The following is a 288,358-nucleotide window of genomic DNA, read 5'->3' on the forward strand; positions in this document are numbered from 1 at the left end:
CACATTGGGGGCAGTGGGTGTTCTGTTGCTTAGCTTCTTAGTTTACTTGAAATTAATGCAATCTTAGAATCATAGAATAATTTAGGTTAGAAAAGACCCTTAAGATCATCAAGTCAACTGTTAACCTAACATTACCAAGTCCTGCTCTGCTGCAGGAACAGGCAGGTTAATAGCAGTGAGAAAGACAGTCTACCTGGTTTGCAGTTCAGAATGGGGCTAGTATAGTCTCATTCAAAAAAAGAGAGAGTAAAAATCTCTCTTTAATGAAAGGGGGAAATTAAAAATTCTAAAAGGAAAATAAGATTAAAGAACAAAAACAAAGGGGCAATGTCAGCTTTCAAACTGCAGACTGGATGTTGGGAAGGATGATTACAAATGGCTCAGAGACCTAATAAGTCACTTATCCAAAGTTCTTCTTGATTTCTGAGGATTTTTTTCCAGAATTCCAGCTTCTTAAGAAAACAGAATCACAGAATCCCAAGGGTTGGAAGGGACCTCGAAAGATCATCTAGTCCAACCCCCCTGCTAGAGCAGGGTAACCTAGAGTACATCACACAGGAACTTGTCCAGGCGGGCCTTGAATATCTCCAACGTAGGAGACTCCACAACCCCCCTGGGCAACATGTTCCAGTGCTCTGTCACTCTTACAGTAAAGACGTTCTTCCTGATGTTAATGTGGAACCTCCTATGCTCCAGTTTACACCCATTGTCCCTTGTCCTACCACTGGATATCACTGAAAAAAAAGCCTAGCTCCATCATCCTGACACCCACCCTTTACATATTTGTAAACACTGATGAGGTCACCCTTCAGTCTCCTCCAAGCTAAAGAGACCCAGCTCCCTCAGCCTCTCCTCATAAGGGAGATGTTCCACTGCCTTAATCATCTTTGTGGCTCTGCGCTGGACTCTTTCAAGCAATTCCCTGTCCTTCTTGAACGGAGGGGCCCAGAACTGGACGCAGTACTCCAGATGCGGCCTCACCAAGGCAGAGTAGAGGGGGACGAGAACCTCTCTTGACCTACTAACCACACCCTTTCTAATGCACCCTAGGATGCCATTTACCTTCTTGGCCACAAGGGCACATTGCTGGCTCATGGTCATCCTCCTATCCCCCAGGACCCCCACGTCCCTTTCCCCTTCACTACTTTCCAGCAGGACAACACCCAACCTGTACTGGTACATGGGGTTGTTCTTCCCCAGATGCAAGACTCTACACTTGCCCTTGTTGAATTTCATCAAGTTTCTCCCCGCCCGACTCTCCAGCCTGTCCAGGTCTCGCTGAATGGCAACACAGCCTTCTGGTGTGTCAGCCACTCCTCCCAATTTAGTGTCATCAGCGAACTTGCTGAGGGTACACTCAGTTCCCTCATCCAGGTCGTTGATGAAGATATTAAACAGCACTGGTCCCAGCACCGACCCCTGAGGGACTCCACTAGTCACAGACCTCCAGCTAGATTCCGCCCCATTGACCACAGCTCTCTGCCTTCTTCCTTTCAACCAGTTCTTGATCCACCTCACTACCTGATCATCAAGCCCACACTTCCTTAGCTTATCTATGAGGATGCTGTGGGAGACAGTATCAAATGTTTTACTGAAATCAAGAAAAACCACATCTACCGCTCTACCATCATCCCTCCACCTAGTTACTTCTTCACAGAAGGCTGTAAGGTTGGTCAGACATGACTTCCCCCTGGTAAAACCATGTTGGCTGTTCTTAATGGCCGCCTCATCCTTGATATGTCTAGAGATGGTGACCAGAATAAGTTGTTCCATCACCTTTCCAGGGATGGAGGTAAGGCTGACCAATCTATAATTACCCGGGTCCTCCTTCCTGCCCTTCTTATAGACTGGTGTGACATTTGCCATTCTCCAATCCTCGGGCACCTCTCCCGTTTCCCACGACTTACCAAAGATGATGGAGAGTGGCCTAGCAATGACCTCTGCCAGCTCCCTCGGCACCCGTGGGTGTATTCCACCCGGACCCATCAATTTATAGATGTCCAGATTGCTTAGCTGATCCCTAACCCGATCCTCATCTACCAAAGCCAACTCCTCCTTTGTCCTGACTCCTTCTGGGGCTATAGGAATCTGGGGCCCCTGGGGAGAGCCTGCAGGAGTGAAGACAGAGGCAAAGAAGGCATTCAGCACCTCTGCCTTCTTTATATCCTCTGTCTCCAGTGCACCCACCTCATTCAAAAGTGGGCCTATATTGCTTCTTGTGTTAGTTTTATTTGCTATGTATTTGAAGAAGCCCTTTCTATTGTCCTTAATCCAACTAGCAAGATTAATTTCCAAGGAGGCCTTAGCTGTCCTAATTGCCTCCCTACATCCTCTAACAACTGTCCTATATTCCTCCCAAGTGGCCAGCCCCTTTTTCCGTAATCCATAGATTCTGTTTTTCCACTTGAGTTTGCCCAGCAGCTCCTTGTTTAACCACGCTGGTCTCCTATATCCCTTACTTGATTTCCTTCTCATTGGGATGCTCTGATCCTGACCTTGGAAGAAGTGGTCCTTGAATGCTGACCAACTATCATGAGCCCCTTTACCGACTAGTACCCTTTCCCATGAGACTTCCCTTAGCAGCTGATTGAACAGGCCAAAGTTGGCCCTTTGGAAATCCAGAACTGTGGCCTTGCTAGATATTCTATTCCTCCCACACAGGATCCTAAACTCCACCATCTCATGGTCACTGCAGCCAAGGCTGCCATTAACCATCAACACTTCAACCAAACCCTTTTTGTTGGTGAGTACTAAATCTAGCAGCGCTCCTCTCCTAGCTGGTTTGTCCACCATTTGCATTAAGAAGTTATCATCAATGCACTGGAGGAACCTCCTAGACTGTGAATGATTGGCTGTGTGAGTCTTCAGCAAATATCAGGGTAGTTAAAATCCCCCATGAGGACTAAGGCATGTAGTCGCAAGGCTACTTCCAGTTGCCTGTAGACAGCCTCATCAACTCCTTCGTCCTGATCAGGAGATCTATAATAGACTCCCACAACTGTATCACCCGTACCAGTCTGTCCCTTAATTCGTACCCACAGACATTCCACTTCCTCCTCATCTGCCTCTGGACAGAACTCAATACATTCTAGTCGCTCTCTCACATAAAGAGCAACTCCACCACCTCACTTTGCTGACCTATCTTTCCTAAAAAGGACACAGCCATCAATGACCACATTCCAGTCATGTGAGCTGTCCCACCATGTCTCTGTCATTGCCACTAGATCACAACCTTTAGACAGCACACGGACTTCTAACTCCTCCTGTTTATTCCCTATGCTGCATGCATTGGTGTACAGGCATTTCAGGGAGCAAGCAGAGCATGCTGATGGCACTCTCGGGAGGCAGGAGGCCTTCTGGTCTTCATTAATAGTAGAACAATGCCTCACTAGTTCAGCTATGAGCCCATCACACTTTGAATCTAACCTGAAGCTCTGTGAGTTAGCTCTGCTAACTCTTGTCCTAGTACCCTTTTCCCCCTACTGGGACAGGGTCTAAACTATCCTTTCCCACAAATGAAACAATAGATTAATAGTCCTCCCTAGTCCGCCATCCTTCAAGCCCTAGCATGTTTCTCTTAGGCTTGTCCCTAACAGGCCCAGTTAAATCCCCTCCCCCCTTCATATCTAGTTTAAAGCCCTGTCAATAAGCCCTGCTAACCCCTGCCCCAAAACCCTTTTCCCCCTCTGGGACTGGTGTATCCCACCTGCCACCAGCAAACCAGGTGTCTCATACAGCAGCCCATGATTGAAAAACCCAAAACCCTGCCTTGGGCACCAGTCACGTAGCCATACATTAATCTGCAGACTCTTCCTATTTATCTCTTCACCCTTGCTTGTAACAAGTATGGAGGCAAACACCACTTGTGCTCCAGACCTTTTAACCAGCCGTCCCAGGGCCCTGAAGTCTCTCTTAATTGCCCTTGCCCTCCTTGTAATAATTTCATCACTGCCAATCTGAAAAACCAGCAGTGGATAGTAGTCAGAGGGCTGCACCAGATCAGAGAGTTTCTTTTTAACATCTCTAATCCCAGCCCCAGGTAGGCAGCAGACTTCCCTGTGGGATGGATCCGGTCGACAAATGGGCCCTTCTGTTCCTCTCAGAAGGGAGTCACCCACCACAATTACCCTTCTTTTCTTCTTGGTTGGGGAAGTTCTAAGGCACGGGGGTGAGTGACAAGCCCTAGGTGACCTCTCCATCTCCATTTACCTGGCCCTCTAGTTCCAAGACCTCATACCTGTTATTCAAGGGCAACTGGGAGGGAGGAAGGGATTGCAAGGGTTTTCGCTTACCTCTCCGAGGAGAGACCTCCCTCCATACACTCTTGTCCCTTAAGTTCTCTCCTTCTATCTGATGGTAGGAGGGAAGGGGATCCATCACTTGTTCAACCACTTCCCTCTGCCCCTGCCTTAGGGTGTGGCCCCACCAATCTATTTCACTTTTGCATTCTCTGATGGCTCTCAGCCTTTTTACCTCCTCCCTCAGTTCAACCACCTGCCTGAGCAGACCATTTATTTGCTCACAGTGAACACAAGCAGTGTCACTGGCTCCCTCCAATACAAGCGCCGGGCTCAGGCATTTGCTGCAGCCAGAGACCTGCACAGCCGCATGTCTGCAGGAAGGCTCAGTCTGGATACCCACATTATTCCTCACTACAGCTTTTGATCGTGTTGTAACCATGATCTATCTGGTTGATCGATCCGTCTACATCTCTCCACAGAAACAAGCACTCCTTCCCCTCCTGCGCTGCAGGCGAGTCCTCCTGATGAGGCGGTTAGCCCGCTTGCCAGCCCGCTTGCCAGCCCGCTTGTCTGCCCGCACAAACTGCCTCAACCCGCTCTGGTTGCTACACTCCTGGTCACCGTGCTCCCTGGGTAGGTTTTTAACCACTCACAGCTGGTGCCACTCCTCCTAGCTCCGCCCCTGGTGAGTCAGCTGAACATAGTCAGCACTATTAATGAGATAAGACTGTAAAACTCTCTGTGCTTTTAATAAGGCTCCTAGGAATATTACAGAATCATTTAGGTTGGAAAGGACCTTTAAGATCATTGTGTCCAACCATAAACTTAACACTGCCAAGTCCACCCTTGGCATGTCCCTAAGCACCACATCCACACATTTTTAAATACCTGCAGGGATGGTGATTCAACCACTTCCCTGGGCAGCCTGTTCCAATGCTTGATAGCCCTTTCAGTGAATAAAGTAGATGTGATGAAATGATAGCTGACGACAAAAAAGTGTTCTATGAAGGAATTTCAATAAAGAAGCCTTGCTTTCAGAAACTGGATGTTTGCAGCACAACAATAATTCCTTGAACTGCGTTGGTTTCTGCTATGTCTCACTTTATGTTTAGAAAGCAACGTCTTAATCTACACCTGCAATACCACTTTCTTTTGAGAGCTGACAGATGCTTTTGCAGAGCTTCAGCAATTAAAATCACCATAGATTTTGGTAGTAAGAGGGTGGGTCATTAGAAGTGGTGTACATCAGTTCACTCAGACCTGGGTTTAGGGTACGTACTTATCTGATATCTTGTAATTATCTGTTGTAGATTAAGTAGAACATGCTTTTCTCTATGCTAAACAGGAAACAATTATTTGCCCTTGATCCTTTAGGTATATACATATAGACTACTACTTGCAGTGACTTTAGGATATCTTTGTATGCTGCTCTATGTTTGACTTCTACTTTTAACAGCTTTCAGAAAAATAAGTATCAGCCTGATTGGATCTACGTGACATAATGTTGTGGTTTAAACCAAGCCGGACAGAGCTCGTGCACTCACTCCCTCCCTTGCTCCCCCAACTCCCGGAGAGCTGAGAAGGAGAATCCAAAGAATGTAGCTCCCATGGGTTGAGATAAGAACAGTTTAATAACTAAAGTATAACATAAATCACTACTGCTACTACTACTAATAATAATAATGATAAAGGAAATAACAAGTGAAGAGAATACAACATCTCACCAGCCGCCGACTCATAACTCACCCCACCCTGCCCGACTGAGCACTAACCGATACCTCTTCCAACCCCCCGAACCCTAGCCCTTCTGGGTAACTCTCGGTTACATCCTGGGCATGACGTGCTGTGGTATGGAATACCTCTTCGGCTAGCTTGGGTCAGGTGTTCCGTCTCTGCTTCCTCCCAGCCTCCCCTCCTCCCTGGCAGAGCATGAGGCTCAGAAAGTCCTTGGACAAACCAAACATTTGAGCAGTAACTCAAAACATATGTGCTATCAGTATCATTACAGGCCTGAAAGTCAAAACACAGCGCTGCACCAGCTACCAAGAAGGAGAAAAAATGACTGCTACTGCTGAACCCAGGACACATAATTTGTAATTTTTATTATATAATTGAGACCAGACACTACTTGATGTTCTTCTCCACTAACAAACATGACAGCACATATCTTCTTTTCAAAACCCAGGGTGGTAGAGATGGGCATCTAACTGATGTGCTATAGAAGTGTTATATAGCAGACAACAGCATATAATTGAGTTCATTATCTGTTTTCCCCAAAAATTACATCCCCTTGAGGTACACATTGGACTTCCCCATCTTCCAGCATTACCCACCAAGTATATCCAGATCCCTGAGCAAAAGCAATCCCACGAGTGGGTTTGCCTTTACCTGAAGCAGGAATAACCCAGACTGTCTTCCCCAACAAATTCTTATCTGAACAACAGGAACTTTATCCCCCTCTATGGTCCGTAAAAATTCTGATTGAGCTGGGCCAGCCCTGTTGGCAGATCCCCTAGTGTTGAATAACCTTTTGGTAAATGTGCATCTCAAATATTTGAAAGTCCCACCACCCATTGCTCTCAGTGTAGTTTTTAAGAGCCCATTGTACCATTCAATTTTTCCAGAGACTGGTGCATGGTAGGGGATGTGATATACCCACTCAATGCCATGCTCTTTGGCCCAAGTGTTTATAAGGTTGTTCCAGAAATGAGTCCCATTGTCTGACTCAGTTCTCTCTGGGGTGTCATGTTAACACAAGACTTGTTTCTCAAGGTCCAGGATAGTGTTCCAGGCAGTGGTGTGGGGCACAGTGTATGTTTCCAGCCATCTAGTGATTGCTTCCACCATGGTAAGCACATGGCTGTGGTGCTTGGAGCTGGAGTATCTGCACTGTCTTTTATGGTTGTGGTTTGAGTAGCTGCTTTGCTTGTTGCTGGAGTTGGTGTAGCGTGCCTTGATTGGGGTTTGAGTAGCTGTGTTGTCTGTTGCTTTATCATCAGATCCAGGGACATCTTTTTCCTGCTCCTTATAGAAGAGGGCCCTATAGGCGTAGGCCAAGCCCCAGCACATTGCACCGAGTTGCCCCTCTCTGGTATCGCCAGGATGACAGCACACCTTATCTAAGTGTTCTGTTAATTTTTCTGTTATTTTTTGGATTTTTCTGGATTCTGCATTTTTTCAGGAGTGAAATTCCAAAGCACTGGAGGAGCCAACTGGATTAAGTGCTTGCCCATACGATCCCACACACCCTGCCACTTATGACTGTCCAGCCTCTGGGAAGGTCTCTTGGTAGTATTCTTAAACAGTCATTTAACCTTCAACAATACGCGAGCCACACCCTGCTTAGCTTCCGAGACGGGACAAGATCAGGCGTTCTCAGGGTGGTCACGCTGTAGGCAAAACATCAAAAGCATATGCAGCAACAAGTTGGTTCCCAGCAAAAAGAGCAGGATGCTTTCAAGGGTCTTGAAAGGATATTCATAATCTTTAACTTTTCCAGAATCCACTCCTACTGTAAATAGCCTGGTAGGGGAGCAGAGGTTGTGAGGGAATATCTCCTCCATAGGTTCACCCCCTGAAGGGAGGAAAAAAACAACAAAGATGTGTAATTGTTAAAAATTCCCATTACATGCTTCCCATAGTATAGAGGTGACAACCACATTGAGGAGGCATACCAGCTCAGTCTTACTATCAGTGAGTCTATTTTATTACAAGTTGCTGCCATGAAGTACAGCAAAACAAGAACCTTAGCCCAGGACCCCCACCTGATAAACACCAAAACAGAAAATACTGTCTGAAATTAAGGTATTACATGCTGATACTCTGACATCAAGTACAACAACTCTGAGAGCAAAAAAATCAACACTGTGAGGAGTGACTATTAACCCAAAACACTGAATGCTTATCACAAATACAATTAGACACACTCTGCTCACATCTGTCGTTATCTCAACCCTCTGTGCCTCACGTTGGATGCCAAAATGGACTGTCATGGTTTAAGCCCAGCCTGTAACTCCAAACCACGCAGCTGCTCACTCACTATACCCCTTCTTAGAATCATAGAATACTTACAGTTGGAAAGGACCTTAAGATCATCTAGTGCCAACCCCCCTGCCATGGGCAGGGACACCTCACATGAAACCATGTCACCCAAGGCTCCATGCAACCTGGCCTTGAACACTACCAGGGATGGAACATTCACAACTCCCTTGGCCAAGCCATTCCAGTACCTCACCACCCTAACAGTAAAGAACTTCTTCCTTATATCCAATCTAAAATTCCCATTGAAGTTTTAACCCATTACCCCTTGTCCTATCACTACAGTCCCTAATGAAGGGTCCCTCACCAGCATCTCTGCAGGCCCCCTTCAGATACTGGAAGGCTGCTATGAGGTCTCCATAAAGCCTTCTCTTCTCCAGGCTGAACAGCCCCAACTTTCTCAGCCTGTCTTCATAGGGGAGGTGCTCCAGTCCCCTGATCATCCTCATGGCACTACTCTGGATTTGTTCCAAGAGCTCCATATCCTTTTTATTTTGAGGACACCACAACTGTACACAATACTCCAAATGAGGTCTCACAAGAGCAGAGTAGAGGGGCAGGATCACCTCCTTTGACCTGCTGGTCACACTCCTTTTGATGCAGCCCAGAATACGGTTGCCTTTCTGGGCTACGCGTGCACACTGAAGCCAGCTCATGTTCATTTTCTCCTCAGCCAACACCCCCAAGTCCTCTGCAGGTCTGCTCTGAATCTCTTCTCTGCCCAACCTGTAGCTGTGCCTGGGATTGCTCTGACACAGGTGTAGGACCTTGCACTTGGCAGGGTTAAACTTCATGAGGTTGGCATCAGCCTACCTCCCAAGTGTGTCAAGGTCCATCTGGATGGCATTCCTTCCCTCCAGCGTATCAACTGAACCACATAGGTTGGTGTTGTTGGCAAACCCACTGAGGGTGCACTCAGTCCCACTGTCCATGTCAGCGACAAAGATATTGAAGAAGACCCAACACTGATCCCTCGTTACTGGTCTCCAAATGGACATTGACCCATTGACTCTTGGTGTGTGGCCATCCATACAATTCTTTATCCAGAAAATGGTCCATCCATCATATTGATGTCTCTCCAATTTAGAGACAAGGATTTCATGTGGGACAGTGACAAATGCTTTGCACAAGTCCAGGTAGATGACATCAACAGTTCCATAGCCCCATCATAGAAGGCCACCAAATTGGTCAGGCAGGATTTCCCCTTAGTGAAGCCATGCTGGCTTTCACCAACCACCTCATTGTTTTTATATGTCTTAGCATTCTTTCAGGAGAATATGCTCCATTATTTTGCCAGGCATAGAGGTGAGACTGACTGATCTCTAGTTCCCTGGTTCTTCCATTTTCCCCTTGCCGCGGCCAGGTGGAGGGGAGAAAACACCGATACGATGTAGATTCACAAAATGCTCCGTTTATTGATTACAAGGCTGCTCTTAATATACTGTCTTACACGCGATCACGCATTACTTGATTGGCTGCTTCACTTTGCCCACGAGGGATACACGCTCCCCTTTACCTCTCCTGATTGGTTTCACACCTTCGCTTCAGCTTAGCCTTACATCATGCTTCTGCAATTACTGGCATCTTGTTATTGCATTCCTGTTTTGCTGATCTTGACACTTCTTCTTCTTTTAACCTGGGGTCATAAGTTCACTTTCTCACAGCTTGCTGTAGGCCTGTTCAAGCGCCCATGCTCGACCCCCAACATCCCCTTCTTGAAAATGGGGGTTATATTTCCCTTTTCCAGTTGTCGGGAACTTCACCTGACTGCCATGGTTTTTCAAATATGATGGATGGTAGCTTAGCAACATCATTTGCCAGCTCCTTCAGGATCCACGGATGGATTTTATTAGGTCCCATGGATTTCATTGCAGCCTTCCAGTATCTGTAGGGGGTGTATAAGGATGCTGGGGAGGGTCTCTTCATTAGGGACTGTAGTGGTAGGACAAAGGGTAATGGGATAAAACTTAAACAGGGGAAGTTTAGATTGGATATAAGGAGGAAGTTTTTTACTGTGAGGGTGGTGAGGCAGTGGACTGGGTTGCCCAAGGAAGTTGTTAATGCTCCATCCCTGGCAGTGTTCAAATCCAGGTTGCACAGAGCCTTGGGTGACATGGTTTAGTGTGAGGTGTTCCTGCCTATGGCAGGGGTGTTGGAACTTGATGATCCTTTCTTGATGGAAGTTGGATGAAGTTGGATGGAAGTCTTGATGAAGTTGGAATGGTCCTTTCCAACCCTAACTATTCTATGATTCTATGATCCCCTTTTCTTCGCATTTCAGGCATAATGAGATGAACCTCGTGCATGCTAAAATATTTTTTAGGAACATAGTGAGCCATCATTCTGCAGTAAATTGCTGTGAGCAGACCTTTGAAGACGAAAGGAATACATGGAACCACTTGTCTAAATGCAATTTAAAAATTTGCGCTTTTCTTTCTAAAAGTGGATTATAGGAGTATCTAATGGAATAAAACATAAAGAAGTATTTAATTCCCCTCAATGAAAAAAAAAACCTGATTTGCTCACGTGTGTTATAACACCACCTTCTAAAACAAGTAATGACTTAAATTTGTTGTTTTCTTGTGCAGGTAATAACATCATAGTACTCAGACAACATAGCCATTTATACAAATTATTTTACTTGAACAGTATTTTAAAAGCATAAAATGGTCCCCTGACATTCTCACTGGAAAATTCCAACAGAAACAATGTAGTCAAATATGTGTTTGTCTTGCCATGACGTTTCTACTGGCTAAACCATATTTGCTATGGAAAACACCTGGGATTTGAAAAGCAAAATTTCAGTATTTACATTTTCTTTACACGCTAAATCACTAATTAAGAAAAAAAACTCCCACTATATAAATAACTTACTAAAATCACATAAAGACTTCATCAACACAAATTAGTTACAATCAGTTAAAAGTAGCATTCCTGGGCCAACTTCATTATTTTAGAATCCCATTTTCCTGTGAATTCATAGGTCTATATTTCGACTAAATAGGTAGCTTATTAAACTTTAGTTTGTTTCCAAAAGAAGATAAATATTTTCCCCCTTGACTTATAGAGTTGCACTATATTAAATTAAGCATAAAAACATATGAACATACTTCATTTACTACACCAATTATTTGACTTTCTTTCAAATAGATAACTTGAAGTTCTGAATGAATAAACAATTATAGGATTGGGACTTTTTAGATTGACTTGGAACAAAGGCATATAATACATATCTTTCAGAGCCCAGTTTACTTTGTCTCCATTAAACTTATAGACATTTACCTATTAGATAATAGCATTTCCAGTACTGAATTACCATAGTCTCCAGTACCAATCTTCATTTCTGTAGTTTCAAACAAAAACATGTACACTTGCAAAACAAACTTTGATTCATCCAACATTACAGATTTAAATTCTTTAAGCTTGAGAGAGGCATTTTAAATTTGTATTAAAGACAGAGCATTATGCAGGAAATCCTTGGAAAGATTCAAGTGGTGTAGGATATTATCTCTTTGTGCAAATAATATCCATTCAGAGTTGAAATATGTCATAAAGCTAACTGTGCCCAACTGTATGGCTGAATCCTCAAGTCCACAGACAATTAAAACTTCCTTTAAAAATGAAAGGATTTTTGTCCAAGTACTGAAGAGCACAATGACATCAGCAGGAAGAGACATAGTTATTTCATCAGATATAAATACTATTATCCCATTCTATGATTATTCAGCTTTACCTGTACAGAAGAAAAACAGAAAATCTTTCAGACTGGAATGCTCTTTCACCAAACAATTTTTCATAACCCACAATTAAAAAATTTCCAGTAAATCTGGTGGTGGTGACAATAAACATCAACTTCCTCCTTCTTAACATCAACATTTTCTCCAACAACTGTCCCCAACAAAGCTGTTTTTAAAAGTCCTTCCACTTTGGTATGCCCACCTGGAAATTACTCTCCCCAGCAATGCTTTCAGCATCAGGTGTTTCAATTCTTGTGATGCAGCCTATTTACACCCACAGAGACACACGTGAATGATAAGTGACTACAGGTCTTCCATATCTCATCCACCGGGATAGGGGGACCAGACTGATGCTTTTGTGGGTTTATTTTAAAAAACTTTTTTAAGTCTGTCTCCTGCGAGGTGGCATTTTGCAGTCCTCCTCTCCACCATCCTTAAGGAAAGCAAAAATAAACCCCAAAACATTTTTGTATTTTTGGTGGGGTTTTTTTTTGTTTGTTTGTTTTCCCCAACAGTCATTTAATTTACAAGTTGCTGGCTGCCTTCCTCTCAGCCCAGGCCTAAACTTCGGTCTTCTTCCACACACCAAAAGGGGAGAGGAAAGAAACTCAGGCAGTAGCTGAAGAGGTAGGGGAAAGACAACTATACAGTAGAGACTCAATTGTACCCACCGTTGCCAGGCAAGGTAAGGCAAAGGGAGTCACTCCAGCTGCCATAAAGTAACGCAATAACAGCGGCGGAAGCGACGCCGTTTGAGTAAGAAGGTGGAGCCTGTTGATGTTTGGCGCTGGTGGAGGGAGTTATTCCTGTAGCTGCACTTCCGGTCGGCATTTTGTTCTGAGAGGGAGCGAGAGAGATAAAAACAGAGGACTCTTTTCTTTCTCCTCCTTTTCTTTTTTCTTCTTCTTCTTCTTTCCCTCCTCCCCCTCCCCACCGCCCCCCCGCCCGCCCCCCTCTCCCCCTTCTTCCCCCCCTCTCCCTCTTCTTCCCCCCCCTCCCCAGCTTGCTACTGATTCACAGGGGCTGCCGCCTCTCCCACCCTCCTTGCAGTCGCTTATAGCAGAGGGAGCGGTGGCCCTTTGGCATCTGCTCTTCCCTTTCCCCTAGGGACTTGGAGTGTGTCTCGGAACGAGTTCGGTTCTGTCCGACCCGAGTTAATGTTGTGAAGCAGGCTCAGGAGGAAGGGATTTGTTTCGGCTGCTCACGCCCCGGCTCTACATGTTCGCTGCACTGAGGAGACGGAAGAAGAGCCAACCCCTCTCCCGGCCTGGATTACTGTTATATTATCTTCTCTTTTCCTGCTCTGCGGTGGTGGCGGCCTAGTAGCGGCAGCGGCCCTTCTAAGAAGGGTAGGGGGCGGATTTCTCTCCCACTCTCTTGGATTTTCGTTGGATTCAGACGCCGATTTGCTCAGGTAATTCTCGTTCCTGTTTCCCCTTCTCTTCCTTGCTCTCTCCAGCAGTAGGTTGGGCCTCCTAGTCCAGGCGGCCTAGCACTACCGGGAGCAGAGGGAATTAACTGTTATCCGTGATAGAGGGGAGTAAGTGGTAACCAGAAGTACTTATTTCGCAGCCCTCCTTCCTGCTCGCTTGGATTTGTGGAGGAAATTGGTTCTTCACGGGCTCCCGGGAGGCCTAGGCCCAGTGGAGAGCGCAGACCCGCTGGCCAGCGCATTTACTCTAGCTTGGGGATTAGAAAAGCGAAGTGGCTTCTTAGTGACAGGCCTCAACCCGGAGAGGGGCAGGAGGAGGAGGAAACAATGCAATTAATCACAAATATGCATGGATCTTTTTGCCGTATTTACAATTTTATCAGGGCAAGGAAGGAAGGTCTCAGCATAGACAGCTCTCTGAAATTGGGAAGGAGTGAATGGAGGAGTAGGGGAAGAGAAACAATGTAAATACCCAGAAGCAAAAATACCACCTCTCTTTACTATTATCTTCTCTTTCTAACCAGCTCTGTTCTGAACATTCAGAAGTTTGGAATGCACATGAATTTATAATGTGCAGAGTATTAATTTCGAAATAATATAGCAGTTGATTAGTGTTAATCCCTTTCTATTTATATCATAAATATACTGTTTGTGCGATGATTTGGCACAATACAGGCACCTGCAGACCCAAGAAATACAGGTAGACAAGCATATTGTGTCAGGTAGTCCACACAATCTCAGCGTTCATGTGTTGTATACTTTATAGGAGTATGTACTAAATTCATATGAAATACTGTTTTATACTCTCAACAAGAAAAACGGGAGAGGAGTTATGTGAAGTGCTGTTTATGACACTTCAGAGGCCAAGGTGATGATGAGATCTTATCCCGAGTATTTGAGAACTAAGAGTAAATTTAACTGAAAAGTGAGGAATGCTTAAAAAGTGTCATCCTTTGTCAGGATATATCAATTTGAGATCCTGAGGTTGTTATTGGCTGTGTTCATGATTGTGTAATTAGGTGTCATTTTAACAGGTCAAATGTGTTTTGTAAATGACTGCTGATTGAGTGTCAGGTTTTTATTTATAAATGGCAGCTTATTTACAGTAAAGTAAATCTAATATTTACTGTGTGGTAGAGTTGAGAGTGCTCTTAGAACTTGAGGTGGGCTTAAAGCAAACACCCTGTGAACTAATAAAAGTGCTCCTACAGAAATTACATAATTGAGGGAAATTTTAAGATACCAAGTTTGATCTTTCCTATAGAAAAGAAACTCGTAAATTGCAAGCAAGTATCAATATTACATAATCTGTCTATTTTTCAGTAGGTTTTTAGTTGTTCAGGTAGACCTGTTGTAATAATAAGTGGTTAATGTATCTAATAAAGTAACTTTCTGGTATATTGTGTTTAGAGTCTTATAAACTGCTTACATGTCTCTGCCCTGATACATGTTTAAAAGGGTGAAGCAAATATAGCTGTTGCATAGAAGGCATGTTTTTAATGTTGTAAATCCACGTAGTAGTCAGTAAGGTGTTCGTGTTTTGTATTGGTCAGTGAGCAGTTTGAATTTTAAAAGCCTGAAGATCCTGTTGAGCCCCAATCCTTTCCTCCCTCCCACAAATCTCCGATTCTTGTCTTTGTGCTGCCTGGTCCTGTTGGACACTGTTTGCAACAGGTCCTCGAGCCTATGAATGGAGAGGAACTGTTTACACTTGAAAAAAGCAGGTTTTTATTTTTAAGCTTTGCGCTTGCAGAGGGAGCCACTAGTTGTCTCCGTCACAATCTTTGTGTGTAATTGAACTGTTTTCTTTTGGTCCATATCATGCATAGAGGCTGAGTGTAACTTTTTCACAGGAAAGAAAGGACTGTGTAGAAGTAGTTGTGGTTCATGTGTAGTTTTTGTCATTAGGAAGCAACATTAGCTCCAGCATTTCTTTCATTATCTGTTTCAAACAGCTCTGGTTTTAACAAAAACGGGTTTGTTAAGCTAACAGTAATGAACTTCTTTGACTTATTTTTCATTTAAGGAGGTTTACTTTAAATATACCCTATAACTACAGAAGCTTATTTCCTGATCTTATGTAGTTCCCATCAGGTTTATCTTGTGAGAGTTCTGTTTATGGTACTTTCTTTTTTTTAAAAAATCAGAAAGCATATACTTTTCTGGTATGAAAACTAGATATATTTATAGAAGGAAATTTAAGGTGCTGCCTTTCTATAATGATTTTTTTTGTTTTGTTCTGAGCCATATTTGATCCTGAATTAGTTGCTTTATCACAGTTTATATAGTCATAAATGTGTATCTTGGAAATGATATTTAGCATATAGAAATACTCAATGTGGCAATGTTTAGAAGATTACATTTGGTTTAGATTGTATTTTTAGCACACTTAAGAGTGTATGGGAAGCAGGACTGTCACTTTACTCCTTTTTCCTTAGTGTTAAGAGTTCATACTGGTCTACTGTTTATCACAAGAGCTAGATGCTTAAGGAGGATGTAGTTTTTATTCCTGTTATAGAAATACAAAATTAATTATTCTTAAGGTCTTAGTTGTAACAATAATTTTAACTGAAAAGGAATTTTTTTTTATTTTTTGCTTTTGACTACCTTGCACATTTTGAATTTGCGTCTTGTGTACAGGTTTTATTTATTTTTAGGTTTTCTATATTTAAGCTATTTTTATACTGTTTAAAAACATTTTTTACATATTGATTTAGGAGAAACAAAACAGGATCAAAGAAGCAAAATTATACTGCTAAAACCATTTGCAGGTCTGTGTTCTACATAACAGTACACATACTCTGCAACCTCATTGCATGTTTGAGTTCCATGTATACTAATGTTCATATGACTCTTCTTGCAGAATCAAGACAATAGATGGTTCTAACCCAAGGGAATGACTGTTTGTTGTGTTTGTATGATGATTAAGGTGATACAGACTTAAGATTAAATGTTTCATGTATGTATTCCTCTATAATAAACTATATTTTGAAGGGTTAGGGTATTAGATATTAGATGAAAAAGTCCCAAGTGTTAATTGATTTGAGTCAGGAATTGGTATAACAAGTTTCCTACTGCAATTTTCAGTGTGTTCAGTGGAAAGTGTGGTACTTCTGTGTATTGTACTGCAGAGTCATGATATTAAATTTATATTGACATATACTTCATAACTATTGCACAAGAAATGCAAATTTAGTGGACAAATGCTAGTAACTAGAAGGAAAAATATTTCTATTCTGAATATCTGTATGTAGGAAATTAAGTCTTTAAATTCAGAAGGAATTCTAAAGGAGTATGTTATACTCATTAATGTGGGGACATGTTGACAGTAATTATGGGCATACTTAATTGGAAAAATGAGTTGTAAGTTTGGTGTCTGCTAGGTGTGTGGTGGATCATCCAGTGTTAGAACAGCTATTTGGTGTCACAAAACACATCGCTAGAAATACTTAACACTTGAAAAAACTGTATTTCAGTATCATGCTGCTTATTTCCAGTCTTGCCTTTTATATGCCTTTATTAGAAGTAGTACAGGTTAGGTTAGCTTCTGATTATTGAATCATCATCAGTAATGAGCACTCAGTTGCATGTATACACCTACCTACAAGCAAATGCCTTAAATTGGTGATATGTGTATATTATTGCTAATAACCCTGTATAATATCCTTTTTAATAATCAAAAAAGGAAGTCCTTTTGATATGATAATCATTAAAGGCTTGTATTCTAAAAACCTTTAATATAATTAATTTATATTTGTGTTTTTATTAGTATTACATGCTATACTTCATAGCTGATCCTGACCTCCAAAGTACATGAGAGAGAAATGCTTTATATTGACATGTGCTGCACCACAGGAGTGAGAAAATTGTGTTTGTGGAGATTGTGTGGGATCTATGGTTTGTGTCTTGTTTCTTGTCCCTACTGTTGACCATGGAAAATCTCACTAGCAAAAGGGAAGGGAGAAAGGGTTTTGACCCAGTTGTATGTTGTTGATACTGTACTTGAAGGTGACTACTTGGTTTGCACAAATAACTAAAAAAAAAAAACCCAAACCATAATTGAAAACCAGTTTTTCATGTTAAACTCTAAGTAAGGAATGGCTTTTGGTATGCATATCAGTTGGTTCTAAGTGATTTTCTGATTAGAGATCTCAAAATTCTCTATGTGGGTAGATATTTTAATTTTTTCATTTTTCAGATTACTGCTGTGGCTTGACTTGAAGGAGTGCATATATGTAGACATACAGGAACAGTGTTAAAAAAAATGCTAGGCTGCAAAGTTAGGGACTTGGATAAGGAAATGTCAGACTAAGATTGTGTAAACAAATGTGATCCAGTCCCCTTCTCCATACACTGGGCCTTTAACTACATTATTGTATTTTCCCCTTATCCTTGTCACCTCAATTCAATGCTTCATACAGTGCATAGGAAATTGTAGCTGACTAGTATACTGTTATAACTTAGTCCATATATTTGCTTTTCTTTGTAATTCAGTGTACAGCCTGCTGCTTTATTACTTGCTGTATACCATCTGAATCTTTCATGAATACTGAAATGTTTTCATCTATTCATTTGTAGGAATTGTCTCAAAACATGTATCTGCACAAACATTAATTTTTTTAACACATCTGTGAAACATTTCCATTTTACATATGGAAGACTGAAACTGAGCCAAATAGGCTTGAAAATTGCTTGTAAATCTTGTGTAACTTAAAACGCTTTGTTCTTGAGATTTTTAGTTACTTTACAGTACTTGGGAAGTTCATAAAGTTTTCTTTGACTTTATTTGTGGTTGCAAGTGCCTTGCATTTCAACATATTGGGCTCATTGTTTTTCACGGTGGTTTCCTAAGTAGTATAGAATGGGTTTTCACTTATGGCCTTAAACATCTATTCAGTTTTGGCTGTCTTGATCATGCTAAGAGCTAGACAAGAATAGATTTCTTGTCCTGAAAAATTGAAAAGAATCATCCTCCCCATTGTGGAGAAACCAAACTCATATGTTTTATCAGGAAGAACAGAGATGACAACTAGATAGTAACCCAGATCTGCAAGTAATTAAATGGCTTGCCTGCAGTACTGGAAACAGTTCCAAAGTAACTTTCAAATTAGCTTTCAGCAGGAACTAGCAACCCTGGAGAGTATCATAAGCATTGGTTATTGGGTGTTAAGGTTAAAACTCTGCCTCTTAAACTGATAATTGTTGCAGTTGATGTCAACTTGTTAAATGGAAAACTCTGCAGCCTGGTGGTCAGACCATTTCATGGTGCTGTGTGTTTGTTGCCCAACTGCTGTATGGCTCTGTTAGGAAAGCAAGACTGTTCAGACATATAGTGAATGTGTTCCTAGCCAGATCATTGCTTTAGGGACGTAGGAAGTACAGGCTCAAATGCCTGATCTGTATCAGACAGAGAAGTTCTTGAGCTTTTCCTCCCCTGTATGACTTTTTATGTTCTGATCATATGCTCTGTATGCTGTGGGTATATTATGGAACAAGTAGAATTAGAATTGCTAAAGACTTTCTTCCTTTATATCTACCTTTTTTTTCAGGTTAAAGCCATTTACCCTTGTCCTGTCACTACACATCCTTGTAAAAATTCCCTCTACAACTTGTTGGCCCCCTTGAGTAGCTGGAACAATAAGGAAAGTAGCTGGAAAATAAGATCTCCACACAGTCTTTTCTTCAGGCTGAACAAGCCCCAACTTTCTCAGCCTGTCTTCATACAGGAGGTGCTCCAGTCCCCTGATCATCCTTGTGGCCCTACTCTGGACTTGCTCCAACAGCTCCATGTCCTCCTTATGTTGAGGACACCAGAACCGTACACAGTACTCCAAGTGGGGTCTCATGAGAGCAGAGTAGAGGGGCAGGCTCACCTCCTTTGACCTGCTGGTCATGCTCCTTTTGATGCAGCCCAGAATACAGTTAGCTTTCTGGGCTGCAAGTGCACACTGAAGCCAGCTCATGTTCAGTTTCTCATTGACCAACACCCCCAAGTCCTTCTCTGCAGATCTGCTCTGAATCACTTCTCTGCCCAATCTGTAGCTGTGCCTGGGATTGCCCTGACCCAGGTGTAGGACCTTGCACTTCATATTGTTAAACTTCATGAGGTTTGCATTGGCCCACCTCTTGAGCCTCTCAAAGTCCTTGTAGCTGGCATTCCTTCACTCTGGTATGTCGAGTGTACCACACTTGCAAACTTGAGGGCACACTCAATCCCACTGTCCATGTTGCCAGCAAAGATGTTAAACAGTGCAGGTCCTAACACCTACTTCTGAGGAATGCCACTTGTCATGGACCTTCACCTGGACATCAAGCAACTGACAGCCACTCTGAGTGTGACCATCCAGCCAATTCCTTATCCACAGAGTGGTACATCTATTAAATCCATGCATCTCTAGAGACAAGGATGTCATGCTTGACAGTGTCAAACACTTTGCACAAGTCCAGGTGGGTGATGTCAGTTGCTCTTCCCTTATCCACCAGTGCTGTGACCCCATCATAGAAGGCCACCAAATTTATCAGGCACAGTTTGCCCTTAATGAAGCCATGTTGGCTGTCACCAATCGCCCCTTTTGTCCATGTGCCTCAGTGTATTTTCCAGGAAGATCTGAGTTGTGATCTTGCTGGACACTGAGGTGATACTGACTGGTCTATAGTTCCCTGGGTCTTAATTTTTTTTTTTAACGGGGGTTTTATTTCCTCTTTTCCAGTCAGTGGAAACTTTATCAGAGTGACATGATTTCTTAACTATGATGGACAGATAGTGGCTTGACAAATTCATCTGCTAGATCTCTCAGGACCCATGGCCCTGTATACCTTCAGGTTCCTTGGATGTTCTTGAACCTGATCTTCTACAGCAGGTGGTTCTTCATTCTCCTAGTCTGTGCTTTTGCCTTATGCAACTTGCACAATGTGGCTGGAGCTCTTGCCAGTGAAGACCCAGTATGAAAGCCATTGAGTACCTCTGCCTTCTCCATGTCCTGTGTAACCAGGTTTCCTGTCTTTCTTCTGGAGAGGCCCCACGTTTTTCCTTGTCTTCCTTGATGTCCCTGGCCAGGTTTAATTTTATCAGGGCTTTAGCTTTCCTAACCTTGATCCCTGGCTGCTCAGATGATTTCTCTATATTCCTCTGAGGCTACCTGTCCTTGCCTCCACCCTTTCTTGGTTTCCTGTAGGTTTTTATTCTTCTCTGTTTTAAATTGTATTACCAAGTGGGTTGTCAAATGCAGGAGTTTAACTGAGAAAAACAGTCATGGAATATGAAATCCTGTAATAATTTTCTAGTTATGAAATGTTTCTTCTCTTAAACCTCATTTTGGTATTGCTCATCCAGTTATGCCTGTAAATACGGCTTTAATTTACCTAAACAAAAAATATTCTTCTTGTTTTAGGTACTTGGGGGGTGTTACTGGCTAGAAGCTTTCTTGATGGACTTGATAGCATTAGTCCTGCTTGTGATATTGAGTGTGTCTCTCTCTAGGCATAATACAAAAAGAACTAACAAGTGTATAATTTGAAAAACAATTTAAGTACCAGACAGAAAAATACTCAACCAACTGGTAGGCAGTTGAGCTGTGATTCTTAACAAAAAATGTCCCTTCTGATTTCTAAATAATTAGTTTTTCAGAATTTGATTATTATAGTATGATGTCAGTTGCCTTTTAGTCTGAAAAAAAGGCTTTTTTTTATTTCCTCATGGAGATTTGTCTATCTGAATGTATTAAAACACTGAGATAGATGTTACAAGAGCAGACCTTAATATTAACAGTAATCACATAACTCCTCTCTGTAATTCAGGTAACCTGTGCAGTATAATTTCTCAGCTTTTCAAGTTGGTAGCTTGAAGAGCAAGTGGCTAAAATATGGTAGGTGGTGGTACCCAAAGCCTAGCAACTTTTAATGTTTCCACCACCTTATCAACAGAGAGCACTTCTACACCCTTTGTCTAGTCAGGTATCATACACAGCTTGTGCCTTATGAGTCTTGAAATGCCCTTTTCCACCTACTAGTCAAGAGGTCTCAGTCATGTTGTGGCAGAAATCCTGACAATTATATGGCAATTATTTTTCTTTAATTTTTTAAAAATCTAAGCATACCCAACCCCCCCCCCCCCAAGCCAAAGCCCAGGGAATTGCAATACACTATTTTTGGGAAACAACATACAAACTGATATTTTTAAATAATATTTTATTACAGTTTGTTAGTTAAGTTGTGCCTCATTTTGGATTTACCAAATTAAAAGTTTTTGGATAGGAGGGGTGTTTTTCTTTGTGTATTACTTAATGTGTAGTATCCATTCTTAATTGAACTCTGTTGCTAGTGGGGCTGTATCTGATTGTGAGTAGTATTAAAATTGACATAGCCTATGATTCTTTGCTGGACTAATGCAGTTTTGTAAAACAGTCATAATTCTAAAACTATGTGCCATATGTGCCTGGATAGGTTTGAGGTACCTTTGGTCCTACTCAAACAAAAGCCTGTATTTCTTCTTACTGCTCATGCTGACTGAAAGATTAGTGTTGTTTTGAATATGTCATGCTACAAATGACAATGCAGAAAACATAAGCAACTGCATTTATTTATCTTTCTTTTGATAAGTTACTTAACAGATAGGTCCTTTAAATAATCAGGCTTTGCTCTGATATGTTCATAACTTTTTAAAGTATTTGGTACAGTCTTTTTTCTTATGTGACTGATATCAACTTGGCAAGCTTGCTGATGACACCAAACTTTGTGGTTCGGTTGATGTGCTGGAGAGAAGGAATGCTATCCAGGGGGACCTTGACGTGCTTGTGAGGTGGGCTGATGCCAACCTCATGAAGTTTAACCCTGCCAAGTGCAAGGTCCTACACCTGTGTCGGAGCAATCCCAGGCACAGCTACAGGTTGGGCAAAGAAGAAATTCAGAGAAGCCCTGAGGAGAAGGACTTTGGGGGTGTTGGTTGATGAGAAAATGAACATGAGCTGGGAGTGTGTGCTTGCAGCCCAGAAAGGCAACCATATTCTGGGCTGCATCAAAAGAAGTGTGACCAGCAGGTCAAAGGAGGTGATCCTGCCCTTCTGCTCTGCTCTCGTGAGACCTCACTTGGAGTACTGTGTGCAGTTCTGGTGTCCTCAACATAAGGAGGACATGAAACTGTTGGAACAGGTCCAGAGGAGGGCCATAAGGATGATCAGGGGACTGGAGCACCTCCCCTATGAAGACAGGCTGAGAAAGTTGGGGGTGTTCAGCCTGGAGAAGGCTTTATGGAGACCTCAGCAGCCTTCCAGTATCTGAAGGGGGCCTGCAGGGATGCTGGTGAGGGACCCTTCATTAGGGACTGTAGGGATAGGACAAGGGGTAATGGGTTAAAACTTCAATGGGAATTTTAGATTGGATATAAGGAAGAAGTTCTTTACTGTTAGGGTGGTGAGGTACTGGAATGGCTTGGCCAAGGGAGTTGTGAATGTTCCATCCCTGGTAGTGTTCAAGGCCAGGTTGCATGGAGCCTTGGCTGACATGGTTTCATGTGAGGTGTCCCTGCCTGTGGCAGGGGTTTGGAACTAGATGATCTTAAGGTCTTTTCCAACCCTAACTATTCTATGATTTTATGAATGTAGGATGATAATTATGCATTCTATAAATTTATTGCTGTAGCTCTGCTTGTTAGTTGTGTACCAAAGTGTTTTTGCTACTCAGAATGTGAGCCTATTTTGAGAGGCAGCTGCTAGTGACTTAATTATGTTGTAATTTCTAGTTTTTTACTGTGGACAGGCTGCTATCTTTCAGGTTAGGATACGATCCATCAATTTGGATTGTGCTGTCATTTGTTAAAAATGGGATCATTTATCTATTTAGGTTGAGTGGCAAACCCAGGAATAAATTATTTGCTTGGAATAGCTTATTCTTACCTCTGACACTAGTGTGGCTGATGGCATTGACAGTTTTAGGGAATATGAGGAAAATTCTGTTAAGAAAAAATAAGTACAAATGTAAACAGATAACCAACCCTAAACTTTGATATGTTAAATTTTCCTTTATGATTGTATTAGATTAATTTTTTGGCATATAGAATCGTAGAATAGTTAGGGTTGGAAAGGACCTTAAGATCATCTAGTTCCAGCTCCCCTGCCATGGGTAGGGACACTGCACGTGAAACCATATCACCCAAGGCTTCATCCAACCTGGCTTTGAACGCTGCCAGGGATGGCGTATTCACAAACTCCCTGGGCAACCCATTCCAGTACCTCACCACCCTTACAGTGAAGAATTTCTTCCTTATATCCAGTCTAAACCTCTGCTGTTTAAGTTTCAACCCATTACCCCTTGTCCTATCACTATAGTCCCTAATGAATAGTCCCTCACCAGCATCCCTATAGCCCCTCCTTCAGATACTGGAAGGCTGCTATGAGGTCTCCACGCAGCCTTCTCTTCTCCAGTCTGAACAGCCCCGACTTTCTCAGCCTGTCTTCATAGGGGAGGTGCTCCAGTCCCCTGATCATCCTCATGGCCCTCCTCTGGACTTGTTCCAACAGTTCCATGTCCTTTTTATTTTGAGGACACCACAACTGTACACAATACTCCAAATGAGGTCTCACAAGAGCAGAGTAGAGGGGCAGGATCACCTCCTTTGACCTGTTGGTCACACTTTTGTTGCAGCCCAGAATACAGTTGGCTTTCTGGGCTGTGAGTGCGCACTGAAGCTGGCTCATGTTCATTTTCTTCTCAGCCAACACCCCCAAGTCCTCTGCAGGTCTGCTCTGAATCTCTTCTCTGCCCAACCTGTAGCTGTGCCTGGGATTGCTCTGACCCAGGTGTAGGACCTTGCACTTGGCAGGGTTAAACTTCATGAGGCTGGCATCAGCCTACCTCCCAAGTGTGTCAAGGTCCCTCTGAATGGCATTCCTTCCCTCCAGCATATCAGCTGAACCACACAGCTTGGTGTCATCAGCAAACTTGTTGAGGGTGCACTCAATCCTACTATGTCACTGACAAAGGTGTTAAAGAAGACCGGTCCCCACATTGATCCCTCAGGGATACCACTTGTTACTGGTCTCCAGCTGGTCGTTGAGCCGTTGACCACAACTCTGTGTGTGTGACCATCCAGCCACTTCTTTATCCACTGAGTGGTCCACCTATCAAATTGATGTCTTTCCAATTTAGAGACGAGGATGTTGCGTGGGACAGTGTCGAACGCTTTGCGTTAAGTCCATGTAGATGACTTCAACTGCTCGACCCCTGTCCATCAGTTCTGTACCCCCATCATACAAGGCCACCAAATTGGTCATGCAGTTGTCTGGAGTACAGCAGTAGCAGTCATTTTTCTCCTTCTTAGTGCCTGGTGCAATGCTGTGTTTTTGACTTTCAGCCCGGGAACAACAGTGATGGCACCGATTGTTTTTAGTTGCTGCTCAATAATGTTTATTCTGACCAAAGACTTTCTGAGTCTCATGTTCTGCCGGGTAGGAGGGGAAGCCAGGAGGAAGCAGAGATTGGACACCTGATCCAAACTAGCCAAAGATGTGTTCCATATCACAGCATGTCATGCCCACTATATAAACTGGGGGCAGTTACCCAGAAGGGGGGTTAGATCACTGGCTGGGTCTTGTTTGGTGGTCATGAGCGGTTGTATTCTCTTCCCTTGTTATTTTCCTTATCATTATTGCTGGTAGCAGTAGTGGTTTGTGTTACTGAACTGCTCTTATCTCAACCCGTGGGAGTTACTTTCTTTCAGTTCTCTTCTCCATGCCTCCGGGAATGGGGGAGGCAAGGGGGGGGAGTGAGCAAACAGCTGCATGGTACTGAATTACCGACTGGGCTTAAACCACAACAGCATATTTTCGGTCTTTTCCTGTCATTGTTATGTTTAACTTTGTATGTTTCTGTTTTTCTCATTTGCTGTCCTGATTGAGATGGTGATGTTATTTCTTCTAAGGCTTACCCATATTGGCTTAGGAGAAGCTTGCTTTAAGAATTGTTTCCAATTAAGAATTGTTGCTGTTACTGAATGTGCTTTGATATTTTTTTTAAAATTCTATTATATTTTCTTGTGCAATATTTTTCTTTGCTACTTTTTCTTTCCTGAATCGTAATAATCGGATAAGGTTTTTTTCGTTGTTAGTATTGCAACTTTCAGATTGCTTATGTTGTGTTCAGAATTATAATTTTTAACTGAGGGTTAGAAAAGCAGAAAAACCAACCCATATCAGAAGTTGTGGAATTTGAAAATGCTTGTTCTTAATAAATTTAATCATGTGTTTACTTTTGTGATGGCACTTTCCAAAAAGATGGAAAGGAGGGAGAGGTTTAAGGGTGTTGTCCTTATACAGGCCTTATTCCTTGTTTGTAGAATTCAAGCATAAGAATTTTTTTGCTAAAAGCTGGAAAAAACCTTCTTGTAGTTTAATGGGCAAGTGTCTCTCCCTGTTCACCACATCTTGCATTGATCAAGCATCTTTGCCTATGATCTTCTAAAACTTGGGCAACTTTCTGGTCCTTGATAGGTGAGTGAGCAAGTCTGCAAGACCCATAAATAGTAGGAATACTGCTACTTGAGTCTGGGCCTCTTCATATATGTATATATATATATATATATATGTATGTTGTATATATATGTATATATGTTTTAGTGGTTATCTCTGAGTTGTTTTGAGTCAGTCTATTTAGTAGACCAAAGTTTCCAGTGAACCAATATGGTTTTGTTGGAAAGTGAAATATCAGCTGGAGTTTGAGTTTGTTTGGTTTTTCAGAAACCACAATGGGTAGTTGTTGTACAGTATGAAAATAGAAATAGTAGCAACTTAGTTAAGTCTTGGATGTTTTTTTTCCTCTATAGTACTACTAGTGAAAATAGCCAGAGCATGCTAGTGTTATGCTGTTGTATTGCAGAGGTTGTAAGGAAAGGTTTTCTGGATTCTCCAGAACAGCATATTAGAAATATTTTAATGATCTAAGTAAATTAGAATAGTGGATGTTATAGTGATTGTATGCCTTTATTTTGATGTGGATGTAGTACATGGTGTTATTTTTAAATCCAGCATATTTTACATTTTACTTGCACATAATTTCTGACATGCTAATGCCTGTTATATAATTATCCTGGTAGAGGTACAGGTAATCCTAGGATTGGGTTAGAATAGCTAAAGGCTTTTGCCTGTGTGTGAGACCAGCAAGATTTTTAATGGTGGACTTGAACATTTGGATGTGAGATTTTGAAGTGACCAATTTCCCCATGTAGACTAACTTTTGCTAAGATGGTAGCAACATGTTGTCATGGTTTAATCTCAGGTGGCATTTAAGCACCACACAGCTTCTTGTTCAGTCATCCCATTGTCATCCTGTTGTCCCCCTCATCCCCGGTAGGATGGGGAAGAAAATTAGAAAAAGTAAGAAATAAAGATAGCTAATAGGTAAAACAAAAGATGTGCACGCAAGCAAAGCAAACCAAGGAATTAATTCACCACTTGTCATTGGTTGGTAGGTGTTCAGCCATTTCCAGGAAAACAGGGCTCCATCATGCATAACAGTTACTTGGGAAGACAACACCATCACTGTGTGCATGTGTCCCATTGTCCATGTCCTGTCTGTTGTGTGTCCATCATCTGTCCCATTTGTCCATGCTCTCCTTTTCCTAGTGTCATGGTTTAAGCCAAGCTGGTAACTTGGCACCATGTAGTTGTTTGCTCATGCACATATACCCACACCCCCCTCCCCCACCCCCCTGGTGGGATGGGGAGGAGAATTAAAAGAATGTAAGCCCTACAGGTTGAGATAAGAGTCCAATAACTATAGTACAAAACTACTACTGCTACCACTAATAATGGTAAAGGAAATAACAAGTGGAGAAAATATAAAATTAAAAGGGGAAAGGAAAAAAACCCCAAACCAATAACCAGCAGTGATGCACATTAAAATTGCTCACTACCCACCTGACCTGAGCAGCAATCTGGGCCTTCTGGGTAACTCCCCCCAGTTGATATACTGGGCATGACATCTTATGGTATGGAATATTCCTTTGGCTACTTTAGGTCATGTATCCTGTCTCTGCTTCCTCCTGGCTTCCTGTGCCCCTCTTCACAAGCAGAGCATGAGGCTGAAAAGTCCTTGATCAGTGTAAGTGGTATTTAGCAACAGTTAAAACATGGGTGTGCATTATTCTTGGATTGAAGCTGAAACACAGCACTGTACCAGCTACTAGGAAGGAGAAAAATAACTGTTACAGCTGAACCCAGGACACCCAGCTTGATATGCTGAGTGTGACATCCTGTGGTACAGGGTATTCCTTTAGTTAGTTGGGGTCAGATGTCCCAGCTGTGCCTCTCCCAACTTTCTGTGCATCCCAAGTCTTATTTGCTGGTGAGGTGGTGTGAGAGACAGAAAAATCCTTGACTCTGTGTAAGCACTGCTCAGCAATAAGGAAAACATCCCTGAATTATCAGCATTGTTTTCAGCACAAATCCACAACATAGTCACATGCCAACTGCTATGAAGAAAAATATCTCTACCCTGGCCAAAACCAGCACATAGTTGAAACAAGTCTACTTTAGGTCACCAGATATTCCTCTCAACTCCAAGTACTACAGAGACTTTCATTACAGAGCAGTTTTTGATCACTCATGATCACGTTTCCATGACCTTTCTGTCTTAAATTATGATTGTACAATATTTAACTATTTGCAAGTATTGGCAGCTAGGACAGAAGAAGTTAGCATATCTGTGCTCACCAATGTTTCTAATAATACTTATACTGAGTACACTACAGTGTTGCTCTCCTGTACTGAGGGAGCAAAAGAAATTGAATTAATCCTACTTTTTCTTGGTGTTAAAGTAGTAGTAGTTTTTCTTGTACCCCTGTGCAGTTGCACAGCAGTGTGACTACTCATCTGCTTTGTTTCTGGGTTGTTGGATTGGGGAGATGGATGCTTTGCATAGAGTTGTCATTCTGTAAGCCATAGAAGTTACTAGTTGGACACTGAATGCAATGTGAGGTGATCCTGCCCCTCTCCTTGCTCTTGTGAGACCTCACTTGGAGTATTGTGTACAGTTGTGGTGTCCTCAAAATAAAAAGGACATGGAACTGTTAGAACAAGTCCAGAGGAGGGCCACGAGGATGATCAGAGGACTGGAGCACCTCCCCTATGAAGACAGGCTGAGAAAGTTGGGGCTGTTCAGCCTGGAGAAGAGAAGGCTTTATGGAGGCCTCATAGCAGCCTTCTAGTATCTGAAGGGGGCCTACAGGGATGCTGGTGAGGGGCTATTCATTAGGGACTGTAGTGATAAGACAAGGGGTAACGGGTTGAAACTTAAACAGCAGAGGTTTAGATTGGATATAAGGAAGAAATTCTTTACTGTAAGGGTGGTGAGGCACTGGAATGGGTTGCCCAGGGAAGTTGTGAATGTTCCGTCCTTGGCAGTGTTGAAGGCCAGGTTGGATGAAGCCTTGGGTGATATGGTTTAGTGTGAGGTGTCCATGCCCATGGCAGGGGGGTTGGAACTAGATGATCTTAAGGTCCTTTCCAACCCTAACTATTCTATGATTCTATGGTTCTATGATTCTTGGTCTTTGCATGAAACAGTGGGGGACAGCATGGAAGGAAACTTGGATAATGAAAACTGGAAAAAATTAAAGCAGTAAGACATAGAATACTTGAATTTGAGGAAAGATTTTCATGAAATAATATTTTTGAAGGGTTGCAAATAGCAACAGTAGTAGGAAAGGAGGCAATTAAGTAACATGCAACTGCTTACTCACTCCTCCCCTTACCTCCTGGGTGTAAAACTTGTGTGATAAGAACAGTTTAATAATTGAAATTAAATAAAATATAATGATAATGGAACTAATACAGACAATAGCAATAACGATCATACTTGGGAACAGAAAAAGTGAAAATTTTGGAAACAGCAGTAATGACCAATACAGTTGCTTACCACAGTTGGTGCCCAGTTGGAGTGGCAGAGATGGGTGCTGCAAGATGCACAATGCAGTGATGGGCATCTAGCTGCCATAGACGTGCTAGATAGCAGTCAAGACCATATAATTGAGTTCACTGGCTGCTGTTTTCCCCCAAAATTAAATCCCTTCAAGGTACACACCGAACTTCCCCATCCTCCTGAGCTACCCAACAAGTACACACAGGTCGTTGAGCAAAATAGTACCACAAGTGGGTTGTCCTTTACCTGAGGTACGAATAACCCAGACTGTCTTCCCCAGTATCGTGGTTTAAGCCCAGCCAGTAACTCAGAACCACGCAGCTGTTGGCTCACTCCCCCCCTTTTTCCTCTCCCCTCTCCCAGAGGGATGGGGAGGATAATCGAAAGAATGTGTTTCCCATGGGTTGAGATAAGAGCAGTCCAGTAACTAAGGTATAACACAGAACTATTACTGCTGCCACCAGTAATAATGATGGCTTGACTTCACGAACAAAGATTTGGGAAGGGCTTTACCCATGCTTACTACAAGCGCTCTGATGACTAAAAAGACCAATGTGGGATAGGCAAATCTGGTTGCAGAAAGCACAGCGAAAGGTCTGCTTGGGTGGTGTAGGTGAGGCACTATTCTTTCTACGTTGTCTTTTCTCCTTGGGACTAATTCTGCATGTGTTCTCAAAGGAGACAACAGCATTTTGTATGGTGTGTCTCCAAGTCTCTCGATTGGAGGCCAAGGTGGACCACTGATGATAGTCAATATGGCCAAGGCCGAGGTATTGTTTCAGGGAGTCCTTATATCTCCTCTTTGGGGCACTTGTCTTGTGGCAGCCGGTGGTGAGTTCACTGTAAAAGACAATCTTAGGGAGGTGATGATCCGTCATCCTAGAGACTTGCCCTGCCCAGCGCAGCTGTGATTTCAGCAATATGGCCTCGATACTGGTGACCCCTGTTCAAGGACAGTAACATTCGACACACAGTCAGTCCAATGGATGTTTAGAATTGTCCGGAGGCAGTGCTGATGTAAGCATTCAAGGAGTCACAGGTGATGGTGGTAGATAACCCATGTTTCAGACCCATATAAAAGTGTAGACAATACAATGGCTCTATAGAGCTTCAGGTGTTTATTGCACCAGACTCTTTTATGGCGTTTTCTGAAGGCTTTATGTGCCTTTGCTGTTCTGTTGTGTATCTCTTTGTCAATCGTGGCATCTGAGGAAATAATGCTTCTCAGATAGCTGAACTGACTTAAGCTCTGACTCGCCAATGGTAATGTGGGGATGATGGTAATCTTGTGGTGCAGGTTGGTAGAGAGCTACTTCTAGCCTGAAAAGATCAGTCGCCTCTGCAAACCAAGATGTTAAACACTGCAGAGCTGCTTCTATGTGGGCAGCAATGGCGGCATCATCAGCAAAAAGCAGTTCATGGACAAGGTGATTTAGGGTCTTAGTGTGGGCCTTCAGTTGCCTTAGATTGAATATGCTCCCGTTGGTACAATATTGAATATAAATGCCATTTTGTTTGTTGAGGTCTACCGTAGCCCTTTGGAGCATCATGCTGAAGAAGATTGTGAATGAAGTTGGTGTGAGAATGCAACCTTGTTTCACACTGTTGGTTATTGGGAAGGGTTCAGATAGTGCATCGCCATATCTGACTTGGCCCTGCTGATCCTTATGTAACGGAATAATCATTTTGAGGAACTTGGGGGGACAACCTAATTGTTCCAAGGTCAGCCACAGGCCTTTTCTGCTCACAGCGTCAAAAGTTTGGTGAGGTCAACGAAAGTTACATAGAGTCCGTTATCCTGTTCTTTACACTTCTCTTGAAGTTTTCTGAGAACAAATACCATGTCTGTGGTACTTCTATTGGCTCTGAAACCACACTGACTTTCAGGTAGAAGTTCTTCTGCAGTAGCAGGTACTAATCTGTTCAGTAGTATTCTTGCAAGGATTTTTCCAGCAGTGGAGACCGGAGTTGTACCTCAGTAGCTTGAGCAGTCTGACTTTACACCTTTTTTCTTATAGAGTGATGATGACTGCATCATGAAAGTCTGAGGGTAATTTACCTTGTTCCCAACAGTGCACAACTAGCTTGTGAAACTTAGCATGAAGTGCTTGGCCTCCATGTTTCCAGATTTCGGGTGGGATTTCGTTGACCCCAACTGCCTTACCAGTTTTCACCTGCTGTATAGCCTTAAGAGTTTCTCCCATGGTAGGGGCTATATCCAATTTGTTTTTCACCAGGTGTTGTAAAATGTGCTGGATTCTTGTGCCTTGGACTATACGGTTAGCACTAAAGAGTGTTTGAAAATGTTCAGACCAATTATTCGGGATGGAGATTTTATCTGTAAGAAGCGTTTGGCCATCTGCACTAAGTAAGGGGCTTTGAACCTGGTATGTGGGTCCATACATAGCTTTCAGAGCCTCTGTGGTCACCTAAATCTGTGCATAGTTGAGTCTTTTCTGCTAGGTTGAGCCACCACTTGTTCTGGATGTCCTGAAGCTTCTGTTGGAGTTTACTGCATGCAAGACAAAAAGCTGCTTTTCTTACATGGTAAAGTGGCTGAGTGAGGTGTGCTTGATGATCTCTTCTTTGTCAGCAATTCCTGGACCTCCTGATTGTTATCATCAGACCAGTCTTTGTTTTTCTTTAAGGAGAACCCAAAGGATTCTTTGGAGGACTGCAGAATGCTTTTTTTTAGTATGTTGCTGAAGTGCTTCAGGAGAAGAATCTATAAGATGGTCTTCAAGCCTAGTTTGAAGGCTAGCCTGAAAGCTGTCCCTCACTGCAGCTATTTGAAGATTATGAACTTTGAGCCTCCTCCTCAGAATGCCGCCCCTCTTAGATTTGGGCTTGAAGAGGAAGTTAAGTTTGCAATCCACAAGGCGGTGCTCTGTTTGACATTCTGCACTAGGCATCACTTGGGTGTGACAGACATTGCGAGCATTTCTCTGGCTCACTAAGACATAATAAGGTGCCAGTGTTTAGATCAAGGATGCATCCAGGTTGTCTTCAGACTGTCTTTCTGCTGGAAAATAGTATTGGTGATGGTAAGCTGCTGCTCTGCACAAAACTCTAGCAATAGGCATCTGTTATCATTGCAGCTACCAACACTGTGCTTGCCTAGTACTCCTTTTCAGGCTTCAAAGTTCTTACCTACTTGGGTGTTGAAGTCACCAAAGATTATGATTTTATCATCTGTATGAACCTTTTGAGTGAAGTGATGCAGGTCAGTGTAGAATTTGTCTTTTTCTGCAGGGTCAGCTTGCAGAATTGGAGCATATATGCTGAAAAGAACAACATGTTGCTTATTGTGTAGTGGAAGGCGTAAGGAGATAATACTATCGGAATGACCTATTGGCAAATTTTGAAGTTTAGAGATGATGGAGTTTTTAATCATGAAGGCAACTCCAGAAAGATTACTTTCAATTTTGGATTTACCTGACCAGTAGAGTGTATAGCCAGAACCATGTTCTTTAAGGCTACCTTCCTCATGAAGGCAAACTTCACTGAGAGCAGCAGTGTTGATATTGAGTTGTGACAATTTGTGGGCAATTAGCGCAGAACGGCGCTCAGGACACCAACTGTCCGCTGTATCAAGCATGGTTCTGATGTTCCAATGTGCGAGTGTCAATCGGGACACACCTTTGGAGGCAGGTGTATGTCTTTGTCTCTTTGTCTTTGGTTGACTGCAACAGGAGATGCCCATTGGCTGCGGCTAGCCAGCCAGGTGGAGGAGGAGATGAGCTTTGGTTAGGCTACCTTTTCTAGGCCTCTCCATATGGAGCAAGCAGTGCTCTCCTTGAAAAAAGGCTGCTTGGTCATTCAGGATGTTGTCAAACAAGACTGTAATCTCCTGGGTCAGTCTCGAGCGACCAATGTCCTGAACTGCCTGCATGCAGGGTTGGGTCTTTGGCTTCCAGTGCACCTTATCACCTGCCGTTTTGTCCTTCGCCTGTCGCTACAGGACTTTGCAAGTGTGAGTAAACCCTTTGGGCCTGCTCAGTGGATTTTTTTAGGTAACACACGGTGGAACTGGCCACACCCTTTATACCTGAGGTTTATCTGCCAGGGCCTAGCGAGCTTGGATGGAGACAGCAAGGTCCTCAAGTTGTAGGTTTGGTTAGAGGATCCTTCTCTTGGATGGCCTTACAAGGCTAAACAAGCTCCATCTGCCCGAGTTTGAAGTTAGAGTTGTCCTTCTCCTAGGATGGTTGCCTGAATGCTAGTGAGCCCATACTGCCCATGGACACACTTTGTCTGACCCTTCAGTTGAGACCTGTCTGGCATGGGAGACCCTACTGGAGGCATATGCCACCACCAGCATATAGCTCCCAGTTTCACAAGGGCACGCAAGCTCTTTGCCCATGACAAGGGGGTGTCCGTGAAAGAGACCACCAATAATAATAATGATAAGGGAAATAACAAGGGAAGAGAACACAACCGTTCACCACCCACCGACGGATACACAGTCTGACCTAGGCAGTGATCTAACCCTTCTGGGTAACTGCCCCCAGTTTACATCCTGGGCATGACGTGCTGTGGTATGGAATACATCCTTGGCTAGTTTGGGTCAGGTGTCCTGTCTCTGCTTCCTCCTGGCTTCCCTTCCTCCCTGGCAGAGCATGAGGCTCAGAAAGTCCTTGGTCAGAGTAAACATTACTGAACAACAACGAAAAACATTGGTGTTATCAGTGTTGTTCTCAGGCTGAAAGTCAAAAACACAGCATTGCACCAGGTACTAAGAAGGAGAAAAATGACTGCTACTGCTGAACCCGGAGCACCCAGCAAATTCTTTATTTGCACACAGAAACTTTATCCCCTTCTACGGTCCGTAAAATTTCTGATTGGATTGGGCCAGCCCTGTTGGCAGATCCTCTGGTGTTGACCATCCAGGTGGCTTTTGGTAAATGTGTATCCCAGTGCTTGAAAGTCCCACCACCCATTGATCTCAGTGTAGATTTTAACAGCCCATTGTACTGTTCGATATTCCCAGAAGCTGGTGCCTGATAGGGGATATGATATACCCACTCAATGCCATGCTTTTTGATTCAGTTGTCTATAAGCTCATTCTGAAAATGAGTCCCATTGTCTGACTCTGTTCTCTCTGGGATGCCATATTGACACAAGATTCAAGATCTGGGATAGTGTTCTGGGTGGTGGTGTGGGGCACAGTGTATATTTCCAGCCATCCAGTGGTTGCTTCCACCATGGTAAGCCCATGGTGCTTGCCTTGGCAGGTTGGTGGGAGTGTGATATAGTCACTCTGCCAGGCCTCCTCATATTTGTACTTCAGCCATTGTCCTCCATACCAAAGAGGCTTTAACCGTTTGGCTTAAGTACAACACATGTTTGACATTTGTGAGTAACCCCTCCATCACAGGTCCATCTGTATGTTGCATCTCTGCCTGAAGTGTCAGGGGCCCTCCTGACTAAACATAATTCACCCTTATATTGCCAGTCTAAATCCATTCAAGTCACCTCAATTTTAGCAGCTTTATCCACCTGTTGGTTGTTCTGATGTTCTTTAGGGGCCCAGCTCTTGATTACATGAGCATGTACGTGGTATACCTTCACCACCACGTTCCCAGGCAGCGATATCTTGCCATAGTGTAGCCACCCTGTTGGATTTCTGCATTGCCAATTGCTGTCAGGGGTTGAGTAGCTGCTTTGTTTGTTGCAGGAGTTGGTGTAGCTTGCTTTGATTGGGGTTTGACTAGCTGTGTTGTCTGTTGCTTTATCATCAGATCCAGGGACATCTTTTTCTTGCTCCTTACAGAGCAGGGCCCTATAGGTGTAGGCCAAGCCCCAGCACATTGCAGTGAATTTCCCATCTCTGGTATCGCCAGGATGACAGCACACCTTGTCTAAGTGTTCTGTTAATTTTTCTGGATTCTGCATTTTTTCAGGAGTGAAATTCCAAAACACTGGAGGAGTCAACTGGATTAATTGCTTGCCCATACTTCAATCTTAGCAGCTTGATTCTCCTGTTGGCTGTTCTGGTGTTCCTCAATGGCCAGACTCTTGGGTACATGAGCATTTACATTGCTTACCTTCACCCCCAGGTTCTGCACCTCGGCAGTGATGCCTTGCTAAAGTGCAGCAGCCCAGATGGGCTTCCCTCTGCATTGCCAGTTGCTCTGCTTCCATTGCTGCAACCACCTCCACAGGGCATTTCCTGCCATCCTTGAGTCAAGAGAGGTATAGTTCTGGCCTTTTTCCTTGTTCAGCAGTGTCCAAGGCCAGCTGGATTGCTTTTATCTCTGCAAAGTGACTCGATTCACCCTCGCCTCGAGAAGATTCTGCAGCTTGTTGTCTGGGACTCCATACAGCTGCTTTCTATCTCATGCTTTCCTACAGTACATCAGGACCCATCAGTAAACAAGGCGTATTGCTTCTCACTTTCTGACAGTTGATTACATGGTGGATCCTCTTAATCACCCATCACCTTATTCTCTGCTGACATTCTGAAATCTTTGCCCTCTGGCCGTTCCATGATGAATTTTAGACTTCTTGGATGACTGGGTTTCCTGTTCAAGCTAGTGTAATTAGTGCAGCCCACTCACTTCATGTAGCATCAGTTACATGATGTGTAGTGGAGACCCTGCCTTTGAAAATCCAGCCCAGCACAGGAAACCGGGGTTCCAGGAGGAGCTGTGCTTCAGTGCCTATCACTTCTGAAGCAGCTCGGACCTCTTCATATGCTGCTAGTATCTCTTTTTCAGTTGGAGTGTAGCTGGTCTCTGATCCTCTGTATTCCTGACTCCAAAAGCTGAGGGGTCAACCTCCAGTCTCCTGTGGAGCTTTCTGTAGAGGCCCAAAGTTAAAACATAAACAGGGGAAGTTTAGATTGGATATAAGGAAGAAATTCTTTACTGTTAGGGTGGTGAGCTACTGGAATGGGTTGCCCAGGGAGGTAGTGGATGCTCCATCCCTGGCAGTGTTCAAGGCCAGGTTGGATGAAGCCTTGGGTGATATGGTTTAGTGTGAGGTGTCCCTGCCCATGTCAGGGGAGTTGCAACTACATGATCTTAAGGTCCTTTTCAACCCTAAGTATTGTATGATTCTATGACCATTCTCCCTAGCTGCTGTGTAAAGCACATTTTTTACATCTTTCCTGGTGTTCTGGGTTCAGCAGTAGCAGTCATGTTTGCTCTTTAGTAGCTGGTGCAGCACCGTGTTTTTGACTTTCGGCATGGGAACAGCGCTGGTAACATCAATGTTCTTAGTTACTGCTCAAATGTTTATTCTGGCCAAGGACTTTCTGAACCTCATGCTCTGCCAGGGAGGAGGGGAAGCTGGGATGAAACAAAAGACAGGATACCTGACCCACACTGACCAAAGAAGTATTCCATACCACAGCACATCATGCCCAGGATGTAACTGAGAGTTACCCGGAAGCGCTGGTTCACTGTGGGGTTGGACTATAGGTATCGGTCGGTGCTCGGTTGGGCTTGGTATTATTGGTTGGTGGATGGTATTGTATTCTCTTCCCTTGTTATTTTCTTTATCATTATTATTATTGGTGGTAGCAGTAGTGATTTGTGTTTTACCTTAGTTACTAAACTGTTCTTATCTCAACCTGTGGGAGTTACATTCTTTTGATTCTCCTCCCCATTCCTCAGGGAGTGGAGGGGGGTGAGAGAGAGATAGTGTGACTGATTTATGGCTGACTGGGTTTAAACCATGACACCTCGTCTGGAGTCAACCAAGGGCTAGTGTGTGAACTGTCTGTCATTTCATTTGTTCAAAGGCTTGTTGCTCAGGGCCCCCTTTGAAATTATTCTCTTCCAGGTCACTTGATAGAGAGGACTTACAGTCAGACTATAGTTTTGGATGTGCATTCTCCAGAACCTCACAACACCCAAGAATGCGTGTTTCTTTCTTATTAGTTGGTGGAGACATTGCTGTTATCTTGTTGCTCACATCTGTGGGGATCTGGAGACATTCATCTTGCCATTTTATTCCCGAAAATTGTATATCCTGTGCAGGTTCCTAGACCTTACTCTGCTTTATGGCAAAATCAGTTTTCAGCAGGATTTCGATTATTTTCCTCCCTTTCTCAAAAACATCTGCTGTATCTCCCCACACAATAATGTCATCAGTGTATTGTAGGTGTTCTGGAGCTTGCTCCTGTTCCAGTGTAGTCTGGATCAGTCCATGGCAAATGGTAGGGCTGTGTTTCCACCCCTGGGATACTCAATTCCAAGTGTACTGGAGATACTGGAGGCACTGGAGGCCCTTCCAAGTAAAAGGGAACTGTGGCTTGCACTCTGCTATCAAAGGGATAGAGACAAATGTATTGGCAATATCAGTTGTAGCATCCCACTTGGATGCCTTTGATTCCAGTTCATACTGAGGTTCTAGCATGTCTGGTACGTCAGCATGCAGTGCTGATATGACTTACATATGACGTATTCGAGATCCTCAAGGCAGTGAGAAGAGCGTGCAGCAAGCTCACTGCTCAGGACTTCAGAAGGGCAGACATTGGCCTCTTCAGGAACCTGCTTAGTAAAGTTCTATGGGAAATAGCCCTAGAGGGTAGGGGGGCCCAAGACTGTTGGTTGATATTCAAGGATCACCTGCTAAAAGCTCAGGAGTGTTGCATCCCAACTAGAAGGAAGTGCAGCAGGAGGGCCAGGGGACCTCCTTGGATGGATAAGGAACTGCTGAGGAAATTTAGAGGGGAAAAAAGAGACTAATAAAAGGTGGAATCAAGAACAGGCAGCCTGGGAAGAATACAGGGATGTTGTCCATGGAGCTAGGGACCAGGTTAAGAAAGATAAGGCGCAGACAGAATTAAACTTCGCTAGGGTTGTGAAAGATAACAGGAAGGGATTCTGTAGGTACATCGCGAATAGAAAACAGACTAGGGACAATGTGGGCCCTCTCTGGAAGCTATTAGGAGAACAGGCTACCCTGGATTTGGGGAAGGCTGAGGTTCTTAATGACTTCCTTGCCTCAGTCTTCACTGGTAAAGGCTCTGACCACACCACCCAAGTCATGGAAGGCAGATGCAGGGACTGTGGAAAGGAAGACCCTAGGCTCACTGTAGGAGAGGCTCTGGTTCGAGACCACCTTAAGAACCTGAATGTACACAAGTCCATGGGACCTGATGAAATCCATCCACAGGTCCTGAAGGAGCTGGCGAATGAAGTTGCTAAGCCACTGGCCATCATATTTGAGAAATCATGGCAATCAGGTGAAGTTCCTGATGACTGGAAAAAGAGAAATATAAACCCCCATTTTCAAGAAGGGGGAGATGGAAGACCCAGGGAATTACAGACCAGTTAGTCTCACCTCTGTGCCTGGCAGGATCATGGAACAGACTCTCCTGGAAAGCATGCTAAGGCACATGAAAAACAACAATGTGGTTGGTGACAGCCAGCATGGCTTCACTAAGGGGAAATCCTGCCTGACCAATTTGGCAGTCTTCTATGATGGGGCTACAGAACTGATGGACAGGGGTGGAGCAGCTGACATGACATACCTGGACTTATGCAAAGCGTTCAACACTGTCCTGCATGACATCCTTGTCTCTAAATTGGGGAGACATCAATTTGACATGTGGACCACTCAGTGGATAAAGTACGGGCTGGATGGCCACATGCAAAGAATTGTGGTCAGTGGCTCAAGGACCAGCTGGAGACCAGTAACAAGTGGTGTCCCTCAGGGATCAGTGTTGGGACCGGTCTTGTTCAACATCTTTGTCGGTGACATGGGCAGTGGGAATGAGTGCGCCCTCAGCAAGTCTGCAGATGACACCAAGCTGTGTGGTTCTGTTGATACACTGGAGAGAAGGAATGCCATCCAGAGGGACCTCAACATGTTTGTAAGGTGGGCTGATGCCAACCTCATGAAGTTTAACCATGACAAGCGCAAGATCCTACACCTGTGTTGGAGCAATCCCAGGCGCAGCTACAGGTTGGGCAAAGAAGAGATTCAGAGCAGCCCTGCAGAGAAGGACTTGTTTGTTGATGAGAAAATGAACATGAACCAGCTGCAGTGTGCACTCACAGCCCAGAAAGCCAACTGTATCCTGGGCTGCATCAAAAGCATGAGCAGCAGGTTGAAGGAGGTGATCCTGCCCCTCTGCTCTGCTCTTGTGTGACCCTACTTGTAGTATTGTGTGCAGTTCTGGTGTCCTTGACATAAGAAGGACATGGAGCTGTTGGAGCAAGTCCAGAGGAGGGCCATGAGGATGATCAGGGGACTGGAGCACCTCCCGTATGAAGACAGGCTGAGAAAGTTCGGGCTGTTCATCCTGGAGAAGGCTTTATGGAGCAGCCTTCCAGTATCTAAAGGGGGGGCTATAGGGATACGGGGAGGGACTCTTCATTAGGGACTGTAGTGACAGGATAAAGGGTAACAGGTTAAAACATAAACAGGGGAAATTTTGATTGGATATAAGGAAGAAATTCTTTACTCTTAGAGTGGTGAGGCACTTGAATGGGTTGCTCAGGGAGTTTGTGAATGCTCTTATCCCTGGCAGTGTTTATGGCCAGGTTGGCTGAAGCCTTGCGTGGCATGGTTTAGTATGCGGTGTCCCTGCCCATGGCAGTGGGGTTGGAACTAGATGATCTTAAGGTCCTTTCCAATTCTAACTATTCTATGATGTCAGGCCACCATAGCCTGCTCTTAGTCTCCACTCTCCGTTAGACTGTCACACTGGCCATATGTGTCTATTAAAGCCCGCATGGGTCCTGCTGATAATTTCTTTGCTCACCAACCTAATGATCAGATTATGGATGGGAGTCAGGCAGTCTTGGTTGATGCAGTGTTGCTGCCAGTACACTGTTGTGGGTGTGATTGGCGCTTGTTTTTCTTTGACCTTCAGCATCCTTTTCAGCCTTATACTTTTGTGGGGCTGATGTGCTAGGCCATCTGATCTACACAGTCCAGTAAATGCAGTTGTCTCCTCCACCTGGCTGGAGACAGGGCCCCTATAGTAGTGGTCATACCATTCTCCAGTTATGTCTTGTAGAAAGGGATGAAAATTCCTTTTCATAGGAGTTGGAGCAAAATCAGCTCTTTCACTCCATCTGGAAAACTGGTCACCAGAGAATATAACAGCAGTTTTCCTTTGAGGACCCCCATTGACCATTGGTTTATTTTTCAGTTCATGCACCTATTCCTCCAGCACTGAGGTGGGCTTTCCATTCCCTTTTCTCATGTATTCTCTGTAATTCCACAGACAAAAACATGGGGTGTACTTCCTATATTTTCCCTTTCAGGCAGTGCCTTTTGTTAATAGTTGAGGTGTGGGTTGGTGCACGAGGGGGAGCTGGATGGATCGGACAGATCATCTCTCAAGTGTTTGACCTATTGAGAATTTTTTCACAGCTGAAATCATAGAATCATAGAATAGTTAGGGTTGGAAAGGACCTTAAGATCATCTAGTTCCAACCCCCCTGCCATGGGCAGGGACACATCACACTAAACCATATCACCCAAGGCTTCATCCAACCTGGCCTTGAACACTGCCATGGATGGAGCATTCACAACCTCCCTGGGCAACCCATTCTAGTACCTCACCACCCTAACAGTAAAGAATTTCTTCTTAATATCCAGTCTAAACCTCTGCTGTTTAAGTTTCAGCCCATTACCCCTTGTCCTATCAGTACAGTCCCTAATGAATAGTCCCTAATGAATAGTCAGATACTGGAAGGCTGCCATGACGTCTCCACTCAGCCTTCTCCAGGCTGAACAGCCCCAACTTTCTCAGCCTGTCTTCATACGGGAGGTTTTCCAGTCCTCTGATCATCCTTGTGGCCTTTCTCTGGACTTGTTCTAACAGTTCCATGTCCTTTTTATGTTGAGGTCACCACAACTGTACACAATACTCTAAGTGGGGTTGCACAAGAGCAGAGTAGAGGGGCAGGATCACTTCCTTTGACCTGCTGGTCACACTTCTTTTGATGCAGCCCATAATACGGTTGCCTTTCTGGGCTGTAAGTGCACACTGCAGCTGGCTCATGTTCATTTTCTCATCAACCAGCACCCCCAAGTCCTTCTCCGCAGGGCTGCCCTGAATTTCCTTTTTCCCAACCTGTAGCTGTGCCTGGGATTGCTCTGACCCAGGTGTAGGACCTTGCACTTGTCATGGTTAAACTTCATAGTGAGGTTGTCTTCAAACTCTTGGACTTTATGACTCACTTCATACACTGTTAGTGCCACTGTATCCCTCCACCTCATTGATGCCAATGAGTTGGCAAATGTGATGGTGCACTCTGTGTAAGTTTACACCACATGGGTGCTGTACATTTGACTTCACCTGGATTTAAGTATGTGTTCCCAGCATCCATCCTATGGTAGATTGGCTGATTCCCTCAGATACTGGAGGCCTTTATCCATTGTGGTCCACTTGGCTTAGTGACACCTAATATTGTCCTTGTAGGGGTACCTTTCCTTCACACCTGTGAAGAGCTGTCTCTAAAGGCTGAGGGTTCATTTCTTTTTTGCGGTTGCTGTGTCGGTTCTCCCTTCCTTAGCAAATGATTTCAGCTGTTTCTCTTCCCTGTCTTCTAATTCGTCACTGTCGGTGCCATTGTTCTGGCATTGGAACATTCAGGTGATGATGTGCTCACTTTGACCATGGCTGAAATCTTTTTGAGTATCCCACAGCTCAGTCAAGGATAGGGATTTACAAATTGCATCTTGTTCTGCTTCTTCCTGTTTCTTGTAATGATTCCTCTGGTTTTAGTAATGGCCCTTGTTCAGTGAAAGAAGATCAAGGAGTTGTTTTTTGTTTCTATTTCCGTTTGCACCTAGTGGTAACTGATACTAACACAGGTTGGTTCTCTGGTTCAGTTCTGTCACTTATCACTGGGGTCTGAAGGGTTGTAGTTCTTTTTGGGGATTGAATAGTTTCAGTCCTGGTCACAGAAATTAAACAGTTGCAGTGTTTTTACTGAAGTATGAATAGCCACTGTCTTTGCTGCTGCAGTGCTTGTGATGGGGATAAAAATAACTGTGGTGCCTCTTGCTGAAGTTTTAGTAGTCATTGTAGGTCATAGTAGTCACAGTGGTCATTGAGTAGCTACAGTGCTTGCTGTGGAGATTGAAGTGGCTGCAATGCTTGCCAGTGGGGTTTAAGTAGCCATAGTGCTCGCCACCAGGATTTGCGTAGCTATAGTGCGTGTCACAGGGGTTGAAGTAGCTGCAATCATTGTCACTGGAGTTTGAGTAGCTGTTCTGGGTTCAGCAGTGTCATTTTTCTCCTTCTTAGTAGCTGGTGCAGTGCTGTGTTTCTGACTTTAGGCCTGGGAACAATGCTGATAACACCGATACTTTCAGTTGTTGCCCAGTAATGCTCACTCTGGCCAAGGACTTTCTGAGTCTCATGCTCTGCCAGGGAGAAGGGAAAGCTGGGAGGAAGCAGAGACAGGACAACTGACCCAAACTAGCCAGAGGTATTCCATACCACAGCATGTTATGTCTGGGATGTAAACTGGGGGCAGTTACCCGGAAAGGTTAGATCACTGCTGAGGTCGGGCTGGGTACGGGTCAGTGGGTGGGTGCAGAAAAATTAGTAAAACGCTTTAATTAGGTGTGTTGTCATCCTGGTCATACCAGAGAGGGATAAATCATGGCAACGTGCTGGGGCTTGGCCTATGCTTACAGAGCCCTGTTCAACACTATTCAGCACCTTCAAAGGGAAAAAAAACGTCCCTAGATCTGATGGCAAAGCAACAGACAACGCAGCTACTCCAAGTACAGCAACTACACCAACCCAGCAATAAGGACAGTAGCTACTCGAACTCTGACAGCAACAGACAGTGCAGCTACTCCATCTCCAAGCACAGCAGCTATACCAGCCCAGCGACAAGTACAGCAGCTACCTAAATTCTGACTACAAGAGACAATGCAGCTGCTGGTGCTACTCAAACACAGTGGCTGCACCAACCCCGACAACAGATACTGCAACCACTCCAACAAAGTGATAATCACTGCAGCTGAACCAGAGGACCAGTTTGTGCCAATATTGGTTGCTCCTGTACACAAGGGGAAAAGCTAAAAAGAGGCACAAAAAGGAACCTGTGTAGCAAAGATAGATGAAGAAACAATGCACTTACTACACAGGACAGCATCTGATCAGGAGTCATGTGAATCAGGAAGAAGAAGAAGAGGTGACACCCTGGGACAATGGGGTTGGACAGTCATGAACTAGAAGGTAGGGAAGCTAAGCAACTGGGATCACTTGCTAGGGAAGGGGGAATTGGCAAAGCAATTGCAAAAGTAAAACAGTCCCTCAGCCTTTGAAGGCGGCTCTTGGCAGCTGTGAAAGAAAGGCTTCCATAAATGGCTTGTCTTCATGGATGAAGATTTGAAAAGGGCTTAACCCACACTTACTACAAGTGTGCTGATGACTAAAAAGACCAATGTGGGATAGGCAAATAAGGTTGCAGAAAGCACAGCGAAAGGTCTGCTTGGGTGGTATAGGTGAGGCACTATTCTTTCTACGTTATCTTTTCTCCTTGGGACTAATTCTGCATGTGTTCTCAAAGGAGACAACAGCATTATGTATGGTGTGTCTCCAAGTCTCTCGATTGGAGGCCAAGGTGGAACACTGATGGTAGTCAATAGGGGCAAGGCCGAGGTATTGTTTCAGGGAGTCCTTATATCTCCTCTTTGGGGCACTTGTCTTGTGGCAGCCGGTGGTGAGTTCACTGTAAAAGACAATCTTAGGGAGGTGATGATCCGTCATCCTAGAGACTTGCCCTGCCCAGTGCAGCTGCAGTTTCAGCAATTCAGACCAGAAAAGCTTCTGTACAAGGATGATGTTATTAGTCCTTTGGCCAACTGAACCACAACAGAGAAAGGCATCTAGTCCCTGAGGGAATTAGACATTGTAGAGATGATCTATTGCAGGCCAGATGCCGGGAATGTACCCATAGATCTAGATGAAGTCAAATGTAAATGATCCATGTGGTGTAAATTTACATGGAATGCACCGTTATCATATGCCTACTCATTGGCAGCAATAACCTGGAATGATATAGCACCACCAACAGTGGATGAAATGATTCGTCAACTTAGAGATGCAGAAGACAATCTCACCCCTTCCATCATTTCAGCTGTGGAAAAACTCTCAGGAGTTCAAGCAATTGAGAGATGATCTGTCTATCCAGCTCCCCACATGTACCAACACACGTCTCAGCTATTAACAAGAGGCTTCCTACTGCTCGAGAGAGAAGATTTAGGAGGTATATGCCATGGGCCACCCTATGGTTTTACCTTCAGGATCACAGAGAAGATATGAGGAAGTGGGATGGAATACCTACCTCAGCTCTGGAGGAACAGGTGCATGAATTGGAAAAGGAGAACAAAAGTCAAGGATGATCATCCCATGATCCCATGCAGCTTCAGTCTCTGATGAGCAGTTTCCCAGATAAGGAAGACTATCACTTTCTACAAGACTTAAGTGTCCAATGTTGTGTTTACTATTAGAGGGGCCTTGCCTCCAGTCAGGTGGAGGTAGGGGATGGTTGGATTTACTGGACTGTGTGGATCAGATGGCCTGGCACCTCAGACCCATAGGAGTATAAGGCTCTAGTAGATACCGGTGCACAGTGTACTCTGATGCCATCAAGCTGTCAAGGGGCAGAACCCATTTGTATTTCTGGAGTGACAGAAGGATCCCAAGAGTTGACTGTACTGGAGGCTGAAATCAGCCTGAATGGGAGGAAGTGGCAATAGCACCCCCATTGTGACTGGTTCAGAGGCTTCATGCATCCTTGGTATAGTCTCTCAGAGATGGTATTTAAAGGACTCAAAAGGGTACCACTGGGCTTTTGGTATTGCTGCTTTGGAGACAGAGGAGATTGAGCAGCTGTCCGCCCTGCCTGGTCTCTGAGAGGATCCTTATGTTGTGGGGTTGCTGAAGGTCAAAGAACAACAAGTGCCAATTGTGACCACAGTAGTGCACTGGCGGCAATATCGCACCAACTGAGACTCCGTGTTTCTAATCCATAAGCTGATCTGTATACTGGAGAGCCAAGGGGTGATTAGCAGGACCCACTCACGCTTTAATAGCCCCATATGGCCAATCACAGAATCATAGAATAGTTAGGATTGGAAAGGACCTCAAGATCATCTAGTTCCAACCCCCCTGCCTTGGGCAGGGATACCTCACACTAAACCATATCACCCAAGGCTTCATCCAACCTGGCCTTGAAAAGTGCCAGGGATGGAGCATTCACCATGTCCCTGGGCAACACATTCCAGTACCTCACCACCCTAACAGTAAAGAATTTCTTCTTAATATCCAGTCTAAACCTCTGCTGTTTAAGTTTCAACATATTTTCCCTTGTCCTATCACTACAGTCCCTAATGAATAGTCCGTCTCCAGCATCCCTGTAGGCCCCCTTCAAATACTGGTAGGCTGCTATGAGGTCTCCACGCAGCCTTCTCTTCTCCAGTCTGAACAGCCCCAACTTCCTCAGCCTGTCTTCATAGGGGAGGTGCTTTAGTCCCCTGATCATCCTTATGGCCCTCCTCTGGACCTGTTCCAACAGTTCCATGTCCTTTTTATGTTGAGGGCATCAGAACTGCATACAATACTCCAAGTGAGGTCTCCCAAGAGCAGAGTATAGGGGTAGGATCAACTCCTTTGACCTACTGGTGACACTTCTTTAGATGCAGCCCAGAACATGATTGCCTTTCTGGGCTGCAAGCGCACACTGCCGGCTCATGTTCATTGTTTTTATCAACCAACACCCCCAAGTGTTTCTCTGCAGGGCTGCCCTGAATTTCTTCTTTGCCTGACCTGTAGCTGTGCCTGGGATTGCTCCGACCCAGGTGTAGGACCTTGCACTTGGCATGGTTAAACTTTATAAGGTTGGCATCAGCCCACCTCACAAGTGTGTCAAGGTCTTTCTGGATGGCATTCCTTCCCTCTAGCATATCAACAGAACCACACAGCTTCGTGTCATCGCCAAACTTTCTGAGGGCGCCCTCATTCCCACTGTCCATGTTACTGACAAAGATGTTGAACAAGACCGGTCCCAACACTTATCCCTCAGGGACACCACTTGTTACTGGTCTCCAGCCAGACGTTGAACCGTTTACCACAGCTCTTTGCGTGCGGCCATCCAGACACTTCTTTATCCACCAAGTGGTGCACCTATCAAATTGATGTCTTTCCAATTTAGAGACAAGGATGTCATGCAGGACAGTTTTGAACGCTGTGAACAAGTCCAGGTAGATGAGAGATAGTTCATGCAGTAGGCCTTGGACCAATCCGAACCGGGCCAAATGGATAAAATGTGTTCTACACCGCAGCCGGGGAGAATGGTCCTACCTGGAGCTTCTGGCAAGAAGGGGTTGGGGGGAAGTGAGTGAGCGGCTGTATGGTTCTGGGTTGCTGGCTGGGCTTAAACCATGTCAGTAGCCCTAGTACCTGCCACTGGAGTCTGAGTCCCTCTTCTTTCAAGCTGCAGTGCTTGTCACGGGTTTTGGAGTAGCCACAGGTAGTTGTTTAACCCTAAGTAAGATTCTTAGCAAAAGAGCCAGGCTCATTTCATGTGTTCTCAAAGGATATTGAAAATCTTTAAAATTCTCAGATACTGCTGTTGTTATCCTAGAGGAGGAGGAGGAGGATACTGGAATGGAAGAAGGGGGAAAGGAAAGGAAGAGCCCAGGTGAAAAGAAAGCATAGAAGCTGTAGGAAGTTTTCTGTTATCAGTTAGCTCTGAGAAAAGTCCAAAGGTGTAATTGTTAAGAGATCCCACCAGGTGGCTCCCGAGTGACAAAGGTGATGACTATACTGAGTGCACATACTGGATTATTTTCGTGACCAGCTATTCTATCGTATTGAAACCCGGCAGTACATAGTACAACAGAATTATAACTTTGGCCCAAGCCCCATGGATAAACATCACCACAGGGACCACATACAACAAGAACAGTATTACATAGCGTACCAGTGAGCACATGCACATGAGGTCTGAGAACAAATGAGGGAACATTGTGACCAATGACTATTATGATATTGTGACCAATTACAATGCATGTTTTTTGACATGCTCTGGTCAGTTCCATGATTATCTCAATTATTTTTGCCCTGCATTGGGCACCAAAAAGGACTTCTGTGGTTTAAACCCAGCCAGTAAGTAAACACCATGGTGCTGATTATGCACTTCCCCTAGTTTGTATACAGAGTATGATAATCTGTGGTATGGAATACCCATTTGGCTGGTTCAGGTCAGTGTCCTGTCTGTGCTCCCTCCCAGCTTTTTGTGCTCTTTCTCACTGGCAGAGCATGAGAGACTAAAAAGTCCTTGATCAGGGCAAGTGCTACTTAGTAACAACTAAAACATTGATGTGTTATCAGCTTTCCTCTCAGACTACAGCCAAAACACAGTACTGTACCAGCTACTACAAAGAAAATTAACTGTATCCCGGCTGACACCAGGGTGAGACACAGGAGTCTGAATTGCTCTACTGTTATTTTTAATTTAGATTATTCATAATATAAATTGAGATTGCCTAACATGCTGTGTACATAAACAGAAAAAACAGAGCAAAATGTAGTATTGACAGAAAATTAGTCCCATACCTTTCTCTCAAGGAATGCATCAGCAAATGGAAAGAGTAAACAGAAATTAATATAAACAAAACCAAACCAATGCTGCCACCACCACTCTCACCCACCCCAATAAATGCTGGATACCTTGAGAATCAGAGATGCTGAGTGCAAGTAATAGCACTGAAGGTGCTGTGACAGGTATACCTGCTCTGACAAAAGCCCTGACAAAAATCCTATGAAAGCTTCCCATCACAGATGAAAGAAAATATGACTGCAGTTTTTGAACTGAACTAAATTAAAACTTATCCAGCAGTTCATAATGAAAATAATAGGATCCATTCCTGAAATGACCAGCTTTCAAAAATGAGAGAATATCTCATTGCACATGATGCGTAACTCCTTTCTAAATTAAAGTTGTAGCAACCTTTCAGTCTTGATAACCTTTCAGTCTTAGAAAGATGAGTTAATTTTTGGGTACTTAAAGTAAGTAGTTATGTTTACAAGTTGTACTTCGTGTATGATAATCTGCAAGTGTTCCATGCTTTCCAAGAAGACTATTGTTCACAAGAGACTTCAGTGTAGAGAATGCATAAGACTTGTGGTGAAGGACTTGGGGTGTTGGTCAATGAGAAAGTGAATATGAGCTGGCTTCAGTTCATGCTTGCAGCCCAGAAAGCCAACTGCATCCTAGGCTGCATCAAAAGAAGCATGACCAGCAGGTTGAAGGAGGTGATCCTGCCCCTCTGCTCTGCTCTTGTGAGACCCATCTGGAGTGTGCAGTTCTGGTGTCCTTAACATGAAAAGGACATGGAACTGTTGGAGCAAATCCAGAGGAGGGCCATGAGGATGATCAGGGGACTGGAGCACCTCCCCTATGAAGACAGGCTGAGAAAGTTGGGGCTGTTCAGACTGGAGAAGAGAAGGCTCAGGGGAGACCTTATAGCAACCTTCCAGTGTCTGAAGGGGGCCTACAGGGATGCTGGGGAGGGACTCTTCATTAGGGACTGTAGTGATAGGACAAAGGAAAATATGTTGAAACTTAAACAGCAGAGGTTTAGACTTGATATAAGGAAGAAATTCTTTAGGGTGGTGAGGCACTGGAATGGGTTGCCCAGGGAGGTTGTGAATGCTCCATCCCTGGCAGTGTTCAAGACCAGGTTGGATGGAGCCTTGGGTGATATGGTTTAGTGTGAGTTGTCCTTGCCCATGGCAGGGGGGTTGGAACTAGATGATCTTGAGGTCCTTTCCAATCCTAACTATTCTATGGTTCTATTATTCTAAGACAGGCTGAGAAGGTTGGGGCTGTTCATCCTGGAGAAGAGAAGGCTCAGGGGAGACCTTATAGTAACCTTCCGCTATCTGAAGGGGGCCTATAAGGATGCTGGGGAGGGACTCTTCATTAGGGACTGTAGTGGTAGGACAAGGGGTAATGTGTTAAAACTCAAACAGGGGAAGTTTAGATTAGATGTAAGGAAGAAGCTCTTAACAGTAAGGATGGTGAGGCACTGGAACAGGCTGCCCAAAAAAGGGGTAAATGCTTCATCCCTGGTGGTGTTCAAGGCCAGGTTGGACAGAGCCTTGGGTGACATGGTTTAGTGCGAGGTGTCCCTGCCCATGATAGGGGGCTTGGAACTAGATGGTCTTAAGGTCCTTTCCAACCCTAACTATTCTATGATTCTGTCAGTCTAGGAAATGTATTTACAGAATATAGAAGATGGAAGAAAGCCTTTAGTTGTTAGCATCAAAGAGGTTAATGGTAGAGGGAAATGGTCTTAGTGGCAACATAGACGAGGTGGAATGGATCATGTTGTGAGACAACAAAATGCGTAAGCAATATGTAAGATCAAATTAGAAAAATATGTGTAAAGTCTTGTAGCTGTAACATGGGGAGAAAACTGAAGCTGGTTGAAGGGACAGGATGAAAAGGTTGACTAAAAATGCTTAGAAGATAATTGTAATGAAGAAGTATGCTTTAAGGTTTGAGGACAGAATTGGTCTGAAATCAGAATCTAAATTAACGTGACTAGTTGAAAAAGAAATGGTGACACACTGGAAGGAGTGTGACAAAGGGCCAATAAGGTGGTTAGGGGGCTGGAGCATGAAATGTAGGAGAGTCTGAGGTATCTGGCTTTGTTTACCCTGGTGAAGTGAAAACTATGAGGGCTTGAAATGCTGCCCTTAGCTAATGAGCATTTCTATAGAAGATGAAGGTGGGTTTCTCCAAGGTGTACAACAAAAGAAACAACAGCTGCTGTTGCACTAAGGGAAACAAATAGTGATTGGATTTAAGGGAAAAAAAATCACAGTGAATCTTTGTCCTTGGAGATATTCAGAACTTGACTTGAAATGCCCTTAGAACCCTGATGTAACTTTGTAGTTTCTCCTGCTTTGAGCAGAGGGTTGGTCTACAGGTCACAGAGTCATTAGGGTTGGAAGGGATCTCTGGAGATCATTTAGTCCAACCCCCTGCAAAGCCAGGGCCACCTAGAGCAGGTTACAAAGGGATATATCCAGGCGCATCTTGAATGTCTTCAGAGAGGAAAACTCCAGAACCTCCCCAGGCAGCCTATTCCATTGCTCTACCACCCTCAACATCCCTTTAAGGCTAAATAAATCTGTGATTTTGTGGTAACTTCTGTTTAGAATCATTATCTGTTCTTGTATAGCAACAATCTAGTAGTTCCATCTAATGAAGACTGATGATGATAACTTTTGGCTGTGTTAAAATGGCTACTTGTTAAATATGACTGAAGGTAATAAATAAAAATATTTTTAATATAACAAAGTCTAGCTCTTGTGCAATCACCCTCATTTCAGTAAAACCAGTCTTAAATGATTGCAGTCCTAATTCTAAAGTTCAAATCTGGGGAAGGGCAATATATGAAAACACATAGGAAATTAGGTACCCTGGAATAATCACATTTGCCCTTACAAAGAAACCTTACAAGTCATATAGAAAGAAGCAATTACTTAATTTTTTAATCTAAGTTTGTAGACACCATTACTGTAGTGATTTGTTTACTGTGCTCCTCCCCTTGTTCTAATCTTGTGAAAAAGATGGTAGGAAAAAAATTAATGAATGCTCCATTAACCATTTCAATATAAAGTCATCTTGGTCAACCCGAACTACTACCTTAGACACTTATACTAAGTTGGTTTATTTTCCACTGAAATGGATAAGGAGCACACAGTGATTCAGTACCTCATCCATAAGTGCATAAGCACTCTGCTGCCAAACTGAATAATCAATCTCTGTTGAGCCAAAGGCCACAACAGATGCAAAATTATGTGCCTCAGACATTACTGGCAAGAGAACCATCTTACATTAGTGTTGCTCACAAAGATATGTCTGTCAGAAGATAACACCTTAATGACATCCCAAAGATACATCCTATCCACTCCAGAGAATTATTTGCCTCATTGTGATTTATGTCCCTTTTGGATTCTACAGGGACAAAGAAGAAGGATCTTCTTCCTGTAGCAGCAAGTGAAATTGGAAAGGTAAATGCCTCCACTCAAGGTGGAAGCAATATAAATGCAGTATACTGTAGCATGTACCACAGGCAGTTAAATCACAAAGGAGGAAGTTTGAATATACTGAGATGCAATTTTTTTTCTTTCCTGTGTTTCTAATTGGTGGAAACATTTTGAAAATTTCTGACATATTACCAAAAGCTGTTAAATCCATGTCTTCTAAACTTTCCAAAATATTCTCTATTGAAGCAGTAAATCTTTTGAAAGTTGAAGAATCCATCATTTCTGGAGAGAAAACAAACAAAAAAACAAAAAACCCACAGTATATATAATTATTTTATATACAAAACAGAAAACACAAACTGTAGAAAATAAATCTTCTAAAATTACCTTCAGGTGTTAGTTTAGGTTCATACGCTTTCCTCCTCTTTTGTTTTTCTTTTTTCTTAATTTTTCTAGCCACTAATTAAGAGAATAAAGGTTTGTTTATATTTCTTAAGCTTATATTCAATTCTGCATGTAAAGATGTTTATTTTAAAATGTTTAACATATCCTTTAAAAATACACTAGTATTATGGAAGAAAATAAAGATTTTAAAACAACCAGTTACCCTCACTGAGACTAGGAGAAGGAAAATAATCATCCATATCAGAGTTTTCGGGACTGCGATTACGGTAACGGCCACTACCAGGAGTCCTCCTTCCTTCATGATAATAACCACTTCTCCTATGGTCACCAGAACTTCTTCTGTCATGTTCTTCATACTCCCAAGCTTCATCTCTATCCTTTTTATGTCTTTTACGAGAAGCTAGAAATGAAATTCATTTTCATTATAAGTACAAAAATTCTACTTTTAATAGCTCAAAATTATACATTTCCAAGTTAAACACTATAGATGTTCTGTAAAATAAGTGAACATTAAAACTATCATATAAAATTCTGTTATTCTAACAACTTCTTTTGATTTACATGAAAACTGTTTATAAGACATTTATCCTTTTAAACAAAGTCAGGAAAGTAGAACAAATAAAAATAAGTTTGATACTTTCATAAGAGAACCTTGAGATAATTTCTTCAGTTATCTAAATTGTGACTATTACTGGGTGTCCATGTTTCAATTCAGTGATTGCTTTGCTCACCGAATGCAGCAAGTTCCAATGAGACTTGGAAACCTAGTTACTTAAAAATATTCTATTTTGCCAAGACAAACAAAATTTTGTTTTGATATATATATATTGCAGGAAATTCAATGTAAAGGAGAAAGCTGGAGCCATAATTCTGGGCCAGGCAGCAAGTATATACCACAGAAGGTTATTATAACTAGTTTTCAGTCAGGACTAAAATGTCTTGCAGAACTGAATGTTGAAAGACTGAGATACATGTTCTATACAGAAACCTGGTGGAAATAAAGTGGGGAGAGGTGGTATTGAGAGTTTTTTGTTGTTTTCAAAGACAGTCTTGAAGGGGAGAGGGTGCTAATATGTAATAGAAAAAGGATACGGAGGAGGAGGTAATTTCATCCATGAAATCAGCTAACTTTCCATTATCTAAGGTAACAGGATAACTGGGCTAGCAAAGAGATGTTTAAAACAGACTGTGTTATGAAGATAAAAATGGCTCCAAAACATTACATCCTAGACTAGCAGAGCTTATTATTTTTCTGAACTTGCATATAATAGCCCTGAAATCTGTGTATCTTTACCAAAGTCTCCTGAAGTTTAGAGAGGTATGACTGTATATAGAGTTGTTTATGAGCAAAATGGCTCCAGACATTCAAACAGAACTGGAACAGAACTGACAAATTTATGGAGAAGCATAGGAAACATACCAGGATAAAGTTAATAGTCAGCCTAGGCTCAGAACTAATAAAAATAACATTGAACCTGTGGTGATACTAATACTCTGCACTGCACGCTAGAGGGCTCCCACTTCTGAAAACAGTCTGAAAGAGTTATTGAGGGAAAGTACTGTTAAAAGACGGAACCAGTTAAACAATGGATGACATATTGAATATAATCCAAGTGTGAACATAAAGTTTGATTTAAGCACAATACTTGGCAGTTACTCTCCTGTCTAAGATGAGTTGTATGGTACCTCTCATGAATTTTATGAAATCAAATATTTCAGTCAGATTAAGATGGTTATCTAAAAGGTAGTTTTAAAAATTTCTTTTCAAATTTTTGTATCTGATTTACTGCGTTGGCATATCCAATTTTTGGATTTCTATGTTTAATGAAAGAAAAAGTGGGAACTAAAGTACTAAAGTGTCTTGCACAGTGGTGTTTTCTACAGGGTGTTACTCAAATCAGTCATAATTACAAGTTCAGTTACTACATAAGACTTCTATTCTTTGCTTCCTGTTCCTCTGGATGGACTTTTAGAGGCTGTCCTATAGGTTTAACTCAGTGTTGTTTCACAGTAGTGATATTTAAAGAATACAAATTGATAATTTCTACTGAATGTATTTTTTTAACTGTTGAAAAGTTATATGTATGGTATAGGATACCATTTTGTACACGAGTGCAGGAAGGAATGCACTTCTGTTTTAAAGCAGTGTTCAAGTGTTAAGACTGTGTCATGGTTTAAACCCAGTCTGTGACTCAACCACGCAGCCCGTTGGCTCACTCCCCCCCCTTCCTCCCTCAGCTCCCAGAGGGATGGGGAGGAGAATTGAAAGAATGTAACTCCCACGGGTTGAGATAACAGCAGTCCAGTAACTAAGGTATAACACAAAACCACTACTGCTACCACCAATAATAATAATGATAAGGGAAATAACAAGGGAAGAGAACGCAGCTGCTCACCACCCACCGACCAATACCAAGCCCAACTGAGCAGTGAACTAGCCCTTCTGGGTAACTGCCCCCACTTTTACATCCTGGGCATGACGTGCTGTGGTATGGAATACATCTTTAGCTAGTTTGGGTCAGGTGTCCTGTCTCTGCTTCCTTCTGGCTTCCCCTCCTCCCTGGCAGAGCATGAGACTCAGAAAGTCCTTGGTCAGAGTAAACATTACTGAGCAACAACTAAAAGCATTGGTGTTATCAGTGTTGTTCCCAGGCTGAAAGTTTAAACCACAGCACTGTACCAGCTACTAAGAAGGAGAAAAAAATGACTGCTACTGCTGAACCCAGGACAGACTGTTAATAGTAAATACAAGTTCTGAAGATGAATCCATGAGCTGTTTAAAATTGTGGTTTTGTTAATAAGCTATGAATAAAAAATCAAGTTAATTGTAACACTTGTGATTTTAAAGCCGATAGTTATTGTCAGTACTCCGTTGTATGGGATGGGAATACCTGTCAGGAAAAAATTGAGAAAGCATAAGATCTATGTATATTAATATTATTACAAAATATCTAGTCAGCCATCAGTAAAATGAAACTATTAAAGCATGTGTGGGGTTTTTTTAATCCATTGGGAGGGGTATGTTTGTAGATATATGCAAGGATCAGAATATACGCCTTGAGGTTGTATCTGTGTGTGGTTTCTTTGTGCTCAGGAAAAAATAATCAGATGGTATCAAATGCAGAAGTTAGTAAGAAGATGTATACAATGTATTTTATGTAAAATCTTATTTTGTAAGAGGAGACCCAGCATAACTTACGGTGTAGCAAGCAGTCTGAACTAATTTATTTGCTTGCATGGCTTCTGGGCTACAGTTGGCTCATGTCTAAGTAGTGTTTACTGAATGATACTCTAATATTTTACCTATTTATGACACAGTTCCCAAACTTTTCTTCTATCATGTTTCTTCTTCCATTTTTGAGCGTGTGACCATAGGGTTTATTTTGGTGGGTTTTTGTTTTGTTTTTTTTTTTTTGTTGTTTTGTTTGGTTTTTTTAATTGGGGGTGTGGATGGAGTATATTTTTTGTTTGGGGTTTTTTTGTGTGTGTGTGATTTTTTTTTGTGTGTGTGGTTATTTTTGGATTGTTTTTTAGGAAGTTGCTGAGGGGTGGTACAGATGAGCTCCCAAAATATTCTGGAAGGGTTCACATCTGGAAAGGAGAGGAGCTAAAGGCAAAGATATTAAAAAAAGGGAATATAAGATGACTGAATAATTCTAGTCTGGAAATTGATGTGAAGTTCTAAGATGCAGAATAATGAAATACCAGAATTACATTTCAGTAAGAATGATGGAGCAAAATGCTTAACTAGTTAAGGAAAAAAAGTTGGTGGAATGAATAAATAATTGAAATAAATTATGTGATATTATTGATAAGGGTGGGATAAATTGTTTAAAAAGTTTTGATGTATTTAAAGTGAAAACGATAAAATATGCAAATAATGAAATTTACACGAACCTGAAAATTACATTACAGGACTTCTATATTTAGCTATATCCACTGTGAGGGAATTACTGTTACACTTCCAGCTCCTGGTATCTTTAGACTGTATCTCTCTTTGAAAAGGAACTTTATAAAGTATTTAATTTATTGAGATGACTCTCTGAAGTATAGTCTGAATATTATATGTTTTACACTGATAACTAAAATTTCTGGTTGGTTTTTTTTGTTTTAAACTTTTTTTTCCTGTTTGGAATGTAGACATTGCTAATATTAGAAGGTGAGATGAATTTGTTCCCCTCACGTTGCTTAGTTAGAACTTACTATTCACATAAAAATCCATTGGTGCTAATAGGATTAAAGGTTTTGTGAAGAAGTTCTTTACTGTGAGGGTGGTGAAGCACTAGAATGGGTTGCCCAAAGAAGTCGTGAATGCTTCATCCCTTGCAGTGTTCAAGGCCCAGTTGGACAGAGCCTTGGGCGACATGGTTTAGTGTGAGGTGTCCCTGCCCGTGGCAGGGGGTTGGAACTGGATGATCTTAAGGTCCTTTCCAACCCTAACCATTCTATGAAATGAAGCAAACATTTATAGTGTTGAATTGTTTTCATTGAAGGATTTGTGCAAGTGTAATGCAGAACCTAAAGAAGTGGTGTGCTTGAAAGGAAGAACCTGATTTGATGTAGTGGTTATAGGTGGATGCTTGAAAAGACCAACCTTTTAGTTTTGCATGTTGCTTTTTTCTTTTAAATTGCTACAATAAATGGGGGTGTTGATTGTAGCCATACTACTATAGGAGCTATTTGAGATATGAGAAGGGCATTGTGCCATGTGATTCATAAAAACATCGTTAAGACATTGTTTTGAAAAGATTACTTTATAAATGCATATTATATTATTTGTTCTCTTTACCAAAACTATTTCTGTTGCTAAGGTGCATTCCTTCACTTCAAAGGATTAGGCTTGTCTGTTTAATTTCTAGTCCAGAATAGGGTTAGTCTGTTCTCAAGACTTTTCAGGGGGGTGTTTGTTTATGAATGCTTTTGTGAATGACCATGTTTCAAAAGCTTTAGAAATGTAAGTGTGTGGTGGGGATGAGGGAGTCCAAGGAGTTTTGTGTTGTTTCCTAGAGCCGGGAGCAAGTGGGCCATTCCATTTCTGTTCAGATTTGAAGAAATGTAGACAAAAGGGATAAAGGCAGAAGAAAAACTGAGGCACAAAGAAGTGAATATGACAAGATCAAAATCAAAGAGCAAAATAATTGATAGCCAAAAGAGGAAACATGGTTTTCTAGCCCAATTTGGAGCCCCATTCCTTTGCTACGATTTCATAGAATCATATACTAGTTAGGGTTGGAAAGGACCTTAAGATCACCTAGTTCCAACCCCCCTGCCATAGGCAGGGACACCTCACACGAGACCACATCGCCCAAAGCTCTGTCCAACCTGGTCTTGAACACTGCCAGGGATGGAGCATTCACAACCTCCCTGGGCAACCCATTCCAGTGCCTCACCACCCTAACAGTGAAGAACTTCCTCCTTATATCCAATCTAAACTTCCTCTGTTTAAGTTTTAACACATTACCCCTTGTCCTATCACTACAGTCCCTAATGAAGAGTCCCTCCCCATATCCCTATAGCCCCCCCTTTAGATACTGGAAGGCTGCTCCATAAAGCCTTCTCCAGGATGAACAGCCCGAACTTTCTCAGCCTGTCTTCATACGGGAGGTGCTCCAGTCCCCTGATCATCCTCATGGCCCTCCTCTGGACTTGCTCCAACAGCTCCATGTCCTTCTTATGTCAAGGACACCAGAACTGCACACAATACTACAAGTAGGGTCACACAAGAGCAGAGCAGAGGGGCAGGATCACCTCCTTCAACCTGCTGCTCATGCTTTTGATGCAGCCCAGGATACAGTTGGCTTTCTGGGCTGTGAGTGCACACTGCAGCTGGTTCATGTTCATTTTCTCATCAACAAACAAGTCCTTCTCTGCAGGGCTGCTCTGAATCTCTTCTTTGCCCAACCTGTAGCTGCGCCTGGGATTGCTCCAACACAGGTGTAGGATCTTGCGCTTGTCATGGTTAAACTTCATGAGGTTGGCATCAGCCCACCTTACAAACATGTTGAGGTCCCTCTGGATGGCATTCCTTCTCTCCAGTGTATCAACAGAACCACACAGCTTGGTGTCATCTGCAGACTTGCTGAGGGCGCACTCATTCCCACTGCCCATGTCACCGACAAAGATGTTGAACAAGACCGGTCCCAACACTGATCCCTGAGGGACACCACTTGTTACTGGTCTCCAGCTGGTCCTTGAGCCACTGACCACAATTCTTTGCATGTGGCCATCCAGCCCGTACTTTATCCACTGAGTGGTCCACATGTCAAATTGATGTCTCCCCAATTTAGAGACAAGGATGTCATGCAGGACAGTGTTGAACGCTTTGCATAAGTCCAGGTATGTCATGTCAGCTGCTCCACCCCTGTCCATCAGTTCTGTAGCCCCATCATAGAAGACTGCCAAATTGGTCAGGCAGGATTTCCCCTTAGTGAAGCCATGCTGGCTGTCACCAACCACATTGTTGTTTTCCATGTGCCTTAGCATGCTTTCCAGGAGAGTCTGTTCCATGATCCTGCCAGGCACAGAGGTGAGACTAACTGGTCTGTAATTCCCTGGGTCTTCCATCTCCCCCTTCTTGAAAATGGGGGTTTATATTTCTCTTTTTCCAGTCATCAGGAACTTCACCTGATTGCCATGATTTCTCAAATATGATGGCCAGTGGCTTAGCAACTTCATTCGCCAGCTCCTTCAGGACCTGTGGATGGATTTCATCAGGTCCCATGGACTTGTGTACATTCAGGTTCTTAAGGTGGTCTCGAACCAGAGCCTCTCCTACAGTGAGCCTAGGGTCTTCCTTTCCACAGTCCCTGCATCTGCCTTCCATGACTTGGGTGGTGTGGTCAGAGCCTTTACCAGTGAAGACTGAGGCAAGGAAGTCATTAAGAACCTCAGCCTTCCCCAAATCCAGGGTAGCCTGTTCTCCTAATAGCTTCCAGAGAGGGCCCACATTGTCCCTAGTCTGTTTTCTATTCGCGATGTACCTACAGAATCCCTTCCTGTTATCTTTCACATCCCTAGCGAAGTTTAATTCTGTCTGTGCCTTATCTTTCTTAACCTGGTCCCTAGCTCCCTGGACAACATCCCTGTATTCTTCCCAGGCTGCCTGTCCTTGCTTCCACCTTTTATGAGTCTCTTTTTTCCCCTCTAAATTTCCTCAGCAGTTCCTTATCCATCCAAGGAGGTCCCCTGGCCCTCCTGCTGCACTTCCTTCTAGTTGGGATGCAACACTCCTGAGCTTTTAGCAGGTGATCCTTGAATATCAACCAACAGTCTTGGGCCCCCCTACCCTCTAGGGCTATTTCCCATAGAACTTTACTAAGCAGGTTCCTGAAGAGGCCAATGTCTGCCCTTCTGAAGTCCTGAGCAGTGAGCTTGCTGCACGCTCTTCTCACTGCCTTGAGGATCTCGAATTCGACCATCTCATGATCGCTGCAACCAAGGCTGCCCTGGAGCGTCACATTTCCAACCAGGCCCTCCCTGTTGGTGACCCTGGGGTTAAGCATGGCACCTCTCCTTGTTGGCTCTGCTATTACTTGCGAGAGGAAGTTGTCTTCCGCACAGTTGAGGAGCCTTCTGGATTGCTTGTTCTGGGCTTTACTGTCCTTCCAACAGATATCAGGGTGATTGAAGTCCTCCATGAGGACCAGGGCTTGCGAACATCAGGCTGTTCCTGTCTGTCTGTAGCGCACTTCCTCCACAGATTCCTCCTAATCAGTTGATAACAGATCCCCACGGTAACGTCCCTTATAGCTGTTCTCACTGTGACCCTGACCCACAAACTCTCTGTTGACTGCTCACCTGTCCCCGGACAGAGTTCTGTACTCTCCAGCCTATGACTGACATAAATAGCAACTCCCCCTTCCCATTTGCCAGGCCTGTGTTGTCTAAAGAGCCTGTAACCTTCCATTCCGGTACTCTGGGAGCTAAAGAATGGGTTGGTTATGATAGAGAAACATGTCTTATAAAAAGCAGAGAACATAAGTTTTATTATCACCTTGGACTGCAGCCCTATAACAAAGGCAAAGGACTTAGTGTTGACTCTTCCTTTCCTTCCCCAGCAAGGTCAGAGCTCTTCAGCTGAGGAGTGGAAGACACTTCTCCAATTCCCCTATTCTAACAACTTACTAAATAGAGTGAATGGCAGCATGATACTTGACCTTATCATTCTTCTTTACTTGGTGTTAATATAAGTTTCATGTAGTTTTACTCATTTTGTCTGAACCACTTGTAGTTAGCAGTGTATGATTTCTGCCCCTGGCAGTAGAAAAAGCATAAAAGCTTTCAAGTACTAACTGCTTCTGTTTCAAGTACTTCTGTTTTACACTCCCCCACCCCATTTTTTTTTATTAGTTGGAAATTATTTAAACTGTTTTGGAAGAAAAGCTTTTAAGTCTGGCAGTTATAGAAAGATAAATATTTAAAGTTATTGAAGTTTATAAAATTCACATGGAACAACAAAATATCTAGGTTTGCTTATATTAGTGAAGTAAAGCTGCAAATTAGTAGGGTTTGAATGAGACTTTGATTATATTACTTTAATGATCTAGGTTACTGTTGATTATACCACCTTTATTTTATGACTTGCTAAATTACAACAGCATTTCATCATGAACCCTGTTCTTTTGAATTGGGGATTTGAGAAATTGCCTGAGTTAAACTGCTGGCATGTTCAACTTGCTGATTATTGTAGTTCACTTTATGTACTATTTCCCTGTCTACTGATAAATTTTTTTTAAGCCTGTGAGTGCTATGTGATTTCTTAGCTTGATTTCTTACAGAAAGAAACGCAAATGTACCAAATATTGGTAGAGAAGGTTCAGAATCGGCAATATCTGGAAGAGGAGTGCAAGTCTGAAGTTTTAAGGCAAAGCTTAATGAAGAGTGGCTTGGCTGAATGCGGTATAAGCCCTAATTAGTCCTCCCCTGCCATGTTATCTTAGCATAAAATCAGTCATAACTTCACTTCATAAAATTGACCAACATCCCTGTAGCGCTGCATTAAGAGTCAGATGTTGTTTGTCTATATATAGTATATCTAGATAGATGAGGGTTAAAGGGTGATATTCACGTTAGTGATGCAAAGCTGCATGAAACAAGTTCTCCTTAGTTCTGCTGCATGTGAAACAGGTTGTTTTGTTCTTTGTATCTCCCTGTACTAGGGAGAGAAGCAGAGAAAGTGTCTTGGTTTATATTTAGAGCTTCTGATGATAGTGCCTTGCTTCTTTCCATCCCTGGCAAAATGTATGGACTCTATGAAGTGTGCCAGAATTCTCAGGTTTAAATGTTGTTTTTAAATGATACTGGCAATATTGGGGCACCACTTTGAGAGGACAGACTTCGCAATTTTAGGCTACTTGGTTACAAGGAGGTAGATTTAAATAGCAAAACAGCCTCATCCCCTCTTCCAACCTGAAACAGTTTTACAGAGCTGAAATATAGTTTTTAAATTCTCATGTGCTTTCTTTCTGAAAATCTAAAGAATCCCTTCTAGTCTGTAATAAAATTGAGTCTATAATGGAGAAACATTTCTGACCCAAATTATGAAGACATTCACGTCCATTTTTCTGGTTACTTTTTTTTACATAGGGTACTGCTCAACTTGATGAGGGTGGTTTTTTTTTGTTTGTTTGTTTTCTTTGCATTAAACTCTTAAGTGGGTGTTAAAAAAAATCCATTCTCCTTTACATCTGTGGAAGTAACTACTATCAGTTGTGGTTGGTAGCAAAGGGTAATTTATAAGGTAAACTGCTTTGACTTGTCTGTTTTTCTCCTACTCTGTATAGCATTTGTTGCAAAAAAGCAAGTGCTTCAGGTTTTCATCACATCTTTTGTACTCACAAAATCATGGAGCTTTATGTTTCTTTGGAACACTAAATAGGGTAGTGTGTGCCAAAAAGTTTATATAATCCCGAATTTCAGAATATAAACTCTAAAATCAGTTATCAAGAGATGAAATTTTTCATGTTTGAAAACAATTGTTTTATTTAGATACCAATGCTACATTTATTTTTTTTTCAAAGTTACTTTTGCTCTCATGTTTAATCTTGCCAAGCAGTGTGTTTTTGAAAGATGTCAGTAATCTTAATTAAAATGTTAAATTCCATTAAATAATTTGTGATTTTTTTTTAAACAATGTTAGCATACTGTCCTTTAGAAAGAGTATATCTTATCTGTATGCTGTGTGAGCAATATAAACTACCTCTTGTAAATGAACCAAATGGAACGAATTTTGGATAGTAAATGCTATAAAATTCCAACAGTAATTGCATTACCAGTAAATTGTGCAAATGCATCCAATAGGGTAATACAGCCAAAGCTCTTTATGTGGTTCTGCACATAGTCAGTAAAAACACCAATTTGTTTAATCTTTTTCTGCATAATGACCATGACACTTGTTTATCTTTAAGACCTTCCATCTAATAATTTTGGAAAGCATCAGCTAATTTAAGTTACATTTTATAGGGCGTGAAAGTCTCAGACAGTTGTTTGAGTTGGTTGTTGAGTAGAGGAGATACTCATGGCCCCGCTGAGGGAAGAGGCTGCATCATGTGCTGTCTCTCTTCCATCTAGCAGCTCAGAAGTGTGGGAGTGGATTTAATGAGGGGAGGAAACTGGGTGTGTTACAGAGGACTGTTGTAGAGCCTTTGGATGGAGGAATTGCATCATTGTGGTGAGGGGATGAGGGGGAATAATACACCAATACAGAGGAAAAGCATCTTAACTGCCTACAGTGCCGTACGGCGTCTCTTACAGATGTGCATGGAGCTTAGGTTGAAAAGCAGGCAACAAGATTAGGACAAAATGGAATAACATCACAGGTCAATATTAATTCCAATATAAAAAGGTGGTGAGCTGCTTTTGAACTGCAACACACTATATCTGTTTTTATATACATTTCCATTGGCATTGATTGTGGTTCTCTACAGAGATGTTATAGTTGTGCATCTGTTTCCTTACTGTGTATTAAAGAAGTTTAGAGGTTTTTTAATTGTTTTTCAAAGACAAGAGGCAAAAATTACATGACTACAAGACTTGTGCAAAAAAATTGACCAGTTTATCAGTGCTGCATGACAAAACAGAGCACGGTACAGTTGTGCTGACTCTGCAGGGCAAAATAAGATGAACATGGGCACAGCTATTCACAATTAGTCATTCCTCTACAAAGTTTATTTTGAAGTAGATAAAAATGGCCAAAATTATAAGTATTTATAATAAAGAGTTATTATTAATTTTATACATAAATAAAGACTACCTGGAATATAAACACCCAATTTCCTCCTGAATTCTGCCAAACATTTATGCAATAACACATTTAGCACTTACTGTATGAGAATGATTTCATTGATTTTTAATTTTTCACCATTTAACAGAATGCCCCTTCATGAGATATTCAAAGAAATTTCTCTTCTTCTATAACAATCTCTATGTCATTTTCTTAAAAAGTTCATTTTTAGGAAGCCAAAAGAATTCTGAATTACGTATTTGGAACAGTACAAACTTAATTCAGTGTACTTGTCACAAATCTTTCATTCTCTTGATCATTTTGTCTTGTTTTAATTCAGTTCGGTTCATAGAATCATAGAATACTTAGGGCTAGAAAAGACCTTAAGATCATCTAGTAGATAATCATTCAACAGCATCCTCTGAGAAATATAATTTATATTTAAACTAGATGTCCTAAATGAATTGTTTAGAATGATGGCCAGATGTCAGGTGGATACAGTGAGCCTAGAAGCCCTTAAAACATGTAATTACTGTGAAAGTTTTCCTTAACTTGCTTTACTTTGAATTTAAGAATTTCAGCAGCCACTGTGGCTAATAAGTAGATTAAGATCTCTCTGAAATTCCTGACAATCCTCTTTATTCTGAACCAACTTAAATAATTTTTCTTTACTTATTCATTTATTAAATTTAGTGTTACAAATTATTAACATCATAAACAGGTGAAATTATATGGTAAACAGAGAATACAGAATCGTGAATGAAGCAAATAATCTGATTACAAGTTAATTCATGGTCAAAACAACATTATTCAGTTATACTTTAAATGGGGAAAACCCCCCAAACAAAACAAAGGACATTCTTTTCTGCTTCTTTGATAAAGATCAGAGGTATCACTATTATAAATTTTACATGTATGTGTGCATATGTATTGCATATCTGTTACAGAACTTCTTGAAACATATTGAAAATGCAGAATAAAAAAATCTTTCTCTTTTGGATCCTAAGAATGACTAAGCAGCGAAACATTGTTTTACAAAAGTTCAGTAAGATGTTTAGATAGTTTAGATAGGCAAAGGTGGAAAGAGTTTAAAGTTGCGAGAAAATCATTATAAGCAAGAATTAAATATATTTTGGTCCAGTCTTCAGTCACTAGGTTTTCAGCCCGGTTAACATTTAACATTTAATTAAAGTCTTTAAAATATAAGTAGTGTAAGTACAGTTGTTTTTAGAAAAGGGTAATGCTACTACTAGCTAACATGAGACATTGAAGAAGTTGAAGAAAAACAAGTTAATACTTCCTCTCTCATACCTGTCACTACTTTGTTAACAAAGATATGTTGCAACCTAAAGTGCTTTCCATTTGACAGAGCTGCTGTATTGATCCCTTTCAGTTGCTCTTTCTATACAGCTCTTAGCTGTTTTCTTTCAATAACATGAACTTTAACATCAGCCACTACTTGTGTGCCTGAGCAAGCAAAAGGGCAGTGCTCACCAGAGAGAGCACAATAAAAAAATATACTTTCTTTGTTGCAATACAAGTTGCATATGTAATATGCAACAGATGGAAAATAAATTTGTGAACTACTGAAGTAGCTCGGGGCTTTCCCTTTGAATTTCTTAGCTCTGCAGCAAAGTTAGGCCTTTACAGTTTAATTCTATGGTTGCTTCTTCAGAACAGAAAGAATTAAGTAGCTTTCAGTACTGTTAGAATCGTTGATGTGGAGAGGCTCATAAAGAGGATATTTATTGTTTAAAAAGATGTAAAAGGGGCAGTAATAAACTCCCTGAATAACTAGATTCTCCCTGACAGAAGTTTTAGCTGTTTTATTTTGCAAAACTGGTGAACATAACTACCCTTCTAATAGTCTAATAGCTATTAATGTTATTGTGCCTGAAAAAAAAAGTGTATTTTATGTAGCTTAAGTTTTTGAAACATATCAGTTCTTTGGTTTAGGTTTTGATACCTTATCAGTAGGACTTGACCTTGTGTCACTTTTCTAGTGAGAATGAGCTACTAGTATCTAACTTCAGCCTCTTCAAAGACTTCCATAGAAGAGAAGGGAGTCCAAGAGAACTGTCTGGAGAAGAGGTTTGGGGGGGCCTTATTGTTCTCGACAACTACCTGAAAGGAGGTTGTAGTGAGGTGGAGGTTGGTCTGTTCTCCCAAGTAACAAGTGATAGGACAAGAGGTAACAGCCTCAATCTGTGCCAGGGGAGGTTTAGATTAGATATTAGGAAAAAATTCTTCACAGAGAGGGTGATCAGGTATTGGTACAGGCTGCCCAGGGAAGTGGTGGAATCGCTGTCCCTGGAAGTGTTCAAAAATGTGTAGATGAGACCCTAAGTCTCATTAAGATGAGACTAAGATGAGACCTTGGCTAAGCAGTTAGCTGGACAGAAAATTTCTTTATATATATTTTAGGGTAATAAACAAACAAACAATATTTTGGGGAAAGCAAAATATTAGACTTCTTTAAAAGTTGGAACAGAATGATGTACTACTTACATTCAAAAGCTTCTTCACTATCATTGTCTTCATCAGAACTGATTTCAGCATATTTTGGTTTCTCATTCATTGTGTTACGTTTGCGCTTGTTCATTTTCACACGTTCACAAAGCGGCATGGTGGATTCAATTTCTGCCAGGAGCTCAGGAGGCAACTCCTTTAACACTGACTGATCTATGCTACCTATTAATAGAGAGCAAGAAGAGTAAATGTGAACATAAAGATAATAAGGGCCTAACACTACAGTCCTTTCTCAGAAACTGCTTATAGGATAACTACTAACAAAAAATACCACATTTAGATACACTTGGATGTATTTGACAGTCCTTTCTAAAGTAGCACTTACTGTTCATATTGCAATTAGAAATTAACATAATAAATTGCATACACGTCTCCTTCAATAAAATAGGCATATATTCCACAGAGGCCAAGCTCACCTTCCTTGCATGTCCTCTCTGAGCATTTGATAGAGGATGTTTCAGTAGTTTTGGGTCTACCTCCCTTATGTATCACCAGCTTACAGTCTAACTCTCAAATCATTTTGGGTCACTGCTATAACTACACTGATAAAGCCTCCTGTGTCAGACATACATACAGGTAGGAAAGCAGTTTCTTTCTGGCTTAGCTCAAACAACATTCAAATGTTGTGCTAAATCAAATGAAATATTACTCTTACTCCATAACAAGAGTGCCTTCTCTCTTGTTGCATAGCCATGTCATTGCAACTACCACAGCACAGACTCACAGCTTAATTTTACTACAACCACTCAAATAAAAGGGTCTACTTTAGATTAAGAACTAAAAGAAAAAAAAAGTACTTCCTACTTTATAAAATGCTCAGAACATAAACACCCTTTTAAAATAATTAAATACCATTACAGTATAGCACTCAGACACCACAGAGCTAATGGCCACACAACTACCTATGACTGCTGAATAGCTTGCTGGTTAAAGCTGAAAATTTTCAGCTATTCTTTAGCATGGAAATTTAATTATATCCTTCCCACAGTGCTTTCCCTTAAAATGCTCCAGTATGTTCTTTATATCTCAGTCCTTTGTAATCAGAGGCCCTTGCCCAGCAGCATCACACTCCTCCAAATAATTCTGTGCCCTGGAGAGTTTTAAGAACAGAAGGGGAATCACAGGGAAATCAAAATGGAATTTAAGGTATGAGGAAATTACATCTGCTCATAAGACAAAAGTTCCACTTTTATCTCAATACCATATCATCAGCTGAAAAACACACCATCAAGATGAATACTGATGAAAATAATCCGAGTTCATTTACTTCAGTGGCTTAAAGTTTATGGAAGGGTATACAGCTACATCCTGTAAACAGGATATAACCCTCTATTAAGCCCCTTACCCCACCTTTTGACTACATCCATGAAGGGATAATTCCTGAGCTCAACTCACATACAGACACATGAAAGGAGGCAGGAGACTGAAATCCCCTCACCACCACCCAAAGGACTATGCCCACACAATTCTCTGCTATAATGGATTTGGTGGGAAGAAGTGGTTGTTAGGAAGATGTGCTCAAGCAGGTTCTATGGAATGATATAGGACATCTTTCAAAAGAATTTTTCCTTATCTACCCCAATACTAGCACAAAAGGAAGGCTCCCAGCCTCAGGCTAAACAAAAGGAGATGCTAAAGCTCCCTGGTTATATTCCAGTCCCCAGCTATAGCCTTGAGAAATGGGACCCAGCCAGGTTGGTGGGTCAGGGAAGAATCTGGACACAGCAACTGAATAATTCCATTATGTTAGTAGGGGTCATCACTGCATATTGAAATGCATTGTTGCAAAAATAATTTATGCAAAATAGCTGTAGCTTTCCCAGAAGAGGAATCTGATCAAGCATTCAAGCCCATGAACCAAAGTCAGTTTCAGACTTTCAACAAATTGCTCTGACAAATTAGTTAATATATTTCTATCACTTACATGTGCCAAAGTAATTTTCTGAAAGTGAACTAATTAAACAATGAACTCCTAAATCTGCAAACAGACAAAGAATCGTGTTTCAGATGAACCAAAGTACAATGAAACTAGTAATTTGGTTAAGTTTATTGTTGCTGCTAAGAACTAGATGTGCAACATGCAAGGTTGACTCTTATTATCTAGAGAAGACTTAAGAATGCCTGAGTGATCAAGAATCAAAATATTTACCTTAGCACTAAAGACAAAAATAGGAAATAATTCAAGCAGCCTCTAGGCAAAGCAGTATGCTGAAAATGTCTCATATTGTACTGGTAACAGATCAACATAAGAAAGGACTCCAGTGTGCAACTACTGAATTCCTGCTGTCTGCCAATAACAGTTTATCCAGCATCTCCTGATAGCAACTTATCCCGTCTCTTCTTCTGAAAAAGCAACACCAAAACCAAAGGCCCCATAGAGTACGTAAAATGCCCGTCATGTTAGATAAAAGCCATGGGACTTTTATGCTGCTACAACCTACTGCTGACTACAAATAATAGTTATTATAGGCTTTGAAAAAGTCATCCGGAATTAAAAAAACCCACAAACACACAAGCATAGAACACAGAAAAATCTAGATGCATTGGTTTAGCTTTGTGACATAAAGATGATTAAGCAGCAGTAAATTTTTTAGCTGCACCTGTAAAAATATGAAGAGGACCTTCAAAGAAATAGCAATTCTTCAATCAAATTTCAGATCACAGTAGCAGAGAACACAGTATATTTAGGAAGACTTGTAGTGAGCAACGAAAACCTGTGTTTAGAGTTCTGTGTTATACAGATAATGAAATCCTGTAATAACAATATATACAATGAAGGAGTAACATTCAACATTAGATTCTGCAGTGAAATAATCAATTATAAAAAAAAAACAACCTAAAAAAACAAGCAAAAAACCAAACAAACCAACCCCCTCACCAAGAAACCAAAAACCAAACCCCCCCCTTCCAGAAAAAGAAACAAACCCAGACCACCAAACAAAAAACAAACCAACAAAGTCTTTTCAGGTGATATTTGAAGACCCAAAAGGTGTTTTGGCACAAGTCTTAAAAGGCATCTACTCATTTGTCCTAGAACTAAACCTTGCATTACATACATGTTGTTATTTTTGGAAAAACAATCCTTCAACTATATTATAAGACACCTCGGACATCTCCTTAACACAAACAGCTACAGTTTCTCCCATTACCCATATCTGTTTCAGACTTTAACAAAGTAAAATATGTCTTGGTCAGAATGCAGTAACTGTAAAACTGGTAACAGCTCCCATCTCAACACAGATGATCAGTATAGCTATAAGAAGCAGCAGAGAAGGTATTTTTTGAAGCTCTGAAAAGAAAGGACAGAAAACATGATCTCCTCATCATAGGCACAAACTCGGAAGGGAAAAGCTTCATGGATTCCCCAACAGCATACATTTGCATTAAAACCAGGATAAAAGGCATTCACAGATGTTAAAACCAGAAGAAAAAACAGGACACAAAATTTCACCCTTTAACAAAAATACTATGAAAAAAAACCCAAAAAAGCAAAACAAAAACCCCCAGAATAAAACAACCAAAACAACCAAACAAAACCACACACACACACACAAAATACCCCAAACAAAGCCCAAAAAACTCCATAACCTTCTTCTGAGCTAAAGTGCAGAAAAATGCTCTAAGATCAGGAGAGAGAAAAACGTTGCTTCTTCTGTCAATGCCAAAAGGGTCTGTTGGGATGGTTCAATCTTAATCATGGACTACAGCTACCCCATTCATATAATAGCTTAAGAAACTTTCAAACTTGTCTATAAAATTTGGTTAAAATGTTACTTTGTTTTGTTTTGGGTTTTTTTTTATGTTACAGTGCAAGGCTTATCCATGTGCACAATAAAGGTATGATTTTCAAATTTAAAGCTTACTGAAACAATGTAAAAAACTATGGAATTGCAGCACATATAGCATTAATTTTAGCTTAAAACACATTAATTTTGCTGAGTTTTATAATGAATAGGCATTAGTCCCTTAAGACGGAATGACTATCTAAATGTTGTTTTGAACTAGATGAACTAATTCATGAATCACAACAATGATGATGTTGTCCCAAAAGTGGGATCGTTACCCAGTGTGCAGAACGCCAATGTATACACAGAGTCGAGGTATTTTATTGTCAGCTATTTTGCAAAATAGGGTGCTAGGTGGAAGCTACACAAATCAATCAAACCTTAGTTTTTTTGTACATCAGATTATGTATCTTTCAGAGAACAAAGAAATTACTTTTCATTGGTCAAAAGTTACCAAATCTATGATTAATTAGTACTCTATCTTCCATTGGGTAAATTTTCCATGTAAATTAGCACACAAGCTCTGTGAAGGGGGGGGAGCAGGCTTTATTGGTCCTGAATTGAGTCAGTGGTTGCAAACTCCCCCTGCCACCTTTACCTTTCACCCAATTACTGCCATTCCTTGTTGACTACTTTTTTTCCCTAGGACTTATTTTGTCTTCAGCACCTTCTAGTGCATATGTTCTCCTTTTATCAGTCCTTTAGCTCTTCCTCCAAGGTTGAGGTAGTTTGTAAGGAATGTACTGCTTATACAAAGTCTTGTTCTTCTAAGTGATGCTGTTAATCAAGCTAGACACCATTATCACCATGGCAAATTCCATTCTCTCTGTGCATCAATGTTGTATGTGAAAAAGCCAGGAGAAGACATTTTCTTGGGGGAGGACAAGAAAGGGAAAACAAAGGACAAGATATACAAGGAGGTAAAAGAAAGAAAGATAAAGCAAAATATATTAAGCTACATGGAATAAGAGGGATGTGAGAAGTGGTGGAATAATGATGTGAAAAGGCAACGCTAAAAAGATTTGCTACAATCTATTAAGAAATATAGAATGAACTAAAATGTTTATGATAATTACATCTAGTATATTAAAATGTTTACAACAAAAATGGCATGGAGTAAAGCAGCAAATGCTATTTCTCTCAGTTGGAGTGAGGACATTGTGGAAATAACATGAATATTTTCTATATCAGTCAGTAGTTGACAATTACAAATTGTATAAACGACACAGCAGGCTGCAAATTAGGTAGGATCAAGGAAGACTATAGAGCCCTGGCGAGGCAGGTGAAAAATATTGGTGCCTGGGTCATCTTCCCATATATCCTACCACTTGGGGAAATGGAGATGGCCAGGAGCAGATGCATAGGGTGGATCAGTAACTGGTTTTGTGGCTGGTGTCATCAAGAAGGTTTTGGCTTTTATGACAATGGATCATTCTTCAATGATTGTAGGCTGTTGGGGAGGGATGGGATCCATCTGTCCAGAAGGGGCAGAGAATCTTTGGCAGCAGGCTGGCCAGTTTGGTGAGACGGGCTTTAAACTGAAGGACCCGGGGGTGGGGTCCAGAGTGGCAATGCTCATACTGTTGCTTCCTTCTGGGGGATAGATCTTGCTAACCAGTGCAGGGATAGATGTTGCTTGATTGCCTCTTAAGATAAGGATCATAGGGCTAACTGTATCGAGGGTTTTTATGGTGAATCTTACACCCCTTCTAGGGAACCTAGCTGTGAAATTACCTCTCCAAAGTGCATGTATACAAACGTGCATAGCATGGGAAATAAACAGGATGAACTGGAAATTGATGTGCGGTCACAGGGCCATGATCTCATCGCAATTACTGAGACATGGTGGGATAGCTCACATGACTGGAATGTTGTCATGGACAGCTATGTACCTTTTAGAAAGGACAAGAAAGGACAAGTCAGAGAGATGAGGTGGCGGAGTTGCTCTTTATGTGAAGGAGCAACTGGAATATATCCAACTCTACCCAGGGATAGATGAATGAGTTGAGAGTCTATGGGTGAGAATTAAGGGACAGGCTAATGTGGGGAACACTGTTGTGGGCATTTACTATAGGCCACCTGACCAGGAGCCGGAAGTTGATGAGACCTTCTATGGGCAGCTGGAAATAGCCTCGCAGTCACAGGCCCTGGTTTTCCTGGGGGAATTCAACCACTCAGATATTTGCTGGAGAGAGAAAATGGCCAGCACACACAGTCCAGGAAGTTCCTGCAGGTCACTGAAGATAACTTTTTGTTACAAGTGGTGGGGCCAACGAGGAAAAGTGTGTTGCTGGACCTTGTACTTACAAACCAGGAAGGACTGGTTGATGTCATAAAGGTTGGGGGCTGCCTTGGCTTTATCGATCATGAGATAGTGGAACTCGGGATCCTGTGTGGGGGCAGCAAAAAAGCAAGCAGGACTAGAACCCTAAACTTCTGGAATGCTAACTTCAGCCTCTTCAAAGACCTACTGAGAGGAATCCCATGGGATAGGGCTCTAAAAGAAAAGGGAGTCCAAGAGAGATAGTAATTATTTAAGCACCACTTCCTCCAAGCCTAAGAGCAGTGTAATCCCATGATGAAGAAATCAGGCAAAGGGGGCAGGAGATCTGCATGGATGAGCAGGGAGCACCTAGTAAATCTTAAACTCAAGAAGGAAATTTACGGGATGTGGAAAAAGGGACAGGCCAAGCGGGAGGACTACAGGAACATCACCAGGGTACGCAGGGAGGTGACATGGAAGACCAAGGCCCACTTAGAATTGAGTCTGGCAAAGGGCATCAAGAACAAGAAGAAGGGCTTCTACAAGTATATTGGCAGCAAAAGGAAGATAAGGGAAAATGTGGGGCCGCTCCTGAATCAGATGGGTGTCCTGGTAACAGAAGACACAGAGAAGGCAGAATTACTGAATGCCGCCTTTGCCTCAGTCTTTACTGCTAAGGATGGCCCTCAGGAGTCCCAGACCTCGGAGGTTAGAAATGAAGGCCAGAGAAAGGAAGACTTTCCCCTGGTCATAGATGGTTGGGTTAGGGACAGGCTAGACAGACTTAACACCCATAAATTCATGGGCCTTGATGGGATGCACTTAAGGGTGCTGAGGGAGCTGGCACATGTTGCTCTGCTGCTCTCCATCATCTTTGAAAAATCATGGAGAATGGGTGAGGTGCCCAATGATTGGAGGAAGGCCAAGTTACTCCCATCTATGAAAAGGGCAAGAAGGAGGACCTGGGAAACTGCCGGCCAGTCAGCCTCACCTCCATCCCTGTAAAGGTGATAGAACAGGTCATTCTGGAAGTGATCACCAAGCATATAGAAGAGAAGAAGGTCATCAGGAGTAGTCAGCATGGATTCACCAAGGGGAAATCTTGACTGACCAATGTCATAGCCTTCTATGATGACATAGCAGGATGAATCGACCCTGGGACAGCAGATGATGTTATCTACCTTGACTTCAGCAAGGTTTCTTGACACTGCCTCCCGTAACATCCTCATAGGTAAGCTTTGAAAGTGTGGGTTAGATGAATGGACTGTTAGGTGGATTGAGAACTGGCTGAATGGCAAAGTTCAGAGGGTTGTGATCAGCAGAGCAGAATACAGTTGGAGGCCTGTAATCAGTGGTGTTCCCCAGGGATTGATACTGTGTCCTGTCTTATTCCTGGATAAAGGGCTAGAGTGTACCCTCAGCAAGTTTGCTGATGATATGAAGCTGGGGGCAGTGGCTGATACACCTGAAGGCTGTGCTGCTTATTCAAGAGGACCTTGGTAGGCTGGAGAACTGGACAGAGAGAAGCCTCATGAGGTTCAACAAGGGCAAGTGTAGCGTATTGCACCTGGGGAGGAAGAACCCCAAGTACCAGCACAGGTTGGGGGCTCACCTACTTCTAGTAGCAATTCAGCTGAGAAGGACCTGGGAGTATTGGCGGATGGTAAGTTGACTATGAGCCAGCAGTATGCCCTTGCGGCCAGGAGGGCCGATAGTATCCTGGGGTTCATCGGGAGAAGTGTGGCCAGCAGGTTGAGGGAGGGAGGTGACCTTCCCCCTCTACTTGACCCCGGTGAGGCCACATCTCTAGTACTGTGTCCAGTTCTGGGCTCCTCAGTAGAAGAAAGACAAGGAGCTACTGGAGAGGGTCCAGCAAAGGGCCACAAGGATGATCAGGAGTCTGGAGCACCTCTCTTAAGAGGAGAGATTGCAGGAGCTGGGTCTGTTTAGTCCAGAGAAGAGCAGACTGAGAGGGGATCTCATTAATGCATATAAATACCTCACAGGTGGGTACCAGGAAGGTGGTGCTGGACTCTTTTCAGTGGTGCCCAGCGACAGGACGAGGAGCAATGGCCATAAACTAAAGTACAGGAAGTTTCATTTCAACATACTTCCTTACACTGAGGGTGGCAGAACACTGGAACAGGCTGCCCAGGGGGGTCTGGAGACATTCAAAACACACCTGGATGCATTCCTTTGTAACCTGCCTTGGCAGGGGGGTTGGACTAGGTGATCTCCAGAGATCCCTTCCAACCCTAATGATTCTGTGACCTGTGGACCAACCCTCTGCTCAAAGTAGGAGCAACTTCAAGGTTACATCAGGTTTCTAAGGGCCTTCCAAGTCAAGTTCTGAAGTTTGGACTTTCTTTACAATTGGGATATTTATAGTTAGTGAAAACTGGATGAACAAATTCCTTTTCAGTAGTTGAATATAAACTGTGCTGTTTTACAGGAAATAAAGCTAGTTCAGCGGTGACTAAACTTTTTCTTTCTGTGATTCTTGGAAATGTATTTTGCCTTATTAAGATACATCTTTATGAACCTTTTAAGACACTGGATTTTACCTAATTATTTTGCATAATATACCCTAGGAAGGAGGGCAAAAAAAGTGTAAAACCAAAAATACACATGAAAAATCTGAAGTTCAAGACACTTTCTCTCAAAACTGCCTGGATGAACACTCAAAACTTGAATTGCAAGAGAAACAGCACTACAACATTATTTCTTTCATGAAACTTATTTCTAATATCTAGAATAAGATTATTACAGTGATACAATAGAAAAGAGACTGATATCGGATTCAAATGTTTTTTCCCCTTTAAATGTATGTCCGAATTTATTTCAGAATATGTATAAAATATTCCTTCAAAAAACAAAATACACAAAAACTGCAGAAATGTTATAAATCTGACATTAAAATGGATGCGTTGCTCATGTGTGACACAGCTACTAGAGTCATGCCAATTTGTGTCATTAAAACCTTAACGCATTACTAAAATATACTATATTAATAACCACATACAATGCAGACTACAAAAAAAGTCTACTTAAGAAACATTTTAGAAAGCATACACTCACTGTATGTGTCTCTGAGTGCTCTGAAAATCCCTGAGTTTCTGCACATAGATATGATAGAAAAGTCTATTCTTTTGAGACTAGAGCACAATTCCATCAGAAAGTTTTCAGTATTCCGTATCAAGAATATAAATGTTTTATTTGTAATCTGTAGACTAAACTGACAGCAAAGATTTCATAATTTTACATCCATGTCTAACTACCTATTATTGTTAAGAAATTGAAATTTTGCCTGTTCTAAACCTCAAAAAGGAAGAGGGGAAATGTTCATGTTTCTAGGAAAAAGAGAAAATATTTATCAAGGAGGCTAATATTTTTACAAATAAGTAATACTCATTCTGAATTAAGTCATTAAAAGTCTAAGGTTAGTAGAGAACAAACACAGTGTGCTAAATTCATTATAGATATCAACTCTGTACACATGCACATGAAGTTATACATTTCTTATCAGATCAATTTTTTAAGGAAACATTTTAATCTCAAATTCATAAGCAGTGACATACCTGAAACAGCATTCATAAATAAGCCTGTATACAGCTGAAATCCTCTCCCCTGCCACTTTATTTGTCTATTTTTTACATGACAGCTCTATAAAAATAACTGTAGGAAATTTAAATGTTTTAAACTAAAAACATTAAATAAGAAAGGAACACTGACCAGTTAATGACATTGATTTCACAATGCGAAATGATCTACTTTGGTCTGAAACCAATGCCAAAATTATAACACCAAGAAGAAAAGCAATCTTATTTTTAAAAGTGTCAGATTTGCAGAAGACAATCAATCAAATATCAAACCTACAAACTATTCTGAATAATTTCCTATTCATATTTCTAATTTGAAAATGACAGCCCACTGTTTACCAGTTTCCTCTTTCCGCATACACTGGACCATAGAGACAACAATATCTGGATTCTTCTAAAGATAGAACCTTTTTATAAGCTTATTGTCACAGGGCCTAAAATGTGGAGGCTTCCCAACAGAGTTTTATTTATAGTATAAGAGAGGTAGATGGGACTTTGTAACTGCATTCTTAATGCATCATGTCAAAACATCCCTTGGAAAAATCACATTTCACTTCCAGTTAAAAATATAAAAGAATCTTAGGGTTTGTATACATAGCATACAACACTCCAACTACACTGATTTAGTTACAGTAGTAACAGTCCCTTATATAGACACGCTTAAAGCAGTTTAAACCATTCATATAGCTGTTATGTTTAAACAGATAAATTACCAGATCAAAATAATGTAGCTGAAGTACAGCTTAATATTTAACTGCTCCCACATTAGGTACTTGCATTGCAGTAAACAAATTATTTCAATTACACTGTAACAAGATTTCTCATAATGATAATCCCATAGACAAGTTTCACTCTGTTTCCCAAAATCACCATATAAGCACACATATAAACTATCAAATGTTTGTGTTTCATTTCTAACCACAGGAGTAGCAAATCTAAAAGAACAGGAGTGTACAAGATATAATGCAATTAAAAAAATAAAATCTTACCTTTATTAGATTTGGATGACTTGTTCTTGTTAGGTTTAAAACAAGAGCCCCTTGATTTATCTTCTCTATCCTTAATAAATTTCTGCACATCATCCAATGAAAGCTTTTGAAGGACAACTACAGGCTTAGCTCCTTTATTTAGATCTTCAACTAGCAGAGTCTTCTCTATTTTGTCCTTCTGTTCACCTTTAAACTCAGTTTTCCTTGACTCCTGAGTAACATTGCCATCTTTATCACGCTTGATTTTTGGAATGACAAAATGTTTCAATGCACCAGATCTTGCCCCCAACAAATAACTGGGAAACTCTGCTTTACTGTCATGTGCTTTATTAGTATCTACTTTACTCTTATTACCATCTGTCCTTCGTTCATCCTTGCTGTTGGGTGATTTAAAGCCAGGTTTATCAGGTCTTGATTTACTAGAATCTCCTTTACCTTCCTGTTTAATGCGAGGGCTGTCAGGTCTTGATTTGTGGTCCCCAGAAGAAAACTTTTCCCTTGATTCACCAGACTCATGTCTATGTTTCCTTTCAAATTTCTCAATTTTCGAACCATCAGATTTAATACCATGCTTAGAATCACATTCATTTTTGTTTGAGGATCTCAAATATTCAGGCCTTCTAATCTTGGATGGATCTCCTCTGTATCTCTCTGACTCCTGCCTGTCCTCAGATCTTTGTTTAAGGGTATCATGGTCATGCCTCAGTGTATCAGAAACTGAACGCCCATCAGGCCTCTGTCTTGTTGGATCAGATCTACTTTCAGATTTTATCCTTGAAGGATCAGATTTCACGTCTAGTTTATGCCTAGCTATTTCAATTTTCTTATCTGACAATGATTTACTTGAGTCCCTCCTGTTATCATGTCTATGTTTAGGTGGTTCGGGCCTGCCTTCACTCTTCTGTTTCAGTATTTCAGGCCTCTGCCTTATTTCCTGCTTGCCATTATTTTGTTTTCCCTCATTTTGTTTCATCTCCATTTGCCTGCTCTCATTTTGTTTTGATTCTGTCTGTCTATTTTCATTGTGTTTCACTTCCATTTGTCTGCTTTCACATTTAGCTTCTACCTGTTTCTCATTATGTTTACTTTCCAGCCGCCTGCTCACATTTTGCTGAAATTCCATTTGTCTGTTTTCATTTTGCTGGATATCCATCTTTTGACCCTCAAAGTCCAATGTTTTCCTAAAAATCTCAGAATGGTTTTCAGGTTTAAATCTGGTGGTGTGTATGAAACAGTTCCTGGTAGTAGGTTGACCAGAGTGTGTTTAATAGTAAAGAGATTTTTTCAGATCGATTTTGAAATAGCTAGTAATTTTGAAGTTGTCTTGATTTTGGCTGCCACAGTTATTTTTCTTCCTAGTAACTGGTGCAGTGCTGTGTTTTGGCTTTATTTTGAGTACAGTTCTGATAACACACCAGTGTTTTAGTTGCTAAGTAATGCTTACCACTTTCAAGGACTTTTTAGTCTCTCATGCCCTGCCATTGAGGAGGGGCACCGGAAGCCAGGAGGAAGCAGAGACAGGACACCTGACTCAAACTAGCCAAAGGGGTATTCCATACCACAGTGCATCACAGCCAGTATAGAAACTGGGGGGAGTCACCCAGAAGGGAACAGTTGCTGCTTGGGTCGGTCTGGGTATCAGTTGGTGGGAGGTGAGCAACTTTATTGTGCATCACTTGTCTGTCTTGGGTTTTATTCCTCTCTCTCTTTTTGTTATCTTCCTTTTAATTACAATTATTATTTTTTATTTTATTTTATTTCAGTTATCAATCTGTTCTTATCTCAACCTGTGGGTTTTACCTTTTTCTGATTCTGCTCTCCATCCTGCTGGGGCAAGGGGTGGTGTCGGGCATGGCTGCATGGTACTGGGGTTAAACTACAAGAAAAATATACTAAGATTTTTATTTCTCACTTTGCTTACTACTTGATACTTGCATCTGTAAACTACTACTTCTTTTGGTTTAACTATATGAAAAATCTCTTCCAAAATTGTGATGTGAATATAGCAACTAATTACTTAAATTAGGTTATGCATTAAGTAGTCCATTGCAGTATGAACCAACCGAAGTTTTGTTACCAGTTTTTGAGTTTGCTACTGTATAACTTAAGCAAATTTTATTTTGTTTACCATATCTTGTATCTTTTTTGGTGAAGGGCTCTTCTTCTGAGACCGAAAGCTTGCCTTTTGATTGCTGAATGCCATTTGATATTTTAATTCTTCATTGTTTTACTTACTTTTGACTAAATTTACTTAGTATGTAGTTGAAGCTATGGTCTGTGTTTCATTTATGTTATTGAATTAAAAATTATTTTAAGTAAAATGAGAATTTTAATTTGGTTTTGTTTGTTTTGTGTCTGTGTTTTTTTTGTGTGGTGTTTTGTTGTTGTGTTGGGTTTTTTGTTTGTTGTTTGTGGGTTTTTTTTTTGTTTGTGTGTTTTTAGTGCTTGGGAGATGGGAAGTAATGATAGCTGGCACCTGAACTAAAATATCTGTGTAAGCGCTACCATCCCAGAACTTCAGGATGAATGGGGATATGCCTCATGTTCCCATCACTACTCTTGCAGGGATTGCTAGTCTTACAGACCGTAAGTACTCTTATTTTATTATCTTTGCTATGTTCCCTTCTACCTCTTCAGTAAATGCCTGCACTTGAAAATATAACTTTTTAGTGTTTTGAAAAGTTCTTAAAAGTTAATCTGTTAAAAATCAGATTTGATAGTAAAAATGTTAATTTTGTCATTGCTTGAATTTTAGAAATATGCTAATTTAAACATGAAATGTAGCTTTAAAAAAGAAAACAAAACCTGAATATACTTTAAACCTAGTTTTGGGAAAGTATTAAAAAGTTGCTCTAATTAACAGGTGCAGTTGGGACAAAGATGCATATTGTTTATCAAGTGTAAGCAAGAGTTTTTAGCTCAGTTGTCTGTGAGGATAATTGGACTCAGTAACCCAAGTGCTTCTTCTGAGATCTTGTTTTAATTATTATTATATTGTTGAAAATTTGAGACTTTCCAAAAGACACTGAAAGTGTATACCCAGCAATTGAATTCAGTTGCCTACAGTAAAAAAGCATATGTATTGAAGGGAAGAAAACCCCTACTTTGTCAGTTTGATATTGTGAAGTATCAAATTTGAAGATGCTGCTTATGTATCTAATATGTGTATATATGTATTATTATGCGTGTCTAATAATGGGCCATCAGGATGAAAATCATAAGTTTCTGGGCTATGGGAAAATTTTCATCACTAAGTATTTGTAGGTGAGGTTCTAAAGAAGTCAAGATACTTAACTGGTAAAAGTCACTTGTCAGAATCCTGGTGCAAGTTTCTTGAAACACTGAATGAAATAACTGGTGGGATTAGCCCTTGTGTTAGGTGTATTTGCTTCATTATCTATGGTATTTATCTGATGCTTAGAAAGTCAGGTGAAAGATAAAGGCTTGTCACTGTTTCACCTTCTCTCCATGTGAAAAGAAGGTGCTGGAATGGACAAGTCCCATTGCCCTAAAAACATGGGAGGACATGATGACTAGAGGCAGTAGAGTAGGTTCAGTTAACTAGCTGAGTTTATACTGCTTTAAAAAATGTGTTTAGCTGATCTTGCTAATTTTTCCAAGTTTCAAGGCATATTCAAGGTAATTTAAAGCAAGTAATAAAAGCTAGATATTTTAATTTATTATACACTTTTATTTGAATTGCAATTTATTTCTAAATGTAATAATGATATACATTGCATAGGGGAAAAATACTGGAATTCTGTGTGTCCCCCCTTTCTTTTTTAAAAAAGAATTTAAAAATATAAAAGAGCCAAAAGGAGTCTATTTCACGGTTGGTTTTCTTTGAAGCTATTTCTAATGTAATCAGCCTGGAAACTTCCAGTCGGTTAGCTTGTTTTTGTGGCCCTATGAAAATTGCTTTGCTATATAGCAGACTTTTTGGCCTCTTCTGGCTTACTCATCTCTGTAGCCCTTCCAAATCATCTGGTCAAGGCTTATTTGGTATACTTCCTTGTTGTGCTTGTAGACCTAAGAATGCCCTCTAAAAGTATAATATGCTCATTTATAATCTATTACTGTGATAACTGTTTTCATTAAACAAATCTTTTTACCAAGATTTGTGAATATATTGATTGAATTGACATTTTAATGATCATTCCAACAAACTATACTAGCTTTTTCTTGAGATTGCTTACATAAAAATGAATATAACAGGAGAAGAATAAGCCAGTAATTTAATTAGTAGCTTAAGTTGGTTGTGGACTTGTTTAGTTTTTGTGCTAGTGTTTTTGGTGGGGATTTTTTGTGGGTTTGTTTTTTTCTTTTATGGTGATTTTGTTTGTTGGTTGTTTGCTTTGGTGGTGTTTTGTGTGGTGTGTGGTTTGGGGTTTTTTTTATTATTTTTTTTTATCTACCCTCACCATAGGAAGTAAGAACACTGATTAAATATGAAGGTCAAAGTAGAAAACTTAATGTATATGATCAGTGCACTTACAGTACTGCATGTACTTATAAGGATTTTGCATTTTCTTCCTTCCCTTTATTTATGCATTCAGCTCCAAGAGAAAACTATTATAACATTAAATACTTTAATATTCTGGTATGTTTAAAAGTATGGTTTTGTTTACTATACTTGTGTTAGCACAGTTAAATATTTACAATAATATAGTAATATAACTTATGGACTTGAGTGCATCACTTTTTTCAAGAGTCCAGCCTTTGTGCGTGTTCAATATTAAAAAAAAAAAAAAGAAAAAAATCCAGAAGTCTTTCCTATATTTCAAATGTGGTTGTTAGATTTTCTTTCTTAATCAAATGAGGGATAAGGTGTCCATTTTTGTATGCTCATGTTTCATGAAATGATTCTGAACTCCTTTTTATTTTCTGATAACAGTTTTGAACCAGCTGCCTCTTCCATCACCTTTACCTGCTACAACAACAAAAAGCCTGCTTTTCAATGGACGGATAGCTGAAGAGGTGAACTGCCTTTTGGCTTGCAGGGATGAAAATCTGGTTTCACAGCTCATTCACAGTCTCAATCAGGTGTCAACAGATCACATGTATGTATTTTGGACTTTGATTATATAAGAGGCTAGTTTAGCAGTTTACCACTGTGTAAGAGCCAGTTGTTTCAATCAGAACACTAGTAAAATATCCAAGAGCCCTTATGCAGATCTGCTGCTTGTTCCATTCTTGCTAGTTAGGAGTGCAGCCTTTGTGTTATTGATCGTGCAATAGTCATTTCTGTTCCACTTTGGTCAATATTGTACGTAGACAAATTATATACCCGGTATTACACAAAAATATGCTTTTATGAGACACCCATGTAAGACTTATGTCAGTTTTGATTACATATTGAACCAGTAAGTATGCTAACATATTCTCTTTTTGTTAGTGTATATTTTGCTTTATCATTTTTCCCTGGTATCCTTTGAATTGTCTTATGTTAACAGCCCTTTTTCCTATGTGTTCCAATCAATTTTTTTGATCAAATGGAAGTAGCTTTTAAAAATCCTCAAAGCAAACAATAAGTGAAAGCACAGATGTATTTATAGAAAATCCGTTACATTTTTGATGGTTCAAAGAGAATCCTGTGATATGAAAGATATGCTGATTTTCCTTTTTAAATTAAAAGATTCTCAAAGTGTTGGGCTGCAGCCTGAATATTATACATTCTTTTATGGAGAAGATCACAATACAAAAGTGGGCATAAGAAACATTTTATAGTAGTCTGAAACTGACAGCTATGTATAGAATCATAGAATGCTTATTAATAGAAAATAAATTTGAACTCTGGTAGAAATACCTCTTCCATTCCTTCAATAAGAAAGGGGAAAAAATAGAGGGCAAGTAACAGTGCTTTGCAGACTTGGTTTCTGTTTTTGTTTGTTTGGGGTTTTGTTTGTTTGGTTTTGTTTTGGGGGTGGGTGAGGTGGCTTTGCTTGTTTACTTTTTGGTTTTGGTTTGGTTTAGTTTTGTGCCTTTTTTTAAATTATATATTTTAACAGTAAATTGTCATCCTTTGTTTTGGTTAAGCTAGTTGGTTTGTTTGTTGTTTTGTTTGGGCTTTTTATACTTGATTAATTTTTTTTTTTATAATTTGAAAATTTATTTACCTCTTTAATTGCTTACTTTCACAATTCCAGAGAACTGAAGGATAACCTTGGCAGTGATGATCCAGAGGGAGATATACCAGTCTTGCTACAGGCTATCCTGGCAAGGAATCCTAATGTTTTCAGGGAGAAAAGCATGCAAAACAGATACGGGGTACAAAGTGGTAAGGATTTTTGTTTGTTTATTGATTGTGTTGGTCTATAAGTTTAGGGGGCTGATACTAACCACAAATTTTTATGGAGCACTACGGTGATATTTATACCTTACCTTGTGTTTGATAGTGATATAAAGCTATGTAACTTGACATCTTCTAAGAGTGATTGTATTAGAATAAGTGTGGAAATAAACTCTACTGGGTGTTTTTGTAAAAAAAAGAATTCTTAATTTCACTGCAAAGTTTAATTTCTGGGATGATTGATTGGATTTTATTGTAATTTTATTTGAATTTCCTTATGGCTAGGTTCATATATTTGTCTTAGTAAATAATCAAAGTTGGGGGAAATATGCCTTGATCTTACCAAAAATTTATACAATTATAGTGTATCATTGTTCTTAATAGTTCTGGGGTAAAGAATAAGGATGAATAAATTGTATTTAACAGCTCCTCCCTGCCATTCCTCTTTTCAGCAGTTTGAGAGGCCCTGCTGATTTTAGTTTTTCAACAGTTAATTTTTTTTGAGGTTTCGTGAGATATACTGCTGGATAGCAAAGGTGGAGAAGGGGAGAGACTAATTAACAGATTAATCAGACAGATTCTACTTGTAGATCTTGATACTTCTTTATTTGCACCTGAAATCTTTTCTTTAAACTATGAAATGAGTAGGAGAATTTCCAGTTTTCCGGTGTGATGATAAAGCTTTGCTAGCATTGTAGAGATACAGATAAAAATGTTATTGGAGTCCACAGGGGATAGACAGTCTAAGGTTTTTTTTTGTGAGGAGAAATAATAAAATGAGATATTAAGTTCATTCCCCTAGGCTAGTGAGTAAAAAGCCATACATTTTTTGAAAAGAACTGGCTAATGACTGAACATGTAATGTTCCTTGAAAGAATGTAGAAATTTCCTGGAATGAAAATGTGTAAGGCTAAATATCTAGTAGCCCACTGATATGTGTATCCTGAAATTTAAGCTCTGAAAACAGTCTCCATATTCTGAGTTTGGTGGTAGCTGTGGCAGAGTATGATACCCACCCCCTAGCCGTGGGAAGTGTTGTGACTGTCCTGATAGTTTTTGCAAAGTGGTTCCTTAAAGAACATATGCTTGAATCAGAGTTGTCCACCAGTTTTGTAGAGTAAAATATTTTTTTGCCAGTGCAAAAGGAAGTCGTTGGTTTTGGAATTACTTGTTCTAGCAGAGGCTAATTCAGTGCTCCAGAGGAAGAAATGCTTTTGCTGGTTGATTCAATAGGTTAAGAATAATCTTTAATGAAATAAAAGCATCTCTATCTTTAGTAAATATGCTTTGGCCTATGCTTGAAGGAAGGTACTAGTACAGTATTAAAAACAATTCAACATGAAACTTAAAGTAACAGTTGATGTTTTTTAAAGTTAACAAAGTTATTTCAGAGAGCCAGAAGACATCAGACTTTAAAACTTCCTTGAATATTTAATTTTATTTTACATAATTCTGAATACTTGTACCAGTGCGAGCATTGCAATGTAAGAGTGAAATCAGAAAACTTGAAAGAAAGGGGGAAGAGGGGAAAAACATAGCTGTAGACCAAGTATTTTGAGAGGAAGGTGGCTCTGGAATTAATGTTTGGAAAAGCTAGACAAAGTGTGACTTAATTTTCTATGGGAAAAGGCCGCACTGGAAATAGGGGGATATTTAAGCTACATTCTGGCAAATTGTGGTAGCCTTATTAGATATTAATGCATACTATTCAGATCTCCAAGGCCAGAGGAGGATATACTGATGTCTTCTGGAAGCAAAAGTAGGGTTTTCTTCTGCTTTCTGAACAGATATTTTAATCTCTGTAGAGTCATGATTTGTAGAACAATTGGGGGGTTGGTAGAGATATGTAATGTAATGCATTTTGCCAATTAGAAGACTGACATTTTGGCTGTTTTCTAGTATTGCAAATTAATCTCTTCTGATTTCCTTATTGTCTGCCTTCTGAATATTGTCCTTCTGCCTTCTGTTGAGTCCAGCATGTGGTGAATTCAGTGATGGGTACTGTGATCCAGCATTTGTAATGGCCAGAATTGAGAAGGAACAAAAGCAGCAGGGACCCCCTGTTTATTTATTCAGCTTGGGGTGGCCCTCTGCCCCATGATCCCTTCCTTGAGTGTCAGTTCCACTGACAAACTGAACTCAAATTCATTTCTTCCAGCCTTATTTTTTAACTGAAGAAGAGAAAGACCACATTAAATGTGGAATAAAATTCTGGGTTCTGTACAATTTACCAGGAAATAAAGACATTTTCAGAAAGCTAAATACTATGTTTTGAATACTTGTGAATATAAGGTAAAATACTGGCAGAATTCTGTGCTGAGGTGGGTTTTTTTTCCCCAAGGTCATATTGATTTGTAGCTGAACACTAAATCTGGAGCAAGAATAGTTTTTAGTTATGATGAACAAATAGTGCAAGATTTATTATGTGGACACTTTTGCTTTGTGTCCTCTGTGCACCCCACCACCACCTTCACCCCCAAAAATTTGCTGGCATATTTCATTTCAGGTGATGTAGCAGCAGTGTTCAAGCTCTTATTCCCTGTCTTTTGCTAATAGTCTCATTGTTGAAACAGTCTTCATAGAGATCAGATTTTTAGTAAGATTTTTCAGACTGTTTTCTATTACTAGGTTGTCTGAACATATGTGGCACGAGGGCTAAATTAGCACAAGGGCAGTATGTTTATTTTAGACTTATCAGGTGGCAGAAAAAGTTCTGGGTGCCATCTTTCAGCTGCATTTATAGTGTATGAGTTTTTCATAATTTTTTCACTTTGGCTTTGTCTTTCAGCAGATATGTGTTAGAAGGTCAGCTAAAATAATGTATTGCAGTAGTTTAGTATTCATAACGTTGCTTAGAGTGCAGAAAGTTCACTTTAAATTATTTACCACAATTTGTGACTTTTTGAGGATCAAAATCTTATGCGTCTTTCCATAAATGTCAATTACTTCACTTATATAAGAATTCAAGTGCACATATGCCTGTAAAAGGGAAAAATTTTGTAGAGATATGCTTTCAATATGACTGTATATTTAACTGAAAAATCACCTGTTAGTGAGCAGTCCTAGCTTAAGCATGCATGATGCTGTAATAAAGTTTAATTATACAATACTTTTTCTGTGGTCATGAGCTATGGTTTTACATAGGGAGTTGTTTCTTATTTAGTAGGAATACTAAAATGAATTTGAAGTACACTTTTTTCTAAGATTGGGAGTATGTGTTAAGGAAACTCATTCTAGGAGTTTTATTACTAGAATAATGTTTTGATAAAACTGAACATTACCAACAATCAAAACTGAAGCTGCATTTAAAAAAAATTCTTAAGTATTTTAAGGTATGTAAATGAGCATTGGAGCCATAAATCTGCTGTTTGGTGATATGACAACAATGTAACAAAAAATGTACAAGAAACTATTTTAACGTTAATGTCCACAGGCTGGTTTTAACCTCTTTTCAGACTAAATTTTCGGGGCAAACTTTTACTCCTTCCTTATTACATCTTTACTAGGCAGACTTGTTATCTGTCTGGAAACATTGGAGACACTGTTGTGGTTTTGGGGGGATATGTTGTGGGATTTTTTTTTTATTGGGAGGTGGGGTTTCTGTGGTTTTGTGTTTTTGTTTTGTGTTTTTTTGGGGGAGGGATGACTGTGGGGTGTTTGGGCTATTTGTTTTATTTTTTTCAGTTAAAATCTGGATAGTGTACTTCATTTTGGGTCTGTTCAGCCTGGAGAAGGCTGCATGAAGACCTTATAGCAGCCTTCCACTATCTGAAGGGGGCCTACAAGGATGCTGGAGAGGGACTCTTCACTAGGAACTGTAGTGATAGGACAAGGGGTATCGGATTCAGACTTTGTCAGCAAGTACCATGTGCCTATAATCCAGGACTTTGTTAATATAATAAAACACTCCAGAACAGAAGAAAGAGTTCCGCATGTAGTTTCAGACCAGTTACCGGGCTTTAATAGATTTAATCTCCAGTTATTTGATATCAAAATAGTTTTGGAAATTAAATGCTCTGTATCTGCACAAAGAAACCAGTACATTACTTTTAGATATAAAAGTGATACTGAAGAAGGTTTTTTTTTTAATTGTGAATATTACAATGTGCTAAGTCTTCTCAAAATCCTTGCAAAATCTTTGTTGTATACTTTGCTATTTCTTTCTATGGAAGCTTACCTTCATAGATTTGCTATCTAGAACTGAGGGTTGTGAAAGCATGTGTTGTATTTTCTGAACTATTTATTTGGTTTATTTTTATTTTGAAAGCTCATACAGATAATTGATTTTTTTTCTTTTTTATTAATGCTTCCTAGCATTTGTAGGTAGATGCTGTTAATGGCTGTAAATTTATAATCTCTTTGTATGTAATAATTTCTGAAATTAGAGATTTCCTTGATAAAAAGGGAAATGCATGTAAAGTAATGATGCCTTCTTCTTAATAGGGATGATGATGTCACAGTTTAATATTTCTCAGAATTCTGTGCGAGGTAGTCCTGCATCTTCCAGTTATCAACAAACCACTATCTCACATAGCCCTTCCAGGTAACTTTCTTTTTAAATGGGGTGGGATGGGCAGCAATCTGCAAATTCTTCCTACAGTGACAATCAATTATTGTTGCAAGTATGTGAATGGAAAATATTAATTTTCAAGACAGATTTTACATTTATCTGACAGCAGGGTGAGTTTCTTCAGCTAGCAAAGAAACGTCCTTTTGTTAGCGAGTTAATCTTAATATTCTGACTAGTCATGATTCCCCATTCTCTCTCCTTCCAATCATTTTGGCAAAGTTTCTTAACTTTCTTTCCTGCTTAAGGGATTTCCCTGCCTCCTGCCACCCTTCCAGCTGTTCTGTACTTGGGCCAGAGACTGAAACTGGTAGCAGGAGGATAGAAGAGGCTGTGTGTTCTGGCATGTGTAACAGTACTAATGTGACAGGAGGGAAAGAAAGAAAACTTTTAAAAACATGGAGTACTGCTGTAAGAGTTATATGAAAGGCTTCTCAGAGGAGGTTAGGCCCAGTTAGTTTTTGGGGTTTTTTTTTGGGTTCGGGTTTGTTGGTTGTTTTTTTTTTTTTTTTCAAACTTTGTCAGCAAGTATCATGTGCCTATAATCCAGGACTTTGTTAATATAATAAAACACTCCAGAACAGAAGAAAGAGTTCCGCATGTAGTTTCAGACCAGTTACCGGGCTTTAACAGATTTAATCTCCAGTTATTTGATATCAAAATAGTTTTGGAAATTAAATGCTCTGTATCTGCACAAAGAAACCAGTACATTACTTTTAGATATAAAAGTGATACTGAAGAAGGTTTTTTTTTTTTTAATTGTGAATATTACAATGTGCTAAGTCTTCTCAAAATCCTTGCAAAATCTTTATGTTGTATACTTTGCTATTTCTTTCTATGGAAGCTTACCTTCATAGATTTGCTATCTAGAACTGAGGGTTGTGAAAGCATGTGTTGTATTTTCTGAACTATTTCTTTGGTTTATTTTTATTTTGAAAGCTCATATAAGAATACAGGTTAATAGAATAAGTTGTATTCACTGGACTTTGGGTCAGGTCCTGCCTAACTGCCTATCACATTCAAACATCTTACCAGCATAGTTCTCTCAGATGCAGTTCTTCAAAATCTTACTGGAAAAATCATATTTAGAGTAGACGGCTCCTTGTTAATCCTAGTCAGCTAGTTATGTGATAATTAAACCTTAGCTGTCACTTTCATTCAAACTTCTAGGACTAATTTTTGGAAACATATCTTGTTTTAGTAAATCTGCAGATCTTATTATCTTATTTTAATAAATGTTTCTGTGACTGTTTCCTTTCCCTGGTAGAGGTTTTATGAATGCTTTTTATTCTGTTCTTCACTTTTACTAATGGAGTACCCAAGCTGTGGCTCTTAAGTAATAATTGAAGTTGGGGAGGTATTGTTAGTTTAAAATACTACTTTTGAAGGGGTTTCTTGACTGCATTGGAATTTTGTCTCTTACAAAAGTTATAATGTTCCAAATGTATAATTTTCCAAAAGAAATATAAATTTATCTCAATTTTCTTTTCCAATTTTTTAAAACTTTATTTTTAGCCGGTTTGTGTCACCACAGACAAGCTCTGGTAATAGATTTTTGGCACCACAGAACAGTCCAGTGCCTAGTCCCTATGCTCCTCAAAGTCCTGCAGGATATATGCCATATTCACATCCTCCAAGTTATACACCACATCCTCAGATGCAGCAAAGTAAGCCTGTGATCTTTGTTTTATTTTTCTATCTCATGTTAGCTTGACTTTCATGTGCATGTTTTATAACTTTCTAATTTCTTTGAAGGAGTTATGTGCTTTATGTAAATATTTGAGTTGGTAGGGACTTCTTTTGTTATGTTTAAGTTTTGCTTTCCTGACTGTACAGAGTGCTAGTATATACTTTATTAAGAAAAAAAAAAAAAGGAAGGAGGGGGAGGAGAAGAAGAAATAGTAAAACACATGTTCATGTTAAACTGCTCCTCCCCTTTTCCCCTACGTACACTGATTTTTCTGTAGTTGTCATGTATAAATGAGACCAGAAAAATCAGAACAAAACCCCTTTTATTTGTTATGGCAATTATTTATCTGTACTAGTAAAAACCTAATTTTTGCCAGTGCAACGTAAGTTTTGCTGTGAGCTTTTTAGGCTTGCCAAACCTTTGTAGTATAGACTAGACTAAGTTGGCTAGAATTATGCTCAAGGTATGTACTAACTGACATAGATGACCTTCAGAAATAATGGATTTCTTTGTTCTTCCCTTTTCTAAAAGCAGTCTTTTTTTTTAAATAGAATCCTCATTGGATTCTTTCAAATTATCTGTTCTTGAAGTTTAGTAATGTGCTTAGAATTTATATAGCTGTTCAGTATGTGTCTCAGGAATACCTTGGAAGTTATTAAAGTACTAAACTAGTCAATACAATTTATATAGAGGAAAATAAAGTTTTCTATAACCTATAAGGATATGATTAGTGTAGATGTGGAGAGAAGCTTGGCTAATTGTACATGCAATTTAGGTTTTAAATCCTCTTGAAAATTCAATTTTTAAGTATCTAATTTTATTCAAAGTATTTGTGGCAAAAGTATTCAATCAAGAAAGTTGTATCTTTAGTCAGATTCCAAATTTCTTGCATCCAGCTTATTAATATTCACTATTATTGTGTTTTCTGTGAAATATTTTAGAGTTAATGACTGTGAATATATCAGTATACTTTTTCACTTTTTTTTTGTATTTCAGCTTCAGTATCAGGTCCTATTGTCACAGCTGGGATGAGAAATCTTCATGAAAATAACGTTTCAAGTCAGTTGTCTGGAAATTCAGCTAATCATCATGCTGATAATTCTAGGCATGGCTCAAATGAAGACTACCTACAGATGGTGCACAGGCTAAGTAGTGACGTATGTTACCTTGATCAGTTTATGATGATAAAGCAAGTATGTGTTTAGCTGCCTTAGAAGTCAGATATTTTACTGTGTTGTTAATGAATAAAACCACTGAAAATGTTTCAAATGTGTTCACTCAACTGTGCAACTTTAATGTGTGTTTTTTCTACATTGCTCTTTCCTTGGAACTGATTGTAGCATTGATTCTGGTGAAATTATGAAAAGTAAAAATTTGTACTCGTATGTGAGTTTATTTTAAAGAAATGGTAGAGTGTCTTTGCAATTACTGTAGCAATATCTTGATGCAAACAATACTAGATTTTATATAGGTGTATAGTTAACTTGTTTTTCTGAAGATTCCCACAACTGTCAATTAGACTTGACATATTGGAATAACCTATTGGGTAATATAGTAGTGTTGTCAAAGGCAAAAATTCCTTTTGATGCTTTTCCTTACTGGTGTATTATGTGCTTTTATGGCCTATATTCTTTATAAGACATTTTCCCCCATTGATTTTAGTTCATGTGGGAGAAATTCTTGTTGAAATCTTAAATATAAAGGAAAAAAATCCAAAAAACAACTTTCTCCCACAGTGTTTTGAAGATCTTAATTTTCTTCTTAATGAGCATCTCATCCTGTGGATGAAGCATATTGGGATTAAGTTTCATTTTCATTTTTTGACTTTAACTCTTTGAACAGTATGGTCATAGTGATGCCTACAGCAGTAAGCATAACAGTAGTTACAAAACTTCATCAAAACCTGGTGGCAAGCAGAAGCCACCTTTGGTGTCTTTAGGTGTGTGCATTTTATTTAGTTTACAAAAACTCGGCAACTCTTGTTTTCCACTTAACTTGTGGAAACAAAAATGTGTTGTATTCAACAAGTGTACTATTAACACCAGGCTCCCTAAATACCTTACCAGGATTAATACACTAGAACTCTAAGAGAATTTTTTTTTAGTATTTTTTTTAATGCAAGAATTATGCTGATTAAAATATTAACTAAGAAGAGAGCTTTGTAATGAAGATATTTATCATAAAACACAATCATCAGATGTTTTTCTTAGTCTCTGCTTCAGCAATGCAGATTCTTCAAAATAAGCTGTTCTTAGCATTAAGTGTATGTATAAACCCCCAACTATGTTAAAGGTACATTTTCAAGAGAGTCTTCATTTTGTTAAGATAAGATATTTAGAAAACTTTAATATTAGGATAATTTATTTCACAATGTTCAAAGAGGAAGTAATTAAATATATTCAACCCTAATTTTGTGATCCAAGCAATGCAACCACATTCTAGTTTGTGAGAATTTAGAAGTGAAGGTAAAATGTAATTATAGCTTTAAAAGCTGATTTTAGTAGTTATGCAGAAAAGAGTTTGAAGAATTTGGATTAATTAAAGTTTTGCATCTGTGTATGTACAATAAGCTTAATCGTAATCTCACAGCCTCTTCAGAAGCAGCGTGATGTTTGGCACAGATAGTTATGAATGAGGATTATTAAATTGTAAATCTTAAAAGCTTTAACTATTGTTTCGTCTTTTTCTTAGTTTTAGGATTTAGTTGCTTTAAAAATTATGAATAGCTACAGGATATTGTATATTTGCATTATATTATTTTACAGAATCAGGAAGTATATCCTTGAATGCTCGCTGCACATATACTCAATAAAGCACAATTTTTTTATAAACTTGAGAACATTCATAGAACAAAAATTCATGCTTTAATTTCACCATTTAATGAAGTTCTGAACTAGGAAACAGTAAATGAGCACTTCTGAAAATGTCAGCTACGGTAGGAATGGCATGTGTACCTGAAAGGTCATCTACCTAGTCTGTTTAGTTAAGAAAAGGTACTTTTGCCTTGACAGTTATAGGCAGAAAACCTCTTCTGTCCTAATAAAGCATATATGTTAAAAAGTTACTAAGATCCACCACCACCGAATATTTTTGGGTTTTGTTTGGGATTTTTTTCAGCTTTTTTTGAGATTTATTTCAATTCAAAGGTAAGTCAGGTTTGAAAAATATCAGCTCCATGATTTCAGTGTATTAAATAAATAAGTAACTTGTACATTCATTTTGACTTGCAATAAAGCATATGTAAGTTTAATGTATAGTTCTTTTTATTTCATTGAATCTGAATATTAGATTTCTTTACACATGAGGCTTTCCTCATGTGAGGCAACAAGTCTTTTTGCAAGCACTGTTGCAAAAATAAGTGTAATTAATAGCACAGCATGAGTTTTGGATTCATGTTGCTGTGGGAGGGGAAAAAAAATGAATAGACTTGTTTTGTAAGTTGTCATGGTTTAAGCATGAACCCAGGACATAAGTGCTCATAGATGGTAAAACTGATGAAATTTGGTTTCTTACAAATTTATACTCTGCATTGTAAGCACCTTTAGTCCATAAATATCAGTCTCTTTTCCTTTTCCCTAATCTGTGTGAACTATGCCTTCGCAAGGCATAACATGCACGTTGCCTAGTATACTGCTATGCATGTAGTAATTGGCTGATTGTTAGAGGGAGTGCATAGTTGCCATCCATTTATGTCAGCTGCTGAAGTGGGAGTGCTACAGATTTTGTTTGGTCCTGATGTGTGTATGCTGGAGGGTATAAATACAAAGTGTTAGTTTTTCTTAACTGTAAAAGTAAGATGGCTTTCTAATAAACTTTTAAGGGTAAATTAAATGAAAAAATGGTGAGTTCATTTAAAAAACAACAAAAAATTTTTTTTCTACTCCTTTCAGTTGGTATTGTATAGAATCATAGAATGGTTAGGGTTGGAAAAGACCTTAAGATCATCTAGTTCCAACCCCCCTGCCATGGGCAGGGACATCTTCCACTAGACCAGGTTGCTCAAGGCCCTGTCCAACCTGGCCTTGAATGCTGCCAGGGATGGGGCAGCCACAGCTTCTCTGGGCAACTTCTTCCAGTGCCTCACCACCCTCACAATAACAAACTTCTTCCTTATATCTAACCTAAACCTTCCTTGTTTAAGTTTAAACCCATTATCCCTTGTCCTATTGCTACAGTCCCTGATGAAGAGTCCCTCTCTGGCATCCTTGTAGGCTCCCTTCAGATATTGGAAGGCTCCTATCACTTTCTACTTTTCAGCTCTTTACTATGAGTGCATGTACCAAAATCCTTCTAAATGGAATCTTAATGTCAACCGAAAGCACTTATTTAGCTGGAAGACATATACATAGATTAATTTTTGTGTACGTGTTCTGGGCCTAGGTTCTTCTTAAGGCTGATTGTGCTCTGTAATGTTGCCTATATAGTAGTCTAATAGCAGTCTGAATTACAAAGATTTTTGTATGAATCAGTATTTTTAATATTTGTATGCTTTTTCATCCAATCCATTTTATCGGTATATGTACTAATTTCTGTCTTTATCAAGTGTTCATGTTCATAATGTTAATTTTTTTATCATTGTCACTTTAGGATGGCGATCCTTCAATAAGGAATGCTGCATCCTTTTCCTTGAGGTCACCACAGTCAGTCTGCTCTCCAGCTGGAAGTGATGGAGCCCTTAAAGGTAGTCTAGTGGTCATATATCTCAATGTATTTTTTTTTCTTCCCCAGTTTTCAAGAATAGTGTTTAAAGAGGTTTTTAGTTAGTTCTCCTGACTTCTGTATTCCAGTAGTACTAAAGAGTATGTCATTAAGTTTTGGATATGAAATTGTTTTGAGCCCTGAGCCAGAAGAAATTTCTGAAGGTCTAAAAATTGACTAATCATACTTCAAAGCAAAGCTCAAATTCATAGAGGACAGAAGAATTTTAAATATTTTCCAATATGATGATTAAATTCTTTATAACAGCAGTTTCAGTTCCTCTATGTAAAAATGGTTTAAAGGCAGCATTACAAGTATGTTATTGTCTTGATTACAATCATCAGATTTTAAGAACATGGAAAGTACTTCAATGAACCCAATATATCTAGCATAAATGAACCCTGAAAGCATTAGCTGTGGAGAAGGAATAGGGTGAACTGTCAGTCAACTGAGAAAATAATTCTTTAAGCTAAAATCTGGAATGAATACTGATGTTTTTAATATTATCCCAAAGAAGTAACAACTGAGATATACGAGATTTAGCAAGGTACTGATTTGGCCATATTCCTGCTAATCTAGGTTTTCAGTACTTATGTATTTACATGGCAGTAGTAAAAAGATGAAACAGTACTTTCTTCTCTTTAGCCCTGAAACAAAATTAAGTCTTTTTGGATGGTTAGGTTAGGTGAGGAGGGAGATCAGGAGATGGGTAAGACTAGAGAAAGTGAGGGTATTGGGCTTGTGCAGCCTGGATAAAAGAAGTCTTGGAAGTGGGGCAGGACAGGACCTTAGAACAGTCTCCTCATATGTATGAGGAGATTATCAGGAAATCTTGAGTCAGGCTTTTCATAGTGTTGTGGAGGAAGGATGAGAGACAGTGGACTTAATTTGAAATGAGAGGTTCTGACTAGGTATAAGGAATAACTGTTTCATTATCAGGACAGTTGAGCATTGGAAAAGCCCAGAGAATCTGTGCATTTTCTATCCTTGGAGGTTTTCAAGACCAGGCTGGGTAAAGCCCTGCATAATATGGCTTTGCTCACCGTGCTTTGAGCATGAGGATTGACTCCTGAGGACCCTTCTTGACTGAATTATCCTATGATCCTGCGACTGCTAAATGATATCTGTGGTTTATCTTCTGTAGGCATATACTGTGTTAGTGATAGAAGAAATGTGGCTCAAATGGAAGTGAGAAGTACTTGTATAGTATGCCAACAGCATAAATATTTTAGGAGGTCTTGTGCTAAAGGACTTGTAAGACTTCTCTAAATGGCAAAGATTGTGTTTTTCTTTTAACTGAGTACACAAAATACGTGTTTGTTGAGCTTATCAGTTTAACAGCTAAGTTGCTTCTGCTCAAATATGTGATTGCCATTCAGACAGAAGAATACATGAATTTTTTTTTTGTCAAAGTTGCTGCTGTTTCAATTGCTTGTTTTGGAACTTGTTTTGAAGGTATACCTTTTCATATTTTTCTGAGAAAAAATCTGATTGTACAATTCAGATTGTAAAGTTTCAGCATTAGAGGGGCTGAAAAAGTGCAAGAGAAGCTTTTTGATTTATTTACCTCTGTTAATTTTACTTTTTTTCATTGATAAAGCACTCAAATGAAATACTGTTACTAATGGTGCTACCATTTTGCCTTCTTAAAGAAATTAATGAACCCCCACTGAGAGAACCTGTTCTTGATGCTTCAAGAATCTTGCCATTTACTTCCTCAAATCTTGCATTTTAGAAATGTATTGAAGAGGTGTGGATAATTACAGTGTTACTTATAATACATGATCCTTGAGTTTTTGGCCTATGATTTGGAGTGAAAGCGATTGGTTATGCTGATAAATTTTCCAGTGATGAACAAACTGCAAATATCTATGCTGAGCTTTTTTGTTGCTACTCTCATTAGTCCTTGAAGGCTTGGTTGACAAATTGCAAATTTTGATAAAGAAAATAAGCAAAATATTTGTTTGGGAGGACAAAAAAAATGGCACTAGACATCATCAGTCCAGAGAAAGATCACAGGAAGGATGTTATATATAAGTTTTCTTATATAATATATAAATGCAGGGCAGTTATCAAAGTATGGGTACAGACCGCATTTCTCTACTTCTGACATGGAAGTAGCAAGGACTTCGGGAGACTTGGAGAATGTGATAGTCCAGCCTTGAATTACTTTAAGACTGTCTGATTGTGACAGAGTCTAAATGAAGAATTGTTGTTTGCAACTCGGGCAAATATTTGAGAGATGGTAGAAGTTGCATTTGTTCTTTTGGGTGGTTATTTACTTATTCGATGGTGTAAAATTTCTTTGTTACAGAAATTTTTGCCTCACTTCTGCTCCAGTAAAGGTATCATTGCAGCTGAAGTTTTATCAACAAGTTCTAGGCTGATCTTTATACTTTCTTTTTAATGTAAATTTTATATTTTTAGCTATGTAAACAGAATAGTGGCTCTGTTTTCATGCTATCAGCTGTTACCACATCTGTTTTAATAGAAAATTCATTTCTATGAATTCATCTACAAAGAATTAACATGAAGTATTTTACTTCTGTTGAGCTTGCAAAATATCTCATGTATCCATTACCCAAGATCGGTTACTCATCAGAATCCTTTATCTATTTGTTCTACTTTCCTACTACTCTGGAATCTTTTTTTTTGGTTGGTTGGTTGGTTTGTTTGCTTGCTTTATTGTTTAGGTTTTTTGGTTGGTTGGTTTTTTAAGTCGACTTCTAAAGATTTGTATTAAAGGAAAGCCTTCCACAATGTTTTTAGTCCATTCCTTTCCAAAGAGGAGTTAATGTATTTACAGTCCTGTTTCCATACAGTTTCATAAACTCTTGGGAAAACAACTGTAAGGTATATCAACAACCCTTATGAAACTATAATTTTGCACTCTTTCCCAGAAATAAGTTGTATTCCCTCCAGAAATTCTTAATGGGTACTTGATTATTTTCTGAATCATTTGGAAAGATTGCTTTTATTTTCTTAGGGTTTTATAGGACTTCTCCAGAGAGATTCCTCTACACTTGGTCTTTGAATGTATAGTGGGTGGCAAGAGTTAGGAATTTTCTCAAATCTGTATTACAAACTTCAGTGCTCTCAAAGGTACTTGTTAAAAAAGAAATATCATCTCACCTTCTCTCCTTCAAAACAAATGTGGAAGAAATTTATTCAAAGATATTTTCTGACAGGGCCAAAACATATATTCATTCTTGTTTCTTTCTTCAAGTCTTATTTTTTTCCATGCAAGGATTCTTCTGAATTTAGCAGTTCTAAGCTAGAACAGCCAAATCTGAGGCTTTTCATGAGGCATTTGAAGCTCTGGAGAAAGTGGTGTGACTTTTCTCTGAAAATTGCTGAAAGAATATATGGAAAGTGAATACAATCTGTTTAAAAAAACCTCCTAAATGTATGTTGTTCTTTGTCTCATATGCTATCCCTTTAAGTTTGAATATTAAGTTATGCTCTTTGAAAATGAATGTCAATATAGTCTGTTAATCAAAACAAGTAATAATTTTGTTATATCTAGTACAAAACGTGGGAAGATTTCCAGAGGGAAGGTACTGTGATTTTAGTAAACACAGCAGGAAAGGGCTTAGGGGCTTCCAATCTTCTTACCCTTATGTTGGATGTGCTGTATCAGTATCACTCCCAATAACTTTCATCTTTGTTTTATTTTGTTTGTTAAAATGTCAGTAATGGAGTTTCTTTACTCTTGCCATGCAACCTGTTCAAATTCTTACTGGTAGAAAGCTTTTCTCCTAATGCCTAGCCCTAATCATTTTTGTTGCACTTCTTTCCAGTGGGCAAGGAAAACCAATTTGTTCTTATTGCTTATTATTTTATTTCTAGCAATCATTTACATACCAAAAATTTTATTGTGTCTTGTACTGATCTAATCTTCTACAGACTGAACAGCACGGGTTCTTTCTATCAACTTTATATAATAATTATTTCTGAGCTTTTAATTGTCTTTTGTTTTATCTGAATTCTAAATGGTCTTCATTTGTCTTGATGCTGTACTGCCTTAAGTCATAGTTGCAACTCTATTTGAAGACTTAGAATGATGAGTAGTCAGAAAAGTACTGTAGATGACCTTGTCATATAGCTACTCTTTGGTGATAATTTAGTGTTGCAAGCTGTTATAAGCATATTGCTGTCTTTCTGTAGAGCTTATCTGTCTTCATCTCATGTTATAATTGCTTTTTCTCAGATGAATAAAAAGTTTGTGCTGCTTCTTATTGAATTTCTGTTGTTTCAAAAGGTTATTCCAATTAGTCAAGAACACTCAATTTTGATTCTGTTTTTAAAGGCAGTTCTGGGCCTCTCACTTGACACCAAAATCTCATTTTTAGACTAATGACTAAAGTCATCTTTAGACTAATAAAATACTAATTCTGTTACATGAAAAGTTATTAATGACAAATATTTTGCACTAATATTCTTGAGTGCTCTGGAAAGCTGCACTTGTTCACCTATATTCTGTTCATCAGTTTTTACCAAGAACAACTGATACTCTCAACAGCTTTGCAGTAGGGTGTACTGCAGTCTTTGCAGTATTTTTGTCTAGATCATACTTCCTGAGTTTGTTAGTGAAATTGTTATGAGGGAGCTATATAGAAAGCCATGCTAAATCCAGGCATGGCACTCAGTTCTCCTTAATCCACAAGACAGATTTACAGAATAAAATTATTTTGATTTGATGATAGTTATTCATTAAAAAATCACTTTGGACTACAATCTCTTTGCTATTATTTCAGTCCTTATAGAGAAATTGTTTTTCTTGTATGTATTTAAATCACACAGACTATACATAGTACTCTGTGCAGTCTTTTACCAACCTTTTGAATGGACTATTTGGTTTCCCTTTTTGAATATGCTGTAGACACAAATTCTCAAGATAATTATTATAAATTCTGAGATAGGTTTAACCAGCATTCCAGGGTAAATTTATCTGATTCCATTTTCATGAAAACACTGGAATGCTGTATCTAGGTTTGCTGAACAACAGTTTGGTATCCGCTTGAATAATGTTCCTCGAGTCACAAGGGTCATTTTGCTATGGATTTAAAAAGGCATAGCAATTGAATGTTCCTGATGTTTCTCTCCAGTGTGTTATGAACCAAGTATTAGCCAGCAGTCTTCATTTGTTCACTCATAGGGTTTTTTCCAGCTTTCAAGTATAGGGAACAATACTTCCGGCAAAAGAGCCTGTAGGATGGGTAAAAGACTTTCTTTTAGCATCTGGGAACCTTTACCTGCAAGGGATTTAAAGGAATGTGGAGATACTGTTTTGAGTGACCCTTTTGAAGTTGTTGTGCAAGTGGAAAGCTAATACTTCTTTAAAATTCTGTACAATATGTGAATCCTAAGTTTCTGATAACCTTAATAGTTGGATTTTAACTGTGTGGATCATAACAAAGACTGTGATCAGTGGTGGGAATTCGGTGAATCAGCTTTAAAAGGTGAGTGGTCTCTAAAGAGGATCAGAGAAAGAATTGTGAATGTTTAAATGAGATGTGAATAGAATAGAATATTTCTGTTGGAAGTGTCCCCTACAATGGTCATCTATTCCAACTGCCTGACCACTTCAAGGCTGACCAGAAGTTAAAGCATGTTATTAAGGGCTTTGTCCAAATGCCTCTTCAACACCAACAGGCTTGGGGTATTGAACACTTCTCTAGGAAGCTAGGAAGTTGTGAATGCTCCATCCCTGGTAGTGTTCAAGGACAGGTTGGACAAAGCCTTGGGTGACATGGTTTAGTGGGAGGTGTCCCTGCCCATGGCAGGGGGCTTGGAACTAGATGATCTTAAGGTTCTTTCCAACCCTAACTGTTCTATGATTCTAAGCCTGTTCCAGTGTTTGACCAACCCCTCAAGAAAGAAATGCTTCCTTATGTCCAGTCTCAATCTCCCCTGATGCACTTTTGAAACATTCCCACACATCCTGTCACTGGATACCAGGGAGAAGAACTCAGCACCTCCCTCTCTACTTCCTGTCCTTAGGAAGCTAGCAATGAGGTTGCCCCTCAGCCTCCTTCTCTCCAAACTAGACAATCCCAGAGTCCTTAGCCACTCCTCATAGGACACGCCTTCCAGCCCTTTTACCACCTTTGTTGCCCTGGATGTATTCAAGGACCTTAACATCCTTAAATTGTGGGGCCCAGAACTGCACTCGAGGTGAGGCTGCACCACTGCTAGAGTGAGCTAGTCACCTCTTTTCACCAGTTGGTTATACTATGTTTGATGCACCCCAGGATGCAGTTTTCCCTCTTGGCTGCCAGGGCACACTGCTTTCTCATATTGAGCCTGCTGTCAACCAGCAAACCCAGATCCCTCTCTTCAGGGCTGCTCTCCAGCCAGTCCTCTCCCAATTTATACTTGTGTCTGGTGTTACTCTGTCCCAGCTGCAGAAATGGGTATTTGGATTTGTTAAATTTCATGCCATTAATGATTGCCTAATGCTCCAGTATATCTAGATCTCTCTGCAAGGCCTCTTGTTAACAGCACCTCTCAATTTGGTATCATCAGCAAACTTGCTAATGGTGCATTCAACTCCTGCCTCCAGATCACTGATAAATATGACCAGAACCAGCCCTAGGATTGAGACCTGAGGAATACTGCTGGTGACTAGTCGCCAGCCAGATATAGCTGCCTTGTAAATTGGAATAACCTTGGCTAGTTTCCAGTTGGGGGACCTTCCCAGACTCCCAAGTGCTTTGGTAGATGATTGAGAGGGGTTCTGCTGTAACATCCACTACCTCCTTCAGTGCTCTGGGATGAATTCCATCAGGCGTCATGGACTTGTGAACATTCAGCTGATACAAATGGTCCCTTACAATTTCAGTGTCCACAAATGGAAAGTCACTGCTCCTGCAGTTGTGGTCCTCTGACTCAGAAGAACCAGGCAGCCCAAGGTCTATCAGTATTATAAAAGCCTGATGCAAAAAAAGGCATTGAATGCCTCTAGTTTTTCGTCATTCCTATTTGTCAGGTGGCTATCTTCAACAAGTATTGGTTCACTGTGTTCTGGACAGAGCCTTGGGCAACATGGTCTAGTGTGAGACATCCCTGCCCATGGGGGGAGGTGGGGGTGGGGGTGTGGAACTAGATGATCTTAAGGTCCTTTCCAACCCTAAGCATTCTATGAGTAGCATACTTAAAAAGCGCCTTTCTTCTTCTTTGACACAACTGTCTGGTTTCAACTCTAGTTCAGTTTGGCCTTTGATTTCTTCTCCCTGCATATGTGAACTGTAAGCTCTGTAATCTTCCTGCGAAGACTGACCTCACTTCCAGAGGTCATACCATTTATTTTTTCTCCTAAGTTCCATGAGGAGTTCCCTGTTCAGCTACCCTGGTCTGCTCAGCTTGCTTGACTTTTGACGCAATGGGGTTGCCTGCTCCTGTGCTTTTAAAAGGGGGTTCTTAAAAACTGATCAGCACTCATGGATCCCTAAACCTTCAAAAGCAGATTCCCAGGGGACACTGCTAAGTAGTTCCCTGAAGAGCTTCAAGTTTGCTCTCTTAAAATCCAGAGTAGCAACTCTGCTGTCCTTTTTTCTCATTACACTGAAAATTGTAAACTTGACCATTTTGTGTTCACTGTGGCCAAGACACCCACCTGCCATCACATCTCCCATGAGTCCTCCTCTATTCACAAAGAACAAGTCTAGGAGAGCATCTTTCCTAGTTCACTCCCTGAGTACTTGTGACAAAAAGTTGTTTTCTACAAACTTGTGATTCCCCAAACTTGCCCATCAGAGCAGTATGGTATTCCCAGCTGATGTCTGGGAATTTGAAAACTTCTATAGGGACAAAGGCTACTGATCTAGGTTTTTTTCCTAAATTGCCTGTTGTGCAACTCATTAGTGCTACCATCCTGGCTGGGAGATCGATAGTAGACACCCACTGTGATGTCTCCTTTTTTTTTTCCATCCCTCCAATCCTCACCCAGAGGCTCTCAACCACATCATCCCTAACTGTAAGGGCTGTGCAGTCAAACCTCTTATATACAGTGCAACAACCTCCACCTCTCCTGCCCTGCCAGTCCCTCCTGAACAGCCTTTTGGCCCTCTGTCCCAGCACTCCAGTTGTCAGACTCATTTCACCACATCTCCTAATACCAATGGCATCATAACTAGGAACAGATTAAGGCTTCCCATTCATCCTGTTTGTTTCTCATACTGCTTGTGTTGGCGTACAAGCATTTCAGATGTGCTTGTGAAACCTTCTGTGCTCTTAGGAGCAGCATAAATGTTCACACTAACATTGCCATTCTCAGGGGATGCCATGCCAACCTTTGGTTTACCTTCAGCTCTCCTGATGTTATCCCTTCCCCCATTGTTTCTAATTTAAAGCCCTCTCAGTCAGTCTTGCCAGCTTATAAGCAAAGTGGTGTTTACCCCATTGGGACAGGTGGATCCTATCAGGACCCAGCATGCCTTGTGTTTAAAAGACTCATGGTCATAAACCCCAAAGTTCTGGCAGAGGCACTAGTCCTAGAGACAGGTATTGATGTCTTCAGCTCATCAGTTTCTTCTGAAGTTTCTCCCCATTAATGGGAGGATTGAGCAAAACACTACCTGTGCTCCTGAACTTTTTAGCATTCTTTCCAGGGCCCTTCAATATTTTGATTTATCTTAGACTTCTTGTTGCAGTATCATTAGTACCCACAAGAAAGAGCAGGAGTAGGTAATAGTCTAAAGGCTGTAGTAAGTTTGTCAGTCATCCCTGATTCGGACCCTAGGGAGGCAGGAAACTTCTCTGAAAAAAGACAATGTGGTCTGCAAATGGGTGCTTCTGTTCCCTCAGGAGGGAATCACCAATGACCATAACTTGCCATTGTTTCTTCTCAACACTAGTCTTAAGGCAGTTATTTTTGCAAGAGGTTGGTTGACCTAACTTTGGCGAGACTACTTGCATAGGTTCTTCCAATTCTTTTTTATTGTATACTTTGTCTAACATACCCACAACCTCATACCTATTCTGTAAACATACCTGAGAGGGTAAGGAAGGGTTACCCTTGTAACCCTCTTAAGGGTTACAGTAAGCTTTGTGCAGAGTATTGTAGCATAACTAGAAAGTGTGGAAACAGAAACTGTAAGATTTAGATGTCAGTGATGTGTGCAATCTCCTGGACAGAAGTTTATTTGTTTACTACCCAAGTCACTGAGCAAGTGATGCTATTCCATGGTAAAAAAGCAAGAAGTGTTTTTGAAACTACATTTTTAAGAAGGCTAAGTTACTGTCAATGTAATGTATGTTATAGTTGCTCACATTATAAAAGATAAATCAGTTAAGAGTCACAGGAAAGAAAAGTGTTTGCAAGATTTGTAGTAGATAAAACTTCTTCCATACTTAGTGCCATCTACCACTAGGAATCAGTAGGATAAACCAATTAGTACAGAGAAATGGTCCCAGGATTTTCATGGCTGGTTAAAATGACTATTACTGAAAGATGATGAAGGTAGCATTCATGGTGTTCTCTGTAGAGACCTTTTCTATGATGTTACCTGCTTTTCAGCTATGTTTGGCATTGTGCGGCTAGATGGCCGCACACAAAGAGTTGTGGTCAATGGCTCAATGTCCGGCTGGAGACCAGTAACAAGTGGTGTCCCTCAGGGATAGGTGTTGGGACCGGTCTTGTTTAACATCTTTGTCGGTGACATGGACAGTGGGATTGAGTGCGCCCTCAGCAAGTTTGCCGATGACACCAAGCTGTGTGGTTCCGTTGATAAGCTGGAGGGAAGGAATGCCATTCAGAGGGACCTTGACACACTTGTGAGGTGGGCTGATGCCATCCTCATGAAGTTTAACCATGCCAAGTGCAAGGTCCTACACCTGGGTCGGAGCAATCCCAGGCGCAGCTACAGGTTGGGCAAAAAGGAAATTCAGGGCAGCCCTGTGGAGAAGGACTTGGGGGTGTTAGTCAATGAGAAAATGAACATGAGCCAGCAGTGTGCGCTTACAGCCCAGAAAGCCAACCGTATCCTGGGCTGCATCAAGAGGAGCGTGAACAGCAGGTCAAAGGAGGTGATCCTGCCCCTCTACTCTGCTCTCGTCAGACCTCACCTGGAGTATTGTGTGCAGTCCTGGTGTCCTCAACATAAAAAGGACACAGAACTGTTAGAACAAGTCCAGAGGAGGGCCACGAGGATGATCAGGGGACTGGAGCACCTCCCATATGAAGACAGGCTGAGAAAGTGGGGGCTGTTCAGCCTGGAGAAGAGAAGGCTGTGTGGAGACCTCATAGCAGCCTTCCAGTATCTGAAGGGGCCCTACAGGAATGCTGGGGAGGGACTCTTCATTAGGGACTGTAGTGATAGGACAAGGGGTAACGGGTTAAAACTTAAACAGCAGAGGTTTAGACTGTATATAAGGAAGAAATTCTTTACTGTGAGGGTGGTGAGGCACTGGAATGGGTTGCCCAGGGAGGATGTGAATGCTCCATCCCTGGCAGTGTTCAAGGCCAGGTTGGATGAAGCCTTGGGTGATATGGTTTAGTGTGAGGTGTCCCTGCCCTTGGCAGGGGGGTTGGAATTAGATGATCTTAAGGTCCTTTCCAACCCTAACTGTTCTATGATTCTGTTCTATCTGGATACCCATCAGTATTTCCTGTTTAGTAATGATACAGTGACCTTCCTGAATCAGTGGAGAATCTGGTTTTATCTCACAAGTTTTACTTATTCCTGCCATACAGAAGGAGTTTGGACAAAGTTCTTTTACAGATAATCATAGAATCATAGAATAGTTAGGGTTGGAAAGGACCTTAAGATCATCTAATTCCAACCCCCCTGCCATGGGCAGGGACACTTTCCCAATTCCATGTGAGCTTTCCACTATCTAGGCCCTAAGGAAGGCAAAGCCTACCCCTTCCCCACAGAGAGGGGCTCAGCAGCTGTTTTCCACCAAGTAATTCCTGGAAAAAAAACAGCCCCAGGTGAGGATCTGAAGCTGGTGGGATGCTGTCCACCAAGAACTGATGCATCAGATCTTGTTTTGCTTTGTATTTTTGCAGTTCACAGCTTTGGCATACTCCAAACTACAGAAGTAGTGCAGCACAGTGCTCTGATACTTAAGAGGACAATTAAAACAGTCCTCCTGGCATAACTGCAGTTTATTAATGTGCTTTTGCTTAAAATAAATATATTCCGTATGCCCTCCAGAGAACAGTCAACCAGAAAACGAACTGTGCAAAACATTGATTCCAAAACTCTGTATCAAATCAGTCTCACCTGGTTTAGGATAATACAAACCCAAACTGGCCTACAGCTCTGATGTGTCGTGATGGAAGAGCTGATTCTGGTTCACTATATGTGTTTGATAATTATGGTGCCGAGTACACACCTCATACATATTTCACTTCCATAGACATTTCCTTGATCTGTTTCCATTAGCATCTGTGCTTCTTTCTCTTCTCCATTATTTTATATGCTATACATAATAATACATAATACAGCATCTACTTTAATATCACACAGCTAAACTGTAACCCAATTTACACTGGTTTATGTTTGAAGTAATCCTTGTATTACCTTTACTATATAGCTTATACTTTAGTAAATAAAAAGATGAACTTTCAAGTGTTCACAGAAGTAAGAAACCTTATTAAGTAGAGACATCTTTACCACTGTAACTGTGTATATCAGAATCTTTCAAGAGTACTTCCATCAAATACTTATTTTTATTTTTACTTAGTCTGCAATGCACATTTGGCACAATAAGATCACTCTTTGCACTGCAGTATTAAGCAAATCTTCATATTGTTCATTGTAATAAATCTTCTTAACTGCACTATACATCAGTCCAAGGGAAGATTCAGCAGGAACTACTTTTACTTGTACTGAGTCCCCCTTATAAATACCTTGGATATATGGAAGATCAACTACAGAAAGTCAGTTACTTTTTCCTCAATTACTATATGGCCATAGATTTAGACTCAGTATTTGCCTACATATATCTCTGTTCTAAAAGAACATCCTGAAATTTGGTTAATTCCCCAAGGTAATATCTGAAGATCAATATATGATCCATACAAATGGATCCATATACAAATGCATGATCCATAAAAACATTTATTCTTTTATCAGCAAGTCTTGTAAGAGCTTTGTTATCAGACATATGATGGCTCGAGCTTTCTCCCATAGGAAATATTTCAGACTGACTTCAACAGTAATAGGCACAACACTGTAATGGGTGATGTTTTGTCTGAAGTCTAATTATCCAACAGAATATGGTACATGTTCAATGTGTACTTGTTCAAATCTGTTAGTGTTTTTGGTAGAATGAAACTGTTGGAGAATGCTTCGTCATTTTCAATTTCTTTTCACCTCAAAGTTTGCCGATGACACCAAGCTGTGTGGTTCCGTTGATACGCTAGAGGGAAGGAATGCCATCCAGAGGGACCTTGACACACTTGTGAGGTGGGCTGATGCCATCCTCATGAAGTTTAACCATGCTAAGTGCAAGGTCCTACACATGGGTCAGAGCAATCCCAGGCACAGCTACAGGTTGGGCAAAAAGGAAATTCATGGTAGTCCTGCGGAGAAGGACTTGGGGGTGTTAGTCAATGAGAAAATGAACATGAGCCAACAGTGTGCACTCACAGCCCAGAAAGCCAACCGTATCCTGGGCTGCATCAAGAGGAGCGTGAACAGCAGGTCAAAGGAGGTGATCTTGCCCCTCTACTCTGCTCTTGTGAGACCTCACTTGGAGTATTGTGTTCAGTTCTGGTGTCCTCAACATGAAAAGGACACAGAACTGTTAGAACAAGTCCAGAGGAGGGCCACGAGGATGATCAGGGGACTGGAGCACCTCCCATATGAAGACAGGCTGAGAAAGTTGGGGCTGTTCAGCCTGGAGAAGAGAAGGCTGTGTGGAGACCTCATAGCAGCCTTCCAGTATCTGAAGGGGGCCTACAGGAATGCTGGGGAGGGACTCTTCATTAGGGACTGTAGTGATAGGACAAGGGGTAACGGGTTAAAACTTAAACAGCAGAGGTTTAGACTGTATATAAGGAAGAAATTCTTTACTGTGAGGGTGGTGAGGCACTGGAATGGGTTGCCCAGGGAGGTTGTGAATGCTCCATCCCTGGCAGTGTTCAAGACCAGGTTGGATGAAGCCTTGGGTGATATGGTTTAGTGTGAGGTGTCCCTGCCTATGGCAGGGGGGTTGGAACTAGATGATCTTGAGGTCCTTTCCAATCCTAACTATTCTATGATTCTATATATAGGTATTTTAGTTTGTAAGCCCTTTTGTTGCCAGAGGCTTAGCCATCATTAGACATCTTGGAAATACATGAAGTTATTGCCAGAATATTTACTCTTAAAATGCAGCTTATAGGCCTTACTATCAACACCTTTTAGGAATTTCCTTCAGGAGGAAGTTACTTTCAAATACCTGCCTAGAAGAGGAAAAACTATTGTTTTTTCATTTACTGGATTCCAAGTATGTTTGGTGGAATGCACTGCAATCCTTCTGACTTCCACAAGTCTACCCAAAGATAAAAAAAACCACCTTATCTGTTGGTGCAGTGGGATTTTTTTTTTCCCAGTGTGAATGAATGCAACAGTCTTGTAAAATTTACTTAAAAGTTTAGGACAAGAGAGTATCAAATCTGTGTCCTATTTGAAGTGTAACTGTGAAAAATTTTAAATGTTCCATTGTCGCAACTTCAGAAATATTCATTTAAGAGAGGATTCAAGAGTAAGATGTCAGTAAGATCTCTGAAAATTTTGAACTATCTCTAATATTTGTAGAAATAAAAATGCAGCTTGTATTTTCAGTGAGTAGTAGTCATTGCCTTTAAATTAGTAACTATCAGTTTCTGCTATACATTACACTGCGATAGTCTCATAAATTATTTTCAAAAGAGACGGTAACTAGAAGTGTGTGTGGAGAGGGCATCACAAGAATAGGCATGTCTGGTGGAAGGCAAGTGAGAGATCTTTCTAGGGTGTAGCCAGGTCTTCAGTACTAATGATTGACTGTGATGTGTAATTTGAGGGAGGAAATGGAGTAGTGAAAAGGTCTTGAGAATGAGGATGAGTCAAAACAGGGCTTCCCAACATTGTGGATTTTATTGGCATAATATGGAGTTGTTGTTGATGGTCAAAATATGGCAAGATATGCCCATTTTATATGTTGCTCTACATACAGAGTTTATAGGACTTCTTACAGAATATACCAAGGAGAGAAAATAAGTATAGCAGTCTGCAGAGAAGTCATCAGTAAAGGCACACCTTTCATGTGAATTAATGTTTTGTTAGAGGTATCCATTCTTATTCTCATCTACAGGTTAGTACATTGCTTAATGATTCTTGATCTTTCTTAAAATATGATAGAAAATTAAGCTTCAGAGTGAAGCTGCTTTCTTGTTTAGTGGTGTATCTTGAATGAAGCACATGGGGACTTATATTCCAATTAGTTTTTGAGTGTTGTTAGAAGTATTGACCTATGATGACCTAAACCAGAATGACTAATAATAATCTCAGTCACTGCTTTCTGAAGATCAGTATTTCCCAGTGGATGAATGGGATTAGATAAATGTTTGCTTTGTTTAACAAGAAGAGGCTGGCCTTATTGGTCCAGCCAATAGGCTTTTTTTTTGTTTGTTTCTCACCACAATTTTTCTTTTTAAGCGAGAAGTTATAGCTTAAAATTATAATTGGGACAGATTGAAAAGCTTTTCTTTTTTTAGAAGCTTTTTCTGGGCTAACAGTTATGGGGAGCTGGTGTAATTTGAGGAACAAAAAATTTCCATGTGAATAATTGGAGAATGTTTTAATAAATTCTCTAGATTTATACAAAGCCTGAAATGGATTACTGTAGAAGTCTTTATCATTGAATCTTTATTCATAATCTTTTTGGGATTTCCTTTTTCTGTAATAAACTTGCTTTCATTGACTGTTTTCTTATAGTTGATACTCTGAACCTGCAGGTACTTTTTTATTTATTCTTTTTTGGTGGTGGGGTTTTTGTTTCATTTTCTTTGAAATGATCCCTTCTCTACTTTCAGTGAATGGCTAGAATTCCTAGGAAATACACTGTAACTATCTGGATTACATCTTGATCTAGGAATGATGTGCTTCCTACCAATCTCACTTAGACCTTTTGTGAACACATATATATGTACATATACATATTAAAATTATGTAGGTTATATTTAGTGTGTTTATATATAAACATGAAACAACATAACTGTTCAGTTTTTCTGAATTATTATTCTAGGATCAAGACAACATTTAATCCAACAATCTCAGCCTCAACCTTATTCATCACCTAGAGATGTTCCCCCAGACATATTGTTAGATTCTACAGAAAGAAAGCAAAAGAAACAAAAGAAAATGAAGTTAGGCAAGGATGAAAAAGACCAGACTGAAAAAGCTGCAATGTATGATATTATTAGTTCTCCTTCCAAGGACTCCACTAAACTTACATTAAGACTCTCTCGTGTAAGATCTTCGGATATGGACCAACAGGATGATATGCTTTCTGGTTTGGAAAACAGCTGTGTGTCAGAGGGTGATATTCCTTTTAATGTGCAGTACCCAGGACAGACTTCTAAAACACCCGTTACTCCACAGGATATTAACCGTCCACTAAATGATGCTCAGTGTTTGCCACAGCATGAACAGACAGCATTTCTTCAGGTGCAACAAGTGCCTGTTTTACAACAGAACGCTTCAGTTGCTGCAAAACAACCTCAAACTCCTGTGGTACAGACACAGCAACATGTTTCACAACAAGGAACTGTAACATCATATGATGAAGTAGAGTTGGATGCATTGGCTGAAATTGAGCGAATAGAACGTGAATCAGCTATTGAAAGGGAGCGATTTTCAAAAGAAGTACAAGATAAAGGTAAAAGGATTGTGTGTGTGTATACACTATATATATTATATATATATATATATGCATATAATCCCCATATATATAAAAAACCTTCCTGTCATTGTCACATAGTTCAATTTTGTTCACTCAGTGTAGGTGGTTCTGTGCCATTCATCTCCATTCTGCTCCAACAGTGAACTGTAATCTCTCTTGCATGTATTTTTCTTTTCTTTTTTTTTTTTTTTAATATCTGGTATTCTTTACTTGGGATCTTAATGGCTGGAAAGTAAAGTTCTGCTTCAAAATTCTTTTTAAGCTACTTTTTGTTGAACCATGAGACTGAATGAAGTACAATTGATATTATAGTTTCTAAAATCCTAGCAGTGCCATAAGTAAAAATTTGTAATATGTTTTGGTAGTTGAATTATTAATTAACTATGCTGCATAATTTAAGAAAATACAGGAAAACACTTTTATACCATTTCTATTCATAACCCAATTTGAATCTAATATGAAGGAGCTGTTAGACTCAAATCACATCTGTTCTTTTAAAGGCACTATAATGATTACGTAATATATACTCCTATATTGTCTTCAATGTTTGTTCAACTGGATATTCATTATTATGTAGGCATAACAGGCTTTAGAGAACTAACATATACCCATATGGGCTAGAACAGAACCTAATGAACCTCTAAAGTATTTGCTCTTCACTTCAGTAGCTGAACTGGTTGTCTGAACTGATTTTTATTGAATTTATCTTCTTTGAATTTCTTTCTCTTTTTCTTCTTATCCTACTTTTTTTTCTAGTCATTCTTTTTTCTTCAGAAATACTGAAAGTGGATGCAAAACCCACATGTAAATTTTGAAGATGAGATATGGTTTATAAAGTAGATAGTGATAGGTTAACATAAGTATTTTTCAAAAGCTTAATCTGCACAGTGTTTAACTTAAGAGAAAAAAAATAGTATAATGCTAATTTATTAGATCATTCTCCAAGAAAAACCTTGCAGAGTGAAAAACAGCACATATTTGGAAGTTCATAGCTGAAAATAGTGGATGTTGGACATATTTGTGCAGAGGAAACTGAATTTACATACAATTTGGGTCTTTAACCAGCAGAGAGCACAAGTTCAAGCACTTTTATTACATCACCCCCCTCCCCCAAAAGATGCCTGGAGGGAATGTGTGTGGGAGAGTGATTTTGTTTTGTTTGTGTGTAAATATTCTTGTTGTAATTGCTAAAAGGATTAATTTTTTTAGATATTACTTATTTGGTAATTAAATCAAGTTTTGTTAGAAGACACTGTGAATATATGGAGAAAATGAGTGCTCATAGAATCATAGAATAGTTAGTGTTGGAAAGGACCTTAAGATCATCTAATTCGAACCCCTCTGCTGTGGACAGGGACACTTCACATTAAACCATATCACCCAAGGCTTCATCCAACCTGGCCTTGAACACTGCCAGGGATGGAGCATTCACTACCTCCCTGAGCAACCCATTCCAGTGCCTCACCACCCTAACAGTAAAGAATTTCTTCCTTATATACAGTCTAAACCTCTGCTGTTTAAGTTTCAACCCGTTACCCCTTGTCCTATCACTACAGTCCCTAATGAATAGTCCCTCACCAGCATCCCTGTAGGCGCCCTTCAGATACTGGAAGGCTGCTATGAGGTCTCCACACAGCCTTCTCTTCTCCAGGCTGAACAGCCCCAACTTTCTCAGCCTGTCTTCATATGGGAGGTGCTCCAATCCCCTGATCATCCTCGTGGCCCTCCTCTGGACTTGTTCTAACAGTACCATGTCCTTTTTATGTTGAGGACACCAGAACTGAACACAATACTCCAAGTGAGGTCTCACGAGAGCAGAGTAGAGGGGCAGGATCACCTCCTTTGACCTGCTGTTCACACTCCTCTTGATGCAGCCCAGGATACGGTTGGCTTTCTGGGCTGTGAGTGCACACTGTTGGCTCATGTTCATTTTCTCATTGACTAACACCCCCAAGTCCTTCTCTGCAGGACTACCATGAATTTCCTTTTTGCCCAACTTGTAGCTGTCCCTGGAATTGCTCCGACCCAGGTGTAGGACCTTGCACTTGTCATGGTTAAACTCCATGAGGTTGGCATCAGCCCATCCCACAAGTGTGTCAAGGTCCCTCTGGATGGCATTCCTTCCCTCCAGCGTATCAACGGAACCACACATCTTGGTGTCATCGGCAAACTTGCTGAGGGCACACTCAATCCCACTGTCCATGTCAGCTACAAAGATATTAAACAAGACCGGTCCCAACACTGATCCCTGAGGGACACCACTCGTTACTGGTCTCCAGCCGGACATTGAACCGTTGACCACAACTCTTTGCGTGCGGCCATCCAGACACTTCTTTATCCACCGAGTGGTCCACCTATCAAATTGATGTCTCTCCAACTTAGAGACAAGGATGTCATGTGGGACAGTGTCAAATGCTTTGCACAAGTCCAGGTAGATGACATCAACTGCTCCACCCCTGTCCATCACTTTTGTAGCCCCATCATAGAAGGCCACCAAATTGGTCAGGCAGGATGATCAGGGGACTGGAGCACCTTTCATTTGAAGACAGGCTGAGAATGTTGGGGCTGTTCAGCCTGGAGAAGAGAAGGCTGCGTGGATACCTCATAGCAGCCTTCCAGTATCTAAAGGGGGCCTACAGGGATGCTGGTGAGGGACTATTCATTAGGGACTGTAGTGATAGGACAAGGGGTAACGGGTTGAAACTTAAACAGCAGAGGTTTAAACTGTATATAAGGAAGAAATTCTTTACTGTGAGGGTGGTGAGGTACTGGAATGGGTTGCCCAGGGAGGTTGTGAATGCTCCATCCCTGGCAGTGTTCAAGACCAGGTTGGATGAAGCCTTGGGTGATATGGTTTAGTGTGAGGTGTCCCTGCCCATGGCAGGGGGGTTGGAACTAGATGATCTTGAGGACCTTTCCAGCCCTAACTATTCTATGATTCTATGATTCTATAATATCTTTGTAGCTGACATGGACAATGGGATTGAGTGTGCCCTCAGCAAGTCTGCAGATGACACCAAGCTGTGTGGTTCTGTTGATACGCTAGAGGGAAGGAATGCCATTCAGAGGGACCTTGACATGCTTGTGAGGTGGGCTGATGCCAACCTCATGAAGTTTAACCATGCCAAGTGCAAGGTCCTACACCTGGGTCAGAGCAATCCCAGGCACAGCTACAGTTTTTGCAAAAAGGAAATTCATGGTAGTCCTGTGGAGAAGGACTTGGGGGCGTTAGTCAATGAGAAAATGAACATGAGCCAGCAGTGTGCGCTTACAGCCCAGAAAGCCAACTGTATTCTGAGTTGCATGAAAAGAATCATGATCAGGAGGTCAGAGTAGGTGATCCTGCCCCTCTACTCTGCTCTCGTGAGACCTCACTTGGAGTATTATGTGCAGTTCTTGTGTCCTCAACATAAGAAGGACATGGAACTGTTAGAACAAGTCCAGAGGAGGGCCACGAGGATGATCAGGGGACTGGAGCACCTCCCATATGAAGACAGGCTGAGAAAGTTGGGGCTGTTCAGCCTGGAGAAGAGAAGGCTGCGTGGAGACCTCATAGCAGCCTTCCAGTATCTGAAGGGCGCCTACAGGGATGCTGGTGAGGGACTCTTCATTAGGGACTGTAGTGATAGGACAAGGGGTAACGGGTTGAAACTTAAACAGCAGAGGTTTAGACTGTATATAAGGAAGAAATTCTTTACTGTTAGGGTGGTGAGGTACTGGAATGGGTTTCTCAGGGGGGTTGTGAATGCTCCATCTCTGGCAGTGTTCAAGACCATGTTGGATGAAGCCTTGGGTGATATTGTTTAGTGTGTGGTGTCCCTGTCCATGGCAGGGGGGTTGGAACTAGATGATCTTGAGGTCCTTTCCAACCCTAACTATTCTATGATTCTGTGATTCTATTACAAGTCATTACCATAACGTACAGTGAAACAAGAACATGTTTCACAGTCCCTTAAACTTCTTTTCACACTGGAGTTCCAGCCTGTCTAGTACAGCAGCACAGAAACAGCAGTGATGCCCTGGCCATCTGCTAGCCCAGACACATGCCCACTGCTGTTATCAAAATGTTCCCAGGCACAGCAGTCTAAGATGATAAGCACTGCAGCAAACAGCAGAAGAAAAAAAGAGCCATTAATGAGCACTAGACTGATTTACAATAAGGCAGGCAAACCCTATGGCAGTCACAGGAGCCTGTCAATTAACAGTTAAACAGCAATAACAGCTATAAATTCAACTGGTACATCCTAATCAAACCTGTCATTATGTTGAATCTTTTGAGCCCCATGTTGGACAACAGAAAGGACTGTTGTGGTGAAATTCCAGCCAGCAACTTAAGCCCCACACAGTTGCTCAATCACTCCCACCTGGTGGGACGGGAGAGGAAACTGGAAGGATAAAAGTTAGAAAACTCATGGGTTGAGAAAAAGACATTTTAATAGATAAAGCGGAAGCCACACACACAAGCAAAACAACACAAGGAATTCACTCACCACTTCTCATCCCAGGCAGGTGTTCAGTCATCTCCAGGAAAGCAGGGCTCCATCCCATGTAATGGATACTTTGGAAGAGAAATGCCATCACTCCAAACATGTCCCCTCCCCTTTCTCCTATGGAATGATGTGATATGGTATGGAATATCCTTTTGATCAGTTAGGTTAAGCTGTTCCATCTGTGTCCCTATCCAACTTTGTGCACACCCAGCCTACTTGCTGGCAGGGCAGTGTGAGAGGTAGAAAAGGCCTTGAGTCTGTGTAAGCACTGCTCAGCAATAAGGAAAACATCCCTGTGTTATGAACAGTGTTTCCAGTGCAAATCCAATACATAGCTGCTATGAAAAAAATTAACTCTATCCCAGCCAAAATTAGCACATGGGTCTAGTTAATTGAAGATATTTTTTGAATGTAAGATATGATATCAATATGATAGCAAAATCCAGAAGGGAGATTAAAAGTATTCACCAATAAATTTCAAAGCAATTTGCTTATTTCTTATTTTGCTGTTACTACAAATGAATATGAAACTAATTGGTTATGTTAATCTGCGATACATAAAATAAGTAGTTTTCATTAAACAGAATCAGAATCATAGAATAGTTAGGGTTGGAAAGGACCTTAAGATCATCTAGTTCCAATCCCCCTACCAAGGGCAGGGATACCTCCACCTAAACCATGCACCCTAGACTCTGTCCAACCTGGCCTTGAACACTGCCAGGGATGGAGCATTCACAACTTACTTGGGCAACCCATTCCAGTGCCTCACCACCCTAACAGTAAAGAACTTCTTCCTTATATCCAATCTAAACTTCCCCTGTTTAAGTTTCAACCCTTACTCCTTGTCCTACCACTACAGTCCCTAATGAATAGTCCCTCCCCAGCATCCCAACTTTCTCAGCCTGTCTTCATAGGGGAGGTGCTCCAATCCCCTGATCATCCTTGTGGCCCTCCTCTGGACTTGTTCCAACAGTTCCATGTCCTTCTTATGTTGAGGACACCACAACTGCACACAATGCTCCAAGTGAGGTCTCATGAGAGCAGAGTAGAGGGGCAGGATCACCTCCTTTGACCTGCTGGTCACGCTTCTTTTGATGCAACCCAGAATACGGTTGGCTTTCTGGGCTGCAAGTGCACACTGCTGGCTCATGTTCATTTTCTCATTGACCAGCACCCCCAAGTCCTTCTCTGCAGGGCTGCTCTGAGTTTCCTTTTTGCCCAACTTGTAGCTGTCCCTGGAATTGCTCCGACCCAGGTGTAGGACCTTGCACTTGGCAGGGTTAAACTCCATGAGGTCGGCACCAGCCCACCTCACAAGCATGTCAAGGTCCCTCTGAATGGCATTCCTTCCCTCTAGTGTATCAACGGAACCACACAGCTTGGTGTCATCGGCAGACTTGCTGAGGGCACACTCAATCCCATTGTCCATGTCAGCTACAAAGATATTAAACAAGACCGGTCCCAACACCGATCCCTGAGGGACACCACTCGTTACTGGTCTCCAGCCGGACATTGAACCGTTGACCACAACTCTTTGAGTGCGACCATCCAGCCAATTCTTTATCCACCAAGTGGTCCACCTATCAAATTGATGTCTCTCCAACTTAGAGACAAGGATGTCATGTGGGACAGTGTCAAACACTTTGCACAAGTCCAGGTAGATGATGTCAACTGCTCTACCCCTGTCCATCATTTCCGTAGCCCCATCATAGAAGGCCACCAAATAGGTCAGGCAGGATTTCCCCTTAGTGAAGCCATGCTGGCTGTCACCAAGCACCTTGTTTTTCATGTGCCCTAGCATGCCTTCCAGGAGAATCTGCTCCAAGATTTTGCCAGGCACAGAGGTGAGACTGACTGGTCTGTAATTCCCTGGGTCATCCATTTTCCCCTTCTTGAAAATGGGGGTTACATTTCCCATTTTCCAGTCTTTGGGAACTTCACCTGACTGTCATGATTTTTCAGATATGACGGACAATGGCTTAGCAGCTTCATTTGTCAGATCCTTCAGGACTTGTGAATGGATTTCATCAGGTCCCATGGACTTGTGCATGTTCAGGTTCTTAAAATGTTCTTGAACCTGATCCTCTCCTACAGTGTTCTTAAGGTCTTAATTCTCACAGTTCCTGCATCTGCTTTCCAAGACTTGGGTGGTGTGGTCAAAGCATTTGCCAGTGAAGACTGATGCAAAGAAGTCATTAAGAACTTCAGCCTTCTCCAAATCTAGGGTAGCCTGTTCTCCTAATAGGTTCCAGAGAGGGCCCACATTGTCCCTAGTCTGTTTTTTATTCGCAATGTACCTACAGAATCCCTTCCTGTTATCTTTCACATCCCTTGATCTCTTTAATTCTAACTGTCACATTTCCTTCTAGTCAGGACACAATACTTCTGAGCTTGTAACAGGTGATCCCTGAATATTAACCAACAGTCATGCCCCCCCCCTGCTCTCTAGGCCTTTATCCAATGCAACCTTACTAAGCAGGTTCCTGAAGAAGGAAGTTTTCTTCCACACAGTTGAGGAACCTCCTGGATTGCTTGTGCCAGGCTGTACTGTCCCTCCAAGAGATATCAGGGTGGTTGAAGGACATGAGGACCATGAGGACAAAGGACTGCGAGCATGAGGCTGCTTGTATTTGTCCATAGAGCACTTAATCCAGAGTCCTCTTGATCAGGCTGTCTGTAAGAGATCCCTGCAGTAATGGCTCCCATAGCTGTTCTGCCTTTAACCCTGACCCAGAAACTCTCTGTTGACTGATTACCTGTCCCCAGAGTTCCATACTCTCCAGCCCATCCCTAACATAAATAGCAACTCTCCCTTCCCATCTGCCAGGCCTGTCTTTTCTAAAGAGTCTGTAACCTTCCATTCCAACACTCCAGGCATAGGAACCATCCCACCATGTTTTTGTGATGCCTATTATATTATATCCCCATAGACATGCACACATCTCTAATTCCTCTTGTTTGTTCCCCATACTATGTGCGCTTGTATAGAGGCATCTGAGCCGAGTTCCAAATGAAGCCGGCTCATTGCCTGAAGCTGCTGGAATATCTCTACATTGCTCTGAGCATTTATTATAGGTGCTGGCAACTGACTGGGTGTGTTGGGATGGAATGATGCCCCCTCCCCCAACACATCTAGTTTAAAGCATCCTTGACCAGTCTGGCAAGCCTCCTACCAAATCTGCTCTTCCCCTTTGTTGTCAGACCAGCTCCACCAGCCTCCCAGTAGACCTGGCTTCCCAAATTGAGTCCTATGTTCTAGATACCCAAACCCCTGACCTGTTCTAACTGCTCTAACCATTTATTAACCTGCCAAATCTGCCTAGCCTTTTTAAGGTCCTCCCCTTAATCCTGGAGAATTGATGAAAAGACTATCTGAGCTCCAGAGCCTCTAACCACTTCTCCCAGGGCTCTGTAGTCCTTAATGTTCTCTGGGCTACTGCTGTCTGTATCACTAGCACCCACATGGATCACTAGAAGTGGGTAATAGTCAGTGGGACTTACTAGACCAGGCAGCCTCTCTGCAACATCCCTTGATCTGTGCCCCTGGTAGGTAACACACCTCCCTTGAGACTGGGTCTGGCCAACAGATGGGTTTCTCTGTCTTTCAAAGTAGATTCCCCTACTACTATGACCCGTTGCACCAGTAGTGATCTTTATTGCTGATCAGCCAGTTGTTCATGTTTCCTCCTTACCTCCCTGCAGAACTGCAAAGTGGTTCTGGGTGGGGGCATCAGATTTAGGAGGAAGCCCCTTGCTTTTAATTGACCTCTTCCTCCTTGTTTTGTTGGGGTTTGTTACTAGATCCCAGCTTCCTGGGTTAACAGCCTCCTTTCCTCCATGAACTATGATGGATGCTTGAGGCCCCTGCACAGTTTAGGCCTGGAGCAAGCAGTCCAGCTTCCTCTCAGCCTGACATCTTTTAGCCTTTTTTTCCTATTGACAGCATCCTGCAGCTCAGCCACCTGCTGCAGGAGGACCTCCACCAGGGAGCACTGAGTGCAGCCCTGCCCATTGTGCACCTTTTCCTCAGGAGACCAGTGCAGGCACTCTGCACTTCGAGCTCTTCACTGCAGCCTCCCCTCTCATCAGCTCTGTCTGAGTACCTACGTTGGCCACTGCTGGGGCAGCCATAGCAGAGCTCCCAGACCGGGACCTGATCATAAGATAAGTGTCCTGCTCATTTTCCAGCACAAACTGCTTCACCACACTCCTAACCACTCATGCTCTCTGGGGCAGGTATTTAACCAGTCAGGGCTGGTGCTGCTCCTCCTGGCACTGCCCCCTGTGAGTCCCTGCTCGCATCAGCTGAGCTGCTGGCTCCTGGGCAAGTCCTGTCAAGTACTTGAGGCTCCCTTGGTGGCTCTTGCTGCTCTGAATTGAGGCTCCCGGATGCTAAGCTTCCTCCTGCTCAGGTGTTGAAGGCATCTTCTCTTGAGCTACTCACCTCAGCAGTCTTCCTTGTATCCAGTTTATATTGATTGGTTCAGATTCTTGCGGTCTACACAACACGATTGGGGGACAGGGAGCTTGGACAGCATTGGAGAGATCTGTGAAAAAAAAACTATGAACTAAAAACAGTTGTCAATAAACATAGATTTGTTATTTAGGCATATAGTTATGTGTTCTTCATTGAAAATTCCTAGTCTTGACTGTTAGCTTTAAATAAGATAAGCTTGTAATTGGTCTCTGACTTTCTGATGTTCAAAAACTGAAGGTTTCACAATAAGTAATAACTACTTAGGACTAGTATATTTGGCATCAACTAGTGCCTTGAGATGATGCACAGGACAATGAAGTACACTTGTGGAAATGTGAATGTGTGTTCCCTTCTGCTACAGGTGATAATCTCAGTTAAAGGAACATGGCAGATAACTGGTACCAGTCATGTCTTAAGGGCTACTGTTAGATCCACCATCAGAGCTTTACAGTACTTTTTCAGTGTGGTTGAGATTTCTGGATTCAAATGAAAAAGCTTACTTTTTCCGAAGAAGAATACAGGCTTCTCATTTTGTGTTTCAAAATTTAAAGAGTATTAATTGAGAAATAAGGTAGTGATATCTATGTATATGTGCATATATTAATGTATATGTTAAAAATAATCAAATTTGAAATCTATCCGTCTGGCAGCTTCTACTTCATGGCCATTCCTAAGATCTGGCATGAAGCTCAGTGAGGTCAAAGCTCTCTTCATCACAGGGAGAAAAAGAATTTTTGTCACTGCATGAAGGTTTCAAAAAAATACATTTGTTTTAATAAGTAGTGTAGGGAAGTTTATATAAGCTTTCATATGAATCCAACAGTTGTAAAGAAAAAGCAAAAAAGCTGCACCTTCAATTTAGCAAATTTATTTTGATTAACATGTCTACCATAAAGCTGGCAGGCATTCCTACAGGTTTTTGTTGAACTTTGAAAGTTCCTTACTTACAGGTGATCAGTTTCTGCATGGAGTTTATTGTATGTCTTTACTGTCTCCCAGCCGTTAAATGTACATGATTTTGGAGTTTTAAGGAGAGAGATATAAAAATAGACCTGAGAATGAAAATGATGGGGGAAAATCCCCCACAAACCTGTTCGTATCACTGAAATTGATCGCGTTGCTACTTGTTAGTGTGTTGTAATTTTCATTTTGGAGATGATCCTTCAGAGTTTTAACTCCTCTGAATAAGAATCTCCTATGAGTATAAAAGAAATTAAAAGTCATATGTTATATTTCCAGTTTATAGCTGGAGAGGTTGGGGTTTTTTTTTGGTTAGACTTTAATTCCCTCTTCTTTCTCCATTCCCTTGCTCCCAAAAAGAGAGCTGGCTCATTGCATCTGGTGATAAGGTGCCACAAATATAGTTACAATATAAGTTATTTTTCTTATATTGCATTTGTGGTCTAGATGTTTTGACAATAGATCTACAACAGAATTTCCAGCCTGTGTTTGATCATTACTTAGACTGTTTCTATATATAACATGTGTGATTTTTCTCTTATAATTTGTAGATAAGCCTCTGAAGAAGCGAAAACAAGAAAACAAACCACAGGAGGCTGGAGGTGCTACTGGAGGAAATAGAGCAGCTTCTCAGGAGACAGGTTTTGCAGGAAATGGGGCGAGGCCAGCATTGATGGTTAGTATTGATCTTCAGCAAGCAGGAAGAGCAGACTCTCAGGCAACAGTAACTCAGGATTTGAACACCATCAAAAAACCTGAAGAAATTAAGCAGTGTAATGATGGATTTGTGTGTGTTCCACAAGAAGACACTGTTGGAGTTCTTAGATTTAAACCTGAAAACCATTCTGAGATTTTTAGGAAAACATTGGACTTTGAGGGTCAAAAGATGGATATCCAGCAAAATGAAAACAGACAAATGGAATTTCAGCAAAATGTGAGCAGGCGGCTGGAAAGTAAACATAATGAGAAACAGGTAGAAGCTAAATGTGAAAGCAGACAAATGGAAGTGAAACACAATGAAAATAGACAGACAGAATCAAAACAAAATGAGAGCAGGCAAATGGAGATGAAACAAAATGAGGGAAAACAAAATAATGGCAAGCAGGAAATAAGGCAGAGGCCTGAAATACTGAAACAGAAGAGTGAAGGCAGGCCCGAACCACCTAAACATAGACATGATAACAGGAGGGACTCAAGTAAATCATTGTCAGATAAGAAAATTGAAATAGCTAGGCATAAACTAGACGTGAAATCTGATCCTTCAAGGATAAAATCTGAAAGTAGATCTGATCCAACAAGACAGAGGCCTGATGGGCGTTCAGTTTCTGATACACTGAGGCATGACCATGATACCCTTAAACAAAGATCTGAGGACAGGCAGGAGTCAGAGAGATACAGAGGAGATCCATCCAAGATTAGAAGGCCTGAATATTTGAGATCCTCAAACAAAAATGAATGTGATTCTAAGCATGGTATTAAATCTGATGGTTCGAAAATTGAGAAATTTGAAAGGAAACATAGACATGAGTCTGGTGAATCAAGGGAAAAGTTTTCTTCTGGGGACCACAAATCAAGACCTGACAGCCCTCGCATTAAACAGGAAGGTAAAGGAGATTCTAGTAAATCAAGACCTGATAAACCTGGCTTTAAATCACCCAACAGCAAGGATGAACGAAGGACAGATGGTAATAAGAGTAAAGTAGATACTAATAAAGCACATGACAGTAAAGCAGAGTTTCCCAGTTATTTGTTGGGGGCAAGATCTGGTGCATTGAAACATTTTGTCATTCCAAAAATCAAGCGTGATAAAGATGGCAATGTTACTCAGGAGTCAAGGAAAACTGAGTTTAAAGGTGAACAGAAGGACAAAATAGAGAAGACTCTGCTAGTTGAAGATCTAAATAAAGGAGCTAAGCCTGTAGTTGTCCTTCAAAAGCTTTCATTGGATGATGTGCAGAAATTTATTAAGGATAGAGAAGATAAATCAAGGGGCTCTTGTTTTAAACCTAACAAGAACAAGTCATCCAAATCTAATAAAGGTAAGATTTTATTTTTTTAATTGCATTATATCTTGTACACTCCTGTTCTTTTAGATTTGCTACTCCTGTGGTTAGAAATGAAACACAAACATTTGATAGTTTATATGTGTGCTTATATGGTGATTTTGGGAAACAGAGTGAAACTTGTCTATGGGATTATCATTATGAGAAATCTTGTTACAGTGTAATTGAAATAATTTGTTTACTGCAATGCAAGTACCTAATGTGGGAGCAGTTAAATATTAAGCTGTACTTCAGCTACATTATTTTGATCTGGTAATTTATCTGTTTAAACATAACAGCTATATGAATGGTTTAAACTGCTTTAAGCGTGTCTATATAAGGGACTGTTACTACTGTAACTAAATCAGTGTAGTTGGAGTGTTGTATGCTATGTATACAAACCCTAAGATTCTTTTATATTTTTAACTGGAAGTGAAATGTGATTTTTCCAAGGGATGTTTTGACATGATGCATTAAGAATGCAGTTACAAAGTCCCATCTACCTCTCTTATACTATAAATAAAACTCTGTTGGGAAGCCTCCACATTTTAGGCCCTGTGACAATAAGCTTATAAAAAGGTTCTATCTTTAGAAGAATCCAGATATTGTTGTCTCTATGGTCCAGTGTATGCGGAAAGAGGAAACTGGTAAACAGTGGGCTGTCATTTTCAAATTAGAAATATGAATAGGAAATTATTCAGAATAGTTTGTAGGTTTGATATTTGATTGATTGTCTTCTGCAAATCTGACACTTTTAAAAATAAGATTGCTTTTCTTCTTGGTGTTATAATTTTGGCATTGGTTTCAGACCAAAGTAGATCATTTCGCATTGTGAAATCAATGTCATTAACTGGTCAGTGTTCCTTTCTTATTTAATGTTTTTAGTTTAAAACATTTAAATTTCCTACAGTTATTTTTATAGAGCTGTCATGTAAAAAATAGACAAATAAAGTGGCAGGGGAGAGGATTTCAGCTGTATACAGGCTTATTTATGAATGCTGTTTCAGGTATGTCACTGCTTATGAATTTGAGATTAAAATGTTTCCTTAAAAAATTGATCTGATAAGAAATGTATAACTTCATGTGCATGTGTACAGAGTTGATATCTATAATGAATTTAGCACACTGTGTTTGTTCTCTACTAACCTTAGACTTTTAATGACTTAATTCAGAATGAGTATTACTTATTTGTAAAAATATTAGCCTCCTTGATAAATATTTTCTCTTTTTCCTAGAAACATGAACATTTCCCCTCTTCCTTTTTGAGGTTTAGAACAGGCAAAATTTCAATTTCTTAACAATAATAGGTAGTTAGACATGGATGTAAAATTATGAAATCTTTGCTGTCAGTTTAGTCTACAGATTACAAATAAAACATTTATATTCTTGATACGGAATACTGAAAACTTTCTGATGGAATTGTGCTCTAGTCTCAAAAGAATAGACTTTTCTATCATATCTATGTGCAGAAACTCAGGGATTTTCAGAGCACTCAGAGACACATACAGTGAGTGTATGCTTTCTAAAATGTTTCTTAAGTAGACTTTTTTTGTAGTCTGCATTGTATGTGGTTATTAATATAGTATATTTTAGTAATGCGTTAAGGTTTTAATGACACAAATTGGCATGACTCTAGTAGCTGTGTCACACATGAGCAACGCATCCATTTTAATGTCAGATTTATAACATTTCTGCAGTTTTTGTGTATTTTGTTTTTTGAAGGAATATTTTATACATATTCTGAAATAAATTCGGACATACATTTAAAGGGGAAAAAACATTTGAATCCGATATCAGTCTCTTTTCTATTGTATCACTGTAATAATCTTATTCTAGATATTAGAAATAAGTTTCATGAAAGAAATAATGTTGTAGTGCTGTTTCTCTTGCAATTCAAGTTTTGAGTGTTCATCCAGGCAGTTTTGAGAGAAAGTGTCTTGAACTTCAGATTTTTCATGTGTATTTTTGGTTTTACACTTTTTTTGCCCTCCTTCCTAGGGTATATTATGCAAAATAATTAGGTAAAATCCAGTGTCTTAAAAGGTTCATAAAGATGTATCTTAATAAGGCAAAATACATTTCCAAGAATCACAGAAAGAAAAAGTTTAGTCACCGCTGAACTAGCTTTATTTCCTGTAAAACAGCACAGTTTATATTCAACTACTGAAAAGGAATTTGTTCATCCAGTTTTCACTAACTATAAATATCCCAATTGTAAAGAAAGTCCAAACTTCAGAACTTGACTTGGAAGGCCCTTAGAAACCTGATGTAACCTTGAAGTTGCTCCTACTTTGAGCAGAGGGTTGGTCCACAGGTCACAGAATCATTAGGGTTGGAAGGGATCTCTGGAGATCACCTAGTCCAACCCCCCTGCCAAGGCAGGTTACAAAGGAATGCATCCAGGTGTGTTTTGAATGTCTCCAGACCCCCCTGGGCAGCCTGTTCCAGTGTTCTGCCACCCTCAGTGTAAGGAAGTATGTTGAAATGAAACTTCCTGTACTTTAGTTTATGGCCATTGCTCCTCGTCCTGTCGCTGGGCACCACTGAAAAGAGTCCAGCACCACCTTCCTGGTACCCACCTGTGAGGTATTTATATGCATTAATGAGATCCCCTCTCAGTCTGCTCTTCTCTGGACTAAACAGACCCAGCTCCTGCAATCTCTCCTCTTAAGAGAGGTGCTCCAGACTCCTGATCATCCTTGTGGCCCTTTGCTGGACCCTCTCCAGTAGCTCCTTGTCTTTCTTCTACTGAGGAGCCCAGAACTGGACACAGTACTAGAGATGTGGCCTCACCGGGGTCAAGTAGAGGGGGAAGGTCACCTCCCTCCCTCAACCTGCTGGCCACACTTCTCCCGATGAACCCCAGGATACTATCGGCCCTCCTGGCCGCAAGGGCATACTGCTGGCTCATAGTCAACTTACCATCCGCCAATACTCCCAGGTCCTTCTCAGCTGAATTGCTACTAGAAGTAGGTGAGCCCCCAACCTGTGCTGGTACTTGGGGTTCTTCCTCCCCAGGTGCAATACGCTACACTTGCCCTTGTTGAACCTCATGAGGCTTCTCTCTGTCCAGTTCTCCAGCCTACCAAGGTCCTCTTGAATAAGCAGCACAGCCTTCAGGTGTATCAGCCACTGCCCCCAGCTTCATATCATCAGCAAACTTGCTGAGGGTACACTCTAGCCCTTTATCCAGGAATAAGACAGGACACAGTATCAATCCCTGGGGAACACCACTGATTACAGGCCTCCAACTGTATTCTGCTCTGCTGATCACAACCCTCTGAACTTTGCCATTCAGCCAGTTCTCAATCCACCTAACAGTCCATTCATCTAACCCACACTTTCAAAGCTTACCTATGAGGATGTTACGGGAGGCAGTGTCAAGAAACCTTGCTGAAGTCAAGGTAGATAACATCATCTGCTGTCCCAGGGTCGATTCATCCTGCTATGTCATCATAGAAGGCTATGACATTGGTCAGTCAAGATTTCCCCTTGGTGAATCCATGCTGACTACTCCTGATGACCTTCTTCTCTTCTATATGCTTGGTGATCACTTCCAGAATGACCTGTTCTATCACCTTTACAGGGATGGAGGTGAGGCTGACTGGCCGGCAGTTTCCCAGGTCCTCCTTCTTGCCCTTTTCATAGATGGGAGTAACTTGGCCTTCCTCCAATCATTGGGCACCTCACCCATTCTCCATGATTTTTCAAAGATGATGGAGAGCAGCAGAGCAACATGTGCCAGCTCCCTCAGCACCCTTAAGTGCATCCCATCAAGGCCCATGAATTTATGGGTGTTAAGTCTGTCTAGCCTGTCCCTAACCCAACCATCTATGACCAGGGGAAAGTCTTCCTTTCTCTGGCCTTCATTTCTAACCTCCGAGGTCTGGGACTCCTGAGGGCCATCCTTAGCAGTAAAGACTGAGGCAAAGGCGGCATTCAGTAATTCTGCCTTCTCTGTGTCTTCTGTTACCAGGACACCCATCTGATTCAGGAGCGGCCCCACATTTTCCCTTATCTTCCTTTTGCTGCCAATATACTTGTAGAAGCCCTTCTTCTTGTTCTTGATGCCCTTTGCCAGACTCAATTCTAAGTGGGCCTTGGTCTTCCATGTCACCTCCCTGCGTACCCTGGTGATGTTCCTGTAGTCCTCCCGCTTGGCCTGTCCCTTTTTCCACATCCCGTAAATTTCCTTCTTGAGTTTAAGATTTACTAGGTGCTCCCTGCTCATCCATGCAGATCTCCTGCCCCCTTTGCCTGATTTCTTCATCATGGGATTACACTGCTCTTAGGCTTGGAGGAAGTGGTGCTTAAATAATTACTATCTCTCTTGGACTCCCTTTTCTTTTAGAGCCCTATCCCATGGGATTCCTCTCAGTAGGTCTTTGAAGAGGCTGAAGTTAGCATTCCAGAAGTTTAGGGTTCTAGTCCTGCTTGCTTTTTTGCTGCCCCCACACAGGATCCCGAGTTCCACTATCTCATGATCGATAAAGCCAAGGCAGCCCCCAACCTTTATGACATCAACCAGTCCTTCCTGGTTTGTAAGTACAAGGTCCAGCAACACACTTTTCCTCGTTGGCCCCACCACTTGTAACAAAAAGTTATCTTCAGTGACCTGCAGGAACTTCCTGGACTGTGTGTGCTGGCCATTTTCTCTCTCCAGCAAATATCTGAGTGGTTGAATTCCCCCAGGAAAACCAGGGCCTGTGACTGCGAGGCTATTTCCAGCTGCCCATAGAAGGTCTCATCAACTTCCGGCTCCTGGTCAGGTGGCCTATAGTAAATGCCCACAACAGTGTTCCCCACATTAGCCTGTCCCTTAATTCTCACCCATAGACTCTCAACTCATTCATCTATCCCTGGGTAGAGTTGGATATATTCCAGTTGCTCCTTCACATAAAGAGCAACTCCGCCACCTCATCTCTCTGACTTGTCCTTTCTTGTCCTTTCTAAAAGGTACATAGCTGTCCATGACAACATTCCAGTCATGTGAGCTATCCCACCATGTCTCAGTAATTGCGATGAGATCATGGCCCTGTGACCGCACATCAATTTCCAGTTCATCCTGTTTATTTCCCATGCTATGCACGTTTGTATACATGCACTTTGGAGAGGTAATTTCACAGCTAGGTTCCCTAGAAGGGGTGTAAGATTCACCATAAAAACCCTCGATACAGTTAGCCCTATGATCCTTATCTTAAGAGGCAATCAAGCAACATCTATCCCTGCACTGGTTAGCAAGATCTATCCCCCAGAAGGAAGCAACAGTATGAGCATTGCCACTCTGGACCCCACCCCCGGGTCCTTCAGTTTAAAGCCCGTCTCACCAAACTGGCCAGCCTGCTGCCAAAGATTCTCTGCCCCTTCTGGACAGATGGATCCCATCCCTCCCCAACAGCCTACAATCATTGAAGAATGATCCATTGTCATAAAAGCCAAAACCTTCTTGATGACACCAGCCACAAAACCAGTTACTGATCCACCCTATGCATCTGCTCCTGGCCATCTCCATTTCCCCAAGTGGTAGGATATATGGGAAGATGACCCAGGCACCAATATTTTTCACCTGCCTCGCCAGGGCTCTATAGTCTTCCTTGATCCTACCTAATTTGCAGCCTGCTGTGTCGTTTATACAATTTGTAATTGTCAACTACTGACTGATATAGAAAATATTCATGTTATTTCCACAATGTCCTCACTCCAACTGAGAGAAATAGCATTTGCTGCTTTACTCCATGCCATTTTTGTTGTAAACATTTTAATATACTAGATGTAATTATCATAAACATTTTAGTTCATTCTATATTTCTTAATAGATTGTAGCAAATCTTTTTAGCGTTGCCTTTTCACATCATTATTCCACCACTTCTCACATCCCTCTTATTCCATGTAGCTTAATATATTTTGCTTTATCTTTCTTTCTTTTACCTCCTTGTATATCTTGTCCTTTGTTTTCCCTTTCTTGTCCTCCCCCAAGAAAATGTCTTCTCCTGGCTTTTTCACATACAACATTGATGCACAGAGAGAATGGAATTTGCCATGGTGATAATGGTGTCTAGCTTGATTAACAGCATCACTTAGAAGAACAAGACTTTGTATAAGCAGTACATTCCTTACAAACTACCTCAACCTTGGAGGAAGAGCTAAAGGACTGATAAAAGGAGAACATATGCACTAGAAGGTGCTGAAGACAAAATAAGTCCTAGGGAAAAAAAGTAGTCAACAAGGAATGGCAGTAATTGGGTGAAAGGTAAAGGTGGCAGGGGGAGTTTGCAACCACTGACTCAATTCAGGACCAATAAAGCCTGCTCCCCCCCCTTCACAGAGCTTGTGTGCTAATTTACATGGAAAATTTACCCAATGGAAGATAGAGTACTAATTAATCATAGATTTGGTAACTTTTGACCAATGAAAAGTAATTTCTTTGTTCTCTGAAAGATACATAATCTGATGTACAAAAAAACTAAGGTTTGATTGATTTGTGTAGCTTCCACCTAGCACCCTATTTTGCAAAATAGCTGACAATAAAATACCTCGACTCTGTGTATACATTGGCGTTCTGCACACTGGGTAACGATCCCACTTTTGGGACAACATCATCATTGTTGTGATTCATGAATTAGTTCATCTAGTTCAAAACAACATTTAGATAGTCATTCCGTCTTAAGGGACTAATGCCTATTCATTATAAAACTCAGCAAAATTAATGTGTTTTAAGCTAAAATTAATGCTATATGTGCTGCAATTCCATAGTTTTTTACATTGTTTCAGTAAGCTTTAAATTTGAAAATCATACCTTTATTGTGCACATGGATAAGCCTTGCACTGTAACATAAAAAAAAACCCAAAACAAAACAAAGTAACATTTTAACCAAATTTTATAGACAAGTTTGAAAGTTTCTTAAGCTATTATATGAATGGGGTAGCTGTAGTCCATGATTAAGATTGAACCATCCCAACAGACCCTTTTGGCATTGACAGAAGAAGCAACGTTTTTCTCTCTCCTGATCTTAGAGCATTTTTCTGCACTTTAGCTCAGAAGAAGGTTATGGAGTTTTTTGGGCTTTGTTTGGGGTATTTTGTGTGTGTGTGTGTGGTTTTGTTTGGTTGTTTTGGTTGTTTTATTCTGGGGGTTTTTGTTTTGCTTTTTTGGGTTTTTTTTTCATAGTATTTTTGTTAAAGGGTGAAATTTTGTGTCCTGTTTTTTCTTCTGGTTTTAACATCTGTGAATGCCTTTTATCCTGGTTTTAATGCAAATGTATGCTGTTGGGGAATCCATGAAGCTTTTCCCTTCCGAGTTTGTGCCTATGATGAGGAGATCATGTTTTCTGTCCTTTCTTTTCAGAGCTTCAAAAAATACCTTCTCTGCTGCTTCTTATAGCTATACTGATCATCTGTGTTGAGATGGGAGCTGTTACCAGTTTTACAGTTACTGCATTCTGACCAAGACATATTTTACTTTGTTAAAGTCTGAAACAGATATGGGTAATGGGAGAAACTGTAGCTGTTTGTGTTAAGGAGATGTCCGAGGTGTCTTATAATATAGTTGAAGGATTGTTTTTCCAAAAATAACAACATGTATGTAATGCAAGGTTTAGTTCTAGGACAAATGAGTAGATGCCTTTTAAGACTTGTGCCAAAACACCTTTTGGGTCTTCAAATATCACCTGAAAAGACTTTGTTGGTTTGTTTTTTGTTTGGTGGTCTGGGTTTGTTTCTTTTTCTGGAAGGGGGGGGTTTGGTTTTTGGTTTCTTGGTGAGGGGGTTGGTTTGTTTGGTTTTTTGCTTGTTTTTTTAGGTTGTTTTTTTTTTATAATTGATTATTTCACTGCAGAATCTAATGTTGAATGTTACTCCTTCATTGTATATATTGTTATTACAGGATTTCATTATCTGTATAACACAGAACTCTAAACACAGGTTTTCGTTGCTCACTACAAGTCTTCCTAAATATACTGTGTTCTCTGCTACTGTGATCTGAAATTTGATTGAAGAATTGCTATTTCTTTGAAGGTCCTCTTCATATTTTTACAGGTGCAGCTAAAAAATTTACTGCTGCTTAATCATCTTTATGTCACAAAGCTAAACCAATGCATCTAGATTTTTCTGTGTTCTATGCTTGTGTGTTTGTGGGTTTTTTTAATTCCGGATGACTTTTTCAAAGCCTATAATAACTATTATTTGTAGTCAGCAGTAGGTTGTAGCAGCATAAAAGTCCCATGGCTTTTATCTAACATGACGGGCATTTTACGTACTCTATGGGGCCTTTGGTTTTGGTGTTGCTTTTTCAGAAGAAGAGACGGGATAAGTTGCTATCAGGAGATGCTGGATAAACTGTTATTGGCAGACAGCAGGAATTCAGTAGTTGCACACTGGAGTCCTTTCTTATGTTGATCTGTTACCAGTACAATATGAGACATTTTCAGCATACTGCTTTGCCTAGAGGCTGCTTGAATTATTTCCTATTTTTGTCTTTAGTGCTAAGGTAAATATTTTGATTCTTGATCACTCAGGCATTCTTAAGTCTTCTCTAGATAATAAGAGTCAACCTTGCATGTTGCACATCTAGTTCTTAGCAGCAACAATAAACTTAACCAAATTACTAGTTTCATTGTACTTTGGTTCATCTGAAACACGATTCTTTGTCTGTTTGCAGATTTAGGAGTTCATTGTTTAATTAGTTCACTTTCAGAAAATTACTTTGGCACATGTAAGTGATAGAAATATATTAACTAATTTGTCAGAGCAATTTGTTGAAAGTCTGAAACTGACTTTGGTTCATGGGCTTGAATGCTTGATCAGATTCCTCTTCTGGGAAAGCTACAGCTATTTTGCATAAATTATTTTTGCAACAATGCATTTCAATATGCAGTGATGACCCCTACTAACATAATGGAATTATTCAGTTGCTGTGTCCAGATTCTTCCCTGACCCACCAACCTGGCTGGGTCCCATTTCTCAAGGCTATAGCTGGGGACTGGAATATAACCAGGGAGCTTTAGCATCTCCTTTTGTTTAGCCTGAGGCTGGGAGCCTTCCTTTTGTGCTAGTATTGGGGTAGATAAGGAAAAATTCTTTTGAAAGATGTCCTATATCATTCCATAGAACCTGCTTGAGCACATCTTCCTAACAACCACTTCTTCCCACCAAATCCATTATAGCAGAGAATTGTGTGGGCATAGTCCTTTGGGTGGTGGTGAGGGGATTTCAGTCTCCTGCCTCCTTTCATGTGTCTGTATGTGAGTTGAGCTCAGGAATTATCCCTTCATGGATGTAGTCAAAAGGTGGGGTAAGGGGCTTAATAGAGGGTTATATCCTGTTTACAGGATGTAGCTGTATACCCTTCCATAAACTTTAAGCCACTGAAGTAAATGAACTCGGATTATTTTCATCAGTATTCATCTTGATGGTGTGTTTTTCAGCTGATGATATGGTATTGAGATAAAAGTGGAACTTTTGTCTTATGAGCAGATGTAATTTCCTCATACCTTAAATTCCATTTTGATTTCCCTGTGATTCCCCTTCTGTTCTTAAAACTCTCCAGGGCACAGAATTATTTGGAGGAGTGTGATGCTGCTGGGCAAGGGCCTCTGATTACAAAGGACTGAGATATAAAGAACATACTGGAGCATTTTAAGGGAAAGCACTGTGGGAAGGATATAATTAAATTTCCATGCTAAAGAATAGCTGAAAATTTTCAGCTTTAACCAGCAAGCTATTCAGCAGTCATAGGTAGTTGTGTGGCCATTAGCTCTGTGGTGTCTGAGTGCTATACTGTAATGGTATTTAATTATTTTAAAAGGGTGTTTATGTTCTGAGCATTTTATAAAGTAGGAAGTACTTTTTTTTTTCTTTTAGTTCTTAATCTAAAGTAGACCCTTTTATTTGAGTGGTTGTAGTAAAATTAAGCTGTGAGTCTGTGCTGTGGTAGTTGCAATGACATGGCTATGCAACAAGAGAGAAGGCACTCTTGTTATGGAGTAAGAGTAATATTTCATTTGATTTAGCACAACATTTGAATGTTGTTTGAGCTAAGCCAGAAAGAAACTGCTTTCCTACCTGTATGTATGTCTGACACAGGAGGCTTTATCAGTGTAGTTATAGCAGTGACCCAAAATGATTTGAGAGTTAGACTGTAAGCTGGTGATACATAAGGGAGGTAGACCCAAAACTACTGAAACATCCTCTATCAAATGCTCAGAGAGGACATGCAAGGAAGGTGAGCTTGGCCTCTGTGGAATATATGCCTATTTTATTGAAGGAGACGTGTATGCAATTTATTATGTTAATTTCTAATTGCAATATGAACAGTAAGTGCTACTTTAGAAAGGACTGTCAAATACATCCAAGTGTATCTAAATGTGGTATTTTTTGTTAGTAGTTATCCTATAAGCAGTTTCTGAGAAAGGACTGTAGTGTTAGGCCCTTATTATCTTTATGTTCACATTTACTCTTCTTGCTCTCTATTAATAGGTAGCATAGATCAGTCAGTGTTAAAGGAGTTGCCTCCTGAGCTCCTGGCAGAAATTGAATCCACCATGCCGCTTTGTGAACGTGTGAAAATGAACAAGCGCAAACGTAACACAATGAATGAGAAACCAAAATATGCTGAAATCAGTTCTGATGAAGACAATGATAGTGAAGAAGCTTTTGAATGTAAGTAGTACATCATTCTGTTCCAACTTTTAAAGAAGTCTAATATTTTGCTTTCCCCAAAATATTGTTTGTTTGTTTATTACCCTAAAATATATATAAAGAAATTTTCTGTCCAGCTAACTGCTTAGCCAAGGTCTCATCTTAGTCTCATCTTAATGAGACTTAGGGTCTCATCTACACATTTTTGAACACTTCCAGGGACAGCGATTCCACCACTTCCCTGGGCAGCCTGTACCAATACCTGATCACCCTCTCTGTGAAGAATTTTTTCCTAATATCTAATCTAAACCTCCCCTGGCACAGATTGAGGCTGTTACCTCTTGTCCTATCACTTGTTACTTGGGAGAACAGACCAACCTCCACCTCACTACAACCTCCTTTCAGGTAGTTGTCGAGAACAATAAGGCCCCCCCAAACCTCTTCTCCAGACAGTTCTCTTGGACTCCCTTCTCTTCTATGGAAGTCTTTGAAGAGGCTGAAGTTAGATACTAGTAGCTCATTCTCACTAGAAAAGTGACACAAGGTCAAGTCCTACTGATAAGGTATCAAAACCTAAACCAAAGAACTGATATGTTTCAAAAACTTAAGCTACATAAAATACACTTTTTTTTTCAGGCACAATAACATTAATAGCTATTAGACTATTAGAAGGGTAGTTATGTTCACCAGTTTTGCAAAATAAAACAGCTAAAACTTCTGTCAGGGAGAATCTAGTTATTCAGGGAGTTTATTACTGCCCCTTTTACATCTTTTTAAACAATAAATATCCTCTTTATGAGCCTCTCCACATCAACGATTCTAACAGTACTGAAAGCTACTTAATTCTTTCTGTTCTGAAGAAGCAACCATAGAATTAAACTGTAAAGGCCTAACTTTGCTGCAGAGCTAAGAAATTCAAAGGGAAAGCCCCGAGCTACTTCAGTAGTTCACAAATTTATTTTCCATCTGTTGCATATTACATATGCAACTTGTATTGCAACAAAGAAAGTATATTTTTTTATTGTGCTCTCTCTGGTGAGCACTGCCCTTTTGCTTGCTCAGGCACACAAGTAGTGGCTGATGTTAAAGTTCATGTTATTGAAAGAAAACAGCTAAGAGCTGTATAGAAAGAGCAACTGAAAGGGATCAATACAGCAGCTCTGTCAAATGGAAAGCACTTTAGGTTGCAACATATCTTTGTTAACAAAGTAGTGACAGGTATGAGAGAGGAAGTATTAACTTGTTTTTCTTCAACTTCTTCAATGTCTCATGTTAGCTAGTAGTAGCATTACCCTTTTCTAAAAACAACTGTACTTACACTACTTATATTTTAAAGACTTTAATTAAATGTTAAATGTTAACCGGGCTGAAAACCTAGTGACTGAAGACTGGACCAAAATATATTTAATTCTTGCTTATAATGATTTTCTCGCAACTTTAAACTCTTTCCACCTTTGCCTATCTAAACTATCTAAACATCTTACTGAACTTTTGTAAAACAATGTTTCGCTGCTTAGTCATTCTTAGGATCCAAAAGAGAAAGATTTTTTTATTCTGCATTTTCAATATGTTTCAAGAAGTTCTGTAACAGATATGCAATACATATGCACACATACATGTAAAATTTATAATAGTGATACCTCTGATCTTTATCAAAGAAGCAGAAAAGAATGTCCTTTGTTTTGTTTGGGGGGTTTTCCCCATTTAAAGTATAACTGAATAATGTTGTTTTGACCATGAATTAACTTGTAATCAGATTATTTGCTTCATTCACGATTCTGTATTCTCTGTTTACCATATAATTTCACCTGTTTATGATGTTAATAATTTGTAACACTAAATTTAATAAATGAATAAGTAAAGAAAAATTATTTAAGTTGGTTCAGAATAAAGAGGATTGTCAGGAATTTCAGAGAGATCTTAATCTACTTATTAGCCACAGTGGCTGCTGAAATTCTTAAATTCAAAGTAAAGCAAGTTAAGGAAAACTTTCACAGTAATTACATGTTTTAAGGGCTTCTAGGCTCACTGTATCCACCTGACATCTGGCCATCATTCTAAACAATTCATTTAGGACATCTAGTTTAAATATAAATTATATTTCTCAGAGGATGCTGTTGAATGATTATCTACTAGATGATCTTAAGGTCTTTTCTAGCCCTAAGTATTCTATGATTCTATGAACCGAACTGAATTAAAACAAGACAAAATGATCAAGAGAATGAAAGATTTGTGACAAGTACACTGAATTAAGTTTGTACTGTTCCAAATACGTAATTCAGAATTCTTTTGGCTTCCTAAAAATGAACTTTTTAAGAAAATGACATAGAGATTGTTATAGAAGAAGAGAAATTTCTTTGAATATCTCATGAAGGGGCATTCTGTTAAATGGTGAAAAATTAAAAATCAATGAAATCATTCTCATACAGTAAGTGCTAAATGTGTTATTGCATAAATGTTTGGCAGAATTCAGGAGGAAATTGGGTGTTTATATTCCAGGTAGTCTTTATTTATGTATAAAATTAATAATAACTCTTTATTATAAATACTTATAATTTTGGCCATTTTTATCTACTTCAAAATAAACTTTGTAGAGGAATGACTAATTGTGAATAGCTGTGCCCATGTTCATCTTATTTTGCCCTGCAGAGTCAGCACAACTGTACCGTGCTCTGTTTTGTCATGCAGCACTGATAAACTGGTCAATTTTTTTGCACAAGTCTTGTAGTCATGTAATTTTTGCCTCTTGTCTTTGAAAAACAATTAAAAAAACCTCTAAACTTCTTTAATACACAGTAAGGAAACAGATGCACAACTATAACATCTCTGTAGAGAACCACAATCAATGCCAATGGAAATGTATATAAAAACAGATATAGTGTGTTGCAGTTCAAAAGCAGCTCACCACCTTTTTATATTGGAATTAATATTGACCTGTGATGTTATTCCATTTTGTCCTAATCTTGTTGCCTGCTTTTCAACCTAAGCTCCATGCACATCTGTAAGAGACGCCGTACGGCACTGTAGGCAGTTAAGATGCTTTTCCTCTGTATTGGTGTATTATTCCCCCTCATCCCCTCACCACAATGATGCAATTCCTCCATCCAAAGGCTCTACAACAGTCCTCTGTAACACACCCAGTTTCCTCCCCTCATTAAATCCACTCCCACACTTCTGAGCTGCTAGATGGAAGAGAGACAGCACATGATGCAGCCTCTTCCCTCAGCGGGGCCATGAGTATCTCCTCTACTCAACAACCAACTCAAACAACTGTCTGAGACTTTCACGCCCTATAAAATGTAACTTAAATTAGCTGATGCTTTCCAAAATTATTAGATGGAAGGTCTTAAAGATAAACAAGTGTCATGGTCATTATGCAGAAAAAGATTAAACAAATTGGTGTTTTTACTGACTATGTGCAGAACCACATAAAGAGCTTTGGCTGTATTACCCTATTGGATGCATTTGCACAATTTACTGGTAATGCAATTACTGTTGGAATTTTATAGCATTTACTATCCAAAATTCGTTCCATTTGGTTCATTTACAAGAGGTAGTTTATATTGCTCACACAGCATACAGATAAGATATACTCTTTCTAAAGGACAGTATGCTAACATTGTTTAAAAAAAAATCACAAATTATTTAATGGAATTTAACATTTTAATTAAGATTACTGACATCTTTCAAAAACACACTGCTTGGCAAGATTAAACATGAGAGCAAAAGTAACTTTGAAAAAAAAATAAATGTAGCATTGGTATCTAAATAAAACAATTGTTTTCAAACATGAAAAATTTCATCTCTTGATAACTGATTTTAGAGTTTATATTCTGAAATTCGGGATTATATAAACTTTTTGGCACACACTACCCTATTTAGTGTTCCAAAGAAACATAAAGCTCCATGATTTTGTGAGTACAAAAGATGTGATGAAAACCTGAAGCACTTGCTTTTTTGCAACAAATGCTATACAGAGTAGGAGAAAAACAGACAAGTCAAAGCAGTTTACCTTATAAATTACCCTTTGCTACCAACCACAACTGATAGTAGTTACTTCCACAGATGTAAAGGAGAATGGATTTTTTTTAACACCCACTTAAGAGTTTAATGCAAAGAAAACAAACAAACAAAAAAAACCACCCTCATCAAGTTGAGCAGTACCCTATGTAAAAAAAAGTAACCAGAAAAATGGACGTGAATGTCTTCATAATTTGGGTCAGAAATGTTTCTCCATTATAGACTCAATTTTATTACAGACTAGAAGGGATTCTTTAGATTTTCAGAAAGAAAGCACATGAGAATTTAAAAACTATATTTCAGCTCTGTAAAACTGTTTCAGGTTGGAAGAGGGGATGAGGCTGTTTTGCTATTTAAATCTACCTCCTTGTAACCAAGTAGCCTAAAATTGCGAAGTCTGTCCTCTCAAAGTGGTGCCCCAATATTGCCAGTATCATTTAAAAACAACATTTAAACCTGAGAATTCTGGCACACTTCATAGAGTCCATACATTTTGCCAGGGATGGAAAGAAGCAAGGCACTATCATCAGAAGCTCTAAATATAAACCAAGACACTTTCTCTGCTTCTCTCCCTAGTACAGGGAGATACAAAGAACAAAACAACCTGTTTCACATGCAGCAGAACTAAGGAGAACTTGTTTCATGCAGCTTTGCATCACTAACGTGAATATCACCCTTTAACCCTCATCTATCTAGATATACTATATATAGACAAACAACATCTGACTCTTAATGCAGCGCTACAGGGATGTTGGTCAATTTTATGAAGTGAAGTTATGACTGATTTTATGCTAAGATAACATGGCAGGGGAGGACTAATTAGGGCTTATACCGCATTCAGCCAAGCCAGTCTTCATTAAGCTTTGCCTTAAAACTTCAGACTTGCACTCCTCTTCCAGATATTGCCGATTCTGAACCTTCTCTACCAATATTTGGTACATTTGCGTTTCTTTCTGTAAGAAATCAAGCTAAGAAATCACATAGCACTCACAGGCTTAAAAAAAATTTATCAGTAGACAGGGAAATAGTACATAAAGTGAACTACAATAATCAGCAAGTTGAACATGCCAGCAGTTTAACTCAGGCAATTTCTCAAATCCCCAATTCAAAAGAACAGGGTTCATGATGAAATGCTGTTGTAATTTAGCAAGTCATAAAATAAAGGTGGTATAATCAACAGTAACCTAGATCATTAAAGTAATATAATCAAAGTCTCATTCAAACCCTACTAATTTGCAGCTTTACTTCACTAATATAAGCAAACCTAGATATTTTGTTGTTCCATGTGAATTTTATAAACTTCAATAACTTTAAATATTTATCTTTCTATAACTGCCAGACTTAAAAGCTTTTCTTCCAAAACAGTTTAAATAATTTCCAACTAATAAAAAAAAATGGGGTGGGGGAGTGTAAAACAGAAGTACTTGAAACAGAAGCAGTTAGTACTTGAAAGCTTTTATGCTTTTTCTACTGCCAGGGGCAGAAATCATACACTGCTAACTACAAGTGGTTCAGACAAAATGAGTAAAACTACATGAAACTTATATTAACACCAAGTAAAGAAGAATGATAAGGTCAAGTATCATGCTGCCATTCACTCTATTTAGTAAGTTGTTAGAATAGGGGAATTGGAGAAGTGTCTTCCACTCCTCAGCTGAAGAGCTCTGACCTTGCTGGGGAAGGAAAGGAAGAGTCAACACTAAGTCCTTTGCCTTTGTTATAGGGCTGCAGTCCAAGGTGATAATAAAACTTATGTTCTCTGCTTTTTATAAGACATGTTTCTCTATCATAACCAACCCATTCTTTAGCTCCCAGAGTACCGGAATGGAAGGTTACAGGCTCTTTAGACAACACAGGCCTGGCAAATGGGAAGGGGGAGTTGCTATTTATGTCAGTCATAGGCTGGAGAGTACAGAACTCTGTCCGGGGACAGGTGAGCAGTCAACAGAGAGTTTGTGGGTCAGGGTCACAGTGAGAACAGCTATAAGGGACGTTACCGTGGGGATCTGTTATCAACTGATTAGGAGGAATCTGTGGAGGAAGTGCGCTACAGACAGACAGGAACAGCCTGATGTTCGCAAGCCCTGGTCCTCATGGAGGACTTCAATCACCCTGATATCTGTTGGAAGGACAGTAAAGCCCAGAACAAGCAATCCAGAAGGCTCCTCAACTGTGCGGAAGACAACTTCCTCTCGCAAGTAATAGCAGAGCCAACAAGGAGAGGTGCCATGCTTAACCCCAGGGTCACCAACAGGGAGGGCCTGGTTGGAAATGTGACGCTCCAGGGCAGCCTTGGTTGCAGCGATCATGAGATGGTCGAATTCGAGATCCTCAAGGCAGTGAGAAGAGCGTGCAGCAAGCTCACTGCTCAGGACTTCAGAAGGGCAGACATTGGCCTCTTCAGGAACCTGCTTAGTAAAGTTCTATGGGAAATAGCCCTAGAGGGTAGGGGGGGCCCAAGACTGTTGGTTGATATTCAAGGATCACCTGCTAAAAGCTCAGGAGTGTTGCATCCCAACTAGAAGGAAGTGCAGCAGGAGGGCCAGGGGACCTCCTTGGATGGATAAGGAACTGCTGAGGAAATTTAGAGGGGAAAAAAGAGACTCATAAAAGGTGGAAGCAAGGACAGGCAGCCTGGGAAGAATACAGGGATGTTGTCCAGGGAGCTAGGGACCAGGTTAAGAAAGATAAGGCACAGACAGAATTAAACTTCGCTAGGGATGTGAAAGATAACAGGAAGGGATTCTGTAGGCACACTGCGAATAGAAAACAGACTAGGGACAATGTGGGCCCTCTCTGGAAGCTATTAGGAGAACAGGCTACCCTGGATTTGGGGAAGGCTGAGGTTCTTAATGACTTCCTTGCCTCAGTCTTCACTGGTAAAGGCTCTGACCACACCACCCAAGTCATGGAAGGCAGATGCAGGGACTGTGGAAAGGAAGACCCTAGGCTCACTGTAGGAGAGGCTCTGGTTCGAGACCACCTTAAGAACCTGAATGTACACAAGTCCATGGGACCTGATGAAATCCATCCACAGGTCCTGAAGGAGCTGGCGAATGAAGTTGCTAAGCCACTGGCCATCATATTTGAGAAATCATGGCAATCAGGTGAAGTTCCTGATGACTGGAAAAAGAGAAATATAAACCCCCATTTTCAAGAAGGGGGAGATGGAAGACCCAGGGAATTACAGACCAGTTAGTCTCACCTCTGTGCCTGGCAGGATCATGGAACAGACTCTCCTGGAAAGCATGCTAAGGCACATGAAAAACAACAATGTGGTTGGTGACAGCCAGCATGGCTTCACTAAGGGGAAATCCTGCCTGACCAATTTGGCAGTCTTCTATGATGGGGCTACAGAACTGATGGACAGGGGTGGAGCAGCTGACATGACATACCTGGACTTATGCAAAGCGTTCAACACTGTCCTGCATGACATCCTTGTCTCTAAATTGGGGAGACATCAATTTGACATGTGGACCACTCAGTGGATAAAGTACGGGCTGGATGGCCACATGCAAAGAATTGTGGTCAGTGGCTCAAGGACCAGCTGGAGACCAGTAACAAGTGGTGTCCCTCAGGGATCAGTGTTGGGACCGGTCTTGTTCAACATCTTTGTCGGTGACATGGGCAGTGGGAATGAGTGCGCCCTCAGCAAGTCTGCAGATGACACCAAGCTGTGTGGTTCTGTTGATACACTGGAGAGAAGGAATGCCATCCAGAGGGACCTCAACATGTTTGTAAGGTGGGCTGATGCCAACCTCATGAAGTTTAACCATGACAAGCGCAAGATCCTACACCTGTGTTGGAGCAATCCCAGGCGCAGCTACAGGTTGGGCAAAGAAGAGATTCAGAGCAGCCCTGCAGAGAAGGACTTGTTTGTTGATGAGAAAATGAACATGAACCAGCTGCAGTGTGCACTCACAGCCCAGAAAGCCAACTGTATCCTGGGCTGCATCAAAAGCATGAGCAGCAGGTTGAAGGAGGTGATCCTGCCCCTCTGCTCTGCTCTTGTGTGACCCTACTTGTAGTATTGTGTGCAGTTCTGGTGTCCTTGACATAAGAAGGACATGGAGCTGTTGGAGCAAGTCCAGAGGAGGGCCATGAGGATGATCAGGGGACTGGAGCACCTCCCGTATGAAGACAGGCTGAGAAAGTTCGGGCTGTTCATCCTGGAGAAGGCTTTATGGAGCAGCCTTCCAGTATCTAAAGGGGGGGCTATAGGGATATGGGGAGGGACTCTTCATTAGGGACTGTAGTGATAGGACAAGGGGTAATGTGTTAAAACTTAAACAGAGGAAGTTTAGATTGGATATAAGGAGGAAGTTCTTCACTGTTAGGGTGGTGAGGCACTGGAATGGGTTGCCCAGGGAGGTTGTGAATGCTCCATCCCTGGCAGTGTTCAAGACCAGGTTGGACAGAGCTTTGGGCGATGTGGTCTCGTGTGAGGTGTCCCTGCCTATGGCAGGGGGGTTGGAACTAGGTGATCTTAAGGTCCTTTCCAACCCTAACTAGTATATGATTCTATGAAATCGTAGCAAAGGAATGGGGCTCCAAATTGGGCTAGAAAACCATGTTTCCTCTTTTGGCTATCAATTATTTTGCTCTTTGATTTTGATCTTGTCATATTCACTTCTTTGTGCCTCAGTTTTTCTTCTGCCTTTATCCCTTTTGTCTACATTTCTTCAAATCTGAACAGAAATGGAATGGCCCACTTGCTCCCGGCTCTAGGAAACAACACAAAACTCCTTGGACTCCCTCATCCCCACCACACACTTACATTTCTAAAGCTTTTGAAACATGGTCATTCACAAAAGCATTCATAAACAAACACCCCCCTGAAAAGTCTTGAGAACAGACTAACCCTATTCTGGACTAGAAATTAAACAGACAAGCCTAATCCTTTGAAGTGAAGGAATGCACCTTAGCAACAGAAATAGTTTTGGTAAAGAGAACAAATAATATAATATGCATTTATAAAGTAATCTTTTCAAAACAATGTCTTAACGATGTTTTTATGAATCACATGGCACAATGCCCTTCTCATATCTCAAATAGCTCCTATAGTAGTATGGCTACAATCAACACCCCCATTTATTGTAGCAATTTAAAAGAAAAAAGCAACATGCAAAACTAAAAGGTTGGTCTTTTCAAGCATCCACCTATAACCACTACATCAAATCAGGTTCTTCCTTTCAAGCACACCACTTCTTTAGGTTCTGCATTACACTTGCACAAATCCTTCAATGAAAACAATTCAACACTATAAATGTTTGCTTCATTTCATAGAATGGTTAGGGTTGGAAAGGACCTTAAGATCATCCAGTTCCAACCCCCTGCCACGGGCAGGGACACCTCACACTAAACCATGTCGCCCAAGGCTCTGTCCAACTGGGCCTTGAACACTGCAAGGGATGAAGCATTCACGACTTCTTTGGGCAACCCATTCTAGTGCTTCACCACCCTCACAGTAAAGAACTTCTTCACAAAACCTTTAATCCTATTAGCACCAATGGATTTTTATGTGAATAGTAAGTTCTAACTAAGCAACGTGAGGGGAACAAATTCATCTCACCTTCTAATATTAGCAATGTCTACATTCCAAACAGGAAAAAAAAGTTTAAAACAAAAAAAACCAACCAGAAATTTTAGTTATCAGTGTAAAACATATAATATTCAGACTATACTTCAGAGAGTCATCTCAATAAATTAAATACTTTATAAAGTTCCTTTTCGAAGAGAGATACAGTCTAAAGATACCAGGAGCTGGAAGTGTAACAGTAATTCCCTCACAGTGGATATAGCTAAATATAGAAGTCCTGTAATGTAATTTTCAGGTTCGTGTAAATTTCATTATTTGCATATTTTATCGTTTTCACTTTAAATACATCAAAACTTTTTAAACAATTTATCCCACCCTTATCAATAATATCACATAATTTATTTCAATTATTTATTCATTCCACCAACTTTTTTTCCTTAACTAGTTAAGCATTTTGCCTTCATCATTCTTACTGAAATGTAATTCTGGTATTTCATTATTCTGCATCTTAGAACTTCACATCAATTTCCAGACTAGAATTATTCAGTCATCTTATATTCCCTTTTTTTAATATCTTTGCCTTTAGCTCCTCTCCTTTCCAGATGTGAACCCTTCCAGAATATTTTGGGAGCTCATCTGTACCACCCCTCAGCAACTTCCTAAAAAACAATCCAAAAATAACCACACACACAAAAAAAAATCACACACACACAAAAAAACCCCAAACAAAAAATATACTCCATCCACACCCCCAATTAAAAAAACCAAACAAAACAACAAAAAAAAAAACAAAACAAAAACCCACCAAAATAAACCCTATGGTCACACGCTCAAAAATGGAAGAAGAAACATGATAGAAGAAAAGTTTGGGAACTGTGTCATAAATAGGTAAAATATTAGAGTATCATTCAGTAAACACTACTTAGACATGAGCCAACTGTAGCCCAGAAGCCATGCAAGCAAATAAATTAGTTCAGACTGCTTGCTACACCGTAAGTTATGCTGGGTCTCCTCTTACAAAATAAGATTTTACATAAAATACATTGTATACATCTTCTTACTAACTTCTGCATTTGATACCATCTGATTATTTTTTCCTGAGCACAAAGAAACCACACACAGATACAACCTCAAGGCGTATATTCTGATCCTTGCATATATCTACAAACATACCCCTCCCAATGGATTAAAAAAACCCCACACATGCTTTAATAGTTTCATTTTACTGATGGCTGACTAGATATTTTGTAATAATATTAATATACATAGATCTTATGCTTTCTCAATTTTTTCCTGACAGGTATTCCCATCCCATACAACGGAGTACTGACAATAACTATCGGCTTTAAAATCACAAGTGTTACAATTAACTTGATTTTTTATTCATAGCTTATTAACAAAACCACAATTTTAAACAGCTCATGGATTCATCTTCAGAACTTGTATTTACTATTAACAGTCTGTCCTGGGTTCAGCAGTAGCAGTCATTTTTTTCTCCTTCTTAGTAGCTGGTACAGTGCTGTGGTTTAAACTTTCAGCCTGGGAACAACACTGATAACACCAATGCTTTTAGTTGTTGCTCAGTAATGTTTACTCTGACCAAGGACTTTCTGAGTCTCATGCTCTGCCAGGGAGGAGGGGAAGCCAGAAGGAAGCAGAGACAGGACACCTGACCCAAACTAGCTAAAGATGTATTCCATACCACAGCACGTCATGCCCAGGATGTAAAAGTGGGGGCAGTTACCCAGAAGGGCTAGTTCACTGCTCAGTTGGGCTTGGTATTGGTCGGTGGGTGGTGAGCAGCTGCGTTCTCTTCCCTTGTTATTTCCCTTATCATTATTATTATTGGTGGTAGCAGTAGTGGTTTTGTGTTATACCTTAGTTACTGGACTGCTGTTATCTCAACCCGTGGGAGTTACATTCTTTCAATTCTCCTCCCCATCCCTCTGGGAGCTGAGGGAGGAAGGGGGGGGAGTGAGCCAACGGGCTGCGTGGTTGAGTCACAGACTGGGTTTAAACCATGACACAGTCTTAACACTTGAACACTGCTTTAAAACAGAAGTGCATTCCTTCCTGCACTCGTGTACAAAATGGTATCCTATACCATACATATAACTTTTCAACAGTTAAAAAAATACATTCAGTAGAAATTATCAATTTGTATTCTTTAAATATCACTACTGTGAAACAACACTGAGTTAAACCTATAGGACAGCCTCTAAAAGTCCATCCAGAGGAACAGGAAGCAAAGAATAGAAGTCTTATGTAGTAACTGAACTTGTAATTATGACTGATTTGAGTAACACCCTGTAGAAAACACCACTGTGCAAGACACTTTAGTACTTTAGTTCCCACTTTTTCTTTCATTAAACATAGAAATCCAAAAATTGGATATGCCAACGCAGTAAATCAGATACAAAAATTTGAAAAGAAATTTTTAAAACTACCTTTTAGATAACCATCTTAATCTGACTGAAATATTTGATTTCATAAAATTCATGAGAGGTACCATACAACTCATCTTAGACAGGAGAGTAACTGCCAAGTATTGTGCTTAAATCAAACTTTATGTTCACACTTGGATTATATTCAATATGTCATCCATTGTTTAACTGGTTCCGTCTTTTAACAGTACTTTCCCTCAATAACTCTTTCAGACTGTTTTCAGAAGTGGGAGCCCTCTAGCGTGCAGTGCAGAGTATTAGTATCACCACAGGTTCAATGTTATTTTTATTAGTTCTGAGCCTAGGCTGACTATTAACTTTATCCTGGTATGTTTCCTATGCTTCTCCATAAATTTGTCAGTTCTGTTCCAGTTCTGTTTGAATGTCTGGAGCCATTTTGCTCATAAACAACTCTATATACAGTCATACCTCTCTAAACTTCAGGAGACTTTGGTAAAGATACACAGATTTCAGGGCTATTATATGCAAGTTCAGAAAAATAATAAGCTCTGCTAGTCTAGGATGTAATGTTTTGGAGCCATTTTTATCTTCATAACACAGTCTGTTTTAAACATCTCTTTGCTAGCCCAGTTATCCTGTTACCTTAGATAATGGAAAGTTAGCTGATTTCATGGATGAAATTACCTCCTCCTCCGTATCCTTTTTCTATTACATATTAGCACCCTCTCCCCTTCAAGACTGTCTTTGAAAACAACAAAAAACTCTCAATACCACCTCTCCCCACTTTATTTCCACCAGGTTTCTGTATAGAACATGTATCTCAGTCTTTCAACATTCAGTTCTGCAAGACATTTTAGTCCTGACTGAAAACTAGTTATAATAACCTTCTGTGGTATATACTTGCTGCCTGGCCCAGAATTATGGCTCCAGCTTTCTCCTTTACATTGAATTTCCTGCAATATATATATATCAAAACAAAATTTTGTTTGTCTTGGCAAAATAGAATATTTTTAAGTAACTAGGTTTCCAAGTCTCATTGGAACTTGCTGCATTCGGTGAGCAAAGCAATCACTGAATTGAAACATGGACACCCAGTAATAGTCACAATTTAGATAACTGAAGAAATTATCTCAAGGTTCTCTTATGAAAGTATCAAACTTATTTTTATTTGTTCTACTTTCCTGACTTTGTTTAAAAGGATAAATGTCTTATAAACAGTTTTCATGTAAATCAAAAGAAGTTGTTAGAATAACAGAATTTTATATGATAGTTTTAATGTTCACTTATTTTACAGAACATCTATAGTGTTTAACTTGGAAATGTATAATTTTGAGCTATTAAAAGTAGAATTTTTGTACTTATAATGAAAATGAATTTCATTTCTAGCTTCTCGTAAAAGACATAAAAAGGATAGAGATGAAGCTTGGGAGTATGAAGAACATGACAGAAGAAGTTCTGGTGACCATAGGAGAAGTGGTTATTATCATGAAGGAAGGAGGACTCCTGGTAGTGGCCGTTACCGTAATCGCAGTCCCGAAAACTCTGATATGGATGATTATTTTCCTTCTCCTAGTCTCAGTGAGGGTAACTGGTTGTTTTAAAATCTTTATTTTCTTCCATAATACTAGTGTATTTTTAAAGGATATGTTAAACATTTTAAAATAAACATCTTTACATGCAGAATTGAATATAAGCTTAAGAAATATAAACAAACCTTTATTCTCTTAATTAGTGGCTAGAAAAATTAAGAAAAAAGAAAAACAAAAGAGGAGGAAAGCGTATGAACCTAAACTAACACCTGAAGGTAATTTTAGAAGATTTATTTTCTACAGTTTGTGTTTTCTGTTTTGTATATAAAATAATTATATATACTGTGGGTTTTTTGTTTTTTTGTTTGTTTTCTCTCCAGAAATGATGGATTCTTCAACTTTCAAAAGATTTACTGCTTCAATAGAGAATATTTTGGAAAGTTTAGAAGACATGGATTTAACAGCTTTTGGTAATATGTCAGAAATTTTCAAAATGTTTCCACCAATTAGAAACACAGGAAAGAAAAAAAATTGCATCTCAGTATATTCAAACTTCCTCCTTTGTGATTTAACTGCCTGTGGTACATGCTACAGTATACTGCATTTATATTGCTTCCACCTTGAGTGGAGGCATTTACCTTTCCAATTTCACTTGCTGCTACAGGAAGAAGATCCTTCTTCTTTGTCCCTGTAGAATCCAAAAGGGACATAAATCACAATGAGGCAAATAATTCTCTGGAGTGGATAGGATGTATCTTTGGGATGTCATTAAGGTGTTATCTTCTGACAGACATATCTTTGTGAGCAACACTAATGTAAGATGGTTCTCTTGCCAGTAATGTCTGAGGCACATAATTTTGCATCTGTTGTGGCCTTTGGCTCAACAGAGATTGATTATTCAGTTTGGCAGCAGAGTGCTTATGCACTTATGGATGAGGTACTGAATCACTGTGTGCTCCTTATCCATTTCAGTGGAAAATAAACCAACTTAGTATAAGTGTCTAAGGTAGTAGTTCGGGTTGACCAAGATGACTTTATATTGAAATGGTTAATGGAGCATTCATTAATTTTTTTCCTACCATCTTTTTCACAAGATTAGAACAAGGGGAGGAGCACAGTAAACAAATCACTACAGTAATGGTGTCTACAAACTTAGATTAAAAAATTAAGTAATTGCTTCTTTCTATATGACTTGTAAGGTTTCTTTGTAAGGGCAAATGTGATTATTCCAGGGTACCTAATTTCCTATGTGTTTTCATATATTGCTCTTCCCCAGATTTGAACTTTAGAATTAGGACTGCAATCATTTAAGACTGGTTTTACTGAAATGAGGGTGATTGCACAAGAGCTAGACTTTGTTATATTAAAAATATTTTTATTTATTACCTTCAGTCATATTTAACAAGTAGCCATTTTAACACAGCCAAAAGTTATCATCATCAGTCTTCATTAGATGGAACTACTAGATGCCAGCTATTTGAAAAATCACTTCTTTTTCTTTATCTGGCATTTTCATATTGACTGGAAAGTACATTTTTCCTTCAAGCCTTACTTGAAATATGATTGTTAATGTTTAGTGTTGTTGTTTGGGTTTTTGCTTATTTGTTTGTTTTTTTTAGGTGGTGATGATGAGATTCCGCAGGAATTGCTACTGGGAAAGCATCAGCTTAGTGAGTTGGGTAGTGAATCTGCAAAAATCAAAGCAATGGGCATTATGGACAAGGTACATCTTCATAGTATTTAACTCTTTTTAAGCATTTAAATTTGTTAAACATACAAAAACTTGTGTTCCCTCTAATATTATTGACTAATAATATTGACTGGAAGAAGGGAAATATAACCCCCATTTTAAGAAGGGGAAAATGGATGACCCGGGGAATTACAGACTAGTCAGTCTCACCTCTGTGCCTGGCAAAATCTGGGAGCAGATTCTCTTGGAAGTCATGCTAGAGCACATGAAAAACAACAAGGTGCTTGGTGACAGCCAGCATGGCTACCCTGAGGGGAAATCCTGCCTGACCAATTTGGCAGTCTGCTATGATGGGGCTACAGAAGTGATGGACAGGGGTGGAGCAGCTCACGTCATCTACCTGGACTTGTGCAAAGCGTTCGACACTGTCCCACATGACATCCTTGTCTCTAAATTGGAGAGACGTCAATTTGATAGGTGGACCACTCAGTGGATAAAGAACTGGCTGGATGGTCACACACAGAGAGTTGTGGTCAACGGTTCAATGTCCGGCTGGAGACCAGTAACGAGTGGTGTCCCTCAGGGATCAGTGTTGGGATTGGTCTTGTTTAATATTTTTGTCGCTGACATGGGCAATGGGATTGAGTGTGCCCTCAGCAAGTTTGCAGATGACACCAAGCTGTGTGGTTCTGTTGATATGCTGGAGGGAAGGAATGCCATTCAGAGGGACCTTGACATGCTTGTAAGTTGGACTGATGCCAGCCTCATGAAGTTTAACCATGACAATTGCAAGGTCCTACACCTGGGTCGGAGCAATCCCAGGCACAGCTGCAGGTTGGGCAAGAAGGAAATTCAGGGCAGCCCTGAGGAGAAGGACTTGGGGGTATTAGTCAATGAGAAAATGAACATGAGCCATCAGTGTGCACTTACAGCCCAGAAAGCCAACCTTATTCTGGGCTGCATCCAAAGAAGCGTGACCAGCAGGTCAAAGGAGGTGATCCTGCCACTCTACTCTGCTCTCATGAGACCTCACTTGGAGTGTTGTGTGCAGTTCTGGTGTCCTCAACATAAAAAGGACATGGTACTGTTAGAACAAGTCCAGAGGAGGGCCATGAGGATGATCAGGGGACTGGAGCACCTCCCATATGAAGACAGGCTGAGAAAGTTGGGGCTGTTCAGCCTGGAGAAGAAAAGGCTGCCTGGAGACCTCATAGCAGCCTTCCAGTATCTGAAGGGGGCCCACAGGAATGCTGGGTAGGGACTGTTCGTTAGGGACTGTAGTGATAGTACAAGGGGTAACAGGTTGAAACTTAAACAACAGAGGTTTAGACTGGATATAAGAAAGAAATTCTTTACTGTTAGGGTGGTGAGGTACTGGAATAGCTTGCCCAGGGAGGTTGTGAATGCTCCATCCTTGGCAGCATTCAAGGCCAGTTTGGACAGAGTCTAGGGTGACATGGTTTAGTGTGAGGTGTCCCTGCCCATGGCAGGGGTGTTGGAACTAGATGATCTTAAGGTCCTTTCCAGCCCCTAAGTATTCTATGATTGTATGATTAATTACAGCTATGCAGTTTTAAATACATTTTGGTGGATTTTGCTACTTGAAATGCAGTTTGATTGCAGTCTTAGAAATATTTTGCTAGTTTAATTTTGTTATCAACATTCTCAGTTATGTGTCAGAAACCAGGCAAGTTGAGATTCAATCCCTATCTCTGTTTACTTACAATTTAAGTTTGTCAGATTGCATAACGTGTTCATCTGTGGACTTTTTTTTTTCTCAGCAATTTTTAAGCCTTTATGTTACTACAGTTGTTTGATGTGTTTTATTGCTTGTTTTAGCTCTCAACAGATAAAATAGTAAAAGTTCTGAATATTTTGGAGAAGAATATTCAAGATGGATCAAAGCTTTCTACATTGCTGAACCATGTGAGTTTCGAATTACATCATTTCACACCATTGTGTAGAATAGTTTTCTTCACTTGAGTCCCATATAGTGATAGTTTCAAATCCTCTGTGTGTGTGAAAGGAATTTCTGATTTAATATATATGTGGTAAAGGGATTGCCCAATTTTAAGATTTGAAGTAAAATTCAACTGATTATATTCTTTCAGTACTAAACATGTTCTACTATAGTACTGACAACTAACGGATGTGTTCAGAGCAACTGTGTTGTCTTTTGACTTAATTTTAAATACTGAAGTTTCATCCTGAAATATTCATGGTAACTGGTGTAACTTGCAGCATTGGACATTTCTTTGCTACTTTTCTATGTGTGCATTAAACATCCCTTACACAATGGAAGTTGTATTATAGCTTTCATGTAAACTGTATCCTTCTGAGCATTAAGAACTAGGAAAGTGCTTTATTTAGGTCTCCTCTTATGCTGCACAGTTGAAGTTATCAATGTAAGCAAAACTAACAGGAAGTTTAAGATTTTAGGATTTTTTCTTATATACCTAAAACTACATGGGAATTTAGAAGTTGTTTGTTTTTTTTTAATGAGGCTGAAATGTGATATTACAAGTTTTATATATCTATTTCCATGATTTCTAATCAAAACAATATTGTGGCAAGGATAGAGTTCTTAATTTTTATGGAAAGAACTCTTGATCTGCAGAAATAGAGAGTAAATATGTATACTGGAAAGTAGGAATTTGAACGTGAAAATAAAACAAAAAAGAGACATGACATTTGTGCCTAAATATTTTCATGTAGATAGTTTGTTGAGTTTTCAAAGTTGGTTTTGAATGTCTTCAGCAGTATGAAGAATAAGTGAAAAGACAGTTCTGGTTTACCTGCTCTAATTTAATATGGTAGAGTCTTTATGCCAGTGTCTTTAAAGTGATATTTATCTTTTAGCTTTTTGTAATAAAACTCAATATTACTAAGCAGTTAATGAAATTGTCCAATGATTACAATTCAGAGACAAAGCTTCAATTAAAAAGGAAGCAATCTTTAACCATACAAGTTTTAGATTTATCTTAAAGCCTTTTAAACATGATTCAGGTCATTATGGCAAAGGAAGCTTCTGCTAAGGAGTAAGCTTACTTCTTTTACAGCACAGTGGAAATATCCTACCTCCATGTCAGGATATTTTTCAGAGGCAGATTGCTCTTACCGTTTCTTTTTCTTTTCAAGATTAATAAGGGGAATAAATGGAAAAGATGTAAAACTACTTGGGTTTTGGTTTTGTTTTTGTTTTTTTAGGGGGGTTGGAGTTATTTTGTATTGTTTCTTTAAGCTTCTTGTATAAGGAACAAATTATTTAAAGCCATTCTATGCAAGAAATTTACAGGGATCTCCTGATTTTCAGATTTATGTTGATTTTTCAAATATGTATATATCTCATATATATAATGTACTGTGATATTTTTAGATTCTCTTACCCCAAAGGGAAAAAGTTGATAGGGTTTCACCAACCCCTCAGGTTACAAGGAAAGCCAACAGTGTTGAACTTTGCTGTTATACAAACAGGAAAGAATTGAATAACTCTTCTTTTTTTTTTCTGTACCAGAGAAGTTATTAAAAACTCCCCTTGGTTTTGCTATTAATGATGTTATTGCAATATTTCAGTGGTGCTGGGTGGTTGAACATAATTAACTTCATGTACATTTGTTTTTATAACTTGTGTAAACACAAATACAGAGATTCTATAACCTGTGCTAAATCTAAATGGCTATATTTGATAAGACATGTTTTAAACCCATTGATAATAGATGAGTTGGTCTGTGGAGAAAGTTACATTCTTATGAGTTTTTTGTGACTTAACAGTCTTTTTGTGTAAGAATTCCCTGTAGTGGCAAAAACTAGAGCGATCAAAGCAGCAACTGGTGTGCATAGGCCACTGAAGAAAACACTAGAAGAATGTGTTTAGATTCTGATTAAGGTACATCATTCTTGAGTAGAAAATGTGTGTCGCGGAATGGGTGGTTGCCTTAGGCCAGTGGATGTATGTTAGGGGGCTTGCACCTTCTTGTCCAAATTTGTCCTGCGTGCCAATTCTGTCACATTACAAGGGTTTTTTTTTCCCTCAAACCCTTTATATTTGACGAGCCTGCCAGTTTCCCAGAAAAGATGAGACCCTTATGCCCAACCAGCCTGTCTGCATACTGGACAGCCTATTGAATCAGAGAGTGGTTGAACTAACCTATTCAGGGACCCCCACTGGCAGTGTCACTGAGTCAAATCCCTTATTTCAGTGTTCAAGTCTCTGGAGACTTACACAAAACGGGCTTCAGCTGAAGATTTTAATTATACAAAGTATGAATTTGTAAGAGGCTAAGGTTCAGAGATTGCCAGTGATAGGGACTGTCTGCAGAAACAAGCTTGAAGTGATACACAACCAGACTATAATCACTAATAACAGCTGGCATTAGTCAATTTAGTGCACATAACATCAAGCTCTCATCCAATGGACGTTCCTATAGTGGAAAAGAAGGGTTCAGAGCATCAACTGATCCCAGGAGTTATGATGGAGTCTGCCCTGCTTTGCCTTTCCTAATTTCACATATTTATACAATTTGATTCAGATTAGTAACTTACTATAACCATCACACCATGTACAGAGTGGTCAGTAAATTTGCATAAAGTTACATCATTTTCATCAAAAGGACACCCTAGTCATGTTTTGCTGATACATGAAACCATGTATTGATGATATCCATGTGTTCTCAGGATGTACCAATATTCAAGGATAGTATTTCCTGATTAGAGATTCGTTGCCCCTGTTTCTTAATCTGCCTACAGAAGGGCAAAGCCTCCTCTCCCACTATCAGTTCTTTGTCAGTGTTGTTCATCCTTACCTTGTAGGCGGCCCTTGGATCTGTCCAGGATTCTCCATAGTAACACTAGTTTAATTTTTTTAACTCTATGCCTATGAAGCTTGAGTGACTTTAGTCATACACACTTTGTTACTGATAGGTGTAAAATTCTCTCACTTTTACAAATAGGCTTTTACAAATGTAAATCTAGTTTCCTTGTCTGTCAGCTGCTTGGTGGTTTATCAGTACATGGTGCCTTCAGGTTCCAGCTCTTGCAGGGAATAAAGCAGAGCCTGGCCATGGGGACTTTGCTCTGCTCCACCCTCTGTTCAGTTTTTCTTATCACATACCAAGGTTGCAGGGTTGTCTGGGATATTGTAACCAGTTAGATTCCGTGCATGCCAACCATATCCCATGCTGGAAGTAGCAGCTTCATTTTGCCTTAAGGTTTCTTTAGTGTTATATATATAGTGTTATAGCATTTCTTTCGTTTACAGCTCAATGTCCAGTTGGAAACCAGTAATGAGTGGTGTCCCTCAGGGATCGGTGTTGGGACTGATCTTGTTCAACATCTTTGTCAGCGACATAGACAGTGGGATTGAGTGCCCCCTCAGTAAGCTTTCAACAACACCAAGCTGTGTGGTGTGGTTGACACACCGGAGGGATGCCATGCAGAGGGAACTTGACACACTTGTGAGGTGGGCCAATGCCAACCTCATGAAGTTAAACAATGTGAAATGCAAGGTCCTACACCTGGGTCAGGGCAATCCCAGGCACAGCTGCAGGTTTAGTAGAGAAGAGATTCAGAGCAGCCCTGTGGAGAAGGATTTGGCAATGTTGGTTGATGGGAAACTGAACATGAGCTGGCTTCAGTGTGTGCTCGCAGCCCGGAAAGCCAACTGTATCCTGGGCTGCAACAAAAGAAGCGTGACCAGCAGGTCAAAGGAGGTGATCCTGCCCCTCTACTCTGCTCTCCTGAGACCTCACTTGGAGTATTGTATACAGTTCTGGTGTCCTCAACATAAAAAGGACATGGAGCTGTTGGAACAAGTCCAGAGGAGGGCCACAAGGATGATCAGGGGACTGGAGCACCTCCCATATGAAGACAGGCTGAGAAAGTTGGGGCTTGTTCATCCTGTAGAAGAGAAGGCTGCATGGAGACCTCATAGCAGCCTTCCAGTATCTGAAGGGGGCCCACAGGGATGCTGGGGGGGGACACTTCATTAGGGACTGTAGTGATAGGACAAGGGGTAATGGGTTCAAGCTTAAACAGGGGAAATTTAGTTTAGATATAAGGAGGAAGTTCTTTACTGTGAGGGTGGTGAGGCACTGGAATGGGTTGTCCAAGAAAGTTTTGAATTCTTCATCCCTGGCAGTGTTCAAGGCCAAGTTGGACAGAGTGTAGGGTGACATGGTTTAGTGTGAGGTGTCCCTGCCCATGGCAGGGGGGTTGGAACTAGATGATCTTAAGGTCCTTTCCAACCCTAACTATTCTATGATTCTATAATATAACTTTGGGGGATTGGGGGGAGGTTTTTTCTAATTTTCCCCATTTCCCCACAATGTGGCAGTCTTCCTTCATAATGATTCCTGATAATGCACAGATAGCTTCTTTGTGTTTTACCAAAAAAATACAGTAATATATTGAAGACTTGTAATTTAAGGTTGCAAACACATTGCTAGGAGATTTCTAAAGCAATCTATTTTTTTTAATCTTAAAGGAAATACCACATTTTGTATGTGTATGTGAGTATATTAAAATAATGTTACTTTTTACTTGGTAAGGATAAAGAATTGACTTTTTGTTAACAATGTCTTGGTTTTTATTGCCTTTTACAGAACAATGACACTGAAGATGAGGAGAGATTATGGAGAGATCTTATTATGGAGAGAGTGACAAAATCAGCTGATGCTTGTCTTACTGCTGTCAGTATTATGACATCATCAAATATGCCTAAAGCTGTATATATTGAGGATGTAATAGAAAGAGTTATTCAATACACAAAATTTCATTTGCAGAACACTCTCTATCCTCAATATGATCCTGTGTATAGAGTGGATCCTCATGGTGGTTAGTATGCTAAATGTTTTGCATTTAGTGTTTTGTTGTCATATACGTACCTTCAGATGTGGGTGTCTAACTTCAAGCATGGTTTTAAAAATCTTAGATTCAGAATTCAGAGCAATTATAAAATTATGAAGTTTTTGCTTTCCAGTTGATTCTGCTAAATAGTTTTTCTTCTCTAAGCAATTGCATTTGCAAAGCTATTGTCAAAGAGTTGTTTTTGGGGAAGATCATCATCTTTCTAATATTTGATGTGAAAAACTGAAAAAATAATAAAGATATTTTTTATTTTCTAGGTGGTGTTTTAAGTTCAAAAGCAAAACGTGCCAAGTGTTCCACCCACAAGCAAAGAGTTATAGTGATGTTGTATAACAAAGTTTGTGACATTGTCAGCGGTTTGTCAGAGTTGCTAGAGATACAGCTTCTTACTGATACAACTATACTTCAGGTAAGTTTTATCAAATTTCTGTCTGAGAATGGTTGTTTTCCTTTTCTCAGAGATTTTAAAGTGTGATTGTCTCAGTGACGTGAAGTATGGAATCAATACAAATGTTTGAATTATTAACATCAGTGGCTAGTTTTTTGTGTAGTATGTAACTGGCAGAAGAACATTTAATGTTCAAATCTTTAATGGCTTTTATTGTACACTTAAGAAGTTTGACCTGATTGTATTCAGATATTCTTTAATAACTTTATTTACAAATAATATGAAGTAATACATGTTGCTGAATATCTTACCTGATGACTGAATATCCTACTTGTAAAGCTGCATAAATATCAGTTTGTTAGTCATATATACTTACAATAACTTATTTCCATTGATAGGTATCATCTATGGGAATAACACCTTTCTTTGTAGAAAATGTCAGTGAACTACAGTTATGTGCCATAAAATTAGTGACTGCAGTAAGTAATTTTTAATTTGCATTTTCATGTTCCTGTACTTCTGAGAGTTGTTAGGGCATTTACATAGGCAGTGTTTTTGCTAATAGAGGATTGGAGTTCAGAACTAATTTTATTCTTGCATGTTTGGTATCATAATCTCAGAACAGTGTTAAATCTACCTCAGCTCCTATTTGAAGAGAAATAGCTTGCTTAAGCCAAGTAATTTACTTAATTATAGTTATGCTATTTAAAGTGTAAAAACAAACCCCTTCCTTGTACCTGTCCTTTCTTGTCTTAAGGAAAAACACATTGTTAAGATTTCTTATTTCCTTTGTTAATATCTGAATTTATGCAATGGAACAAGCTATAGAACTAGTAGGATACTTCTATATAATAGAATCAGTCCTTTTCCTCAGAAGAGGTGGCTATGTGAGGAATTCATGGGGCGGATAAAATAGTATTTCAGGAAAACCACAGTGCAGCACAGATGTGCTTGTTCAAGTGGAAGTTTTCTGTCTTTCTAAAGATGATGTACTCCAGTATTTCTAAAAGTAATTCTGATTAAACAAAAGAAGAGGCAGACTCTACAGTCCTGACCCCATAAATTGAAATAATATTTCATGTCAGGCAAACATTAAAGCTTAGGATATGAAGTAAAACTGGTTTCTCAAATGTGCTCTAAAACCATACATGTGTTCATGTTAATTTATGTTACCATAGAGTTTTGCTATATATTGGAGTCTGAAAGCTGAAAGTCACTGTGTGACTTTCCTATACAGTGTATTGTACCACTGGAAGAAATTTAAAAAATAAAGTTGTTTTTTTATGCATTTCTGTTACTTAAAGTTTTTTTTACAAATCTGTATTTGAAAAAGTTTTTTAATTTTTATAAAGAAACTCTTGCTTTGTAAAAGCAAAGCAATGCATTAAAACCAAGGTATGAATTAAATATAATTTATTTAAATGTAATGTAAAATATATGTTTCTATATATAATTTTTAACAATATTTCACAAGTGATATTTTATGTAACAATAAATAATTTTTAATAATACTGTAACTGTTAAATAGGTGTTCTCCAGGTATGAAAAACATAGACAGTTAATCCTAGAAGAAATTTTTACTTCCCTTGCGAGACTACCAACTAGCAAGAGGAGTTTGAGAAACTTCAGGTAATTTCTGATGTAGATTGATAATATGTAGGCAGTAGCATTTATAGTTTTGTAGATGTAAGATTTTAGGCTTCAGTATCAACGTGTTATTTAAAACTTTGTGACTCCACAAGCTGTGCTTGGTTAAAGATTAATATTTCAAAAGTGCAAGGTCCTACGCTTGGGTCGGATCAGTCCCAGGCACAGCTACATATTTAGCAGAGAAGATATTCAGAGCAGCCCTGTGGAGAAGGACTTGGGGGTGTTGGTTGATGAGAAAATAAACATGAGCTGGGAGTGTGTGCTAGCAGCCCGGAAAGCCAACTGTATCCTGGGCTGCATCAAAAGGAACATGACCAGCAGGTCAAGGGAGGTGATCCTGCCCCTCTATTCTGCTCTTGCGAGACCTCACTTGGGGTATTGTGTACAGTTCTGGTATCCTCAACATAAAAAGGACATGGAACTGTTGGAACAAGTCCAGAGGAGGGCCACGAGGATGATCAGGGGACTGGAGCACCTCCTGTATGTAGACAGGCTGAGAAAGTTGGGGCTGTTCAGCCTGGAGAAGAGAAGGTTGTGTGGAGACCTCATAGCAGCCTTCCAGTATCTGAAGGGGGCCTATAAGGTTGCTGGGGGGGACACTCTTCATTAAGGACTGTAGTGACAGGACAAGGGGTGACGGGTTAAAACTTAAACAGGGGAAGTTTAGATTGGATATAAGGAGGAAGTTCTTTACTGTTAGGGTGGTGAGGCACTGGAATGGGTTGCCCAGGGAGGTTGTGAATGCTTCATCCCTGGCAGTGTTCAAGGCCAAGTTGGACAGAGCCTTGGGTGACATGGTCTAGTGTGAAGTGTCCCTGCCCATGGCAGGGGGGTTGGAACTAGGTGATCTTAAGGTCCTTTCCAACTCTAACTATTCTATCATTCTATGATTCAAAACCTCTACAGTAACAGCACCTTTGTTTTGTAATAATCACTGTTTCTTATGATATATTTATTCCTGCTTACAAATATAATTGATATATATTATACTTTGTTTTACTAAGTATGTAAATAAATGTAATGTTAGCATGCATTCAAAGGTTTATTGTTGGAAAATTATTTGGTTCTTTTTATATGGTTTTTACATAATTTCTTTATTGCTAAAGCTTAATCGGAAAATTCTAACTGAATTTCTTTGAGGTTACACTCAGACCACACTTTGCAAGTGTCATGGTTTAAGCCCAGTACCACACAGCTGCTCACTCATCCCCTTTCCCCACTCTGGGTGCGATGATATGGAGAACTGGAGGAATGTAAATCCTACAGGTTGAAATAAGAACCGTTTAATAATTGAAGTACAATATAATACTACCAATAATAATAATGATGAGGGAAATAACAAGAGGAGAGAATATAAAATGAAAAGGGGAAAGAAGAGAGACCAAAACAATAATGAGCAATGAAGCATATTAAAATTGCTCACCACCCGCTGACCAATACACAGCCAGACCTGAGCAGCAACTGGTCCCTTCCAGGTGACTCCCTCCCATTTCTATACTGGGCATGACGTGCTGTGGTATGGAATACCCCTTTGGCTAGTTTGGGTCAGGTGTCCTGTCTCTGTTTCCTCCTGGCTTCTTTTGCCCCTCCTCACTGGCAGAGCATGAGACTTGATCAGGGTAAGTGCTACTTGGCAAGAACTAAAACACTGGTGTGTTAACAGCTTTATTCTCAAACTAAAGCCAAAACACAGCACTCCAGCAGTTAGTAGGAAGGAGAAAAATAACTGTTACAGCTGAACCCAGGAGAGTATCCACCCCTTATTCCATACCATTTACATCATGCTCACATTTTTCAATATACCATCACTTTTTGTCTTTACACACACACACACACACAGAGATATCATTCTATGGACTAAGGTCCATAGACCATCCCTATGAAGTTTGTTGAGTTCATTCAGTCCATGATGTCAGACTTCATCTGTTGTGACAGTCTTTCAGGGCAGTATAGATGGTATGTAGTGCTGGATTGTTGCCTGCTGATGACACTGCTAAACTCGTCTGGTTTTGTCAAAGTTCATTATTGTTGGGGTAATGATTGGAGGGAAGTCAGGTTCAGTCGATGATGACCTGAGAACAGTTCTGGGACACTTCCTCTGCTGCTACTGGCTTTCCCATGACTTTATCCTTTGCTGATGATCATGACAGCACATATCTTCTATTTAAAGTCCGGACTGGCAGAGATGGGCATTTAGCTGCTATAGAAGTGTTATATTTCAGACAAGAGCATGAAATTGAATCCGTCAGCTTTTTTTCACCCAAAATTAAATCTCTTTGAGGTACACACTGGGCTCCCCCATATTCCCTCATTACCCACCAATTACGTATAGGTCCTTGAGCAAAAGCAGTCCCATGAGTGGGTTTGCCTTTACCTGAAGCAGGAATAACCCAGACTGTCTTCCCCAGAAGATTATTTATGTGCACCACAGGAACTTTATCCCTCTCTATAGTACATAAAAGTTCTGACTGGGCTGGGCCAGCCCTGCTGGCAGGTCCTCTGGTGTTGACCAACCAGGTGGCTTTTGGTAAATGTGTATCCCAAGGCTTGAAAGTCCCACCACCAATTGCTCTCAGTGTAGTTTTTAACAGCCCATTGTGCCGTTCGATTATCCCAGAGGCTGGTGCATGATAGGAGATGTGATATACCCACTCAATGCCATGCTCTTTGGCCCAAATGTCTATAAGGCTGTTCCGGAAATGAGTCCCACTGTCTGACTCAATTCTCTCTGGAGTGCTGTGTTGCCACAAGATTTGTTTCTCAAAGTCCAGGATAGTGTTCCGGGCAGTGGCGTGGGGCACAGCGCATGTTTCCAGACATCCATGGTTGCTTCCACCGTGGTAAGCACATGGCGCTTGCCTTGGCGGGTCAGTGGGAGTGTGATATTGTCACCCTGCCAGGCCTCCCCATATTTGTACTTCATCATCCTCCATACCAGAGAGGCTTTAACCATTTGGCTTGCTTAATTGCAGCACGTTTCACAGTTGTGAATAACCTGGGCAATAGTGTCCATTGTTAAGCCCACCCCTCGATCACAGGCCCATCTGTATGTTGCATCTCTGCCCTGATGGCCTGAGGTGTCATGGGCCCACTTGACTAAAAATAATTCACCCTTATGTTGCCAGTCTAAGTCCATCTGAGCCACTTCAATCTTAGCAGCTTTATCCAGTTGGTTTTTCTGGTATTCCTCTGTGGCCCAACTGTTGGGTACATGAGCATCTACATGGCATACCTTTACCACCAGATTCTGTACCAGGGCAGCAATATCTTGCCACAGTGCAGCAGCCCAGATGAGTTTCCCTCTGCATTGCCAGTTGCTCTGCTTCCATTGCTGTAACCACCCCCACAGGGCACTTGCCACCATCCATGAGTCCATATAGAGATAAAGTACTGGCCTCTTATTCAGCAATGTCCAAGGCCGGCTGGATGATTTTCACCTCAGCAAACTGACTCGATTCACCCTCTCTCAGGATTTTCTGCAACTTGTCATCGGGGACTCCGTAGAGCTGCCTTCCATCTCAGATGCTTTTCCACAATAATGTAAACATGGCATATTGCTTCTCACTTTCTGACAGTTCATTATATTTTGGGGGCTCTTCATCATGTATCACCTCCTTCTCTGGCGACATTCCAAATCTTTGCCCTCTTGCCAGTCTATGATGACTTCTGGATGACTTTAGGATGACTTCTGAATGACTGGGATTTCGTATTCGAGCTTGTTGTGTAATTAGTGCAGACCACTTACTCTATGTAGCATTGGTTGCTTGATGTGTGGAGGAGACCCACACTGGGATCCAGCCCAGCACAGGCAACCAGGGTGCCAGGAGGAGCTGTGCTTCAGTGCCAATCACTTATGAAGCATCTCAAACCCCTTCATAGGCCACTGGTATCTCTTTTTCGGTTGTAGTATAGCTGGCCTTGGATCTTCTGTATCCCTGACACCTTGAGTCTCCCTCAAGTCTCCCTGTCAGAGGCTCCATGTAGGACCATTCTCCCCAGCTGCGGTGTAAAGCACATTTTTCACATCTGGCCTGGTCTGGATTGGTCCATGGGCTACTGCATGAACTATCTCTGATTTAATTTGTTCAAAGCCTTGTTGTAGCTCAGGGCCCCATTTGAAATAATTCTTCTTACGGGTCACATGATTGAGAGGGCTTACAATCAGACTGTAATTTGGGATGTGCATTTCTGGAGCCCCACAACACCCAAGAAAGCTTGTGTTTCTTTCTTATGAGTTGGTGGAACATTGCTGTTATTTTGCTGATCAAATCTGTGGGTATCTGGTGACATACTTCTTGCCATTTTATTCCCCAAAATTGTATCTCCTGTGCAGGTCCCTTGACCATACTCTTTTTTTATGGCAAAACCAGCTTGCAGAAGGACACCTTGCTGTCGTGTCTGTTGCTTTGCCATCAGATCCAGAGAGATTCTTTTCCACTTGATGGTACTGGGTAGCGTTGAGCAGGGCTTGGTAAGCATAAGCCAAGCCCTAGCATGTTATGGTTATTTGTACTCGGGTATTGCGAGTGGGACAGCCCACCTAGTCTAAACATTGTTCTAGTTTTTCTGGATTTTGCACTTGTTCAGGGATGAAGTCCCAACCCTGGAGGTGCCCACTGACCTAGGTACTTGTCCATATTATCGCACAAACTCTGCCACTCATGGCTGTCCAGCCTTGGGGAATGTCTCCTTCTGGTGTTCTTAGATAATTGTTTAACCTTAAACAAGACCTGAGCCATGTGTAGCAACATGCTGGTTCCCAGCAGAAAGACCAGGTTGGTTTCAAGGGCATTCAAATGGTATTCACAATCTTTAAAATTCTTTAATGGTGCTGTAAATAGCCTCATGGGACAGCAGAAGGTGTGAGGGAATGTCTCCTCCATAGGTTGGCTCTCCGAGGGGGAAAAAAAAGAAGTGTAATTATTAATAATTCCCATTACATGGCTCCCAAAGTATAGAGGTGTCCTGGGTTCAGCAGGAGCAGTCATTTTTTCTCCTTCCTAGTAGCTGGTGCAATGCTGTCTTTGACTTTTGGCCTTGGAACAGCGCAGATAACATTGATGGTTTCAGTTACTGCTCAAATGTTTAGTCTGAGCAAGGACTTTCTAAGCCTCATGCTCTGCCAGGGAGGAGGGGAAGCTGGAAGGAAGCAGAGACAGGACACCTGACCCAAACTAGCCAAAGAGGTATTACATACCACAGCATGTCATGCCCAGGATGTAACTGAGAGTTACCCAAAAGAATGAGTTCACTACTGGGTGGGGGCGAGGTATCGGCTGGCGGGTGGTGAGGTGTTGTATTCTCTTCCCTTGTTATTTCCTTTATCATTATTATTATTGGTGGCAGCAGTAGTGATTTGTGTTTCACCTTAGTTGCTAAACTGTTCTCATCTCAACCCGTGGGAGCTACATTCTTTCATTTCTCCTTCCCATCCCTCCAGGAACGGGAGGGAAGAAGGGGGAGGGTGGTGTGGAGTAGACTGCATGGCTGACTTGCCAACAGGGTTTAAACCGCGACAGTTCTTTTTGGCTCCCAATGTGGGGCAGGAAGGGTTGAGATAATGACAGATCTGACTGGAGTGTGTTTAATCATGTTTGTGATAAGCATTCATGGTTTTGGATTAATAGTCACTCATCACAATGCTGATTTATTGGCTTTCAAATTTGTTCCTGGTTTCACAGTTTCAGTATGTTGTACCTTACTTGCAGCCGGTATTTGCTGTGTTAGTGTTTATCTGCTGGGGGCCTTGGGCTAAAGTTCTTGTTTCATTGTACTTCATGATAATGACTTGTTATACGGGGCGGGCTCCGGCAGCAGGGTGGGATGGACGTGCCCGTGGACTTGTACCTGGCTGTCCTGCTGCTCTTCACCGTCCTGGCCCTCGTCCTCGCCTCTGTCTTTGTGAGGCTGCGGGAAGCTGAGGGGGAGTTGCCGCGGGAGCTGCTGGCAGCCGAGGTGGCCTGGGAGAGCAAGTCTGGGGACCATGTGGTGGCAGGAGCAGGGCCAGAGGCCAGGAGAGAGCGGCTGCTGGTGGAGGTTTGGGTGGTCGAGGAGTGGAAGGAGGTGGCTGCCGAGCAGCAGGAGGATGCGGCAGAGGAACCAGGCTCCGCGGCCTAGCCAGGCCCTGCAGCGGCCGAGAGCATCCCCCTGCAGCCGCTGGGGGATGCAGGAGCTGCATTCTTTCAATTCTCCTTCCCATCCCTCCAGGAGCGGGGGGAAGAAAGGGGGGGGGGGAGAGTAGACTGCGTGTCTGACTTGCCGACAGGGTTTAAACCATGACAAGAGGTGATGGTTACGCTGAGAACACATACCAGGTTAGTTTCATGATCAATAGTTCTGTCATATCACAAGCCATTACCATAAAGTACAGCGAAACAAGAACCTTAGCCCAGGACCCTAGCAAATACTGGCTTCAAGTAAGGTGTGACATAACGAAACTGAGACCAAGCTCAACAACTGAGATGAAAGAAATCATCGTTGTGGCGAGTGACTATTAATTTGAATCAGGGAATGCTTATCGCAAATACAATTAGACACACTCTGGTCAGATCTGTCACTATCTCAACCCTTTGAGCCCCACGTTGGGCACCACAAATAACTGTCGTGGTTTACATCCAGCCAGTAACTCAGCACAATGCAGCCACTTGCTCCCCCCCCCCCCCCTTCTTCTCCCCTCTGGTCAGGATGGGGGGGATAACTGAGAGAATGTAAACCCCATTGTTTACAATCTAATACTCCTTTGAATGAGTTTCATTTAGGAACCATTCAGTTCACTTTACCTGTCCTTTAAGCGCTTAAGATGGATTTCAGTGCATCTTCTGAATAATAGTATGGGTTCAGGTTCAGTTTGAGTGAGAATCTGACTTAAAATAGATTTCAGTTAAATGACACTTTAAATTATTCTAAAACATTTGTTGTTGGCATTCATTTTGTCCTTGCTTGCATACATTTTTTCCCTGTGACAGACAAATTGTCAATAAAATAAGTTGTCTAATTCTGAGTGGATAGAAAATATCCAGGAAAATAAATTCACTGAAACTTTAAAGTTGAATTCAGCAACCTTAATATTAATATGTGTGCTTGTACCTAGTATTTCCTGTTGGTTTAGTTACAGACATCAGAGATCAGTCAAATATGAAGGTGGTAGGCATAGGAGCATAAATGGTAGATATCTTTTTTGGATTGAGACCTTTAGTAGGAGTACACTATCTCAAGGCCACAATAGCTGCACTATTTATCTCTGGAGTCCTAGCTCTGATCTGTTGAAAGACATTCCCTATGTGCGCTATAGTCATGAAGGGTACAGCTTACCTAAAATTTTATATGAAAACATTTTCTCTTTACAAGTAATAAAAAATAGCTTCATAAATATAAGAATTTCCATCTGGTTTGTGCCCAGTTATTATTTTGATAATTTGGGGAGAATGATGTCAGAGATTATCGCCTTTTCATATTGTTACGGGTAGCATTAAGTGGTGTTGATGTACATATGGGTAGTAAACACCATATTATTTGTCAGGTTAAAGCACTTGGAAGGGGAGAAATGTGAGGTGTAGTGTATTTGTACTGGTTATACTAACTTAAAAGATATTGACATTATACATAATGTCTATTATTAAGTGCTTTATGATGTAGGTCTTTGATTTATTAAACATTTCTGTAGATTTTCCAGCTGCTGAACTTCATGGGTATTCTGATCACGCATCTATGAGCTGTTTCAGTTCAGCTCTTTGGCTGGAGAATAGTGCTTACTTTTTTTGTTAGACCAAATCTTTCACTGCATAAGATAGAAGCAAATGACTAGATAAATTTCTAGAACACAAATTTCTATCTGTGGTAATAGTTTTAGAAAGATGTTACTTAGGACCAAAAGTCTGGGTGGTTTTTTGCGTTGGTTTTTTTTTTTGTTTGGTCTGTTTAGTTTAATTTTAATGTAAATGCTCTTTTCTCATTAACAGATTAAACAGCAGTGACACTTATGGAGAACCTATGTATATTCAGATGGTAACGGCACTAGTTCTGCAGCTTATTCAGTGTGTGGTGCATTTGCCATCAACAGAAAAAGATTCTAATTCAGAGGAGGAATCAAACAAAAAAGTAAGGTGTTGACTGGTTCATTAGTTGTTTTTTTTTTAAGGCCATAATTTTTGTGTGTGTGCAGGAAATACTTTGTAGGTATAATATTTTATGGTTGTGCTCAAATAATTGAGCATTGTAATTTTATGTCTGCTGGAATTATTCGATGAATGAGAAATGCTGATCTGGAAGTCATATTTCTGTGTATGTTAAAATATTAGACAAATAAATCTTGTTATTTTTAGGTGGATCAAGATGTGCTTATTACTAACTCATATGAAACAGCTATGAGAACAGCACAAAACTTCCTTTCTATTTTCCTTAAGAAGTAAGTACTGTTTCATTCTTTAGTGTATTGATGAAACCAACTCCAAATAAAATCTGTCACACCTTAAGACAAACCAAACCACTTCACAATGCTAAATGCCTACTAATAAAGTGACTTGTAACAATAGATATTTAGATCCCTAAGAGAGCTACCTGTATGGATAAAAATGTTTATGGAACAGAAATTTTGCAGGGATTTCTTTACACATTTAAGAATCTGTCTGATAGTTTATGTAGGCTCCTTTTATCAGGGGTCTTTTACTCATCTGATGCATGAAATAGAAGGCTGAGTAAATATTTTAAGTGATGAAATCGGATACTTTCTGAATAACAAAGATATAAAACTCCTAAGATTATTTTCATTTAGATAAACTTAAGAATGTCAGTAGCTCAACAGGGGAAAAAAAACTATACCTGAATAACAAAGGGATTTATAACAAAAAGTCCTGAGGTTTTTATCATGTTAATTTCTACTGTTACACCAAAAGGCTATTTATGAGCCATCTAGCTATCTCTGCATACTTCTGGTATCATATAAGTGAAACACTATCAGGTATGTTATCTTTTGATTATTTTTTTTTTACATTCTGATTTTAACTTTTGTGGAGCATAATACTGAGTTTTCTTATAATTGTGAGATAAGTCAGACCAGGTTTAAGGACATAACACCTCCTAAATACCCCACTCTAGGTTTAGATTTAGAATTTTACCTACTTTGTCCATCCAAATTAATGCAGACTTTAACTCAAAGCAATAAAAAAAATAAATCTTAGGAACAAAATTCTAGTATCCTGGATTAGCTGCTTTGCTTGCAGTACAACTTGGAGTGATAACCATTTAAACTGTTTGTAAATGGATAAAAGCAATTTTTCTGCTAATAATATGGATTTTTTTTTTAATTGCATACAACTAATTTTCTGATTAAACATAGGTTTACTTCTATTTGCATCAAAAGATAAGCTTAAATGTCTCTTAAATTCACTTAAAAATGCATTTTCTTTTGAACAGGTGTGGCAGTAAACAAGGGGAAGAAGATTACAGACCACTTTTTGAGAACTTCATTCAAGATCTTCTTTCCACAGTCAATAAACCAGAATGGCCAGCTGCAGAGTTGCTACTTAGTTTATTAGGAAGGCTATTGGTAAGGGCTTCTTATTTTTTAACTATTATATTAATTTAGTTCTTATTGCAATGCAACTTGCTTATTTCAGCTCAAGCTATTACAGGAATGCTTTGTGATTTGTTGACACACATGCAGCATTTAAGGATTTTCTTACCTGTATCACTATTATGTAATGCATAAAGAAATAAAATTTAGATCAGAATATCATTGATATGAAACTTGGTAAAGGTCATATGTATACAGTTTCTCATGGAAGTCCATATTGAAAAATGACATTGTATAGCATCTAATAAGTGTAGATATTCATTGGGAATAAAGTCAGACTGCATTTATTTATGTTAAATACTCTGGACGATTCCTTTAGCACAGAACCTTCAAACAGTTTTTTAACAATAATAGTACATTTACTTATAGAATGTGACATTTTACAGAATGTGAATATTTTCATTGATGTGTTTTTTGAGAGTTGTTCTTCAATATTACTATGTAATTAACACGGTAATTTGACCTGTTTCTTGGAAAAATATTTTACGGTCTTGTTCCTGATAAAATGTAACTTTCTTTATACTTACATACATAATGAGGAAGTTGCATTATGGTGCTTAAGATCTGTACTCTTGCAAAGGATATCTGCTCTACTAGATGTCCAGTTTATTTTATAAAAAAAAAAAATGAAAGGGCAACATTGTAGAGGGAGACCCAATAAAGGAAAAAAAAATGTAAAATAAGGAGTGTATCTGTGATGTAATAGTAAATTACAGAATTTTATGCAGTATGGAAGTTATGTGGAATTTCTAAGAAGGCCAAGCAATATCTTTTGAGAAGAATCTCAGTTGCATAAATAGTTTTTTTCTTAACAGTTTATTTTACTTTTCTTAGGTTCACCAGTTCAGTAACAAATCTACAGAAATGGCATTAAGAGTTGCATCACTTGACTATCTTGGAACGGTAGCTGCAAGACTCAGGAAAGATGCAGTCACTAGCAAAATGGATCATGGATCTATAGCCAGAATCCTCAAACAGGTGTGTGAGAGATTCCATGTCAGCTGGATTGAGATGTATTCATTTAAAAATTTTAACATTTTGAAGATGTGTGAAAAACTGGCATTGTGGAGAATGAGTTTTCGTTGTTGTTCAGAGTTCTGAATCAAATATGCTCAATTTATAAGTATCATACTTCTTAATTCATTACTTTCTCACGCCATCTCCCTAGTGATTATGTTAAGTGGTTAATTACAATGGTAAAACCAGTTTTCTTGTGACAATATAGAGAACATAATGGAAGGACAGTTGGTTTCTATTCATTCGGAGAAAACTCCAGGAACAAACTTGCTAACAAAGTTTTCAAGTTGACAAGCAGGTATTCTTTATTGCGGCACCAGGAGACACAGGGGATAGCTCTCCTAACGTGTGTCCCTGTATTGCTACACAAGCCGTCCTTATATAGTCCCTGGGCATACATACATATTCATGAGGCTACGTATGGATTATGTTATTTTCCAAAAAGTTCCCTGCATGTGTACAGAAATGTGGTGGTGGTCTCTGAGGGTTGTTTACATCTTCCAACAATCTTCATCACTTCTGGCAGCCTTTGAAGCACATGCAGTAGATGCTTATATCAGTTTAATTGATTTGTTAGCACCAGAGACGTAATAATCCTCCTATCCTCCTACTTATCAGTTAGTATAACTGTAGCCCATCCTGGACACCTGCCATTCCCAGATATTCCTTATCCCTGTGTCCTGTTCTTCTAGACTGTTTTTCTTAAAACTACATCAACTGTACCAATTTATCTTGTACAAGAATTCTCAGTATGTTCTCCAGCTGTACTCTATTTTTTTCTATGTACGTCAGTAATTTTCCATTGCTACTGTTACAAAGCCATCAAATTTAATATTGCTTAAAACTAATTCTAAAGGTTTATATATTCCATTTTGTGATTTTGTGTCCCCTTTGTTTCAAATCCCCCCTTTTTCTGCCCTTTTGCAAGTTCTTTTGCAACATTTTATATATTACCATTACCATCTGTCGTGGTTTAAACCCAGCCACACAGCTCGTTCACTCACTCCCCCCCCTTGCTGCTCCAACTCCCAGAGAGCTGGGAAAGAGAATCAAAAGAATGTAGCTCCCACGGCTTGAGATAAGAACAGTTTAATAACTAAGGTATAACACAAATCACTACTGATACCACCAATAATAATAATAATGATAAAGGAAATAGCAAGTAAAGAGAATACTACACTTCACCACCCGCCGACCGATAACTCACCCCACCCTGCCTGACCGAGCACCGACCCATACCTTCTCCAACCCCGCAAGCCCCAGCCCTTCTAGGTAACTCTCAGTTACATCCTGGGCATGACGTGCTGTGATATGGAATACCTCTTTGGCTAGTTTGGGTCAGGTGTCCAGTCTCTGCTTCCTCCGGGCCTCCCCTCCTCCCTGGCAAAGCATGAGGCTTAGAAAGTCCTTGCTCATACTAAACTTAATCCGTTTAATGAAACTTCTAATTTAGGTCCCAGAAGGATACCTGTTGATAATAGTAAAATTGGGTATTACAGCAACTAAGGTGCATGCCCCCTTCCAGTTGTGGGGTGGAGTCTTATAAGCATTTTCTCCACATAACCAATACCATCCTTTCCCTTTAGGAATGGGCCACCACTGAACTAGGATGCCATCTATATTAATAGTATGATTGCAATTTGAATGGTGACCTACATCTGTGGCATTTAAGCAAGCATGATCTCCTGCCCTGGTTCCTGGTGTAATACATCTTTGTGCACAGGTGTGATGTTTATTTCCTGGATTAGGATTAACTATTCCAAATTTTACACTTTCCTTTGAATACAAATTGCTAGTGTTCACCCACAGGTTTGTCCATGAGACAGTGTTAAGAATTGGAACTCCAGTTAATGGGAGATCCAGGCTTTCTCCTGATTTAGGCAACTGTGCACACACCCAACAGTCACTACGATTAAAATCTTTAGTAACATTCTGCACTAATTTCAGGTATAAGTTCTGGTCCAAAGCTTGTGCACCAGTTATCATACGAATCCAAATTACGACTGATGCAATTTCATACATAAGGGTCTGTCGTGGTTTAAACCAATCTGCACAGCTTGTGCACTCACTCCCCCCCTTGCTCCCCCGACTCCCGGAGAGTTAGGAAGGAGAATCCAAATAATGTAGCCCCCCACGGGTTGAGATAAGAACAGTTTAATAACTAAGGTATAACATAAATCACTACTGCTGTTACTACTAATAAAAATAATGATAAAGGAAGTAACAAATGAAGAGAATACAACACCTCATCCGCCACTGACCCATAATTCACCCCACCCTGCCCAACCAAGCACTGACCGATACCTTCTCCAACCCCCAGAGTCCTAGCCCTTCTGGGTAACTCTTCTTTACATCCTGGGTATGACGTGCTATGGAATGGAATACTTCTTTGGCTAGCCTGGGTCAGGTGTCCTGTCTCTGCTTCCTCCTCCCTGGCAGAGCATGAGGCTCAGAAAGTCCTTGGACAAACCAAACATTTGAGCAGTAACTCAAAACATCGGTGCTATCAGCACTGTTCCCACCCGTAAAGTCAAAACACAGCACTGCACCAGCTACCAAGAAGGAGAAAAAATGACTGCTACTGCTGAACCCAGGACAGGGTCCTGAAGGTTTGATCTGCCATGTCTTCTCTGGCTCTGGTGCTTTCTTTATTCTTGAATAATGTATCCAAGCAGGTTGTTCCTTTATCTTCACTGCTGTAAAGGTGGTCAATAATATCTGGTACGGTCTGCTCCACTTCTCCTATAGAGGATCTCCTGAAAAATTCTTAACATAAACCCAGTCTCTAGATCTGAAAGCGTGAATCGTATAATCCAAACCTCTTGCTCTTGTCCCTGCTATTCTTTTTTTTTTATTCTGTTTTCCCAGGTTGATCAAAAACTGTTGGAGATAGCTTTCTCCCACTTCCCAAAGACTTTCTCCTTTAAACTGGGACTGATATGGTCTTCCATATAAAATTTCAAGTGGGTTAACCTCTGCTTTCAACCGAGGTTTAGTTTGAATTCTTAATAGAGCCAGTGGTAAACCTTGGTACCAATATCAATTCATTTCCTGACCCATGTTACTAATCTGTTGTTTGATCAGATGGTTCATCTTTTCTACTTGTCCACTGGCGTGAGGCCTGTATGGAACATGTAGTTGCAAATCAGTTTCCAATTTTTGCTAATTTCTTGTAACAATTTTGCACTAAACTGTGAACCTCGATTGGAAGAAATTGCTGCTGGTACTCCAAAGCGAGGTATTATCTCATTAAATAATGTTTTGATCACTTGTCTTGCATTATTTATCGTACAGGGGAATGCTTCTGGCCAGCCTGAAAACATATCCGTTAGCACCAATATTGATAACCTTTTCTTGGTAATTCAGAAAAATTCATTTGCCAATGCTGTCCCGGATAACTTCCTCTCACAATTGTCCCAATTTGATTTCTATTTTCAGTTTTAGGATTATTCTTAAGACACAGCTGACAGTGTTTGGTCACTGATTGAACTGTGGTGTATAGATTTCTTCCTACAATTTGTTTGTCTACGTATTTATATAAAGAGTTGCTACCCCAATGAGTTTTATTATGTTCTTCCTGAACTAACTTCCAGAGTTGGTTATAGGGGATTACAATTTGCCCATCAGGTACCTGAACCCAACCCTCTTTATTTTTCTGTCCTTTTAGAACTTGAATCAATTTTCTATCCTCTTTTGAATACCCAGGTTTATATTTTTCGATTGTTAGTTTGCCATCAGGGATTAAGGACATGATTTGAGATTGTTCAGCTGCTCATTTGGCTTCAAAATCAGCCAAATTATTTCCATTTTCCTGATCAGAGTCACCTTGTTGATGTCCTTTACAGTACATAATAGCTACTTCTTCAGGTATCTGAACAGCTTCCAATAATTGTAGAATTTCTGTAGCATGTTTAATCTGTTTCCCTTGTGTGTTCAAAAGTCCTCGTTCTTTCCAGATAGCACCATGTGCATGGACCACACCAAATGCATATTTAGAATCATAGAATAGTTAGGACTGGAAAGGACCTCAAGATCATCTAGTTCCAACCACCCTGCCATGGGCAGGGACACCTCACACTAAACCATGCCACCCAAGGCTTCATCCAAGCTGGTCTTGAACACTACCAGGGATGGAGCATTCACAACCTCCCTGGGCAACCCATTCCAGTACCTCACCACCCTAATAGTAAAGAATTTCTTCCTTATATCCAGTCTAAACCTCTGCTGTTTAAGTTTCAACCCATTACCCCTTGTCCTGTCACTACAGTCCCTAATGAAGAGTCCCTCCCCAGCATTCCTGTAGGGCCCCTTCAGATACTGGAAGGCTGCTATGAGGTCTCCACACAGCCTTCTCTTCTCCAGGCTGAACAGCCCCAACTTTCTCAGCCTGTCTTCATATGGGAGGTGCTCCAGTCCCCTGATCATCCTCGTGGCCCTCCTCTGGACATGTTCTAATAGCACCATGTCCTTTTTAAGTTGAGGACACCAGAACTGAACACAATACTCCAAGTGAGGTCTCATGAGAGCAGAGTAGAGTGGCAGGATCACCTTCTTTGACCTGCTGGTCACACTTCTTTTGATGCAGCTCAGGATACGGTTGGCTTTTTGGGCTGTGAGTGCACACTGCTGGCTCATGTTCATTTTCTCATTGACTAACCCCCAAGTCCTTCTCCGCAGGACTACCATGAATTTCCTTTTTGCCCAACCTGTAGCTGTGCCTGGGATTGCTCCGACTCAGTTCAAATATTTATCCTTTTATCTTTAGCCAATTCTAGGGCTCTCGTTAACGCTATTATTTCTGCCTTCTGAGCAGAGGTGCTCGAGGGTAAAGGTTTAGTCCCTATTACCTGTGAAGTGGTGGTAATGGCATATTCTGCCTTTCATTTACCATTTTTCATGAAGCTACTACCATCAGTAAACCAAGAATCAGCATCTTCCAGAGGTTTTTCTTTCAAGTCTGATCAGCTCAAATATACACTCTCTATGGTGGCCAAGCAGTTGTGTGTTAGTGGTTCTGTTGATTGATCCTGCAAAAAGAATGCTGGATTCATGTTAGTGACCACAATTTCTCTATCATCTTGTTCCACAAGGGTGGCCTGGTATTTAAAAAAACATGAAGGAAAAAACCAGTGGGCTCCTTTCTGCTCCAGAACTGCTGATACAACATGGGACATTAGCACAGTAATTTTGTCGCAAGGTGAATTTGCGAGCCTCTTCAATATTCATGACAACTGCTGCCACAGCCCTTAGGCATCTGGGCCATCCTTTGCTCTCTTCATCCAGCTGTTTTGAAAAACACGTCACTGCCCTTCTGTAGGGTCTTAGTTTTTGAGCAAGGACCCCCAAAGCTATTCCCTGTTCTTCATAGGAATATAGCCAAAAGGATTTAGTCACATTCGGAAGTCCCAGAGCTGCAGCTCTCATTAGCTCTGTTTTTAAATTTCTTAAAGCCCCCTCTGTTGAATCAGTCCACTCTAAAGAGAGAGGGTTTCCCTTCAACAGTTCATATAGTGGTCTTACCAGAACACCGTAATCATGGATCCAAAGTCTGCACCATCCAGTCATTCCCAGTAATATCCAGAGCTCCTTGCCGGTTGATGGTCGTGGAGTCTGACAGATGGCTTCTTTTCTAGCAGCTCCAAGTTCTCTCTGTCCTCCTGGTATTTCATATCCTAGGTAGGAAACTCGGGTTTGGATTAGTTGGGCCTTGTTTGGATACCTGATAACCATTCAGTCCCAGAAAATTTAATAATTCCACTGTCCAATGGATACATTCTTACTCTGATTCTGTAGCAATTAATAGGTCATCCACATATTGTAACAGAGTCCCCGTCTGAGTAGGTGGCTCCCATGATTCTAGTTCTCGTGCTAGCTGATTTCCAAAAATCTCGTGCTAACTGATCTCCCCCTGCTCCACTCCCGTGTTACAGGGGAGTCACTCCCCTCAGCAACTGACCAAGAATTGCTGCTGATGGCCGGTAATGAGGTCGATCAAGAACTGGCTGAAAGGAAGAAGGCAGAGAGTTGTGGTCAATGGGGCGGAATCTAGCTGGAGGTCTGTGACTAGTGGAGTCCCTCAGGGGTCGGTGCTGGGACCAGTGCTGTTTAATATCTTCATCAACGACCTGGATGAGGGAACTGAGTGTACCCTCAGCAAGTTCGCTGATGACACTAAATTGGGAGGAGTGGCTGACACACCAGAAGGCTGTGTTGCCATTCAGCGAGACCTGGACAGGCTGGAGAGTCGGGCGGGGAGAAACTTGATGAAATTCAACAAGGGCAAGTGTAGAGTCTTGCATCTGGGGAAGAACAACCCCATGTACCAGTACAGGTTGGGTGTTGTCCTGCTGGAAAGTAGTGAAGGGGAAAGGGACGTGGGGGTCCTGGTGGATAGGAGGATGACCATGAGCCAGCAATGTGCCCTTGTGGCCAAGAAGGTAAATGGCATCCTAGGGTGCATTAGAAAGGGTGTGGTTAGTAGGTCAAGAGAGGTTCTCATCCCCCTCTACTCTGCCTTGGTGAGGCCGTATCTGGAGTACTGCGTCCAGTTCTGGGTCCCTCCGTTCAAGAAGGACAGGGAATTGCTTGAAAGAGTCCAGCGCAGAGCCACAAAGATGATTAAGGAAGTGGAACATCTCCCTTATGAGGAGAGGCTGAGGGAGCTGGGTCTCTTTAGCTTGGAGAAGAGGAGACTGAGGGGTGACCTCATCAGTGTTTACAAATATGTAAAGGTTGGGTGTCAGGATGATGGAGCTAGGCTTTTTTTCAGTGATATCCAGTGGTAAGACAAGGGGCAATGGGTGTAAACTGGAGCATAGGAGGTTCCACGTTAACATTAGGAAGAATTTCTTTACTGTGAGATTGACAGAGCACTGGAACAGGTTGCCCAGGGGGGTTGTGGAGTCTCCTATGTTGGAGATATTCAAGGCCCAGCTGGACGAGTTCCTGTGTGATGTACCCTGCTCTTGCAGGGGGGTTGGACTAGATGATCTTTTGAGGTCCCTTCCAACCCTTGGGATTCTGTGATTCTGTGATCTCCAGCAGTTATATAACAGTATTGAAAAGTATTCTAAAAATATACATACCTGAATGGTGACCTGAATTTTTCTATTTGTTTGGGGTTTTTTTTTACAGCATCATGAAGTAACTAGGCATTGTCATCTGCAGAAAATAAAATTGTTGTGTGCAGTTGAGTGCTAAAAGCATTTTTTTCAGTTACTTAGGAAGCTTAAAATCAATGATGGTAGGTAGCACCATCCATACATTGTGGAAGGTGTGTACTATACAGTACCATCAGTCAGAGTAAACAGTGTGTTGTTTATAAATTATTGGTTACATACAAACAAGTAAATACTCAGAAATGTGTACATGACAGTTAAGCTTCAGTTTGTTTTTCATCTGGCAGGAAAATAAGATCAATTGATAGACATTCAGCTTTAGTCATTAGAAAGATCTTAAATTATTGTTTTCATTCAGAAATGATCTTATATCTCTACAGGTTTTTCTTTCCTGCTGAATTGAATACTTAGAGGCTGTTGGATATTTCCTTCTACCCTCTGATACCGATATTCCCCAATGATTAATGAGTGCTTAGAACTTCCTGCTGCGGTTTGGACTCATGAACCATAGAATTAGATTTAGGAGAATTTCTATTCTGTTTTGACATTTTTAAACAGTAGATTTTTTTCATAGGAATTGGTCATAGATTGTCAAGTTGATTTGAACACTTGCACATGCTTTTCATTAGCTTATCTCTTGATACACTGACGTTCTGGACTTCTGACTGTACCTTTTTCTAGTTGCTGATGTTTGCAAGCTATATTTTATGCTTTATTTCTGACAAGATTCTCAATCTGTGCTGTTCATACAGAAGTTAAGATCGTTGTAATTTACAATTCATATTACCAAAGAAGAAAAATGGTTTGTAGCTGAAGAGGTTTAAGCCAGGAATTATTCTTCTACTTTTATTATCAATATGTTTCAGGCTTCACAGTTTCTTTTTGTCCCGGACATTTTAGTTGTTTGAAAATACCTAGGCAGCTAAGGTTCATCAAGCAATTTTTTTTTTCAGCCTTTTATCCACAGAATTTAACACTGGTTGAAGGCCAGGCTTTCAGATCAGAATTTACACCCTTATTAGAGTGCCCAATATATATATATTAATAAATCCATATTAGTTTTATGTGCACTGTAGACATGTTTTGAATTCTTGAATTCATTTTGGAAAAAAAACCTACATTTTTTTCTGCTGTAGCATCAGCAATTGCAAGAACCTGTGTATCTCAGTATTCTACTATGGGGGAAAAAAGTGTGAGTTTTGTTTTGGGCTTATGCTGCCTTGTAGATGTTGAGAAAATTAGTTTCTGATTCATTAACAAGTTAATTGATACTGCTTTATTTTCTACAGGCACTATATGGGGAGAAGTACATTGTCTGACTGTCATTTACAAAATCGTTCAATTTGCATAGTCTAGAACTACTTAAGAGGTTCTCTTTTTAGCATTCATACAGTTTAGATATTCACAAATGTGATATAGTCTCCAGTGCTAGTTCTCAGATTAATATTTCATATGTAATCCTTTTTGTGCATCTTAAAAGTGCTTCACAGGAAAATTAATATTATCGTATTCTGTAGATAGGCTTTATGCACTAAGTGGCATTTTTATAAAATGGATGTTTGTTCTCAAGTGTTTTGACTGGTAGAAACTTAGTTGAGTCTCAGAGAGCATGATTCTTTAGTGCTAGAGCTCAAGGGTGTTTGGTAACAAGCTCTATAAGACTGAGCATAATTGCTGCACTTTGTATGGATGCTTTATCCCTGATAGAATCATAGAATAGTTAGGGTTGGAAAGGAGATGACCTTAAGATCATCTAGTTCCAACCCTCCTGCCATGGGCAGGGACACCTCACACTAAACCATGCCACCCAAGGCTCTGTCCAACTTGGCCTTGAACTCTGCCAGGGATGGAGCATTCACAACTTCCCTGGGCAATCCATTCCAGTGCCTCACCAACCTCACAGTAAAGAATTTCTTCCTTATATCCAATCTAAACTTCCCCTGTTTAAGTTTGAACCCATTACCCCTTGTCCTATCACTACAGTCCCTAATGAATAGTCCATCCCCAGCATCTCTATAGTCCCCCCTTCAGATACTGGAAGCTGCTATGAGGTCTCCATGCAGCCTTCTCCAAGCTGAACAGCCCCAACTTTCTCAGCCTATCTTCATATGGGAGGTGCTCCAGTCCCCTGATCATTCTTGTGACCCTCCTCTGGACTTGTTCCAACAGTTCCATGTCCTTTTTATGTTGAGGATATCAGAACTGCACACAATACTCCAAGTGAGGTCTCACAGGAGTTATATCAAATATATTTAATATTTTTACCCATATTTTTTACTGTTGTCTGTATTTTATATTTCTTTTCATCTGACTTCTTTGCCTTTTATACCTTGTTCACCTGTTCAGTATTTAATATTGGTGAGAGAGCTTTTATAGGTTAAACCTTGTGTCACCTACTATGTATGATTTCAACACTTCTTTTTTTGTCACTGACACAATCTTCACAGGAGATCATGGAATTGGAATTTATCAAATCAGTCAGTCTGTTTTAAAACCAGTCTTATTCTGCTGTTAATCTTTTTTAGACTTTGGAGCTACAGTCTATTTTGGTTTAGTCTGTATAAAGTTTAGAAGTAATTGATTAACAAATTGTTAGTTGTATTGATAATTGCAGAACGTTAACTTCAGTATATTTTATATGTGGACATGCAGATTTTCAGATGATAATTACCACTGCAATATTCTATTTTATAACTTTTTCAATTTCTGATAGGTTTCAGGAGGAGGAGATGAACTTCAACACCTGCAAAAGGCTTTGCTAGATTATCTGGATGAGAACACAGAAACTGATGCCTCATTAGTGGTAAATTTCAGCTTTCTCAAGTCAAGTGTAAATAAAAATTATTTCAATAACATGTACTGAATTAAATTAATTTTGGTCATGCGTATTAGTGCTTCAGTTAAATCGTCACCCTAACATATACTGTTGACTGTGTTTTCCAAAATATGGTTGATGCATTAATATCTTTTGGCTTTGTTTTTTGTGTATCCTGCTATATTTCTCCAGTTTTCTCGGAAATTTTACATAGCACAGTGGTTCCGTGATACAACTATGGAGACAGAGAAAGCAATTAAATCTCAGAAGGATGAGGATTCATCTGAAGGAAGTCATCATGCAAAAGATGTTGAGACCACAGGACAGATCATGCATAGAGCAGAAAGTCGCAAAACATTTCTTCGCAGCATCATTAAAACTGCTCCATCTCAGTTCAGTATATTTAAGTACGTTTCAGCACCACCAATTTCTTTATTAACCATGCCTTTAACATTTTTTATTTTTTTTTATAAACATGTCTTAACTAAAACATTGGATTTGTTGCAGGATGAATTCTGATACTGTGAACTATGAAGATGCATGTTTGGTCGTTCGCTACTTGGCCTCTATGAGGCCATTTGCCCAGAGCTTTGATATTTATTTGACACAGGTAAGCTGTGTTGGAAGTCTTAATACAGTGAAACACAGTTGGTTTCTGGTTTCAAACACTTTTTCAATATCTGTTCATTGTTGAGCATGGGTATTTAACAGACCATGATAACACCATGTGCTTTCATATTCTGTATTGATGACATAAGTGCTTATATTTCTTTTTCTTGCATTTTGTGTCATATTTAACATACATTATTTTATTTGTCCATGTATGTATATGGCAAAATCATTATCTTAGATGTGCACAGTAAAGGGATAATTGAAAAATGGTGAAATATTTTTGCAGTTTCTGTAGGATGCCTGTTTGGTGATATTAACTCATTAAATTGATCTTAATTTGATTTTGAAATACAAGCCACCTTGGTCAGTTACTTGCAGTGCATGTTACTGTCACTTTGGAAGCTGTTGTTTGACCAGCATGGTTTCTTTCCTTTTTTTCTAGAAGAGCGCTAACATGTCATGGTGACATGCTTGAACTCCAGTACTGGTTTAGCTGTTTATTATTTAGTTAAAATCGTTAATTATTTAGTTAATTTTGTGCTGAATCTAATTCTCCTGTTGAAAGAGCCATAGTGAAAGTCCCAGCTGAATGGCAAAAGTAGAGTTTAAAATGAGGCTTAAAGTGAACATATGGAACCTGTGTAAATGCTGTTTGGACCAGTCTTAGAGATTATTCATTAGGGACTGTAGTGATAGGACAAGGGGTAATGGGTTGAAACTTAAACAGCAGAGGTTTAGACTGGATATAAGGAAGAAATTCTTTACTGTGAGGGTGGTGAGGTACTGGAATGGGTTGCCCAGGGAGGTTGTGAATGCTCCATCCCTGGCGGTGTTCAAGACCAGGTTGGATGAAGCCCTGGGTGATATGGTTTAGTGTGAGGTGTCCCTGCCCATGGCAGGGGGGTTGGAACTAGGTGATCTTGAGGTCCTTTCCAACCCTAACTATTCTATGATTCTATGTAACAAATCCTAGTAAATATCCACATGCAGTTATCAGTGCCATGGAACACCATTTGCATGCACCTTTTTACTGTCTGGGAAGATAGATAGAATTTTTAGTAGACAGATATTCTTATTTTAGTTAAATCATATGAATGTTATTCTGCTGCATTTTTGACTGTTAAACATTGTTTGCTACCTTTCTAAAGCAATTGAATCTTTGTTTTTGTTCTCTTATTAGATTCTGCGTGTACTTGGTGAAAATGCAATTGCTGTTCGAACAAAAGCCATGAAGTGCTTGTCTGAGGTTGTCGCTGTAGACCCCAGTATTCTAGCCAGGGTAAAAAAAATGAAATATGCATCATGTACATGCATTCTTCTGTCACACTTGAAATAAATATTTGTTTCTTATTTTGGATTTGTGTTTTATTTGTTCTTTTTAGCTGGATATGCAACGAGGTGTTCATGGACGGTTAATGGATAACTCCACCAGTGTACGAGAAGCAGCTGTGGAGCTGCTTGGCCGATTTGTGCTCTGTCATCCTCAGCTTGCTGAACAGTATTATGACATGCTGATCGAAAGAATATTGGTACGGTGACTTGTGATATTTACGATAAAATAAGTGTAATTGGAAAATTAGTTTTCAACTGAGTTTATATAATTAATAATATGGAATAATGATCCCAAGAGTAAATATTATTAAATATTATTTTAATGGGGAGTATCTTTCTGTTAAGACCAACCTTGCAAAATGCATCACTTGTTTTCATTGACGCTTTGTTAAACAAAAGGTAAGCATACATAGAAAGTTGTATCGCATCAGAACCAGGATTATATTACTTTTGATTCTTTTATTAATGCACAAATTAGGTGAAATAAGGAATTTTGCCACATCTCTGAAGTCTGAGATACGGGTTATTGAGGGCAGTTCAGTAGTGTGGATGATGAAGAAAGTTCTACAACACAGTAATCTGAAGTTGCCATTTGCAATTCCAAAGAAAAGAAAAGAAAAGATAAAAGAAAAGAAAAAAGACAAGACCAACCTGAGTGTTTGGTTTTTTTTCTTTTTCCTATGTGATGTTTTAGTGTTTTAAAAGGCTTCTTATTAGACTTTTTGTGTAAAAATGGTTTTTGACTGGATATTCAGGTAAAATACAATGTAACTATAAGATAACACTAGCTTTTAGCATTCATTTCAGGTTTTTAGTGAAATGCTACTCATTTGCTATAGTTACATGATAAAACATGTTTGCGAAGGGTTTTGGAGATGTGCATATGAGCATGCACAAAGCCGTTCATCCTAACATTCAGATTAAACAGGTTTTGAATAAAGTAATATGAAATGCCACTCCTCATCCTTCTCCTTAGATGAAGCCTAGGAAAATGGAAAATATTTGCTGCACATATCTTACCCTTAATCTTTATCCATAAGCTTTTTAAGTATTACAATCCAGATCCACAAAGGGTCTTGTGTGTTCCAATAAAGTAAATAAAGCGTCATCACATCTAGTTTATAAACTCTTGAATTAAGAAGTGGAAGCATACATTTGTAACATCATGAGCTCTTAAATGGGAGGGTAAAAATGGAAGAAGTATTTTGGTGTTCTGGGGATGCAGCCAGAACCATTAGAATTGTTGCAAATACAGTGGTGCAAGTTATGCTGAGCTTTTATATAAAAGCATTCAAGAATATTTTAGCTGCCTCTCCTAAATAAGTTTTGCAGTTTGGGTGAGCTTCAAATATTAATTCATAAAATAAATACATTAATTAATATGTCTGATTTGTTTTCAAGAGCGTAATGCTTTTCTCCTCACAGGATACTGGTATCAGTGTCAGAAAAAGAGTCATAAAGATACTTAGGGATATCTGCATTGAACAACCAACATTTCCCAAAATTACAGAGATGTGTGTGAAAATGATTCGAAGAGTCAATGATGAAGAAGGAATTAAGGTAGAATGAAACATATCTTCATATCCTTCAAGATTTTATTCTTCATAATGTGTTTCTATATTTTATTTTTTTTAAAAATAATCTAAAAAATATTTCATTGCTCCTTCGTAATTTTTATATTTTTATTCACTTCTAATTTTTGAGAGCAAATAGCTTTCTACATTGCTGTATGACTTGGTTTTCTATTTTCAAGTTCTTGCTGGCAGTCAAAAGATTTAAAAAAGTTATTGACTAGAATTTGGGATTTGTTTTGTTTTGTTTTCTTGCAAGTGTTGTCTCTGGTATTTCTCTTTCCTAACAAGCAAAATTGGCATATAAAACTCCTTTCTGCAAGCAAAATAAACTTTTAAGTTAGAATTAAGTATTTGGTGTTAGTATATGCGAGATTTGTAAGTTCTGCAGATAAAATTTACATTCCTCTGTGCTTATTTTACATTAATTCTGAATGTTTAATGAATTATTCCCCCTAAAATGTTACTTGTGTGATCATATTCTACTCTTTGTACAGTGTATTGGCAGAAGGGCATAAAACTAAGATTATGTGTTGAATCATAAACCCGACAATGATGTTTTTTGTTTGATTTGGCCAAAATAATGTTGAAATTGCTGAGTAATTACGAATACACGTGTAATAATTTTGTATCGTGCTTCCAGTGGGATTTGAAATTTGCAGCTTTAAAGCTGCAGCACATATTTTTAACACTTGAAATATGTTAATGCCATGTGGCTTTCAGAGAAGACTACTTGTTAATCAAGTAGATGAACAGGATCCAAGGTGCTGCTAGACAAGGAGGATGACCTTGTTCTTTCTTCTCCTTTCCTTTGCCTTTCCAATAACCTCAGAAAGATGAGGCGGAATCTGCAATGTATTGGTTTTATGTCTCCATAGATGAGGAACACGTCTAACAACTATATGCTTTATAAGTAATTTGAGAATAATAGTTCACTTTCATTTTATTCCATCTTTTTCTCCATCCAAAAACATTGGATGGGAACTGACTTCCTATGTTTTGCTAGGGACACTTGGCTTCTCTCTCCTCCCCACCTTATCATAGCTGTTCTGAAAATGCCAAAGTAATCTACAGTTGCTGTTAATTCTGCTGTAGAAATTGTAACCTTGTGTTCGGTTGTCAGCCTCTCAGGGTACTATGTTTTCCTGAGGAATGCAAATTAGTGCAGGAAAGTAGTAACTCCATTTTTTGTAGCCTCATTTTCCAGTGATCATTTTAGTGAAGGTTGCTTAGATGCCAGTATAACTGCTGTAGTATTAGTAGATCAGGGTCTGTCTCAAATAACAGTCTCTACAATACTGAAGTTGAATAATTCCTTATGAAGTTACACATATTGTCAACAAATCTATAGTATGGATGTATTAGAAATACTACCTATGTGCCATGATAAATTTGTTAATTTTTGCTATTTTTTCCCCCCAGAAATTAGTAAATGAGACATTCCAGAAGCTCTGGTTTACTCCAACTCCACACCATGACAAAGAAGCAATGACCAGGAAAATACTCAACATCACTGATGTGGTATGTTAAACAAATTTTAATTAGGTTGCATGCAAAATTTGATTGGTTTTAGTATCTTTGAAATATTGTCTGTAGTCTTTTAGAAGACTCCTGCTTCACTTAGACATACACAAGTCTATAGGGCTGGATGGGTTCCACCCAAGAGTGCTGAAGGAGCTGGCAGAGGAGCCACTTTCCATCATCTGTCAGCATTCCTGGTCTAGTGAGCAGGTCCCAGAGGATTGGAGGTTGGCCATCATGACTCCTCTGTACAAAAAGGGCAGTAAGGAAGACCCCAGAAACTACAGGCTTGTCAGGCTGACCTCAGTGCCATGGAAGGTCATGGAGCAGATCATCCTGAGTGAGATCACACAGCACATGTGGGAAAATGGGGGGGATCAGGCCTAGTCAGTATGGGTTCATGAAGGGCAGGTCCTGATTAAGCAACCTGATCTCCTTCTATAAGGTGACCCACCTGTTTGATGAGGGAAAGGCTGTGGACATTGTCTATTTGGACTTAAGTAAAGCATTTGACACTGTCTCCCACAGCATTCTCCTGGAGAAACTGGCTGCTCATGGCCTAGATAGGTGTATTCTTCACTGGGTTAAAAGCTGGCTGGATGGGCAAGCCCAAAGAGTGGTGGTGAATGGTGTCACATCTAGTTGGCAACCAGTCACTAGTGGTGTCCCTCAGGGCTTGGTATTAGGGCCATTGTTTAATATCTTCATTGATCTGCATAATTTTGTCTACTTTTGCAGAGCAGCAAATTACATAGCATGTCTCAAAAATGTCTGTTTCAAATAAAATGTTTATAGATTTGTACTGAAATTATATTATGCAAAACCACTGTGCTGAAAAGTTATTTTAATATAAATTATGGCAAGATGTAAAAATCAAATAGAAGTACTTGCTTCACTACTCTAAATTATGGATTTAAATTCCATCTGCCTTTTCAGTATGTTTACTAAATGGTAGTATAGTGCCCATTTTTCCAGACTGAGAAGTCAATTGATTTTACTTCAGCTTAATTCTCAATTCTACTGCCAATTCTATTTTGGAGTACCTGTAAGCTGTTCCTGACACGTGATACCAGTGAAGGCCATATAAAAATATATAAATATACATATTTATATATTTTAAATACATTTATATTAAAATATGTGTATACTTATACACATGTTTAATATGTCAGGCTTTAATTTGTGCTTTAATCTGTACAAAATGTTGTTCTAAATAAACAATATTTAGTTTACATTAGAGCCAGCAGTCTCCAGTAAATTGTGTAGGCCTTGTGTTGTATTGGATACAAATTCTGGGATCACTTCAATGGTGAGAACTGTTTTTCACGTTCATAAGACAGTTTCTAATCTCCAAATATGTTGTACTTAATGTATACAAAAATATATTTATGTATGTTTACTTATCTTTTCAGATGACATCTGTATTGAAGTAATTTTTCTTCATATGCCTCTTTTTAACCAGTTTATTCTCAAAACTACTTTTAGGTTGCAGCTTGTAGAGATACAGGGTATGATTGGTTTGAACAGCTTCTTCAAAACGTAAGTAATGAATTCTGAATGCATGGCATAGTCATAAGTTTTAACATTTCTTTTGGTACAAAAACACATTGAAGGGAGACTACAAGAGCATCCTTTACAGGAGACAAATTCAGTTCATGTGCCTTTAAATATCTGACCTTTTTAAAAATCTTCATTGGTGTAATTTCTTTGTCTCCAACATTAGTTTCTTTCTTTCCATATGGTCTGTTTTAAGAATACTTCACATTTTGTTTCGGGGAGGGTCTTTGTTTTTCATTTTATGGTCTCTTCAATAATGAGTGACAACATGAAGTCCACAGCTAAGATACTTAATTGTGAAATGAGGCCCCTAGTATAATGTAGATTTTTTTAAAAAATATTTGTATTTTCACATGTAGTATATCTATTACACAGTTTATACAAGCAGTGAATCTTCAGAGTATAGCTTACTTCCACATGAAGCATGACCAGCAGGTCTAAGGAGATGATCCAGCCCCTCTGCTCTTGGAAGACCTCACTTGGAGTATTGTGTACAGTTTTGGTATCCTCAACATAAAAAGGACATGGAACTGTTGGAACAAGTCCAGAGGAGGGCCACGAGGATGATCAGGGGGCTGGAGCATCTCCCGTATGAACACAGGCTGAGAAAGTTGGGGCTGTTGAGCCTGGAGAAGAGAAAGCTGTGTGGAGACCTCATAGCAGCTTCCAGTATCTGAAGGGGGCCTATAAGGGACTCTTCATTAGGGACTGTAGTGATAGGACAAGGGGTAACGGGTTAAAACTTAAACAGGGGAAGTTTAGGTTAGATGTAAGGAAGAAGTCCTTTACTGTGAGGGTGGTGATGCACTGGAATGGGTTGCCCAGGGAGGTTGTGAATGCTCCATCCCTGGCAGTGTTCAAGGCCAGGTTGGACAGAGCCTTGAGTGACATGGTTTAGTAAGAGGTGTCCCTGCCCATGGCAGGGCGATCGGAACTTGAGGATCTTAAGATCCTTTCCAACTCTAACTATTCTATGATTGTACATTATATTTTACTCTGATTTTTCTAACAAATGATCTTGCTTCATTTATATAGCTTAGCCTGTGTTATCTTTCCCCTCTACCACTTGCATGCGCAACTAGTATTATCTTGTGACCACTTGCATTAACAACACCATATATGGGGGAATTAAAGATCTCCAAAAATTTTATTTTAGCCTGGTAGTGCCTTGAAAATAGGTAGCCAAGTAAACCAAAGTGTCTCTTAATGCCTGCACTGAAGAAAAAAATATACTACAGGATCAATTGAATTATCTGGTTAAAATGTTCATTTTGGTTTGATTTTTTTAAAAAAATCTTTTATGGAGAAGTTAAATGCTTTTATATTGCAAACTCCTTGTATATCTGTAGTAATTGTTATAAAACCAGCATATACGCAATATAAATGAATGCACCCTTAATACTAAATAATTTTTTGTTTCATCTGCTATAGCTGTTGAAGTCAGAAGAGGATGCCTCATATAAACCTGTGAAGAAAGCCTGTACTCAACTTGTTGACAATTTGGTTGAGCACATTCTTAAATATGAGGAATCCTTATCTGGTAATACTGTTTGCAACCCAGTAGCTCCTTTGAATAATATGATACTGTAACAGTGATGGTTCAAAAAAGCTACTGTTACAGAATTCCTATTATGAAACTGATGGTAATGAATTATTGAATTTAAGTTAACCATGAACTTTTGAGCACTGTATAATAATAAAGTTTTCTTCATTTTCTCTAGCTAACCACAATAGCAGGAATACTTTTAAAATAACTTTTTCAAACTTTTAGATCAGTAGAAACATAACAAATGTGTCAAGCTTTATTTGCATTACTGTGTTGTAAGATGAATCATTGGGTGGGCCAGTTTTCTGTGTACAGTGAGTAGTTTAAAAACTAGTAATGTCTTTGAAGCATCTTTGCTTCTTATTTCATGTATTTTGTGATCCCATATAAATGTTAACATATGTTCTCATCTCTAATAAGAATATCCTGTATTGATATTGAAGAGGGCTGAGGTTCTCAATGACTTCTTTGCCTCAGTCTTCACTGGCAAGTGCTCTACCCACACTGCTCACGTCTTGAAAGGGAGATGCAGGCACTCTGAGAATGAAGACCTCAGGCTCACTGTACAAGAGGATTAGGTTTGAGATCATCTAAGGAACCTGAATGTGCACAAGTCCATGGGACCTGATAAAATCCATCCACGAGTCCTGAAGGAGCTGGCGAATTAAGTTGCTAAGCCACTGTCTGTGGGAATTCTTAAAGAGCCAAGGCCACGTAGTGAGCGATCCCGATACCCTGAGCCTTATTACTGTAAAGTAAGAAGATTCTTGGCAGGCATGAGCAAGGTCAATTGTCTTGTTAGGCCTCTGTAATTTTCCACTGAAAATGTGCAGAGAATGATCTCTGCCAAGGTTGTAGTTTCCCACTGTATTTTTAGAGTAAGGTATTTAATCGCAATTATAACAAGTTATAAACATTAGCTTTGTAAACGGTAGTAACCTCTAGACTAACCAATTAGAGCTCAGTATCCAAGGCTGTTACATAAGAAAGCTAAGGGTGTAAGGGTATAAAAGGAGCACTGTATCTGAATAAACTTTGGCAATTGCTTGATCACATTGATTGTCTCCGCATTGTCCGGGACTCCTGCGTCAACAACTGTCCATCATATTTGAAAAATCATGGCAGTCACGTGAAGTTCCCAAAGACTGGGAAAAGGGTAATATAACCCCAATTTTCAAGAAAGGGAAAATGGAAGACCTGGGAAACTACAGACCAGTCAGTCTCACCTCTGAGCCTGGCAGGATCATGGAGCAGATTCTCCTGGAAGGCATGCTCAGACACATGAAAAACATCAAGGTGCTTGGTGACAGCCAGCATGGCTTCACTAAGGGCAAATCCTGCCTGATCAATTTGGTGCCCTTCTATGACGGGGCTACAGAACTGATGGATGGGCAGAGCAGTTGATGTCATCTACCTGGACTTGTGCAAAGCGTTCGACACTTTCTCACATGGCATCCTTGTCTCAAAACTGGAGAGACATCAACTTGATGGATAGACCACTTGGTGGAAAAGGAATTGGTTGGATGGCCGCAGTCAACAGCTCAATGTCCATGTGAAGCCCCATAGTGAGTGGTGTCCCTCAGGGGTTGGTGTAGGGACTAATCCTGTTCAACATCTTTTTCAGTGACACGGACAATGGGATTGAGGGCACCCTCAGCAAGTTTGCCGATGACACCAATCTGTGTGGTGCGGTTGACATGCTGGAGGAATGCCATCCAAAAGGACCTTGACGTGCTTGTGAGATGGGCCAATGCCAACCTCATGTAGTTCAAGAATGCAAAGTACAAGGTCCTACACATGGGTCGGGGCAATCCCAGGCACAGCTATAGGTTGGGCAGAGAAGAGATTCAGAGCAGCTCTGTGGAGGACTTGGGGGTGTTGGTTGATGAGAAACTGAACATGAGCTGGCTTCAGTGTGCACTCGCAGCCCAGAAAGCCAATCATATCCTGGGCTGCATCAGAAGGAGTGTGACCAGCAGGTCAAAGGAGGTGATCCATGCTTGCTTGACTTTGTGCACACCAACATGGAAGGGCTGGTTGGAAATGTGACGCTACAAGGCAGCCTTGATTGCGGCGATCATGAGATGGTCGAATTTGAGATCCTCAGGAGAGTGAGAAGAGTGTGCAGCAAGCTCACTGCTCAGGACTTCAGAAGGGCAGACATTGGCCTCTTCAGGAACCTGCTGAGTAAGGTTCAATGGGATATAGCCCTAGAGGGCAGGGGGGCCCAAGACTCTTGGTTATCTTGGTTATTCAAGGATCACCTACTACAAGCTAAGGAGTGTTCCATCCTGACTAGAAGGAAGTGCAGCAGGAGGGCCAGGGGACCTCCTTGGGTGGATAAGGAGCTGCTGAGGAAACTTTGAAGGAAAAAAGGCTTATAAAAGGTGGAAGCAAGGACAGCCTGGGAAGAATACAAGGATGTTGTCCAGGAAGCTAGGGACCAGGTTAGAAAAGCTAAAGCCCAGTTAGAATTAAACTTGGCTAGGGATGTTAAAGATAACAGGAAGGGATTCTATAGGTACATTGCAAATAAAAGACAGACTAGAGACAATGTGGGCCCTCTCTGGAAGCTTTCAGGAGAACTGGCTCCCCTGGATTTGGAGAAGGCTGAGGTTCTTAATTACTTCTTTGCATCAGTCTTCACTGGCAAATGCTTTGACCACACCAACCAAGTCTTGGAAAACAGATGCAGGGACTGTGAGAATTAAGACCTTAAGAACACTGTAGGAGAGGATCAGGTTCAAGAACATTTTAAGAACCTGAACATGCACAAGTCCATGGGACCTGATGAAATCCATTCACAAGTCCTGAAGGATCTGACAAATGAAGCTGCTAAGCCATTGTCCGTCATATCTGAAAAATCATGACAGTCAGGTGAAGTTCCCAAACACTGGAAAAAGGGAAATGTAACCCCCATTTTCAAGAAGGGGAAAATGGATGACCCAGGGAATTACAGACCAGTCAGTCTCACCTCTGTGCCTGGCAAAATCTTGGAGCAGATTCTCCTGGAAGGCATGCTAGGGCACATGAAAAACAAGGTGCTTGGTGACAGCCAGCATGGCTTCACTAAGGGGAAATCCTGCCTGACCTATTTGGTGGCCTTCTATGATGGGTCTACGGAACTGGGGCAGAACAGCTGACATGATCTACCTGGAATTATGCAAAGTGTTCAACACTGTCCCACATGACATCCTTGTCTCTAAATTGGAGAGACATCAATTTGATAGGTGGACCTCTCATAGAACAAGGGGTAATAGTTTTAAACTTAAACAGGGGATGTTCAGGTTGTACATAAAGAAGAAATTCTTTGTTGTGAGGGTGGTGAGGCACTGGAACATGTTGCCCAAAGTAGTTGGGAATGCTCTATCCCTGTCTGTTTTTAAGGCCAGGTTGGACAGAGACTTGGGCAACATGGTCTAGTGTGAGGTGTCCCTGCCCATGGCAGGGGGGTTGTAACTGTATGATCTTATGTGTGAGGCGTCCCTTCCCATGGCATTGGGATTGCAACTGGATGATCTTAAGCTCCTTTCCAACCCTAACTTTTCTATGATTCTATGATTTTGAAAGATATGTTATGATCTTTTGGACTTTTTTTTTCATTGTTCAAACATTATGTATTTTGCATTTTTTTTTGCAGATTCTGACAACAGAAGTGTGAATTCCTGTCGCTTGGTTGCCTGCATAACCACTTTGTTCTTATTCAGCAAAATCAGGCCCCAGCTAATGGTCAAACATGCCATGACCATGCAGCCATATCTGACCACTAAATGTAGTGTAAGTAAAGCAAAATCACTCTTCCTCCCCTGATAATGAAGCATGGAAATTAATGTCTGTCTTATATGCCTGATGAAATTGATGGTAGGAAAAGAGAATTTTTTTTTTTTCCATTTCATGACTGTTATACTTTCCAAAGATATTAGGTCATTTTGATGATCTCTAGCTTTTAAGATGTTGTTCCTCACCCTCTACCTCCACATTTTACAGCCAGATGAAAATGAAACCTGTTATGCCTCTTTCCCTTGAGGAACTCAGTTTTTTACCTGTTATAACTTCTTAAAATATTTTTGGTTTATAGTCTGTCTTAAAAGTAATTAATATTTAACATATGAATCTTAAGACTAAAGGTATGGTTCCATAGGATAGAGTGATCTAACATATCTGAAGGGGGCCTACAGGGATGCTGGGGATGGACTATTCATTAGGGACTGCAGTGACAGGACAAGGGGTAATGGGTTGAAACTTAAACAGCAGAGGTTTAGATTGGATATAAGGAAGAAATTCTTTACTGTTAGGGTGGTGAGGTACTGGAATGGGTTGCCCAGGGAGGTTGTGAATGCTCCATCCCTGGCGGTGTTCAAGACCAGGTTGGATGAAGCCTTGGGTGGCATGGTTTAGTGTGAGGTGTCCCTGCCCATGGCAGGGGGGTTGGAACTAGATGATCTTGAGGTCCTTTCCAATCCTAACTATTCTATGATTCTATATAGCAAATATATAAGAAGGAAAATATCCTGCTCTATCTTCAGCTCTTCACCTCCCTTCTGTAGCTCTGGTGTTTTTGTATTCCCCTGTAAGACAGTTTAGCTCACAAAAATTGATGAGTGCTATAATGCTTAACCCTCCTCTCTGGTAAAATGTCTCCCCTTCTCTGAAACATTGTATTGCTTTCTGCCATTTTGCTTAGTACAATTGGCTCAGTGAAGGTTGTGATGAACACCTGATCTGGCAGAAGGAACAGGGCAGGATCATGCAGCCATGGCTCAGAGAAAAGCTTGGCTGTGTGGGTGGCAGCAATCCATTACATTAGTTCAATTGGCCAGGGAAGGGCAGGGTTGAGGAAATTTATCATCTTAGCTTGTATGTGTAGCCTAGCATTGTACAGGTTCAGCCGTGGAACATTCTCTAGGTACATCTACAACTGACATTTTGAGCTGCTTCTGATCAAACAGTGTAGGAAAGGTTTATCTGATTACTTACTTGCTGCAACATCTCTTTAGTGTATTACGTAAGTTATATACAGATTGAGATGAATTATAGAATTACCACATTCAGCTCAGATATGTTAAATAGCTTGAGAGTAGCATTTGGGAATTCTCCTATTGTGATTAGTGAGTTTGATTTATCATAAAAGCAAATTTCCAGCAGGATGTATATTTAATATATAAATGTTTTCCATAGATTCCTCACAATACATATACCATCATGATAATGCAAGCCAGTAATCATTTTGTCATTTCTATATTTGTATGTATTATTATCTATTTTTTTGAGCTACATTCAGCCATAGCACAACTTCATTTGTTGCCAATACCTGTTACAAGGTGTTGTGTGTTCTCTAGTGTGCATGGATCAGGAAAAGTTCCCAGATTTGTGGTAGGACTCCGAAAAGTTATTGGGTGGGACCAAAAGTTTTCAGGTCTGTCACAGTCTTGATGAGAGGTGAAGTTCTGCTTCTACAGATATTTTTTTTTCTCCCCCAGAAGTTCTGTAGAAGAACTTGCTTTCAAAATAATATGCAGTTTAAAAGCAGATGTAAACTATATAAATATTTTAAATCTTTACCACATATATTACATAAGGTACATAATTGTATGATACTAATATGCAATTTTATTATATGCATATGTAATATGTAATTAATGCATATGTATTACATTACACATATTAATGATACTTAGCTTATAGGTAACACAACCAGAAACATTATATGCTATAAATACTGTTGTTTCAGACCCAGAATGATTTCATGGTGATCTGCAATGTTGCAAAAATCTTAGAACTTGTAGTGCCACTAATGGAGCACCCAAGTGAGACCTTTCTTGCTACTATTGAGGAAGACCTTATGAAACTTATCATCAAATATGGCATGACGGTAAGCTTTTAATTGCTACTATTCAGTTGATTCTACTTCAAAATGTGAAATACATGGCTTTGATTTAAAGTCTCTCTTCATTATCAAGATAACTTTTGAGCCACAAAAAATAAATGTTCTTGGCTTACCGATGTTTGTAAGGGTTGTTGCTATATTTTAACAATTTTAAGTTTAGGCAGGTTTTCAGAGCAGTCTAGGGGATGGACATTACATCTGTTAGATTGTTAGTTTTAGTTCTACATAGTCTTCTCCTACATAACTTCATAAAAATCTCAATTTTAACTTCTAAATATTTAGCTCATTTGTTCTTCCTTGCTCCTAGGTTGTTCAGCATTGTGTGAGCTGTCTTGGGGCTGTTGTGAACAAAGTCACCCAGAACTATAAATTTGTGTGGGCCTGTTTTAATAGATACTATGGTAAGTAAAATTGCATCATGTAATGGTCAGTCTTCAGTTTTGTTTACAAGTCTTGTCTTAGGGATACACCATGATTAAATACTGTGATCAAAACTTTTATCTTACTGTAGGTGCACTTTCAAAATTAAAAAGTCAACACCAAGAAGACCCCAATAGTACAATATTTACTACCAATAAACCAGCACTCCTTAGATCACTTTTCACTGTTGGAGCATTGTGTCGGCATTTTGATTTTGATCAGGAAGATTTTAAGGGCAACAGTAAGGTAAAATAACTTGTATTTACTCTCCACGTATTATGAATATTGAATGTTCCACTTCAGTTTGAAAGCACAGTATTTCTAGTCCCTCAAAGCTATGTATTTTTTCATAATGCATGCAGTATAGCTTTTTGGTTTGTAAATACATGGTTTTGCAAAGGTCATGCAGTAAGACTGTGTTTCTTCTTTTTTATATTTATTCTTTTTATAAGAGATAAAAATATTTTGATTCATCTTCAAATAGTTATTTTATTTGTTTTAATTTCCTCAGGTTAATATTAAGGATAAAGTACTTGAATTACTGATGTATTTTACAAAGCATTCAGATGAAGAAGTACAGACAAAAGCCATTATTGGACTTGGTAAGAAATATTAATAGTTTTTATTATTCTGCTATAGTAAAAATCTATGCATTTCAGCAGGAATTAATTTATTTATGAGGTGGCAGTGGAATTTATTTAAAAACAAAGTTCACTGCATGTTTTATTTGAGAACTGACTATAGAAAAGTACTCAAAGTGATACATCAAAATTGCATACTTCTGTAGCAGAGTGGATGCTTTTGACAGTGAACGCATTTTTGATGTGTGACCAAGTCTTAAAAAGCATCAGGTTTCCAAAGTAATGGAGATGTTATTTTTTTCCCCACATGCAGGTATGTTGTATCTCCAAATTTTGTTTTTCAGTCCGCAAGATATGGTTAAAGAATAACTAGAAAAAATGCTGGATAAGCTTTGATCATTTTAAGTGTCAAGGGAAATTTGCCAGTTTATATGAACTGGGGGATTTCATGAGGCATTGAGATGATGTCATAGTTTAAATATTACAGCTTCTATGGGGATTTTGGCAGTATTTCAGTTTTAAATAGATTCATTATCTGAAGGCAATAGCATGGTCTCTCAGTGACTTGCAGTAGTGCATGAACTGCCATTGAGTGGTTTGTATCATGTTCATCCTCTGCTCAAGGACCAGAACTCTGCATGTGAGAGAATCTTGTTTGGGCAGATAGGTCTTGGTTTCTGGAAGAGTTCAGTTCATTGTTATGGTTTAGTCTAAAGAAAATTGTCTCCCATGTGTGTGAGCTTGCACTGTGTGGTTTAACTGTGCTCAAGAATTTGCCTCCTTATGCTGCTGTTTAGGCATTTTTTTAAAATATCCTGCTTCGGCTCAGTCTGGGGAAGACTCTGAGGATAAGGACTGAGACCAAATCTTGATTTGATATTCTGAGGAAACAATTTCATACAGCTGAGTATGTTTAATGGTTTTAGAGTTGCCTCTGTTGCAGAAGCAATGCTATGGTGTTCTGGCTAGTCTTTCTAGGAATTGTATCAGTAAGCATTCTTCAGATTTTTTTTTCCTTTTCTGCCGTTAAGCATGTAAGTCTTTATTTTAAACCTCAGACAACTGTTTTCAGTGATATATTACTCTCATCTAAGTACTGGTTCCATTTTGAGGGTAACTGCTGGATGTAGAGATGTGGGAGGCAGTGCAAAGTTCTCTTATAGGCTGGTAATTGAGCCAAGTTGTGAAATCCATTCAACATTTGTGTGCAGCAACAAGGGGAAAATTACTAATAAGCTAATTTAACATTTATATACAGTGAAGGCATCACATGAAGAGTGTGTACTTTCCTATCTGTAATTATTTGTGTGGTCTTTCAATAAGGACACTCGAGAGTTTTAGCCTTTGATTTTGGGATGTGTCACTGCTGTTGAGAGATTAAGCTTAATCATAGAATCATAGAATAGTTAGAGTTGGAAAGGACCTTAAGATCATCTAGTACCAACCCCCCTGCCATGGCCAGGGAAACCTCACATGAAACCATGACACCCAAGGCTTCATCCAACCTGGCCTTGAACACCGCCAGGGATGGAGCATTCACAAACTCCCTGGGCAACCCATTCCAGTGCCTCACTACCCTCACAGTAAAGAATTTCTTCCTTATATCCAATCTAAACTTCCCCTGTTTAAGCTTGAAATCATTACCCCTTGTCCTGTCACTACAGTCCCTAATGAATAGTCCATCCCCAGCATCCCTATAGGCCCCCTTCAGATATTGGAAGGCTGCTATGAGGTCTCCATGCAGCCTTCTCTTCTACAGGTTGAACAGCCCCAACTTTCTCAGCCTGTCTTCATACGGGAGATGCTCCAGCCCCCTGATCATCCTCGTGGCCCTCCTCTGGACTTGTTCCAACAGTTCCATGTCCTTTTTATGTTGAGGACACCAGAACTGTACACAGTACTCCAAGTGAGGTCTTGTGAGAGCAGAATAGAGGGGCAGAGTCACCTTAAACCTGCTGGTCACGCTTCTTTTGATGCAGCCCAGGATACAGTTGGCTTTCTGGGCTGCGAGCACACATTGCAGCTGGCTCATGTTCATTTTCTCATTAACCAACACCCCCAAGTCCTTCTCCACAGGCTGCTCTGAATATCTTCTCTGCTAAATCTGTAGCTGTGCCTGGTATTGCTCCAACCCAGGTGTAGGACCTTGCACTTGGCATGGTTAAACTTCATAAGATTGGCATCAGCCCACCTTACAAGCATGTCAAGGTCCCTCTGTATGGCATTCCTTCCCTCCAGTGTATCAACTGAACCACACAGCTTGGTGTCATCAGCTTAATAATAAGCTTAATGGCTATGTACTTGCAAGGAAGATTGCGATACAAAATTTCATTAGTAAATTTAGCTAAACCTGTAAGTATCAAACAGGTAATGTCTTACTCAACCAAGTTCAGTGCTTACTCTTAACGGAATGAAAACAAAGGTATGAAGAGAAGTGCTGTGAGGGCAGCCTCAGGATGTGAAGTCAAAGACCACAGCAGATGCCTTTTTTCATAGAATCATAGTCTAGTTAGGGTTGGAAAGGACCTTAAGATCATCTAGTTTCAACCCCCCTGCCATGGGCAGGGACACCTCACACTAAACCATGTCACCCAAGGCTCTGTCCAACATAGCCTTCATCTCCTATGATAGATTCTTATGCCAAGTAAGATATCTTCCCCGCTTCCAGGGGATGGAAAAATAAGAATTTCCTAAAGAATACTGGTGGTTTAAGACACAAGTAAGCAAATGAAGGAATGAGTGAGTTATGGATTGTTACACATACATGCAATAGCTTTTCTTTTCATTTTTAAAATTTACCTTAAAAATGGGTTAGACTTTCTCAGAAGTGGTCAAGTTATAAATATCAATACACCTGTATAGAGTGCACAATTATACTCCAAAATGCATCATTCCTTTTTTTCTTTTTTCTTTTTTTACCACTTCTTTCCCTTCTATCTCCCCTGCCTTCTCTCCTCTTTCTGTTTTGAGACTGAGACAAGATCTTAAACACACTGAGGTTTTACCCTAGGCTTGACTCAGACTTTACCTACACTGTCTTTTCTGTGTGTACAGAGCCAATGTTAAAAACCTGACTCAGTCTTCCCTTTGTTACAGCCACTTTTATAGATCACTTTTGCATAATTTTATTTTCTTTCATTTTCCACCCATTCTTCTTTCATATGTTTTTTGTGTGTTCATTCAGAATCTTAGTTTCTGTGGTCATAAAAGATACACTTAATGTATGCTTTTCTCATAGTTTTAAAAAATTAATCAAGTAGTTAAACATAATTAAATTTTGGAAGTTATGTTCCCATTGCTAGTTTTTTTTTTCTGATACTCTGTGAGAGTTTGTTGGCAGCACTTCTAAATCTACCTATGTAATCTAAAATGATATATACTGTCACTAATTTAGATCAAAGTTTTTATGAAATAAAGATGTCCCTGACTAATAATAACAAGTTCTTTGTCAAGGATAAAGCTGTAGCTAAAAGCAGTTCTATAGTGTGTATCTTTACAGTGATGTAGTCTTGGGAATGCTTCTGATAATTTTCAAGAGAAGAGCTTAATAGGTATATGAATAATGACAGTGAGAGGTATACATTTTATTTTACTGTGTTTGCTATGTTTTGGGGGTATTTTTCTTTAAAGAATTTATTTTTTAAATAATCATGATATCTGTCAGCTTTTCCACATTTGCTCTGCCTTCATATGAGTAACTCTTCACAGTTTCAGCATAATGTTTTTCTCCAAATGTATTAGAAAAACAATGGGTAATTTTTTAGCAACATTCCTTCCTTGCTCTTGGGAGACCTCCTAGCCATTCAGATGCAAACCAGTATGCTTCCAAATCTGTATAACTCTTCTTTTAGTGCAACTGCCCTGGGTTGATACCCCATCTTTATCAGACTGAGTCATGGCTAATAGAACTGTCATGGCTAATAGAACTCCTTATAAGCTTAGAATGGTCTCCATATGAAAAAGCAATACTGTTTGTACTAGAAAGAGCTATGCTGTTGGGAGGAGCTAAATTTCATTCTTCTATTTTGAAGAAAGACTTAAAAAAGCAGAAATTTCTAGATAACAATGTGGAATATTTCTTCTTTTCTTCCACCCTTAGGGTTTGCATTTATACAACACCCAAGTTTAATGTTTGAACAGGAAGTGAAGACTCTGTACAACAGCATTCTTTCAGATAAGAACTGTTCAGTAAACTTAAAAATCCAGGTGTTAAAAAACCTCCAGACCTACTTGCAGGAGGAGGATACACGTATGCAGCAGGCAGACAGAGACTGTAAGTGTTTATTTCTGTGCTAATGCGTCATGCAAAACCTAACTTTCTTGTATACAATTATTGTATGCATGAACTGAGTCACTTAATTTTGCTATCTAATCAATAATATTGTACACAAAGTATCTTATATTAATATTTTAAGAATCATTATGTGCATAGGTATTTTGAGAAGTGTAACTTGTTATTTACTTACAAGATGTATAAATCCTGAAAGCAATCCAGAATGCATAATTACTGTAATGATAGTATTAATACTTTTTAACAAAATCTTCTCTAAGGTTACTTTGCATATACAAAATAAGAAATTTTTAAAATTAAAACTATTGAGGAACAAGATTTTAAAGTCACATCTATTTCTTTGAAGAATATTTGCCATCAGACTGTTTTGTGTTTCATGAGATCATAAACCCATTCTAAGATAGCTGAAATGTGTATGTATTGTAAAGCTTAAAGAACAGTACGCATCAAGCAGTGTCAAAGTAAATGATTATACTGTGGTGAGTGTGCTATTATTTTTGTCCTTTTTACAGGGAAAAAAGTAGCAAAGCAGGAAGACTTGAAAGAAATGGGTGATGTTTCCTCAGGGATGAGTAGTTCCATCATGCAGCTATACCTCAAACAAGTCCTCGAGGCTTTCTTTCATACCCAATCCAGTGTACGCCACTTTGCTCTCAATGTAATTGCACTAACGTTAAACCAGGGTCTCATCCATCCTGTTCAGGTATGGTAGGCTTTTCTGATGGGTTTTTTTGTTATTCAGGTTTTCACAAGTTTTTACACTTGCTAGATATATTTCTAATTTTTCTCTTCCAGCTATGTTACAGTGATTTCTTATTGTAGGAAGGGACCTTTACAGAAAGCATATTTTGGAATCTGTTTTATGTTACTTAGCCAGTGAGATCTCAAACACTGTATTTTCTTGTCTTTCAATCAAGATGTAAAAGCCCAGCCAGTGCCTAAAGAGCACTTGCAAGTGTACTTTGGAGCATATTTCTGTTATAAATTTCAGGTGTATGCCAATCTGTTTTCTTTCTTTTGAGTCTTTATCCTGAAAAACGCATCAGCTTCCCTCCACTGCAATCCCCATGTTCTTCAAACACTACGGAATTCCAGAGTCAATGCCAGAACTTGTGTTATCATCTCCATTATTCATAATATTTTTGTAATTATTTGTTTATACTACAGCTATTATATATGTTCAGTCATAAGTGATGTTTGGTTTTGTTGGGTTTTTTTTTGTTGTTTTGTTTTGGGTTTGTTTGTTTTTAATGGCAAACTTTTGAGTTTGAGGGAAATGGAAATACCACCTGAAACCTCACAACTTCTAACAACTTCTGTCGTTTATCATGTCTGGTCTCCTGTGTATTTTGTACTATTTGCTTGTAAAAAGTAGTCAGGTAGTAAGTTGCAATAGAGCTTCCTATTCTAATTTCTGCAGTAGTCAGAATATAACAAGACCAATGGTGTAATAGAAGAACAAAGAGTGAATAATCATTTCATTTGTTTTTCAAGTGTGTGCCATACTTGATTGCTATGGGCACAGATCCAGAGCCCTCTATGAGAAACAAAGCTGACCAGCAGTTGGTAGAAATAGACAAAAAATATGCTGGGTTCATTCATGTAAGTAATTCTAATTTTATCATTTTACAAAATAGAAATAGAAAGGATAAAATAATTTGAAGCATCTCTTCCAGTATAAAAATACATTTAATTTATAATTCACGGTGTATTCCTCACTGAATAATACATAAGAGCATTTATTTGATAAGAGGTAAGGACAACTTTTTCATAGTGTTTAGCAATGATTTTCCTGTATCAGTAGACTAGGGAAGAGAACACCTAAGTATTGGTCCTTAGTGTATATGTATTAGAATGTTAAAGCATCAAGGGTTTATAAATTGTAATCTAAGCAGAAGGAGCATAGGAAGATGTTTAGATCTGAGGGACCTTGCTAAAAGTAATGACTGAGGACTTGTGTCGTAGTGCTCCTTAAGATATGAAATTGAGCTGCAGCACCATTTCCTTGTTTCAGAAGGCCCCAGTCTTGGTTAAGTGTGTGTACTACATTATGGGACTTTCCAAATCTGATTGTATTTCACTGAAATTGGAGCATTACACTGTTCATGGCATCCAAACAGATACCTAATTCAGTAGGTGAAGATTAGCAGATGAAATTTGCTATGTAGGCAGCTGGGATTTAAGACAACATATAGATGAAGAGACAAGTACGCTGAACAGAAGCAGAGGGGGTATGAGGAGAGTTGGATATGCAGCCTAGATAGAGATTGTTCTGAAACTAGAGCAGAAGCCTTGAAGTAAGTAAAATCAGCTTGAAATTACAGAATGTATGCAAAAAAAAAAAAAAAACAACCCAAAACAAACCCTAATTTTCTTTTTGGCAGTCCTATTGTATTAATAAGGACTCAGTTATTGGTTTCACTACAAGTGACATCAAGCATGCACATTTGGTAAAATATTCTGTTCATGTATGAAAGCATTCTAGCATTACTGAGTCATAGAAAATTGAATATTGCTTAAATTGGACTACCTGGCTGCAGTGGGTAAACAGATCTGTTACTTGTTTCTAACATAGAATTTATGGTGAATGCAGTTCAGAAGACATTTTGATCTCTACAATAATTCTGTTTTAATCTGTTTGCAAACTCAAAAGGTAGTAGCTCACCTCAGTGCATGTTTGAAAGTTAAACTTCAGATGAGCATCCACTTAAAATGAAATAAGCTAAAAAATGAGCTAGCATTTTCTGTTGACAGGCATCTGCTTAATTTTCAGTTTTACTGCTTGAAAGCAATTTTTTTAAAAATAAAAATAAATACTTTTCAGATGAAAGCAGTGGCTGGTATGAAGATGTCTTACCAGGTACAACAGGCGATCAATACCTGCCCAAAGGATCCTGTAAGAGGCTTTAGACAGGACGAATCATCCAATGCATTGTGTTCACACCTATACTCCATGATCCGAGGGAACCGTCAACACAGACGAGCATTTCTGATTTCTTTACTCAACCTCTTTGATGATACTGCAGTAAGCATCACATTTCACTTAAAAAGAAAATAAAATATAGCATGCATGTTTAGGACATGATTATTGGTAACTTTATTTCCCTACAGTACTTTGTTTTGCTTTGTAATATAAGGTAATCAGAAATAATGTATCTTTCAGGTATGACTAAATTTTGCATATATATACACATTCTTTAGAGCGGGTTTGGGGGGTATGTAGAATAAAATTTGTGATCATGTTTTGCTCTAGACTGTTAGGAACACCAGATAAATGTATAAATCTAAGCTATTTGTATGTATACTTATATGTACTTTTTTAAACTTCCAGAAAACAGAGGTGAATATGCTCTTGTACATAGCAGACAATCTAGCCTGTTTTCCTTATCAAACACAGGAAGAACCACTGTTTATAATGCATCATATAGACATAACTCTATCAGTTTCTGGTAGCAACCTACTACAGTCATTTAAAGAGGTATGTGCAGTTATATTTTAGTATACCTATTATGGTGGCAACATCAGCCAATTTTGAGTCAGTTTTTCAGTGAATACAGTACTATTATTACGATACTTTGTAACCGGTAGTTAAAAAACAAACAAGCTGTTCTAACATCAATAATAATAATGATAAAGGAAATAACAAGGGGAGAGAATATAAAACTAAGAGGGGGAAAGGAAAAGAAACCAATAAACACAAGTGATGCACAATATAATTGCTCACCACCCACCAACTGATACCCAGCCCGACCCAAGCAGAAACCTGGGCCTTCCAGGTAACTACCCCCTGTTTCTATACTGGGCATGACTTGCTGTGGTATGGAACAGCCCTTTGGCTACTTTGGGTCAGTTGTCCTGTCTCTGCTTCCTCCTGACTTCCCATGCCCCTCCTCACTGGCAGAGCATGAGAGACTGAAAAGTCCTTTATCGGACTAAGCATTGCTTAGCAACAACTAAAAACACTGGTGTGTTATCAGCATTGTTCTCAGACTGAAGTCAAAAATACAGCACTGCACCAGCTACTAAGAAGGAGAAAAATAACTGCTACAGCTGAAACCAGGACAATCTGATAGACACTAGTTAAAAGCTTTCCTACATTGCTGCTTGTGTTATTAAAAAAGAATGACAGATTTTGAGATCTTAATATTAAATCTATATCATTCCCTAATATTGCTGAATTAATTTGAATTAATATTAATTGCATGCATCCGGGAAGTAAATAAACCCAGAATAATCATAAAATATTGGTTTATTGTGGTTGTTCGTGTAATTTTAATAATAAAGTCCAGTTTGCTGATTCTTTTGCTGTCAAGTACCTGATGGCAGTTGCATGTGTGTCACCTAGGAGATTTTAAATACATTGTTTATTGCAAGAAAAGAGTGAAAAGATTATGCAATATGTCTTTTCTTAAGGTAAAGTATAAGAACCTAAATAATGGTATAGTTTCTGTTGTCATGGCAATACACAACCATGTAAGAAAAAGGCCTCTATTACTTAAAGACTTCAGTCTCATAATTTCCTGGACAATTTTAACAGTAGAAGGTCCAAACTGTCAGGAAACAAGCCCATTTCTAGAATTTCCAATCTGACTAGTAAGTACAAGTCAGACTTGATACCTGGAAATTGCACTGCTTTGAATTCTTACCTTACCAAAGTTTATTTTTAATCTGCTAGAAAGAGTCACTACATTCTTTAGATGGGGGACCAGTGTGTAACACTAGCACATAGAGGATTACATCCTACTTGGGACATTTTAAGTGCTGTGTTATAAAAAAAACCAAAACATACTGTGTGCAGTAATAATGCAAGTATGAAATTCTGTGGTTGTACAATTAGTAGAACTGTTTATTAGTAATACTGTATGTGACAACTTGGGGGTTTCTCTGGGCAGCACTTTAATTAGTGTCATAGAATTTTAATAGAGGCAAGGATTAAAACCAGCATGGACTAGTCTGTACCAAAGTACATATGGAAATATATGTAACATGCAAAAATTATATAATATATATAATTCTTCCTGATTTATTGTATTTGGTTTTCTACTGCATTTTACTGTCTCCACTAACAAACTTGAGCAGTATAACATGCCAGTGCAGCACTTATTGCTTCAGTTCCTTCTGTAATCACCTTGAAAAAAAATGTAGACTTTGGATCAATTTTCCAGGGTTATAGTTCAGCGTCTTCTTTCCATACTTTTAAACTTTGAGGTTATGAATGAATAATATTGTTCAGGGAATTCTTCCTAATTTAAACCAATAATGACTTTGGAAAGATTTTTTAGAAATGTACATGATGCTTCTTACCCTAATTTTGGAATTTGTGTTAACTGCTCTGTCTCACAGTCTATGGTGAAAGCCAAAAAAAAGGAAATAAAGCCTTCATCAGACGAGGAGACTGAGAGTGACAGTAACAGCGGTAGTGAGAGTGAAAGGGAGGAGGAAGCTTCTAAGCCTCGGAGGTTACGGAAAAGAGTACACTCTGATTCAGATTCTGATGAAGAAAATGATATAAATGCTGTGATGAAATGTTTACCAGAAAATTCAGCTCCTTTAATTGAATTTGCAAATGTCTCCCAAGGCATATTATTACTTTTGATGCTGAAACAGCATTTGAAGAACCTCTGTGGATTCTCTGATAGGTAAGAATATTTAGGTAATAGGATATCTTGTTATCTAGTGAGTTCTTTGTAAGGATTAAGTTTGGAAGGTTGGTTTGTTTTGTTTGGGGGTTTTGTTGGAGTTTTGTTTGTTTTAGGTTGATTGTAAATAATTGTTTAAGTAATAGATTTGTGTAAGAAAAAACATAGATTTAATAGGTTGAATGTATTGAAAAAGGTTAGAGAAAGCAATGATTTAATTTCTTAACAGGATATCTATTGTACATGAAATGATTAAAATATAACTACTTATATTGAAGATTTTAAAAGTTTTTCCTTGAAATTGCTTTGTACTTTCTATAAAAGCTCTTCCCTTTTGTTTTCTTTAAACAGTAAAATTCAGAAATATTCTCCATCTGAATCTGCAAAAGTTTATGATAAAGCAATAAATAGGAAGACAGGAGTTCATTTCCATCCAAAACAAACTCTGGATTTTCTGCAGAGTGATATGGCTAATTCCAAGATCACTGAAGAAGTGAAGAGGAGTATAGTAAAACAGTACTTAGATGTAAGTAGAGTTGCTTTGCAGAAAATCTGAAATCCTTTCAAACTGTGTGACACAGTATAAACTGGAAAGTAGATGCTGATGTATTGGATGAGCATTTCAATATGTTAAATTCCTGGTAATCTTATGTGATATACTGATAACTCACCATTTCCTTTCAGGATGTTTAGCAGGATTATCTTTCAGTCTTCTAATAAATTTATAAGACACAATAAAAATTATTTTTTACTAAAGGATATTCATCTTTACAGAATATTTTCTAATTTCTGGTATACATCTTTTGTACCTCTACCATATACCTTGTTCACTTTATCCCTGACTAGATCTAATGTTTTACCTTTTGTTCTATTATTGTTATTGTTGTTATTATCCCCCAATTCTTTAAAATATTAACTAGAGAAAACTTGAAATTTTTGAAAAACATGAAGAAAGCTTTTACATATCTACTAGAAAATGAAAGTAAAAAGTCTGTAGAATGAAAATCGAGCTGTTGAAGTTTGAAGTCTGCCATTTGTTTTACTGTTTCTTTATCTTTTCATTTGTTTTTTATTTAATGTAGAGTGATACGAATGTTTATTTTTAAAGTTAGAATATGGACTGATCTGTTTGGTTTTGTTGTTTGTTTTGTTGGGGTTTTTTTGGTTTTTTTTGTTGGGGTTTTTTGTTGTTTGGGTTGGTTTGATTTCTGGTTTTTGTTTGGGTTTCTTTTTGTTTTTTGTTTGTTTTTTTTGTTTTTTTAATAGTTCAAGCTCCTTATGGAACATTTGGATCCTGATGAAGAGGAAGAAGATGGAGAGGTTTCAGCTAGCACAAATGCTCGGAACAAAGCCATTACCTCACTGCTTGGAGGAGGCAGCCCTAAAAACAATGTAGCTGAGACGGAGGACGATGAAAGTGATGGGGAGGATAGAGGAGGAGGCACTTCAGGGGTGAGGCGGAGGAGGAGTCAACGTATTTCACAGCGTATTACGTAAAATGATTTTTATGTGCTTATAAATGTCAGTCTATTATATCAAATGTACACCAAGTAATGTAATCCACATGAAAACATTTTGTAGATAGAGATTCTCTACTTAACTGTTTATATAACTTTTGTAGAAAGTTTAACAGAAAAGACAATAAAAAAATACCCTAGTAAATGAGATTTATCCCATATAAAAATTTATTAATTTTCATTGGAATGTACTGTGTGTTATCCTTTTTATTGTTGCTAAGTTTTTATGTAGCTTTATGATTTGTGTGTATATATAATTTTATATATCAATAAGAGATAAATACACGGGTACAAATTAAAAGTATGTGGTTTTACGAGTATATGTTAACCCCTTGGCGCTGGCGGTCGCGGTGCGTCTCATTGCCGGCAATGGAATGTGTGCCGGGAAATCCCAACTCCCGGCGTCAAGGGATTAAAAGCAATAAAAGCAATAATTTCACTAAAGTTCTTTTGTGTAACACTTGGTCTTTTTTCCCCCCTAATGTTTTAGTCATTGAGAAGGTCAAAACGAAATTCAGACTCTACAGAGTTGGCAGCACAGATGAATGAAAGTGTTGATGTCATGGATGTCATCGCTATTTGCTGTCCAAAGTACAAAGACCGACCACAAATTGCAAGAGTAGTACAGAAAACCAGCAATGGCTTCAGTGTTCAGTGGATGGCAGGCTCCTACAGTGGCTCCTGGACTGAAGCTAAGCGCCGTGATGGCCGCAAACTGGTGCCTTGGGTAGACACTATTAAAGAGTCAGACATTATTTACAAAAAAATTTCTCTAACGAGTGCTAATAAGCTGACTACTAAAGTTGTGCAGACTTTGCGATTGCTGTATGCTGCCAAGGATGGAACTTCCAGCTAATGAATTTGTACATGCAACCAAATTTACAGGAATTGAAATAACAGAAAAACTTGAAATATCAAATTTATGGAAAGAAAAACAAAAAACCCAAACAAATCAGTTAAATGAAGAGTAAGAATGGAACCTGGGATGCAGGAAAAAAGAAGGAAATGTTTGGTAAACATTTATGTGGGAGCTTCCTTCGCTGTTGTGCAGCAGAAACTTCTCAGTTCATTTTTGCTCCCACTGTATTATAGTTTAAGAGAAAAAAAAGTTTATATCTTGAAAAAAAACACCCATTATCTTTCTGTTTAAAAAAACAAACAAATGAGTGTTGGAAATTAGTCTGTTAATGTTCTTAATAAAGTGTTCTTGAAGTTTAACCTAACAGCGGATGGCTTTCTTTAGCTTAGCCCAGTTTCCAGGGAAGCATTGTTTTTCCAGGCTGTAAAATGTCAGAATCTCCTGGATATGTAATTTATTCTGTTAAAGAAGAGGGGAAAAAACAAAAAAAAAAACCTAACAAAAAACAAACAAAAAAAGCAAGCATGCAGTATTTATGGCCTATCTGCAGGAGGAGTTTTTGTAAATGTAGATTTTGATGTATTAGGTCACCCTGAAATAATACAAGAAAAGGGATCCCCAGCAAATCTGGTGGAATGAATACTGCAATAAATTTTTTTACTGCTCTTTGTTACTTGTCTGTTTCCATTTGAATTTCTTATTGTAAAGATCTGTTTAAATCCATTTATATTATTTTGCAGTCTTTTATGTACAATTTATAAAGCATTGGTTTTCAAAACAAGAAAAATATTGTTTATACAGTTTGTGTAGGCTGACTTCTGAATAATTGCTATCTTAATTTTTTATCCCTTAAAGGGTGTAAACACAAGTTAACTCTAAGGTTTTATTGTATCCTGCAATATTTAGTATTGACTATATGATTTAGCACTGTGCCAAACACATTTTCAAAAGTACATTTTGATATAAAAAGAAACTATAGTTTATTTCTTGTATGTTTCAATTTCTTTCTAATGCTGTCCAAATGGTAATTTATGATAGTTTAAATTTGGGGAAAACTGGGCTAACTTGCTATGTATGCATTTCTCTGGCTTAATATAGAAAGGTTTGTGTCAAGAGGAGCTAGCTACCAGTATCTGAGAAGTGAATGGGTATGAGTCTGGGTAATTACACTACATTCCTTCACAAATGAATTTTTAAAAAGTTTGTATATTAGCCTATTTTTTTTACTAATTGAAAGATGTTTTCACATTTTGTAAATTGAAAAAAATGCTATTGAAAGCTTTCATTTGTTTTGACTATGTTCCCACAAGCCTTTCATACAGTTCACCTTTCTAGAGAGTAACAAGCAGCAGAATTGCAAACAGAAAAAGATCTAAAACTACTAAACTTTTTAGGGAAGTATTAAACCCTGCTGTGTTTACAAATATGTTTATCTAGAACGGGTGTTCTCATGTTTATTTTCTTTTATGAATTTAATTTATGGTAGGAGGCTGTTTTTATTAAAATAGCTTGTGGAATTCTAATGTTATTCAATTTGTGAGGAATAGTAACATTATTCCAAAATAGTCTCATGTACAGAAAAAAACCAAAACATTAAACTGAATTGATTAATAACTCCTCAGAATCTAGATAGTAATTGTTCCCATGGGAAATGCCTTTTTGCTGTTTCACCACTTCCGTTTTTCTAAACAGAAATGTTTACTCACCTTTTTGTTTTCACCATCTATGGTGATTTCTTCACTGTACAAAAAGCCCGTTCTCATAAGATAGGTATTGTTAATGTAGGGAGGAGTAGAAAAAGGAGAAGTCACCCCTGCAGCTCTGGAAGCAGAACATTTTTGTAGCAAACAATGAAATACTGTATTTTTCTCAGAGCCAGGAGCAGCTTTTATAGTGGGAATTTCATACTTTGTAAATAGAGGGGTTATATGACATGTCACATATTACTAGTAGAAAAAGTTGAAAAGGAAACTCCTGAATTGTTAAAACCAAGAATTTCATAAAAATGCAGTCTAAAATTAATTTGCCACTGGTCTGTTAACTATTTCTGATGTTATTTATGTTAAAGAATCATTTCCTTGTTCATAAACAGGGTTTTTTTTTCCCGGTCATGTGGCTTTTTCAATAGCAAAGAGGGATTTTTATTTCAATTTCTTTGGTTTTTATTAGAATAAAATTATCAGAAAGAAACTATAAACAGTAGAAACATGAAGTCTAAAGTTGTTTTAGTTGAGAGGATTTAGACCATTACTATAATGTGTATGCCAAAGGACATACATGCTCCTTGATGGGTTCTGTTAGCCATAATATAGACTTATAAGATTAATTCTACATTATTCAATAAGTTGAATAAAATTCTCACTAGTTGAGTTTAATTTTCCCCTTCTGTACTGCACAGAGTACTATCTAGTTTTGTTTTACCTATCACAAACATTCAGTTTACTCACTGTGAAAGAAAAGATAGCAGTTAATTTGGGGGAAACTAATTCCTGTTAGCTGTGTATAACATGGGCTGATGATTTTCAGAAATATGAAATAATATAAATCTGAAACTCCAAGGCTACAGCTGAATTATCTTCAGTGCTCAGTCTCTGAGTAGCAGCTATGGGTTTACCAATATGAACCACATTATCTTAGTACTTGCTGTTGCAAATAAGGATTGATGTTTTTCTGGAGTATTTTTTACGTTTAAAAAGGTTTTTGGTTTTTGTTGTTTAGTTGGGTTTTTTAAAGTGTTATACTGCAGTAATTGATACAGTAAAAGAATTTTACTCCTTTATGTTGACATAGCTTCGTAGTATTGTTTTCACTATGGCTATAGGTTTTCTACACACAGAACTATAACGATTATTGAATTTTCTTATTCTTACTGCTTTCTCCCTTTGAGTACAAGTTTTGTACATGTAAACTTGTTGCAGTAGCTCACCTAACACTAATCTAACAAAGGGATACTGTCAGGCTTTTAGAATTAACACTAACCATATTGTACTCTTTAAGAAAACACAGACACTTCCACAATCTAAATAAATAAGGATTAAATTATAATTTTTAATCTTCCACTTCAGTACTGCAAAATTGCAGAAGAATTCTTGAGCTTTTTCATCATCTGCAGCTATAAAAGATCACAATAGTTTTTGACAAAACTTTAATCACAAATAAGTTTTTTAATGATTCAGTAATGCCCTTAAATTAATGACTAACATGTATAAAGGTAGGTATGGAAAATATTCAGCATAAGTATTTTAGTGAGGTGTGGCCATTCAAAAGCTATTTAAAATTTAAGACAAACTGTGGCCTTTGTTTTGCTGTTGTAGTGTCACTAGTGAGAATATTGTTGCTGTGAAATAATTGGATTGTGCTAAACATTAAATACCTTGTAGCACTGAAAAAGTTCTTAAATGTATTTGTGGCTCATGACTAAAAAAAAAATGTAAATGAGTCTGACTCACCTGGTGCTAGTTAAACATTGGGATGTTCTGCCTAAATGCAGGTATTAATAATGTTCCAGGGTAAGGAATATATCACTTCAATTGATTCTTACTGTAAAGATAATACATTTTAATACTGAGCCCCATACATGTATTAATGGAGTTGAACTCAAATATTCACCTAATGCTTCTGTTATGCACCTGACAGTCCTAAGTCTTATTCACTAGAAATAACAAGAGCCCAAGACAAATTTGCTTCCACTTACCAAAGAGCCACACTGTTGTGATTTCACCCCAGCTGACAACTAAGCCCCACCTAGCTGCTTGCTCACTCCCCCCCACAATGGGACCGGGAAAAGAATCAGAAAAGTGAGAAAACTCATGGGTTGAGATAAAGACAGTTTAATAGGCAAAGCAAAAGCCTCGCACACAAGCAAAACAAAACAAGGAATTCATTCACCATTTCCCATCAGCAGGCAAGTGTTCAGCCATCTCTAGGAAAGTAGGGCTTCGTCACACGTAAGTTATTTGGGAAGACAAGCACCATCACTACAAATGTGTTGTGTCATCATCCTCCCTGCCTTCCTTCTTCCCTCAGTTTTATATTGCTATATCCCTTGAGTCAGTTGGGGTCAGCTGTCCTAGCTGTGCCCCCTCCCAACTCCTTGTGTACCCCCAGCCTACTTGCTGGTGGGGTGGTATGAGAGCCAGACTCTGTGTTAGCACTGCTCAGTAATAACAAAAACATCCCTGTGTTATTAAAACTATTTCCAGCACAAATCCAAATCATAGCCCCATACTAGCCACTATGAAGAAAATTGACTCTAGCCCAACCAAAACTAGCACACAGCATAATCATGACAGCACTTTCATATCCCTCAGAGAATGTCATCATTAAAGTGCTGAGTTGTAATAGGTAAGTTCTTAATATAATTAGTGAGGTTTTAGATTTCATTTTTCTTTGACTAAATATTAAAGTGTTACTGTTATACACAATTTCATAGTATTTTCATGTTTCATTTATTTAAAATAAATGTCATAAGAGTTCACTTTGGACCCATCCAAGGTAAAACTTACAAGTTTTTATCCTAGAATGTGCATACACTTTTTTGATCCCTTTCTCATTGTGCTCATAATGCTCAACTTATGCCTGGGGCACCTATAAGGCATCCTTTAATTAGTCAGAGAATTCCTGCCAGTCTGTGTTCAACCCATCAGACATAGCTATGTAGTTTCTAGTTTCTACATCATTCAAATGCAGTTTCCCACATAATTTTTTACTTCTTTGTATTAAAAAAGAATAATTGTCACTGGCATGCATGCACTTGCATGCACGACTTGTAACTACCAAACATCCTCTTCAAAAAAATTTTTAACCTGAGGGCTGGTTTAGGGAGAAGTGAGGGAGTGGGAGGGGTGAGTTTACCCTCTGTGGAAAAGCAGTAGCTTGGGCAACCAACCACCAGTGTAATTAATGATTGCACAAGTGTGTGGCATGCATATCAGCAATTATTTATCCAGGCAAGGGAGTCTACAACACTGGAGTTGTGAAAGTATGTTACCAAATAACTGACTGTCCCAGTATATAATGACAGATGGTGGCAAGTATTTATCAGTATTTCATTGACTATTTAAAAAAATAGTGTTTTGACTTTAAAAGAGCTTTTTCTTCATAACTGTACTTATTGAAGCTGTGTTGAAAGGCACATATTTTTTTGTTTTGAAAACAAGTATTCTAGTTCCAAAAAGCTAGTATAGAGATATAGCGGATATCCACTCCCACTTCCCCAGAGGATTGACTATTAAACAGGATACTACTGTATTTGTAATGTAGCCTCTGTCTTTTGGAAGCTGTAGTTATGTACACTAAAACACGTTCACCTCTTTGTATGCTAGGTTTGGATGCAAAACACAAACACGCACATGGTCTTTTTTTGTCAATCGTTCAGCTCATTTTCAAAGCACTTCCTCCTTACCCTTCCCCCCCAAATAGCTTCTGAATTTGTTTTACCTGACCCTTATTTGCAATACTCTTTACAATTATAAAGGACTACAAAATTTCCTGGAAAACCAAGTCTGTCACTACAGTTAATTTAGTTTTGAGAAAACATACAGATGGTTCTTTCTTATTTTGGCAAGCACAGACTGAAAACTTGCACTTTCTTTAGACAACAGCCTTCTTTCTATCACTTGTTTAGTTCTCTTGTTACAGTTTATGCTTGTACAGAAATAACACAGAACCTGAACCACACTTAAGTTGCTATAAGCCAGAAATACATGCGTAGAGGAGAAAAATCGATTTGTGCTTCATGCTTAGACCAAATGTGCCTTGTGAGCACAGGCAAACAAAGTGAAATTCCTTAAGAAAAAAAATGTTTCAAATTCATGAGATTGTTTATTCTGAATAGTTATGTGTGAAAGTGGATTTTCAAATACAAGGTCAGCCTCAAACATCTGTCTGATGCATTCCTGCAGTTCTGAACAATACTGCTTAATCTACACACAAATCTTCAGGTCAGAGTCATGTAACACTAAGTTCTCTATGATTTGGAGCACTCCTCATGAATTCTTTTTATTTGCTACCCAAAAGTAATGACTGGAAAAAAAAATCACATAGTGGTATTTTTTAAAAATCATAGTATCATGTAATAGTTAGGGTTGGAAAGGACCTGAAGATCATCTAGTTCCACCCCCCCTGCCATGGGCAGGGACACCTCACACTAAACCATGTTCTGTCCAACCCAACCTTGAACACCACCAGGGATGGAGCATTTACAGCTTCCTTGGGCAACCCATTCCAGTGCATCACCACCTTCACAGTAAAGAACTTATTCCTTAGGTCTAACGTAAACTTTCCCTGTTTAAGTTTGAAACTTACCTCTTCTCCTACCACTACAGTCCCTAATGAAGAGTCCCTTCCCAGCATACTTATAGGCCCCCTTCAGATACTGGAAGGCCGCTATGAGATCTCCACGCAGCCTTCTCCAGATTGAATAGCCCCAACTTTCTCAGCCTGTCTTCATATGGGAGGTACTCCAGGCACCTGATCATCCTTGTGGCCCTCCTCTGGACCTGTTCCAACAGTTCCATGTCCTTTTTATGTTGAGGACACCAGAGCTGCACACAATACTCCAAGTGAGGTCTTGCGAGAGCAGAGTAGAGGGGCAGGATCACCTCCTTCGACCTGCTGGTCACGCTTCTTTTGATGCAGCCCAGGATACAGTTGGCTTTCTGGGCTGTAAGCGCACACTGCTGGCTCATGTTCATTTTCTCATCAATCAACACCCCCAAGTCCTTCTCTGCAGGGCTTCTCTGAATTTTTTCTCTGCCCAACCTGTAGCTGTGCCTGGGATTGCCCTGACCAAAGTGTAGGACCTTGCACTTGGCTTGGTTGAAGTGCATGACATTGTCATTGGCAAACTTCCTGAGGGTGCACTCAATCCCATTGTCCATGTCCCTGACAAAAGTGATGAACAGGATTGGTCCCAACACTTAACTGCTGAGAGAAACCACATGTCATTGGTCTCCAGCTGGAAATAGAGCTGATGACCACAGCACTCTGCGTACAGCCATCCAGCCAAGCAGTTGCGTGGTCCATCCATCAATGTCTCTCCAATTTAGAGACAAGAATGTCACGTGGGAAAGTGTCAAACGCTTTCCACAAGCCCAGGTAATAACATCAACTGCTTTGCCCCTGTCCATCAATACTGAAGAAAAGTAGTACTCGCTAAGTAACATTTAGGCCTATCAAGAACTTTTCATTCTCATTCTCTGCAGGCATGGGAAGGCAGGAGGAAGCAGAGACAGGATACCTGACCAAAGTAGCCAAAGAGGTATTCCATACCACAGCAAGTCATGCCCAGTATAGAACCTGGGGTTGAGCTACCCAGAAGGCCAGATCGTTGCTTGGGTTTGGAACCCTCCCTCCCTCTGTACCTCCTCCACTCATTCATGCCTGCCTTCCTTCCTTCTTTCCATATCTATCTTCCTTCCTTCTTTCATGCCTGCCTTCCTTCCTTCTTTCCTTATCTAAATTCCTTCCTTCCTACGTTATCTAAATTCTTTTCTTCTTTCCTTATATACCTACTTTCCTTCCTGCCTAATTTCTTCCTTTCATCTTTCCTTATCTATCTTCCTTTGTTAATGGCTGCCTTCCTGTCATGGGTTCAGCAGTAGCTCATGCTCTGCCAGGGAGGAGGGAGAGATAGGGCGCCTGGTCTTGGCTAGTCGGGGAGGTATTCCATACCACAGCACGTCCTGCTCGGAGAGGGAACTGGAAGCTGGCCAGGAGGGGGGGGTGAGCTCTCTCTTCCAGGCTGGCCTCGTGGTGGCGGGTGGTATCGTATTCTCTCTCCCTGTTTGTCTCCTCTAACACTGATTTGTTATTGGTACCGGTAGTGATTTCTGTTATACCTTGATTGCTGGACTGATTTTACCTCAATCCGTGGAAGTTGTATTCCTCTGGCTCTCCTTCCCATCCCTCCGGGAGTGGGAAGGTGAGGGGGAGGGAGGGGAAACAAAGGGGGAACTGTGCAGATTTAGTTTAAACCACGACACTTCCTTCCTTCTTTCCTTATCTAAATTCCTTCCTTCCTTATCTATCTTCAGTCCTTCCTTCTTTCCCTCATGCCTGCCTTCTACTTTCATTCCTTATCTAAATTACTTCCTTCCTTATCTAACTTCCTTCCTATCTTGCCTATCTTCCACCCTTCATGCCTGCCTTAATTCACTCATTCCTTATCTATCTTCCTTAATTCCTTCCTTCCTTCCTTCCCTCCTTCCTGCCTTAATGGCTTTCTTCCTTCAAGCCTGCCTTCCTTCCTTCTTTCTTTCCTTACCTATCTTCCTTCCCTCCATCATGCCTGCCTTCCTTCCTTCCTTCTTTCCTTATCTATCTTCCCTCCTTCCTTCATGCCTTCCTTCTTTACTTCTTTCTTTTCTTATCTTCTTTTCATATCTTCCTTCCTTCCTTCCTTCCTTCCTTCCTTCTTTCATGCCTTCATGCCTTCCTTCATGCCTGCCTTCCTTCCTTCTTTCCATATACATCTTCTTTCCCTCCATCATGCCTTCCTTCCTTCCTTCTTATCTTCCTGCCTTCCTTTCTTGCTTCTTATCTTCCTTCCTTCCTTTATGTCTTTCTTCCTTCCTTATCTTCTTTCCTTATCTTCCTTCCTTCCTTCCTGCCTTCCTGTCTTCCTGCCTTCCTTCATGTCTTCTTTCCATCTTTCATGCCTGCTTTCCTTCATGCCTACCTTCTTTATGACCTTATCTATCTTCCTTCTTTTCTTCCTTCCTTATTTCCTTATCTAACTTCCTTCCTTCCTTCTTCGTGCCTGCAAGCCTTCTTTCTTCCTTCCTTCCCCCCTTCCTTCCTTCCTGGCTGCCTTGCTTCTTTCTCTGCCTTGCTTCCTTCTTTCCTTTCCTTCCTTCCTTCCTTCCTTCCTTCCTTCCTTCCTTCCTTCCTTCCTCCCTCCCTCCCTCCTTCCCTCCCGCCCTCCCTTCCTTCCTTCCTTCCTTCCTTCCTTCCTTCCTTCTTTCCTTGTTTTCTGCCTTCGTGCCTTCCTTTCTTCATGCCTTCCTTCATACCTTCCTTCCTTCATGCCTTCTTTCCTTCCTTCATGACTTCCTTCTTTCCTTATCTTACTTCTTTACCTTTCTTTCTTCCCTCATGCCTGCCTTCCTTCCTTCTTTCCTTATCTTCCTTCCTTCCTTCCTTCTGTCCATCATGTATGCCTTCCTTCTTTCTTTCCTTATCTATCTTACTTCCCTCCATCATGCCTGCCTGCCTTCCTGCCTTCCTTCCTTCCTTATCTTCCTTCCTTATCTTCCTTTCTTCCTTCATGCCTTACCTTCATGCCTTCCTTCCTTCCTTCCCTCTTTGCTTATCTTCCTTCCTTCCTTCCTTCCTTCCTTCCTTCCTTCATGCCTTAGCTTCATGCCTGACTTCCTTCCTTTCTTCATTCTTTCCTTATTTCCTTCCTTCCTTCCTTCCTTCATGACTGCCTTCCTTCCTTCTTTCCTTATCGTCCTTCCTTCCTTCCTTCCTTCCTTCCTTCCTTCCTTCCTTCCTTCCTTCTATTCTACCTAATTACTGTAGTATCTGAGAATCATAGAATAGTTAGGGTTGGAAAGGACCTCAAGATCATCTAGTTTCAACCCCCCTGCCATGGGCAGGGACACCTCACACTAAACCATATCACCCAAGGCTTCATCCAGCCTGGTCTTGAACACCGCCAGGGATGGAGCATTTACCACCTCCCTGGGCAAGCCATTCCGGTACCTCACCACCCTAATGGTAAAGAATTTCTTCCTTATATCCAGTCTAAACCTCTGCTGTTAAGTTTCAACCCGTTACCCCTTGTCCTATCACTACAGTCCCTAATGAATACTCCCTCTCCAGCATCCCTGTAGGCCCCCTTCAGATACTGGAAGGCTTCTATGAGGTCTCCACACAGCCTTCTCTTCTCCAGGATGAACAGCCCCAACTTTTTCAGCCTGTCTCTATATGAAAGGTGCTCCAGTCCCCTGATCATCCTCGTGGCCCTCCTCTGGACTTGTTCTAACAGTTCCATGTCCTTTTTGTGTTGAGGACACCAGAACTGCACACAATACTCCAAGTGAGGTCTTGCGAGAGCAGAGTAGAGGGGCAGGATCACCTCCTTCGACCTGCTGGTCACGCTCCTTTTGATGCAGCCCAGAATACCGTTGGCTTTCTGGGCTGTGAGTGCACACTGCTGGCTCATGTTCATTTTCTCATTGACTAACACCCCCAAGTCCTTCTCCTCAGGGCTGCCCTGAATTTCCTTTTTGCCCAACCTGTAGCTGTGCCTGGGATTGCTCCCACCCAGGTATAGGACTTTGCAACTGTCATGGTTAAACTTCATAAGGTTGGCATCAGCCCACCTCACAAGCGTGTCAAGGTCCCTCTGAATGGCATACCTTCCCTCTAGCGTATCAACAGAACCACACAGCTTCGCGTCATTGGCAAACTTGCTGAGGGCACACACAATTCCATTGTCCATGTCAGCTATAAAGATATTAAACACGATCCGTCCCAACACTGATCCCTGAGGGACACCACTCGTTACTGATCTCCAGCCGGATATTGAACTGTTGACCACAACTCTTTGAGTGCGACCATCCAGCCAGTTCTTTATCCACTGAGTGGTCCACCTATCAAATTGATGACACTCCAATTTAGAGACAAGGACGTCATGTGGGACAGTGTCGAATGCTTTGCACAATTCCAGGTAGATGACGTCAGCTGCTCCACCCCGTCCATCACTTTTGCAGCCCCGTCATAGAAAGCCACCAAATTGGTCAGGCAGGATTTCCCCTCAGGGTAGCCATGCTGGCTGTCACCAAGCACCTTGTTGTTTTTCATGTGCTCTAGAATGCCTTCCAGGAGAATCTACTCCCAGACTTTGCCAGGCACAGAGGTGAGACTGACTGGTCTGTAATTCCCTGGGTCATCCATTTTCCCCTTCTTGAAAATGGGGGTTATATTTCCCTTTTTCCAGTCATCAGGAACTTCACCTGTCTGCCATGATTTTTCAAATATGACGGCCAGTGGCTTAGCAACTTCATTCACCAGCTCCTTCAGGACCCTCGGATGGATTTCATCAGGTCACATGGACTTGTGTACATTCAGGTTCTTAAGATGGTCTCGAAACAGATCCTCTCGTGCAGTGGGCCCAAGGTCTAGGTTTTCACAGTTCCTGTGTCCGCCTTCCAAGACTTGGGTGGTGCGGTCAGAGCCTTTGCCAGTGAAGACCAAGGCAAAGAAGCCATTCCAAACCTCAGCCTTCTCCAAATCCTGTGTAGCCAGTTCTCCTGAAATCTTACGGAGGGGGCCTACATTGTCCTTAGTCTGTTTTTTAGCCACTACATAACTATAAATTCCCTTGCTATTATCTTTAACATCCCTTGCCAAGTTTAGCTCCAATTGGGCCTTAGCTTTCCTAACCTGGTCCCTATCTACCTGGACAACATCCCTGTATACATCCCAGCCCACCTGTCCTTGCTTCCACCTTTTATAAGCCTTTTTTTCCTGTGAATTTTTCTCAGCAGCTCCTTATCCATCCAAGAAGGTCTCCTGGCCCTCCTGCTGCACTTCCTTCTAGTCAGGATGCAACAGTCCTGAGCTTGTAGCAGGTGATCCTTGAATATTAACCAAGCGTCTTGGGACCCCTGCCCTCTAGGGCTATATCCCATGGAGCCTTGCTAAGCAGGTTACTGAAAGAGGCCAAAGTCTGCTCTCTTGAAGTCCAGGGCAGTGAGCTTACTGCATGCTCTTCTCACTGTCTTGAGGATCTTGAATTTGACCGTCTCATGATCACTGCATCCAAGACTTCCCTGGAGAGTCACATTTCCAACGAGCCCTTCCCTGTTGGTGAGCCCGAGGTCAAGCAGGGCACCTCTCCTCGTCGGCTCCTCTATTGTTTGCATGTCGTGGTTTAAACCAAGTCCCCCAACTCCCGGAGAGTTAGGAAGGAGAATCCAAAGAATGTAGCCCCCACGGATTGAGATAAGAACGGTTTAATTGCTAAGGCATAACAAAAAACCCCTACTGCCATTTACTACTACAAATAATAATGATACAGCAAACAGCAAGTGAAAAGAATATAACACCCCACCAGCCACCGACCCATAACTAACTCCACCCTGCCTGGCCGAGCACCATGTGCTCCCTCCTCCATTTTCCTCTCCAGCTTTTTTTTTCCCAGTATGCATCCTGGGCATCACGTGCTATGGTATGGAATACCTCATTGACTAGCCTGGGTCAGGTGCCTTGTCTCTCCTTCCTCCCGGCCTCCCCTCTTCCACCTGGCTGGAAAAAACCTTGAACAAAAACACCCTTAAAACATGCTCAAACCATGACATTGCAGAAGGAGGTTGTCTTCCACACAATCAAGAAATCTCCTGGATTGCTTGTGCCGGGCCGTACCATCACTCCAACAGATGTCAGGGTGGTTGACGTCCCCCATGACAACAAGAGCCTGCGAGTGTGAGGCTTTTCCTAGTTGACTGTAGAGTTCTTCATCCACAGGTTCCTCTTGATCAGGCGGTCTGTAACATATCCCCACAGTAATGTGTCCCATCACCGATTTCCCCTTAAGCCTGACCCACAAACTTTCTGTTAACTGATCACTTGTCCCCAGAGAGAGTTCCATACTCTCCAGCCTATCCCTAACATAAAGGGCAACTCCCCCTCCCCTCCTACCGGGCCTGTCTTTTCTAAAAAGGTTAAGGTTTGTGAATACCCTTTGAATATCTTTGAAACCACCCCTGTTCTTTTTGTAGTATGTATTATTTTGCTGAATACGGTTCAGATCTTCGTTAATGTTAAAAAAGGGACCTGTGGCTACTCCAATCCCTGTAGCTCCCCTGTACTCCAGTCCACTACATCTTGAATGATAAGGAGAGGGGTTGTTACTCCAGTGATAGTCACTGTGGCTGCAGTAACTCCGATGACAAGCACTGGAGCTATTTCAACCTCCTCGACATTAGCTATGAATGGTAAAACCCTAGTACAAGCACTATGGCTACTCATACCCTGGCAGTAACCATTGTTGTGTGTTCTGGTTTAAGCCCAGCTCGTAACTTGGGACCATGCAGCCACTCACTCATGCCCCCCCTTCTTCCTCCCCCCACTCTCTGGGGAGGAGAATAGGAAGAATAACTGCCACAGGTTAAGAACAGTCCAGTAACTAAGGTATAATACAAAACCACTACTGCTTCCACCAATAATAATAATAATGATAAGGGAAATAACAAGGGAAGAAAATATAATTGTTCACCACCAGCCAACCGTTACTCAGCTGCACCCAAGCAGCGATTTAGCCCTCCCTGGTAACTCCCCCCAGTTTATATAGTAAGCGTGACTTGCTGTGGTATGGAATCCCTCTTTGGCTAGTTTGGGTTAGGTGTCCTGTCTCTGCTTCCTTCAAGCTTCCCCTCCTCCCTGGCAGAGCATGAGACTGAGAAAGTCCTTGGTCAGACTAAACATTACTTAGCAATGGAAAGTTACTGAGGTGCATGGTACATAGAAAAAAATAGAGTACAGCTAAAGAACATGCTGAGAATTCTTGTACAAGATAAATTGTTATAGTTGGCATAGTTTTAAGAAAAACAGTCTAAAAGAACAGGACGCAGGGATAAGGAGTATCTGGGGATGGCAGGTGTCCAGGATGGGCTACAGTTAAACTAACTGATAAGTAGAAGGATAGGAGGATTATTATGTCTCTGGTGCTAACAAACCCATTAAACTGGTATAAGCATCTACTGTGTGTGCTTCAAAGGCTGCCAGAAGTGATGAAGATTGTTGGAAGAAGTAAAAGACCCTCAGAGACCACCACCACATTTTTGAACGCATGCAGGGAACTTTCTGGAAAACAATGTAATCCAGATGTAACCTCATGAATATGTATGTATGCCCAGGGACTATATAAGGACGGCTTGTGTAGCAATATGGGAACACATATTAGGAGGAGCTATCCCCCGTGTTTCCTGGTGCTGCAGTAAAGAAAACTTTGTGTCAGCTTGAAAACTTTGTTGGCAAGTTTGTTCCTGGAGTTTTCTCCGAATCCCTTTAGAAAAGACAGGCTAGGCGGATGGGGAGGGTGAGTTCATGTCAGTGATAGGCTGGAGAGTATGGAACTCTGTCTGAGGACTGGTGATGAGTTAACAGAGAGCTTGTGGATCACGGTAAAAGGGAGAATGAAAATGGGGGACATTACATTCGGGAGCTGTTACAGGCCACTCAATCAGGAGGCCTCTTTTAGTGAAGCACTCATTTTTTTCTCCTTCTCAGTAGCTGGTGCAGCGCTGTGTTTTCTTTTGACTTTTGACCTGGGAACAGTGCTGATAACAGCGATGTTTTTTAGTTACTGATTGTCATGGTTTAAACCAAGCCATAGATCTCATGCACTCACTCCCCCCCCTTGCTCCCCCAACGCCTGGAGTGTTAGGAAGGAGAATCCAAAGAATGTAGCTCCAACAGCTTGAGATAAGAACAGTTTAATAACTAAGGTATAACACAAATCCCTACTGCTACTACAAATAATAATAATAATAATAATAATGATAAAGGAAATAACAAGTGAGAGAATACAACACCTCACTAACTGGCGACCCATAACTCACCCCATCCTGCCTGACTGAGCACGGACCAAATACCTCCTCCAACCCCCAGAGAGCTCCAGCCCTTCTGGGTAACTCTCCGTTGCATCCTGGGCATGACGTGCGATGGTATGGAATACCTCTTTGGCTAGCCTGGGTCAGGTGTCCTGTCTCTCCTTCCTCCCGGCCTCCCCTCCTGCCTGGCAGAGCATGAGGCTCAGAAAGTCTTTGGACAAACTAAACATTTGAGAAGTAACTACAAACATAAGTGCTATCAGCACCGTTCCCAGCCTGGAAGTCATAACACAGTGCTGCACCAGTGTCGTGGTTTAAACCAAGTCCCCCAACTCCCGGAGAGTTAGGAAGGAGAATCCAAAGAATGTAGCCCCCACGGATTGAGATAAGAACGGTTTAATAGCTAAGGCATAACACAAAACCCCTACTGCCATTCACTACTACAAATAATAATGATACAGCAAACAGCAAGTGAAAAGAATACAACACCCCACCAGCCACCGACCCATAACTCACTCCACCCTGCCCGGCTGAGCACCATGTGCTCCCTCCTCCATTTTCCTCCAGAGCTCTACCCCTCCAGCTTTCTCCTTCCCAGTATGCCTCCTGGGCATCACGTGCTATGGTATGGAATACCTCATTGCCTAGTCTGGGTCAGGTGCCCTGTCTCTCCTTCCTCCCGGACTCCCCTCCTCCACCTGGCTGGAAAAAAACCTTGAACAAAAAACACCCTCAAAACATGCTCAAACCATGACATTATCCACCCCTTATTCCATACCATTCACGTCATGCCCAGATCCCACATTTCCAATACACCATCACTCTTAAGTCCACCCCTCGATCATGAGACATCTCTATGTTGCATCTCTGGACTGATAGCCTGAAGTATCTGGGCCCACCAGGCTCAAAATCATTCACTGTCCCCTTCAGCAGTTCTACGGCTTGCTGCTGGGGACTCCATACAGCTGCCTTCCACCTCCAATGCTTCCAAAGTACTGGAGGGGCCCAGTGGATCAGATACCTGGCCATACTGTCCCACATGCCCTGCCACTCATGACTGTCCAGCCTTGGGGATAGTCTCCTGGTGCTCCTATGTACTTGTCTAACCTTAGACAAGACCCAAACCTGACTCTGCTTAACTTTTGGGATCAGACAAAATGGCCGTGGGTAGAACACACTCCGTGTGTGTGCCAACATGCCGATCACCATTACAATCAGCAGGCAGGTCCCAAGGGCACCCAAAAGCCATTCAAAACCATCAGAACTCTCAGATGATGCTGCTGCACTTGTCACTGGGGCTGATGTAGCTGCCCTGCTTGCCAGCTCTCCCACTATCAGCTTCTCTTCTCCCGAGTCCGGATCCTCCTCCTCTGCCTTGCTGGGAAGTGCTGTGTAGTCTCCTGCATCCTGCTGGGGGTCGGCGGGCGACTTCCGGGGGACACTCTCGGCCGTCGGAGGGTCGGGAACGGCCGCGGGACTCACCTTCCCCGCTGCGTGATCCCCCTGCTCAGCTACCGCCCTGCTCCGCTCCTCCCCCGCCTGCTCCCGCTGCTCTGCCACAGCCGTTTGGCTCCCCGTGCCGCTCTCCCTGGCAGCCTCAGCTGCCGGCAGCTCCCGGGGCCGCTCCTTCCTGGCTTCACGCAGCTCCACACAGACGACGACGAGGATACGGACAAGGACAGCGAAGAGCAGCGGGACGGCCTGGTACAAGTCCAAGTCCACGGCCACGTCCATCCCCCCCTGCTGCCGGAGCCCCACTGTATTACAAGCCTCCGACACAAACACAAACACATCCAATCCATATACAAAGTACCCGGCAAAATCCCGAAACAGCGAGATCCAGAGAAAAACCTCTAAGAGCCAATAAATCAGCATTGTGACAAGAGACCATAAATCCGCTCAGATCTGTTCTTATCTCAAACCCTCGGGCCCCACGTTGGGCGCCAAAAAATGTCGTAGTTTAAACCAAGTCCCCCAACTCCCGGAGAGTTAGGAAGGAGAATCCAAAGAATGTAGCCCCCACGGATTGAGATAAGAACGGTTTAATAGCTAAGGCATAACACAAAACCCCTACTGCCATTCACTACTACAAATAATAATGATACAGCAAACAGCAAGTGAAAAGAATACAACACCCCACCAGCCACCGACCCATAACTCACTCCACCCTGCCCGGCTGAGCACCATGTGCTCCCTCCTCCATTTTCCTCCAGAGCTCTACCCCTCCAGCTTTCTCCTTCCCAGTATGCCTCCTGGGCATCACGTGCTATGGTATGGAATACCTCATTGCCTAGTCTGGGTCAGGTGCCCTGTCTCCCCTTCCTCCCGGACTCCCCTCCTCCACCTGGCTGGAAAAAAACCTTGAACAAAAAACACCCTCAAAACATGCTCAAACCATGACAACCAGCTACCAAGAAGAAGAAAAAATGACTGCTACTGCTGAACCCAGGACACTGCTAAAATGTTTAACCTGACCAAGGACTTTGAGAGTCTCATGCTCTGCCAGAGAGGAGGGGAAGCAGTGAGGAAACAGAGACAGGACAGAGAGGGCAGGGGGCCCCAAGGCTCTTGGTTGATATTCAAGGATCACCTGCTACAAGCTCAGGAGTGTTGCATCCCATTTAAAAGGAAGTACAGCAGGAGGGCCAGGAGACCTTGGATGGATAAGGAGATGTTGAGAAAAATTCAAAGGAAAAAAGAGTCTTGTAAAAGGTGGAAGAAAGGACAGACGGACTGAGATGACTACAGGGATGTTGTCTGGGAAGTTAGGGAATGGGTTAGGAAAGCTAAGGCCCAGTTAGAGGTAAAATTGTCTAGGGATGACTCGGGGGTGTTGGTTGATGAGAAAATGAACATGAGCCAGCAGTGTGCGCTTACAGCTCAGAAAGCCAACCGTATTCTGGGCTGCATCAAAAGAAGTATGACCAACAGGTCAAAAGAGGTGATTTTACCCCTTTACTCTGCTCTTGTGCAACCCCACTTGGAGTATTGTGTGCAGTTCTGGTGTCCTCAACATAAAAAGGACATTGAACTGTTGGAACAAGTCCAGAGGAGGGCCACAAGGATGATCAGGGGACTGGAGCACATCCCATTCGAAGACAGGATGAGAAAGTTGGGGCTGTTCATCCTGGAGAAGAGAAGGCTTTATGAAGACCTCATAGCAGCCTTCCAGTATCTGAAGGGGGCCTACAGGGATGCTGGTGAGGGACGATTCATTAGGGACTGTAGTGATAAGGCAAGGGGAAACAGGTTGAAACTTAAACAGCAGAGGTTTAGATTGGATATAAGGAAGAAATCCTTTACTGTTAGGGTGGTGAGGTACCGGAATGGGTTGCCCAGGGAGATTGTGAATGTTCCATCCCTTGCAGTGTTCAAGGCCAGATTGGATGAAGCCTTGGGTGATATGGTTTAGTGTGAAGTGTCCCTGCCCGTGGCAGGGGGGCTCGAAGTAGATGATCTTCAGGTCCTTTCCAACACTAAATATTCTATGATTCTACGATTCTATAACAGGAAGAGATTTTATAGGTATGTAGCAGCTAAAAAACAGACTAGGGACAACATAGGCCCTCTCGGGAAGCTGTCAGGAGAACTCGCTACACAGGATTTGGAGAAGGCTGATGTTCTGAATGACTTCTTTGTCTCGGTCTTCACTGGCAAAGGCTCTGACCGCACCACCCAAGTCTTGGAAGGCGGACACAGGAACTGTGAAAATTACAGACCTTGGGCCCACTGTACGAGAGGATCTGGTTTTAGACCATCTTAAGAACCTGAACATACATAAGTCCATGGGACCTGATGAAATCCATCCGAGGGTCCTGAAGGAGCTGGTGAATGAAGTTGCTAAGCCACTGGCCGTCATATTTGAAAAATCATGGCAGACAGGTGAAGTTCCTGATGACTGGAAAAAGGGAAATATAACCCCCATTTTCAAGAAGGGGAAAATGGACGACCCAGGGAATTACAGACCAGTCAGTCTCACCTCTGTGCCTGGCAAAGTCTGGGAGTAGATTCTCCTGGAAGGCATGCTAGGGCACATGAAAAACAACAAGGTGCTTGGTGACAGCCAGCATGGCTTCACTAAGGGGAAATCCTGCCTGACCAATTTGGTGGCCTTCTATGACGGGGCTGCAAAAGTGGTGGACAGGGGTGGAGCAGCTGACGTCATCTACCTGGAAGTGTGCAAAGCATTCGACACTATCCTGTGGAGACAGTGTTCTCACAGGAGAATGAATATTTGGTACATTAACTGAATTACTCTGAAAGATAAAGGAAGGCCATGAGAGGCTCGAGGAAGCTTAAGCAAGCAAGACAAGAAGATGGAATTCACTGAGTGCTGAGAACTGTGGATTGTTGGCAAGCTTTCGAGGTCAAGTTCTCACACCTGTGCTTAACCAATTATATGTTAGTCACTAGGGGCCTTCAAGACAAGCATCCAATCATGATATGCCAAATTGCTGTAGGTGTGTGTAAGCAATAGTATATAAGGAGTTAATGCTTTGCAATAAATGGCTTTTGGTCTGATCGTATTGATCTCTGACTGAGTCCATTCTGCGGCAAATGGTGCCCGAACAGGGATCTTCTATAAATTCACATTGAAACGGAAGAGGGTGTGAATAGCAGTGCCGTGCGCAGGAAAGAAAAATAAGAAGAAATTGTCTGGAATCTATCTGGCTGGACCAAGATTGGGAAGCAGAAGCCTTGGAGGTGAAATCCTCGGATCGGAGCCTTGTGAGCCCGGAAGACACTGCGCAGTGCAAATAAGGTGAGCAGCCAGACGGTTGGAAGGGAGCTTAAGGATCTGAAACCAGTTAGGTAAAGAAGAAGAAGTAATACTTAAGCTCTTCCAACGTATACTCTCTGTGAGAGGGACAGAGTATGATGAAGCTATGCTAAAAAGTTTTTTGCTCTGGAGTAAGGAGAAGGAGTTAATTGTGGGGGTTGGCGAAGCCTTTAATCTCGAGACTTGGGAAAAAATTACTAAGGAAGAAGCATCCGTTTTATGGGTGTTTTCACTCTTTCTTAAGGTGAAGGGAGCAACCTCTAAAGAGACAGACTTAAAGTTAATGTTGAAATGGTTGAAGACACGTCACCCAGAGACTGATGAGTCTACTGTATTTGAGATCTCTTCGTGGGATGGGGCAGGAGTTAAACTGTGGGACGCAGCCACAGAAGGCAAGGACGCTGTGAAAAGTCATTTGGAGAAGTGTTTTAGAGACGTTAAAGTAAAAAATGAGACCATGAAGACCAGCGAGTGTGCCCCCCACCCTACCCCCGAACCTCCGCTGGTTGCCACCGTGGCTGTGAAGACTGAGGACGGGGATGAAGACGATCCTTCTGACTCAGGCCCTGTTGACCCGGACAAGGAGCCTGTGCACGTTCATCAGTTTACTGTTGCTCCTCCTGAGATTCTGACACCTGATAATTCCAATGCTGACCTGGATAGTCCTTTTGACCTGGAGCCTATTCATCCAGAAAAGAAGCCTGATTTATATCCCCCAGATCCTCATGATAAATGCGCAGCTGTAAAGGGAGAAGTGAGGTGGGGGATGCAGACGTATTGCCCGGTTTCCTGTGGTATGTGTGCTGGATCAAGACCTGTAGTGGGAAGATCTCTCGTATGCTCTTATCAGGGGTATCAGGCGGACTGTAGCAGATCATGGACTTGGGACCCCATATACAACTCCTTTGATGCAGTCTCTCTGATACTCATGTACTAGAAGTTGGTAAATATAAGTATGTCCATATTTCTTTCGACCCTTGGAGACCTTTATAGATATTGCTGTCCATTTCTTCTGACATAGGCTGGCCACCTGTGTCAGAACGAGTGTGCATTTTGGTCAGTATAAAAGCTCAAGCCTCATGCTATGTGAAGGAGGCAGAGCCTCTGCGGGGATGCCCGCTAAGGTTGAGCCTGCCACCTTGCAAAGCGATGATGCTTCTCAGAGCTGGGGTCCTGATAATCTTCACAGGGTACTTGTGCCATGTACTGTATGTGGGACCGTGTAGTGGGAGTAATGATTTTCTAGATTTTGTGTTTCAAATATTGCAGTTGTGTGGAGTGTGCTTGTGGGATCCCATACATGTGTGTCTGTGTGATGAGGGCAGATGGTATTCTGTCCATTTTTTGTTGTCGGATTCATGTAAAAGTTTTAACGGATCGCAGTTTAACATTTCGGTCAAGAAAGGGTTAATGCAAAAAATGCGGTTGCCGGCAGGTATTTGTTGCTGCTGCTGAGCACACAGGCATTTATAGCTACTGCTGAGCAGGCTGGCGTTTGTAGCTGTGCAAAGCAGGGTGAGCGACTCTGGAAAAAAAATTGGGTAATGGTACAGCAAACTCTTTGTTAAAAATGTGCAGTTCATTTCTGCAGCTGCTTCACATTCCTTTTGCATCAGAATGCTTCTGCTTTAAGGAATCACTTTAAACTGTGTATTTCTCAAGAACTGATAACCTGGGAGAGGGGGTACATTTGTGTCCTCCTACCTAGAGGTCCATGGCGACTGCCTGCAAAGTTTGTCAAGCCTTGCCATGAGCTGGACAGACGAGTGGAGGAACTCGATGCATCAGCTACAGGAGCTGACCATGAATACCCCAAGCAAAAAGAGATAGAGGAAGAGAAAAATGAATAATTACAAAGCAATACTTGGGGGCAATTGAAAAGTAATAACTTGAATATGTGTGCTTGTAAATTATTAGACGCTGTGATTTTGTGTATAAAGCCACCTGTATTTACTAGCCAGTTGCTAACAAGAAACTACACATTGTGTTGTATGGATTTATCACTTGTAAAAGAGATGTTAGAGCATGCAAATTTGCAGCAGCTGCTAGAAAATGCTAACTCAAAAGCTAGAAAGATTCTAAGATGATGGTAGTGTTATAAAGCAGGTAATGGAACAAATTAAGAGGTTGGGAGAACTCCACTGTTAAGAAAATTCTTTGGTTAGTCACTCACTGCCATCAGTATCCTCAACATGCTGATGCACTCTGTAGTAGTTACTCTGCTAATGTAAATCTGTGTGTGCTTTGCTGTAGTAGTGACTTGTTACTGGGTGAAGCAGGTGAAACAAGGTGCAAGGACTGAGATTGACCAAATGCTTGCTACCAAAGTGTCCTGGGTTCAGCAGTAGCAGTCATTTTTTCTACTTCTTGGTAGCTGGTGTGTTCCTGTGTTTTGACTTTCGGCCTGGGAATGATGTTGATAGCACCTATGTTTTTAGTTACTGCTCAAATGTTTACTCTGGTCAAGGACTTTGTGAGTCTCATGCTCTGCCAGGGAGGAGTTGTCATGGGTTCAGCAGTAGCAGTCATTTTTTCTCCTTCTTGGTAGCTGGTGCGGTGCTGTGTTTTGACTTTCAGGCTGGGAGTGGTTGCTGGTGGCACGTACATTTTGAGTTACTGCTCAAATGCTTGGTTTTGTCCAAGGCCTTTTCTGAGCTCATGCTCTGCCTGGGAGGAGGGGAGGCCAGGAGGAGGGAGAGATAGGGCACCTGGCCTGGGCTAGTCAGGGAGGTATTCCATACCACAGCACGTCATGCTCGGGGAGGTAACTGGAAGTTGGCCGGAAGGGGGGGGGTTAGCTCTTCTTCCGGGTTGGGCTCGTTTCGGCGTGTGGTATCGTATTCTCTCTCCTTGTTTATTTCCTCTATCATTGATTTATTTGTGGTAGCAGTAGTGATTTGTGTTATACCTTAATTGCTGGATTGGTTTTTATCTCAATCCGTGGGAGTTATATTCCTCCGGTTGTCCTCCCCATCCCTCCGGGAGTGGGGAGGTGGGGGGGGGGGGAAAAGGGGTGTGTGGTACTGCGGGAGACTGAGGTGGGGTTTTAAAACACGACAAAAGGGGAGGCCAGAAGGAAGCAGAAACAGGACACCTGATCCAAACTAGCCAAGGAGGTATTCCATACCACAGCACGTCATACCCAGGATGTAACCGGGAGTTACCCAGAAGGGCTCTCTCTCTCTTCTGAATCAGGCTAGTTTCGACAGGTGAGATCATATTCTCTTCCCTTGTTTATTTCCTCTATCATTATTATTATTGGTGGTAGCAGTAGTGATTTGTGTTATACCTTTGTTACTGGACTGCTCTTATCTCAACCCGTGGGAGTTGCATTCTTTAAGTTCTCCATCCCATCCTTCCGGGGGTGGGGTGTGTGTGTGTGTGAGAGAGAGAGAGACTGTGGTTGCGTTTTAAACCACGATAGTTCTTTTTGGTGCCCAAGGTGGGGACGAGAGGTTGAGATAACAACAGATCTGACCAGATTTATAATCATTCACCACAGTGCTGATTTATTGGCTCTCAAAACTGTTTCTCTTGATCTCACAGTTTCAGTATCTCATAACATACTTATATCTGGTATTTGTGTGTTACTGTTTATCAGGTGTTGGGCTTGAGCTAAGGTTCTTGTCACACTGTACTTTATGGAAATGACTTGTAATACAGTAGAAGCATTGATCATGAAACTGATCTGGTTTATATTCCCAGTGTGGACACCACCTTTATACTTTGGGAGGTATATAATAGAAGTGCTTAACAATTACACATCTTTTTTCTCCTTGGGTGGTCAAAAGTGGCAGAAAACAGGAAAAAAAGGTCAAAAGTTGTAAGAAGAGATAAGAAAAGGCTTAAAACTGGTTGACGCCTGCAAATATAGGATAGCAATGGCCAAAAGTGGCAAAAACAGGAAAAAAATGGTCAAAAATTGTAAGAAGAGATAAGAAAAGGCTTAAAAATGGTTGAAACCTGCAAAAATACGATAGGAATAGCCAAAAATTGCTGAAAACAGGTACAATACTGCCAAAAATTGGTTAGAAAAGGAAAAAAAAGGCATCAAATGGGTTGGAAGTGAGCAAAAATACAATAGAAATGGCCAAACATGGCTTAAAATGAGTTTCAAACGGGAAAAATGGGATAGAAATGGTAAAAACTGTTTCGAAACAGCCAAAAATGGCTTCTAGGGGGCTAAAAAAGGGCAAAACCTGGGTAGAAATGGTGAAAACAGACTGAACGCAGGAAAGAAAAGGGTAAAAAAAAGTAAGAAATGGAAAAACTTGGCTTAAAACGGGTTAGAAATTGACAAAAATGTGTTAGAAAGGGAAATTAAAAACGGCTTAAAATGACTTGGAAATGGGCGAAAACGGGTTGGACAAAGGGAAAAATTGGTAAACATGTGTGAAAATTTGACAAAAATGGGTTAGAAAAGGAAAAAAAATGGCGAAAAGTGGTTTCGAAAAGGCAAAAAAAAGGGGCTTAAAAAGGGTTAGAAATGGGCAAAACCAGGTCAGAAATGTCTAAAAGTGGAAGAAAACAGGAAAAACAGGGTCAGAAAATTGTAAGAACAGGAAAGAAACAGCTTAAAACTGGTTGACGCCTGTGAAAATAGGATAGCAGTGGCCAAAACTGGCAGAAAACAGGAAAAAAATGGTCAAAAGTTGTAAGAAGAGATAAGAAAAGGCTTAAAACTGGTTGAAACCTGGAAAAATAGGATAGCAATGGCCAAAAGTGGCATAAAACAGGAAAAAAATGGTCAAAAATTGTAAGAAGAGATAAGAAAAGGCTTAAAACTGGTTGAAACCTGCAAAAATACGATAGGAATAGCCAAAAATTGCTGAAAACAGTTAAATACTGTCAAAAATTGGTTAGAAAAGGAAAAAAAAGGCATCAAATGGGTTGGAAGTGAGCACAAATACAATAGAAATAGACAAACATGGCTTAAAATGAGTTTCAAACTGGAAAAATGGGATAGAAATGGTAAAAACTGTTTCGAAACAGCCAAAAATGGCTTCTAGGGGGCTAGAAAAGGGCAAAACCTGGGTAGAAATGGTGAAAACAGACTGAACGCAGGAAAGAAAAGGGTAAAAATAGGTAAGAAATGGATAAACGTGGCTTAAAACGGGTTAGAAATTGACAAAAATGTGTTAGAAAGGGAAATTAAAAACGGCTTAAAATGACTTGGAAATGGGCGAAAACGGGTTGGACAAAGAGCAAAATTGGTAAAAATGTTTGAAAAATTGTGAAAAATGGGTTAGAAGAAAAATGCTTTGGAAAAGGCAAAGAAAAAGGGCTTAAACAGGGTTAGAAACGGGCAAAACCAGGTCAGAAATGCCTAAAAGTGGCAGAAAAGAGGAAAAAAATGGTCAAAAAATTGTAAGAAGAGATAAGAAAAGGCTTAAAACTGGTTGAAACCTGCAAAAATACGATAGGAATAGCCAAAAATTGCTGAAAACAGGTAAAATACTGTCAAAAATTGGTTAGAAAAGGAAAAAAAGGCATCAAATGGGTTGGAAGTGAGCAAAAATACAATAGAAATGGCCAAACATGGCTTAAACTGAGTTCCAAATGGGAAAAATGGGATAGAAATGGTAAAAACTGTTTCGAAACAGCCAAAAATGGCTTCTAGGGGGCTAGAAAAGGGCAAAACCTGGGTAGAAATGGTGAAAACAGACTGAACGCAGGAAAGAAAAGGGTAAAAATAAGTAAGAAATGGAAAAACGTGGCTTAAAACAGGTTAGAAATTGACAAAAATGTGTTAGAAAGAGAAATTAAAAACGACTTAAAATGACTTGGAAATGGGCGAAAACGGGTTGGACAAAGAGAAAAATTGGTAAAAATGTGTGAAAAATTGAGAAAAATGGGTTAGAAAAAAAAAGGCGAAAAATGGTTTGGAAAAAGCAAAGAAAAAGGGCTTAAACAGGGTTAGAAATGGGAAAAACCAACTCAGAAATGCCTTAAAGTGGCTGAAAACAGGGAAAAAATGGTCAAAAATTGTAAGAAGAGATAAGAAAAGGCTTAAAACTGGTTGAAACCTGCAAAAATACGATAGGAATAACCAAAAATTTCTGAAAACAGGTAAAGTACTGCCAAAAATTGGTTAGAAAAGGAAAAAAAAAAGGCATCAAATGGGTTGGAAGTGAGCAAAAATACAATAGAAATGGCCAAACATGGCTTAAAATGAGTTTCAAATGGGAAAAATGGGATAGAAATGGTAAAAACTGTTTTGAAACAGCCAAAAATGGCTTTTAGGGGGCTAGAAAAGGGCAAAACCTGGGTAGAAATGGTGAAAACAGACTGAACGCAGGAAAGAAAAGGGTAAAAATAGGTAAGAAATGGAAAAACGTGGCTTAAAGCAGGTTAGAAATTGACAAAAATGTGTTAGAAAGGGAAATTAAAAACGGCTTAAAATGACTTGGAAATGGGCGAAAACGGGTTGGACAAAGAGAAAAATTGGTAAAAATGTGTGAAGAATTGAGGAAAATGGGTTAGAAAAAAAATGGCGAAAAATGGTTTGGAAAAGGCAAAGAAAAAGGGCTTAAAAAGGGTTAGAAATGGGAAATACTAGGTCAGAAATGCCTAAAAGTGGAAGAAAAGAGGAAAAACATGGTCAGAAAATTGTAAGAAGAGATAAGAAAAGGCTTAAAACTGGTTGAAACCTGCAAAAATACGATAGGAATAGCCAAAAATTGCTGAAAACAGGTAAAATACTGTCAAAAAGTGGTTAGAAAAGGAAAAAAAAAGGCATCAAATGGGTTGGAAGTGAGCAAAAATACAATAGAAATAGCTAAACATAGCTTCAAATGAGTTTCAAATGGGAAAAATGGGATGGAAATGGTAAAAACTGTTTCTAAACAGCCAAAAATGGCTTCTAGGGGGCTAGAAAAGGGCAAAACCTGGGTAGAAATGGTGAAAACAGACTGAACACAGGAAAGAAAAGGGTAAAAATAGGTAAGAAATGGATAAACGTGGCTTAAAACGGGTTAGAAATTGACAAAAATGTGTTAGAAAGGGAAATTAAAAACGGCTTAAAATGACTTGGAAATGGGCGAAAACGGGTTGGAGAAAGAGAAAAATTTGTAAAAATGTGTGAAAAATTGAGGAAAATGGGTTAGAAAAAAAATGGCGAAAAATGGTTTGGAAAAGGCAAAGAAAAAGGGCTTAAAAAGGGTTAGAAATGGGAAATACTAGGTCAGAAATGTCTAAAAGTGGAAGAAAAGAGGAAAAACATGGTCAGAAAATTGTAAGAAGAGATAAGAAAAGGCTTAAAATTGGTTGACGCCTGCAAAAATACGATAGGAATAACCAAAAATTTCTGAAAACAGGTAAAGTACTGCCAAAAATTGGTTAGAAAAGGAAAAAAAAGGCATCAAATGGGTTGGAAGTGAGCAAAAATACAATAGAAATGGCCAAACATGGCTTAAAATGAGTTTCAAATGGGAAAAAATGGGATAGAAATGGTAAAAACTGTTTCGAAACAGCCAAAAATGGCTTCTAGGGGGCTAGAAAAGGGCAAAACCTGGGTAGAAATGGTGAAAACAGACTGAACGCAGGAAAGAAAAGGGTAAAAATAGGTAAGAAATGGATAAACGTGGCTTAAAACGGGTTAGAAATTGACAAAAATGTGTTAGAAAGGGAAATTAAAAACGGCTTAAAATAACTTGGAAATGAGCGAAAACGGGTTGGACAAAGAGAAAAATTGGTAAAAATGTGTGAAAAATTGAGAAAAATGGGTTAGAAAAAAAAAGGCAAAAAATGGTTTGGAAAAAGCAAAGAAAAAGGGCTTAAACAGGGTTAGAAATGGGCAAAACCAACTCAGAAATGCCTTAAAGTGGCTGAAAACAGGAAAAAAAATGGTCAAAAATTGTAAGAAGAGATAAGAAAAGGCTTAAAACTGGTTGACGCCTGCAAAAATAGGATAGCAATGGCCAAAAGTGGCAGAAAACAGGAAAAAAATGGTCAAAAATTGGAAGAAGAGATAAGAAAAGGCTTAAAACTGGTTGAAACCTGCAAAAATACGATAGGAATAACCAAAAATTTCTGAAAACAGGTAAAGTACTGCCAAAAATTGGTTAGAAAAGGAAAAAAAAAGGCATCAAATGGGTTGGAAGTGAGCAAAAATACAATAGAAATGGCCAAACATGGCTTAAAATGAGTTTCAAATGGGAAAAATGGGATAGAAATGGTAAAAACTGTTTCGAAACAGCCAAAAATGGCTTCTAGGGGGCTAGAAAAGGGCAAAACCTGGGTAGAAATGGTGAAAACAGACTGAACGCAGGAAAGAAAAGGGTAAAAATAGGTAAGAAATGGAAAAACGTGGCTTAAAACGGGTTAGAAATTGACAAAAATGTGTTAGAAAGGGAAATTAAAAACGGCTTAAAATGACTTGGAAATGGGCGAAAACGGGTTGGAGAAAGAGAAAAATTGGTAAAAATGTGTGAAAAATTGAGGAAAATGGGTTAGAAAAAAATGGCGAAAAATGGTTTGGAAAAGGCAAAGAAAAAGGGCTTAAAAAGGGTTAGAAATGGGAAATACTAGGTCAGAAATGTCTAAAAGTGGAAGAAAAGAGGAAAAACATGGTCAGAAAATTGTAAGAAGAGATAAGAAAAGGCTTAAAACTGGTTGACGCCTGCAAAAATCGGATAGCAATGGCCAAAAGTGGCAGAAAACAGGAAAAAAATGGTCAAAAATTGTAAGAAGAGATAAGAAAAGGCTTAAAACTGGTTGAAACCTGCAAAAATACGATAGGAATAACCAAAAATTTCTGAAAACAGGTAAAGTACTGCCAAAAATTGGTTAGAAAAGGAAAAAAAAGGCATCAAATGGGTTGGAAGTGAGCAAAAATACAATAGAAATGGCCAAACATGGCTTAAAATGAGTTTCAAATGGGAAAAAATGGGATAGAAATGGTAAAAACTGTTTCGAAACAGCCAAAAATGGCTTCTAGGGGGCTAGAAAAGGGCAAAACCTGGGTAGAAATGGTGAAAACAGACTGAACGCAGGAAAGAAAAGGGTAAAAATAGGTAAGAAATGGATAAACGTGGCTTAAAACGGGTTAGAAATTGACAAAAATGTGTTAGAAAGGGAAATTAAAAACGGCTTGAAATGACTTGGAAATGGGCGAAAACGGGTTGGAGAAAGAGAAAAATTGGTAAAAATGTGTGAAAAATTGAGGAAAATGGGTTAGAAAAAAATGGCGAAAAATGGTTTGGAAAAGGCAAAGAAAAAGGGCTTAAAAAGGGTTAGAAATGGGAAATACTAGGTCAGAAATGTCTAAAAGTGGAAGAAAAGAGGAAAAACATGGTCAGAAAATTGTAAGAAGAGATAAGAAAAGGCTTAAAACTGGTTGACGCCTGCAAAAATAGGATAGCAATGGCCAAAAGTGGCAGAAAACAGGAAAAAAATGGTCAAAAATTGGAAGAAGAGATAAGAAAAGGCTTAAAACTGGTTGAAACCTGCAAAAATACGATAGGAATAACCAAAAATTTCTGAAAACAGGTAAAGTACTGCCAAAAATTGGTTAGAAAAGGAAAAAAAAGGCATCAAATGGGTTGGAAGTGAGCAAAAATACAATAGAAATGGCCAAACATGGTTTAAACTGAGTTTCAAATGGGAAAAATGGGATAGAAATGGTAAAAACTGTTTCGAAACAGCCAAAAATGGCTTCTAGGGGGCTAGAAAAGGGCAAAACCTGGGTAGAAATGGTGAAAACAGACTGAACGCAGGAAAGAAAAGGGTAAAAATAGGTAAGAAATGGATAAACGTGGCTTAAAACGGGTTAGAAATTGACAAAAATGTGTTAGAAAGGGAAATTAAAAACGGCTTAAAATGACTTGGAAATGGGCGAAAACGGGTTGGACAAAGAGAAAAATTGGTAAAAATGTGTGAAAAATTGAGGAAAATGGGTTAGAAAAAAATGGCGAAAAATGGTTTGGAAAAGGCAAAGAAAAAGGGCTTAAAAAGGGTTAGAAATGGGAAATACTAGGTCAGAAATGTCTAAAAGTGGAAGAAAAGAGGAAAAACATGGTCAGAAAATTGTAAGAAGAGATAAGAAAAGGCTTAAAATTGGTTGACGCCTGCAAAAATAGGATAGCAATGGCCAAAAGTGGCAGAAAACAGGAAAAAAATGGTCAAAAATTGGAAGAAGAGATAAGAAAAGGCTTAAAACTGGTTGAAACCTGCAAAAATACGATAGGAATAACCAAAAATTTCTGAAAACAGGTAAAGTACTGCCAAAAATTGGTTAGAAAAGGAAAAAAAAGGCATCAAATGGGTTGGAAGTGAGCAAAAATACAATAGAAATGGCCAAACATGGCTTAAAATGAGTTTCAAATGGGAAAAATGGGATAGAAATGGTAAAAACTGTTTCGAAACAGCCAAAAATGGCTTCTAGGGGGCTAGAAAAGGGCAAAACCTGGGTAGAAATGGTGAAAACAGACTGAACGCAGGAAAGAAAAGGGTAAAAATAGGTAAGAAATGGATAAACGTGGCTTAAAACGGGTTAGAAATTGACAAAAATGTGTTAGAAAGGGAAATTAAAAACGACTTAAAATGACTTGGAAATGGGCGAAAACGGGTTGGACAAAGAGAAAAATTGGTAAAAATGTGTGAAGAATTGAGGAAAATGGGTTAGAAAAAAAATGGCGAAAAATGGTTTGGAAAAGGCAAAGAAAAAGGGCTTAAAAAGGGTTAGAAACGGGCAAAACCAGGTCAGAAATGCCTAAAAGTGGCAGAAAAGAGGAAAAGAATGGACAAAAATTGTAAGAAGAGATAAGAAAAGGCTTAAAACTGGTTGACGCCTGCAAAAATAGGATAGCAATGGCCAAAAGTGGCAGAAAACAGGAAAAAAATGGTCAAAAATTGGAAGAAGAGATAAGAAAAGGCTTAAAACTGGTTGAAACCTGCAAAAATACGATAGGAATAACCGAAAATTTCTGAAAACAGGTAAAGTACTGCCAAAAATTGGTTAGAAAAGGAAAAGGCATCAAATGGGTTGGAAGTGAGCAAAAATAGAATAGAAATGGCCAAACATGGCTTAAACTGAGTTTCAAATGGGAAAAATGGGATAGAAATGGTAAAAACTGTTTCGAAACAGCCAAAAATGGCTTCTAGGGGGCTAGAAAAGGGCAAAACCTGGGTAGAAATGGTGAAAACAGACTGAACGCAGGAAAGAAAAGGGTAAAAATAGGTAAGAAATGGAAAAACGTGGCTTAAAACGGGTTAGAAATTGACAAAAATGTGTTAGAAAGGGAAATTAAAAACGGCTTAAAATGACTTGGAAATGGGCGAAAACGGGTTGGACAAAGAGAAAAATTGGTAAAAATGTGTGAAGAATTGAGGAAAATGGGTTAGAAAAAAATGGCGAAAAATGGTTTGGAAAAGGCAAAGAAAAAGGGCTTAAAAAGGGTTAGAAATGGGAAATACTAGGTCAGAAATGTCTAAAAGTGGAAGAAAAGAGGAAAAACATGGTCAGAAAATTGTAAGAAGAGATAAGAAAAGGCTTAAAACTGGTTGACGCCTGCAAAAATAGGATAGCAATGGCCAAAAGTGGCAGAAAACAGGAAAAAAATGGTCAAAAATTGGAAGAAGAGATAAGAAAAGGCTTAAAACTGGTTGAAACCTGCAAAAATACGATAGGAATAACCGAAAATTTCTGAAAACAGGTAAAGTACTGCCAAAAATTGGTTAGAAAAGGAAAAAAAAGGCATCAAATGGGTTGGAAGTGAGCAAAAATACAATAGAAATGGCCAAACATGGCTTAAACTGAGTTTCAAATGGGAAAAATGGGATAGAAATGGTAAAAACTGTTTCGAAACAGCCAAAAATGGCTTCTAGGGGGCTAGAAAAGGGCAAAACCTGGGTAGAAATGGTGAAAACAGACTGAACGCAGGAAAGAAAAGGGTAAAAATAGGTAAGAAATGGATAAACGTGGCTTAAAACGGGTTAGAAATTGACAAAAATGTGTTAGAAAGGGAAATTAAAAACGACTTAAAATGACTTGGAAATGGGCGAAAACGGGTTGGACAAAGAGAAAAATTGGTAAAAATGTGTGAAGAATTGAGGAAAATGGGTTAGAAAAAAAATGGCGAAAAATGGTTTGGAAAAGGCAAAGAAAAAGGGCTTAAACAGGGTTAGAAATGGGCAAAACCAACTCAGAAATGCCTTAAAGTGGCTGAAAACAGGAAAAAAATGGTCAAAAATTGTAAGAAGAGATAAGAAAAGGCTTAAAGCTGGTTGACGCCTGCAAAAATAGGATAGCAATGGCCAAAAGTGGCAGAAAACAGGAAAAAATTGTCAAAAATTGTAAGAAGAGATAAAAAAAAGGCTTAAAACTGGTTGACGCCTGCAAAAATAAAATAGCAATGGCCAAAAGTGGCAGAAAACAGGGAAAAAATGGTCAAAAATTGTAAGAAGAGATAAGAAAAGGCTTAAAACTGGTTGAAACCTGCAAAAATATGATAGGAATAACCAAAAATTTCTGAAAACAGGTAAAGTACTCCCAAAAATTGGTTAGAAAAGGAAAAAAAAAGGCATCAAATGGGTTGGAAGTGAGCAAAAATACAATAGAAATGGCCAAACATGGCTTAAACTGAGTTTCAAATGGGAAAAATGGGATAGAAATGGTAAAAACTGTTTCGAAACAGCCAAAAATGGCTTCTAGGGGGCTAGAAAAGGCAAAACCTGGGTAGAAATGGTGAAAACAGACTGAACACAGGAAAGAAAAGGGTAAAAATAGGTAAGAAATGGATAAACGTGGCTTAAAACGGGTTAGAAATTGACAAAAATGTGTTAGAAAGGGAAATTAAAAACGACTTAAAATGACTTGGAAATGGGCGAAAACGGGTTGGACAAAGAGAAAAATTGGTAAAAATGTGTGAAGAATTGAGGAAAATGGGTTAGAAAAAAAATGGCGAAAAATGGTTTGGAAAAGGCAAAGAAAAAGGGCTTAAAAAGGGTTAGAAATGGGAAATACTAGGTCAGAAATGCCTAAAAGTGGAAGAAAAGAGGAAAAACATGGTCAGAAAATTGTAAGAAGAGATAAGAAAAGGCTTAAAACTGGTTGAAACCTGCAAAAATACGATAGGAATAGCCAAAAATTGCTGAAAACAGGTAAAATACTGTCAAAAAGTGGTTAGAAAAGGAAAAAAAAAGGCATCAAATGGGTTGGAAGTGAGCAAAAATAGAATAGAAATGGCCAAACATGGCTTAAACTGAGTTTCAAATGGGAAAAATGGGATAGAAATGGTAAAAACTGTTTCGAAACAGCCAAAAATGGCTTCTAGGGGGCTAGAAAAGGGCAAAACCTGGGTAGAAATGGTGAAAACAGACTGAACACAGGCAAGAAAAGGGTAAAAATAGGTAAGAAATGGAAAAACGTGGCTTAAAACGGGTTAGAAATTGACAAAAATGTGTTAGAAAGGGAAATTAAAAACGGCTTAAAATGACTTGGAAATGGGCGAAAACGGGTTGGACAAAGAGAAAAATTGGTAAAAATGTGTGAAAAATTGAGGAAAATGGGTTAGAAAAAAATGGCGAAAAATGGTTTGGAAAAGGCAAAGAAAAAGGGCTTAAAAAGGGTTAGAAATGGGAAATACTAGGTCAGAAATGTCTAAAAGTGGAAGAAAAGAGGAAAAACATGGTCAGAAAATTGTAAGAAGAGATAAGAAAAGGCTTAAAATTGGTTGACGCCTGCAAAAATACGATAGGAATAACCAAAAATTTCTGAAAACAGGTAAAGTACTGCCAAAAATTGGTTAGAAAAGGAAAAAAAAAGGCATCAAATGGGTTGGAAGTGAGCAAAAATACAATAGAAATGGCCAAACATGGCTTAAAATGAGTTTCAAATGGGAAAAATGGGATAGAAATGGTAAAAAACTGTTTCGAAACAGCCAAAAATGGCTTCTAGGGGGCTAGAAAAGGGCAAAACCTGGGTAGAAATGGTGAAAACAGACTGAACGCAGGAAAGAAAAGGGTAAAAATAGGTAAGAAATGGATAAACGTGGCTTAAAACGGGTTAGAAATTGACAAAAATGTGTTAGAAAGGGAAATTAAAAACGACTTAAAATGACTTGGAAATGGGCGAAAACGGGTTGGACAAAGAGAAAAATTGGTAAAAATGTGTGAAGAATTGAGGAAAATGGGTTAGAAAAAAAATGGCGAAAAATGGTTTGGAAAAGGCAAAGAAAAAGGGCTTAAAAAGGGTTAGAAACGGGCAAAACCAGGTCAGAAATGCCTAAAAGTGGCAGAAAAGAGGAAAAGAATGGACAAAAATTGTAAGAAGAGATAAGAAAAGGCTTAAAACTGGTTGACGCCTGCAAAAATAGGATAGCAATGGCCAAAAGTGGCAGAAAACAGGAAAAAAAATGGTCAAAAATTGGAAGAAGAGATAAGAAAAGGCTTAAAACTGGTTGAAACCTGCAAAAATACGATAGGAATAACCAAAAATTTCTGAAAACAGGTAAAGTACTGCCAAAAATTGGTTAGAAAAGGAAAAAAAAAGGCATCAAATGGGTTGGAAGTGAGCAAAAATACAATAGAAATGGCCAAACATGGCTTAAACTGAGTTTCAAATGGGAAAAATGGGATAGAAATGGTAAAAACTGTTTCGAAACAGCCAAAAATGGCTTCTAGGGGGCTAGAAAAGGGCAAAACCTGGGTAGAAATGGTGAAAACAGACTGAACGCAGGAAAGAAAAGGGTAAAAATAGGTAAGAAATGGATAAACGTGGCTTAAAACGGGTTAGAAATTGACAAAAATGTGTTAGAAAGGGAAATTAAAAACGACTTAAAATGACTTGGAAATGGGCGAAAACGGGTTGGACAAAGAGAAAAATTGGTAAAAATGTGTGAAGAATTGAGGAAAATGGGTTAGAAAAAAAATGGCGAAAAATGGTTTGGAAAAGGCAAAGAAAAAGGGCTTAAAAAGGGTTAGAAACGGGCAAAACCAGGTCAGAAATGCCTAAAAGTGGCAGAAAAGAGGAAAAGAATGGACAAAAATTGTAAGAAGAGATAAGAAAAGGCTTAAAACTGGTTGACGCCTGCAAAAATAGGATAGCAATGGCCAAAAGTGGCAGAAAACAGGAAAAAAATGGTCAAAAATTGGAAGAAGAGATAAGAAAAGGCTTAAAACTGGTTGAAACCTGCAAAAATACGATAGGAATAACCAAAAATTTCTGAAAACAGGTAAAGTACTGCCAAAAATTGGTTAGAAAAGGAAAAAAAGGCATCAAATGGGTTGGAAGTGAGCAAAAATACAATAGAAATGGCCAAACATGGCTTAAACTGAGTTTCAAATGGGAAAAATGGGATAGAAATGGTAAAAACTGTTTCGAAACAGCCAAAAATGGCTTCTAGGGGGCTAGAAAAGGGCAAAACCTGGGTAGAAATGGTGAAAACAGACTGAACGCAGGAAAGAAAAGGGTAAAAATAGGTAAGAAATGGATAAACGTGGCTTAAAACGGGTTAGAAATTGACAAAAATGTGTTAGAAAGGGAAATTAAAAACGACTTAAAATGACTTGGAAATGGGCGAAAACGGGTTGGACAAAGAGAAAAATTGGTAAAAATGTGTGAAGAATTGAGGAAAATGGGTTAGAAAAAAAATGGCGAAAAATGGTTTGGAAAAGGCAAAGAAAAAGGGCTTAAAAAGGGTTAGAAACGGGCAAAACCAGGTCAGAAATGCCTAAAAGTGGCAGAAAAGAGGAAAAGAATGGACAAAAATTGTAAGAAGAGATAAGAAAAGGCTTAAAACTGGTTGACGCCTGCAAAAATAGGATAGCAATGGCCAAAAGTGGCAGAAAACAGGAAAAAAATGGTCAAAAATTGTAAGAAGAGATAAGAAAAGGCTTAAAACTGGTTGAAACCTGCAAAAATACGATAGGAATAACCAAAAATTTCTGAAAACAGGTAAAGTACTGCCAAAAATTGGTTAGAAAAGGAAAAAAAAGGCATCAAATGGGTTGGAAGTGAGCAAAAATACAATAGAAATGGCCAAACATGGCTTAAACTGAGTTTCAAATGGGAAAAATGGGATAGAAATGGTAAAAACTGTTTCGAAACAGCCAAAAATGGCTTCTAGGGGGCTAGAAAAGGGCAAAACCTGGGTAGAAATGGTGAAAACAGACTGAACGCAGGAAAGAAAAGGGTAAAAATAGGTAAGAAATGGAAAAACGTGGCTTAAAACGGGTTAGAAATTGACAAAAATGTGTTAGAAAGGGAAATTAAAAACGGCTTAAAATGACTTGGAAATGGGCGAAAACGGGTTGGACAAAGAGAAAAATTGGTAAAAATGTGTGAAGAATTGAGGAAAATGGGTTAGAAAAAAATGGCGAAAAATGGTTTGGAAAAGGCAAAGAAAAAGGGCTTAAAAAGGGTTAGAAATGGGAAATACTAGGTCAGAAATGTCTAAAAGTGGAAGAAAAGAGGAAAAACATGGTCAGAAAATTGTAAGAAGAGATAAGAAAAGGCTTAAAACTGGTTGACGCCTGCAAAAATAGGATAGCAATGGCCAAAAGTGGCAGAAAACAGGAAAAAAATGGTCAAAAATTGTAAGAAGAGATAAGAAAAGGCTTAAAACTGGTTGAAACCTGCAAAAATACGATAGGAATAACCAAAAATTTCTGAAAACAGGTAAAGTACTGCCAAAAATTGGTTAGAAAAGGAAAAAAAAGGCATCAAATGGGTTGGAAGTGAGCAAAAATACAAAAGAAATAGCCAAACGTAGCTGAAAATGAGTTTCAAAAGGGGAAAATGGGATAGAAACGGTAAAAACTGATTAGAAACAGCCAAAAATGGCTTATAGGGGGCTAGAAAAGGGCAAAACCAGGGTAGAAACGGTGAAAAGAGGCTGAACGCAGGAAAGAAAAGGGTAAAAATGAGTAAGATATGGAAAAACGTGGCTTAAAACGGGTTAGAAATTGACAAAAATGTGTTAGAAAAGGCAACTGAAAAGGGCTTAAAACGACTTGGAAATGGGCAAAAAAGGGTTAGACAAGAGGAAAAATTGGTAAACGTGTGAGAATTTGACAAAAATGGGTTACAAAAGGAAAAAAATGGCTAAAAATGGTTTAGAAAAGGCAAAAAAAAGTTTAAAAAGGGTTAGAAACAGGCAAAACCAGGTCACAAATGGCCAAAAGTAGCAGAAAAAAGGAAAGGAATGGTCAAAAATAGTAAGGACAGAAAAGAAACGGCTTAAAACTGGTTGACACCTGCAAAAATCGGATAGAAATGTCCCTAAGTGGCAGGAAACCGGAAAGGAAAGGTCAAAAAATGTAAGAACAGGAAAGAAAAGGCTTAAAAGTGGTTGACACCTGCAAAACTAAAATAGAAATGGCCAAAAATGGCTGAAAACAGGCACACTAGGGTCCAAAAAAAGGTAAGAAAAGGAAATGAAAGGCTTCAAAGGGGTTGAAAGTGAGCAAAAATACAAAAGAAATAGCCAAACGTAGCTGAAAATGAGTTTCAAAAGGGGAAAATGGGATAGAAACGGTAAAAACTGATTAGAAACAGCCAAAAATGGCTTATAGGGGGCTAGAAAAGGGCAAAACCAGGGTAGAAACGGTGAAAAGAGGCTGAACGCAGGAAAGAAAAGGGTAAAAATGAGTAAGATATGGAAAAACGTGGCTTAAAACGGGTTAGAAATTGACAAAAATGTGTTAGAAAAGGCAACTGAAAAGGGCTTAAAACGACTTGGAAATGGGCAAAAAAGGGTTAGACAAGAGGAAAAATTGGTAAACGTGTGAGAATTTGACAAAAATGGGTTAGAAAAGGGAAAAAATGGCTAAAAATGGTTTAGAAAAGGCAAAAAAAAGTTTAAAAAGGGTTAGAAACAGGCAAAACCAGGTCACAAATGGCCAAAAGTAGCAGAAAAAAGGAAAGGAATGGTCAGAAATTGTAAGAACAGAAAAGAAAAAGCATAAAACTGGTTGAAACCTGCAGAAATAGGATAGAAATGGCCCGAAGTGCCAGAAACCACGAAAGAAAGTTAAAAAATGGTAAGAACAGGAAAGAAAAGGCTTAAAACTGGTTGACACCTGCAAAAATCGGATAGAAATGTCCCTAAGCGGCAGGCAACAGGAAAGGAAAGGTCAAAAAATGTAAGAACAGGAAAGAAAAGGCTTAAAACTGGTTGACACCTGCGGAAATAGGATAGAAATCGCCCGAAGTGCCAGAAACCACGAAGGAAAGGTAAAAAATGGTAAGAACAGGAAAGAAAAGGCTTAAAAGTGGTTGACACTTGCAAAACTAGCATAGAAGTGGCCAAAAATGGCTGAAAACAGGCACACTAGGGTCCAAAAAAAGGTAAGAAAAGGAAATGAAAGGCTTCAAAGGGGTTGAAAGTGAGCAAAAATACAAAAGAAATAGCCAAACGTAGCTGAAAATGAGTTTCAAAAGGGGAAAATGGGATAGAAACGGTAAAAACTGTTTAGAAACAGCCAAAAATGGCTTATAGGGGGCTAGAAAAGGGCAAAACCAGGGTAGAAACGGTGAAAAGAGGCTGAACGCAGGAAAGAAAAGGGTAAAAATGAGTAAGATATGGAAAAACGTGGCTTAAAACGGGTTAGAAATTGACAAAAATGTGTTAGAAAAGGCAACTGAAAAGGGCTTAAAACGACTTGGAAATGGGCAAAAAAGGGTTAGACAAGAGGAAAAATTGGTAAACGTGTGAGAATTTGACAAAAATGGGTTAGAAAAGGGAAAAAAATGGCTAAAAATGGTTTAGAAAAGGCAAAAAAAAGTTTAAAAAGGGTTAGAAACGGGCAAAACCAGGTCACAAATGACCAAAAGTAGCAGAAAAAAGGAAAGAAATGGTCAAAAATTGTAAGAACAGAAAAGAAACGGCTTAAAACTGGTTGACACCTGCAAAAATCGGATAGAAATGTCCCTAAGCGGCAGGCAACCGGAAAGGAAAGGTCAAAAAATGTAAGAACAGGAAAGAAAAGGCTTAAAAGTGGTTGACACTTGCAAAACTAAAATAGAAATGGCCAAAAATGGCTGAAAACAGGCACACTAGGGTCCAAAAAAAGGTAAGAAAAGGAAATGAAAGGCTTAAAACTGGTTGAAAGTGAGCAAAAATACAAAAGAAATAGCCAAACGTAGCTGAAAATGAGTTTCAAAAGGGGAAAATGGGATAGAAACGGTAAAAACTGTTTAGAAACAGCCAAAAATGGCTTATAGGGGGCTAGAAAAGGGCAAAACCAGGGTAGAAACGGTGAAAAGAGGCTGAACGCAGGAAAGAAAAGGGTAAAAATGAGTAAGATATGGAAAAACGTGGCTTAAAACGGGTTAGAAATTGACAAAAATGTGTTAGAAAAGGCAACTGAAAAGGGCTTAAAACGACTTGGAAATGGGCAAAAAAGGGTTAGACAAGAGGAAAAATTGGTAAACGTGTGAGAATTTGACAAAAATGGGTTAGAAAAGGGAAAAAAATGGCTAAAAATGGTTTAGAAAAGGCAAAAAAAAGTTTAAAAAGGGTTAGAAACGGGCAAAACCAGGTCACAAATGGCCAAAAGTAGCAGAAAAAAGGAAAGAAATGGTCAAAAATTGTAAGAACAGAAAAGAAACGGCTTAAAACTGGTTGACACCTGCAAAAATCGGATAGAAATGTCCCTAAGCGGCAGGCAACCGGAAAGGAAAGGTCAAAAAATGTAAGAACAGGAAAGAAAAGGCTTAAAACTGGTTGACACTTGCAAAACTAGCATAGAAGTGGCCAAAAATGGCTGAAAACAGGCACACTAGGGTCCAAAAAAAGGTAAGAAAAGGAAATGAAAGGCTTCAAAGGGGTTGAAAGTGAGCAAAAATACAAAAGAAATAGCCAAACGTAGCTGAAAATGAGTTTCAAAAGGGGGAAAATGGGATAGAAACGGTAAAAACTGTTTAGAAACAGCCAAAAATGGCTTATAGGGGGCTAGAAAAGGGCAAAACCAGGGTAGGAACGGTGAAAAGAGGCTGAACGCAGGAAAGAAAAGGGTAAAAATGAGTAAGATATGGAAAAACGTGGCTTAAAACGGGTTAGAAATTGACAAAAATGTGTTAGAAAAGGCAACTGAAAAGGGCTTAAAACGACTTGGAAATGGGCAAAAAAGGGTTAGACAAGAGGAAAAATTGGTAAACGTGTGAGAATTTGACAAAAATGGGTTAGAAAAGGAAAAAAATGGCTAAAAATGGTTTAGAAAAGGCAAAATAAAGTTTAAAAAGGGTTAGAAACGGGCAAAACCAGGTCACAAATGGCCAAAAGTACCAGAAAAAAGGAAAGGAATGGTCAGAAATTGTAAGAACAGAAAAGAAACGGCTTAAAACTGGTTGAAACCTGCAAAAATAGGATAGAAATGGCCCGAAGTGCCAGAAACCACAAAAGAAAGTTAAAAAATGGTAAGAACAGGAAAGAAAAGGCTTAAAACTGGTTGACACCTGCGGAAATAGGATAGAAATCGCCCGAAGTGCCAGAAACCACGAAGGAAAGGTAAAAAATGGTAAGAACAGGAAAGAAAAGGCTTAAAAGTGGTTGACACTTGCAAAACTAGCATAGAAGTGGCCAAAAATGGCTGAAAACAGGCACACTAGGGTCCAAAAAAAGGTAAGAAAAGGAAATGAAAGGCTTCAAAGGGGTTGAAAGTGAGCAAAAATACAAAAGAAATAGCCAAACGTAGCTGAAAATGAGTTTCAAAAGGGGAAAATGGGATAGAAACGGTAAAAACTGTTTAGAAACAGCCAAAAATGGCTTATAGGGGGCTAGAAAAGGGCAAAACCAGGGTAGGAACGGTGAAAAGAGGCTGAACGCAGGAAAGAAAAGGGTAAAAATGAGTAAGATATGGAAAAACGTGGCTTAAAACGGGTTAGAAATTGACAAAAATGTGTTAGAAAAGGCAACTGAAAAGGGCTTAAAACGACTTGGAAATGGGCAAAAAAGGGTTAGACAAGAGGAAAAATTGGTAAACGTGTGAGAATTTGACAAAAATGGGTTAGAAAAGGGAAAAAATGGCTAAAAATGGTTTAGAAAAGGCAAAAAAAAGTTTAAAAAGGGTTAGAAACGGGCAAAACCAGGTCACAAATGGCCAAAAGTAGCAGAAAAAAGGAAAGAAATGGTCAAAAATTGTAAGAACAGAAAAGAAACGGCTTAAAACTGGTTGACACCTGCAAAAATCGGATAGAAATGTCCCTAAGCGGCAGGCAACCGGAAAGGAAAGGTCAAAAAATGTAAGAACAGGAAAGAAAAGGCTTAAAAGTGGTTGACACCTGCAAAAGTAAAATAGAAATGGCCAAAAATGGCTGAAAACAGGCACACTAGGGTCCAAAAAAAGGTAAGAAAAGGAAATGAAAGGCTTAAAACTGGTTGAAAGTGAGCAAAAATACAAAAGAAATAGCCAAACGTAGCTGAAAATGAGTTTCAAAAGGGGGAAAATGGGATAGAAACGGTAAAAACTGATTAGAAACAGCCAAAAATGGCTTATAGGGGGCTAGAAAAGGGCAAAACCAGGGTAGAAACGGTGAAAAGAGGCTGAACGCAGGAAAGAAAAGGGTAAAAATGAGTAAGATATGGAAAAACGTGGCTTAAAACGGGTTAGAAATTGACAAAAATGTGTTAGAAAAGGCAACTGAAAAGGGCTTTAAAACGACTTGGAAATGGGCAAAAAAGGGTTAGACAAGAGGAAAAATTGGTAAACGTGTGAGAATTTGACAAAAATGGGTTAGAAAAGGGAAAAAAATGGCTAAAAATGGTTTAGAAAAGGCAAAAAAAAGTTTAAAAAGGGTTAGAAACGGGCAAAACCAGGTCACAAATGGCCAAAAGTAGCAGAAAAAAGGAAAGAAATGGTCAAAAATTGTAAGAACAGAAAAGAAACGGCTTTAAAACTGGTTGACACCTGCAAAAATCGGATAGAAATGTCCCTAAGTGGCAGGAAACCGGAAAGGAAAGGTCAAAAAATGTAAGAACAGGAAAGAAAAGGCTTAAAAGTGGTTGACACCTGCAAAAGTAAAATAGAAATGGCCAAAAATAGCTGAAAACAGGCACACTAGGGTCCAAAAAAAGGTAAGAAAAGGAAATGAAAGGCTTCAAAGGGGTTGAAAGTGAGCAAAAATACAAAAGAAATAGCCAAACGTAGCTGAAAATGAGTTTCAAAAGGGGAAAATGGGATAGAAACGGTAAAAACTGTTTAGAAACAGCCAAAAATGGCTTATAGGGGGCTAGAAAAGGGCAAAACCAGGGTAGAAACGGTGAAAAGAGGCTGAACGCAGGAAAGAAAAGGGTAAAAATGAGTAAGATATGGAAAAACGTGGCTTAAAACGGGTTAGATATTGACAAAAATGTGTTAGAAAAGGCAACTGAAAAGGGCTTAAAACGACTTGGAAATGGGCAAAAAAGGGTTAGACAAGAGGAAAAATTGGTAAACGTGTGAGAATTTGACAAAAATGGGTTAGAAAAGGGAAAAAATGGCTAAAAATGGTTTAGAAAAGGCAAAAAAAAGTTTAAAAAGGGTTAGAAACGGGCAAAACCAGGTCACAAATGGCCAAAAGTAGCAGAAAAAAGGAAAGGAATGGTCAGAAATTGTAAGAACAGAAAAGAAAAAGCATAAAACTGGTTGAAACCTGCAGAAATAGGATAGAAATGGCCCGAAGTGCCAGAAACCACGAAAGAAAGTTAAAAAATGGTAAGAACAGGAAAGAAAAGGCTTAAAACTGGTTGACACCTGCAAAAATCGGATAGAAATGTCCCTAAGCGGCAGGCAACCGGAAAGGAAAGGTCAAAAAATGTAAGAACAGGAAAGAAAAGGCTTAAAACTGGTTGACACCTGCGGAAATAGGATAGAAATCGCCCGAAGTGCCAGAAACCACGAAGGAAAGGTAAAAAATGGTAAGAACAGGAAAGAAAAGGCTTAAAAGTGGTTGACACTTGCAAAACTAGCATAGAAGTGGCCAAAAATGGCTGAAAACAGGCACACTAGGGTCCAAAAAAAGGTAAGAAAAGGAAATGAAAGGCTTCAAAGGGGTTGAAAGTGAGCAAAAATACAAAAGAAATAGCCAAACGTAGCTGAAAATGAGTTTCAAAAGGGGAAAATGGGATAGAAACGGTAAAAACTGTTTAGAAACAGCCAAAAATGGCTTATAGGGGGCTAGAAAAGGGCAAAACCAGGGTAGAAACGGTGAAAAGAGGCTGAACGCAGGAAAGAAAAGGGTAAAAATGAGTAAGATATGGAAAAACGTGGCTTAAAACGGGTTAGAAATTGACAAAAATGTGTTAGAAAAGGCAACTGAAAAGGGCTTAAAACGACTTGGAAATGGGCAAAAAAGGGTTAGACAAGAGGAAAAATTGGTAAACGTGTGAGAATTTGACAAAAATGGGTTAGAAAACGGAAAAAAATGGCTAAAAATGGTTTAGAAAAGGCAAAAAAAAGTTTTAAAAAGGGTTAGAAACGGGCAAAACCAGGTCACAAATGGCCAAAAGTACCAGAAAAAAGGAAAGGAATGGTCAGAAATTGTAAGAACAGAAAAGAAACGGCTTAAAACTCGTTGAAACCTGCAAAAATAGGATAGAAATGGCCCGAAGTGCCAGAAACCACGAAAGAAAGTTAAAAAATGGTAAGAACAGGAAAGAAAAGGCTTAAAACTGGTTGACACCTGCGGAAATAGGATAGAAATCGCCCGAAGTGCCAGAAACCACGAAGGAAAGGTAAAAAATGGTAAGAACAGGAAAGAAAAGGCTTAAAAGTGGTTGACACTTGCAAAACTAGCATAGAAGTGGCCAAAAATGGCTGAAAACAGGCACACTAGGGTCCAAAAAAAGGTAAGAAAAGGAAATGAAAGGCTTCAAAGGGGTTGAAAGTGAGCAAAAATACAAAAGAAATAGCCAAACGTAGCTGAAAATGAGTTTCAAAAGGGGAAAATGGGATAGAAACGGTAAAAACTGTTTAGAAACAGCCAAAAATGGCTTATAGGGGGCTAGAAAAGGGCAAAACCAGGGTAGAAACGGTGAAAAGAGGCTGAACGCAGGAAAGAAAAGGGTAAAAATGAGTAAGATATGGAAAAACGTGGCTTAAAACGGGTTAGAAATTGACAAAAATGTGTTAGAAAAGGCAACTGAAAAGGGCTTAAAACGACTTGGAAATGGGCAAAAAAGGGTTAGACAAGAGGAAAAATTGGTAAACGTGTGAGAATTTGACAAAAATGGGTTAGAAAAGGGAAAAAAATGGCTAAAAATGGTTTAGAAAAGGCAAAAAAAAGTTTAAAAAGGGTTAGAAACGGGCAAAACCAGGTCACAAATGGCCAAAAGTAGCAGAAAAAAGGAAAGAAATGGTCAAAAATTGTAAGAACAGAAAAGAAACGGCTTAAAACTGGTTGACACCTGCAAAAATCGGATAGAAATGTCCCTAAGCGGCAGGCAACCGGAAAGGAAAGGTCAAAAAATGTAAGAACAGGAAAGAAAAGGCTTAAAAGTGGTTGACACCTGCAAAAGTAAAATAGAAATGGCCAAAAATGGCTGAAAACAGGCACACTAGGGTCCAAAAAAAGGTAAGAAAAGGAAATGAAAGGCTTAAAACTGGTTGAAAGTGAGCAAAAATACAAAAGAAATAGCCAAACGTAGCTGAAAATGAGTTTCAAAAGGGGAAAATGGGATAGAAACGGTAAAAACTGTTTAGAAACAGCCAAAAATGGCTTATAGGGGGCTAGAAAAGGGCAAAACCAGGGTAGAAACGGTGAAAAGAGGCTGAACGCAGGAAAGAAAAGGGTAAAAATGAGTAAGATATGGAAAAACGTGGCTTAAAACGGGTTAGAAATTGACAAAAATGTGTTAGAAAAGGCAACTGAAAAGGGCTTAAAACGACTTGGAAATGGGCAAAAAAGGGTTAGACAAGAGGAAAAATTGGTAAACGTGTGAGAATTTGACAAAAATGGGTTAGAAAAGGAAAAAAATGGCTAAAAATGGTTTAGAAAAGGCAAAAAAAAGTTTAAAAAGGGTTAGAAACGGGCAAAACCAGGTCACAAATGGCCAAAAGTAGCAGAAAAAAGGAAAGAAATGGTCAAAAATTGTAAGAACAGAAAAGAAACGGCTTAAAACTGGTTGACACCTGCAAAAATCGGATAGAAATGTCCCTAAGCGGCAGGCAACCGGAAAGGAAAGGTCAAAAAATGTAAGAACAGGAAAGAAAAGGCTTAAAAGTGGTTGACACTTGCAAAACTAGCATAGAAGTGGCCAAAAATGGCTGAAAACAGGCACACTAGGGTCCAAAAAAAGGTAAGAAAAGGAAATGAAAGGCTTCAAAGGGGTTGAAAGTGAGCAAAAATACAAAAGAAATAGCCAAACGTAGCTGAAAATGAGTTTCAAAAGGGGAAAATGGGATAGAAACGGTAAAAACTGTTTAGAAACAGCCAAAAATGGCTTATAGGGGGCTAGAAAAGGGCAAAACCAGGGTAGAAACGGTGAAAAGAGGCTGAACGCAGGAAAGAAAAGGGTAAAAATGAGTAAGATATGGAAAAACGTGGCTTAAAACGGGTTAGAAATTGACAAAAATGTGTTAGAAAAGGCAACTGAAAAGGGCTTAAAACGACTTGGAAATGGGCAAAAAAGGGTTAGACAAGAGGAAAAATTGGTAAACGTGTGAGAATTTGACAAAAATGGGTTAGAAAACGGAAAAAATGGCTAAAAATGGTTTAGAAAAGGCAAAAAAAAGTTTAAAAAGGGTTAGAAACGGGCAAAACCAGGTCACAAATGGCCAAAAGTAGCAGAAAAAAGGAAAGAAATGGTCAAAAATTGTAAGAACAGAAAAGAAACGGCTTAAAACTGGTTGACACCTGCGGAAATAGGATAGAAATGGCCCGAAGTGCCAGAAACCACGAAGGAAAGTTAAAAAATGGTAAGAACAGGAAAGAAAAGGCTTAAAACTGGTTGACACCTGCAAAAATCGGATAGAAATGTCCCTAAGCGGCAGGCAACAGGAAAGGAAAGGTCAAAAAATGTAAGAACAGGAAAGAAAAGGCTTAAAACTGGTTGACACCTGCGGAAATAGGATAGAAATGGCCCGAAGTGCCAGAAACCACGAAGGAAAGGTAAAAAATGGTAAGAACAGGAAAGAAAAGGCTTAAAAGTGGTTGACACTTGCAAACCTAGCATAGAAGTGGCCAAAAATGGCTGAAAACAGGCACACTAGGGTCCGAAAAAAGGTAAGAAAAGGAAATGAAAGGCTTCAAAGGGGTTGAAAGTGAGCAAAAATACAAAAGAAATAGCCAAACGTAGCTGAAAATGAGTTTCAAAAGGGGAAAATGGGATAGAAACGGTAAAAAACTGTTTAGAAACAGCCAAAAATGGCTTATAGGGGGCTAGAAAAGGGCAAAACCTGGGTAGAAACGGTGAAAAGAGGCTGAACGCAGGAAAGAAAAGGGTAAAAATGAGTAAGATATGGAAAAACGTGGCTTAAAACGGGTTAGAAATTGACAAAAATGTGTTAGAAAAGGCAACTGAAAAGGGCTTAAAACGACTTGGAAATGGGCAAAAAAGGGTTAGACAAGAGGAAAAATTGGTAAACGTGTGAGAATTTGACAAAAATGGGTTAGAAAAGGGAAAAAATGGCTAAAAATGGTTTAGAAAAGGCAAAAAAAAGTTTAAAAAGGGTTAGAAACGGGCAAAACCAGGTCACAAATGGCCAAAAGTAGCAGAAAAAAGGAAAGAAATGGTCAAAAATTGTAAGAACAGAAAAGAAACGGCTTAAAACTGGTTGACACCTGCAAAAATCGGATAGAAATGTCCCTAAGCGGCAGGCAACCGGAAAGGAAAGGTCAAAAAATGTAAGAACAGGAAAGAAAAGGCTTAAAACTGGTTGACACCTGCAAAACTAAAATAGAAATGGCCAAAAATGGCTGAAAACAGGCACTCTAGGGTCCAAAAAAAGGTAAGAAAAGGAAATGAAAGGCTTAAAACTGGTTGAAAGTGAGCAAAAATACAAAAGAAATAGCCAAACGTAGCTGAAAATGAGTTTCAAAAGGGGAAAATGGGATAGAAACGGTAAAAACTGTTTAGAAACAGCCAAAAATGGCTTATAGGGGGCTAGAAAAGGGCAAAACCAGGGTAGAAACGGTGAAAAGAGGCTGAACGCAGGAAAGAAAAGGGTAAAAATGAGTAAGATATGGAAAAACGTGGCTTAAAACGGGTTAGAAATTGACAAAAATGTGTTAGAAAAGGCAACTGAAAAGGGCTTAAAACGACTTGGAAATGGGCAAAAAAGGGTTAGACAAGAGGAAAAATTGGTAAACGTGTGAGAATTTGACAAAAATGGGTTAGAAAAGGGAAAAAATGGCTAAAAATGGTTTAGAAAAGGCAAAAAAAAGTTTAAAAAGGGTTAGAAACGGGCAAAACCAGGTCACAAATGGCCAAAAGTAGCAGAAAAAAGGAAAGAAATGGTCAAAAATTGTAAGAACAGAAAAGAAACGGCTTAAAACTGGTTGACACCTGCAAAAATCGGATAGAAATGTCCCTAAGCGGCAGGCAACCGGAAAGGAAAGGTCAAAAAATGTAAGAACAGGAAAGAAAAGGCTTAAAAGTGGTTGACACCTGCAAAACTAAAATAGAAATGGCCAAAAATGGCTGAAAACAGGCACACTAGGGTCCAAAAAAAGGTAAGAAAAGGAAATGAAAGGCTTAAAACTGGTTGAAAGTGAGCAAAAATACAAAAGAAATAGCCAAACGTAGCTGAAAATGAGTTTCAAAAGGGGAAAATGGGATAGAAACGGTAAAAACTGTTTAGAAACAGCCAAAAATGGCTTATAGGGGGCTAGAAAAGGGCAAAACCAGGGTAGAAACGGTGAAAAGAGGCTGAACGCAGGAAAGAAAAGGGTAAAAATGAGTAAGATATGGAAAAACGTGGCTTAAAACGGGTTAGAAATTGACAAAAATGTGTTAGAAAAGGCAACTGAAAAGGGCTTAAAACGACTTGGAAATGGGCAAAAAAGGGTTAGACAAGAGGAAAAATTGGTAAACGTGTGAGAATTTGACAAAAATGGGTTAGAAAACGGAAAAAATGGCTAAAAATGGTTTAGAAAAGGCAAAAAAAAGTTTAAAAAGGGTTAGAAACGGGCAAAACCAGGTCACAAATGGCCAAAAGTAGCAGAAAAAAGGAAAGAAATGGTCAAAAATTGTAAGAACAGAAAAGAAACGGCTTAAAACTGGTTGACACCTGCAAAAATAGGATAGAAATGGCCCGAAGTGCCAGAAACCACAAAAGAAAGTTAAAAAATGGTAAGAACAGGAAAGAAAAGGCTTAAAACTGGTTGACACCTGCAAAAATCGGATAGAAATGTCCCTAAGTGGCAGGCAACAGGAAAGGAAAGGTCAAAAAATGTAAGAACAGGAAAGAAAAGGCTTAAAACTGGTTGACACCTGCGGAAATAGGATAGAAATGGCCCGAAGTGCCAGAAACCACGAAGGAAAGGTAAAAAATGGTAAGAACAGGAAAGAAAAGGCTTAAAAGTGGTTGACACTTGCAAACCTAGCATAGAAGTGGCCAAAAATGGCTGAAAACAGGCACACTAGGGTCCGAAAAAAGGTAAGAAAAGGAAATGAAAGGCTTCAAAGGGGTTGAAAGTGAGCAAAAATACAAAAGAAATAGCCAAACGTAGCTGAAAATGAGTTTCAAAAGGGGAAAATGGGATAGAAACGGTAAAAACTGTTTAGAAACAGCCAAAAATGGCTTATAGGGGGCTAGAAAAGGGCAAAACCAGGGTAGAAACGGTGAAAAGAGGCTGAACGCAGGAAAGAAAAGGGTAAAAATGAGTAAGATATGGAAAAACGTGGCTTAAAACGGGTTAGAAATTGACAAAAATGTGTTAGAAAAGGCAACTGAAAAGGGCTTTAAAACGACTTGGAAATGGGCAAAAAAGGGTTTAGACAAGAGGAAAAATTGGTAAACGTGTGAGAATTTGACAAAAATGGGTTAGAAAAGGGAAAAAAAATGGCTAAAAATGGTTTAGAAAAGGCAAAAAAAAGTTTTAAAAAGGGTTAGAAACGGGCAAAACCAGGTCACAAATGGCCAAAAGTAGCAGAAAAAAGGAAAGAAATGGTCAAAAATTGTAAGAACAGAAAAGAAACGGCTTAAAACTGGTTGACACCTGCAAAAATCGGATAGAAATGTCCCTAAGCGGCAGGCAACCGGAAAGGAAAGGTCAAAAAATGTAAGAACAGGAAAGAAAAGGCTTAAAAGTGGTTGACACCTGCAAAACTAAAATAGAAATGGCCAAAAATGGCTGAAAACAGGCACACTAGGGTCCAAAAAAAGGTAAGAAAAGGAAATGAAAGGCTTAAAACTGGTTGAAAGTGAGCAAAAATACAAAAGAAATAGCCAAACGTAGCTGAAAATGAGTTTCAAAAGGGGAAAATGGGATAGAAACGGTAAAAACTGTTTAGAAACAGCCAAAAATGGCTTATAGGGGGCTAGAAAAGGGCAAAACCAGGGTAGAAACGGTGAAAAGAGGCTGAACGCAGGAAAGAAAAGGGTAAAAATGAGTAAGATATGGAAAAACGTGGCTTAAAACGGGTTAGAAATTGACAAAAATGTGTTAGAAAAGGCAACTGAAAAGGGCTTAAAACGACTTGGAAATGGGCAAAAAAGGGTTAGACAAGAGGAAAAATTGGTAAACGTGTGAGAATTTGACAAAAATGGGTTAGAAAAGGGAAAAAATGGCTAAAAATGGTTTAGAAAAGGCAAAAAAAAGTTTAAAAAGGGTTAGAAACGGGCAAAACCAGGTCACAAATGGCCAAAAGTAGCAGAAAAAAGGAAAGAAATGGTCAAAAATTGTAAGAACAGAAAAGAAACGGCTTAAAACTGGTTGACACCTGCAAAAATCGGATAGAAATGTCCCTAAGCGGCAGGCAACCGGAAAGGAAAGGTCAAAAAATGTAAGAACAGGAAAGAAAAGGCTTAAAAGTGGTTGACACTTGCAAAACTAAAATAGAAATGGCCAAAAATGGCTGAAAACAGGCACACTAGGGTCCAAAAAAAGGTAAGAAAAGGAAATGAAAGGCTTAAAACTGGTTGAAAGTGAGCAAAAATACAAAAGAAATAGCCAAACGTAGCTGAAAATGAGTTTCAAAAGGGGAAAATGGGATAGAAACGGTAAAAAACTGTTTAGAAACAGCCAAAAATGGCTTATAGGGGGCTAGAAAAGGGCAAAACCAGGGTAGAAACGGTGAAAAGAGGCTGAACGCAGGAAAGAAAAGGGTAAAAATGAGTAAGATATGGAAAAACGTGGCTTAAAACGGGTTAGAATTTGACAAAAATGTGTTAGAAAAGGCAACTGAAAAGGGCTTAAAACGACTTGGAAATGGGCAAAAAAGGGTTAGACAAGAGGAAAAATTGGTAAACGTGTGAGAATTTGACAAAAATGGGTTAGAAAAGGGAAAAAATGGCTAAAAATGGTTTAGAAAAGGCAAAAAAAAGTTTAAAAAGGGTTAGAAACGGGCAAAACCAGGTCACAAATGGCCAAAAGTAGCAGAAAAAAGGAAAGAAATGGTCAAAAATTGTAAGAACAGAAAAGAAACGGCTTAAAACTGGTTGACACCTGCAAAAATCGGATAGAAATGTCCCTAAGCGGCAGGCAACCGGAAAGGAAAGGTCAAAAAATGTAAGAACAGGAAAGAAAAGGCTTAAAAGTGGTTGACACTTGCAAAACTAGCATAGAAGTGGCCAAAAATGGCTGAAAACAGGCACACTAGGGTCCAAAAAAGGTAAGAAAAGGAAATGAAAGGCTTCAAAGGGGTTGAAAGTGAGCAAAAATACAAAAGAAATAGCCAAACGTAGCTGAAAATGAGTTTCAAAAGGGGAAAATGGGATAGAAACGGTAAAAACTGTTTAGAAACAGCCAAAAATGGCTTATAGGGGGCTAGAAAAGGGCAAAACCAGGGTAGAAACGGTGAAAAGAGGCTGAACGCAGGAAAGAAAAGGGTAAAAATGAGTAAGATATGGAAAAACGTGGCTTAAAACGGGTTAGAAATTGACAAAAATGTGTTAGAAAAGGCAACTGAAAAGGGCTTAAAACGACTTGGAAATGGGCAAAAAAGGGTTAGACAAGAGGAAAAATTGGTAAACGTGTGAGAATTTGACAAAAATGGGTTAGAAAAGGAAAAAAATGGCTAAAAATGGTTTAGAAAAGGCAAAATAAAGTTTAAAAAGGGTTAGAAACGGGCAAAACCAGGTCACAAATGGCCAAAAGTACCAGAAAAAAGGAAAGGAATGGTCAGAAATTGTAAGAACAGAAAAGAAACGGCTTAAAACTGGTTGAAACCTGCAAAAATAGGATAGAAATGGCCCGAAGTGCCAGAAACCACAAAAGAAAGTTAAAAAATGGTAAGAACAGGAAAGAAAAGGCTTAAAACTGGTTGACACCTGCGGAAATAGGATAGAAATCGCCCGAAGTGCCAGAAACCACGAAGGAAAGGTAAAAAATGGTAAGAACAGGAAAGAAAAGGCTTAAAAGTGGTTGACACTTGCAAAACTAGCATAGAAGTGGCCAAAAATGGCTGAAAACAGGCACACTAGGGTCCAAAAAAAGGTAAGAAAAGGAAATGAAAGGCTTCAAAGGGGTTGAAAGTGAGCAAAAATACAAAAGAAATAGCCAAACGTAGCTGAAAATGAGTTTCAAAAGGGGAAAATGGGATAGAAACGGTAAAAAACTGTTTAGAAACAGCCAAAAATGGCTTATAGGGGGCTAGAAAAGGGCAAAACCAGGGTAGAAACGGTGAAAAGAGGCTGAACGCAGGAAAGAAAAGGGTAAAAATGAGTAAGATATGGAAAAACGTGGCTTAAAACGGGTTAGAAATTGACAAAAATGTGTTAGAAAAGGCAACTGAAAAGGGCTTAAAACGACTTGGAAATGGGCAAAAAAGGGTTAGACAAGAGGAAAAATTGGTAAACGTGTGAGAATTTGACAAAAATGGGTTAGAAAAGGGAAAAAATGGCTAAAAATGGTTTAGAAAAGGCAAAAAAAAGTTTAAAAAGGGTTAGAAACGGGCAAAACCAGGTCACAAATGGCCAAAAGTAGCAGAAAAAAGGAAAGAAATGGTCAAAAATTGTAAGAACAGAAAAGAAACGGCTTAAAACTGGTTGACACCTGCAAAAATCGGATAGAAATGTCCCTAAGCGGCAGGCAACCGGAAAGGAAAGGTCAAAAAATGTAAGAACAGGAAAGAAAAGGCTTAAAAGTGGTTGACACTTGCAAAACTAGCATAGAAGTGGCCAAAAATGGCTGAAAACAGGCACACTAGGGTCCAAAAAAAGGTAAGAAAAGGAAATGAAAGGCTTAAAACTGGTTGAAAGTGAGCAAAAATACAAAAGAAATAGCCAAACGTAGCTGAAAATGAGTTTCAAAAGGGGAAAATGGGATAGAAACGGTAAAAACTGATTAGAAACAGCCAAAAATGGCTTATAGGGGGCTAGAAAAGGGCAAAACCAGGGTAGAAACGGTGAAAAGAGGCTGAACGCAGGAAAGAAAAGGGTAAAAATGAGTAAGATATGGAAAAACGTGGCTTAAAACGGGTTAGAAATTGACAAAAATGTGTTAGAAAAGGCAACTGAAAAGGGCTTAAAACGACTTGGAAATGGGCAAAAAAGGGTTAGACAAGAGGAAAAATTGGTAAACGTGTGAGAATTTGACAAAAATGGGTTAGAAAAGGGAAAAAATGGCTAAAAATGGTTTAGAAAAGGCAAAAAAAAAGTTTAAAAAGGGTTAGAAACGGGCAAAACCAGGTCACAAATGGCCAAAAGTAGCAGAAAAAAGGAAAGAAATGGTCAAAAATTGTAAGAACAGAAAAGAAACGGCTTAAAACTGGTTGACACCTGCAAAAATCGGATAGAAATGTCCCTAAGTGGCAGGAAACCGGAAAGGAAAGGTCAAAAAATGTAAGAACAGGAAAGAAAAGGCTTAAAAGTGGTTGACACCTGCAAAAGTAAAATAGAAATGGCCAAAAATAGCTGAAAACAGGCACACTAGGGTCCAAAAAAAGGTAAGAAAAGGAAATGAAAGGCTTCAAAGGGGTTGAAAGTGAGCAAAAATACAAAAGAAATAGCCAAACATAGCTGAAAATGAGTTTCAAAAGGGGAAAATGGGATAGAAACGGTAAAAACTGTTTAGAAACAGCCAAAAATGGCTTATAGGGGGCTAGAAAAGGGCAAAACCAGGGTAGAAACGGTGAAAAGAGGCTGAACGCAGGAAAGAAAAGGGTAAAAATGAGTAAGATATGGAAAAACGTGGCTTAAAACGGGTTAGATATTGACAAAAATGTGTTAGAAAAGGCAACTGAAAAGGGCTTAAAACGACTTGGAAATGGGCAAAAAAGGGTTAGACAAGAGGAAAAATTGGTAAACGTGTGAGAATTTGACAAAAATGGGTTAGAAAAGGGAAAAAAATGGCTAAAAATGGTTTAGAAAAGGCAAAAAAAAGTTTAAAAAGGGTTAGAAACAGGCAAAACCAGGTCACAAATGGCCAAAAGTAGCAGAAAAAAGGAAAGGAATGGTCAGAAATTGTAAGAACAGAAAAGAAAAAGCATAAAACTGGTTGAAACCTGCAGAAATAGGATAGAAATGGCCCGAAGTGCCAGAAACCCCGAAAGAAAGTTAAAAAATGGTAAGAACAGGAAAGAAAAGGCTTAAAACTGGTTGACACCTGCAAAAATCGGATAGAAATGTCCCTAAGCGGCAGGCAACCGGAAAGGAAAGGTCAAAAAATGTAAGAACAGGAAAGAAAAGGCTTAAAACTGGTTGACACCTGCGGAAATAGGATAGAAATCGCCCGAAGTGCCAGAAACCACGAAGGAAAGGTAAAAAATGGTAAGAACAGGAAAGAAAAGGCTTAAAAGTGGTTGACACTTGCAAAACTAGCATAGAAGTGGCCAAAAATGGCTGAAAACAGGCACACTAGGGTCCAAAAAAAGGTAAGAAAAGGAAATGAAAGGCTTCAAAGGGGTTGAAAGTGAGCAAAAATACAAAAGAAATAGCCAAACGTAGCTGAAAATGAGTTTCAAAAGGGGGAAAATGGATAGAAACGGTAAAAACTGTTTAGAAACAGCCAAAAATGGCTTATAGGGGGCTAGAAAAGGGCAAAACCAGGGTAGAAACGGTGAAAAGAGGCTGAACGCAGGAAAGAAAAGGGTAAAAATGAGTAAGATATGGAAAAACGTGGCTTAAAACGGGTTAGAAATTGACAAAAATGTGTTAGAAAAGGCAACTGAAAAGGGCTTAAAACGACTTGGAAATGGGCAAAAAAGGGTTAGACAAGAGGAAAAATTGGTAAACGTGTGAGAATTTGACAAAAATGGGTTAGAAAAGGGAAAAAAATGGCTAAAAATGGTTTAGAAAAGGCAAAAAAAAAGTTTAAAAAGGGTTAGAAACGGGCAAAACCAGGTCACAAATGGCCAAAAGTAGCAGAAAAAAGGAAAGAAATGGTCAAAAATTGTAAGAACAGAAAAGAAACGGCTTAAAACTGGTTGACACCTGCAAAAATCGGATAGAAATGTCCCTAAGCGGCAGGCAACCGGAAAGGAAAGGTCAAAAAATGTAAGAACAGGAAAGAAAAGGCTTAAAAGTGGTTGACACTTGCAAAACTAGCATAGAAGTGGCCAAAAATGGCTGAAAACAGGCACACTAGGGTCCAAAAAAAGGTAAGAAAAGGAAATGAAAGGCTTCAAAGGGGTTGAAAGTGAGCAAAAATACAAAAGAAATAGCCAAACGTAGCTGAAAATGAGTTTCAAAAGGGGAAAATGGGATAGAAACGGTAAAAACTGTTTAGAAACAGCCAAAAATGGCTTATAGGGGGCTAGAAAAGGGCAAAACCAGGGTAGAAACGGTGAAAAGAGGCTGAACGCAGGAAAGAAAAGGGTAAAAATGAGTAAGATATGGAAAAACGTGGCTTAAAACGGGTTAGAAATTGACAAAAATGTGTTAGAAAAGGCAACTGAAAAGGGCTTAAAACGACTTGGAAATGGGCAAAAAAGGGTTAGACAAGAGGAAAAATTGGTAAACGTGTGAGAATTTGACAAAAATGGGTTAGAAAACGGAAAAAAATGGCTAAAAATGGTTTAGAAAAGGCAAAAAAAAGTTTAAAAAGGGTTAGAAACGGGCAAAACCAGGTCACAAATGGCCAAAAGTACCAGAAAAAAGGAAAGGAATGGTCAGAAATTGTAAGAACAGAAAAGAAACGGCTTAAAACTGGTTGAAACCTGCAAAAATAGGATAGAAATGGCCCGAAGTGCCAGAAACCACAAAAGAAAGTTAAAAAATGGTAAGAACAGGAAAGAAAAGGCTTAAAACTGGTTGACACCTGCGGAAATAGGATAGAAATCGCCCGAAGTGCCAGAAACCACGAAGGAAAGGTAAAAAATGGTAAGAACAGGAAAGAAAAGGCTTAAAAGTGGTTGACACTTGCAAAACTAGCATAGAAGTGGCCAAAAATGGCTGAAAACAGGCACACTAGGGTCCAAAAAAAGGTAAGAAAAGGAAATGAAAGGCTTCAAAGGGGTTGAAAGTGAGCAAAAATACAAAAGAAATAGCCAAACGTAGCTGAAAATGAGTTTCAAAAGGGGAAAATGGGATAGAAACGGTAAAAACTGTTTAGAAACAGCCAAAAATGGCTTATAGGGGGCTAGAAAAGGGCAAAACCAGGGTAGAAACGGTGAAAAGAGGCTGAACGCAGGAAAGAAAAGGGTAAAAATGAGTAAGATATGGAAAAACGTGGCTTAAAACGGGTTAGAAATTGACAAAAATGTGTTAGAAAAGGCAACTGAAAAGGGCTTAAAACGACTTGGAAATGGGCAAAAAAGGGTTAGACAAGAGGAAAAATTGGTAAACGTGTGAGAATTTGACAAAAATGGGTTAGAAAAGGGAAAAAATGGCTAAAAATGGTTTAGAAAAGGCAAAAAAAAAGTTTAAAAAGGGTTAGAAACGGGCAAAACCAGGTCACAAATGGCCAAAAGTAGCAGAAAAAAGGAAAGAAATGGTCAAAAATTGTAAGAACAGAAAAGAAACGGCTTAAAACTGGTTGACACCTGCAAAAATCGGATAGAAATGTCCCTAAGCGGCAGGCAACCGGAAAGGAAAGGTCAAAAAATGTAAGAACAGGAAAGAAAAGGCTTAAAAGTGGTTGACACCTGCAAAAGTAAAATAGAAATGGCCAAAAATGGCTGAAAACAGGCACACTAGGGTCCAAAAAAAGGTAAGAAAAGGAAATGAAAGGCTTAAAACTGGTTGAAAGTGAGCAAAAATACAAAAGAAATAGCCAAACGTAGCTGAAAATGAGTTTCAAAAGGGGAAAATGGGATAGAAACGGTAAAAACTGTTTAGAAACAGCCAAAAATGGCTTATAGGGGGCTAGAAAAGGGCAAAACCAGGGTAGAAACGGTGAAAAGAGGCTGAACGCAGGAAAGAAAAGGGTAAAAATGAGTAAGATATGGAAAAACGTGGCTTAAAACGGGTTAGAAATTGACAAAAATGTGTTAGAAAAGGCAACTGAAAAGGGCTTAAAACGACTTGGAAATGGGCAAAAAAGGGTTAGACAAGAGGAAAAATTGGTAAACGTGTGAGAATTTGACAAAAATGGGTTAGAAAAGGGAAAAAATGGCTAAAAATGGTTTAGAAAAGGCAAAAAAAAGTTTAAAAAGGGTTAGAAACGGGCAAAACCAGGTCACAAATGGCCAAAAGTAGCAGAAAAAAGGAAAGAAATGGTCAAAAATTGTAAGAACAGAAAAGAAACGGCTTAAAACTGGTTGACACCTGCAAAAATCGGATAGAAATGTCCCTAAGCGGCAGGCAACCGGAAAGGAAAGGTCAAAAAATGTAAGAACAGGAAAGAAAAGGCTTAAAAGTGGTTGACACTTGCAAAACTAGCATAGAAGTGGCCAAAAATGGCTGAAAACAGGCACACTAGGGTCCAAAAAAAGGTAAGAAAAGGAAATGAAAGGCTTCAAAGGGGTTGAAAGTGAGCAAAAATACAAAAGAAATAGCCAAACGTAGCTGAAAATGAGTTTCAAAAGGGGAAAATGGGATAGAAACGGTAAAAAACTGTTTAGAAACAGCCAAAAATGGCTTATAGGGGGCTAGAAAAGGGCAAAACCAGGGTAGAAACGGTGAAAAGAGGCTGAACGCAGGAAAGAAAAGGGTAAAAATGAGTAAGATATGGAAAAACGTGGCTTAAAACGGGTTAGAAATTGACAAAAATGTGTTAGAAAAGGCAACTGAAAAGGGCTTAAAACGACTTGGAAATGGGCAAAAAAGGGTTAGACAAGAGGAAAAATTGGTAAACGTGTGAGAATTTGACAAAAATGGGTTAGAAAACGGAAAAAATGGCTAAAAATGGTTTAGAAAAGGCAAAAAAAAGTTTAAAAAGGGTTAGAAACGGGCAAAACCAGGTCACAAATGGCCAAAAGTAGCAGAAAAAAGGAAAGAAATGGTCAAAAATTGTAAGAACAGAAAAGAAACGGCTTAAAACTGGTTGACACCTGCAAAAATCGGATAGAAATGTCCCTAAGCGGCAGGCAACCGGAAAGGAAAGGTCAAAAAATGTAAGAACAGGAAAGAAAAGGCTTAAAAGTGGTTGACACCTGCAAAACTAAAATAGAAATGGCCAAAAATGGCTGAAAACAGGCACACTAGGGTCCAAAAAAAGGTAAGAAAAGGAACTGAAAGGCTTCAAAGGGGTTGAAAGTGAGCAAAAATACAAAAGAAATAGCCAAACGTAGCTGAAAATGAGTTTCAAAAGGGGAAAATGGGATAGAAACGGTAAAAACTGTTTAGAAACAGCCAAAAATGGCTTATAGGGGGCTAGAAAAGGGCAAAACCAGGGTAGAAACGGTGAAAAGAGGCTGAACGCAGGAAAGAAAAGGGTAAAAATGAGTAAGATATGGAAAAACGTGGCTTAAAACGGGTTAGAAATTGACAAAAATGTGTTAGAAAAGGCAACTGAAAAGGGCTTAAAACGACTTGGAAATGGGCAAAAAAGGGTTAGACAAGAGGAAAAATTGGTAAACGTGTGAGAATTTGACAAAAATGGGTTAGAAAAGGGAAAAAATGGCTAAAAATGGTTTAGAAAAGGCAAAAAAAAGTTTAAAAAGGGTTAGAAACGGGCAAAACCAGGTCACAAATGGCCAAAAGTAGCAGAAAAAAGGAAAGAAATGGTCAAAAATTGTAAGAACAGAAAAGAAACGGCTTAAAACTGGTTGACACCTGCAAAAATCGGATAGAAATGTCCCTAAGCGGCAGGCAACCGGAAAGGAAAGGTCAAAAAATGTAAGAACAGGAAAGAAAAGGCTTAAAAGTGGTTGACACCTGCAAAACTAAAATAGAAATGGCCAAAAATGGCTGAAAACAGGCACTCTAGGGTCCAAAAAAAGGTAAGAAAAGGAAATGAAAGGCTTAAAACTGGTTGAAAGTGAGCAAAAATACAAAAGAAATAGCCAAACGTAGCTGAAAATGAGTTTCAAAAGGGGAAAATGGGATAGAAACGGTAAAAACTGTTTAGAAACAGCCAAAAATGGCTTATAGGGGGCTAGAAAAGGGCAAAACCAGGGTAGAAACGGTGAAAAGAGGCTGAACGCAGGAAAGAAAAGGGTAAAAATGAGTAAGATATGGAAAAACGTGGCTTAAAACGGGTTAGAAATTGACAAAAATGTGTTAGAAAAGGCAACTGAAAAGGGCTTAAAACGACTTGGAAATGGGCAAAAAAGGGTTAGACAAGAGGAAAAATTGGTAAACGTGTGAGAATTTGACAAAAATGGGTTACAAAAGGGAAAAAATGGCTAAAAATGGTTTAGAAAAGGCAAAAAAAAGTTTAAAAAGGGTTAGAAACGGGCAAAACCAGGTCACAAATGGCCAAAAGTAGCAGAAAAAAGGAAAGAAATGGTCAAAAATTGTAAGAACAGAAAAGAAACGGCTTAAAACTGGTTGACACCTGCAAAAATCGGATAGAAATGTCCCTAAGCGGCAGGCAACCGGAAAGGAAAGGTCAAAAAATGTAAGAACAGGAAAGAAAAGGCTTAAAAGTGGTTGACACTTGCAAAACTAGCATAGAAGTGGCCAAAAATGGCTGAAAACAGGCACACTAGGGTCCAAAAAAAGGTAAGAAAAGGAAATGAAAGGCTTCAAAGGGGTTGAAAGTGAGCAAAAATACAAAAGAAATAGCCAAACGTAGCTGAAAATGAGTTTCAAAAGGGGAAAATGGGATAGAAACGGTAAAAACTGTTTAGAAACAGCCAAAAATGGCTTATAGGGGGCTAGAAAAGGGCAAAACCAGGGTAGAAACGGTGAAAAGAGGCTGAACGCAGGAAAGAAAAGGGTAAAAATGAGTAAGATATGGAAAAACGTGGCTTAAAACGGGTTAGAAATTGACAAAAATGTGTTAGAAAAGGCAACTGAAAAGGGCTTAAAACGACTTGGAAATGGGCAAAAAAAGGGTTAGACAAGAGGAAAAATTGGTAAACGTGTGAGAATTTGACAAAAATGGGTTAGAAAACGGAAAAAAATGGCTAAAAATGGTTTAGAAAAGGCAAAAAAAAGTTTAAAAAGGGTTAGAAACGGGCAAAACCAGGTCACAAATGGCCAAAAGTACCAGAAAAAAGGAAAGGAATGGTCAGAAATTGTAAGAACAGAAAAGAAACGGCTTAAAACTGGTTGACACCTGCAAAAATAGGATAGAAATGGCCCGAAGTGCCAGAAAACCACAAAAGAAAGTTAAAAAATGGTAAGAACAGGAAAGAAAAGGCTTAAAACTGGTTGACACCTGCAAAAATCGGATAGAAATGTCCCTAAGTGGCAGGCAACAGGAAAGGAAAGGTCAAAAAATGTAAGAACAGGAAAGAAAAGGCTTAAAACTGGTTGACACCTGCGGAAATAGGATAGAAATGGCCCGAAGTGCCAGAAACCACGAAGGAAAGGTAAAAAATGGTAAGAACAGGAAAGAAAAGGCTTAAAAGTGGTTGACACTTGCAAACCTAGCATAGAAGTGGCCAAAAATGGCTGAAAACAGGCACACTAGGGTCCGAAAAAAGGTAAGAAAAGGAAATGAAAGGCTTCAAAGGGGTTGAAAGTGAGCAAAAATACAAAAGAAATAGCCAAACGTAGCTGAAAATGAGTTTCAAAAGGGAAAATGGGATAGAAACGGTAAAAACTGTTTAGAAACAGCCAAAAATGGCTTATAGGGGGCTAGAAAAGGGCAAAACCAGGGTAGAAACGGTGAAAAGAGGCTGAACGCAGGAAAGAAAAGGGTAAAAAATGAGTAAGATATGGAAAAACGTGGCTTAAAACGGGTTAGAAATTGACAAAAATGTGTTAGAAAAGGCAACTGAAAAGGGCTTAAAACGACTTGGAAATGGGCAAAAAAGGGTTAGACAAGAGGAAAAATTGGTAAACGTGTGAGAATTTGACAAAAATGGGTTAGAAAAGGGAAAAAATGGCTAAAAATGGTTTAGAAAAGGCAAAAAAAAGTTTAAAAAGGGTTAGAAACGGGCAAAACCAGGTCACAAATGGCCAAAAGTAGCAGAAAAAAGGAAAGAAATGGTCAGAAATTGTAAGAACAGAAAAGAAACGGCTTAAAACTGGTTGACACCTGCAAAAATCGGATAGAAATGTCCCTAAGCGGCAGGCAACCGGAAAGGAAAGGTCAAAAAATGTAAGAACAGGAAAGAAAAGGCTTAAAAGTGGTTGACACTTGCAAAACTAGCATAGAAGTGGCCAAAAATGGCTGAAAACAGGCACACTAGGGTCCAAAAAAAGGTAAGAAAAGGAAATGAAAGGCTTCAAAGGGGTTGAAAGTGAGCAAAAATACAAAAGAAATAGCCAAACGTAGCTGAAAATGAGTTTCAAAAGGGGAAAATGGGATAGAAACGGTAAAAACTGTTTAGAAACAGCCAAAAATGGCTTATAGGGGGCTAGAAAAGGGCAAAACCAGGGTAGAAACGGTGAAAAGAGGCTGAACGCAGGAAAGAAAAGGGTAAAAATGAGTAAGATATGGAAAAACGTGGCTTAAAACGGGTTAGAAATTGACAAAAATGTGTTAGAAAAGGCAACTGAAAAGGGCTTAAAACGACTTGGAAATGGGCAAAAAAGGGTTAGACAAGAGGAAAAATTGGTAAACGTGTGAGAATTTGACAAAAATGGGTTAGAAAAGGGAAAAAATGGCTAAAAATGGTTTAGAAAAGGCAAAAAAAAGTTTAAAAAGGGTTAGAAACGGGCAAAACCAGGTCACAAATGGCCAAAAGTAGCAGAAAAAAGGAAAGAAATGGTCAAAAATTGTAAGAACAGAAAAGAAACGGCTTAAAACTGGTTGACACCTGCAAAAATCGGATAGAAATGTCCCTAAGCGGCAGGCAACCGGAAAGGAAAGGTCAAAAAATGTAAGAACAGGAAAGAAAAGGCTTAAAAGTGGTTGACACCTGCAAAACTAAAATAGAAATGGCCAAAAATAGCTGAAAACAGGCACACTAGGGTCCAAAAAAAGGTAAGAAAAGGAAATGAAAGGCTTAAAACTGGTTGAAAGTGAGCAAAAATACAAAAGAAATAGCCAAACGTAGCTGAAAATGAGTTTCAAAAGGGGAAAATGGGATAGAAACGGTAAAAACTGTTTAGAAACAGCCAAAAATGGCTTATAGGGGGCTAGAAAAGGGCAAAACCAGGGTAGAAACGGTGAAAAGAGGCTGAACGCAGGAAAGAAAAGGGTAAAAATGAGTAAGATATGGAAAAACGTGGCTTAAAACGGGTTAGAAATTGACAAAAATGTGTTAGAAAAGGCAACTGAAAAGGGCTTAAAACGACTTGGAAATGGGCAAAAAAGGGTTAGACAAGAGGAAAAATTGGTAAACGTGTGAGAATTTGACAAAAATGGGTTAGAAAAGGGAAAAAAATGGCTAAAAATGGTTTAGAAAAGGCAAAAAAAAGTTTAAAAAGGGTTAGAAACGGGCAAAACCAGGTCACAAATGGCCAAAAGTAGCAGAAAAAAGGAAAGAAATGGTCAAAAATTGTAAGAACAGAAAAGAAACGGCTTAAAACTGGTTGACACCTGCAAAAATCGGATAGAAATGTCCCTAAGCGGCAGGCAACCGGAAAGGAAAGGTCAAAAAATGTAAGAACAGGAAAGAAAAGGCTTAAAACTGGTTGACACTTGCAAAACTAGCATAGAAGTGGCCAAAAATGGCTGAAAACAGGCACACTAGGGTCCAAAAAAAGGTAAGAAAAGGAAATGAAAGGCTTAAAAACTGGTTGAAAGTGAGCAAAAATACAAAAGAAATAGCCAAACGTAGCTGAAAATGAGTTTCAAAAGGGGAAAATGGGATAGAAACGGTAAAAACTGATTAGAAACAGCCAAAAATGGCTTATAGGGGGCTAGAAAAGGGCAAAACCAGGGTAGAAACGGTGAAAAGAGGCTGAACGCAGGAAAGAAAAGGGTAAAAATGAGTAAGATATGGAAAAACGTGGCTTAAAACGGGTTAGAAATTGACAAAAATGTGTTAGAAAAGGCAACTGAAAAGGGCTTAAAACGACTTGGAAATGGGCAAAAAAGGGTTAGACAAGAGGAAAAATTGGTAAACGTGTGAGAATTTGACAAAAATGGGTTAGAAAAGGGAAAAAAATGGCTAAAAATGGTTTAGAAAAGGCAAAAAAAAGTTTAAAAAGGGTTAGAAACGGGCAAAACCAGGTCACAAATGGCCAAAAGTAGCAGAAAAAAGGAAAGAAATGGTCAAAAATTGTAAGAACAGAAAAGAAACGGCTTAAAACTGGTTGACACCTGCAAAAATCGGATAGAAATGTCCCTAAGTGGCAGGAAACCGGAAAGGAAAGGTCAAAAAATGTAAGAACAGGAAAGAAAAGGCTTAAAAGTGGTTGACACCTGCAAAAGTAAAATAGAAATGGCCAAAAATAGCTGAAAACAGGCACACTAGGGTCCAAAAAAAGGTAAGAAAAGGAAATGAAAGGCTTCAAAGGGGTTGAAAGTGAGCAAAAATACAAAAGAAATAGCCAAACATAGCTGAAAATGAGTTTCAAAAGGGGAAAATGGGATAGAAACGGTAAAAACTGTTTAGAAACAGCCAAAAATGGCTTATAGGGGGCTAGAAAAGGGCAAAACCAGGGTAGAAACGGTGAAAAGAGGCTGAACGCAGGAAAGAAAAGGGTAAAAATGAGTAAGATATGGAAAAACGTGGCTTAAAACGGGTTAGATATTGACAAAAATGTGTTAGAAAAGGCAACTGAAAAGGGCTTAAAACGACTTGGAAATGGGCAAAAAAGGGTTAGACAAGAGGAAAAATTGGTAAACGTGTGAGAATTTGACAAAAATGGGTTAGAAAAGGGAAAAAATGGCTAAAAATGGTTTAGAAAAGGCAAAAAAAAGTTTAAAAAGGGTTAGAAACAGGCAAAACCAGGTCACAAATGGCCAAAAGTAGCAGAAAAAAGGAAAGGAATGGTCAAAAATAGTAAGGACAGAAAAGAAAAAGCATAAAACTGGTTGAAACCTGCAGAAATAGGATAGAAATGGCCCGAAGTGCCAGAAACCCCGAAAGAAAGTTAAAAAATGGTAAGAACAGGAAAGAAAAGGCTTAAAACTGGTTGACACCTGCAAAAATCGGATAGAAATGTCCCTAAGCGGCAGGCAACCGGAAAGGAAAGGTCAAAAAATGTAAGAACAGGAAAGAAAAGGCTTAAAACTGGTTGACACCTGCGGAAATAGGATAGAAATCGCCCGAAGTGCCAGAAACCACGAAGGAAAGGTAAAAAAATGGTAAGAACAGGAAAGAAAAGGCTTAAAAGTGGTTGACACTTGCAAAACTAGCATAGAAGTGGCCAAAAATGGCTGAAAACAGGCACACTAGGGTCCAAAAAAAGGTAAGAAAAGGAAATGAAAGGCTTCAAAGGGGTTGAAAGTGAGCAAAAATACAAAAGAAATAGCCAAACGTAGCTGAAAATGAGTTTCAAAAGGGGGAAAATGGGATAGAAACGGTAAAAACTGTTTAGAAACAGCCAAAAATGGCTTATAGGGGGCTAGAAAAGGGCAAAACCAGGGTAGAAACGGTGAAAAGAGGCTGAACGCAGGAAAGAAAAGGGTAAAAATGAGTAAGATATGGAAAAACGTGGCTTAAAACGGGTTAGAAATTGACAAAAATGTGTTAGAAAAGGCAACTGAAAAGGGCTTAAAACGACTTGGAAATGGGCAAAAAAGGGTTAGACAAGAGGAAAAATTGGTAAACGTGTGAGAATTTGACAAAAATGGGTTAGAAAAGGGAAAAAAATGGCTAAAAATGGTTTAGAAAAGGCAAAAAAAAGTTTAAAAAGGGTTAGAAACGGGCAAAACCAGGTCACAAATGGCCAAAAGTAGCAGAAAAAAGGAAAGAAATGGTCAAAAATTGTAAGAACAGAAAAGAAACGGCTTAAAACTGGTTGACACCTGCAAAAATCGGATAGAAATGTCCCTAAGCGGCAGGCAACCGGAAAGGAAAGGTCAAAAAATGTAAGAACAGGAAAGAAAAGGCTTAAAAGTGGTTGACACTTGCAAAACTAGCATAGAAGTGGCCAAAAATGGCTGAAAACAGGCACACTAGGGTCCAAAAAAAGGTAAGAAAAGGAAATGAAAGGCTTCAAAGGGGTTGAAAGTGAGCAAAAATACAAAAGAAATAGCCAAACGTAGCTGAAAATGAGTTTCAAAAGGGGAAAATGGGATAGAAACGGTAAAAACTGTTTAGAAACAGCCAAAAATGGCTTATAGGGGGCTAGAAAAGGGCAAAACCAGGGTAGAAACGGTGAAAAGAGGCTGAACGCAGGAAAGAAAAGGGTAAAAATGAGTAAGATATGGAAAAACGTGGCTTAAAACGGGTTAGAAATTGACAAAAATGTGTTAGAAAAGGCAACTGAAAAGGGCTTTAAAACGACTTGGAAATGGGCAAAAAAGGGTTAGACAAGAGGAAAAATTGGTAAACGTGTGAGAATTTGACAAAAATGGGTTAGAAAACGGAAAAAATGGCTAAAAATGGTTTAGAAAAGGCAAAAAAAAGTTTAAAAAGGGTTAGAAACGGGCAAAACCAGGTCACAAATGGCCAAAAGTACCAGAAAAAAGGAAAGGAATGGTCAGAAATTGTAAGAACAGAAAAGAAACGGCTTAAAACTGGTTGAAACCTGCAAAAATAGGATAGAAATGGCCCGAAGTGCCAGAAACCACAAAAGAAAGTTAAAAAATGGTAAGAACAGGAAAGAAAAGGCTTAAAACTGGTTGACACCTGCGGAAATAGGATAGAAATCGCCCGAAGTGCCAGAAACCACGAAGGAAAGGTAAAAAATGGTAAGAACAGGAAAGAAAAGGCTTAAAAGTGGTTGACACTTGCAAAACTAGCATAGAAGTGGCCAAAAATGGCTGAAAACAGGCACACTAGGGTCCAAAAAAAGGTAAGAAAAGGAAATGAAAGGCTTCAAAGGGGTTGAAAGTGAGCAAAAATACAAAAGAAATAGCCAAACGTAGCTGAAAATGAGTTTCAAAAGGGGAAAATGGGATAGAAACGGTAAAAACTGTTTAGAAACAGCCAAAAATGGCTTATAGGGGGCTAGAAAAGGGCAAAACCAGGGTAGAAACGGTGAAAAGAGGCTGAACGCAGGAAAGAAAAGGGTAAAAATGAGTAAGATATGGAAAAACGTGGCTTAAAACGGGTTAGAAATTGACAAAAATGTGTTAGAAAAGGCAACTGAAAAGGGCTTAAAACGACTTGGAAATGGGCAAAAAAGGGTTAGACAAGAGGAAAAATTGGTAAACGTGTGAGAATTTGACAAAAATGGGTTACAAAAGGGAAAAAATGGCTAAAAATGGTTTAGAAAAGGCAAAAAAAAGTTTAAAAAGGGTTAGAAACGGGCAAAACCAGGTCACAAATGGCCAAAAGTAGCAGAAAAAAGGAAAGAAATGGTCAAAAATTGTAAGAACAGAAAAGAAACGGCTTAAAACTGGTTGACACCTGCAAAAATCGGATAGAAATGTCCCTAAGCGGCAGGCAACCGGAAAGGAAAGGTCAAAAAATGTAAGAACAGGAAAGAAAAGGCTTAAAAGTGGTTGACACTTGCAAAACTAGCATAGAAGTGGCCAAAAATGGCTGAAAACAGGCACACTAGGGTCCAAAAAAAGGTAAGAAAAGGAAATGAAAGGCTTCAAAGGGGTTGAAAGTGAGCAAAAATACAAAAGAAATAGCCAAACGTAGCTGAAAATGAGTTTCAAAAGGGGAAAATGGGATAGAAACGGTAAAAACTGTTTAGAAACAGCCAAAAATGGCTTATAGGGGGCTAGAAAAGGGCAAAACCAGGGTAGAAACGGTGAAAAGAGGCTGAACGCAGGAAAGAAAAGGGTAAAAATGAGTAAGATATGGAAAAACGTGGCTTAAAACGGGTTAGAAATTGACAAAAATGTGTTAGAAAAGGCAACTGAAAAGGGCTTAAAACGACTTGGAAATGGGCAAAAAAAGGGTTAGACAAGAGGAAAAATTGGTAAACGTGTGAGAATTTGACAAAAATGGGTTAGAAAACGGAAAAAATGGCTAAAAATGGTTTAGAAAAGGCAAAAAAAAAGTTTAAAAAGGGTTAGAAACGGGCAAAACCAGGTCACAAATGGCCAAAAGTACCAGAAAAAAGGAAAGGAATGGTCAGAAATTGTAAGAACAGAAAAGAAACGGCTTAAAACTGGTTGACACCTGCAAAAATAGGATAGAAATGGCCCGAAGTGCCAGAAACCACAAAAGAAAGTTAAAAAATGGTAAGAACAGGAAAGAAAAGGCTTAAAACTGGTTGACACCTGCAAAAATCGGATAGAAATGTCCCTAAGCGGCAGGCAACAGGAAAGGAAAGGTCAAAAAATGTAAGAACAGGAAAGAAAAGGCTTAAAACTGGTTGACACCTGCGGAAATAGGATAGAAATGGCCCGAAGTGCCAGAAACCACGAAGGAAAGGTAAAAAATGGTAAGAACAGGAAAGAAAAGGCTTAAAAGTGGTTGACACTTGCAAACCTAGCATAGAAGTGGCCAAAAATGGCTGAAAACAGGCACACTAGGGTCCAAAAAAAAGGTAAGAAAAGGAAATGAAAGGCTTCAAAGGGGTTGAAAGTGAGCAAAAATACAAAAGAAATAGCCAAACGTAGCTGAAAATGAGTTTCAAAAGGGGAAAATGGGATAGAAACGGTAAAAACTGTTTAGAAACAGCCAAAAATGGCTTATAGGGGGCTAGAAAAGGGCAAAACCAGGGTAGAAACGGTGAAAAGAGGCTGAACGCAGGAAAGAAAAGGGTAAAAATGAGTAAGATATGGAAAAACGTGGCTTAAAACGGGTTAGAAATTGACAAAAATGTGTTAGAAAAGGCAACTGAAAAGGGCTTAAAACGACTTGGAAATGGGCAAAAAAGGGTTAGACAAGAGGAAAAATTGGTAAACGTGTGAGAATTTGACAAAAATGGGTTAGAAAAGGGAAAAAATGGCTAAAAATGGTTTAGAAAAGGCAAAAAAAAGTTTAAAAAGGGTTAGAAACGGGCAAAACCAGGTCACAAATGGCCAAAAGTAGCAGAAAAAAGGAAAGAAATGGTCAGAAATTGTAAGAACAGAAAAGAAACGGCTTAAAACTGGTTGACACCTGCAAAAATCGGATAGAAATGTCCCTAAGCGGCAGGCAACCGGAAAGGAAAGGTCAAAAAATGTAAGAACAGGAAAGAAAAGGCTTAAAAGTGGTTGACACCTTGCAAAACTAGCATAGAAGTGGCCAAAAATGGCTGAAAACAGGCACACTAGGGTCCAAAAAAAGGTAAGAAAAGGAAATGAAAGGCTTCAAAGGGGTTGAAAGTGAGCAAAAATACAAAAGAAATAGCCAAACGTAGCTGAAAATGAGTTTCAAAAGGGGAAAATGGGATAGAAACGGTAAAAACTGTTTAGAAACAGCCAAAAATGGCTTATAGGGGGCTAGAAAAGGGCAAAACCAGGGTAGAACGGTGAAAAGAGGCTGAACGCAGGAAAGAAAAGGGTAAAAATGAGTAAGATATGGAAAAACGTGGCTTAAAACGGGTTAGAAATTGACAAAAATGTGTTAGAAAAGGCAACTGAAAAGGGCTTAAAACGACTTGGAAATGGGCAAAAAAGGGTTAGACAAGAGGAAAAATTGGTAAACGTGTGAGAATTTGACAAAAATGGGTTAGAAAAGGGAAAAAATGGCTAAAAATGGTTTAGAAAAGGCAAAATAAAGTTTAAAAAGGGTTAGAAACGGGCAAAACCAGGTCACAAATGGCCAAAAGTAGCAGAAAAAAGGAAAGAAATGGTCAAAAATTGTAAGAACAGAAAAGAAACGGCTTAAAACTGGTTGACACCTGCAAAAATCGGATAGAAATGTCCCTAAGCGGCAGGCAACCGGAAAGGAAAGGTCAAAAAATGTAAGAACAGGAAAGAAAAGGCTTAAAAGTGGTTGACACCTGCAAAACTAAAATAGAAATGGCCAAAAATAGCTGAAAACAGGCACACTAGGGTCCAAAAAAGGTAAGAAAAGGAAATGAAAGGCTTAAAACTGGTTGAAAGTGAGCAAAAATACAAAAGAAATAGCCAAACGTAGCTGAAAATGAGTTTCAAAAGGGGAAAATGGGATAGAAACGGTAAAAACTGTTTAGAAACAGCCAAAAATGGCTTATAGGGGGCTAGAAAAGGGCAAAACCAGGGTAGGAACGGTGAAAAGAGGCTGAACGCAGGAAAGAAAGGGTAAAAATGAGTAAGATATGGAAAAACGTGGCTTAAAACGGGTTAGAAATTGACAAAAATGTGTTAGAAAAGGCAACTGAAAAGGGCTTTAAAACGACTTGGAAATGGGCAAAAAAGGGTTAGACAAGAGGAAAAATTGGTAAACGTGTGAGAATTTGACAAAAATGGGTTAGAAAAGGGAAAAAATGGCTAAAAATGGTTTAGAAAAGGCAAAAAAAAGTTTAAAAAGGGTTAGAAACGGGCAAAACCAGGTCACAAATGGCCAAAAGTACCAGAAAAAAGGAAAGGAATGGTCAGAAATTGTAAGAACAGAAAAGAAACGGCTTAAAACTGGTTGAAACCTGCAAAAATAGGATAGAAATGGCCCGAAGTGCCAGAAACCACAAAAGAAAGTTAAAAAATGGTAAGAACAGGAAAGAAAAGGCTTAAAACTGGTTGACACCTGCAAAAATCGGATAGAAATGTCCCTAAGCGGCAGGCAACAGGAAAGGAAAGGTCAAAAAATGTAAGAACAGGAAAGAAAGGGCTTAAAACTGGTTGACACCTGCGGAAATAGGATAGAAATGGCCCGAAGTGCCAGAAACCACGAAGGAAAGGTAAAAAATGGTAAGAACAGGAAAGAAAAGGCTTAAAAGTGGTTGACACTTGCAAACCTAGCATAGAAGTGGCCAAAAATGGCTGAAAACAGGCACACTAGGGTCCAAAAAAAGGTAAGAAAAGGAAATGAAAGGCTTCAAAGGGGTTGAAAGTGAGCAAAAATACAAAAGAAATAGCCAAACGTAGCTGAAAATGAGTTTCAAAAGGGGAAAATGGGATAGAAACGGTAAAAACTGTTTAGAAACAGCCAAAAATGGCTTATAGGGGGCTAGAAAAGGGCAAAACCAGGGTAGAAACGGTGAAAAGAGGCTGAACGCAGGAAAGAAAAGGGTAAAAATGAGTAAGATATGGAAAAACGTGGCTTAAAACGGGTTAGAAATTGACAAAAATGTGTTAGAAAAGGCAACTGAAAAGGGCTTAAAACGACTTGGAAATGGGCAAAAAAGGGTTAGACAAGAGGAAAAATTGGTAAACGTGTGAGAATTTGACAAAAATGGGTTAGAAAAGGGAAAAAAATGGCTAAAAATGGTTTAGAAAAGGCAAAAAAAAGTTTAAAAAGGGTTAGAAACGGGCAAAACCAGGTCACAAATGGCCAAAAGTAGCAGAAAAAAGGAAAGAAATGGTCAAAAATTGTAAGAACAGAAAAGAAACGGCTTAAAACTGGTTGACACCTGCAAAAATCGGATAGAAATGTCCCTAAGCTGGCAGGCAACCGGAAAGGAAAGGTCAAAAAAATGTAAGAACAGGAAAGAAAAGGCTTAAAAGTGGTTGACACCTGCAAAACTAAAATAGAAATGGCCAAAAATGGCTGAAAACAGGCACACTAGGGTCCAAAAAAAGGTAAGAAAAGGAAATGAAAGGCTTCAAAGGGGTTGAAAGTGAGCAAAAATACAAAAGAAATAGCCAAACGTAGCTGAAAATGAGTTTCAAAAGGGGAAAATGGGATAGAAACGGTAAAAACTGATTAGAAACAGCCAAAAATGGCTTATAGGGGGCTAGAAAAGGGCAAAACCAGGGTAGAAACGGTGAAAAGAGGCTGAACGCAGGAAAGAAAAGGGTAAAAATGAGTAAGATATGGAAAAACGTGGCTTAAAACGGGTTAGAAATTGACAAAAATGTGTTAGAAAAGGCAACTGAAAAGGGCTTAAAACGACTTGGAAATGGGCAAAAAAGGGTTAGACAAGAGGAAAAATTGGTAAACGTGTGAGAATTTGACAAAAATGGGTTAGAAAAGGGAAAAAAATGGCTAAAAATGGTTTAGAAAAGGCAAAAAAAAGTTTTAAAAAGGGTTAGAAACGGGCAAAACCAGGTCACAAATGGCCAAAAGTAGCAGAAAAAAGGAAAGAAATGGTCAAAAATTGTAAGAACAGAAAAGAAACGGCTTAAAACTGGTTGACACCTGCAAAAATCGGATAGAAATGTCCCTAAGCGGCAGGCAACCGGAAAGGAAAGGTCAAAAAATGTAAGAACAGGAAAGAAAAGGCTTAAAAGTGGTTGACACTTGCAAAACTAGCATAGAAGTGGCCAAAAATGGCTGAAAACAGGCACACTAGGGTCCAAAAAAAGGTAAGAAAAGGAAATGAAAGGCTTCAAAGGGGTTGAAAGTGAGCAAAAATACAAAAGAAATAGCCAAACGTAGCTGAAAATGAGTTTCAAAAGGGGAAAATGGGATAGAAACGGTAAAAACTGTTTAGAAACAGCCAAAAATGGCTTATAGGGGGCTAGAAAAGGGCAAAACCAGGGTAGAAACGGTGAAAAGAGGCTGAACGCAGGAAAGAAAAGGGTAAAAATGAGTAAGATATGGAAAAACGTGGCTTAAAACGGGTTAGAAATTGACAAAAATGTGTTAGAAAAGGCAACTGAAAAGGGCTTAAAACGACTTGGAAATGGGCAAAAAAGGGTTAGACAAGAGGAAAAATTGGTAAACGTGTGAGAATTTGACAAAAATGGGTTAGAAAAGGGAAAAAATGGCTAAAAATGGTTTAGAAAAGGCAAAAAAAAGTTTAAAAAGGGTTAGAAACGGGCAAAACCAGGTCACAAATGGCCAAAAGTAGCAGAAAAAAGGAAAGAAATGGTCAAAAATTGTAAGAACAGAAAAGAAACGGCTTAAAACTGGTTGACACCTGCAAAAATCGGATAGAAATGTCCCTAAGCGGCAGGCAACCGGAAAGGAAAGGTCAAAAAATGTAAGAACAGGAAAGAAAAGGCTTAAAAGTGGTTGACACCTGCAAAACTAAAATAGAAATGGCCAAAAATGGCTGAAAACAGGCACACTAGGGTCCAAAAAAAGGTAAGAAAAGGAAATGAAAGGCTTCAAAGGGGTTGAAAGTGAGCAAAAATACAAAAGAAATAGCCAAACGTAGCTGAAAATGAGTTTCAAAAGGGGAAAATGGGATAGAAACGGTAAAAACTGATTAGAAACAGCCAAAAATGGCTTATAGGGGGCTAGAAAAGGGCAAAACCAGGGTAGGAACGGTGAAAAGAGGCTGAACGCAGGAAAGAAAAGGGTAAAAATGAGTAAGATATGGAAAAACGTGGCTTAAAACGGGTTAGAAATTGACAAAAATGTGTTAGAAAAGGCAACTGAAAAGGGCTTAAAACGACTTGGAAATGGGCAAAAAAGGGTTAGACAAGAGGAAAAATTGGTAAACGTGTGAGAATTTGACAAAAATGGGTTAGAAAACGGAAAAAATGGCTAAAAATGGTTTAGAAAAGGCAAAAAAAAAGTTTAAAAAGGGTTAGAAACGGGCAAAACCAGGTCACAAATGGCCAAAAGTAGCAGAAAAAAGGAAAGAAATGGTCAAAAATTGTAAGAACAGAAAAGAAACGGCTTAAAACTGGTTGACACCTGCAAAAATCGGATAGAAATGTCCCTAAGCGGCAGGCAACCGGAAAGGAAAGGTCAAAAAATGTAAGAACAGGAAAGAAAAGGCTTAAAAGTGGTTGACACCTGCAAAACTAAAATAGAAATGGCCAAAAATGGCTGAAAACAGGCACACTAGGGTCCAAAAAAAGGTAAGAAAAGGAAATGAAAGGCTTCAAAGGGGTTGAAAGTGAGCAAAAATACAAAAGAAATAGCCAAACGTAGCTGAAAATGAGTTTCAAAAGGGGAAAATGGGATAGAAACGGTAAAAACTGTTTAGAAACAGCCAAAAATGGCTTATAGGGGGCTAGAAAAGGGCAAAACCAGGGTAGAAACGGTGAAAAGAGGCTGAACGCAGGAAAGAAAAGGGTAAAAATGAGTAAGATATGGAAAAACGTGGCTTCAAACGGGTTAGATATTGACAAAAATGTGTTAGAAAAGGCAACTGAAAAGGGCTTAAAACGACTTGGAAATGGGCAAAAAAGGGTTAGACAAGAGGAAAAATTGGTAAACGTGTGAGAATTTGACAAAAATGGGTTAGAAAAGGGAAAAAAATGGCTAAAAATGGTTTAGAAAAGGCAAAAAAAAAGTTTAAAAAGGGTTAGAAACAGGCAAAACCAGGTCACAAATGGCCAAAAGTAGCAGAAAAAAGGAAAGGAATGGTCAGAAATTGTAAGAACAGAAAAGAAAAAGCATAAAACTGGTTGAAACCTGCAGAAATATAATAGAAATGGCCCGAAGTGCCAGAAACCACGAAAGAAAGTTAAAAAATGGTAAGAACAGGAAAGAAAAGGCTTAAAACTGGTTGACACCTGCAAAAATCGGATAGAAATGTCCCTAAGCGGCAGGCAACCGGAAAGGAAAGGTCAAAAAATGTAAGAACAGGAAAGAAAAGGCTTAAAACTGGTTGACACCTGCGGAAATAGGATAGAAATCGCCCGAAGTGCCAGAAACCACGAAGGAAAGGTAAAAAATGGTAAGAACAGGAAAGAAAAGGCTTAAAAGTGGTTGACACTTGCAAAACTAGCATAGAAGTGGCCAAAAATGGCTGAAAACAGGCACACTAGGGTCCAAAAAAAGGTAAGAAAAGGAAATGAAAGGCTTCAAAGGGGTTGAAAGTGAGCAAAAATACAAAAGAAATAGCCAAACGTAGCTGAAAATGAGTTTCAAAAGGGGAAAATGGGATAGAAACGGTAAAAACTGTTTAGAAACAGCCAAAAATGGCTTATAGGGGGCTAGAAAAGGGCAAAACCAGGGTAGAAACGGTGAAAAGAGGCTGAACGCAGGAAAGAAAAGGGTAAAAATGAGTAAGATATGGAAAAACGTGGCTTAAAACGGGTTAGATATTGACAAAAATGTGTTAGAAAAGGCAACTGAAAAGGGCTTAAAACGACTTGGAAATGGGCAAAAAAGGGTTAGACAAGAGGAAAAATTGGTAAACGTGTGAGAATTTGACAAAAATGGGTTACAAAAGGAAAAAAATGGCTAAAAATGGTTTAGAAAAGGCAAAAAAAAGTTTAAAAAGGGTTAGAAACGGGCAAAACCAGGTCACAAATGGCCAAAAGTAGCAGAAAAAAGGAAAGGAATGGTCAAAAATAGTAAGGACAGAAAAGAAACGGCTTAAAACTGGTTGACACCTGCAAAAATCGGATAGAAATGTCCCTAAGTGGCAGGAAACCGGAAAGGAAAGGTCAAAAAATGTAAGAACAGGAAAGAAAAGGCTTAAAAGTGGTTGACACCTGCAAAACTAAAATAGAAATGGCCAAAAATGGCTGAAAACAGGCACACTAGGGTCCAAAAAAAGGTAAGAAAAGGAAATGAAAGGCTTCAAAGGGGTTGAAAGTGAGCAAAAATACAAAAGAAATAGCCAAACGTAGCTGAAAATGAGTTTCAAAAGGGGAAAATGGGATAGAAACGGTAAAAAACTGATTAGAAACAGCCAAAAATGGCTTATAGGGGGCTAGAAAAGGGCAAAACCAGGGTAGGAACGGTGAAAAGAGGCTGAACGCAGGAAAGAAAAGGGTAAAAATGAGTAAGATATGGAAAAACGTGGCTTAAAACGGGTTAGATATTGACAAAAATGTGTTAGAAAAGGCAACTGAAAAGGGCTTAAAACGACTTGGAAATGGGCAAAAAAGGGTTAGACAAGAGGAAAAATTGGTAAACGTGTGAGAATTTGACAAAAATGGGTTAGAAAAGGGAAAAAAATGGCTAAAAATGGTTTAGAAAAGGCAAAAAAAAGTTTAAAAAGGGTTAGAAACGGGCAAAACCAGGTCACAAATGGCCAAAAGTACCAGAAAAAAGGAAAGGAATGGTCAGAAATTGTAAGAACAGAAAAGAAACGGCTTAAAACTGGTTGACACCTGCAAAAATCGGATAGAAATGTCCCTAAGCGGCAGGCAACCGGAAAGGAAAGGTCAAAAAATGTAAGAACAGGAAAGAAAAGGCTTAAAAGTGGTTGACACCTGCAAAACTAAAATAGAAATGGCCAAAAATGGCTGAAAACAGGCACACTAGGGTCCAAAAAAAGGTAAGAAAAGGAAATGAAAGGCTTCAAAGGGGTTGAAAGTGAGCAAAAATACAAAAGAAATAGCCAAACGTAGCTGAAAATGAGTTTCAAAAGGGGAAAATGGGATAGAAACGGTAAAAAACTGTTTAGAAACAGCCAAAAATGGCTTATAGGGGGCTAGAAAAGGGCAAAACCAGGGTAGAAACGGTGAAAAGAGGCTGAACGCAGGAAAGAAAAGGGTAAAAATGAGTAAGATATGGAAAAACGTGGCTTAAAACGGGTTAGAAATTGACAAAAATGTGTTAGAAAAGGCAACTGAAAAGGGCTTAAAACGACTTGGAAATGGGCAAAAAAGGGTTAGACAAGAGGAAAAAATTGGTAAACGTGTGAGAATTTGACAAAAATGGGTTAGAAAAGGGAAAAAATGGCTAAAAATGGTTTAGAAAAGGCAAAAAAAAAGTTTAAAAAGGGTTAGAAACGGGCAAAACCATTTCACAAATGGCCAAAAGTAGCAGAAAAAAGGAAAGAAATGGTCAAAAATTGTAAGAACAGAAAAGAAACGGCTTAAAACTGGTTGACACCTGCAAAAATCGGATAGAAATGTCCCTAAGTGGCAGGAAACCGGAAAGGAAAGGTCAAAAAATGTAAGAACAGGAAAGAAAAGGCTTAAAAGTGGTTGACACTTGCAAAACTAAAATAGAAATGGCCAAAAATGGCTGAAAACAGGCACACTAGGGTCCAAAAAAAAGTAAGAAAAGGAAATGAAAGGCTTCAAAGGGGTTGAAAGTGAGCAAAAATACAAAAGAAATAGCCAAACGTAGCTGAAAATGAGTTTCAAAAGGGGAAAATGGGATAGAAACGGTAAAAACTGTTTAGAAACAGCCAAAAATGGCTTATAGGGGGCTAGAAAAGGGCAAAACCAGGGTAGAAATGGTGAAAAGAGGCTGAACGCAGGAAAGAAAAGGGTAAAAATGAGTAAGATATGGAAAAACGTGGCTTAAAACGGGTTAGAAATTGACAAAAATGTGTTAGAAAAGGCAACTGAAAAGGGCTTAAAACGACTTGGAAATGGGCAAAAAAGGGTTAGACAAGAGGAAAAATTGGTAAACGTGTGAGAATTTGACAAAAATGGGTTAGAAAAGGAAAAAAATGGCTAAAAATGGTTTAGAAAAGGCAAAAAAAAAGTTTAAAAAGGGTTAGAAACGGGCAAAACCAGGTCACAAATGGCCAAAAGTAGCAGAAAAAAGGAAAGGAATGGTCAAAAATAGTAAGGACAGAAAAGAAACGGCTTAAAACTGGTTGACACCTGCAAAAATCGGATAGAAATGTCCCTAAGTGGCAGGAAACCGGAAAGGAAAGGTCAAAAAATGTAAGAACAGGAAAGAAAAGGCTTAAAAGTGGTTGACACCTGCAAAACTAAAATAGAAATGGCCAAAAATGGCTGAAAACAGGCACACTAGGGTCCAAAAAAAGGTAAGAAAAGGAAATGAAAGGCTTCAAAGGGGTTGAAAGTGAGCAAAAATACAAAAGAAATAGCCAAACGTAGCTGAAAATGAGTTTCAAAAGGGGAAAATGGGATAGAAACGGTAAAAACTGATTAGAAACAGCCAAAAATGGCTTATAGGGGGCTAGAAAAGGGCAAAACCAGGGTAGGAACGGTGAAAAGAGGCTGAACGCAGGAAAGAAAAGGGTAAAAATGAGTAAGATATGGAAAAACGTGGCTTAAAACGGGTTAGAAATTGACAAAAATGTGTTAGAAAAGGCAACTGAAAAGGGCTTAAAACGACTTGGAAATGGGCAAAAAAGGGTTAGACAAGAGGAAAAATTGGTAAACGTGTGAGAATTTGACAAAAATGGGTTAGAAAAGGGAAAAAATGGCTAAAAATGGTTTAGAAAAGGCAAAAAAAAGTTTAAAAAGGGTTAGAAACGGGCAAAACCAGGTCACAAATGGCCAAAAGTAGCAGAAAAAAGGAAAGAAATGGTCAAAAATTGTAAGAACAGAAAAGAAAAGGCTTAAAACTGGTTGACACCTGCAAAAATCGGATAGAAATGTCCCTAAGCGGCAGGCAACCGGAAAGGAAAGGTCAAAAAATGTAAGAACAGGAAAGAAAAGGCTTAAAAGTGGTTGACACCTGCAAAACTAAAATAGAAATGGCCAAAAATGGCTGAAAACAGGCACACTAGGGTCCAAAAAAAGGTAAGAAAAGGAAATGAAAGGCTTCAAAGGGGTTGAAAGTGAGCAAAAATACAAAAGAAATAGCCAAACGTAGCTGAAAATGAGTTTCAAAAGGGGAAAATGGGATAGAAACGGTAAAAACTGATTAGAAACAGCCAAAAATGGCTTATAGGGGGCTAGAAAAGGGCAAAACCAGGGTAGGAACGGTGAAAAGAGGCTGAACGCAGGAAAGAAAAGGGTAAAAATGAGTAAGATATGGAAAAACGTGGCTTAAAACGGGTTAGAAATTGACAAAAATGTGTTAGAAAAGGCAACTGAAAAGGGCTTAAAACGACTTGGAAATGGGCAAAAAAGGGTTAGACAAGAGGAAAAATTGGTAAACGTGTGAGAATTTGACAAAAATGGGTTAGAAAAGGAAAAAAAATGGCTAAAAATGGTTTAGAAAAGGCAAAATAAAGTTTAAAAAGGGTTAGAAACGGGCAAAACCAGGTCACAAATGGCCAAAAGTAGCAGAAAAAAGGAAAGAAATGGTCAAAAATTGTAAGAACAGAAAAGAAACGGCTTAAAACTGGTTGACACCTGCAAAAATCGGATAGAAATGTCCCTAAGTGGCAGGAAACCGGAAAGGAAAGGTCAAAAAATGTAAGAACAGGAAAGAAAAGGCTTAAAAGTGGTTGACACTTGCAAAACTAAAATAGAAATGGCCAAAAATGGCTGAAAACAGGCACACTAGGGTCCAAAAAAAGGTAAGAAAAGGAAATGAAAGGCTTCAAAGGGGTTGAAAGTGAGCAAAAATACAAAAGAAATAGCCAAACGTAGCTGAAAATGAGTTTCAAAAGGGGAAAATGGGATAGAAACGGTAAAAACTGATTAGAAACAGCCAAAAATGGCTTATAGGGGGCTAGAAAAGGGCAAAACCAGGGTAGGAACGGTGAAAAAGAGGCTGAACGCAGGAAAGAAAAGGGTAAAAATGAGTAAGATATGGAAAAACGTGGCTTAAAACGGGTTAGAAATTGACAAAAATGTGTTAGAAAAGGCAACTGAAAAGGGCTTAAAACGACTTGGAAATGGGCAAAAAAGGGTTAGACAAGAGGAAAAATTGGTAAACGTGTGAGAATTTGACAAAAATGGGTTAGAAAAGGGAAAAAAATGGCTAAAAATGGTTTAGAAAAGGCAAAAAAAAGTTTAAAAAGGGTTAGAAACGGGCAAAACCAGGTCACAAATGGCCAAAAGTAGCAGAAAAAAGGAAAGGAATGGTCAAAAATAGTAAGGACAGAAAAGAAACGGCTTAAAACTGGTTGACACCTGCAAAAATCGGATAGAAATGTCCCTAAGTGGCAGGAAACCGGAAAGGAAAGGTCAAAAAATGTAAGAACAGGAAAGAAAAGGCTTAAAAGTGGTTGACACCTGCAAAACTAAAATAGAAATGGCCAAAAATGGCTGAAAACAGGCACACTAGGGTCCAAAAAAAGGTAAGAAAAGGAAATGAAAGGCTTCAAAGGGGTTGAAAGTGAGCAAAAATACAAAAGAAATAGCCAAACGTAGCTGAAAATGAGTTTCAAAAGGGGAAAATGGGATAGAAACGGTAAAAACTGATTAGAAACAGCCAAAAATGGCTTATAGGGGGCTAGAAAAGGGCAAAACCAGGGTAGGAACGGTGAAAAGAGGCTGAACGCAGGAAAGAAAAGGGTAAAAATGAGTAAGATATGGAAAAACGTGGCTTAAAACGGGTTAGAAATTGACAAAAATGTGTTAGAAAAGGCAACTGAAAAGGGCTTAAAACGACTTGGAAATGGGCAAAAAAGGGTTAGACAAGAGGAAAAATTGGTAAACGTGTGAGAATTTGACAAAAATGGGTTAGAAAAGGGAAAAAATGGCTAAAAATGGTTTAGAAAAGGCAAAAAAAAGTTTAAAAAGGGTTAGAAACGGGCAAAACCAGGTCACAAATGGCCAAAAGTACCAGAAAAAAGGAAAGGAATGGTCAGAAATTGTAAGAACAGAAAAGAAAAAGCATAAAACTGGTTGAAACCTGCAAAAATAGGATAGAAATGGCCCGAAGTGCCAGAAACCACAAAAGAAAGTTAAAAAATGGTAAGAACAGGAAAGAAAAGGCTTAAAACTGGTTGACACCTGCAAAAATCGGATAGAAATGTCCCTAAGCGGCAGGCAACAGGAAAGGAAAGGTCAAAAAATGTAAGAACAGGAAAGAAAGGGTTAAAACTGGTTGACACCTGCGGAAATAGGATAGAAATGGCCCGAAGTGCCAGAAACCACGAAGGAAAGGTAAAAAATGGTAAGAACAGGAAAGAAAAGGCTTAAAAGTGGTTGACACTTGCAAACCTAGCATAGAAGTGGCCAAAAATGGCTGAAAACAGGCACACTAGGGTCCAAAAAAAGGTAAGAAAAGGAAATGAAAGGCTTCAAAGGGGTTGAAAGTGAGCAAAAATACAAAAGAAATAGCCAAACGTAGCTGAAAATGAGTTTCAAAAGGGGAAAATGGGATAGAAACGGTAAAAAACTGTTTAGAAACAGCCAAAAATGGCTTATAGGGGGCTAGAAAAGGGCAAAACCAGGGTAGAAACGGTGAAAAGAGGCTGAACGCAGGAAAGAAAAGGGTAAAAATGAGTAAGATATGGAAAAACGTGGCTTAAAACGGGTTAGAAATTGACAAAAATGTGTTAGAAAAGGCAACTGAAAAGGGCTTAAAACGACTTGGAAATGGGCAAAAAAGGGTTAGACAAGAGGAAAAATTGGTAAACGTGTGAGAATTTGACAAAAATGGGTTAGAAAAGGAAAAAAAATGGCTAAAAATGGTTTAGAAAAGGCAAAAAAAAGTTTAAAAAGGGTTAGAAACGGGCAAAACCAGGTCACAAATGGCCAAAAGTAGCAGAAAAAAGGAAAGAAATGGTCAAAAATTGTAAGAACAGAAAAGAAACGGCTTAAAACTGGTTGACACCTGCAAAAATCGGATAGAAATGTCCCTAAGCGGCAGGCAACCGGAAAGGAAAGGTCAAAAAATGTAAGAACAGGAAAGAAAAGGCTTAAAAGTGGTTGACACCTGCAAAACTAAAATAGAAATGGCCAAAAATAGCTGAAAACAGGCACACTAGGGTCCAAAAAAAGGTAAGAAAAGGAAATGAAAGGCTTAAAACTGGTTGAAAGTGAGCAAAAATACAAAAGAAATAGCCAAACGTAGCTGAAAATGAGTTTCAAAAGGGGAAAATGGGATAGAAACGGTAAAAAACTGTTTAGAAACAGCCAAAAATGGCTTATAGGGGGCTAGAAAAGGGCAAAACCAGGGTAGGAACGGTGAAAAGAGGCTGAACGCAGGAAAGAAAAGGGTAAAAATGAGTAAGATATGGAAAAACGTGGCTTAAAACGGGTTAGAAATTGACAAAAATGTGTTAGAAAAGGCAACTGAAAAGGGCTTAAAACGACTTGGAAATGGGCAAAAAAGGGTTAGACAAGAGGAAAAATTGGTAAACGTGTGAGAATTTGACAAAAATGGGTTAGAAAAGGGAAAAAATGGCTAAAAATGGTTTAGAAAAGGCAAAAAAAAGTTTAAAAAGGGTTAGAAACGGGCAAAACCAGGTCACAAATGGCCAAAAGTAGCAGAAAAAAGGAAAGGAATGGTCAGAAATTGTAAGAACAGAAAAGAAAAAGCTTAAAACTGGTTGAAACCTGCAAAAATAGGATAGAAATGGCCCGAAGTGCCAGAAACCACGAAAGAAAGTTAAAAAATGGTAAGAACAGGAAAGAAAAGGCTTAAAACTGGTTGACACCTGCAAAAATCGGATAGAAATGTCCCTAAGCGGCAGGCAACCGGAAAGGAAAGGTCAAAAAATGTAAGAACAGGAAAGAAAAGGCTTAAAACTGGTTGACACCTGCGGAAATAGGATAGAAATGGCCCGAAGTGCCAGAAACCACGAAGGAAAGGTAAAAAATGGTAAGAACAGGAAAGAAAAGGCTTAAAAGTGGTTGACACTTGCAAACCTAGCATAGAAGTGGCCAAAAATGGCTGAAAACAGGCACACTAGGGTCCAAAAAAAGGTAAGAAAAGGAAATGAAAGGCTTCAAAGGGGTTGAAAGTGAGCAAAAATACAAAAGAAATAGCCAAACGTAGCTGAAAATGAGTTTCAAAAGGGGAAAATGGGATAGAAACGGTAAAAAACTGTTTAGAAACAGCCAAAAATGGCTTATAGGGGGCTAGAAAAGGGCAAAACCAGGGTAGAAACGGTGAAAAGAGGCTGAACGCAGGAAAGAAAAGGGTAAAAATGAGTAAGATATGGAAAAACGTGGCTTAAAACGGGTTAGAAATTGACAAAAATGTGTTAGAAAAGGCAACTGAAAAGGGCTTAAAACGACTTGGAAATGGGCAAAAAAGGGTTAGACAAGAGGAAAAATTGGTAAACGTGTGAGAATTTGACAAAAATGGGTTAGAAAAGGGAAAAAATGGCTAAAAATGGTTTAGAAAAGGCAAAAAAAAGTTTAAAAAGGGTTAGAAACGGGCAAAACCATTTCACAAATGGCCAAAAGTAGCAGAAAAAAGGAAAGAAATGGTCAAAAATTGTAAGAACAGAAAAGAAACGGCTTAAAACTGGTTGACACCTGCAAAAATCGGATAGAAATGTCCCTAAGTGGCAGGAAACCGGAAAGGAAAGGTCAAAAAATGTAAGAACAGGAAAGAAAAGGCTTAAAAGTGGTTGACACTTGCAAAACTAAAATAGAAATGGCCAAAAATGGCTGAAAACAGGCACACTAGGGTCCAAAAAAAAGTAAGAAAAGGAAATGAAAGGCTTCAAAGGGGTTGAAAGTGAGCAAAAATACAAAAGAAATAGCCAAACGTAGCTGAAAATGAGTTTCAAAAGGGGAAAATGGGATAGAAACGGTAAAAACTGTTTAGAAACAGCCAAAAATGGCTTATAGGGGGCTAGAAAAGGGCAAAACCAGGGTAGAAACGGTGAAAAGAGGCTGAACGCAGGAAAGAAAAGGGTAAAAATGAGTAAGATATGGAAAAACGTGGCTTAAAACGGGTTAGAAATTGACAAAAATGTGTTAGAAAAGGCAACTGAAAAGGGCTTAAAACGACTTGGAAATGGGCAAAAAAGGGTTAGACAAGAGGAAAAATTGGTAAACGTGTGAGAATTTGACAAAAATGGGTTAGAAAAGGGAAAAAATGGCTAAAAATGGTTTAGAAAAGGCAAAAAAAAAGTTTAAAAAGGGTTAGAAACGGGCAAAACCAGGTCACAAATGGCCAAAAGTAGCAGAAAAAAGGAAAGGAATGGTCAGAAATTGTAAGAACAGAAAAGAAAAAGCATAAAACTGGTTGAAACCTGCAGAAATAGGATAGAAATGGCCCGAAGTGCCAGAAACCACGAAAGAAAGTTAAAAAATGGTAAGAACAGGAAAGAAAAGGCTTAAAACTGGTTGACACCTGCAAAAATCGGATAGAAATGTCCCTAAGCGGCAGGCAACCGGAAAGGAAAGGTCAAAAAATGTAAGAACAGGAAAGAAAAGGCTTAAAACTGGTTGACACCTGCGGAAATAGGATAGAAATCGCCCGAAGTGCCAGAAACCACGAAGGAAAGGTAAAAAATGGTAAGAACAGGAAAGAAAAGGCTTAAAAGTGGTTGACACTTGCAAAACTAGCATAGAAGTGGCCAAAAATGGCTGAAAACAGGCACACTAGGGTCCAAAAAAAGGTAAGAAAAGGAAATGAAAGGCTTCAAAGGGGTTGAAAGTGAGCAAAAATACAAAAGAAATAGCCAAACGTAGCTGAAAATGAGTTTCAAAAGGGGAAAAATGGGATAGAAACGGTAAAAACTGTTTAGAAACAGCCAAAAATGGCTTATAGGGGGCTAGAAAAGGGCAAAACCAGGGTAGAAACGGTGAAAAGAGGCTGAACGCAGGAAAGAAAAGGGTAAAAATGAGTAAGATATGGAAAAACGTGGCTTAAAACGGGTTAGAAATTGACAAAAATGTGTTAGAAAAGGCAACTGAAAAGGGCTTAAAACGACTTGGAAATGGGCAAAAAAGGGTTAGACAAGAGGAAAAATTGGTAAACGTGTGAGAATTTGACAAAAATGGGTTAGAAAAGGGAAAAAAATGGCTAAAAATGGTTTAGAAAAGGCAAAAAAAAAGTTTAAAAAGGGTTAGAAACGGGAAAAACCAGGTCACAAATGGCCAAAAGTAGCAGAAAAAAAGGAAAGAAATGGTCAAAAATTGTAAGAACAGAAAAGAAACGGCTTAAAACTGGTTGACACCTGCAAAAATCGGATAGAAATGTCCCTAAGCGGCAGGCAACCGGAAAGGAAAGGTCAAAAAATGTAAGAACAGGAAAGAAAAGGCTTAAAAGTGGTTGACACCTGCAAAACTAAAATAGAAATGGCCAAAAATGGCTGAAAACAGGCACACTAGGGTCCAAAAAAAGGTAAGAAAAGGAAATGAAAGGCTTCAAAGGGGTTGAAAGTGAGCAAAAATACAAAAGAAATAGCCAAACGTAGCTGAAAATGAGTTTCAAAAGGGGAAAATGGGATAGAAACGGTAAAAAACTGTTTAGAAACAGCCAAAAATGGCTTATAGGGGGCTAGAAAAGGGCAAAACCAGGGTAGAAATGGTGAAAAGAGGCTGAACGCAGGAAAGAAAAGGGTAAAAATGAGTAAGATATGGAAAAACGTGGCTTAAAACGGGTTAGAAATTGACAAAAATGTGTTAGAAAAGGCAACTGAAAAGGGCTTAAAACGACTTGGAAATGGGCAAAAAAGGGTTAGACAAGAGGAAAAATTGGTAAACGTGTGAGAATTTGACAAAAATGGGTTAGAAAAGGGAAAAAAATGGCTAAAAATGGTTTAGAAAAGGCAAAAAAAAGTTTAAAAAGGGTTAGAAAACGGGCAAAACCAGGTCACAAATGGCCAAAAGTAGCAGAAAAAAGGAAAGGAATGGTCAAAAATAGTAAGGACAGAAAAGAAACGGCTTAAAACTGGTTGACACCTGCAAAAATCGGATAGAAATGTCCCTAAGTGGCAGGAAACCGGAAAGGAAAGGTCAAAAAATGTAAGAACAGGAAAGAAAAGGCTTAAAAGTGGTTGACACCTGCAAAACTAAAATAGAAATGGCCAAAAATGGCTGAAAACAGGCACACTAGGGTCCAAAAAAAGGTAAGAAAAGGAAATGAAAGGCTTCAAAGGGGTTGAAAGTGAGCAAAAATACAAAAGAAATAGCCAAACGTAGCTGAAAATGAGTTTCAAAAGGGGAAAATGGGATAGAAACGGTAAAAACTGATTAGAAACAGCCAAAAATGGCTTATAGGGGGCTAGAAAAGGGCAAAACCAGGGTAGGAACGGTGAAAAGAGGCTGAACGCAGGAAAGAAAAGGGTAAAAATGAGTAAGATATGGAAAAACGTGGCTTAAAACGGGTTAGAAATTGACAAAAATGTGTTAGAAAAGGCAACTGAAAAGGGCTTAAAACGACTTGGAAATGGGCAAAAAAGGGTTAGACAAGAGGAAAAATTGGTAAACGTGTGAGAATTTGACAAAAATGGGTTAGAAAAGGGAAAAAATGGCTAAAAATGGTTTAGAAAAGGCAAAAAAAAGTTTAAAAAAGGGTTAGAAACGGGCAAAACCAGGTCACAAATGGCCAAAAGTAGCAGAAAAAAGGAAAGAAATGGTCAAAAATTGTAAGAACAGAAAAGAAAAAGCATAAAACTGGTTGAAACCTGCAGAAATATAATAGAAATGGCCCGAAGTGCCAGAAACCACGAAAGAAAGTTAAAAAATGGTAAGAACAGGAAAGAAAAGGCTTAAAACTGGTTGACACCTGCAAAAATCGGATAGAAATGTCCCTAAGCGGCAGGCAACCGGAAAGGAAAGGTCAAAAAAATGTAAGAACAGGAAAGAAAAGGCTTAAAACTGGTTGACACCTGCGGAAATAGGATAGAAATCGCCCGAAGTGCCAGAAACCACGAAGGAAAGGTAAAAAATGGTAAGAACAGGAAAGAAAAGGCTTAAAAGTGGTTGACACTTGCAAACCTAGCATAGAAGTGGCCAAAAATGGCTGAAAACAGGCACACTAGGGTCCAAAAAAAGGTAAGAAAAGGAAATGAAAGGCTTCAAAGGGGTTGAAAGTGAGCAAAAATACAAAAGAAATAGCCAAACGTAGCTGAAAATGAGTTTCAAAAGGGGAAAATGGGATAGAAACGGTAAAAACTGTTTAGAAACAGCCAAAAATGGCTTATAGGGGGCTAGAAAAGGGCAAAACCAGGGTAGAAACGGTGAAAAGAGGCTGAACGCAGGAAAGAAAAGGGTAAAAATGAGTAAGATATGGAAAAACGTGGCTTAAAACGGGTTAGAAATTGACAAAAA

At 39.6% G+C, this 288,358-nt stretch overlaps 2 protein-coding genes across 2 annotated transcripts; one reads left to right on the forward strand and one right to left on the reverse strand.

Moving 5' to 3' along the window:
- The first annotated feature begins 13,091 nt into the window (after nt 1-13,091).
- On the forward strand, nt 13,092-204,311 carry LOC117438311 (nipped-B-like protein). Its single transcript, XM_034073860.1, has 47 exons — nt 13,092-13,430; nt 78,591-78,734; nt 81,043-81,208; nt 82,295-82,425; nt 86,881-86,980; nt 88,520-88,671; nt 89,691-89,851; nt 93,282-93,375; nt 108,618-109,250; nt 119,753-121,240; nt 131,717-131,899; nt 145,229-145,426; nt 145,575-145,646; nt 145,752-145,841; nt 146,991-147,094; nt 148,901-148,987; nt 153,661-153,892; nt 154,183-154,334; nt 154,712-154,792; nt 155,842-155,942; nt 163,922-164,060; nt 164,285-164,367; nt 165,375-165,507; nt 166,369-166,512; nt 176,383-176,472; nt 176,677-176,891; nt 176,992-177,094; nt 178,277-178,375; nt 178,479-178,625; nt 179,854-179,988; nt 181,422-181,520; nt 183,006-183,059; nt 184,509-184,617; nt 188,264-188,400; nt 190,355-190,495; nt 190,818-190,911; nt 191,022-191,176; nt 191,442-191,532; nt 195,611-195,784; nt 196,315-196,505; nt 197,297-197,404; nt 198,627-198,827; nt 199,134-199,280; nt 201,146-201,441; nt 201,793-201,967; nt 202,708-202,893; nt 203,449-204,311. Exons 2-47 carry the CDS (start codon nt 78,671-78,673, stop codon nt 203,812-203,814), a joined length of 8,301 nt encoding a protein of 2,766 aa, XP_033929751.1. The 5' UTR covers nt 13,092-13,430; nt 78,591-78,670; the 3' UTR covers nt 203,815-204,311.
- On the reverse strand, nt 43,231-77,301 carry LOC117438310 (nipped-B-like protein). The gene is made up of 6 exons (XM_034073859.1): nt 76,149-77,301; nt 65,492-65,674; nt 51,965-52,162; nt 51,745-51,816; nt 51,550-51,639; nt 43,231-43,364 (listed from the first exon to the last, which is right to left on the reverse strand). The coding sequence occupies exons 1-6, from the start codon at nt 77,299-77,301 to the stop codon at nt 43,231-43,233; spliced, it is 1,830 nt and encodes a 609-aa protein (XP_033929750.1).
- Nucleotides 204,312-288,358: the final 84,047 nt, after the last annotated feature.

Source organism: Melopsittacus undulatus (genome assembly GCF_012275295.1).
Source record: "Melopsittacus undulatus isolate bMelUnd1 chromosome W unlocalized genomic scaffold, bMelUnd1.mat.Z SUPER_W_unloc_8, whole genome shotgun sequence".
Lineage (NCBI taxonomy): Eukaryota > Metazoa > Chordata > Aves > Psittaciformes > Psittaculidae > Melopsittacus > Melopsittacus undulatus.

Coding starts and splice junctions, on each gene's coding strand:
- LOC117438310 (XM_034073859.1), bottom strand. CDS start 77,301: ATGGATATCCAGCAAAATGAAAACAGACAAATGGAATTTCAGCAAAAT. Junction 65,675..76,148: donor GTCATCCAAATCTAATAAAG/GTAAGATTTTAT, acceptor CTCTATTAATAG/GTAGCATAGATCAGTCAGTG. Junction 43,365..51,549: donor CATGGATTTAACAGCTTTTG/GTAATATGTCAG, acceptor GCCTCTTTTTAG/CTTTTCCCCTTGTGTACAGG.
- LOC117438311 (XM_034073860.1), top strand. CDS start 78,671: ATGAATGGGGATATGCCTCATGTTCCCATCACTACTCTTGCAGGGATT. Junction 93,376..108,617: donor AAGTGATGGAGCCCTTAAAG/GTAGTCTAGTGG, acceptor TTATTATTCTAG/GATCAAGACAACATTTAATC. Junction 190,912..191,021: donor CTGTTTTAATAGATACTATG/GTAAGTAAAATT, acceptor ATCTTACTGTAG/GTGCACTTTCAAAATTAAAA.